The 288,358-nt window shown below is 38.5% G+C and overlaps 4 protein-coding genes across 4 annotated transcripts; all 4 read left to right on the top strand.

The window, feature by feature from the left end:
• The first annotated feature begins 50,325 nt into the window (after positions 1–50,325).
• On the top strand, positions 50,326–102,803 carry LOC139742831 (LIM/homeobox protein LMX-1.2-like). The gene is made up of 7 exons (XM_071653348.1): positions 50,326–50,460; positions 97,965–98,176; positions 98,686–98,810; positions 100,153–100,230; positions 100,969–101,029; positions 101,473–101,642; positions 102,076–102,803. The coding sequence occupies exons 1-7, from the start codon at positions 50,339–50,341 to the stop codon at positions 102,313–102,315; spliced, it is 1,008 nt and encodes a 335-aa protein (XP_071509449.1). The 5' UTR covers positions 50,326–50,338; the 3' UTR covers positions 102,316–102,803.
• Positions 102,804–112,679: 9,876 nt separating this feature from the next.
• Positions 112,680–123,758, top strand: LOC139742830 (calcium load-activated calcium channel-like). Its single transcript, XM_071653347.1, has 6 exons — positions 112,680–112,833; positions 118,310–118,387; positions 118,837–118,896; positions 119,329–119,443; positions 122,271–122,415; positions 123,373–123,758. Exons 1-6 carry the CDS (start codon positions 112,773–112,775, stop codon positions 123,463–123,465), a joined length of 552 nt encoding a protein of 183 aa, XP_071509448.1. The 5' UTR covers positions 112,680–112,772; the 3' UTR covers positions 123,466–123,758.
• Positions 123,759–127,593: 3,835 nt separating this feature from the next.
• On the top strand, positions 127,594–235,814 carry LOC139742820 (anaphase-promoting complex subunit 5-like). Its single transcript, XM_071653335.1, has 17 exons — positions 127,594–127,790; positions 129,725–129,804; positions 131,196–131,311; positions 132,078–132,357; positions 133,794–133,962; positions 135,461–135,657; positions 136,112–136,193; positions 137,634–137,726; positions 138,456–138,523; positions 139,354–139,467; positions 140,783–140,993; positions 141,658–141,779; positions 145,671–145,787; positions 148,333–148,480; positions 148,923–149,094; positions 176,933–177,027; positions 235,611–235,814. Exons 1-17 carry the CDS (start codon positions 127,599–127,601, stop codon positions 235,737–235,739), a joined length of 2,385 nt encoding a protein of 794 aa, XP_071509436.1. The 5' UTR covers positions 127,594–127,598; the 3' UTR covers positions 235,740–235,814.
• Positions 235,815–261,325: 25,511 nt separating this feature from the next.
• On the top strand, positions 261,326–281,009 carry LOC139742819 (glutamine synthetase-like). Its single transcript, XM_071653334.1, has 7 exons — positions 261,326–261,461; positions 268,798–268,978; positions 269,711–269,872; positions 270,293–270,439; positions 275,676–275,815; positions 278,068–278,255; positions 280,108–281,009. Exons 2-7 carry the CDS (start codon positions 268,816–268,818, stop codon positions 280,403–280,405), a joined length of 1,098 nt encoding a protein of 365 aa, XP_071509435.1. The 5' UTR covers positions 261,326–261,461; positions 268,798–268,815; the 3' UTR covers positions 280,406–281,009.
• The last annotated feature ends 7,349 nt before the right edge of the window (positions 281,010–288,358 follow it).

Here is a 288,358-nt window from a genome sequence, read left to right as displayed (position 1 = left end):
CCAGTCTAAAGCAAATAATTTTCACACAACAATAGATATATAATTTACTCTTAAATGAATCCCACAAGGATAGTTGGAACAATCATCCCCCAGCATTCCCACTGACTCCCACTGATCAGTTACTAGCCATCCCCTTTAACTTTTCTTTTAGCGAAATGATTGGGAGGGTCTAAAAAAATACAATCAATCTTTTGGTAATTTTCGTTATCCCCATATTGTTTGTTTTCTTGTGAATAGACACACACACACACACACACACACACACACACACACACACACATTTCCTTCTATATATCATAGGCCCCCATGTTAGTAGTCGTCTAATAACACTCTCTATTGTGATTTGAAGAAAAAAAATCAACATAGTCCGATATTTCATCCGCTTGTCTAATCATTAGTAATTAAGTTCGAAATCCGTGTTCATCTGTCCGATACGATCTATTGTTTTATTACTTGATATTCATTTTATGGAGGAGCAACACACTGTAAACACAAAGAGAGAGAGAGGGAGAGAGAGAGAAAGAGAGAGAGAGAGAGAGATGTGCATAAGACATAAGGCATTGTAACATCACTGGGTTATGATATCTTATGTCATCATCACATGTTCAATATGATCCATGTCCTGTATAGCGTGTGATGATAAGTTGTACGCCATAACAATAGAGGTTGGAGCTCACACAATACGTCATGTTAAAAACTTGAAGCCTACGATTTAGCCTGCAATATCATTAAATTGTTTTTTGTTTTTTTGTTTTTTCTGTTTTAGTGATAAACCTATTTCATTTGGCCAATCCCAAAATATTCTTCAGGTTCAAGCAGTGCGTCAAATCTTTTGATTGTATCTGAAATAATGAGATCATACCCATGCACACTCATGCACGGGATTCTGTGGTCTGGACGGAGGACGAATCTTGTTGATTTGTTCATGAGGGAGTGATGGTCTTTAATTAGATTCCAAAGACGGTCATGTCATCACAGTGGTCTCTAAAACCTGACGAACCGAATCCAAACGTTCTGCTGTTGGTTGTCGAGCTCGCCCCAGAGATGGAAGGAGATTCGGCTTCACAGCGGAGACCTATCGGACGCAATCTAAATCTTATGCAGCTTCACCCGCGCCTTTGATCACATACACCTGCGCTGAAGCGGCGAGGGAGAGCGTAGGAGATGCGCCGAACATGTGTGCCTGTAACCCAATACCGCCATTTGAACCGACGCAAACGCGTATAATAACTCGGTATCAGCCGAATATCTCTCGGCCCCATCCTTCTGTATCTTACTCGCAATCTTTCCGAGTTTAAGATCGCTACCTCCCACTTCTGCTCATGTCTTCTTCAACTCACCAAGAGGCAAGCTCACTCCCTTTATCTCTCGAGCTGCCTTCTTGGTTGTATTGAAACGCTTCATGCGCTGGTAACCGCGCCCTGCAGCATCAGCAGCGGAGCAGCGAGCATGACCCCCGCCGCACCGCGGGGATCGCTCACGGCTATTAGCACGCGTTTGTAACCAATACGGGGTCTTTAATTAGGTGGCATTGGACCCCATCATTTCCTAACGGAACAACTTTCTGAACGCTCCCTTGAGAGGGTCCATATTTTTTGTCTATATTTCCTCTTCTCCCTCCCCACCCAAATTTCTCTCTTGCTCTTCCATGTTTTGTCTTTCTTCCTTGGTAATCCGTAAAGCCACCAGAGAGAGCCGATCTGCATGGGCTCACCCGTTTATTTTCTACTCGCGAGTGTCGACGGTGCGTTTGTGCCAATTTGCCTCCCGCTCCTTCGCCGACACGCATGGCCACCGATGGGGCGGCTAATTCGTTTTCTATGAGCTGTCACGAATGACGTGTATATGCCACCTGACAAAAATGTTTATTTCTCCCCCCTCTTGAACGGAGAGTGAGAATCCTATTAGCACATGCGTCGAATAATATCTACTAGCTTCGGGTTATTGCAAGGATAAAACAATACCAAGCATTTCAACAAAAACACCCCCCCCCCCCTAAAAAAAAAAAAAAAAAAAAAAATCGTTGGGCCGGTTCTTGTATTCATTCGAGATTGATTATTTTGTATTTCTAGCTAAGGGAAGATCTATTCAGATCGACATGCGATGCAATTTCGTGATTTTTGTTGTTGTTGTTGTTCAGTAATTTAAAACAGGCTGAATTGATATGCGGAGATTGCGGACAATCTTAGTGACGATGATGCATTTAAGAAATAATATAATTCTTCCTTAAGTTTCACACACTGAATAAGATGACACAAACGTTATTAATACCAAAAATTTATGAGTGTTGAAAGTGGAGGGAACTGCTAAAAATATCACCTTTTAAAGGCTGTTCCCTGTATACCCCGCAAAGATGCAAGGCTGGCACAATGAACCCGCCGCTATGAACATTGCTGGTAAACATTCAATATATATTTTGAAGGTCCACCCCCCCCCCCCCCCGTCAGCATAGCGTAATGATTTAAACTCACTGGCTGGAGTCTGATGGTGAAATGCACTCTCTGACATATCTCTCATTGTCATAGATGAACAACAACAACAAACCGCTTACTTTAGATACTAACGCTGAAAGAAACAACATCCCACTTTGTCGATAAGAAATAACGTCAAAACAATAATATTGCGGATAAAACATGCTAAATCTGTCTATCGAAGGTATATGATATACGAAATTTGATTAGAGCGTGCACACATTATAATCCTATATTCATATAATATGTTTATATTTATATAGTGTTTATATATACAACTCATTGGTTATATATACAACTCATTGGTTGTATATACTAACTAGATATTGTACGCAAAATGGTCTTCAACTGAGCACAAAATTCGGAATATTGGTAACAGGTTTGTTGTATTGGTTATCTTTATTTGTCACTATACATGCATGTGAATATACATAAAAGTACATGTAATCTAGTAAAAGGTTAAGAGTGAGGATAGGTGTAAAGTAATCATAGACCACTGTCCCTTGGTACCACCTGCATGTAAAGTGGAGCGAATAGGTACAAGCACACTTCCGGAAACTTAGTGATCACTTAGTGAGCTTCCCCAAAAGATATAAGTATTTTTGCCAACGTTTCAACAGCCTTACCGTAATCTCGATGTTTGTTTAGTGATTTATGTTTTACTTGGATTCATATCAAAGTGATATATTGTGAAGTGTCGCTTTGCTTCATCCAGTTTAAGAGTTTGTGACATATGATTAAGAAATGAAAGGCGCAGCGAAACAGAGAGGGGTCGGTAACATTAGTAGATTTAAAACAACAGGATGAACACTTAAGTCGGACGATCGTCATCCCTAATGGTACGTGCACTCCCGAACGACCGAAGTTTGTGCATGCAATTGCGAAATGCCAGACTAACGTGTGGGACAATGCTGCCACTGAGACATGTGTGTGTGTGCGTGTGTGTGTACGCATCATACACAAACATTGTGACCGCGAGCTGCGGTGATTGGAGGAGAGAGACCGAAGACGCGTGGCTCTTTTGGCCTCTCTTCATGCGCATGCGCACTGAGAGTGTGCGTCCATTCGGAAGCTCTCGTGGCTCGCTCGGACAGCCATTTTGGGTCAGGAGATTAACTTGTAGCACAGAACTCGTGTAGTCTAGAATGTTGTTCGCTGACCCATTGAGCCAGCGTTATTCTCATTCGGGGTCGCTACCTTTGATACAGAATGGGGGAGGCAGCGTGTTGCGTTCGTCTCCGTGCCGCACAAACCACTCACCACGATTGTGTGTCTTTAAATATAAAAACGAAAAAGTGGACACATGGAAAGGATACACGAAAGTTTGCACCGAAAAGAGGTTGATAGACATAGACAGATAATAACTGAAAACAGAAAGGGATAGACAAAGAGAGAGAGAAAGAGAGAGAGAAAGAAATAATGAGGGCGAGATAGGGAGAGAGAAGGAGAGAGAACAAAAAAACAAGGACAGAAAGATGAAAAGAGAGTGGGAGAGATGGAAGGATAGAGTGAAAGTGAGGGGAATGTGAGAGTGCATAAAGACCCCTCCATAACCCTCCAGCTTCCTGCACCTGCGCATAACCCCGTGGGGTGCTCACCGTGTATCCCGAGAGAACCTTTTGCCCTCCACCACTTTGCCTCCCCCTTGCTCGTCTTCTCCAAGCACCCCCTTCACAGTCACACTTTTACCCAAGTCCATGCCTACTTGACTAATCGGAATTATCAATGGTGTGCTTTCCACATTCAGTCGCTCCTATCTGATGTTGATTGTCACAGTCAGTATGATCATTTTAAAGGAACAAGCACTATAACTTGAAAACAACAACAAAATATTATTTTGTGCGGGACATGATTTTGCAGGATATTGCAGATAGATTTTTTTTACGTCATCAAATTATAAATACAACGGAGTAATCTTACAAGGGAAATGTGCGTTGCTGGTTTTACATTGTTATAATTTCAAGATTTAACTATACTTGTTATTGACGTGCGTGCGGTGAGAGACTTATTTAATGTTTTGTCGGTGGAAACAAGCCCTTCAAGACCGATATCTGTAGCGGTTCCTATTCAAACGCCGTTTCGTTGTTTACGTTAATCTATGAGTGACATTGAAGGTCTGTATGAATTAGGAAAAAGGTTGCGCTCACTGTTTCTGAATATTATGCTCATAAAAATGATTGACATTTTGGCAAGTTTCGGCACAATGAAACAGAAGGGTTGTATAACTGATAAGAACAAAAAAAAATACAAAAATCTAGTGCCTCCAAATATAAACGTAAGAAAGCGACTTTTTTGGACTCTGATAAACATCCAAGATTACTGCAGATGAAATATTACATATTAAACACACTGACACTAAACGTTTTAAAAATGGAATGTCTCTAAGTCGTATATCGAATGAAATCATGGCATAATGGACATAAACCAGAGGAACATTGGAATTATTGCTCGTATTGACCAAGCGTGTCTATTTAGAGTGGGCAATGTTGGTCCATATTGTCAACTGTATAACTAATTTAGTAAAACGGTTACTATGTGGTTACAGTTTTATAATACTGTGATTAATACTGCAAGTAATCTTATCTTTTTAGTAGATAGTCCTTTGGAATGGTCCAGTTGTGGGTCGGTCGAAGGAGGTGCACACTGATTTTGATTTTCAGTACTTATCGCATTTATACACTGTATCTGTTTTTTTTTTTTGTATTTGTATTTTGGTATTTTGGTATTATTTTGGTCTAAATATCAATTTTCCGGTAAACTGTGCTCTTAGAAACATCCGTATTAAGCGCCTTATAAATGTACTGTATTATTATTATTATTATTATTATTAAGTAATCTTGCATATTTTGTATACTGAATGAATATGGAAAAGTGCACACGGACGGGCACAGCATTCCCATCGTGTTTTAGGCGCCCACCATGTATCGTGTGCGGCGCACTCCCGTCCTTTCTAAAACGGAAGTACCCTTTTCCCGTTCGTAGCTGCGTTGCTTGCCTGAGCACACCCTGGCCAACACAACACGCGTAGATGATCATTTGAATACATTGATTTGTCCGACTTATTTTCCCGCCATTTGTGCCAGGTTTCGACCGTTGGTAATCCGCGACGGTCCGATCGCTCATTATTCCGGCTCTCCTTACTGCTGCGCTGGAACCAGATGACGGTTATGCCTGTCTTCTGGAATCTAAGTCATATGTCAATATCTCAGCGTCCTCTGCGCATCCCTGGTTTTTTTCCTTCCGTATATACCTCTTCACTCTGGTGACACCCTTTTCAACTTTCCTTTTGTTCCTTAAACGCCATCTTCCATTCTATTTTGTTTGAACTAGAGGTATGAGTAGAGCGCGACGTCCTGGTCAGGCAGGAAAGTACCTCCACCTGCCACCATTCCCTCCCACAGACAGGGTATGGGTCCGAATTAACCGATCATGAATATCGTGCCATTTCTTAAGTTGAATGATAGTTATAGGAACTCACAATGCTATGCACGTTCGAAGGAAAACCGTTTGATACATTAAAAGTTATCGACAAATGTTTTCCCCTGCAACTCACTTCTAGATGGGACTTGCTACCAGAAAAAAAAAAAATCCATTTGATTCGCCTGGATCTTCCTTGACTCTCGGTAGGAAGTGAATGTCGAGAATATTGTTTGATGACGATAATAATACAAATCTAACATAATATTTTCTTCACATAGTCCATAATTTTGTAGATATGTAAAACAGATTTCATTCTATCCATACTTTGAGGATGAAGGCGGATTATTTCAAAAGAAGGCCAGAATATAGCTATAGTCTCCACATTCATCAATATGAGACCATCTCCCTTCGGTTGTTACAGTTTTCAAGGGTGGCGGATGATATCATACCGATCCAAAAAAAAAAAAAAAATGTCGTTCACCACATAATAACCTTGTTGTTCTTGTTCAGACCGTTTTTTCGTAAAATCTATATGTGGCCTACAGAAGTGTCGTTTCACCGCAGAGAGGATATTTTCCCTTTTTAACATTATAGTTTCCTACTAACTGTAGACACCGCTATTCGTTTTCGTTGTTGATATTTTTTTCATGTGTTAGAGAAGTTTTCGCAAAGGACGACGTTCATGATTATAACAGCATTTTTGCACGAGCATGGCCCACATACAAACACACAATATGTCATGCGCAAGCGCACCCACCCCTCCCCATACACACACACACACACACACACACACACACACACACATCAAAGGACACAAAACCTTACGAATTATCACAAGCACGTTCGCTTTTTATCATTATTGTACTTCGGCTTGTTGTGGTAAACCGTTGTTTATGATGGCCCGTCTACTGCTTTGGTAAATCTTGTTTTTCGTCGGCAAGATGCATATCGTATAATCTAAGATTAATCCAATGAAGTTATGAGTCATAAGATTAGAAAGCTATTGATTTATAACTGTCACGACAGGAATTTGTATGCCATTGCATCGTTGTATCTGTGCTGTTTTTTGAGAAAATAACACATGTAGAAATAAAACAAACATTATAGATATAGACCATGCTGTACATAAGATGGTAATATGAACTGTGATTATTCCATAACAAAATATAAGCAAAATCTGAAAATAGAAAGTTTATTACTTCCAAGCATATATTATGATCACATGATTTATGACGATTTTACGCATTTCTTCTTCCTGTATGCAAACGCAATATTTGAATGAGTTATCTTAACATTAAACGAATTGATACCTTTATGCAAATATTTTAATGGTGATGGCAGCAGAAGTAGCAGTAACGATAATGTACATTGATTATAGCGATACTCATGATGAAAGAAGTATGATAATAAAGAAGTTAGAATAGGTCGATATGACATTGTTATTCCGTGTAACATTGTTTCGTTTACATTATTCTTCAACCAAGCACACCTATTGATCATAATAGATGGTTCTGAGAAAGAAAATACATGCCTATATAAATGAGATTAGTTTGGTCTCTGTCCGCAGGAATATAATCGAATATAAAGTATTTAGTTTCATATTCTCGACGACCAAGCAACGTTGTAGGTACTGATGAAAGTTATATATGTTTATATGCAGTCAGAAAGTACTTTAATTTGTAAAATGGGCTTCAGAATCTCTGCGATCTGATTGGTCAATTATCATGCATTGATTTTTTTACTGATCCACACTGAACCATGCGTCCGGAAAAATCCGAACACGCGGCCATGCATCGCACGACTAAGTCCTTGTATAGTATTCTAGGTGTACAGGCGCATGATGGGGAAAATGTTGAATTTCATGAATTTACGCTCATTTTGTAATACGAATGATGCAAAGGCCTATTTCGTGGATCAGTGAGTATTGGATGCTCTCGTTTAACTTTGGAAACAGCCTAAAACCCACTCGCTTTGCTTGTGTGTTGAAACAGTTCCCAAGTTAACTCGCGCATCCAATTCTCACCGATCCACTCTGTTCTGTGCATCATTTGTATATTGGTATACCACTTCAGTTGTTGTGGTTTTGTATCAGCATACATACATCTTTCTGCGATATCATTACAGTAGATTTTAGGCGAATCCGTTGTAACACTGGATTCGATGGGTAAAATGTCACACTATATTTTCAGCGATAAATCTCATAACATGGGACGTTGTTCTGGATACGGTGCATTGGTCAGGTTCCGGCATTTAGGAAAATGTGTTTTGTTGCCATTATTGTCATTACCTGGTTTATGAGAATGCAGTAGTTTCCAGTCCTGTTGAAAGTCTACATAAATCTACATATAAAATTGATATAGAATCGAATCACGCACTTGTGTCACTTTCTTCAGAGAAACAATTAGTATGCATGGACCACTTGTCGAATTGACCATATAACACACTATGCGAGAAAACAGTCTCGTGATAAGCGTGTGGGATTCTTTTGTGTAATTGAGTATGTGTGTTTTGATGAAAAACGTCATACACATTATCATGCTTCCCTGAGAGATGGGTAGAAGATTCAATGGAAACGTGTGATGTCTTCTGGTAAATTGGCGGAAAATGCCTGGTAGAGTTTTTGTCAGATGAATAGATAAGGAATGAAACAAAAAAGGAATATTCGTTTAGCCTTGCAATCAATAGCTCATTATCGCGGAGATTGTTGTGAATGAATAAATGAAATGAAAAAAAAAATGGTAGTGGTATGCTATTGGCTAGTACCAGCGAAAAACATCGATGCACAATGTCGTTTTACACACACCATTGAATATCTGTAGTCACAACAGTGTGCATTTTCTACGCGAGAATGATTGCATTCAGCATTCCGTGGTAGTGGATACGAGCTCCACCCAATCTCAGACGTTTGCTTCTCTCTCCGGGGTTTTAATAAGTAACGTAACCCTAGCAACGTCAATCAAACTCCGCTCGCCCGGCGTCTAAACGGAGGATTTTCATTAAACCAGTTCTGGTATCGGCCGTAAATCACGAAGGGAAGGGGATTGAAGCCAGTGTTAGGTGAAGCTAATATGCACAGCAATGGAAGAAAAAGAAAAAGAGAAAGAAGAATCCTAACTAATGCAAAGAACAGTTTGTTAGCTGTCCATCTTATGAGTTTTAATGTGACTTGGATTTGGGTGTACTCACTTTTACCGACACCTTACAATCTATTGTTGTCTCTTTAGTGATGTGTTGTTATCTATAGCCACTGGTGTTTTATGTCGAGGTTTGTGGCTACCTTTTGCATTTATTCTGCTAGCGGCTTGGTCACTCTGCGTAAGTCTACGATGACCACCGTGTGACGTCAACAGAGACATTCGAATGATGTTCGAGTTTCGAGTTTGTGCAAAAGATCGAAGACCCGGATGTCAGATGCTGCAATCATGCCTATTGATCATGACAGGTGTTTGTTTCTTATACATGCATTTTTGGATCATTAAGACGGTGCTATTTTGATTCATATTTTATAGGCATTGACAATGACACGCTTGTAATACTAATATCAGGGCATGGTGATAATCAATTTTCTACCCTGCTTAGACGCTGACATCATATTTTTTAAATCTTTTTATAATATAACGACTGAGGCATAAACAGACATGTTGATATTCTGAGGGCTGTTTGTATGTAATTATCAATTTCATCGCAAGGAGTATAGGATGTTCATAATGACATAGGAGACGAATTGAAACTTTTACTCTTTGATGGACTGTTACTGATTGTATAACCATCCCTTTTCCCATTACTTTGTACAATGAAAAATCAGGTGTCAGCTTCTCCTTCTGTATCTTAACTTATGAAGTATGAAAGCTTCCTTCAGACAAACGTCATATACACTATGCATGTCTAACCGCTGTTCAGATTTTTATTCGAGACACATCTCACGTATGCTTTGAAAAGCATTTCCCCTTAACATTATTATGATAAGCGTTGTCGGCCTACTTTCCTTAGTCACTAGCTCCCATATACTTTTCTTCCATACTGATAATGGTGGTATCTTATTTTGATCGCTGTTATTTTTTCAGAACTGCATTTGATTCTTTACTAATCTATTGTTTCTTATTCCATTACCGTATCATTATTTGTATGAAAGCGCTTTTTAACATAAACCTCATTGTGCAATGTTGTGAAAGAACTATAATATTTATATAAACACAACATAGTATTTCAATTATATGTGTATCACTGTGAGTGGCCATGTTCCACCTTGGTCTAGTTTAGACATCACTGCTCCTTAATCATCTAATGAGCATGCACTAGTTCCCGTGCGTCTGTTCTTCATGTTCACAGGTAATCCCAAACCCCTCTACGAACATCTACATATTCCTTTCTGTGATATAGTTTTTGTAGCATCTTTTTTTTTTATCTAGCTAGCGCGGGCGTGCCTTCTTTTTCCATTTTGTATCGTATATATCTCGTTGTTCACTTTTTTTTTTCACTCCATGGGCGAAGTTGTGGCCCCTGGCAATGGGCTCGGTCTTCTCCTGACGGATGCGAAGGCGCGACCCAAAGCCACGCGTGTAAGGGATCTGCTGCAGGGGCCCACTATTGTCCGCTCCGTGCCCCAGCTGCACGCCAGGGGGCTCCGGGGACCAAGCCCCAATGTCGACTGTCGCTGGAGGAGGGGAGAAATGTCTACTGTCGTATATGCCGAGGAACTGGCTAGCCCTTTTCTTCGCCTCCTTTGGCGGCGGGGTTATAACTAGCAACGTCTGGAATGCCAGTCACTTTGGCGTAAGACGGTGCAAAATGAAGTTCGGCAGAGGAAAGAGAGGGAATGTGAATGTTTAAAAGCAGGAGAGGGAGGGAGAGAGAGAGAGGGTAGGGGATCGAGATAGGATGGTCGTTACAGAGTAATGAAACAAGTCAAATATCAAAATATTGAATATATCGCTCAAATATTGAAAAGAATAGGGAGTAGCAAAACATTTCCCAGAGGTTACATAATTTTTAATTAATACTGGTTTATTTCTATTCATTGCCTTAGTCTAACCTTGACGTCCATAATTTTGGTAATTCAAAGCGACAGACAAATCCGCAATCTCTTTGCATAATGTTCTTACAGCTCTATGTGTATTGTTATTGGTAAAGAAAATGATTAGACTGTCTTGAACAATTTCTCCTGACTGATTTTGCGGTAATTTGGTGCAGTGGGCCAACCTCCACGAGAGTTAGGCCATGACTCCATCACTCTACAAATCAAGCGTGACTCGATAAAGGTAACCTGGAATCCCCTAATTAATTAGTCTCAACCCCAGGCGTCAGACGGTTTTCCTGTACTGAAACAAACTGTTGGATCCATCACCACGTGGTAAAAAGATCTTATGTCTTATTTTCTTTTCTTTTCTCTTTTTGTAATTCTTGATTTGAGTCTGATCTTGATTTATACTTTACAGTTTCATGCGATGCTCTCGCAGGCATGAGCTATCTTGTTCGGCAGTTCGAGGATCTTGGGCAGTAACAGGCTCATAATGTAATATTGATATCAATGTCTAGATAAGGTTTGACGGACTTAGTAATCTTGAATAAGTACTTCGCTCTTTTCTCCAAATTGAACACCTAGAGCTGTTTGCCCAGGACGACTGCTTATCGTCATCAAAAGCATTGAGCCAGTTCACAGGAAGCGATGGTCTGCAATGACCTCTAAGCCACAGACTTTTCAAAATATGGATTTATCTTTAAACTGTAATTATAGAAGAACAATTGAAAGCAGTCAAGCAGTGTTGCATTGTTGTGTTGGTTTTAAAAAATGCACATTCACATGCAAATTCCGATATGAACCCTCTTCATTCATTGATATCTATGTCATATAGCTTTAATGAAACCTACACTCAAATACCTCAGTTACATGTCAATTTCAAGAAAAGATTTACAATGACCTTATCTGCACATGCTCATACTGATGACCTGGCTTATATCATGAATTTTCTCGGCATCAGATTCGATTTTTTTTTCTAAATAATTATCTAAACACAAGTTAATCTAATCATGTTCATCCTTAACGATTTTTTTTTTAATTCCTGGTGGGGAAAAGCGTATACGACTCTCATAATGCCCGAAAAGTAATGCATATCTACATAACAAAGGTGGCCAATGACAACAAATGAGCTAGCTAAAGGTGCCGGATCTAGCAGTAACTGCATTCCAATGTATTTAAACAAGATAACTCCCGATGCAAGCAGCAAGTGAAACTAGGTTCCCAAGATGATAGATAGATAGATAGACAGATAGATAGATAGATAGGCAGATATATTATATATATATATGTATATATATATATATATATATATATATAGAGAGAGAGAGAGAGAGATGCATAGATAGATAAATAAATAACAGCAAAAGGTTTCTGCTCGTAGTCGATTGTTGTGAACTAGACAAGTAAATAGATATTTGTTTAAGCTGGTCAAAGAAAAATGGTTCAAAGCAGTCCAAAGGCTGAATTCTACTGCATTTTTATATGTTAGGTAGATAAAGAACAATACGATAATTCTACACATTAATGATATTAAAAGAGAATACAATGTCTTATGAGCAATACATCTACAAATGCAATTCTATTTTGAAGTGTGATTTTAGATTAAAGACTAATTGCACATAGAAAGCTACGACTGAAAATTGAATTTAGTGGAGAGGGATATCAGGAGAATGAATGTAAACCTGTGATGAAATTATGAATAAAACTGGTCTTAGCTACACATTCATTTACAATGTATGATATATATATACATTGGAATAAATCATAGAACTTGCAATTCATAAGTTTACGGAATATACGTACAAGTATATCCCAAGAACAACAGCTCTGAGCAATGACATATTCAATTAATTTCAGTTTGCTCTTTAAAGATTAATGGTCAATATAGAACATGAAGGGTGAATGTTACTCTGTCATAATAGTGTAATTTTTGGAAGACTGATGAGGATTTTCCCCACGTGTAATAGATCAAGTGCCACGCAATAGAGGTGAGTTAGTGTTTTCCTGCATGTTCTTACACAACGTGCGCTGAGCTTTTTGAATTGAAGAAGTTGAGATGATTATGTAAGTTATAATTCACAATGTGAATATCCAAGAAAGAAGAAAACTAAACGAGGAATACGTTTAATCTCTTTCAGTGTTATTTCGGACATAAGCGATTGCTGAACGTCACTTATTGATCCTTGAAATTAGGAGAGCATGCATATTTGTCGATGCAAAATTGTTTTTATTCCAGCTTCATCTTGAGAAAGAGGAAAAACCCGCGAAAGTGAAGATTAATCACAATGGACACAAAGACGTTATCTTTGCCTATTACGTTTACACCGGGTCTATACCTGATAAAAGATTTAATCTGATAATGGCTTAAATGAAGGTCGGGGCTAGCGCTGATGAATCAAGACGAATCACCACTCCACTGTTCCAAATTGCTACAATTATACACCCTTCCGAATCTATCACACACTAACTCGTGGCAAAAGGGGCGTGACCATTCTGTTGATTTCAACATTTCAGATGTGGCCAGACTTCTTCTCGCAATAGGCAATCATTTCAATCTGTATAACTAGCTTCGTCTTGTTGAGTCCCTATTCATCCCACGAGTTCGACACCCACGAGTAATGCGGCCCACGAGCTAGACATTGAAGAAAGGTCCATGAGTCATATGACCACGAGTCATAGAGCCCACGAGTGATACAGCCTACAAGCTAGACACCAAGTAAAACAGGCCTACTAGCTGGACACAAAGTAAAGTAGATCCATGAGGTATAGACACACATAGGCAAATAACGCCCACGACTCTAGGCAAAAAAGACCCACGAGTCCGACACTACATGTATGTGATGTCGACTTTGTGGACATTTTTGCCTTGTGCCGTGCTCGTGGGCCTTATTTGCCTGGTGTCGACCTCATTTGACCTATGTTTACCCAGTTTCCAGCTCGTGGGTCTAGTTTAGTTGATGCCGGGCTCGTGGGCTTTGGTTGGTGAGTGTCTCTCTCCTGGTCTATATGACTCGTGGCCAGTATGACTCGTGGGCAGTATGACTCGTGGTCAGTATGACTCGTGGGTGTCGAGCTCGTGACGTGCAGCCATAGAAACTTCTTCGTGTTACAATCAATTTCTCCAATGAGCAAGAGCTGGCCGGACCTGTGTGTGACTAAATTATTAAAGATAGGGATCCCTTCTCCTCTTGAAATCACATCGTCTGGGCTCGGGTTTCTTGAAAAAAAAAAGCAAACCTCAGACAAGGACAAACTTTAACACAAATTACATCTAGAATTTGTGTCAAGAATATTTCCAAGAAAATTCAAACTGCACCCAGAAGTAAAAAGGATGACCCGTTCATACTTTAAAATCAAAGCAGAATTGAATAAAAATGTACTGTTCATTTCCGTTTTGATAAAAGTAAATAAGGAACAGAAAAATAAACCAAAAAAGATCATTTGATATCTACTTTTCAGTGTACAAGCTGAAAACTAATGCGACTACAGAAATTTTATCACTCTTGATTCAATTACAATAACAACTTCAATGATGTGGAACCAAATAAAATAATGATCATAAACAGCAATGATAGATATGATCTTGACAAGATAATAGATGTGAATATTCATCATCGTCATTATTCTATCACCTAAGTGACACCAGTGATAATGATAATTAAACTGTTATTATTTGTGATATAATTGTTATCATCATCATCTTACCATCGCCATTATCATTATCATTAACGTCATCATCAATTATTTAACAAACCTCATGTAACTGTATTCACATCTTTATAGAGACGATCATTTTTTGGATAACCCTAAGAAAACCTAAGTGTACTTAAAGTGACATTTTTTATTCGTCACGCCTTTTTTGAAAGGAAAAAAAACACGGTGCCTCTGCTGTGAAACATTTCACGTCGCCTGTTGTACTTATACAGCTCCGATCTAAGCTAGATTAATAGCTACACAATCTAGGACGGTATCCGGGCATCGCTCTGGCGACCTACTACTGTCACATTAGTTTACCTGATCCAAGGGCCTTTTTGGCGCCTAAAGTCGAATCATATTTCACACTTGAGGTCGTCTGCCTCTCGGGTTTTGACCCATCCTTGTCGGAAGAAACAGGAAGCCATATATGACTCTGCCATCTCTCGATTTTTGACTAAAAGCACGAAATGGTCGACATGGTAGTGACTGTCATTGTGCTGACGTCATAAATGGACGCCACGTAGTGGGTGTGGAGCATAACCTGACCAGTGCCAAATACGATGCACTGTTCATTTCATTTCCTACTTTCACAATCTAGATTAGCAGAGATATGAAATATACCTTATAGTACATGTTCATGTCATGCCGAAAACGAAAAATGTGTCCTTTTCATTTTCATAGTTTTGTCTATTCTCAGTCTTCCCATTCCTTTCTTTCACTCTTGTTGCTTTTTAATTTCATGAGACAGTTAGTGTAGTATATTTTCCTCTATGAAAGGTGTGGAAGCTCACTATATGACCAATGTTATGGGAGATTCATGTAGATTTGGGCTTATTCCGAACGGATCTATTACTGGTGTTTATAATTTTGAGGTCATGATCTCGATATAACAATAAGGCTGTTGGAATCTCTCAAAAACTCAACGTCATTAGAAATGAATAGTGATTCATGTATTTTCTCTTTGTTTTTTGTTTTTAGTAAGTTGTCATCTTTATTACAAAAACATTACACAAAGTACAGGCAGGCCGGTCCATATCATCAAGGCTGTTTCAACGTGCTTCATCCTTGCTTGAAGCGATCAGAGAGACTCACTCCCCTCCCGTGGAAAAAGAAATAGAGAAAGGATAGGTAAACATCAAAAAATTTAAAGAAACTTAGAAAAATCAAAGAAAAATGACAAACAAACGAAAATGATTGTTGGGCTCATTATATTCAGAAGGTGTACTTGTCGTTCATCCTCTTTCTCAGTATGATGTCTTCCTTCATGCTGATAATCCAGAAAAAAAAAGAAAACATGATCATGATCCAGACTTGACCAAAGCATATGGATTGGTAGAAAATGTTGTCAATGATATGACTAGCGTTTTACAGGAAAGAGGGATATTTTGGTTAGGTGTGAAGTCAGAAATGTTCGCGTGCATGAAACTTTCGCGAACTTCGAGAGGAGTCAAGATTCTTGAAAGCAAAATGCACGCGAAAGTATTTTTCTTTTCTTTTCTGCATAATGTACTAAATGCCAGTGGCAATTGACGTAAGTTTCATGCCGCGAAGAAGGCCGTCAGCTCCAAGTCGCGAAAGTTTCATTTCGCGAATGTTTTCTTTTGTCAAGCTGAATTGTCTGTTCTAAATTCTTCACCCTAACTGCAATAGAAACACTACTTGTAGTAATTAGTAAATAATATATTGGTTGATTATTTGCTTGAATGATGTGGATTTGCTTCTATTTCTACAATCTTCGAGAAGCACAATAACAATTTGAGGAGTACACAAACATTTTAAGCATGCCGATGAAATAATGGAGACTTTAAAAAAAATGTTTTGTGTATTTATTCATAAGACTACACGGTATGTATTTCTGAAAGAAAGCAGAAGAAAACTGCAAATTGTTATTTTAGATATATATGTCTATCATGTATGTTGGTGTGTGCTTGCTTGATTGTGTATGCAACGGTGTGTAGCTGTGTCTTGCGAGTATATGTGAATGTATCATGTGTTTGTGTGTCAGTAGTGCAAACGAAGTCTGTTTAGTCTTAGTTATGATCACGGTAGATATAAGAATGACCAACAGTGGATGATAAAAATAATTATCCGTGAAAAAAGTGAGTATGTATCATGCCTCAAGACGGACGTTACATGGCATCTAAAAGTCACACTTCTCATGGTCATCGTCAACTTCTCAACGGGCTATTCGTTCAGTCAACCTAGCTGGTTTTTATTCTCACACGAATTATTTCTTATTTGAAAACAGACTCCTTAAGGTTGCTGATTTGTTTTTATACAACTTAGGCACATTTCTGTATCAGTTATCAGCCTACGACTTGCCCGACATATTTATGCATATGTTTCAGGAAAACTATGCGGTTCATGCATACGCCACAAGACAAAGAGACTCATTTCACCTTCCGCGTACTCGCACACTCTTTGCTCAAAAAACAATTCCTTTCACCGGACCCAAATTCTGGAATGATCTTCCCGCAGATTTAGTCAAATGTTCTTCCCTGTTTATTTTCAAACAAAACCTCAAATTAATGTTATATAATGAGTATAACTTGCCTGATTAGAATCATGTAACCTGTTATTTTACATTATTCTCTTACAATGCATGGCGGATCAAGTTGAAGTGTACGTTTGCTTTACCTCTGGTTTCAGCGTTTATCGTTTTTATGCTCCCATGTAATCACTACACTAGTGCTCATACTGTGAACTCGTTATGAAACTGATCGTAGGTAGGTCATGCTCGTACACCAGTGTATTTTTATGCTATTTTTTATCAATCAGTACTTAATCTCTTTCTTTTCTCTCTTTTTTCCCTTTTCTTTCTCTTTTCTTTTACTTCTTCTGCTCTTTGTACCTTGCTACTTTAACTTTCAAAATAGTTTCGTCATTAGTAGGGCCTACTTTGTGAACTGTCTCCATAGCAAAACGAATTTACATTGATACTTTTTTTTTCCTGGAACACGCGGTCACAAGCTTTGCTTTTGCGGTTCCTTCGTAACCTTCACATGTAGATAATTGTCTTTTATGTACATATGCTGATACACTTTCTTGTCATGACCAACTTTATATCATATTTTGCTAATTGCTTGTTTGTATTTTTGTTTCAGATGTGATGTGAAATATGAAAATAAACAACTGGAACTGTTCACTATATGTCTCGAGTGTAAGACCAGTGTAGTTTCAGTAATTCAATTCAATTCAATATCCTCGACACCAATCACCACCTATCGACTGGACTGCTGTCACTGATATTGAGATCAAACTTGAAATAGGCCTATTTATTTCATCTATTAACTTAACACTCACTTTTACATCCTCTAACTTTCTAAATTAGCTTTTCTTTCTTCTGTCCCGTAGGCATGTTTCATGTCAAACCAAGTCTATATGATTTTCTTCTTGAAAGCAACAGCATTAATTTTTTAGAGAAATAACACCACACGCGGATAAAAATGTATACACTATCTTAAAATTTCATTTTGATACCTGCTATGATACAGTTTCAGCCTCATCTTCATGTGAGCACAGATATGGTACATACAGCGGGTCCCCATTCGAGTACTCCAGTCTGTCCAAGAAAGAAAAACAAAGGAGCAAGAGAAAACGAAAAGAAAATGCCCACTTTAACTTTTCTCCCCCAGTGCGTAATGGGGAAGGTACATTCATATTGAATTTTTATTTACAATTCATGTCGTCGATACGCTTCGCTCGATCGCTTTTTCCAGTGAGCGAGGCAAAAACCATCCCTCGAAATTCATCGGCCGCGCTCTCCCTCCCCATACAGCGGGTCACAGTGTGTTTGCTGACCACGGCAGGGTAGAGTTTGCCAAGCCGACTCTTCCGGGAGAGTAATCGTGCCGTTACCAGTAGTTTTCAACAAAGACAATAGCGTCTGGGTTTCGAGAACTCAACCAAATGACCGGCACGCGGGACAATAGGGGCTTATTTCACAGTCCCTACACAGCGCAATAAGCCTCTTAAGGCTAACCCTGCACGCTCGCTCGGAAATAAGGGTTATCAAAATATATACAGGTGACCGGAGTACGGAAATACAGACCAAGTCGTGTGCCCGAGATGCATTGATGTTTTTTCGTGTATGTGTGTGTGCGTGTGTGTGCGTGTATGCTATACTGCTGCTTTGGCCTGCCTCTTCGCTTCCTTTTTTTTTCCTTGTCAAAGTGAGTAAGCGATGTAAGTTTGCATTTCTCCTGAGAAAGGAGAAATGTCAGGCATCAGGAGATATAAGGCGCGATGAACAGAGTGATAGAGACAAAAAAAAGAAGGAAGAAAGAGAAAGGAGGATGTACGAAGTCTACCGATGTGAGGAGGATGGAAAGTAGTGACCGGATACGATGAGAGCATCTCGACGTATGAATTAGACATCAGACGATATCAGAGACACAGGTTTTGGTTTAATAGGTATACCTTTTGGACCAGTAATGATAACAGTCAATGCAGGGGAAAACTCACCGAACCAATAAGTGGAAATAGGAAACTTGCGAAGAACAACGTGGCTAAGGGTTATAGGAGACAGTGGAGAACATCCCACAAATATCTCATCGCCACAATGACAATGAGAGAAGGAGAAAGAGAGAAACGAGAGATGGATAGATAGATAGATAGATTGATTGATAGATAGGTAGATAGATAGATGGACAGATAGACAGGTAGGTAGATAAACAGATAGACAGGTAGGTGGATAGATAGATAGGTGGGTAGATAGATAGATATTTAGCTAGGTAGGCAGATAGATAGGTAGATAGGTGTATAGGTAGATAGATAGATAGGTAGATAGATAGGTAGATAGGTGTATAGGTAGATAGATAGATAGATAGATAGGTAGATAGGTAGATAGATAGGTGGGTAGATAGATAGATCGATAGACATGTAGATAGATAGATAGATAGATAGATAGATAGATAGATCGATAGATAGATAGACAGAAAGGTAGATAGATAGACAGATATGTAGATAGATAGGTAGAGAGATAGGTATGATAGGTAGATAGATAGATCGATAGATATGTAGATAGATAGATAGATAGATAGATAGATAGATAGATAGATAGATAGATAGACAGAAAGGTAGATAGATAGATAAACAGATAGATAGATAGATAGATAGATAGATAGATATACCGATAAGTAGATAGGTAGTTTGGCCTAGATAGGTAGACAGACAGATGGATGGACAGGTAGGTAGAGAGAGAGAGAAATGAGGTATAGATAGATGATTACAGAAAAAGAAGGTGAAGGGAGAGTAAATCAAGAAAATCCTTCCCTTCATGTCTTGCTCCTCCACAAACAAGAAGTTTCACGAGAACATATTTTGCGAAGTTAACTTAATGACGGAGTACAGTGCCTACCAAAACTAGCAGACTAGAATGGAGCCCTGTTCGAGATTTTCTCTTGTTTGTACAGCTCTTTACTTAGTTGTCAATTAGCATTTCGGAAGAATGAAGTCCTATAACTGGGCATTCAACGCGTACACGCGACATCGGAATGAATATTCATAATGGTACACGCGCCACGTGTTCTTCTTATCACGGACAGTCAGGACGCAGACACGTTTGTGTGTTAAAGTGATGTTAACAATTTGTGTTTACACCAATCACACAATGATACAACTTAACACTATTCGCGCCTTGTAATAACACTCTTTTAGTTCAATCAAGGAGGTATGAGAGAACTTTCTTGGTTCAATGCGATTAAATGCAAGAATTTGCTCGAGAGCAACCGAGCAGTATTCGACATATTGTTATCATTTTGTCAAATCATTATCCAACTGTAAGACTTTCACTTTCTCTGTGGGATTTTTCCATGTGTTGGTTTCTTTTCTTTTAAAAGTTGAGCGCTGCAATTTGTTAATTCACCTGGACCCCATGGAAACCAGCTTACAGCTGAATATGGGCTATCCAGCCATCTTCTCACATGGAAAATGAACAAGCAAACAAACAAACGATTTACTTGGTTCTATACATTTCTGAACTTTTGGATAAAGTCCTATCAATTCCAAGCGATGACTGCAATGTAGACAGGAAAATAGTTATTTCCATTATCCTCTCATCACAGACGTTGAGACATGATCACTTTTCGTTTGTTTTCGCGTTGATGTGTTGGTTGGTCATACTTCTTGATCTTCTTTCTCTCGCGTCTTTAAACAATAAAGCTTTCACAGAACATGACTTTTACTGTTTGCTCATTACGTGATTATTTAAAAAAAAGAAATCATAAACACGTTTTTGACAGTCTATATTTATTCTGTTAAATAACTAGTCGAAAGGAAATGACATGAATATTTTTTTTTTAATCTCGGCAAGGCACTAGATTTTTGTTTTCACGCGTGGTGAAATGTAAGAGCCACGTTAGTATAGATATCACACCATCGACTTGACAATATGGCCAACATTGCATTATGTCTTTGTTGCCCTGTAAGGCGCAATTTTACGTGTTATAGGTGGCGGGAAAATGGCCAAATCCTCGCTAAAGTTACAATTACATCTGGCCGATTTTTTTTTCTCTGGAAGCTACACAGGAGTTTCTTCTTGCTTCTCGCATTAATTTCATGAAGAGACAGAAGGTTATTGTTGAATATACACTGTGTCAAGAATAATAAGTAAAGCGCATAATGTGTTTTACATCCTTACCAAAATCATGATATCACTGACATGGATATTTTCAAAAATTGTTGATGACACATGGACTTTCTTCATATGCAACCAGATTTAAATATCATACAGATGGCAAAGTTGAACTCCCCAAACTGCTTTTAGGAGTTAAGCTGCAGTAAGACTGTGAAGCAAATTAGTCAGCATAATTACATTAAGATGATGATAACACTGTAGTAACAGTTCTAGTCAGAAAACATAACATTGTAAATAACAACAATATGAAAGCATCTACTTATGCAGTAAGGGCATATAAGGCATATCTCAGCTTCAACAGTTGTTGTGTCGCGCAACGTGTCTGGTGGTCGTAGATTCGTGGGACACACAAACGCCTAATGTTCTTTGTATCATGTATAAGCTGCTGCTATGACAACGGATGAGCGTTAGGGAGAGGTTGCGAGAGAAAAGAAGATGCTCCGTGAACCAGCCACCACCTGTCCACACGCTCTGTAGTCTGCTTGCCTTTGTTTCACCCACCAAGTCTTTGTCACCATTATCAACCTGACAACACACGAAGCCTGTCTGCACTCGGCTCGTGTTCTCTCTCAGCAGGTCACTTTTAAGACATTAGGGCTTGTTGTTGTCATGGTATTCATATCTTGTCATCAGATCTGCTCTGGCAGTTATGTCGATTTGAATCTTGATAAGATCTGAAATACGCAAAGAAAATTTACAGTAAATGTAAGGTTGATAATGGCAACATAACTGACAACAATTACAGCTCTTATTATCATAAAAATTATCATAGTTATTATTATCAGTGTGATAGTTGTCGTTATTTAATAATGCTGATTATCTTTCTTATCATTGTCGTTATCATGATCATCAGCGAGATCAACTAACATCATTAAGATTCGACCTAGTATTCCTTTTATCTAATTCAGCATTTTTTTCAATTAACGCAATTCACAATATGTTTCTATATACGGTAGAAAGGAAAAGTAGGGTTAATAAAAGTTAATTGTGACCCGCCGTTCATTACTCCCGAGTGCTCATGATAAACGATCATTAAATACCCTTTCTTGTCTTTCTTATCAATACCTTTAAATATCTTGCCAGCATGTTTTCTTCACTTATGCCATGATATTTATATTGGATAACTCCAACGTGTGCTTCTATCACGTCAATGGTCAGTAACATGCAATAATATAGTCTGCCATGTAAAAACGGGGAAAACGGTTATCTCATTTTGTTTGCGAAAGAAAATATATCTCTCTGATCGAGATATTCTATTTTCAGTGGTCATGAATGCCTATAGGAGGGTTCATCAAGAAATATAAATTCTTAGCCTTATTTTTCCCCAACCAGTTAATTCAATAAATTTGGTACAGAATCATTTTTTTTTTGACTGGATCAGCGACCTTCGAAAACAGCATAATGGTATGCAATTAAATCTGGAATGATGTGAGTAATATTTCTGTCTGGTCTTTCATCCCGACATCAGGAGTCTATGACATTAAAAAAAAAAAGTTAAATTGCAAACTTGGTGATATCATCCCTAAGATATAGATTAAGCTAAATTTCACTGTTGCATTTCGCTCCTCCAAAGATTCCTAATTGACTAATCCCCTTGGAAATACACAATCCTTCAACCAGTAGTAGTTTGCTGCTTTTCTCTCTCTCTCTCGGCTGCAGCTACAAATTGGTCTTCGAAATTGCTTGGTATCTAAGCTGTGCGGAAAATGCTTTGCCCTTTGTTGCATTTTGGATACAATGAAAGGACAAGGGAATGAAAATGTTCGGGCACGGTCTTGAAGGTGCAATAAAAAGCTGAACAAGACGAAGGGGATATGCCAATGTCCTGCATTCAAACATACAGGGCTTATTTGTTTGGCGTAGTAAAGCCACATCGTGCATTGTCGGTTGCTAGGCAAGCAACGATTTTATGAGTTGGGCCCTTGAATTATGAGGCTCTTGAGAAGGAACCATAAATTTCACGGACAAATCCGAACACAGCCAATCTTTCGCAGTACTGCGTGTGATTCTGGCATTCTGTGATCTAAGGTAAATCTGAACCTTTTGAGAGGGTTTCTCTCTTCTTCCAATGTTCTCATCATAGGAGAATCGTAGAAATGTGTCGTCAAGTAAAGTGGCACACCTGATGTTGTTCACAATATTGTCTGAATGCGGCTGTAGGAAACGTGTCTAAAATCATACACGAGGCATAACAATACGCAGGCTTGTTTTTAATAATGTTTCCTCTTCTAGACTAAAAATAGGTCAAATTCAAGAGTAAGTTCAGTAGATGGCAAAAGAACCTCTATCCAGGATAATATAAAGCAGTGCAGCATACAATCATTGTCATGCAAATGTCAGCCTTGAGTGATTTGCTGTCTTCCTTCCGAGCTGAAACTAAGATGCATCTTGGTGAGAAGGAACGCGAATTCTTATGAAACTTTGTCTACTTGATTTTGTATCCGGACAAGAACATTATTTGAGGCATCAACAAAATCTTAATGTTATCTGTTTGACGAATGCTTAAGTACAGATTGAAACAAGTAAAGGAAGTGGAAATTGCATGCCTTTCTATTGACAATTTTGAATACAACCTTACGTATACCGAATACATAAAAAAACAACAACAATAAAGAATAAAAATGAAGCCGCTCTAAAACTCCATAAAATATTGTTAAAGCCTCCATTCTGCAATTTAATGTTGATAAGAGTAATATGACAGAGGAAAGAAGAACTTGCCAGATATACCCCGATTTAAACTCTGAGATCTGCCGCCATTTTGCCTTGCAAATAACCTCATCGGATAGTGCCAATGACTCGCTTCACTCTTCACAGAACAGTTCAATTGTGAATCACATACCATCTGACAATGAAGAACAAAACACCTGCGAAATCTGTGCTCTTAAATGTAAGGGCATGGAACGCATTTGTATGAGGTGTAAAAGCCTACACTTTCGTGTCGACCAGCTGTGTATGGATGTGAAAAGAATTCAACATGCTGTCGATGCGCTACTAGACGCTCCCTCTAATGCCAGATGCCCCACACCACCAAAGTCGAATCAAACATCTTCAAGAATGCACATACCTCCTGACAATGAACCCACACCTCCCGGTACAGCGAGAAGTCCGCGCCCAAACTCATCACCTCTTCAGTGCAGACGTTGCTCTCAATACGGTCACAAAGCAAAAGTTTGCCCCTATTAGGTAGCTGGCCACGAAGAGTGTGCCAAAGACACAGAAGTAAGCTCAGTAAACCCTCCTGCTAATGTTTTGCCAAGAAATGAGTATTCGAAATGTTCTTCTATATTATCACGTGTTAAAGGTTTAAAAATCGCTCATCTTAGTGTCAGGAGCCTTATTGATAAGATTGATGAAATTCGATTATTACTGAACAGGATTCACTTTGATTTATTATGCTTATCTGAAACATGGCTTCACGAATTGATTAGTGATGATTTGATATCAATTGATGATTATGTACTTGTACGCAAAGATAGAGTAGAAAAAAGACGTGGTGGAGGAGTTTGTATATACATTCATAAAACGCTATCTTTTATTATAAGACAGGACCTTTTTTCAGACTCTCTGGAAGCTGTATGGATTGAATTGTTACAAACTAGGATGGAAAATTTAATCGTTGGTTGTGTATATAGACCACCTAATGCAGATAGGTTGTATTTTGATTGTTTTTTGGATATTCTTGAGAAAATAACAGATGAAAATAAAGAGAATGTGATTTTGGGAGATTTGAATTATGATTATAAGTTTGATGAAAATTTGTGTAATAATCCTATCAATTTGATTGAAAATTTGTTTTTGTTAACACAAATCGTTCACAAGCCGACGAGGGTAACAGATAAATCATCAAAGTGTTTAGATCATATACTTACCAGTTTCCCTCATAAACATACTGTCTGTAATGTAGCTAAGATTTCAATCAGCGATCACTATCTCATATATACATGTGTTGACATGAGGATATAAGTACTGATAGGAAACATAAAGAAATTGTTTTCCGTGATTTTAATGCGTTTGATGAGTTTAGGTTCTTGGATGATCTTAAGAGAGTTTTTTCAATGAATGATTTCACGGATGAGGCAGAAGGAGTTAATGAAAAATGGATAAAATGGAAAACTATATTTTTACAAGTATGTGATATGCACGCCCCTTTAAAAAGGGTAAGAGTTAAACAGAGATGTTGTCCATGGATCACAAAAGATATTGTAAAGCTGATTTATAAAAGAGACTATTTAAAGAAAAAATGTGAATCCCAACCTCTTTTTAAGAAGGAATATCAAAGAGTCAGAAACAGTATTACAAAACTTAGACGCAGTAGTAAAAAGAAGTATATGAATGTTATGTTAGATAAATGTAAAAATGACAGTAAGAGAGTGTGGAGAGAACTGAATAGAGTCACGGGTAGAAAACGTAAAGAAGATAACGTTCCGATGGAATTGACTGCCGATAAATTGAATGAATATTTTGTTAATGTAGGTAAACAAATAGTAGAAGGTGGTAAAAGTACTTTTCAATGGAATCATTCTGAATGTATTTATGAGTTTATTTTTGATTGTGTCTCTGTCGATAGCATTCGTAATTCTCTCATAAATCTTGGTAAAGATAGCAACCTTGACATTCTGAGTTTTGATTCTAAGTTGTTATGTATAGCTGCTCCTGTCATTTCTGAAACACTTTGTATATATATAATAAGAGTTTGACTGATGGAATTGTTCCCACTGAATGGAAAAGGGCTAAAACGACGCCTATATACAAGGGCAAAGGAAGTAAAAATGATCCTTCAAATTATAGACCAATTTCTGTCGCTTGTCATGTATCAAAAATTTTTGAAAAGCAGATTAAAGATCAGTTATTGGCATATCTTCAGCAAAATGATTTGATTAACATAGATCAAGCTGCATTCTTGCCCCATCACTCAACTAACACTTGTCTCCATCGAGCTGTTGATGATTGGTTGGAGTCTTTTAACGATCGTGAAGTAGTTGCAGCATGTTTTCTTGATATTTCTAAGTGTTTCGATTCAATTGATCATACGTTATTATTGCATAAGTTGGAATGTTATGGCATCAAGGGCAAACAATTGAAATGGTTTTCTGATTATTTAACTGGTAGGAGTCAAAATGTTTTTTGTCATGGTCATCTCTCAACATCTGAAAGTATCACGACAGGGGTACCACAAGGGAGTGTACTTGGGCCTATACTTTTCCTCATATTTATTAATGATATTTCCGAATCTGTATATTCATGTTCCTGTAATGTATTCGCAGATGATGTAGTAATTTATTGTTCGCACAAAGATACTGATAGAGTTACATCAATGTTGCAAAATGATCTGAACTCGATATATAGATGGTACAAGAGAAACAGATTAAGTATTAATTTAGATAAGACTAAGGTAATGTTATTAAGTCCACGGTGCTCCAAAAGTTTGAACATTTTTCTTGATGGAAAAAGGATTGAACAGGTTCATGATTTTAGGTATTTGGGTGTTATAATAGACGACCATCTTCATTGGGATGCACACGTACAAAATTTAGCCAAATCTATTTCTATGAAATTATTTATGTTACGAAAAATGAACCAATTTTTGGATAAAGATTCACTTAAACTTTTGTATACTGCAGTTGTTCAACCGTGTATTGATTATTCATGCTCCGTTTGGGGAAATTGCTCTGCTAAAAATAAAAATATTCTATATCGATTACAAAAGAGGGCAGCACGAATTATCACATCAAATTTTGATTACGAAACTGCAAATGGGAATGACATAATCAAGGTTTTGAATTTGCAAGCATTTGAAAATAGAAGGAATTATTTTTTGTCAACGCTCATGTATAAATGCATCCATGGACTTGCCCCCACACGAATGTGCAATAATATTGAGATGATTTTTGACAGGCATGGGTTTAACACAAGAGCAGCTGATTCTTTGAATGTGGTACCACCTAAACCGAATGTAGAGTGTTTTAAAAGCTGTTTTAGATATGCAGGAGGAAAGGTATGGAACTCACTACCAAATGTTTTAAAGAAATCAAAGTCATTGTCAGCTTTTAAGTTGTTATATAAGAAAATGTATTTTCACTGATTTTATCAAACGCCCTGTTTTTACATAATATGTACCATATTATTTTTTGTCACACTGTGTTACCCACACTTGCCTGGTGCAAATTATGTGTGCATGAATCCATGAATGTGTGTTATGGGTATACATGCATTCGACTGATTAGGTTAAACGGGCATGACTGCCAGATTGCATGTAATTTATTTATTAGTGTAGATTTTTACATAGAATTTCTATCTGCTTTTTATGATCGTGGGCTTGTTGATTCAAGTCCTTTCTGGCAGAGTTTTTACATTCCTTTTGTACACCAAATGGTATGATTGTGTATATAATCTTGCATCATTTTATTCACTGTTTTAATATATTCTTTTGCATCATATTGTTTCATTATATTATACTTAGACTGGTTACTACTGATTTCAATTTAACGTATTGCTCCTTTCAGCTCTGATTGCTTGTTTAATTGTAGTGGTTTTTATGCTTATATTTATGTAACATGATTTTTGTTTTCATATAGTTGGATTGTACAGGACCTTGATGTAAAACAGCATTCACTTGCTGATCTTGTTATCCTGTCAAAATATGTTGAAATAAAATAAATAAATAAAATAAATTTACGATTGTCTCATTACGATCTTAATTTCAAGAACAGACAAATACCCATCATGGGAGAACAATATGATTTTGTTTCTGTCGACAGTCGACGCAAAGCACTGTTGATAGGAGCAGAAGTACCTATCACCATTGTCTTGGGATTGTCATTACTGGCCCCGATGACAACCAGCTACACGTCGTGTCTATAGTAACTCAATAGAGCAAGCAGAAGTACTAAAACAACTGAAACTCAATGATGATAATTGGAGGGATAGTACAACAAAACGGTTTCAAGAAAGATTGGTATGAATTAGCAATTCTGTTTTGCTGACTTATGCGAGTATATACTTTGCTCGCACCTAAGATGAACGAATTTGTGGCCAAACTTTGCTCCTTTTAAAGCTTTATTAAAACAGCATTGATTTAGCACCAGAAATAAGAACGTTTTCTGCAGGAAGAATATCCACCATCAGATTTGGTGTTATTGCCGTCTCAGGGTTTTTGAGGTGCCATCATTACAAAAACAAAAACAACTGACGCCAGCACCTGGTCTTCTCACAGCTTTTGTTACGTTTACTCGCATAACTTCATGGATTCCGGCAATTTGGTCGGAAACCACTTGTTACTCAACTTTGTCCATAGCATGGTAATTTGGATAAGATCAATAGCGCAGTTGTGTCGGCTAGTATTTTTCAATTCATCTCCTCGCTGTTACGCAACTCTCGCGATAGCGATAGAGTAGCAAAATTAGACAAAAACAGAGAAGTAAAGAATGACAATGGAAGGCTAAACAGAAGCGAGAGCCGAGAACAATGCAACCCGTTCGCCTGAATTATTTGTCACCAATGAGCTGTACAGTGTCAGGATCACATCAATTCCAAGCCATAAAGCTCAGTATAGAGGCACGCGAGCTCACAATACCAGGCCTAGTCTGAATTCTATCAGACTTGTGTTTGTTGGATTTCATGCTCATTTACATAGTTTGCTACAATTATGCCTCTTCAGAGGTCTTAATTAATGGGAATACGTAGTGTCTTCACTGTCAAGTAGGTTTTTGAATGTATAATGTGTGTCATGAGAGTGGTATGTCCTATCGTTACAAAGACTTTTAACACTCTGGTCTGAATTTTGTACCGTGTTAGTGTCAGGAGGACCGGGGAGTTTTGACGAAGCTTTTATAAACCAATCAAGACGAGAACAATAGATCGACAGGTGTCCGCGCGTGCCAGCGTAAACCACTATACGGTCTGCTGAATGCGGATGGATTGGTAATGTCCTCCAGCCAGACCGCCATTCAAACAAAAGGAATTCCGTGTAGCTTTTGACGGCCACCATGGGCCCGTCCGGCATTGTGGGCGTGAACTGACATGGGGAGAAAAAGAGGCGCCATAACTAAAGAACTTCATGTCTGAGTGAGACTGTTACTCGAGCAGGACAAGCCGCTGAGTATTCTACCATACCGAACAAACATCATACCGTCGAACAGTAAGGAGCTTGATAATGAAATGAATGCATACATAGGCGATTATATATTTTACTGACAAATAAATCAATCAATAAACGGCTATAACGACTTTCCTTACTTGATAGAGACACACCATGGTCGTACTTCTTCCCGTCGCATAATTTGGGAAAAAACAGAGCAACAGATTGGTATTCACTGTTAACCCTCCCTGAACCCTGTAGTATCCAGGTGGTATTGAGTTCTAAAGAGTTGTAATAACAATAAGTACAAAGTTTTGCTCAAATCTCAGTAATACATCAATCTTAGCTTGCTATCAATTTTAATTTAAACTGAAAACTGTGATAATACATTTTTATCATTTCAGTTTCTAGATGTTGGTAGAAGCGACGGAACGAAACTGTTTCCTCCTTTCTTTGAAACACACATTTCTTTCCGAAAAGTTTTCTCCCTGAATATCAGACTTGAACAAAAAATGACCTAATGACTTTTCACTGAAAAGAGGGAGAGAAAGAGAACTTCTGAATAAAGACATATTCTCAATTTGTGTCATTTGAATAAAGCAGGAAATTGTCTGACGCAAATATATATTCGTTCATACCAATATCGCTTCATTTGCTCTATAAAAATCTGCTTTAAAAAGCACAAACAAAACAGCAAAATTATGATATTTAGTACGCCTTTTACTCCAATTCTTTGTATACTAAATCCAAGTTGAGAAACGAGCCAACGAAGTAATAACGGCTTCTATGACATCGTTTCTTTCCTTTTCTGTTTTAATGAAACATGAATACAAGCGGTGGATTTTCTATATCAAGAATTCGACAATTATTTTTTCTTGGTCTGCTATACAAATTACGCAATAAACTGCAACAGAGATTCACAATTCAAACTGTCTTTGAGTGGGTTAGGTAACTGATCACGAGTCTGCTTGCATGTTTGCTGAAAGTGTTAATTCTTACGATCCTGATATGGAAGCTGCCGTTTACCTCATTGTTTGAATTCATCATTCGTATAGTCTTCTGAATGAGCCGATGAAGGTGGAAATGACAACTTTTAACAGTAACAGAAAGACTTATGTTTTTCTTGATGTTTTGATTAATAAAAATAGCAAAGTAAGGCAACACATAGTAGGGCAATGCTTGAGAAACACAAGACATATTATATTGTCCTCATTGTATCTCTGCATTTATACATACACTTTGGGTTTTGTTTTGTTTTTCATTCATTTTACCCCACAGGCACATTGTAGTGATGACGGCGTAGATTGGTAGGTTAATATCGCGCTATATGTGAGGATGTAGCCAAGAAAAAAAATAAAGGAAGCAAGAGTATATCTAGAGCGAGGGATAAAGAGGAAAATGTGGAGGGGAATGGAGGATGAAAGTGCAAGGAAAAATTTTCCTAACTTAGTTGTTTCCTTCATTCAAATCAACCAAGTCTTTTCGTTTCGCTTATTTTGACTACAACTTGTCAGTAGCCAGCCCCAGCTTCGACGATAAGCACTTCCTCTGTGTTTTAGTTCCTCCTTAAATGACTCTCTTGGGTATCTAAGTCGAACTACTCTGTTCTTTAGAGAAACTTTTGCGCGGGACCATACTTGTCATCTTAGTCGATCAATAATCATCTCATAGAAGTGTCGTATACGTAAAATTAAGCAGAGCTTTGGTACTAAATGCACCGACTTTGATGTAACTAGTTAGCTCGACATGAATTATCGTGGGGAGAAAAAAAAATGTCTCTAAGAGTTTATTACGACTTAATTATATCATATGCTATTCTTTAAGTCTGCTTATATCTGCAGTGATGCATTCATAGTTTTATTCCATACTTCTTACAGTGTTTTTTTTTTCTGTATGTATACACTTATTGAACCCAAGAGAGAAAGTGCTCACTCATCCTAATTCTCTTGCTGCATTTGTATGGTTTTTCTGACCAGTTGCATCTTATCATAATCTGTTTTTTGTGTTCATTTTGTTTCATAATGACAATATGTGGGCCCAGGTATTAATGTGAATTGAAACGAATTCATGATTTGAAAGGAGAACCAGTGCACTTGTTAAAGACGGTTTGCGATTCAGCTTGGTTAGAGTATAATCTCTGCAAATAAATCAAAGATAGGACTTTGGACTACCATTATCTCATCCCCCTCTCTCTCATTCATTTCTTTCTCATGTATTCTTTCCTTCTTCTACCTCTTTTTCTCTGTCTCTGTCGTTACTTTGCTTTCCAATAGCTTTCAATATTAAAGTGATATTGACTTCTACAGCTGAAACAAGAATTTCTATAAAGACTACAAAATATAGTTACAGTGCACATCCTTTGCTTGTCTTTGTCGTGCAATGTTACTGATGTTATTGTTAATTTATGCATTCATTGTTTAATCATGCTCAATAATAGTGACATCACGTGTAATGACTTGACATGAGCGTAAATGTTTTCATCAATAATTATTACGATGTCACCATCCGTTTTTGCAGAAATTTGCAGTGACCCCATATTTAGCCCATAATATAATCACAGTCAAGGAGGAGATCAAGAAATATATGACAGTTGTTATGGGGGTATCTTCCTCGGACGAACTCATGATATACTTCTTACCTCACGTCCATCAAGACATTGATCGTTACGGAAAGAAAATTTCAATGCAGTGTGATAGATCACAATTTTATGTTTTGTTAGGGAATACAAACATAATCTCAGACTGATGGAGAAGAGACTCTTTTCCCTAAAGCACTTAGTGTGTGTTTGGAAACGGTACTCGATGACGTTAAAACGTTCACAGATTATGTCAGTAATTACCCAATTCTAAGTTTTACTTCTCTTCCACCTCTTCAAGGTTCATGTAAGTTCTTTCAGGGCTCCATTCTCCTTATATAGAGACGATGTCATATAATATCATAGCGAATTACCTCGCTCAACTTGTTGATAATTTTACCTCTGTACGATCGTTATTTGAATGTCACAAATTTTGATGAGAATAATTGACGGCTGCTGACTGAAGTAAGAAAGATCACAAGTGGGCCAGAGAAAAAGGCGAATTTATCATTTTGTTGTTGACTGTGATCACTGTCTAGATCTTAGACCTTTTGTTTAATATGATTCTTTTATCACAGCGCGTTAAAGACAATTGCATTATAACACACATCACTCGAATTGTTCTGCCTTTGCTATGATCTGCCTACATGGATGGATCGCCCCACGTGCGGTTGTGTTCCTTACAGCAGCGCTGTGGGTTTGAATATCATTTCGTTTGCACTGCACACCTTTTATCTCAGTCTCCTGTTCTCATCACTCTTTGCTGAATGTCTGTTTGTCTCACTTTCTAGCTTTTGTTCGCCCGCCCCACAAACGGTTCTCTTTCCATGACGGTGCAGTTCGATTTTTGCCTCGTTTTGCTGTGTATTACCAATTTGCGTTTCAGAAAATTCAGTGGAGCGTGAAACGGCACGCGACGAAGCACAGGCAGCCACAGGCTTGGTGTTGTCTGCACCACGCGCTTACTAGTCACTCGTCATAGTGTCCTACAGCACGCCGTTTATACACGTATATATGCTTGTTATACTAGAGAACGTTGAAATATTTCATCATGATCTTCAACGTTTTGTTATCTCACACAAAAAACCAAGAGTACTCTTAAATGATACATGATTTTCGTGATCACAACATCAACATTTGTATAGTTGTCTCATTTTACAGTGTTTATCTATTTTACATGACAACAATTTATGGAAACAATTAATTGCTGAACTCCGCTTCAGAGGACTAAATTTCGAGCCTTTTTGTAGTCTGGATGTCGAGAATTTGACCTCTTGTGAAGTATTTAGAGTAAAAAGAAGACAATTTGTGCATTATAATTGCATTCCGTAATGTTTCTGTGGTGTCGTTACGGTATCACTAGTACAATTGGCTGAAGATAGATGTAGATATTAAGTCATATGTCAATGATTACTCCTTTTCGTAGTTTCTTAGAGGGTTTACAATGTGGTATTTTACATAAAAGGTAATAATGTAACAATCCAATCCTTGAATAAAGCGAGTCCACTCTCCTACTGGACACACAACTGACCAGCTGTTCCAACCTCTGTAAACATAGTGGCTTCAGTCGTCTCATGAGAATGAGGAAAATATTCCTTTGATTCTGGAGGCAGGAGCAATAAATAATCATCAGTGAATGCCATTTAATCAGCTCCATCTTTGTTCAACTCTCCTCATACTCCCTAGAATAGGTCTATAATCATAACGTCACTTTCAAATCTCTCTCTCTCTCCGCCTCTCTCCATACTGTCATATACATGATATACATAATTATTATTATAAAGAGAGATATATATAACGAGAGGGAGAGAGAGAGTCATAGAGAGAGATGCGCAGAGAATAAGAATTGTTTTGCGGTTTTTTTTAAAGAATGAATAGAATAGGTTTCCGTATTTAATCAGGAAAAAAGTTTACAAAATGACAATTTGCCCAATTTGGATTAAAAAAAAAACGTCTAAAATGATGATTCAGTGAGGTGTGATTGCTTACAAATTTAGGAAAATAATGTAGAAATATCATCAAACTGGGAAAAAATGTATGCATTATGGCCTTGTTGTGGGTAAAAATACGATGCTAAGATCCAGATTTGTGAGCCATCGAGGACAAGGATAAAATGGAAAACGGAAATAGTTTTGATATTCATCATCATCATTATGTTATATGACTTCGATTCGCCGGATTACATGGCAGATTTTCTTTAGAGTAGATATACACACGAGTCTATGTATGATGAGATCTTAATAATGTTCTTGATCTGAGACTATAAAGGGACTATTAATCATCTCGCGAAGGAAATCAAATCACAGTAGTCTATCGAATGAATAAGAGCTTGTCGCACAAGTCTGTTTTCTGACTTGAATTGACTATGGAGACAGTCTAGAGTGAGATATCTTTCTGAAGGTTTGTCCCGTCTCAATTCTCCTTTTCATCAAAGACAACATTTTGCTACTCGAGTAGAGCGGTAGTGTAACGTTTACCCAGCCCCAAGGATGACGGCGAGTGAGCGGCGGACAAAACGAGTGATACCCGCACGCCCAGTAAAGCTGGTAAAACAACCTTGTATATATAGTAGAGAAGTGATGACGAGAGAAAGATATAACGACTGTAGAGTGAAAGACGAGAGATATAAACTTGAGATCAGGAAAAACTGGAGAGAAAATTATTGGCCCAAAATATGCCTCGCTTTGTTTTCAAAAGAGGCGGTTCTCTAAGATTAGTTGTGAGTGTGAAATGTGTGGTGAACAGACGAGACATCAAACCTTGCTGCATCCCATGGTTTCTTAAGATCTTACTTTGATCATCTCCTTCTACATCCGCCGATCTCCTACACCCCACCCCCACATCTCTTCTCCCCCTCTCCCCTCCCTCTCTCTTTCTATCAGCCTCCACGGCTGCAAGACCTAGACGCCTTATAGCACATAACGAATTCAGCATCCCCTTAATGAAGAGAAGAGGGTACACACAGCCAATGGAAATCGGCTCTTTTTTTTTTCCCGAGCAGCCCGTCGACTGTACGGCGGGCCGGGAGTATACAAGCGATCTCAGGCAGCGAGCGAAGCCGAGGTTTATTGCTCGACCAGGCGTACTCTTGGCCGCTCGCTCCGGCATCGTGTGGCCGGTGTGGCGCTCTCCCATTCTGAAAGGAGAGAGAAGAAGGAAGGAGGCTGACTGACATCGGAACCCCCTCCAAACATTATTGCTCTGAACCTCATCCCTCATTTCGACCCGCAACACTCAAAGCGCGCAGTCGCGGCTTTTCGCCTCACTCTCTCTCCTTGGTGTGACTCTTCAATCGGCTCGATCTCACGGGGGCTCGGTGCAATAACCCACACTCCTCCCTTCCGACAGTCATCTACTTACGTCGTCATCAACGTCAGTTTTCTATTTCGGGACCCCTCCTCATCTTTTTAATTAAAACGCCTCTGTGAAGCAATTCTCTGCCCTGCGATACGACAAATTATCGAGGCACATCCGAGTTCTGTGTGTTGACAGGTTCCTACCACTCGCCACGTTGAAGCAAGCAAGGATAGATACAACTACTGTGTTTATATTTGATTTGTGTGTTTTTGGAATAATCTGCGGACGACACACATTGGCAACCAACACCAAACTTTGGCGTCCGGAAACATTTAACACACCTGATCTGAGGTTGCTTCCTGAACCTCTTCGCAGGAGCGGAGGTAAAGAATCAATTTATTCATCACTTATCAAATTAGACAGCAAGTTAGAAAAATGTTTATGTAAAAAAAATTATAATCAATAGGACGGTCGTCTTATTATTTTGTTCACTACATCTCACGTCTAACGGCATTTGTATAGATGCCACACCTGGGATAGATTCTAGATTATCTGACATACATTAAAACTTTCATGGTGCTGCGTTAGTTGTTTAGATAAGATGACATCATTGATGTAGTTGTTGTTAAAATGATGATGTTCTTGACAAACAATCAAACATATTTAGGAAGATAATATTGTGAAGAGACTGATAATCATAGCTGGATGTCAGATTGTGATAGATGTCTACACCGAGTTAGAGGGTAATAAGTCAATCTCTTTGAACAATGACAGTGATGTGGTTGAGTTTAATGTCGACAAAACTAGATCCTAATTGTTTGCAATTACAAAGTTAAAAAAAAGATCAACGTCATTCAAGCCTTTATGTGGTATCCATCGAGCTAATACAACGAGAATAGGTGACCGTTCCAATTGGTCTTTCGTTAAGCTACATCTGTAAAGGAGCTGAAAAACAATGCGTGATAAACTGCCCAGTCAGTTTTAAATAGGATTCTTTGATTTACCTGATATATTGAGCTGAATACTATCTTCTTTGTTGACACTTCGTATACAAAGCAACTGAGTCGAAAAGTCGAAAATAATACAAAGTTATCTTCTTACACTCTATCACATTTTCCTAGAAAATCCTGTTGTTAAAAAGCATAAGTCTGGTTGCCACGCATAAAATAATTTCTCGTCTTCGTCATCAGAGCTATTATTTTTTATTTCATCACTCCATCCCCATCACCCTTCTTCTTCAATATCAAGCTTACCTTATATATGTGTGTACTGAGGGCATAGGATGTCAATAATGCAATACCTTCATAAATAACTCTCAAAATGAAGAACTGAAGACCTATCTTTTCCAGCAACTTTGTGAATGATGTGTTAAACGTTATGGGAGCCGGGCGCCTTTGAATGTTTCTACAGATAAATGGCGCTATAAAATTGCTGTTTCATCATTATCATTATCATTATCATCATCATCATCAAAATGCATAAACTGTTTGAAAATCAGCCCACCTAACAACATGTTTACATTATGGACAACAGTAATGTTACTGTCTTCTGCAAAATACTATCATCTGCAAAATTCCCGCCAACAATGTTTACTTATCACGTTAATCCGAAGTCTTTTTTTTTTTAGGTTCGGTTATACAATTTTCTTCAATTTGAGATCCAAATATCGGGGGGGGGGGGGGAGAAAAACAATTTAAGAATGAGACTATTTCAATAATTCAACACAATCACATGTTGTTATCTTGGGTAACATTTTCTGGCGGGTTCTGCACACGAAGCTGACTTTGCTCAGCTGTGCATTCTCATCTACTTCATAAACACGAAACGAAGAACGCTTGCCTTCGATTACTTTACAAGCTGAATGAGATCTACCTATGTAATAAGAATGTACTTCTTTTGCTAACATGCAACTTGATTGCCAATTATGGTTACAGAATCGGGATGTCGTAATATAATTTTCAACCTTTGTTGCTAATCACATTATGATGGTAATTCAATTACTCCCAGTAGTCTCATGCATCAATGGTACCATAACCTACTGAATTGGGCGCGCTCTTTACGTGTTTTACGTTTGTCGTTGAAAGCATTTGCTTCAGAAAGAGAACCCATTCAAGCAGAATACCACAGCATGTTGAAATGCATGCAGAATAGTAAAGTTCCATTAAACGGAAATCTCCAAGAATAAGGATAATGATAAAAGTATGAAAATACCCACAAAACTTGATTTCGCTTTCGGTGATATCGCTAATAGATATATTTACGTACAATACAACAAAATTGCGACAGTCACTTTAAAAATCAAGGCGGTGATTTTATCTTCTTCTCTCTCTTTACAATTCTGTATCATCCAACAACATCTCTATTTCTACGATATTTGTATCCGTTGATGATAACATTCTGTGTGTCAAGAGCACACAGTGTGGGATGCGACATCAGCTGATCCTTCTTGAAGAAGATGGATTAATGTTTGAATAAGTTTGTCATATGCTAAACTGTGCTGTTTTCCTCAGCGGATAGAATGCAGACATTGGTAACATTTGCTGATACCTTAGAGTCGAGACGATTTCTATACAATTGTTCTATTGATGGCCAGAGAATGAAAGAATACACAGAAACGGGACTGTCAAGGGGCCTATGTATTTCAGTAAAAACAAATAGCACGCCATACTATATCATTACAACTATTGCCGTTTGTTACGTCTAGTGCCGTCATATGGTATTAAACACACAACTTTCGATCGATGTGGTTGTCGATCGATGTTTTATGTATATCGATCGGTGATCGCAGTAAAACCCAGTTTGCTTCAACGACCCACAGTAAACATTGTGCGACAAACGACTATTTGCCTTCACATTCACGAGTCACATGTTGATTTCAGGCTCGTAACTTTCAGCAGGACAGGAATTGTTTCTCTCCTCAGTCCCATTTTAGTTGGCATGACGTCACCTACATCTCTTGACAAATGAGGAAAAGATAGGTGATTGCACAATTTTGCTTAACGGATTTTGAAATTGTTTCGCCTGTCCCATATAAGTACTATATATAAAGCATTAAACAATTGGAATTGTCTACACTCATAAAAGGCAGCAAACATTGCGAGATAGAAGCTTTAAAAGTGTGCGTGATAATCCCGAAAATTGGCCATTAACTTGCGTAGGGTGTAACTACAGTATTAATCTCAGATGTATATGATTGTCATCTTATATTTCATAGCTATGGTAGTAAATATACATTATCAAAATTAACACACAGTTAAAGGGGAAAGTACATGATGTGTATGAGAAGGAGGGTAAGTAACCTCGCGAATCACTGAAGGACGATAAATTTAGCGGGATAAAAGAGACGCACAGGGAAGGAAATAAAAAAAAAAAGTGCTCGGAAAGTGAAAGGCGTAGAGAAAGGGTAAAACGCAGGCCTGCAAAAGCCGCATCGCGGCGTTGTACGTAGCCCCGGCGTGCACCTGCACCCCGCCTCGAGCTTCCGCGACCCTGTGTGGTAGGCAGGTGCTACTCATACTCCACGTCCACGCAAGTTTGAATAGTGAGAGAGACAGAACATGCACAGTGATGAAGGGAAAGAAAATAAAACAGAGGGAGAGAAAGAGGGAGAGATGGAGAGGGTAAGAGAGAGGGGGAGAGGGAGAAACAAGAGGGAATGTGTTTGTGTGAATGTATATGTGTTTGACCTACACAATCTTGTGTGTAGTGTAAGAGAAAGCGTGGCAATGACAAAAAAGTGAGAGAGAAAAGACCAAAGAATAAAGACTACTTAAAAGACACGGTAGTACTGCCTCGATAGGAGAAAATAGAAGCATTTCGTGTAAAATGCAAAGGGCTAAAAAGACATTATTAAACAAGCTACAAAGACTTTTTTAATTGGCTGTAACACGATTATAGTCATTCAAAAGGACAAGCCCCGAAGTAAAAGAGGAACAGAAGAGAATAGAAGATATACTCATGTGTCTGTCTTTCATTGCCATTATTTTGGTTTTATGGGCTACTTTACACTCACATTATTGACTCCCACAATATATTGATTGAAATATTGATGACTAATAAGATAAATTGGAAAGAGCAACTTTATATCTAGACTTGTATTTTTTGCTTTTTGTTTTGTTATTACGTAATTTTATGCCGATGCCCATCAATGTTATGTCTTGTAAAGGGATTATTCATGGATTGCAATTTTGTTCGATCTTTTCTTCGTACGTTGGATTGTTGTTGTAATGTCAATTTGTTATAAAGGTACACATTGACAATGAAATTTGCAGAATGAAATAAATTATGAGACATGTGAGGATTGTTAACGTTTTACTTTCTTATTCGGATTTTTTTTTTTTGATAGAAATATTGACTGCTCCATCAGACGTCTGAGGAATAGGGCATCATCACAATGAAGGTGGAGGAAACGGCGCTAAGTCCTACCAGCGAAAATGGTTCGGCGACAGGTAAGGACACAATCATGTTTTTGGTCTCAATTTTATTTTCGAGCAACTCGAACATACCACGTAGGCGCCTCCTCCAATACGCTGACAGCATTGGGATGTGGGAACGCTCTTTAGCTTCGACACTGCTGGATGCAGTGTGATTTCAAGCTGTGGGTTTAATTGGGTTTATTTTATTACATTCAAATAAATGTAAGACATGAAAACTCGAGAATCTGCGAGTTTGAAATATTTCGTTATCATTATCTATTTCACCGGGGTAGTTGGGTGGTTTTAGATAATCAGCAACATAGTGATTTTGGACAAACATTAAAGTTGATTTTGTCTTTTTTGGAAGTATTTTTACTTCTATAATTCTGAAGTACGATTAATTGCATTGGTTGTAATTGCAGACGACTTAGGCAAAGAACTAATTCAATACAACCACATGTATTCAAGCTTATTGAAATCTCTACTAACCTGACACAGTCCTGCAAAGCCTTACCCAACAAATGACGATTGGCCAAAGATAGTCATATTATCATCGTAGTTGATGGTACCTTTTTTTTTAATCCAACATCAGATGCTCTGTGATAGTTTCGATCGGGTATACGAGGAATGAGTGATGTGTGCTCGAGTTATTTGCACCTGTTGAGATCACGACCAATGACAAAAGTCGATTTCATAGAAACCTGATACACATGAGGACGGCCATGACTGAAAAAAAAAAAGATTTCGTGCTTTCGTAGCATTATTCGAGATTGCCCTTTTCATTTTGGGTTTCGACCCAATTATAATTATAGAAGCGATGGTGTGCACCACTTGAACAAAAAGCATCCATACCAGGAAGAAATAGTAATCTTGTTGAGAAGACTGTAGTAACGCAAATTGTTTTTCGAGTCAGCATTTCCTCTTCTCTGGCATTAAGGGTACTTCACAAATTATAGAGATATTCAAATGGCTTACTGAATGTAACGACGGAATACCTATTGATATACATATTGATAACTTTTAAATGAATACTGTGAATGTGGCTACAACTCATCATGGTCATATAAACCGATGAAAGAGGGGAGAGCATTAAGATATAGAAATTTGAGGAGAATTTTAGGCTTAGACGGGTGGGAATTATTAGCATCTCGTGTTCAATGGATTATAGCGAGTGCTGTTGAACAAAATGAATGGCAACTTTGAGCCCAGCGGTGAATATGCGTTTTTATCATCCATGTTGTGTTATATTCATCATCCGAGTGACAAGAATAGAGCGCATGAAAATGTCATCAAAAGTGGTTTGACAAATGAGGATATCACTCCATTCTACAGCTGGCGAATGGGGCCCGAGCTGAAAGATATACGCAATGCGTTTTTGCGACTGCAATATTCCGTACAACTTTCCATCCGAACTGAGTCGTGTATGTCACGATAAAATATTGTATCACGCATCACGTTTTTTAAAAATGTATCTCACTCAAAGTATGCGTGCAAATGCGATGAGCCAACTCCAGTCTTTGTATAGTGGATGTTTTATCTCTGGCTCTGTGCATTTTTATGATTTTCTTTTATATCGGTTACATTGCGTGCGTACTCGGTGATAAGATACCACTGTCGGTGTACTATATTACAACAGTTGTTCGAGAGGAGTCCCAGTATACAGGTGTAGAGATTGTTGTTTAGGTAAAGTTAAAAGTGATGACAGGAACAATGGGATGAAAGAGAAACATGAAGAGAGAGAGGGAGGGAGAGAGAAAGAAAAAAAATAAGATAAGCAGAGAGAGCCAGGGGTCGTAGGCAGGGGAAACGAGTGAGGACACCACACGTGACCCCATTAATCGTTGTATGGCAACACAAACAATGCAATCGACAGAAACACCCTGCGCCGCGCACGCTCACGCGCGTCAAGAACGTGGACGCGAGCCGGGCACGTGCCCGGATCCTCCATGACCGTGATAAAGAACTTTCTTTTTTCTGTTTGCATTTTTTTAAGAACGCATGTAATCGTTGAGGGAGGCCCAATACACTTCCTCCCTCACAAAAAAGCAAAAATAAAAATTAAACAACAAAAACAATAACAACACAAAATACTAAAACAAAACAAAACCAACATGCATACCATGCAATGAAAAATATTTCATGAAATCACCCAGTCAGCTAATGTCCATATTACCTAACAGATCGCGCAAGTTTGCCAGATCCATTCTTATTCCTTGAATTCCATAATGCAGACAGAATGTAATTGGACTTCTATTTGCATTTACATTTATGTACACAGACATATTCATTATCATGTGTGTGTTGTAGAGTCAAAAGTGTCAATTTCCCATGTGCTATCACCCACTGCTTGTTTTGGTCATTACAACCTGCAAGGCTTAGCAGACGAATGCATGCCATAATAATAATACAATAAAGTGTTATAGCCATTGTCCAAGACCCTTACAATTCAGATGTTTTATCTACCGTACTTGGCAACTGAATGTATGACAATAATTGTCATCTAAACGTTACATATTGCATCCTCAAATAAAGTGATCAAGCATTAGAAGTTGTTGCGTGTCCAGAGATATGAATTATTGTTTTAACGACAATGCTGATTTACTGTGCCTATGAGTGAGTCTATCTTTGCGTTCTCAACTTTACAAGATTTTATGTAAGTTACATTCCCTCCTTGCTGCGAACGCATCCACGTTTCTCCTGCCCTGCAAAACAGATGGTTACAACCTCAAGTTTTGACGAACCTGGATTTCCACGACTAATGGGAATTAAATACAGCGTCAATGGGTACAGGGCGTCTGCGGTAATTAGATTTGATGCGCTGAGGAGTTTCGACCTCTCGAAGGAACAGAAAGAAAGCTCGATGGCAAAAAAAAAAAATGATGGAATGATCTCCAAAATGAATTATAATGACAGTCCAGTCCTAATAGCCCTCGATTCCTCTATAGCCACCAGATGAGATTCTCTTTCGTGATTGGTTCGTTTGCCAACGGTTGGGGAGGCACCGGTAAGGCAGACATCGACAACGGATAGAGTTACTCGAGGTACGCCTTCGAGCGCTCACCCATAACTCAAAATTGGTATATCGGGAGAGAATTTATCGTCGTTAGGTGGTGCACTGATGACGAACGTCGGACAATCGTTCAGACCCATTATTTCCCTTTTAATTGTCTTCCATTCAGATACCGCAAATTATAATGTTTAAGCGCGAAATACAAAAGGTCATCAAACTATTAATTCTTGTTACGGCATAGTAATTCCGTACATTGCAATTCGCCCATGTCATAGATGTAAAAAAAAATTTGCAATGATAAAGTTTGTGAACACACTGTATTACAAGACTTGGTATGGACTCATTGCATTGCTGTTACATTTGGAAATGAAACATTTTCATTTGTTTCACACTAACTGATTAGATTTTCAAGAATGTTTGTTTGAAAGTAGATCAGTGGCTCATTTGTTTGATTGGCTTATATATTATATGGTAGTGAATTGCAAACACTGTATAAGTGATGATTACAATGTAGTGAAAACACTTTAAATCGTGTTGTTTCATCGTTATTTTCATTTCATTTCATTGCTTTCAGACCATTATCAGCTCTCCTGTGACTAAATGTACTCGCTCATCATTATGACATATTAGATATCTATACATGTAGACATAATGACTTCTTATTCCAAGCGTCAATAAAGTTACCAATTTTGACAATATGACGTTTCGACAACGTTCGGATAATGCGCAGATATTTTGTATAACATAGACCTTTCATTTCATTTCATTTTATTTTATTTCATTTCATTTATTTCATTTCCAACAAACAAAAATAGAATTGAGACAGACATACAATGTAATTACATAGAATCAATAGCAACATGGTAATATAAGAGAAAATACCGTGAACTGAAGTACCATAAAAGAATGTGACTTCCATGACGACACAAATCAAAATTGTTGAAGGAGACTGCTAAAAAGGAGAGCTTGCATTTTGCAGACTTCTCATGAACAATATAATTATAATACTTACTGAACTCACAAACTATCGGCAAATGGCCTGAAAAGGGAAAGAAAACAGTATAGAAAGACACAACACACAAACAAACACGAAGCAGCTCTCTTGTAAAAAAAAGAAAACCAAAACATAGACAGGTAGAGGTATATTTTATACAATTATATTGTGTTACTCAACTTAGCTGTAGACTTTTGAACGGGAGGTCCAGAGTTCGAATCTAAACCAGAGATAACATCCTTGTCATAAATACACTTTACCCACAATGTTTCGCTCGTTCAAGGTGCAGAATACTGGAGTAATAACAGACTTCGTGAAAGATCCTTCTGATATAATTAGATTATCAAAGACACTAGCATCAGGGAAGCTCTTCTCTTTAATAAAACCATTGTTGTTGTTATTACTGTCATTATCATTATTGTTATCATTATTGTTATTGTTATTATTATTATTGCCATTATCGTTATTATTGTAATTATTATTATTATTATTATTATTATTATTATTATTATTATTATTATTATCATTATCATTATCATGATTTTCATTATTACTATTTCTATCATTACTGTTGTTTTTATCATCATCATCATTATCATAATCGTGTATTGATACATGACTAGCAATCCTATATAAGGTAAGTCGAAAGAGAAAAAAGGATGTCGATGACGTATTATGACATCAATTGTGTTTTTATTAGTTGTATTTTGGTGTGTACCATCCGTTCGTTTCAACCATTGCTCTGTTGGCTTTGGTAAATATAATTATGTGAATTAGTAGAGAGGATGGCTGTATCTATATAAACAAATACGCAATTAGGCTATGCAAATGTAATGTATAGGTTTCACAAGTGTATTTGCCCCAGCCAAGTGCCAATTTATAGAAGTAGCTTATGTACGTGGAGATGATATTCTGTTGATATGGGCCTTGATTACTCGATATTGACGTCTCTTTCCAGACAATTACTTTCATAACATATGACCTTTTGTAATTACAATTCTTTCGTTTTTCCAGACTCTATTGTCACTCCGAGAGATTGGGGGTCATGATCAATCGGGTTGAAAATAACCATTCAATGACTTCAAACAATTATTTTTGTATTTCTACATGATAATATAATTAAGTCGTTGCATGTAAGGTGATACACAATAAACATGCGATGCAATTTCAGGAGTATTACTGATGTTTTAAATCATATGCTTACATAACGTAAAAAAACTGTATGCATGCATTCTGATATGAAAAGAGTCTTAGCAAAGAATTGACCTTAATGATGATAAATGTAATGAAATGATAGAGATAATTCCGTTTTCTCATGTTGCCTATTAAATGTCATGTCACCATTTTCTATTTTCATATATTTTATATTTGCATCTTGTGAAGATATAAAGTTATAACACAAGATATTTGAAAAGACGAAAGGGATAGAAGCCACAATGGAGGAAAGGGATCAAGGCCACTCCGAGCTTTCTATTTTGTCACATGTTCCATTCTCAACGTACGCAGGACACTGGAGCCTGCCAGTAGCTTTTGTTATTCGAATGATCCCATTCGCCGGTCGTCCAGCGCACCGCATCCAACCCTTGCCCGGGCTGCAAGCGGAGCGGATAGGAGGCGGCCGGGCGGCGAGTCGACCTCACGCCTTATTTTCATCCTCTGCCATTTTTTTCCTTTTTACTTCGAGATCGATATCATGCCCGCTCTTAATTCGATTTAGGTGCATCGATCAGAGGCTCTTGAGTTTCTCGCGACGAGCGAACGATGTTGACATTGATTCTGTAAAACTCTCCAATTTTCCGGGTTCAAACGGGTTTCTCATCCGTCGTGACGAGGCGTAGGGAAAATTCATCTGTCCTGCTGCCATGAAGCATCATACATCTACGTCCAATGACCAACATGCACAACGGCCTCATCATGCTCAGTGCACATTGTAGTATAGTGGAGCTTCGGTGGCTGCTGCTTTTCGTAGCGTTGGTTAAAGCTTACATCACGCCCACGTTGTCTGTATTCACACTAATGTATTATGTATGTATGTATATATATATATATATATATATATATATATATATATATATATATATACATATATGGATGAAGAGTGGGAGAGAGAGAGAGACAGAGAGATGCATGTTGTGTTTCTGTCTTTGTGTATATCAATGGTTTGTCTATAACAGCGACACGACCGTACCAAGTTGAAAGCAGTACTTTTGACTGTCAATGTCCTTTCAAGAGGGCTAAATCTCAAATAATTTGTTTTTTTTTTTGTTTACAGGTTTGTTTTTGTTAGTGGTTAGTGGTGGACAGCAAAAATTTTACAAAATATGAAGAGACAAGAAAATGTTATCCTGTATCATTTGATCGCCACTTTGTACGTCAGCCTCTGAACTGGGTCCTATTACTGGTTGAAAATCATACCTTATCATGACGTATTGAAGAGATGACTGGCAAATTATGATCAATTAGTGGAAAATTGAGCAAAGAAAAATGGGATTCCATCGGGACTCAAACCCGAGACCTCCGGTGCTAGCCCGGTGCTCTACTGACTGAGCTATAAAATTATAATCACGATAGGAAGAAATTCAATTATTTCGTTTTCTTTTCATTCATTTTCCATATCCAAAATAATTCAAAACTATATCACATAGTAATGATAATAATTTGTACAAGCAGGTTGTCCTTTAGAATAGTTGTCATGCAAGCTGCCGAAAGATTGAACAGAATTTATTGCCAAGTACTCAACGGCGTACGCAACAATAAAGACAAACGATATACTTTAATTATGTTTCACATAATTTTCCTTTTTTGTAGAAGGCTAGCAGCGGATGTGATTTATTACGGATGGGTATAAGAAAGACCATCTTCCACCAGATCTTTTTTTTTCACTGTCCACTGTGATTTGTGTCGAAGCTGTGATGGTCAAATCTAAGGGAGAACAATCAAAGACGAGTCCCCCAGCCCTGGATATGAAGACAAATGCCGCACGAGCTGCACACTGATGTAAATCGGTGTCGGACGAGGCGAGTCGGATGGGATGACTCTCCGCTCCATGCTTACTATCACTGCGGCGCCCAACGTATCCTGACCAGCTTGTCGAAGGGAGGAGGGCAGGCTACATGTTTAATCGCTTTCTCTTACTCACGTCCTGTATGCCATCTAAGGCAGAGATCGAGGAAGAAAGAAAGGAGAGAGAGAGAAATGGAATGATAGAGCGATGGAGAAAAGATGAGAAAAAGATGTTAAGGTGAAGAGCTGGAGAGTGAAGTATCCTATAGATGGAGGTATATGAAACAAAAAATGAGACCGAGAGACAGAGAGGTAGTAAACCATTACTTAGTTGTATGGAGATACAACTAGAGGGAAATTCTACCCTCCCAAATATTAGTAGAAATATCTCCATTTTTCATTGTGCGTGTGTGTGTCTTTTATTTCTTTGGTTGGGTGATATACGCAGGAGTAATGTACCACTTTAAAACTGTTTCACGTGTGTACAATAACGCCTTTGCTTTGATCACACGATGAAAGTAAAATGTTGCACCACTCATATTACAGCGCATATAGGATCTATGTATAAAATTCAATGTCAATATCAGCATGTTTATATTTGGCTCTTCAGCACTTCCTTCTTCTGGAATGAAAGGTCGTCAAATCAAGATTATTCCTTCAACCCAAGGATAGAAACTTGAGATAGTTTGAGAATGCACATAAATTGCGTCGAGTGGCACGAGGGATTTCCTTCACGCGGTTAGTAATTGGTTGTCGATTCGTCTGCCTGTTAATGCATCAAAGACAAAAAGAAAATGACTTAATCTCAATTAAGCACGACACTTTGTCTGCAAGAGTACATGAACACGAATACCAAAAAAGAGAGAAAAATTCTGTTACCATTACACACTAACGCATCGCCCCCAGCCTTATACCCGCAACGAACGACATCCAATAATATTGTTCTATTCGATCGGCCCTTGCGGCATTCTGTACCCCTGCAGACCACGAATACTCCAAAATGATATTTCGACTAGTGTTTTATTAACTCTCACCGCACATCTAGAAACGACACGACAGTGTTATCTTTGCTTTCCTAAATGGCTTCGCGTAACCACGTTTTCTACTAGCAGGAACCCTGAGTGGGGCAGTAAATGTAATCATGGGGTTGCAGATTAAACAACTCGAAAGAAGGAGAGTGGGTGCAAGAGAAAGGTACAAAAAGAGAGAAAGAAAGAAAAGCACAAATAATTGGAGACACAAATACTGTCTGGTGTTGCTATTTTCTTTGATATCAATCTAAAATAGAGTGGGAATGCACCCTCAAGTTACAGAAATTGTATTTGTGCCGACCGAGATTTGTCATTTATCAGTACGTGGGCAGTATTATTCCGTTGATTGTAATATTGTCTGGGTTCTTGAGGACAGTATAGGATCAACAACAACGAGACGACTGTTAAAACTCTTCGGCATAATGTGCTGAATAGTTCCATTTCAAATTTATGCACTGTATGTGTCCATATTCTACAAAACAATCATAATTCCAAAGGGGGTAAGAAAACCGTAGCCTATAGGGAACAGCACTCTGGACCTGTACAAAGAGGGGCCTGGATTCGTAAACCCCCTGCACTTACATCATTAGACAAGGTATCTTACTCACCTACTTACCGATCTACACGAATCACTCCAGGGGCCCGTTGCATAAAAGTTACTATCATGGTAACTTTGCCATCCAATGGTAACTACCATGGCAACAATACTCAACAGCCAATCAAAATCAAGAATTCCATGGAAGTTACCATTGGATGGCAAAGTTACCATAATAGTAACTTTTATGCAACGGGCCCCAGATAATACTATCATTACCATCATTGATGTTCTGCCACTACTACTACTACTACTGCTTTTACTACCATTACTTTTACTACTACTACTACTACTACTACTACTACTACTATACTACTACTAATACTACTACTACTACTACTACTACTACTACTACTACTACTATACTACTACTACTACTACTACTACTACTACTACTACTACTACTACTATACTACTATACTACTACTACTACTACTACTACCGCTACTACTACTATACTACTATACTACTACTACTACTACTACTACTACTACTACTACTACTACTACTACTACTACTACACTACTACTATACTGCAATTCCTTCTTCTACTGCTTCAACTAATACTGATAATAATGATAATCATAATTATAATGATAATGATAATAACAATAACACTTCTTTGATATGTGCGTGTGTGTGTGTATGTGCATATGTACGTGTGTAAATGTGTGTGTGTGTGGGTGTGGGTGTGTGTGTCAGCTTTTCAAAAGGACATTAAGAAATAGTGAACTGCTTCTATGTACTCCTTTCCAATACGTTAAAAAGTGGGGTGGTAAAGAGAAAGAAAGATACAAGGGTTGACTGATTTGGCTGGAGGAGATTTCTCAGATTTTAGGCAGTTCATATTTCAATCAAAATGTCGAGCTTCGTCGAGATATTGGATAGCGAAGACGTATGCCGTCTGGTGTCGGGCTGAGTAGAAATCCATGGGTATCGCATAATCCTGGTCTGACAGACTTTTCCCCTGTCTGATGGAGTGTCTCTCTCTCTCTCCGTCTCTCTCCTTCTCCTCTCCATATTCTGTTTCTTTCTGTACATCTATCTCTCTCTCCCTTTTTATCTCTCTTTTTCTCTTTCTCTACCACACTCACAGCACTAGATGACGTCAAGTAGTATAAAGATAACGAATTGGTGAGAGACTCGATAAAAGCTCGATCTTATATAGACATTAACTGATCGCAAAGAAACTTTTTTTATATCTAACTGAAATGGTTATCATTGAATTCTTTCATACCATCATTTTTTTTTAACCAATACATACGGGTCACTTGTTTTGGAGCTAAAGGTCAATCACACAATCAAACACACAACCATAATTTTTTTTCACCCGTGTGTTAGAGAATATTCATATACTTACAACCACAATGATAAATGATAAAACCATCCTGCTTCACGTACTGTGGAGATAGTTATAGCTACAGTTACGACTCAGTCAAATCAGCTTCATGAAAGATATGGAATTTAATCCCAAATAAGCGTGTTATTGCATGTTATGATCACCAGTGTTGATTTGACATTCTACTCTGTTCAAACTTTTCGTCTGTTCTCCATCGTGTCTATAAAAGCAATACGCATCGCATGCCCAGTGTATAATACTGCATAATCAACCACACTGCGTCTGCATTGTATCATACACAATCATGACAACAAATCCATGGCAACCCGTCGTCACAAACTATAGGAGCGAGTCGCCACAGCTATTTTACTAGATATGAAATATGTCGTGCATACAACCAAGTGGCACTTTGCAATGAATTATGGCGGGTAGTTATATCAAACACGACGTTTTGACCGTCGAAACTCCAATACTTCGCTATTGTTACAAGATTGTAACGTTGCATACAGGAAGAATAGAAATACTGCAAACAAGAAAGTGGTAATTATTTTCCAATTTACCCACGTTATGATGGTAAGTTAGGTAATAACGCTTTTCTCAATTTTTCTGACATCCTCACGCATCACATCTGACAGTGTTCCTTTTGTGACATTCTTTTGTATTCATTTTGCTGCTACTCAGCAGGCCTCGCAACCAACGGGACACGACCCGCCAAGGAAATATGCGCAGGGTGTCAACGCGCGATTGAGGATCGCTACTTGATGAAGGTCATGGACCATTGCTGGCATGAGCAGTGTCTGCAATGCAGCGTCTGCCGAGTTAGACTATCCCACTCTTGCTTCGCCAGAGACCGGAAGCTATACTGCAAGTTAGACTACGAAAAGTAAGTGTCACTTCTCTACACAGATTTTCAACACACCATTCCGCGGTGTGGTCCTATCAGTCGATAACTTTGAGAATATGAGTTACTAACACCTGTTCTGTGATTGTCCGGTCGTCTTGACGAGGGTAGTCTGACCTGGCGTGAGATACACTTCGAAATAACGACAATAATGATACTAATATTTATAATGATAATGAAGATGATGATGGTAATGATCATGATGATAATAATGATGATGATGATGATGATGACGATAATAATTATAATAATAATTATAATGACAATGACAGTCATGTCCTTTTATTGATTGATTTGATTAAATTTGACTGGATGATGTCTTCAAGCGATAATCAGTTTGCTGTCAGTACATGCATGATATTATTTCCATAATATGTGCCCATGAAGACACACTATGACATATGAGTGACTGACCTTGTCTATGTCTCTGTGCGGGCACAATTCTTGGTATGTCATAGCAATTTCCAACGCATTCATCGAGGACAAGAAGAAAATTAATGTCAGCTATTTGTTTCTTTGTTATGACGCTGAGCAGCATTACCTTTGTTTGCTGGACTATAGTGTTTTATTCAGGTAGAAAACTTAGTATTGATAAAACGACCGTCATGGTGTTCTTACTGTCTGTCATGTATTGTTTTGTTTGTTGTTGCTGTTGTTGTTGTTTCGAGGGGTATTCCACTGATTCACTTCATTGTTATCAATCTCCTACTCATTTTCAGCATAGCCTTAACATGACGGTGTTGTTATCAGTTTGTTTCATGTCTTTGCGCTGTCCTTTTTTTTTCTTTTTCGTGTGGCAGTGCTTGACCAGATCACATTGTCTAAAATCCCTTCAACCTGCTGCTGGACACGGTTAAAATATTCCTAGAGTGCTCGCAGGACGTATAATTCTTTGTTGTTGTCGTTTTTCTTTTTGTTAGTATATTGTGTTCGGTATTGCAGCCAAAATCGCCTGTCTCGTTTGACAAGGTTAACGTCAAATGAGACGATTGTCCGCTTTGATTTGTGACAACTTTTTTTTTAAAAGAATTTGCAGCCTGGAAATCAATCATTTCAAATCAAATCATAAAACCGCTAGATGTTAAACCTACATGAATATTTTCGTATTGCAGGCTGAAAAACAATATTTTGTCATGTGCAAGATGATAGCAACTAATAATGAACAAAGACAAGTTTTATCTCCAATGAAAATGTTGGGAATAATCATCGCACATTCTCCTTTGATGTTATGATTATGAAGTACTGTTTCAAGATGACATCTAGGCTTGGCACAGTCCCTTTTCCGATCAATTTTGACATAGAAATCATGCGACATATCGTTAATTGAGGAAAATGTCATCCAGACAAGTGAACAATATACTCGTGGGGACAATGTTACTCGTGCAGTTCGTAATATCCTGAGAGGCACAGTATGCATACTGTTGCAAACAGCCTGATAGTCTGATTAATGGCTCCAGTCTTCCAAACGAATGCGCGGTGAACTTTTGAAAGCTTGTACGTTAATAGCCCGAGAATGTCTCCGCCTAGAATCATGGCAGCATAAATGGCCCGGTAAATCTATGCCACCAAAAAAGAGAGAAAGAAAAATATTCATATATTCTACCTTGCTTTAAATTCATGGGTTGTATACTAATCCACCAACGTCGTTTAATTGATTCAGCAATCCGCTTTGACAAATTACGACCCAGCGGGCAGTTTATTTCCCATGGTGGGTGTGCGCGCGTCGTGCGCTCTGTAATCCCTCCGGATTATACACTAGCCACGGTGAGCGGAATGGGACGGAATAAAGTGAAAAGGAGTTTTTCTCGCAACCTTTTGATTTATTCACCAATAGTGTTGCTTTAATCTTGTTAAAACGGATATCGAGAATTGTGTCATCTTTTACGTCGGCGACAGACTTCCGGGCCCTCCGGTCGAAAGGAGAATTTACTCCTGAGAACGAGGAGCGCCAAATGCAGATTATTTGGAAGACAATAGTTCAGTGGTTGATACACTGACACCTAAATTGTAAGAGTGAACTCGAGTGGTATGTTCTAAATGTGTTGAATTTGCAGAAAAGGGTATCAAAGTTGACAATATTGTTCGACAGAATTCATTACCATTCATCATTGAAACGAAAAAATGGAATTCGGACCCCAAATTTTACACAACAACCTTAGAAGCTTTGTCTTTATCAACTTGCAAAATATATCTTAGTGGTGTGTTGTTCAAACATAGATACCGTGTGTAGCTAGCACTAGGATTATTGTCGAATTTCGATCTTTCGACGCAACATTTCTAGTCATATCGAATGACATTTCATTTCTTCATCAGCGACTGACATGACCGATGTATATCTCACTACACGACAGTATTTTGTAACAACACTTTTTTTAATGCTACTCTCGTGTGCATCCATGTGTCGATTAAGAGACCTATTCCTCCTCAGTTCTTATGGATTCATGAAGGGACGATGACATCATTCATGAATGAACTTGTTATGAATAGAATTATAGTCAAATTCAAGTGGTATGTTAAATACATTTCTCTGTGCTATCATTTCAGAGGTATTTCTTTTTCTCCTCTTGAAAAGTCTGACGATATCTTTATTCAGGTTTACTGTTGGTTTCTTTAAACATCACTATTTGAGCAGTAATAAGACTTAACGAAGCAAAGATTCCGAATGCATTGGGAATGGATAAACCTTTGCGATTTATTGCTCGAGCATGCTCTTTGATTTGATTACCTTCAACTGTAATGTGTGAGACTGGGCGATGACTAAGCACTGCTGTGAGCTATCTGATCATAGTTTTTACCCTGTGAGCTATATAATACACGGCATGATGGTCAATATATCCCCTTAGCCATTTATGACTGTCTGGGGACTTTTGTAGTTGACAGAAGTTATTCGTGTTGGAAGATCTTAAAAAAGCAGAAAAAAAAATGTTGAACTTTCAAAAGTAAGGGGTCATCAAACCCAGAAAATCTTGTAGACAATAATCTTGTGCCCCAAAAAGCAAAGTAAATCAAAGAATGTAGAACGGTAAAGTGGCAATGAGGTAGATAAAGGAAAGGAAAGAGGTCCAGAAAGCGGAAACTGAAATAACGGACGTGGAGAAAGCATGATGGATAAAAATAGAGCTCAGAAATATGGAGACACTTCAAAGGACGCATTTTAAAAAGAGCGCAGAAAAAAAGAAGAAAAGTTGGGGACGAAGGAAAATTCGTCATAAGAGAGAGGAGAGAAAGAAAGAGACCGAAGACGTGTGTGAGCATGCAGGTATTGCAAAAGGTGAGGGAGAAAGGCCAGGAGAGAAAAACAGCATCTGATGAAAGATGAGAGTCAGAGAGGGAGAGAGAGAGAGAGAGAGAGAGAGAGAGAGAGAGAGAGGGAGAAAGGCGAGATGAAAGTAGAAAGTGGCGAAATGATGAGTTTTGATAGAGGCGTTGAAAATCACACTTTGAAGCGATTTCGGAGGAAGCGTGGGGCTCGGGTAGCACCAGCCCGCTCTGCTCTACCCCCGAGATCACACCCAGGCACAACATCTAGCGCCCTGCTAATAGTTCCAAAAACTTTCTTATAGTAATACCGTGCCCCCATGTACAAAACTCTTTCACTGCACACTCCCAATAGAACTTCCGGCAGAGAAGCAAACATCCTTTGCTGGAGTCAGATCATCCCTTGGGAAGGGCGGGAGAAACGACAAAGCCATTTCATTTTCTCTTCGCTGGGTCGGTATTGCAGGAGAGCAGAGATTTTTAGGGAGAAGTCTACTTGGTGTAGAATTATTTAGAATGAATAGTAAATTTCAAATCTGCACCATGTCAGGGGATGGTAGAAAGCAAGGTAGTAAATCGGGTGCTATTGACTCAAGCCCATTCACAAAACTTGCCCTACTACTCAGCAATTTCCCTTTCTCAAATACAATAATTACGTCATTCAATATTGTGTAGTCTCACCGGCTGTTTTCCTCTCTATCTCGAGGTAAGATAAAGACATTTTTCCCGAGATTGTTGCATACATTGCAAAATCTTGTTCATGACATTATATTATGCACGGACATCGAACCTGGATAGGCCTATACATGGTCAAGAGAGTAAATATTTCACGTTATCTCACAATCGAGTGATAGTGGGCAAAATCTAAACACTTAAATGCCTAAAACTGTCTTTCTGCAGGGGCGGATCCAGGGAGGACCGCAACCGGCGCACGCCCCCCCCCCCTTTATTTTTTGTTGAAACAAAAGAAATAAAAAGAAAAAATGGGGGAGGGGTGTGTGCGCCCCCCTTTAATTTTGTAAACGCACCCCCTCTTTACGGAATTCCTGGATCCGCCCCTGTTTCTGTGTTTTCTTGTCTTGAAGATAATTTGTGAACAAAATAGTATGCTTTAGGAAAGTCTGAGCTCGAGAAAATGCGTCCAGTCACCTATAGTTGATTCCTATCTAAAGTAGATCGTATGCTGGCGAGTATTCATCAGATGCATACACACTTATACTTTTTTCCTAATTTGCATCATGATAAGTTCATGTATATCAATATGATAACGTCCGTGTTTTGCTAACCACCAGGCCCCTTCAGTGCAAACATCTTTAGCCATTCTTGAGCAGGCAAAGCGCCATGTTGAGAACCACTGGCGTGTCCGCAGCGGGTTACTTAGTGCATGCCAATGCAAACACACACTAAAAATTATACACACACACACACACAAAAAAAAAAAAAACCTCACAAGCTACGGTGGCTTGCGGCGGCGGAGTTGCACGCAGGCGACTTTGGACCAGTGCTTGGCGTGCGCACTTGGGGCCTCTAGGTGACGCACCTAATTTAGCGCACGGAATCCCCCGCCACAAGAATTATTACAGATCTGATTTCGCCGGTATATTATTCGCTGGATCTGATTAAATCGAGTTAAAGCTCAATTGGCGACAGGCAAGCGAAATAATGTGATAAACGATGCGTGTGCACCAGGGCTGGATCACGACGAGAATTACGTGGCGAGTGATAACGCTCCAGCCCATGCTATGGAGATAAAATAGAACTCAATTTTAGAGATAGGGAGGTTTTCAAAATGGAAGCAAAGACCAAGAAAAGGAGAAAAATTGAAGGTAGGATGTGAATCATTGCAGACATCACACAAACTACATAGTACCTTTTATCAAGCAAGATTTCGACAAGAAAAATAATAAATGGTTCAAGGAAAAACGTATGCATCAAGCCCATCCGTATGAAGGCAAAAAACAGCATTCCTGTATCTTTACATTTTTGTTACGCTGCAGGATGTTGTATACTGCACATTGAAAGTGCTGAAAGGAATCGGTAGATGTCATGTACTACACCTGCTATCGTGGATCTGTGATGATTTATTCATATGTTCCGAGCCATAAGAGCATTTGCAACAGGCCAATTGACCCACTAAGCAAAACCATGCATATTCATGTCTTTTGTTTCTCAACATGGCGGAAACTACTCTGCCGACAGACGTTCAATCGAGCGGACGCTATCTAAAAATGCTTTTAGAATGATAGCCACATTGTTTTATGCTATCGTTAGTGCTTGACCTTTCAGTATAATTGTCTAAATGAAGCACAATTGATCAAATAAATCCTCACTCAAACTGAATTGTCATGATTTTAAATCATCCTACCTGTTTTGTTGCTCTCTATAATACCCCCCTCTTTCTCTCTCTCTCTCTCTCTCTCACTCTTCTGCATAAAACGTTTTGCTGGTGGGACACATCAAACCGAAACACACTCTGTCAATATGAATGCTGTGATTGTGTCTACAAGTGTGTTTACTTGTTGACGATGTAATGTTGCTGTCTGCACTGATTTGCTTTCGCTAGTTCTGAACCCTATTTTCGAAACCTCGGATCCAAGCGGTATAGGTTAAAAATATTTGATATCGTGAGATAACACTTGAACACCTGCTTTACCAAACATGATTTCAAAGCAAGCTTTTTTCCCCATACGGAGTGTGGTAAGACAGCAATCACCCTGTTTTGTGAAGGAATCTTCCGATCACAGCGTGCTTTGGGGACAATGCAGGTGCTTTAAAATGTTTGACATTGTACACAGGATTTTAAGTGAATGTTGATTTTGTTTAGAATCATTCTGATGGACGTTAGTTTAGATGCAAATTCCTCATCATTCGTGTGTTTTTGTTTTTATTTATTTTTTTACATTATATCCCTAGACGTGATCCTGCTTTTAATTCTGCATCGCTCCTCACTTTTGCGAATAATGCCTTTAGGCCTTCATCATTTTGACGCTGTTTCCTATATTTTCTGTATGCTGTCTGTATGGCGTTCAAGATATTATCTGCGATATAGCGTCTGTGAGATACAACCTCATAGTTTGAAGTCTTCGAACGTCGCCAGTGTTTCTCCTCCTCTCGGACATATTGCTATTCGTCATCTCATGCACCTCTTTTGTCCATGATGCATGGTTTTGTTTTCACAGGTGCAGATTTCGCTTGAATTTGCCCAACGCGGATAGTCATAGATGGGCCTACAATACCTGAAGATCTGACATGGCATTTTCCGTGCCATTAACTTGGACTTTTTGTTTCATCAAAACATTTTCTGTGTGCATATGTTAGGTGAATTAAGACAGGACGCAGAGCTGCATTACACTTTGTTTCGTGGCGGTGCTGAGCGAAGAAAACAACATATTCCCCCGTCTCTATTTCAGTGATTTATCATGCTGTTACTATGTCCTTCGGGCATCACGTATAGATTATTAGAAAGGATGAGCACCATGCCCCGTCACTGCCCGTACAGCATCCACCACGATTAGGTTGTCTGATGCTTACATGTGAAGAAAAAAAAAACAGTTCCACGGGCCGTCGTCACTGGCCGATATCTCTCTTGGATTACCTTAACATACATGAAAGCAAAATATAGCTAGAGATAAAGGGCGAAAATCAGTTGATGAGAAAGTAAATGGAGAGGAGAGGGAGAGCGACAAAGAGAGACAGAATGACAAACAGATGAAATATGGGATATTGGAGGGATTCGAGGAAAAAAATCATAGGAAAGGTTGACTAAGACCTGATAAAGTCAAAATCTTATGTCTCCAACATTCAAACAGAGAAGAGCACTGTCTTTAAAATCAGAGGAATGGGACTTGATCATCAGCGGCATGACGAGATTAAATCGCTGATCCGGCGAGGAACAATCGCGGAAACTCATTAATCTTATTCACGTGGCGTTTGCAATGCCAGGGCTCTCGAGCCGCAGCGGCTCGCCCACTCCACCCTGAACGGTCCGGGTCGGTGCGCTCCCTCGTTGGCTTCTCGAGTGACTCGGAGTTTGTAAAGCACGTGTGTAAGTGGGGTGAAAGCTCCTACCACAAGTGGCGTATCTCCGCTTACAAACAGCAGGATTTGCCTGTCGGACAGTAAATCAATGCAGAAACTTGAGGATTGTTTCGGAGTAGGGTGATGCGCGTGACCAATGGATTTGTTCGCTTTACCATTTGGCCGCTTGTGTTATGGAAGTATGTTGTTACAGTAGAATGGATTGAAAGTATTCGTCCAAAGAAAAATTATGTTTTTATTGAGACTTATTGACTATCAATCTTTATGTTCTTTTTGTTTTGAAAACTAACCAACAAACACCCTATTCAACAGAGCTGAAAGAGAACATTGATAGTGTTATCAGTTACAATGGTCAATGTATAATGGTTACAATGGTTAATGTATAATGTTTATGCGTACGAGCTTCACATTATGGTAAAATAACAACACTCGTTATCATATCATTCAATAGGCCCATTAAAGGAGAGAAAATTTATTAGACAATCGAAAGAATGCTAATGAAAGAAAACGCCCAATCCGTAAAAACCTCAAGATGTACATGGAAGAAAGTTTCGTTTAAGTCACTTTGTGTCAAACACCGCTGTTGATAATTATTCCTATCAAGTTTGGGTGCATTTAAACTGAAGTGAGTGAACAAGACACGTCTATCGTGTGGTATAACAATGGTAAAAGTTGGCCAAGCCGGACTGCAGGCTGGCTCTCTCGTGTGGCTAATGAATAATTCAAACTCCTGTGTGTATGCTTGGGCCATGCTCATGAGAGCTATGCTGTTACTGCCACGCAGATGAAAAGACTGATGGCAGAGAGAGAGAGAGAGAGAGAGAGACAACAACCAGAATTCACGTGGAAAGTCCTGGAAGAGAAGGGGATATTGATTGCGAGATATGGGCCGAAGATAAACAGAAATCGAACGTGACCTCATTTTAAAATGCTTACCTTTTTTTCAAACAAATTATATTCATCTAGTTGGCCCTTTTCGTCATTGTAGATGATCATAGATCGACGCTAAATAAATGCGACCTCGTACAAGTGTAACACACACAACCCATGCGTATGGACCGCCTCATGAATGTAACACCTTCAGGGATTGACAAGATAACAGAATGAAATAAGAATAATGTGCAAAAAAAAATTCACCTAATTGGGGAATTTAGTAATCATTCATCGGAAGTGATTAGAATCGTTTCACATTAGAAAATCAATCATGGCATGTCAAAGGCATTACTATAGACAGCATCCAAGGAACACTTTTTTTAAAGAAACGTGTGTTTACGAAATGAGATTACATGAAGTTACTATTCATGAGAATATGTTTAGATGTTCAGGGCTATTCCATCCAATCATTCTTGGAGAGACACAATATTATAATCGGAGTAGAGTGGTTTATATCAAAGTGAGCGAGTTGATGCTAGCGAACATATTTCATTAACTCTAACGACACCACTGTAGACACTCCTTGTGCACACTGCTATCTAAACGTGATGTCCGTGTGTTCAGATACGTGATGGTCAAGGAACCTATTGCCAGGCAAGTGTGTCAACATTAAAAAAATAAAAACATTCTCCAACATTTGAAAGGTTGTCAAATGATTTCATACCAGTCATGTCTGTCTGTCTGTCTGTCTGTAGTATCGACTGAATAAAAGTTTTGTTGTTTATACTAAATAAAAAGTTATTTCAGCAACTACCTCTCAAAGAGCACATCACCATTCAGGTAATTCCTCATGCTGGACTTTGGTAACTGAACCTTAGGTATATGGGTACGCTTACAAAGGGGGGGGGGATCCTAAAGCCTTGGTTGTAGAGAAATTTGGAGGGAAAATTTATGTGTTGCGGTATGGCGGTGTGAAAGCTGAATATAGGCTTTGACAGACTGTTATGGTGAACGATGCAAAAAGCAATAATAGCTTGTGTCTGTATTTATTGACCGTCTTGTAAACAGTGCGGATGCTCATTCCCTGATGCACCTACGGAAAAAAAAGAAGAAGTCAAAAGCATGAGAGCCATGTGTGAGTGTGTGTGCAAGTGTGTGTGTGTTAGAGAGTGTGTTTAAATGTTTGTAGGCATGTGATGTGTGTGTCACACCAAATGACTGCGTACAAAGTATGGCGAGTGCAAACCAGGCACCGAAATTAAAAAGGGGGAGAAAAAAACACCACGGTCGAAGCAGGCCAACCTTAATTCAGCGGTCCGCGCAATATCCAGAGAGCGGAAGGCCGTTCTCAAGCCCAGCCGGATATTGGCTCTCTGGGTCCCACATCGACAGCGCCTCTGCCAATATGAACAATTCTCAAACAGACACAGGGAAGCAGGGAGAGGGAGAGAGATAGATAGAGAGAGGGGGAGAGAGAATGAGAAAAAAATACGGAGAGAGAGACAGTGAGAGGAGAGTTAGAGGGAGTAGAAAGAAAGAGAGGCTAAGAGTTATGAAAAGAGGTACAGTGAGACAAAGAGAGAGAGGGAGAGAGAGAGAGGGAGATCCAATGGAAGGAGACGGAGGCGGATGAGAACTGCAGTATTAAACAGGAGGGTGGAACAAAAAAAAAAGAGATGGGATAAAGCTATGGGTGGCGAGAAAGAGAAGAGAACAAAATAAATGGAGAAATGAGTGAACAATTTTGATAAAATGTAGGTAGATTGAGATATTGTTGGTTTCAACAATGACTGTATATTACTGGAAGCGAAAGAAAAAACAGACAATTCTTAATTACATGTTTACATAACAAGATTTCATTGCATACGGACAATTATGCTACTGCATAGTACTGTCATGAGAAGCCACCCTCCAATGCTTTTACAAATATGTTTATGTCTTGAGGGCTAATGCCTCCCCCCCCCCCCCCCAAAAAAAAGGTAGATTTCCATCAAACTTCTAGCTGGTTGTCAATTTCATTGCATTATATATACAATGAAATTGAGAACCAGAAATACTCCACTCTATGTCAGAAGCAGTTTTGATAGACAGAGTGAAATAAACTGAAGAAGAGCTTCGACAGTTCCTACAAAATATTAGTAGAAATTAAACCAAGAGAATTGTGGTATTCTATGACAAAAGATAAACTGATTATGGTGGAGATCAATCAGGATGATGATTTCATCATCTCACAACTATATCCCATTATACTTTGTTATCACATTTTCGTTATATTTACAGACAAGTGCATTTAGATAACATGATATCCTTTTGAGTTAAAAAAAGATTTCGTATTATCTCATTCCAACAAGTAAAAATTACTTTATCAATACTTTTTAAGCACCACTGTCATCATTACCTCTCGAACTCACGCGAATCCTGACATGGAATCTGTGACCTTATGGCATGATCCAATAATTCAAGTTTATGTGTATTGTTTTAGAGATTGACAATTCATGCTGTGATGCGGTGAATTGGCAAAAGCAGGTAATAAACGCAGATGAAATTCGAGCGAGAAAGAGAAGGGATTGATATTAAGAGAGGTTTAGATGAATCGCAGCAAATATAAGAAAGTTCATCCCTGGAAACCAAGGAATCTTTCCAATCTGATGTGAGCGGACAAAAAAAAAATGATCACATGTCTATTTGCCACAGAAATTATGACGTACTTCAAACAAGAGGGAATGTGCATGGCAATCAGACCAAGAGGTAAAACACTTGGTCTGATGATAGAAGCTAGAAGGGAAGATACAAATACAGCCTGTGAGGGAAGGAAAAAGCCAAGATTCACAGTGAGATCAAGCGAACCGGGAAAGGACCGAATTGATATCTGTTCAAGAAATCAGAGCGGCATATTTTGGAGAGCCCTTGTGTTGACCGAGCGTTTATCACTCACGCCGCAAACATGACGAGATGAAAGTCGAAGGCGGCATGACAAGGCAGTGACAGATGACAGTCGGTCACGCCTTCGCACCTGTGAAGAGAAAGGCGAGACAAAGACTAGTGTCCGAGACGGTGATGATTAAGATTTTGACCGTGACAGTGAGGTTAGGTATGGTACGAGTGATGCCGCAAAGCAGACTGGGTTCGAAAAATAATGACCTACGAATTTATACTAATCACAAATCTTATAGAACTTTTGGACTGACTTTCGAGGAGAAACAACCGACAAAAACAGAGTGTTTGTCGATGGAATATCGACTGGGGCAGAAAAACCTCGAGTTGATCTATCTGCTGAAGTATTGTTATATATCAAGGAACACAAAATAAAGTAGATAAAAAAGAAAGAAATGAGTAGATGGAAGCCAAAGGATGGAGCGGAGCGAGATAAAAGACAGTACCGGATAGAGAGACAGATACCGCATTTGCAAATTGGCGTAGTCTGGACTCCTCGTCATAAACCGTGCTGCGTCATGTTTGCCGAGGACTTGACGTGACGTCTCGCTCGATGAGTCGTGCAAGAGATATTGAGCTTCTACTAGGCGAGATCCCTGACAAGATTAACTCCAACTATCTTTTCTCATTTTTTTGCAACAAATACACCTTATTATATTCTGCATGCCCTCTTAAGAACCGCTGATTATTCGTTGGGAGAAGGCCCGCAAGAAGAATAAATGAGCAAAATGTGGAAAAGGACAGATAATGCTAAAGTGAGAAGGTGAAAAGGAAAGAAAAGAGATCTTTAGGATCTTGCAGTTTTAAATGGAGATGAGTTGGGTCTTATCAAACCTTCCAATCGTTGTATCTCACGTTTCTCCTCACCGAATGATCCGAGGAGAACCATCCAAGAGAGACAACTCATACAGCATCCTTTGACTTGTTGCACATTGTTTCCACTTTCTTTGGATTGACAAGGTCAGTGCAAAGACATGCAATGCTCAGTGTTCTTTACCTTGTGTTCGTTGTCACGAGAATGTTGTCATCAACAATTTCGTTAAACCTGATGACAATGTAAGAAGTCCCAATCTCACAAGCGGTTCATACTCACATCGTTATACCATGGTATACTCAGCATTACAATCGTAATGTGTTTGTCCCGTGAAACATCTTATCTTACATCAACACCAAGATGTTGATGATTATAGTGGATGGTCTGTATTATATACAAAAGGTAGAAAAGGTGAAATAGGTATAGGATACACAATATCGGCACCTTTAGATACATTTAAGTGAGTGGAACATTTTGGGATGATGGCTATAGAAAGACAAAATCTATTCGTTCACCAGCTTGCTTGCATTAACTTCACTACTTATGCTGGCGTTATGAGAGTTTGTGGCATACATAATCAAGTTACATCGTCCTTATTTTACCTTTTCAATGACGTCATAATTATTTGTAACTCTGAGTAACACTGACGAATGTTCATAAATAGTGTATACATGTCTTACATACATGACGTGCAGTCCTTAATGTCATAGGATGTTGTCCATTATATACATCGAGGAGGAAAATTATTATGCAGCCAGCGAGATAATACATAAACACATTTATACTATTTTTCATGTACATACGTAATGTGCTTGATTTCTTCGCGTTTCATGTCTCGTTGTTGCTTGTTTGCAACAGACAGCCTAGTTTACTTTCACAAGATTGATTGTCCCTCCTTCTCTCTCGTGTTTGCCAACACACTCCATCGTATGTAACAAGACGTAGCAAACCCCGGAACGACCATTCAGTCGTAAAGAGAAGGGAGAGACAGACAGAGAAAGAGAAAGATGCAGAGAAAAGGATGCTGGGCTGACTTATGTAGTACCTGCCCTAGAGTCGAAAGTCCGTGGGGTTGTTGATGGAAAAAACAAAGCGCGGTGATTAAAGTTTACCTTGCACTCGTCCGATACATATTGCCGGTGTCGTTATGGCGTGAATAACCCCTACCTCCCTACAGAAATATCAACCGAGACCAGCATGCATCAACGGCAAACCCAGCGCTTTGATAAACATTTTGGCTGACAGTAACAAAGAGGGCATATCTAAACATCTCACTGATGTTGCTGAAACATAGTATATTTCTCTTCTGTTTCCACTGTCTAGTTACACGTTCCGTTCTCTGCCAATACCTTATGTTGACTGTATACGTTTTCCTTTTCTTACGCCGGCCCGTATGGGCCAATAGTCATTTTTTTTTTTTTGCTGCATGTTTATTGTGGAACATGAATTCAAGCACAACTATATAATCCATTTAAAGCTTCAGTGAAAAACAGACCAATTAAGAAACAAAATTCATGCCCTATACGTGTAGTTATTTTTTTTTTAATTTTCTCTATTTCTATATAGCTCTTCATATATTGCTTCACTGACACTTTCTCTGTGATGATATTTTCTCCGCAATATAATACATAGGACTGGATGAGGTTAGGCATAGATAGGGTTATTAAGCTTCATATTTCATTACTTATTTTAACATGAAGAAACAAAACATGTGTCAAATGAGGGTGACTAGTGTACAACTCTATCGGGCGTCATTTTATTGTAAGCATTTGCTCACTCGAATCCCGGTGTAATTTGGTCTGTTCCGTCGAAAGTGCACTTCCTTGCTTATGCCTTTATTGCACACGAAATAAAAATACATACCCTGACAGCTCATTACCAGAGCAAAATTTACTTCTTCTTCTTCTTTCTTTTTTGCAGTACTTATTCTTTCTTTGCATTTGGAAAAATGGAAATGAAAAGTATCATGACATAGGCTATAGTCTCTGGGTTCAAGAGAGACCAAAATGAGTGAGAGGGAGAATGCAAGAGAGAAGTGTAAAGGGAGAAAGAGGACAAACCAGGAAAGGATCTTTAGAATGACAGGTGTACTCTGTACGGCCCCATTCAACGAGACCGCGGAAGGGAAGAAGTGGCTGACACGCACTAGTGTATGCACCCCGCGGGGTATGTGCTTCCGAGCGGAACACTGGCCGGCTGCACCGCCAGGCCCAGGCCAGCGAAGTGCGACCAAGAGACACGCTTGATCAGCGGCCCCGTAACCCACGCGTGATAACCAGTGTCGGGCGCCTACGTCTAGGGGTTTGCACCATTGAAGTGTGTTTTGTTCTCCTCTTCACTTTTCCTAATGCCTCATTCATATGTATGGTATAAAGAGATGTCATAATCTGGTATGTATTTAAAAGGTACATCACAGAAGATTAGAACCATGAAAACACTACATTATAGGCAAGTAACATAACTACCTACATCAATAGGAAAGAATATGAAATACCTCTCTATTAGCAATCATCCCTGGATGGTACATTATTGTCATTACGTGAATGGCCAGTTATTTACAGTAATTCATAAAGTGAAAGTCATTGTCTGATATAAAAATAGACAAAACAAAAGCTTAGCCTTCTAGGCAAGTACAGTCCAACTGCACCCGTCAAACAGAAAAAGGCCTTTTCTAAAGTTTCACCCCCTCCAACTTTTTCACCGCCAACATTCCTCACCTTCTCTCTTCCTTCCCACCACCTTTTCCCCTCTCCTCCTTTCTTCCCCTCCTCTGATGTTTATCCTCTCCGTCCTTCCTTCCCTCCTCTGATATTCATCCCCCTCCTTTCTTCCCCTCCTCTCTTCTTCCGTTCCGTCCTTCCATCCTCCTTCTGATATCCTCCCATCCTCCAATCCTCGCCTCCTCCCTCCTTTCCTCTGACAGCACCTCTTCCCTTCCCCATTCTTTCTTTACTCCGATATTCCTCCCTTTCTCCTTTCCTCCCCTCCTCCTTATAACCCTCTCGTCCTCCCTTACTCCCTCTCCTCCAATACTCCTCCCTCCTTCCTCCCCTGCCTCCTCGCTACCCCCTCCTACAGTACGTCCTCTAGCATTTTCATTCCATCGTTTCCCAGCTTTCCTTAATATCTTTTCAACTGCCTCAAATGCTACAGTGTTCTATACCAATAATTAAGGCTTTCTTTGCTCAGAGTGATTACATCACACTACACGAACTCCCGTCCCAACTGGAACAGTTATCAACTATCTTGATTGGCAAAACAAAGCACAGGTTCCCCGTCATACAAATTCTTGTTCGTGTCATCTCCTTCCAAATCCCATCCAGTCATGACCTTACATTCTCCACGATACACCATCAAAAATGCCTCGGATTGAATGGTACTACTGACACTATATTACAAAACCACCTAAACATAATTTGGAATTGGATGACAGAGAGAAGATACATCAATAGATAATGAAAAAAATTGCTCCATAGATTAGAAAAAAAAATATAGACAAAAAGCGAAACAAAATAGATTATTGCTCAATGGGAAAATAGACAATAAGATAGAAAGAAAAACATTGGGTTAACAGAAAAAAAAGCCTTTAAAGATGGCCAAACAGATAGATAGATAGATAAATAGGCAGATAGATGGGTAGATAGGCAGATAGATATAGATAGGTAGATTGAAGTTTTGCAAAGTTTCTAAAAACCCATTTGTCATCACAAATGAATGGAAGGGTCATGAAGTATCTCTGTATCTAACGTAATATACATAATAACAGCAAACTTTCTCCACATGCATTCCATTCGCTTTTTGTCAAGCTGTGCTTGTTTTATTGTAAAGAGAGCTTCAGTTTAATTTCACGGTCATTACGCACACTCTCACATCAGCTTGTTGATAAAGACATTCGGTAACAAAAATGGTGGATTTAAACGGCTTGTCCCGGCACACAGTGGTTTGTTGACTTTCAAAATATACAGCCGAATCCCCGTCTTGTTACATGTGGGTTCTACTGATGTGTGCCAGCGCGCGAGCAAGCACTGTATGTCATCAGGTGACAACGGGTGTGAGGATAGATTGAAGAGAAACAAGAGGAGAGAGAGAGGGAGAGTGGGAGGTGGAGGATATGTGTGTTCACTTGATCTGTTATCAAGTTATGATAAAGACACTGACAGCACGTATCAACAAGAAAACAAAATAATGTTAATATACCTCACTAAATTAATAGCTTTTCTTGCCAGCATGCACTCTAAAAACTTTGAATTTAGCTACACCCTACCGCGCATTTCAAGAAAAAAAAAACCCATACATAAATAACTGAAAACGGGCGATTTTCATCAAGATACATCTTTCCGTTTGTGCATACCCAGTATAGCTATTCATACCTCATTATTTCTTTCCCTCCTGATCTCTAGTGCATAAGCTGATAAATGGTTGCAAGGAATATAACTGCCCGCCATTGTGAAAATGCGCAATGTTCACATTGTGGAATTTTATCATATTTCTTTGAACCCGCGAAAAACACATGATATGCGTACCTGACTGAAGGAAAACGGTTAAACGCAATGGGAATACAGTATCACAATGTTTATGACTGTGTTCGTTGGACATTGGCACATAAGTGTACACAGTTTGACCTGCAGTTGTTTACTGCAAGCTGAGTATACGTGTAGCGTCCTTGCAGTCTTCTTTATTTTGTATCTCGTTCATAATTTTATGACAAGGAAATAAAAAAAGAAAATAAGATTAGCTCGTGTAGCTGCAATTGATTTTATGCCCTAACGAGTTTTTAATTTTTTTATTTTGCCGGATATAAATCTGAATTGTCTGTTACATTAGTTTACCGCAATTATTGAGCGTTATAAGTCTTACAGCGATACATGTGATTTCCTACATGAAAAAAAGATGGAAAATAAATGTTATACAAACTTGATACTGCTTTATAATTTTTAGGAGAATTTAAACAGAAAATGATTATCTAGCAACACACGACTATTCGTTTGAAGGTAATGATGGAAGTCGATATGCCTTCACCGCACAGTGGAAGGCATGATGGCAGATCAATCCAATGTACAGCCTGTCTAATGATGCCCAGGTGAAGTTTTTGTTATGCAAATGAGTCAGTGCAATGACATCATGGTCAGATGATCCAACCAATCAGTGAAAGGCAATATCTCTCAGCCTGCAATTCTCTCTTTTCATCTTCTCTCTCTTTTATTTTCCTTAAGTGACTATCTTTCCCTTATTTTCTTCCTTCCCCCTATTCCTCGCTCTCTTTCCCCAAATCTCACCTCTTTCTCTCGGCTCTGAGCTCGCACGCACGGTGGTTGCTGTATGGCATCACCTGCGGGCGTGTGATTCGACACGTTGCACGGCTGAACGGTAGAAGAAACGACGGGGCTAGCTCCGCGGGGCAAACGCGCTAGACAGCACTACCTTTCGTGTTGACACAGGCAGACAGGCAGCTCTCCAAAAACAGGCATTTCTTCTCCCTGCCGATGTACCCCTTTCTTTCTTGTCGTTCCCTCTTCCTCTCATATTTTTCTCTTTCCTCGCCAAATCGGCAAGAGGAAAGGAAAGCGACTATTTTATCCGAGCTGCTACTGTCTTCGGTAGTTTCACACTCATGACTGAGCGACAAATGGAGCGCGACTTCTTCTTCAGGCTTCCTGCAAACGTTCCCTTATAAAGGAGAAGAAAAATGCATATAATATAAAGGACTAACTACATCCAGCTGTGTTTCCTTGCCTTCATGCCAGTTTACAAAACTCAAAAGCTAAAGAGTACGCTCGAGTAACTATCCACCTCACACCTTGAAACCAACCGAAAACGGCATGATATAAGTCATGAACATGTGGTAACAAAAAATAAGCAGTTTGCAACTTCCATCAACATGAAAGTGAAGACATTGTCTTCGTACTGGAGATATTGAGACGTGGCTGTATTGAAACTTTGATTCTATCAAAAGCACTCTTGTTTTCACATCCGAGCTCCATTTCTACGATACTTCATTATACAGCAATACAATGATGTTACAAATACTATGACTGCTTTAAGATACCACTGACATCTTATTTTGTCTTAGCGAGAAAGCTCACCAATGCCTCCTGCAGTGATAACGAATGATTACTTCCCTTATTAAGTGTCCCGTGTATTACTTTCTAAATGCGCAAACGTTCACTGGTGAATAGTTTACCATCTACAGTAGATAATTGACGTGCGATGTTCAGTGTGTACGGCCCCTCTGTTTCTTCTCCTCTCACAAGGTTTACCGCGATGAAACCGACCAGCGACTTTTCCTTGATTTCATTCCTTCAAATAACTGTAAATAGCGTTTGATAGTGTGTGTGTGTGTGTGTGTGTGTGTGACACAAAGACCTTCAATATTTGCCTCTACATTATTGTAAGTCACACTATCAAAGTGATGACCTAATAGCTAAGCTGACTTAATCTGCCTAATTGGGGCATACAGATATTGAAATAGAAAAGAATATAACTATGATTCTTTGACCTCATCCAACCTTTAGTTATCATTGCTGTTGTGGAACTGACGTAAAACTATTTCATTGCCAATTGTTTGATTGTGATATCTGTAGGATGGAGACGACAGCCACTACAGGCCCTGTACCCGATATGACTCATGGTGGCGTGCATCATTCTCACAATCACCAATAAAGGGATTATTCCACGCTTTCACCATTTCCGACCATGGCTGTAATAAGTGAAATGTCCCGGATGGAACTTTGTATACCAACATTTGCCATTCAGAAAGTCGCCTAAATATGAAACGCCTGTTACATGCTGGTATGCTGGTATATAGTGAATAAGCGTGTGTACGCCGAAGGATTTTGAGAGCCAACTACCACTGGTGCCGGTTGGATAAGTGCATTGACTCCAACACACTAACTTTCTCCCTTAATAACCTCTAATCATGTAAAGATCTCGCGTGCGCAGAATGGAATCCGCACTCTTGAGCCTGGCAAGGCTTTTATAGGCGTCAAGCGGTATTTTGAGAGAATGGCGAAGAGAGACAGTGAGAAGGTGGAAGAAAAATAACGGGGCAAAGCGCAATCGGTTCACTTAATAGGCAGCAAACGAGCCAGAGGCTGGCTGGCCTCTAAGCGCTTACACGTCTGCGTGGAAGCTATTGTCATCAAAGCCCAACCCCAGGCGTAGAGCTGACTTTTTCCCTGCAACCTCTAATCTTCATCCAAAATTGGCGTTTCCGTTTTCCATGGTGTTTCAAACAAGGGGCCGAATTAGCGGAACGATGCGATCAAACCACCTTACCGCGGCTAGATGCAGGTTATGCCGGCGTGTTATCGCGTCTCCATGACGGCAAGCGAGTAAATAAGAAGTGAGACTGGAGTAAATACTACCGTAAAAAAAAAATCGTGAACCCCGTAGAAAGTGCAGCTATTCTGGAAGAAAACTTTTTAATATGTATTAGAGGAGATAGATTTGGACACGGTAAATTGAATTGGACCATGACATAGTTCACGCTCTTTCTCGCAGCAACATGGTTCACTGTGTGTTTGTACGTATATGTGCCTGTGTGTGTGTGCGTGTGTATGTGTGCCTGTGCATCCATGAATTCATGAAGGGTTCCATGACAGTTTGCTCCTGCGACAATTGCTCCTATGAAATATCTGCAAGCTAAGCCATATATAGATTTTACCCACAAACATAAGTTTAACCCTAACTCTATTCCTCACATCAAACTAAACCTAAAACCCTATCACATCACTAACCCTAACCCTAAGTTCTTGGAGAAAATAAGACTGGAGCAATTGTCGCAGGAGCAAATGTTGTGACACGTCATGAATACATGCATGTGCAACGTTCGTAGGTGTATATCCACAACTTGTTAGTGCACACCGAGCTACTTGCCCACTTCGTTGAATAAATATCCTGGAATATATGCAGGATGCGTTACCGACGCAAAGTATATAAAACCAGCTACAACCAATCGATTGTCTGTTTAGCTTATATCTTAAAGATACCATCGGCTGAAGAAGCCTGTCATTATTTTATCAACAATGGCTTTTTTTTTCTGTCTTTATACCTCTTGCGGAGAAATTACAATGTTGCACACTACGGAGCAAATGCATGGAAGTCAGTTGAAATTTGTTAGCAACACTGAATACTTTCATTAACTGGCATGGTATTTACTTATAGATTAGGTATTTACAGTTAAACTCTCAGCAGTCTATGTGAGCAGTGAAGTTAGGACAGACATCTACTAAAGAAATGAAAATAAAGAATGATCCTAAACTGTCTTTTGGCGGTGCGCCCTCATGTCCCGCAAGTGAAAATGGGCGGCGGGAATTCTATTTGCGGCTTGATAGATTGACGAAACAGGCACGCCAGCTTGTCGAGTCTCCAATCGGCTTCGTAATTACGGTCTTATTCCTCCGCGGCTTTTGCGACCAGGACTGCGACAAAGGTACAATATTAGCTAATATTCCATGGTCCACGCAGGAAAATTCAATTAATTCGATTACACGGTGTACAAGCAAATTGTAATTAAGCGTAAGAGTGGTTAGGCCCCTTGAAGTGAGCGCTTTAACGGTAGGATTCTGCACAAGTTGCCACCAGGTTAAAAACGTATTCAAGTGGCCTGTGTACACAGACTTTTATTGTTATAACGTCTCTATATGGATAATAACATAGAATATAGATGACAAAAATGAACATGCCTATCATATTGATCGGGCTGAAGCTAGATTTCAGTGTCGTACTTAATTTTCTTCCTTTCCACGCTCTCCTTCGTTGCTTTCAATACTCAACTTCTCTGTGTTGTGATGAAAAGAGGAGCTTGCGTTCCAACTATCTGCAGTACATGACATATCACATTCGTAGTTACAGTCAACAACAGTCCTTACCGCAAATTAAAAAAAAAAGATTAATATCAAAGTCGTCTGTACCAACTTGTCAGGTCAAGGTAAAATATTTAATGATTGATTTGGAATAAATCGAGATGATTTCTGACCATACCTTTATCTCTCCATAGAGAAAGAGAGTGAAGAGAGGAGCGTATCTAAACGTTTGATGCGGATATACAGCCTGAAGTTAGGAAAGTTATGACATTACTTCTCATCCAAAGGTTATGGCATCTGAAATGACATTGAGATAATCCATTCTTTACTAAATTCTCTAGTCTATGTGTCCATAATGGTAATGACATGACAAGGCCAGGATCATGAACATGAACATGAACATGAACATAATGACAAGTGATGTATTAATATAAGAAAACTGTCCAGATGCCAAGCAAACAGAACCGTCTACACACGTAGAGAAACAAAACAAAGAGAGAACTTTCTCTTCTATTTACATCAGGGTCGTTTTGCATTTTATTTTCATAATTTAGTTTTATGAGCTACTCGCCAGATATTTAAGTGGTGACGGTTGCTTTGTATTCGTTTCTCTAGTCCAAAATGCTTTGACATTGTGATGATATAAACGCCAACATGTGTATAGTGTACCTATGAGGGTATATTGATTACGCAATGATACGGAGAATAAAGCGATAGAACGCATATAACAAAATAACGATACACATCTATCTTATCGAATCTATCTCTGGTACGCCAGAGATAAAGATGACGGAGGATAGAAATAAAGATTTTCTCCGAGGGCTTCTGAACAGTTACAATATGTTTTGTGTCTGAAAGCAATGATACAATGTATCAATCATTCCAGTTTCTATGTCTGATTATTTTTGGTTACCCTTAAACAGAGGATATCTTATATACGCATTTTTTTTTCAAGAGAAGTAGCTCCTGTACCCAATATTTTTTTTTTCTTGTTTGGAAGTATGAAGGACTCACTCTCCAGGATGCAGGCTCACGAACAAACCACGATAGCAGTCTTCTATGAATGCTAATTAACCCCGCGGCCAGCGCGACTTAGAGTCGACGCGATTTATCCCGTGTACAGCGCTGGGGTTGAATCACCGCGCGCAGCAACTAAAACAAATTTCGTTTAAAACGTTTCCAATCCCCCTATCCTAATTTTCGCCTAATTGGCGACCCATACATTTTAGCTGACGCTTTCACGAATTCTTGCCACCGGAGGGGGGAGGGGAGACTAGGTAGACCGAAAAGAGAGCAAAGAATGGTAGGTAGGTCCCTTTGGAAACGCAAAATTGCTCTAAAATGGGATGATAATTGGAAGGTTTTTGTTGAGAGGTGGGTTTTGGCGCTTGTACGAATGACAGACGACCGCGATGAAAAGTCGGCTGGATAATCGTATCGTTTGGGTGAAGCGCCAAAACGTTGCATTCACTTCTGAGCTAATGTAATTCAATTCCGCCGGGGTCGTTGAATTTGACGTCTAAGTGCTTTTCAATAAACGCTATTTATCGAATTGTTATTTAAATCTTAACCAATTTGATTAGGAGATAAATGTACACAAGAGAGGTGTCTATTTCTCTCTTTACTGACGACATAGGAACCGGTCTCTAGTGAACTATGCAGCCTTGATAGCTTGGCAAACATCGAGAAAGGTACCCCTTCAGAATAAACCTCATACTGATTATTCCACCAGTAAAGTGTTGACAACTATAGACGTAACAGCTATGACACTTTAAAATGATGTAACAGTGTGACACTCGGAAAGTTTAATGGTGGGTGCCAACAATATAAATGTGAAAATTTCACACTGATAATCACTTCCAATTCACAACGATCAAAGGGATAAAAAAAAACACCTGCTTTGGAAATACCGCATTTACTCATATTTTCTGATGAAGAAAAATTGAGTTTCGAAGGAAAATAGAAAGAAGGTATTTGGTTTGGAAACTTAAAGCCGTAAATGATGCTCATAACAGATTCCCAATATGAATCTTTAAACAGAGCCACGATTCTTCATCATACCATGCCGGACCTTTCACATTTTCGATATTGGAAAAAAAATGTGATGAGAAGTGACTACATCATGCACGTACGATTGCAATAGATATTTGTAAATGATTGCACACAGTCAATTTCATAGCATCTCTTTACGGAAAAAGAAGAGTGTCACTCGGGTATTAATGATTTAGCACAGTGTCAGGTAAACCATATTGGTAGTGCCCTACAAAAGTAACCGTCCTTCCTTGTTATACGAGATACTTGTATATGGGTAGGACATGAGATGAGAGTACACCTATCAAGGCAAATCGAAACCGAGATACTCCATATACGCAAACACCACCCTTGCTGGTTTGGGGAATTTTATTTGGTAATTGGTAATATTATGCTCTGTGTGTTTTTGCCCCCTGTCCTATGACTGTACCGAACTGTGACATCGGGTCGTGATTCTGATCAAAGCAGATCCGTGCTGTTACCAATGCACGGGCTGCACTCCAATTAGTTGGCGATATTTATGACTGATGCATATATTGTACATATTATTTCGGTCTCAGTCGAGACACGCGGAGTTTAATTACAGTCTGAAGTAATCTGCGGCACTCGTTGAGGATTCCCAATCGTAACAACGTGCGGGAAGAGAGAGAGAGAGAGAGAGAGAGGTAGATATGAAGAGAGCCATTTCAAATAATAGAGAATTCTAATGTAAGGAAACCCTTACGGCAGAAACTGATGAGACTACCAAATAGTAATTGAGTTATTGTCTCTATGTTGACACGTAGTGATAACGAGAGAATAACCGGGATGAAGCGTTTGTGGCAACCAGTGGATAATGTCTGATATTGTAGAGCCTTCTGCTCAGTTCAAACATGAGGATATCACCCTCACTGAGTTTGCTAAATTAAACGATGGATGAAGAGAGAAGGCATGTAGTGGCCTGGCCAGAAGGAAAGGCAGTATGATATTGCATGACAAAAGCAGAGCTCATGCGATCGGAAAGCGGCTGCAGTTATAATTCCCTCTCTAGCGGAACGGACCTATATGAATGCTACATTGTGAGGTAATTTCCATCGGTTTTTACACTTCATTGGGTATCATCCTTTCAGCAATTCTTCGTAGGACTCATCTCAAAATATTGTTTTCTTGGGAGAAAATATGTTCAAACAGACTGCCCACTCCCACAACACTTTATACATAATCACTTTGAGTAGTAACATAAAGATCCAACATTGTGTGAGTGAAATTATCAGATTGATGGAGACATAATGTATGTAATTTGGCGGCCATATAACTGATCATTTTATGAATGCACATTAAATTTTGCATGAAAGCTAAATGCGAAAGGTGATTATGATTACTAGTATTTGAAAAGGAACAGTCTAAGCTCACTTTGTGTGATAACGATTCTCGTTTTGTGAATCGTATTTGACTCATACACTTGAATACTGGCACCAAAAGAACTGAGAAGAGAGTTTTGAAGCAAGAGACTAGGTGGGCGATTGTTTCCCGCCAGCCCTCTCCTTCGTTCTTCGTATCCATTTGAATCTCTCTATACAGGAATGTAAATAACTGTCAGCGTAGAGCTGTAAGAATTTTGTCCTCGTTTTTCCTAATGCATTTAAGCATTAAACACTCACCATGACATATGGCCAACGGATTGGTTATGAATATATTATCATCGCCGTTCCGCCGCATTGATCGTTGTTCAAACACAGACACTTCTCCACAAGACATCAGGCCAAGTGACCGGGGTGGTTTTTTTTTTTTTGTTGGTTTTTTTTTTTTTTTTTTTTTAGTGTTAGGACTTGGCCAATATCAGCAGGCACACGCCGGAGATATCACTGCTTTGCGAGCCCTATCATACACCGGCATTTGGCCATATCATAACCATCAATCACGTGACAATACCAATGATGTTTCACCGTCTAAGATAGACAACCATCCCATGAAATCTTGTCAAATATTCGTTGCGGACTAACGTCCTCCTGTGACTTTGCTAAATTGTATTCGTTGGAGAAAATGAAGATTTTCTACTACCTCGTTTTTCTTTATAAGCATCATCCTTCAACATTTTGCAGAATGCTACAGTCCAAAGAATTGCGGAACAGTTTAGTTTTTGTCTTTGTTCTAGTGTTGCTGTTTGTTTGTTTTTTCTCAAGAGGTTGATGGCATCTTGTAGCCTTGCTTTTCAGTCGGAGGGCAATAGGTCTGTGAAGAGGTCTCATACCCGTGTCTCTTGAAGACTGGGAGGCAAACCATCTTGTAAGTGTTGTTATCTGTTGGAAGGAACAGGTGACAATGAAATTACTGAAGTGGAAAGTGCACCTCTGTATACCATTTGCAAAACATTCATTTCGAAGTGTCCTATAATGCGTTTCTCCCTTCCCGTCATTTCCCGCACAACATCAACAATTATGTGGATGCTATCGTCGAAACGATAACATCTCATCAATTTGGCAGTTTGAAGATGAAGAGTTTCCTTCAATTGTTTCTTGTTTTGTCTTGAGTTCCCATCCAGATAAACAAAGGGTTCTTGGGAAGCAGAAAATTTCAACTGGATTAACACCGTGTCGTTGCGTCCCGTTTAGGCACTTAAGATCTAAATAAATGGTCAAGAAGAGGCCGTGCTAAAACTAGCGACATTCACCTTTCTCTCCAATTATGTTCGTGTTAGTAAACACTCAACATGAAGGTTCTCAGAAGTAAGGAAAAGGGAAAGGGGTTTTGTGTTCCCGCTGAGACAAAACCCTTACCCCGTCAGACATGGCTGCCAAAAGGTTAGACCCATCTCGCGCTAACGTGTGAAGTGTCTTACCTCTGCACCTGCGTGTTTGTTATAACCATTGTTAGAAGCAAAGGTCAACATGTATGTTGCCCTCTGCTGCTCTAGTCTGGCTGTTTCTGTTGTGGGAACAGATTTGACTAACGTCTCACTCTTATAGCCCGAGTCTCTATCCATGGTTATAACGTTACGTGGCGGTGAGAATTGTAGATTTCATTTATCAGAGGAATGCGTGCATCCATCCATGTGTGTGTGGTTGTGTGCGTGCATATGATGGGGGATACTAGTATGTATGCACTGTGTATGTATTTGGTGTGTTAATGAGAAGGTGTGAAGGGATAGAAATGCGGCAAGAAAAGAACAATAGTTCGTTAAGTGAGCATTTGTGACAGGAGAGAACGTCTATTCGAATCACAGGCTACATTGCGCCCTCGCTTTATAAAATGCGTTGTAGGATGATGTTACCGTTTACACTAATGCTAATAGAGATGATAAGACACTCATTTTACGTGTCCTTAATTATTTCTGAGTGCGTTGCATTCAAAATGCGTTATATACAAATTACTGTACACAAAATTATTTTGAAAGCAAACATTAAAACAAATAAGATCCATACCTCTCTATATGCGCTATATTGTCCAACTAGAAATATGGACAGGAGGATGTGTCAGCATCATTTCAAGTTTTACTGATTGAATTCTTAGGGTGAGTCTTTGCTTTGCAAGCCACTCCATCTGAAACCTCAGCACTTTAAACTGTTCTTTCAGCTTCCTTCTTCCTTGTGCCCTTTCCCTCGCTTAAAATTTTACCTAGAATAATAATGAAAAAATACGACATGTAACAGCTTGACATACAGAATGATATCAGACGATGTTCATTGAAATGCTTTTCTTTTTTTCATATAGATTGTTCTCAACATGATCTTATCAATAATTTGTCATCAGGTGTCAAATAGTTCCATTGTTCGATTTTGTAGTTGGATATGAAACTCAAACGGAATGAGATAACATAAAATGCGTTGCTTTAAGCAGCAGAGAGTCATGCAACCGCGTATACTATTCTTGATCTCATACTATCTCTATTAGAGATAGTATGAAATCAAGAATAAAACGTACCAAGCGAAAACGTTGCATGAAAGAATTGCATGCGAGATGGGTATTAGAGAACTTGATTTACAAATAGGATTGACGTCAAATGTTGTTCTAACACAGCGGTATCAAGAGGAAAAAGCGGGCTTGGGACAACATACAGTCAGCTGTACATTTTTTTCTTTTGTTAGCTTGCTTCACCTATGGAGCTACTACACAGCTCCATGCTTCAACTTACTCGCTACCGACTCCTTCTCCACAACGCGGTTGCTAAGACACGAGACATCTATATGGGTATGTCGCTACACATGCACCATGGTGGGGGGGCTCGGCTCTTTGTCATCGGGTTGTTTGATTTGGATATCCCATATCCAGATTGATACCACATGACTGTGTACCTTTAAGTGATTTATTCTGCGGCTGTCCGTCTGTCCATCCCTTCTTCATTTCTTTCTTTGTACCTAGCTATATCTACACTCACACACACACACACACACACACACACACACACACACACACACACACACACACACCACACACACACACACACGCACACACTCACACATAATTGATTATATATTAAACATAAATCCTTATTTGGTGTTGTAAATCATTTTTATCTGATTATTTGTTTTCTGCTTTTCTGCTCATCTGCCTTTTCCTTCTTTTTTTTTTTTAAATGTCATTCTGTGGATTACCGACATGAGTTTCGGGATCCCTTTTCCTGTCATACCGGACTCTGCACACCATACGTGCGTGTCCCTTTGCCTGTCAAAAATAGCCGCTGTACGTGGGACAGTCGTATGGGAAGCGGTGAGCACGAGCGAACACGTGCACCTCCGGATGAATTTTGACTTAGGTCTGAGATCTTCATATTCATGTCAGTGGGCCGCTTCATTTCAGAGTTGCTGCATTCATGGGTACGATATCTCACTCTCAAATCATATCAAGTATACGGGCTAGGAGAATTAGAAGATTTGGAAATGAAGGGGATTACACAATAATCTTACACCATCAAGACTAGTCATTCCACTTTCAATAGCTCTTCACTACCAACCCATGAAAGAATCTCAGAGTGAACATAAAGCACGCAAACCCTTACCATCCCTCACATCATCAAACATGGACAATCACAAGAACTAACGCCATGGTATGAGGCTTTCGTATACGCTGGCTATATTCTGGTCATGTCATTCACCATTCGTGTCCTCGATTTCGACCATGATGGAAATCAAAACAAGGTATACTCTCTCTCTTCAAGTTATGAAATTGTGTCCTATTAATCTAGACCTTTTCTTATGTCAGATCCTAAAATTGCCCGTGAACTGTGTACCATAACAAACTGCACCGCCGTTATTTTTATTCCATCGGACATTATCTTGTCAGATAGCGCGTTGTTTACATGCATATGGCAACTGTCACTGGCACACACCAAACGACGAGAGAATGAAATGGTCTAAGAATGGCAGACACGTAATAAAGGCGACACGTGGAAGTGAATGTATAATGGCGACCTGTAAAGAAGGAGTAATACTTCCCTAAATCCCACTTTTAAGATGCACTTTACCTATTGCCGGACCTCTTGAACATTATTCATGGGCTGCCACGCGACGGAGCGAGTAAGGGCCATTCAAGAGCAAACTGACGCAGCTAAGCACGGCTGAAACAAATGCTTTTGTCTCGACCATTCTTCAAACTGAAATCCTCTCTCTCGCTGTCTCACTCTCTTTCTCTCTCTCTCTCTCAGTTTCTCATTCTGTCTATCCCTATGTCTCTATCAAAGTTGAGATTGGCGATCACTCTAGCGCTCGAGGAAACCGCTACAAAACGTTGGCTTATAACGTTGGCGTTTCTGTTGCTGAATAAGTAAATATGCCCGGAAGCATGAATTCAGCATCGCCACCGGATCGCCTCTCCACCCAGCTTCGCCGGCTTTACGTCCGCGGCGCGCCTCCGCTCTTTGTCAAGGGATGAAGTGGGGAGCTCAGCCCCATAACCCCTGCTCGGATGCCATTTCTTGCTTCATTCTCTCGCCTTCTTTTTCACGAGTCTTGTTTTACATCTTAGTTAATGCGTCTGGACAAAGCGAGAGCCACGGATATCCTAGCAGATTAACGAGTGAATTGTGTGCTTTTTAACTGGACTTGTTTGCTAAGCAATACAGCGAGTGTGTTCGCAAAGCAGCCGTAACTATAGCGAAAAATAGAGAGACAGTAAGAGAAACTGAATGCAAAAGTAGAAAGAGGGAGAATAAGAGCGTCACGGAGGCGAAATAGTGATAGGAAAGAGAAGCTGGAATGAAGGGTATGGGATAAAAGCTAATACAGACGTGAGAGTGCAGCCGTTTAATGCGTGTTAGGGAAAACCCGAAGTCGAGGGCTGCAAACATGTGCGACCGTCCCGCAAAGTAAGCCAAGCCTAATGGCGGCTAAAACTGTGTGTTTTAGTTAATGCATTTGCTCTCATGCCCTTTAAAAGCCGACTTTTAACATCGAGGCTTTCGCGCCTGAAAAATTCTACGAGAAGGCATTTTGCTGTGAGTGAGATCCTGTACCACTGGGCACGGAGGAGAGGGGACAAAAAAAAGCTGAGTAAATGGACCAAAGGAAAATTGATTTCAGTCGCAAAAAGCAACTGTGTCCAATGGACTGAGGCGATTTGTTCGAGTGCGCTAAAATAAGTGGCCATTTTTCCCGTCGATTTAGCGCGCGTGTGTGTCGTCAACAGAAAGCTTGCCTCGACGTGAAAGAAAGCTTTCCCGAAATTCACCACTCTACCGTGGTCATCTGTCAATAGGCCGACGTCGTTCATTTTGGGAGTGATTGAATTTAAAGCAAATCCCCATTGTCGATCTTTCTCCTTCCATCCGATTTCCCTCGCTGACAAATTTGACGATTTATCTAAGTCCTAGATAATGAAAGGAAACATGCGCTCCCAATGATGCTTTTAAGCTCGGATGTACAGATGTTTTTAAAGGAGTGGCAAGACGAGAAGGGAGTTTCGGGGGCATTCGATGTTTTCCCATGCGAGAACTATCATACTATCTCTTGCAACAACAAATAAGCATGAGGTAACGTAGTTAGCTGATTGAAGCCAAGCAATTTTGCCATTATAGTTACTTTCATTTATAACAGGTTCCTGTAAGAAGTGGATTGACAACATCAGAAGTTAACGACTGGTTTAAATCTTGTGAATATACGTGCTCAATCATTCTCCATAACGATGTGGATTAAAACTCTCATGGTGGAATACATTAACATTGGATTACCATCGTATCCATCATCTTTATGGTTGTGACAGATTAAAAAAAAAAAGAATAGACGCACTTTCTCCATCAATCAAAATAAAGAATCTAGAAAAATAATATGACTCTTGCCATACAAATTATGATTGCCACTGCAATCATCGGATTTGTAAGTCTCAAAAATTTTCAGGCTTCAACATATTTTCCTTTCAATAAAACTCAACATATTGCTCATTGCACAGGAAGAGAAATCTTTGTGGACATCGCGTCATCAACCAAAGTAGGTGAATAGGCGATCATCACTGATCACTTTTCAATCAAGAAAAATAAATCGGTTGATATCTATCTTGCTATCTAGACCAATTTAAGAAGTGTTTTAACTATGCATTTATTATGTCTTTGACTACCAGGGACATAGATATATTGGAGATAAAAGACAATCATTTTTGCCTTTACATAACTTTCCTACTTATTTTGTTCTTCGCCGTTTATTCAAGCTTTTCGGACATCTCCACAGTAGAAAGTAGTTTATGTGTGAATCCCGTGTAGTGTGTGCGAGTGTGTTCTTAAGTCATTGGTATGAACTGTTGAAATTAGCGTGAAGGTAATCAGTAAACATCGACCTCGCTACACAATTCTTGATTTGGTTCAAAGAGCGATATTACGGAGAATGAAGTATAATTCGATTCGAGCTACGCTCTACCATTAAGCTACGTGTAGCAACATGTTTTCGGTTGCTTTTCTTGACTTTACGGTAATTTCGAACATGACATGTCATTGTTTACATTGTTGTTTTTGACAAAAGTGTTGAGTGGAAAGTAAGACGACCCCCCCCCCCAAAAAAAAATAAAACTTTCACGCTCATACCACCGACTGCTTTTTCCCTCACTTTAATCCAACCCCAACCCTGTCTCCCTGCCTTTGATGTACGATGACTAGATAGTGATCTGACGCGCCCCTTTGTTTTCATCCACACGCACCCTTCTCCACATTGTATCTTTGAATTCTCCCTCCTCCCTGGCTTCACTTTCCCCTCCCTACAAACACGTGCCTTCCCAACCATTTCTGGGGCCATCCAAAAGACACGCAACCTTGTGCAAACAGTAAAAAAAAAAAGAAAAAAAGAGAGCAACAACAAATGGAAGTGTGCAAGAGTGTAAAAATGCTGCATGTATCATGAGGACAGCACGGGGGGGGGGGGGAGGGGACTGGTCATTTTGTGGAAACAAGACCTATATCTATAACCTGGTGCAAAGGCATTTTGACCGTATATCCATGGCTATATGCAGATCTTGGAAGACCAAAACGAAAAAAGGGGAATAAAAGCTGTTACTATACAGCAGTCATACTGGAGTGTACCAACCTTGGTACTCTCAGGTATAATAATATAGGACAAGTGCCTAGCAATCATCACTTTCTTGACGTAACTTAATCGTAAGTAAATGTTGCGGAGCAATCAAACTAGTCATAACAGTCATCTGCTATAAGATTGCATGGATGCTTACAAACACAAAATCAATTGTGTCCGAGAATCTGACCCCCCCCCCCCCCAAAAAAAAAAAAAAAAAAATTATCCGACAGCATTCTGTCTGTATTCATAATAACATAGATTATTTGAGAGAATATTATTGTACCACGTGGGCCTTTCACTGTTAAAGCGGACCAAACCATACTAAACAAATCAAAAAGAAACGTAGTAATGACTTTAAATGACTGAAATCTTACTGAATGAATGATGAGAAAACAAGAGAATGCCAAAGCGATGTTGATATACCGAACTTAATTGAATGTAGGGAGATGTCCAAACAACGCTACGTATTGCTATATTTAGATATTTGCAGAAAAGCGAAATGTTGAAAATGTTGAAGAACGATTCCCGTTGGTTATACATGTATATCGATTTTCCAGATATGAAGCTAAGTATGCTCGCAGTTGTGGTGTTAGCTGGCAACGAGCAGAAGTACAGTAGTTTCAGGTTTGGGTTTCGGTGAATGTCTGGTGGTATAACCGGTATACTCGGAAAAGAAAAATATCACAGGCTATGCTTAGGGTGTTTTGCTGGGATCATAATATTCACCCTCTTTGTCGGCTGCAAGATGCCACCGAAAAGCGTATTTACAATCGCTAATGTATTGACACAGCTCGCTAAGAACTAATTATCACTTTCGGGCACTTCGCATACAGTGAGAGAATGCAATTAAGGTTGATATTTATTTTCTAATCTGCACTGTTTGATCATCATGCATTATGTGTGAAAAACTTGCAACTGTCTCCGGCATACCATTACCTCATCGGCTGGGTGGGTGGTAAATATGAATGACCACCGACCTGTTTGGTCCTCGCAGACGGCTATCCAAGATAATGCAATAATTCATTTATTTTGTCCTACATACATCTCTGGTAGATATTAACATTTTCTACATACAATGTCTGTATGATGCGTTTGAAGGAGTGTATATTGTCAATGTTGGCTCTGTAGTCAGCGGACTGCCACGGGAGAATTCCTTCGCAGCTTTGATGACACCATTTTATTATCTTATTTCCGTGTTTTTAGTCGTTGACAAAAATGCAACCAGTCAGAATGAATGACACGATTCTCATTTGTCTTCAGTTTACTCTAATGACCCACATCACCATGCCGCCTCTTGTCATCCGTCTGTTAGAATCTGAAGCAGGCTTGCTGTGGGTTGCTATAGAAACGTGGAAACAATTTTTTAACAATTAGGATGACCTTTCTACTTTTCCATATTGTTTTGTGTAGAATAATGTATGCAATCCCTCTAATGTCATTTTTTCCCGTCAAATGAACGGGGTAAAAGGTGAGACTAGAGCATTCGATCCATATTGGACTCTTGGCCGAGTATATTCTTGTGTTGTGTGAAAATTTCCGTCGAATCAGATGCAGAGGTCGCTTTGGCGCTTCGATGTCGAATTCACACAACGTCCCTAGTTCAGTTATACTGTCGTAGTATATACTTAGACAAGAGGGAACATCTGCTGCTCCTACCAGCCAGCTGTTGATGGGCTTGTGATCCAATAAAGCAATCGAGTCTGTTGCTATTTGATTAAAGCGCGAAATGGTGAGCTATCAGGGTACTCTGGGCCTTCACAACAGGCATGATATTTATTAATGAGGTCAGGTACCAAATTTCCCTCCGAGAACAATACCATTCCAACCTTGATGTCGCACACCCTTTGGTGTTGCCACCGTAACTGAAAAAAAGAGAGAAAACATGGTATAGGTATTTCACCTGTTGATCACATTGACATGTGCACTAGAAATCAATGGTTTCACTACTGGACTAATGAGTAAAATATTTACTGGAAGAATTTGCAGCCATTTATTTGAAAAACATAGAAGAACATAACTAGACCACCTGAGGTCTGATTGTGGAATATGCTAATGACTCAAATTGTCATTTTCCATCCAAATTCTGTTCGATTTTCATACTGACACTGGCAATCTTTGTTAAGGTGTTATAAAGATGACTCTCCTTTTCCTGCTTCTTGATATATGGTTGCTTCCTTTGCAGTCAAGTTAAAAGTAGCCAAACTCAACTACGTTCGATAAACATGAGCATCCTCCAGCGGTGGGAGTCATAGTTCCAGCGCCAGCATAGTCTGGTAGACACCAAGCTGTGATCACGGGGGCAAAGACATCTGCTCGAAGCCAGCTATAATGAGAATGATCACAGTATTCCGATGAAAGATGACGTAGTGGGTTTAAATCTCAACAAAGAGAATATAGTATTTGGATATTACGTAGTGTCGATCGAATGGAAATAAATTCTGTAATCATAGCACAACGTGCAGGGATCACTTGTTGGAAAAAGAAAGGAGTGTGCCACGAATTGTCACAACAATTTCGCAACAGAGAAGACAATAATCCACCCGTCAATATGTCTCACTGTGATGAAGCAACCTCTATTTAAATCTAATCGGAAATTAGCAATAGCTAACATTGCTTGATCCCCAGCTTTTCAGGTAATGAAGATGTCGAAATATACGATGTCATCCAGATTCCTACCAGTTTCAATCATCTCGGCATTATAACTCAATCTGACAAATATGTTCCCTCCCTTTGATTTGAAAAAGTTATTGGTACAGAAAACCTTATGCAGTAACTTGCCACCAATCATTCCTGTGACAAGATGATTAATGTGCGACAATTAAACTGGAGGAGGGAAGGGCTCTGGTTGAGGCTGCCATCCTATGTTTGATCGCTGGCACGGAGGAAGAGCCCGCTTTTTCATTAACTGCCGGAAATTTAAGTGTCAGATCTGTGCGATAAATCGGTGGTATCAACATCAATTTTTTGGATTCATCCAATCCCTTTCCCTTATTATCCTGCCCTCATAATGTCAGTGAGGTGATATCCATCACAGCATTCGCCTGGCTAGGTGCACTTCACCTCTTGTTTGTGGTGATGGCGTTGTAGTTTTAACGTGGTGATCATAATCGTCATCGTCGTTTGGTCGTCGTCGTCGTCATCAGGAATCCGTCAACAATCCTCCTAATCAAGAACAGCAGGAACACAGCTGTAATCTCAAGCGTCATCCCTATCATGTGATATACCATACAAATATTTCATATTAACATCTTCGTCACCATCATCATCAAGCTTGCTTCGATCTGCAATCGTATATTTGCCTGAAAAAAAATCTTGTATTTCAATCGTTTACTCATCTTCTTCCAGTTTTTACCAATCGCTCAAAATGAAGTCTACAGAATCACCACTTTCATTATTCATTTCCCTATTGTTTGTTGTTAACAATTATTATATTTGGATAATGTTGAACAAATAATCAAATGATTTCACTCTCTGACGGTATCTAAAATCTTTAATTAATAAGCAATACCTTCATAAAGTTTTGTTAAATATCATATATGATTATCTGCGTTATTACCATCATTAGCAGCAGTTTAAATATCTCTACCAGAACTTAACCTTCTCGGAACTTTGTATCGATCGCACCTTTATTGTTCTGAAAACTATGAAGGCATCTACCGTTAAATACGAAGCCATGCATGAATGTGGTTTTGAAGCAATTAATGAACAAACCGTGTCCTCGGACTCCCAAACCAAGATTTTCACACACGCAGTAGCCGCACGTGCTCCCAAAGTATCATGTAAATAGTTCTAAACCATATCAAATAGATCAGATCTCCCGTAATATCCTAAACCTTCGTTTGATCCTTATCCCTTAAATGAGTACATCAAGTCTATTTTCAAATACGACACATAGGACGTTTCATATGAGAAACATCAATCTAAGTTAACGCACATTCTAATATCACAATCTCTATTTGTTAAAGAGTTACATTTTGTAATTGGACTGCATGACGATGGTACGCATAATTGATTGGACAAATATAACAGAAAACCCCTCCAGCATGTCAGCAGCCTGGTAATGTCCCTGTGCTCTCACAGTACGGTCACTTCTCTTCGGCGTGTGAAGTCATAACGATCTCCAGAGAAAGTACATTAGAGCATCTCACACCTTGGAAATGGTTGTTGCTAATCGATAGCCTCAAATTTGAAAGCAGCATTGTCTGTTCATATGATTCATCACCCTGACAGCTGATTTCGATCTATTCTCTTTCATCACATTGACTTTTAATCACTGGCACGGAGAAGCCACTAGCGAATGATTGTCGTCACTTTTTTCATACTTGCTAAAACGTTCTTAGTCTTCGCTCTCTGTCAGAGGCACTAATTTCTCTGGCAGGCAATAACAAGACTGGATGTTGTTCTGTCATTAAGCTGTCACCCCCGATCGCAATTATTGCCAGGTTGTAGGATGATAATGATCGTCGTCGAACAAATAATGTCGTTAATACTCCCTAAGACATCTTAATCGCCCTAAGTGACTTGACATTTGGTGTGGGTTAAGTCAAGTTCAAATAGAAGAAACATGTGGCAATGGGACATGCCATCTTTCCAACAGAGGTGTTTAACAGGCTAATCTTTTTCTGACATCATTACCACTTTATGAGAAATACGCTAACTCGATTCGTACGAATCGTGCCTGAGATCCCTTGACAAATTTGGAAGACAGGCCACTAATTAAAAAAAAGAAATGCCCCTACATCTGGGATGCCCATCTCCTTATTATTCAATCTAAGTGCTAGTATCACATCATGACAAGACAGCAGCCTATAATGGACACGTTTATAGGGGAAATCAAAATCTTTATCTCAGAGTAGTACAGTCTCAACTACTAAATGATGCTTAATCCCGATCACCGAATTACCCTATAAGCTGGGTTCTTTCAGCTTACGTATGATACAGAATCTATTGTTTTAATTGATGTACCATGTCGTTTATTTCACTTTTGGAGTCTAAAACCACTCTCTCTTTCGTTGATGATTTTTGATCCGAGGATATTGACCCAGGATTGAGAAGGCATATGCTTGAATTGCAGTCGTTGGAAACAGAGAAAAGCCCTAATCAAAATTCACATCTTCATAAGTGAAACAATTACTTTCCTTCAAGATCAATTTCATTTAATGTTGTTCGTGCTCGTCAAGGGAGATGCATTTGAAACCTCTATTTAATATACACAAAATATACAATGTTGCGTGAAGGATGGAGAAGCAGTTGAAAAAGAGTACTTTACTTGTCATATCTCAACGAGCATAATTGTGACAGGATAAGTGCTGGGGATATGAACTTCAATTCGTTCTCCATGCTCTCTCGGCTGACACCACTCTGATAAATCAATGCAGCTTGCATTTGTGGCTAGGGTCGTGATACCTCCATGTATTTTTATTCCAAATGTCCATTATATCCGCAAATGTCGACATACATTTCCATTAAAATTTTCTCCGGGATAGCCGCGCACACTCGGCATCTACGAGGAACAAGAAGGATGAAGGTCTGAAGTAGATTTCGGAGAATGGACGGAGAGTTCCAAACGAAGGTGACAGACGGATCAGAAATCCTTCGTATCAGATCATCACAAAACTTTGCGCGCCATGATTTGGGTTAATGCAATTGAAACTTGTCCGAAGCTTGGCTACCGAGTGATTAGCTCTAAGGATGTCTGGAGACAAATTTCCTAGGAAGTTGAAAGTAATGAGACGGATTGAACAGCTTCTTCCTCGTCAATATTATCAGCTCCTCCTGCTCCTTCTCTTCCTCTTTTTCTCTTGCAGACGTTGTGGTTCACTATTGTCTTTCATAACATTGTGATGCCACGTCAAATGTATTTTCTGACGGCCAATGTCTAGTCTTTGAATTGTTTAGCGACATTATTTACAAATGACACTCGACAATATCGGAATAACTTACAAATAACTTATGCTTTGATTTGTATGATAGTATTGTATCGTAGTTTGTGTAATTTGGACGTAATTATCTTCACGAAATCACCCTGTGTGGAAAATTGATAAGCATTGTCACGCAGTGTCAATTTGCGTCCCTTTCTCTCATAGGATTTGTCTTCTGTATTCATGGCTGTTTACAGTTAGTATCACTCCTAGTGACTATAACTTCTCCCTGGCCTCGGTCCGTTCTCTTCTGCTTTTATCATACACACCCTCGTTACCACAAATGCAATTTGAGAACAAACATCCCCTTTGATAGAAAAAGACAATTACCTACAAACTCGACGTGGACTTGTGCCCCGGGCCCACCTTGAGCCTGTAATTCCTCGATATTCTCCGAGACCAATGTGTCAGCCTTTCTAATGTTTTGACACTGTATGTCTGCAGCGAAACAGAATACACTCATCTCTCAAATCCAGCAAATCAATGTGGGTCTGCAAGAAACAACACAAGTGAACATCCTAATACCGGCAGGGAAAGAGAGAAAAGTTATGAGGAGGAGGAGGAGGAGGAGGAGGAGGAGGAGGCGGAGGAGGAGGAGACCAACACGCAACTTCAAAGCAACTTAATTAGCTGCGCCGTTTTCCAGTCAGCAAAGAACAGTGTCGATACATATACTGCGTTTCTTGCCTGTAGCTTTTCGTCAGAAGTTTTTATTTTTTTTTGGGAGGGGGGGGGGGGGAGGGCATTGTTTACAGTCCCCTGGCTGTATTTTTAGATGGCTGCAAAAAGGGAGCAGAAATAACCTCTTCTTCAACCATATACCACTCCCCATTTTCCCCCATCAAACTGAGTAATACCATTGACTGGTGGTCTTCATTTCAGTCGAGCGGTTGGATTAATGGGATCGAGCAAGAGCAAATAGTGTTTTATACCAGATCCGTTTCCTGTGACAATTTTCAGACTTGTGAAGACTAACTGATAGTCGGCTAAATTCCTTAGGAGCAGGGCAGGAATGGTTTAATCTTCATTAAACTTCTTTTTAGTATGCAAGCTGTAGTAAATTAACAAACATGACTGTCATTAAGCTGAGGGGCTGTAGTTGCCTGATTACTGTTCAAAACTAAATTATGTTATTTTATGTGCAAACCAAATGTAGGGAAATGCCAGTTGCATAATATATGTGATCAAGACTGGTATCGTTATTTTTTTCGTGAAAGTGTCTTCAGACTGTGAAGTCCATGTAGTAACTCTCTGATGATAGTAAGATATCCATTAAAATGAAAATGATACGATTTGTTTGCTTGATTTTGCTGTAATTAAGGTCATTTTGAATGATTGTGGAGTGGCGTTTTACTCAAGGTTTTGCTCCACTGTAAACGTTTCCTCGAAAACTACAGTCTGTAAAAGATTTATCCCTGAAAGATGTGTCGTGTTACTTATTACGCTTGTCCTCCCATTCAATCTTCAGCTGAAATGAAAAGCTGAATAAAGGAACGAATCAGCTGATCAATTAATCAAAGTACAGATTAAGTGATAGAACTAATCATAAGGATCAGTAAGCAAAAAGGTGTGTTTTCTATGTTTTTCACTGGTCTGAATGTCTGAATGACCGATACAAATACTTCGAGAGGTATTTTGTTTTCTCAGAGGCTAGCTGGTTCAAGCTTTACCGAGCTGTGTGAGCACCACTCATGGAGTGTGCTCGAACGCCCGGTACGCTGGCTCCACTCTCTATCGTCTATTATAGAGCATCGCACAAGTTGGGCGAAGGACGTCTCAGACCCCCATACATTATGCATCGACAGGCTCTGTTCAAGCTTCCAATTTCATGTAACCATAGTCCTCATGGTTGAAAGGTCTTGCAGCCGTTGGACGTACAGTTACGCACAACGATATCCTTTACCTCTCCTCTGCAGTACCTCCATTCAGTCTTTACTATCCTCCAACAATTTTCAAGTATTCCATGCATACATTTGTATCACCCCATCTGTCATTGAGCGCTGTTACTTCTCTTTTCAATTCATATCAGTCCCTGTCGCAGGTCATTATCTATTTCTAAACCATATTCTGTATTTTCGCTGTTTTCTCTTATTCAATCCCATTCTAATTTCTTTCTTTCTTTCTTGCTCTCCCTCTCTGTCTTATAACCTTGACATATTTCAGGTCTTCATATAGCTCCTTGTTCTCTCTTCCTTGTTTGTATATTATTCTTCTGTTCTTTGAAGTGTCGAGTGTTTGTTTCTTTGTTAGTTTGTTTGTTGTTGGTTCACCCTTTCTGTTGCAATCTCAAAGCGTTCAGAATGATACAGTGGGGGGGGGGGGGGGGGTCAAGTTAAATTCATGCGCAATTTGTACATTCACCATGCATTAACCCGAACGATCCACGTTCTTGTCTACCGCCGCTTTGTCTGTGTCACTAATTCCCAGGCTGTCTGTCTTTCTGTTTAACTGTCCGTTATGATTCGCTTCAAATTCAATTCAAGGCGAGTCTTTCTGTTGCTCTGCTATTACTCTATCAATTCTTCACCCCCCCCCCCCCCCCCCCCATCTCCATCTCTCTCTCCTGTCAGTGGAGTAGTATTGGGAAGATGATTTGATTTTCGCGCCTGGATTGTGTAAATAACAAGGAGTATATTATCAAATCGTCATGTGTTATTCCAAAATTAGTTTTGTTTGTCTTGTCAGCATATCGGGCCAACACTTTGTGCATGTAAAGAGCGCATTATAGACAGACTATGTCTGATTTACATGATATACAATATATAGATGTGCAATCATTATGGCATTATGTCATTCATGAGAGCTATAATGTATTTACAAGGTGTTTTAATGACCCATAAGGTAATGTATCTGTAAAAGTTGCATAATTACTTTAAATATGAAAACTATAACTAACATCACAAAACAATGTCACGTTATATTTTTGGTGAAAATTAATGAAATGACAGTGATGTGAGAGTGGACAGACGAAGTTATATCATAAAAAATTGCAATGTACGTCGTCCTTGGCTCGAATACAAGAACACAACCCTCCACGACAGTTAATTCTTAGTGTCTGCTGCGTTTGTTGCGTGCATGTAACTCGTTCATAGCGATTTTCCGTGCTTGTGATGAAGACAGCGCCTCGTGTAAACCACTTGTGACATTCATAAAACATGACGTGTCCGCTCGAATGATGCAGCACTGGTCTACGGTAGATTATGAAAGACTGGGCTCGGAATTACGTTTTATTACACCTTTTTGTCTCTCTCCCTCTCGCTCCCTCTCTCTCTCCCCCTCCCTCTCTCTATAATTCTGTCCCTGTCTCTCTCTTTCACGTACAGCACACACTCTAATGTCTCTGTTCATGCTCTCTCTCTCTCTTCTCTTTTCCTTTTTTTATCCTTTCTACAAAATTGAACACGGAGCTTCCAGCAGGCGATATTCGCACAATGTAAATAATTAACTGCTACTCAACAATAAAAGAACGAAGCTTTCCAATCTGAACCACAATTCCATCGTATGCACAACGTTGTGTCCTATTTCCAAATTTCTGTATCATGTTAGATTTTTCCATATGACGATCTAATTAGGACCATTGCATTAGTTGTTGTCTAAAACTTTTTTTTTATATTTGTAACAATATGTTTCCTTTTTAACCGCTATTGTCCAAACTATAAAAATAATGGAAAGCGAGTAAGAGAACAGGTACTTAAATTTGCATAACTAAAATCTTTCTACCCCTGTGTAATATCACTGGAAATAACACGAACATATATTCATTATTCAAGAATCTTTTGTATACTGTTTGTAGCACTCTTGCTTCTATTCTTTTAATTGACATCGTACCTTGCTAATGGAATGATCGTTTTTCAATTCCACAGGGGAAAAAAAATCATGAATACTAATGAAGCAGAGAGAGTGACGGATATAGATTTTGTGATTGTTGTGAAACAAAAAACGAAAATATAAAACATGTACGTTTTGACCGAGTTTTAAACAAGTTATTCATTAACCTCCAAATGAATGTTGCAACAAGATAAATTTCCTCAGCTTGGAGATATTGATCTTTATGTATGGCTTGGCAGAAGCGTTTTAATTGTTATATACAACTGTAGATCAAAATAACGTCAAGTGAGCTACAACTTCATGTGGGTGTAATTCAGTATACAAAATATTCTTCCCGATTCCAAATTCAGGTTTTTTATTTTTTTTTTCTTTCGTTTGAACCCATAACTCAATTAGAATATTTTATCTTCAAGCTTATCCGTGTGGATATCACCACTGAATGATAATTGCATTTATATGTTTGTAGCGAAAATCTCGTAAAAACATATAAGGCCTACACACGTAGAAATATATGCGTCTGTATGTGTGCGTGTGTTGATTTGTAAGATAAAGAAGGAAGGTAAAAACAGTGAGTTACTGCAGCAAACCAAACATTACATTTGACAAGACATCGCGAAAATATAAATAACATTGCGTATTTTATGGTAAGATGGAGGATACAAACGGCTATGTATGGGAAGATGGATATATAGATAAATAAATAAATAGATAGATAGATAGATAGATAGATAGGCATAGATAGATAAATAGATAGATAGATAGGTAGATAGCTATACTAGATAGATAGATAGATATAGATAGATAGATAGATAGATAGATAGATAGATAGATAGATAGATAGATAGATAGATAGATAGATATAGATAGATAGATAGATAGATAGATAGATAGATAGATAGATAGGTAGATAGATAGATAGATAGATCGATCGAGAGAGAGTGGAAGAGAGAGAATGGGAGAGAGGAAGGATGGAAGAGGCATGATTGGGAGGACTGGCCAATGAGAATCAGCCAATAATGGCGATCTCGGTTCAGTTTGATTAAGAAGACGCGTGTCATCCACGGGAATTATTCCACTTGTTGATGCAGAGTCCCTCTGTAAGATGCACGCAGAGCAAAAATCACACACAACCAGGATATGGTGATGGTATGAGAGAGAGAGAGACATGGATAGATCTATTCATTCACTAAGACCGTGTACTTGCTCGTAAATGGTATACATTATGGTGTATTAAAAATTCAAGTGTTTCTGTGCTCCTTATACCCTTTCTATTTCTGTTAAATGTGCATCATAAGCCTTCACAGCCATCTCATCTTTTCTCAAATTGCATCACGAGGAACCTGTATTTTGCATGCTTTTGCCTCCTCGCAGATACACTTGTCATTTTGGCTTTGTTTGTTTGTCTCTGTCTGTTTGTCTATTTCTCCATCTCTTCCTTTTTCTTCCTCCTCATCGTCACCTTCAGTGTCATAATCTACGTCTATAAATTTTTCCCCGCTGCAGACTTTTTTTTTTTTTAAAAACCGGACCCATTTCTCTTCACTCATTCTCTCACTCTCTTTCTCATTCTCCTTCTTCTAGGAACGTCTAACATTCAGATCGTACGACTATCGTCTATATTCCAGCAAACTTGTGTGTGTATATAGTTTATGCCTTTCATTGACCATTCATTGGCACCGCTATTTTACTTACGTATGTTTTTTGTTTGTCAAGCACTGGTCTATATAGCCGTCCTTTGATGTGGAACTTGTCCCCTTTCACCAGGAAATGCTGTTCCAGGAGTTTTAATAGGAGAGGACTGTCGAAATAGGATTCATTTATTTCTTGCATCTTCGGTTAAGATATGAAGAAAAGTGTTATGAATGGTTGTGAGGAATTCTGATCGCAGGATTGAACGAGAGACGTCATCTAATCGGGCATTTATTATGCATGACAGTCAGAACGGTCAGTTACTGGTCAGAACGGTCAGTTTCTGGTAACAGCTGGCCATGGTCAGAGATGTGTCTGCATGCATCACAGGCATGTTGCTTACTTTTAGCAGAGTTCGGACTTTTCAATATACAGGTTGTACAGTAAAACCATTAGGCATACAAAATTATAATGTGTAATTAGATGTGAAACTCCATGTTACCATATCCCAAAACAGAAGTGGACCCCCCAAAAAATCTCCAGCTTTTGTTGAAGTTACCCAGCTCTGGCAACATTCTACCTGTTCAAAATGCAAGAAGGAAAGTCGAGTATATATGTGTAACACCGCCCTGAAGGAACTTTGCGCTCGTGATACCTGATATAACAGTTAGACGTGTGTAATTGAATAATTTACACAAAGTCAACTTGTTGACCAAATATTCAATTTTCTAAACGAATCTAAAATCTTATCAAAGAAAGCTTGGAAACAAACACAAGCCCTGCCACCTAAAAACTGTATAAGATTCAAACTAAGTTCATGAGTATGTCATCCTTTTAATAGGAATCTACTTATACAGATATCTACCGCTGCTACCGTTCTAACATTCCACCATATTCATCATTATACATCAATGTTCTTTGTGCTATAGTTTTAGTATGAAGTAGTGCTACTGTTCCTTGCCATTACCAGTATACACTCATCATTACGGTGATACTGCTACAACCATAATTACTGCTGCTACTTCTATCACTTCAAAAACGACGACGTCTACCAATGACAACAGATATCATAAGTTTCCTATATTTACCTTAGAACACGCGACAAATCGTTATTACCGAACAAATGCACTTGGCAGAACGGGAAAAACGAGACGAAATACGTGAATATTACGCTGTACCATGGTGAGAGTCTCTGTTGTCCAATTTTATCTGTCAAATCTGACGAGCGGGATTTAGCACTTTGCTTTCAACGTATAATGGCTGAAGGTTTGCTGAAAACGGGAGAGGAGCGGTAGTCAACAAAGGAAATAGCCAAATGATGAGACAGAAAGCTTATGTCATATTTCTTCCACCCCAATGAACGCTAAAGCGGCGCCGGGAAGCGTGTAGGGCGGTGATGCCTCTTATGATTGCAAACATGCTTTCAAAATGCGCACACGTGCAGTAGACCAGTGTTGGTTTTCATAAGAAAACGTCTATAAGAGTGTAAAGAAACTGGTGTGGGAGAGGTCTGAAGAGCCTCAGATCTTACCCCTGACGTATAGGTTTTTTTTTTTTTTAGCTGTCTCCCACTCTCTCACTCGATCCCTCTCCTGTCTCACATTCTATATGTACGCATGTATGTGTGCGTGTGTAAGTGTGTATATGTGTGTGCGTGTGTGTATGCATGTGTGTACATGTATGTGTGTGTATGTATGTATATATGTATGTATACTATGCATGTATATTTGTACGTTTATTACGGTCTGTAGCAGAGGGGAAAATGAGAATAAAATCAGTGAGATCTTACAACTGCTTGTACAGTAATTTTATTGATCGTATAAAGCTTTCTCGTTTAATACACGAGTGCACTTGCTGTATTTAACAAGATATCACATTGAATTGTATTGAAATGTTTGGGCAAATGCATAACTACTATATTCTGTAAACAGTTGGATGAGTGTAATAATAACTCCCATGATAATAACTCCCATCTTTGGGAGTTATTATACGCCATCCATTATATGAAGTCCTTTCATGCTGCTTGAGAGTGCTAGGTCACTATTCCTCGATTATTGCTCTTCCCTTTTAGCTGCAATATGAATAACATTGTGCCTCTTCATTTATTACATGTGGAGTGTGAGTCCTTCTTTCATTGCAAGCTTCAGATTTTCCACCATTAACACATTCAATTCAAGTAATGTGATAATGTTTGTCTCAGACCATAGAACGATTAGAATGATTAGAATTAACCTTCCAGACCCATGACTATCGCGTAGGCAACTCATCAGTTTGCTCATTGTCATCTTGCAGACAGTTTCTCGTTGTTCAAAAAAAGATAGTATTATTGGGATCAGTGAGCCCCCCCCCCCCCCAACATGTATATAATCATGACCGATAAGTCCATATTTGCCAAATGGAGATATTTGCGATTAAAGGTCAAGAAAAATAAAGAGAATAATAAGAAAATTTTTGCTTCTTTTGACCATAACTTCAAAAACGTACCTTTATAATTATGTAGTGACGAATATATCATTTAAAACGTATTATTTTGTACTTTATGACAGAGACCGTACTTCAAAATCTTCAAAAATGGACTTATCGGTTTTTGCAAAAAAACTCTTCATATATATATATATATATATATATATATATATATACTCAACAAAAAAAGTAAGTTTCAATATGAAAATGTTGGTCGAAGCCATGTGATTTTTAATTCCAATTTGGGTTGATCACATCAATGTGCCTATGACCATTTTGCATCATGCGCTCAAGTTGTAGATCAGTTTGTTGAGGGAAATGGCATCGAACGTATGGAGTGGTCTGCAAGATCCCCTGACTGTAATCCAGTAGAGAATCTTTGGGATATCATTAAGCGGAAAGCGAGCAAGAAGGTGAAAGATGACACTTCACTGCAAGAATTTCAGCACATCTTGCAGAGAGCATGGGCCAACATTGAGCAGCTACAAGTACAAACTTTAGTTAACAGTATGAGGAAGAGATGCCGGCTGGTCATTAAAGCAGATGGTGGACATATCAATTATCAAATACTTCACTGTATGCTCGTGAAAAAAGAGAGATAGAGAAATATGCAATAAATCATGCTTAAATGTTCAGAATCATGAGTGATTGTTTGATTATTTGTGTAAAAGTCTTGCAAATCACTAAAGTGCAACTTTTTTTCCCCATGCATTTTGATATGAAATGCATTTTTTCACACCAATAATGATATCTGGTGGCAATGATATGCCACTCATGTTATGGATGATAAAATTCCCTATCCATTTCCATTTGAATTATGAAAATCGACAAAATACTTTTTGAGATGTATCCAAAAATGCTAGGGAGAAACTTACTTTTTTGGTTGAGTGTGTATATATATATATATATATATATATATATATATATATAGATATAGATAGATAGATATATATATATATATATATACTTTATTTATTTACCGCAAATTTACTTAGCCACTTGCTAAACACACACACACACACACACACACACACATATATCTAACAATATAGGGAGTTCGGGAGAGAGAAAATACAATAAAAGGCTGGAGAAGCTGATGACTCTCTCTTCCACTACTGCATACCTATGACACATGAAGAATGACAAATCAAACATTAAAGGACAAGTTCACCTTCATAGACATGTGGGTTGAGTGAATGCAGCAACAATAGTAGAACACATCAGTGAGAGTTTGAGGAAAATCCGTTCTAAAGTTATGAATTTTTGAAGTTTCTGCTCAGTCACGGCTGGATGAGAAGACTACTATACCTTGTGATGTCACTATGTGTACAACGATATAAAGAAAGAATAAAGAAAATTAAACATATTTTCACTTTTCTCGCATAACAATAGAATACTCGACTTCTCTCTTTCAGAAGGCAGGGGGAATAATACTACCCTCAACATACGTCAGTAACAAGTCGAAGAAATGTGGACTTTATTCAAAAAGTAAGGTTGTGTGAAATTCTCTTTTTATTTTCCTTATATCGTTGTACACATGTGACATCATACACTGTGGTAGTCTTTTCATCCAGCAGTGACCGCGCAGATATTTTAAAAAATCATAACTTTTGAACGGATTGTCCGATTTTTTCCAAACTTTCTGTGATGTGTCCTACTGATATTGTTGCACTCACTCAATCCACATGTGTATGAAGGTGGACTTGTCCTTAAAAAAGAAGTGAACAATGGTAAGGAGGTGTTATGAGTTTAGAACCGTGAAAACATGCTTTGCTGTGAGGCGAGTGCAAAAAAAAAAAATAATCATCATCATCATAATTATGTGTGCTCGGCCGCCACAAAGAACAGAAAGAGTTATAGAAATGCAATGAAGAGGGGCGAATTTATACGTGTGAAGCAAAAGGAAAGACACGTAACTGCCCCTACCAGGAATCAGGTGGCGGGTCATCATCGGGGTAGATCAATTGAATAGCTCACCAGCTTTCGTGGCTCGAGGCGTCAGAGAACGATAGTCTTATAACAACCACGAGGTTTGACGTGGTCAATTCTTAAGACAGTAAGAGTTTTGAACACTATCTCTTGTTTTATTCAGCAGCGACAGCGAGAAATCCTTAGCAAGCTGACGTTGAGACTGCTCTGTCTACCGGTCTCTCTCTCTGTCTCTCTAACTGTTTCTCTTTCCTCTTTCAAGGATTATTTGCTTCAATGTCGACAAAGAAAACTACGCTGTTCAGTGTTATTTTCTCTTCTACCATGAGTGTTATTGCACAATTGCCATGCTGCTTGTATCCCAGCGACAGTGGGCGACATTCAGCAAGATAAAGTCTGTTCCTTGTTTGGGACTTTGAATTAGATGCAAAGTTTGCAAACTGTATAAAACGAAATTAATAAACTGTTTTTCTTTGGTTTTCTCCACTTTGCACAGATTGTTTGGGACCAAGTGCAACGCCTGTCTACAGTCGATTCCTTCCAGTGAACTGGTAATGAGGGCGCTATCCAATGTCTATCATTTGCGCTGCTTCACGTGTGTAATCTGCGATCAACAACTGAAGAAGGGTGACGAATTTGTGCTGAAGGAGAACAGACTTTACTGCAAGGAAGATTACACAAAAGAGCACACGATCGATACACAAAAAGGTGAGATGATAATCGTTATCTTTTTCCCTCTCGGTCACATGAGAATGCTGTTTTGAACTTGATCTTTAAAGTCCATATTTATATTCGCTTGGCGATTGACGTCATTCGTGATTGAATATATCTTCTGACTGTTTGAAGTTGATACCGACAATGATGATGAAAATAAGTTCAACCCGTCAGTTTCCTTTCGTATAGTCTAAATAAAGCTATCCATTCACCGTATCGCAAAGGCAAGAAATTAGTTATCAATTTCACAGTATTTCTTTCTTCACGAGAAATTTTTAGTCTATTTTCAATTCAGTACACAGTGTGAGGGGTACACTACAAAAATGATTCTCTCTTTGCACACAATACTGCTTCGTCCAAAAGACTGACAAAGATGACAAACTATACGCTGACACCTCAACCCCATAAGCTAAGCCAAGTTCTATAAACGTTAGATAGCTGATCATTTCTGTTTATATATCATAACGTGTTTCTCTTCATCATCTGCTTGTCGCCATTTTAAGTGTCTTCAAAGTCGAGTTCACAAGACGGGAGGAAAGGACCAAAACGACCAAGGACGATCCTCACCACGCAACAGAGGCGAGCCTTCAAGGCCTCCTTCGAAGTGTCATCAAAGCCGTGTAGGAAGGTGAGGAAGATTAGTGTGAGGATGAAGCTTTACAAAAAAAAAGTTCAATTATATATTTGAAACACCCCCCCCCCCCACACACACACACATACACACAAATAACAACGAAGAAGAAAGTGAGTGGAGGATGAAAATAACAGCTGGAAGGAGTTAAACAAGAAAGATACACATTAGACGAAGGAAAGAAGAAGAGAAGAAGAACAGGGGAGGACGAGGATGACGACACGGAGAAGAGATATAAAGAGAGTCATTGAACCTGTGTCATGTCATTTTACTTGAGATACACTGTACTCAATTTTGTGAAATTGTGTTATCAAAAGAATCAATCATCTATTCAATGGCTTCACAAAATGATTCAAACAATGGTCCAGAGTAGCCGCCGAAATAAAGTTACTTCATGGATTGGTAATGGAGTGTCCCATATGATTCTATAAACTTGACACCACATGTTTGGGATTTCGTGTTAACGAAATGACGAAAGTCCGTCTTTTAGTTTTAGTACAACATTGTTAAATAAACAAATTGTGAAATAAAACAATTTTTTTCTTTTGTTAGTCCATTTTCTTACATTTATAACTGTGTGAGATTAGTCGGATAATCTCCGGATAATCTATATTCAGAAGGCGAGTTTACACATAGTTTAGCGACGGAGTAAATAGTATCATTTTACAAGCTACAGAACACACATGATATATATATTTTTTTTTCTGGGCAGTACCAGTGCAGGTCATTTCATTTCACATGTTTGTGATAAAGAAGAAGAAGAATAGTTCCCTTCCTAACGTACGCGGTGCCTCGTTGTGGGTAGCATATAGTGAAAGAATTAGACTTGAGGCGGACGTTGCTCTCAAAATAACAAAATTACATTATAAGTTATATATACATGTATATGTTTATACTTATGTTATTTTGTTTGTAATTATTATGCTTAGAACGATGATAGAATATGATTATTACATTTCAGCAGTTTGATATAAAAATATATCTTTATATTTTTATATATATTACATATATTTTGATTAATAATATATTTTTGTCGATGAGATGATGTTAGATTGTATTTTTGTATTGAATTTAATGATTGATTTGTGTATAAAAAGATAATATTTCAGAAGATTGGCATCATAATGATATTGCATTATATATTACGACACATTAGGCCATTTAGATATTGTTCTGTTGGTAGATACTGACGAAGGCCTGATGACAGGCCAAAAGCTCGATTGATTAAAAGGGAGAACAAGATCGAGAGCAACGTCCGCCTCAAGTCTAATTTCTTTCACTATATATATATAATATTGCTGACACAAGGTGAATATCACTCTTCCTTTCAAACCCGTAGGTGAGAGAAACCCTAGCCAAGGAGACTGGGCTGAGTGTGAGGGTGGTCCAGGTGTGGTTCCAGAACCAACGAGCAAAGGTAAGCAAAGGTAGTACCAGAGGTGCAAGAGACAAAATAATGTAATACAGTACTCATTTAAAAGACTTTTTCTTTTCTGTATTGTATGATGATAATCATACATATCACGTAGGCCTATACAAGAGGCTATCATGCAATAATGATTATAATGTGAGTATGATTTCTATCTACAGTGAATTTGTTACGGAATATGATTACAGGTGTGCTATATACACTAGATTCGATAAAGAAAATGTTCTTGAGCCTTGCCTAAAACCGACTCCTTCGAGATTCCATAGATGGTCGTGCCAGAGCCGTGTATACGTCATTATCGTGTGTGAAAGTAATAGGTTTAAAATTTGAAGTTAAAAATCATTTATGTACCTCACAGTAAATCGCTTTTACTAATCTTAGTTGCTGTTTCACAATATTTTCCAAATAACAACTTCGGTAAATGTTTAAAAGATTACAGCTGCAAGAGTAATTTTGATCATCATTATTTGTTAGAACGGAAACTAGCAAATGGTATTCTAATACTAGAGTTGTGTCATAATCACCAGCGAAAATGTGAACACTAAGATAGTGCGATTTAAATTCGGGTGGATCAGAATTTTTTGAATACACACTACTGTACTGGATTCCAAAAACCTTGATTCGTTTTGTCTCCGTTCTCTTTTTTTTCTGTCTGTTATTCTCTTTCCCTCTATGTCCGTATCTCTTATTTTCTTTCAATGGTTTTCTATCTTTTCTTTTCAAAAGATGAAGAAGCTTGCTAGAAAGAATATGACGGAACAAGAAGCTGCTGCGCAAAGACGTTCAGGTAAGAATCGAGAAGTCGCACTTCAAAACGTACGCAGAAAACCATTAAACATGCCATTATTGCCAGCTTAAAAAAGCCTGAAAACTTAACGTTTGTTTAAGAGGACAGTGATAATAGTGCAACAAATTTCTTACAGCTTATTCACATAATAATCATCTAAAGATGCATGCTGCGGCAAATATGATAAATATGTACTCATGAATGTTAACAACACTCGTATGATACGCATTTTTCATATTTCGTAATTTGCGAATATGATCTTGGGCAAAGCAATAAAAAGAACAAACATCAGTGGTACATGTATATTATGTGATCACGGTTAAACGATAAAGGCCAAGAATGAGACATCACACTTACACACTCTACTGGAGTGGGACTTGCCATCATCTGGAGTACTCTTTGCAATGCCGTCTTGACATCTTATTGCATCTGTTTGTTACCAGGCAACGACGACCAGGATGAGAGCAAAGATGACGACAGCGATTTCTCCTTCAGTGACGTCACGGACCTGGATAATTACGCATCGGGCGGCCCTTCATCCATCCCGCCTTCTCATCAGGGTATGATGGAATCACCGTACGGTCAGGATTCACCGCTTGGTGGTCAGCCACAGGTAAAACAGAAATGTATATGGACATCCTATATTCAGATTCAAACAGTAAAGATTAACACAAAATACTGCATGGAAGATGTAGGCATATATTACTGTTTTTATTGCTATTGTTCTTTGTGGGTTTTTTTTTTTTTTTTTTTTTTTGCTCAGCTTATCTTAATTGATATGAATTAAATCATATTTGGTGAACTTCAATTCTCAGTATGTTTTACCCTTTGAAATCAATGTATGGGACTAATATAAACACAATACTTATTAGTTGTGATTACGTTGTAAATTTTTGCAATGATTAAACACGTTTTTTTCTCTCTCTCTCGTTCTCATCTCTCCACGTCCACATGAATCCCTCTATCATACCTTCTCTCCGCCCCTCTCCTTCTCTGTCTGCCATGTACATCCTACGATCCGTTCCCTACCCGCTTAAATCCTACAGGGCATGATGAACCAACCTATGTACAGTCCCGAGCAGTTCCTCGCTGATGGCCCCCCAACCGGCATGGACGTCGTTGGAGGCATCGATCACGACATGGTGCCCACATCTCAGGTGACTACGCTCCTCACCAAAGGCGAAATGGAGATGAACGGGGGGATGGGAGCCCAGGGTGGCACCATTAGCAACCCGATCGACAAGCTTTATTCGATGCAAGACTCGTACTTCAACGCGGTAGAGTAGAAACCTGCCATGACCGCGTGTTACTGCTCCCTCTGAAAGTCTTGGGAAGGATAGGGGATATTGCGGATGATAAGTGATATACATACGGGCTCATGGCTGTGTGTTGGAGATTGGAACTCATGTTGCCATGGTGACGAACTGACAAGAGGCGCAAACATGGAGTCGAAATAAAGGTGTGGAAATAGATTATTGGCTTTCACACTCTGTATTAACTGAAAACAAAGTGTGATCGATACGTGAATATAGAGTTGCCGCCATCTTGACTCAAGACTGCTCATCTGAGGACATTACTGATAAGCATTCATAATGTATAGTACTTGGCCAATTTCAGTTATGAAATGTTGCCAACCATAACGTGCAATGAAAATGGTTTGTTGTATATGTGTTCATTTTTGTAACCGTTCATATTCGTTTACATGGAAATTTATTTCCTATTTATACAATGCATTCGCCATAATCAGGGTTTGGCAGCACTTACTCGTTTCCTTATTTATTCACTATCTATAAAAAAATGACTCTACAGTAATGTCTAAGCCTAAGTTTGTTTAAAACTACATTATTTGTAGAAGAATCAGCTCAGATTTACACTGCTGCCTCTCATTGTTGTTTAAAAGGAAAGTTGCTTCTTCAAGCTCAAAGAGAAAATCATACAGTTATTGCTGATATTTTATGTTGTTAGTTTCATTCTTAAATTAAACCTTTTCAGGAGAACAAGACCAAACAATATACATTTACTATAGGTTTTCCCATTCATTTTCAAACTTTTTTCATTCAATTTCACAAATTTTTACTTCAATTTCGTCGCGGAATGTCGGGAGTAGGCCAATCTTACTTTCAAATTCGTCTTTCGTCGTTCATTTTCAAATAAAGTCCATTCAATTTAGTCATTTGGCATACATTTTCGTCATTTACAGTTCAAATTCGTCAGTCTCACTCGCAGCACTCAAATCAGCAGGATCGATTTCGTCTTTTGTCAATCATTTTCGTTAAATTTTAATTCATATTCGTCTCATATCTCTACCCGATGTGATTTTCCAGTCATTCATGTATTGTTTTTTTTTCTGTAACCGTTCACATTTCACATTCAGGAGTTAACATACACACAAGTGCCCCCCCCCCCCCCCAACACACACACAGAACCACAGATATCACACACAAGCAATCCGAGTACACACTGATACAAACAGACGTATACCGTCTCGCAAACGAAAACACTGACAAACGATTTCTAGGCAAACATGATTAAAGACAAAATTTATGTGTAGAATTGTCGCCTGTTTAATGTCAAAGAATAATTAACATAATTATGTTTGCTGCTTTCCAGGGTACAAAATTTAAACTTTGCTTCATGCATTATGATGCAAAAACCTGAACATTACGAGTTAAAGTTCAAAATGTGACACTGACATACTGTCCTGGGTTATGACTTTTGACTGTCGTTTATCCTTCAAATCATTTTCGTTGGCAGTCTTGTTTTTCGTGTGTATTGTTAAAGCAAATGGTTAGGAATAATGTGTAACGATACAGTTTACGAGAGAAAGTAAAAATATGTCGGCTTAAAGTTGGTTCACCATCAAAATAAAGATTATCGACAACATCTGACTAATTTGAATGAAAAATTCATGAAATTGTGTGAACAAAGACGAATTTGATCTTCACATTCTGCGATCCGTCAGCGGGAGGGACGAATTTGCATGACAATTGACGATTCTGAATGCTATGTCTTCGAAAATGTTTGACGAAAAACGAATCACAATGACGATTGACGAAATTGAAGTTAGGATTTGCGTTCCACCTGCTTCTCGGGACGAAAGTGAATAATAAATCTTTGAAATTGAATGACAAAAGTGCGAAAATGGATGGGAAAACCTATACTAATTGTCCTGTGCGTAGCGTTCTTTTATAAGCATTCCAAACATTCTATATTTTTGAGCAGTACAAATTACATTCCATTTCCATATGACCGTAAAATCTAAATTATATGAAACACCAGTAAAATTAGTAAAGTATTCCAAGCTACATGAATCGTGTCTGGTAATGTTCTGCTTATCTGTACTCTAAGACTAATGAAAACCCTGGATGAAAAAGTCATGAAATTGTGAAAATGCTGACTTCTGCTCGCGTAGCTGTGGGGGAAGTAAACTTTAATATAACTGTGACTATGAGGATAGACCGGATGAAATATTCTTTCTGTAAACGGGTTGCTCATTATACAATGTGGAGTGCAGTCAACGTTTTCTAATATTCGGGAATCATAGTGCACCTTACAATCTACGAGGAACGGGGAAGGGAAAAAGCAATCAAAACACGAAAGTGTAGCAGACATATAATTGAATAGATTTCCTTTGCCATATAAAAAGATCGATATAATCCAAAAGAACAACTGACTTTTGTCAAACGATACATACTCCTAATCAGTACTTGAAAACGATAAGTCTCTCTTTGGGATTTCCCAAGATAGGACACATCGCCTGCAAACAGTGGCAAAACATGCAAGTGTATTCAAAGTAGCCTTTGCCTCTGTACCTGGAGAAGAATGGATGAGAAAAAGTCGAAAAATAGCATATCAAATTTCTTTTTAATCAAATATCTAATTTCATCAGCTGTCGACAATTTGTGTAATTGCAAATTCTACCTTTTATTTTCTACTCATTTTATTTTTTCGGATTTTTTCTTTTCTTTTTTCTTGTTTTAAAATTCTCATGCAATGGGTCGAGGTAATGATGTGTAAAGCTTAACTGTAACAAGCTATAAATTCTAACTCTAAATAATTGGGCATCCTGGTTTGCCCCCTATTTAACAAACAAGAAAAAATGCGCTTTCATTTCTATACCTTAAATCTGATTCAATTTAATTTGACACGTTGAATGTTTTAGTAGTATGATATGTTTATTATCTTTATGTAAAGGCAGACTTTTACGTCCGACTAATGTGCTCGTGCTGTACTGTTGACTCTCATCATTTTTTGTTCAAATTTCTGTATCAATGTATCTGCTCTTTATCTAATAAAATCGATGCCATTTGAACACTAATAGCTGTAAAATGTAAATATATTAGAAGTATGTTTATATGTTTCGTTATTTATATATGTAAGTTTTAAACTGCGAAATTATGGGTTTTCAAACGTTCGTGCAGCGACCAGAAGATTGTTGCATATCGGGTAGGAGTACATATTTGTAGTGATAGGTATAATGACGGAACAGTTCAAAGAGCTATTCTTTCAGATACTTTGCAGCAGGCACATGAATCAACTCAGTGAGTAATATTGTGACATAAAAACAATGGTTTTGACTGTCATAAGCAAGACATTAACTACGAATGAAACTTATTCTGACAATCAACATGCTGCTCATAAAGTCTAGGATGACAGCATGATCTCATTCTATATAACTCGTAAAATATCACGTTGATTTCACTTCACGCTTGTAATTGTGTAATTGCAGGCTTGTGATTGACTAATATATACTGTTAAAACGAAGAAAAATATTTTCCTGTGTGGTATTAAGCAGGGGCGAGAAAGCGACAGAAAATCGGTTCTTGATCGGTGAAATAAACGTCGAACAAGCACGTCAGCTTGCTTGCAGTATGGCACAGCAGGAATAGAAAGAAAAAAAAACAGACACAAATGACAAATTTTGATGAGTTTTTGTTTCACATAGTTATGATAAAATCTAGTTTTTATCTTCTCCAATGTCACCTCAGAGGGGGTACCCCGTTTTGAAATAGAAAAACAGTCTTTGTCTATGTTTAATGGTGAAACACGCTGCGAAGAACCAACTTGATATTATTATTATTATTATTATTATTATTATTATTATTATTATTATTATTATTATTCAGATTTTCATCGCCCTGGCCCTGATCATCCACATTATGCAAGGTACTTCAGATCATGAATCAACCCCGTTTCAAATCATAAAACTGCCACTTACTGTATACGAGAATGCAAAGTTCAACGTTTCTACGCATTCTTGCCTACCTTGCAAAGTACTCGCTATGATTTGACAGCAAAGGACGCGTGCAACGCGACACATCCTGTTCGTACCAGTAATGTTAATTAAACCCCTTTCTCCACTCAATCAGAGCACGCGTTGTGGTTCATCCAGTTACACAATCGCAATCCAGTCCATTGTAACCATAACAGTTATGATTAACCTCATTAACATGGGCCATAATACTAACCGTCTAATGGTGACTACCGAAAAAGTAAAGGGCGTGACGTGATGAATCATGGATCCAACAGGCATTTCTTTCAAATTTTGATGAGTGAGAAACTAAATAATACTGGTTCAATGGCAAATCATTTGATTTTTTTACACTATATACTCCTAACATTATTTTACTTGATTCGTCTCTTTCTGTCTGTACTTTACTCGAGTATGTAACGTTTCCCGTTATCTTTGACCTAATAATTTGTCGTGAATGCACGCTTCCCTGTTGATAATTGAAAGATGAATTCGGAAAAAAAAATTTTCTTCAAAAGTTATCTGAACTGTGTTCACCCCTCCCCCCCCCCCCCGCCAAAAAAAAAAGTTTACTGATTGATTCAATGTTCAATTGATTGATGAAGTCATTTATTTACTAAGTTTCACTTTGTAGCCCAGACTTTATCCAGTCTTTATTTATGTAGATGCCCATATAGTTATGATAGTTCCCTTAAAAAAACAAATTAATGTTACAAGATTGATCACGAAAACGCTGTGAAAAGTGTGCGTCGGCTGAAAAGCACGGAAACTGAAAACTTACGGTCTTCTTCTAAAACTCAGTACCTTTGAGTGAAATCTCCAAGTGTTTGTAAAATGTGGAAAGACATGGAAGAAATAAAGTCAAGTTCTTTCATTTGCATGAAGAACCCTATCATGCACAGCTAGTTTGTGTTGTAATGATTAAGTTTCAAAACAGATTGAATCACTGATATACAAAATTATCATTTTGTGTGTATGTGTGTGTTTGTGTGTGTGTGTGCGCGTGAAATACACATTCACTCATGACGACACATTCAGAAATATACATGTTTGCAAGAGCATTTTATTCTCAAAATAAAGTAGAAGATAAGAGATAGTATAGTGGTAATTATATACAGTGCACTCCCGTTATAACGAACACTGTTATAACGAAATTTTGGATACAACGAAGAAAAATTCAGGACCAAATATTGTCATTTAGATATCTTTATACACTGTGATTGTGCGGATATAAGGAAAAAACTGCCGGTCCCGAGGACTTCGTTATAACGGGAGTTGCCTGCATCATGATAAATGAGAATGAAAATAACAAAATGATAATCCGTTTTATTTTATATAGCACACATTACAACATTAAATAATAAATGACATAATACATCGAGAGAGAAGAAGGGACAAATCTTAAAATTTTAAGAGACAAAACTCCCTATTTAGGGCGTTAAGTATAATCTATCAACAAATAAAAGAAAGACGTTTTCAAAAGACTTTTAATATCGTATACACAATCAGCCTTTTGAGATGTTGAGGTAATTCATCCCATAACTCTGTTTCTGCCAATTCGAAATTCCCGCTATTAACGAATTGGCGAAACCCTTTTTCTTTTTTAGACTAGTGAACCTTCAGATTAACGCACCTTGAGAATAAAGTCACAAATGTTCGGATGAACCAACCCTATGTAATTTTCGGACTAAAGAACATCGAGGTACATGCGGAATTTGTGTTTTTCGGAATTACAAACCTTCGAAATGACGAACATAATTATCACCAAATACAGTGGGGTGCCTTAATCGACCGACAGCGAAGGTTTCTTTCCAGACAATTGTTTTGTTCTAGAAAATGTTTAGATTAAGATAAAAGATAACAAATCTAGTCAGCAAAGACCTGAATGACCCATGTTGCCTGTATGATTATGCATATTATAAATACGCATATGATTATAGGCCTTAATCAATAATGTCCGTTTTTTCAGCTTTTTGAGCTTTGCTGTAGTTTGTTATATGGAAAGTGAATTATGTTTTACTTCAGCGCACACAACTGAAGCTTGTCAAATAATAAAGTATCGGTTATAGTTACTAAAACAAAACTACATTGTTAAACATAGTATATCTGAATTACATCTAAAGCTTTCATATATAGAGGAAAGTAAAACGGATATAAATGTATCACTTTGACCTAAAAGACAATTTATAAGATTTTATGTGAAATACAAAGCAAAGGTAACATCGATCCGATGATCTGTTTTAGCAGAACAGTGCTGATTTCATCATAACCAGTAGAATATGTTGATTTCAAAGATGATGTTATATGCATAATTTATATATAATCAGTAGGCTTTAAGAAAAGTGAATGATTACACTGATTATTAAGATATTGACGAAAATTTGTTCCATGGCTATCAACTTTCTTTGCCTGATTGGGTCCAATTTTTACAAAAAAAAAAAACTCATTAAAAGCATTAACTATATATTGTGGAGATTTAACACAATGATCATTAACATTGAATATTTTGGGAATAGTTTTCTGCTTATTGATCCCTAATATTTCTTTCACAATTTTCCATGTGGAAGACATTTTTCCTTGTGCATTCTCAAATTCATTGTTATAATACAATCTACGCGACGTTCGTATTATTGTTGTCAGTTTATTTATATACCGTTTATATTCATATACATTTTCATCAGAGTGATCATTTAATTGCAACTCATTATAATTCATTTCTCTTTGATATCGATTGTAAAATACCTCTTGTAATCCATGCATTTCTTATTCTTTCACTTCCTGTTTGTTTGTTTCGCAATGGGATATTCTTATCAAAATGATGATAAAACTTATTCCAAAATAATTCATATGCTTTATCCACATCATCACAAACAAGTATGTCATCCCAGTTTTCTGACGATAAAGCATCATTCAGGCGGTTGATATTTTCCGTTGTAAACCTACGTAATTTTCTCTTATTTGTTTTCTTGGAATATCTTTGTACGTCAAATAAGATACAAAAAATGGGGAGATGATCCGACATATCACTATAAAGAATACCGGATTGACTTGACGCTGCGTTTGTATTTATTGATATATTATCAATTAAAGATAATGATTGCGCATTAATCCTTGTCGGTTTGTCAATAACACAATGAAAAAAAATTAGAGTGAAGTATTGTGCAAAATCTCTGTGAGTTGTTATTTTCAGATAATAAATCAATATTAAAATCACCCATTACACATGCTATCTTATTACTGGTACTGATTTTAGATAATATAATATCAAAATCATCAAGAAATGAATCCACGCTTGCATCTGGCGGTCGGTAAATAACTACAACAATCATATTTTTTCCATTTGGAATTTCAATTTCAACAGATAAAATCTCAGCATTAGAGTTTACACAAAAAAAAAAAAATTATGCCGTACAATAAATGAGTATGTACACTGTATTTGCAACGTACAGTGCTACGCCGCCTCCACGACGGTTTGCTCTACACAGAGCGAATCAAAGAGTAGCCGTCAATATCAAATATCGGTGGAGATTTGTCATTCAACCAGGATATAAGGATATCGTTCGATTTTCAGCAAACTATTGAGCTCAACCTTTCTGCACTCGTTGAAATAATAGGGATATTTACCCATTCTAGAGTACAATATGACACAAAGTTTAATTAAGATCTCATGCAAGAGTAAATTAAGGCGAAGAGAATGACAGCGATTTCGGTATCGGACCTAAAAGAAGAAAGTTACGACAGACGTCTTAAAATTTTTTTTTTTTTAAGGAAACGGTGATAATTCTCAACAACATTCAAATTGGAGGAGGTGGTGATGCATGCCATCTTCTATAATGAAACTTCAATAATATGTTTGTTGTTCGTCTGATTTTATCCTGTATAGTCATAAAAGTCAAGTTAGTGTGCGATTGGTGTGGGATGTGATTGAACCAGGGAGGCTCACCTCCCTGATTGAACTTTGAGCTAAATGGACATTTCAAGGTATAAGTTGTACTGGTATTTATAGCTGGTGTCAATCTATAGATGTGTTGAAAGGCACAGTATATAATTATGGGAAGTGACTAAAGCGAGTGAATGGTACAGCGCTGAACAAGATGCGTGAGAATGAAATTTTAGCAAAGTTCTTACCAGAAGGCTTTAGGCCTTCTGCAGTGGATGTTCAGCTAAAGGTGATCATGGAGCAACTTTTGTCAGCGGAACGTCTGTGAGACATGCACAGGTTGAAGTCCTCAGACAAGCATTGCTCAATAAACACTCATGTGGCAAGGGACACTATGCCAGTGCACTCCAGTGGCAGACAATGCGACGATACCCTGCTTCTCCATAATTCTCGACTGAGAGGATCTGAGAACCACACACACACACATACACACACAAAAGAAAACAAAAGCAAAAATCCCATTTGAATGAAGACTATCATGTATTGACGACTTTATGCAGCAATATGTGTTATTCCTGTGTAGAATTCAATCCACTGCAATACAACAAATCCAGCTCTATTCATTTATGCATGATACATTATAAATAACATGAAAAACAAGATAACCATGCAAGGAACATTTGGCACATAATTGGTAGGCCTACACCAAAGGGAAGGAGTGATTAACAATGATATGACACCAGTAAAGACATGAGCTGTAGCCACATTTAAGATATCAATTACTTAAAATTAATGACAAAAACCCTATAACGATATACGGTCTTATATTTCTGTTCATGGGAGAATTTTCAGGACATTTTAAAATCCACGTAACCTTACTAATACTTAAATCTGTCAGAGTGGGAAGATCATAGAAAGTAAAGAATGAGAGATATGCAAATTTATCCGTCATCGATTAAGATGAATTATAATATAAGATGTCATTGATTAAGATGAATTATATACAAACACAGTTCCGAACTAACGAGGCTGGAAATGCTCGTCAAAACAAACAAGCATACAATATTATGGCATTGCCAAAGATTCCAAGCCCTTACAGAGCACTGGTATTTTTTACAAGTAAAAACAAACAAACGCAAACACGAACATTCACACAGACACATTATCTTGCGAGGGGATACCGGAAGACATGCACACATGCACAAAACAGAACCAGAACCAGAGGCGGATCCAGGAATTCCGTAAAGGGGAGGCCCCTTTGCGATCAAAGAGAAGCGCACGCACACAGCCCCACATTTTTTTCTTTTTATTTCCTTTGTTTATACAAAAAATAAAGAGAGGGCGCGCGCCCGGTGCGCCCCCCCCCCCCCCCCCCCTGGATCGGCCACTGAGAACAAAGGCATGAGTTAGTTTCTGTGATACCTCGCACACGATTTATTGAATGCTCAGTTCTTTACACAGATTAATATAATAATTGTGGTCATTATTATCATCCAGAGCTGACTGGTGGGCTTGTATATGGATATACAGGCCCTATGAACTGCCTATAATAGACTGCTCAGCTTGTGACCTGCCTGGCTCCCCTCCCTCCCCTCCCCCATGGGAAGAATCACCCCGGACGGAATCCCCGGGGAGGTTTATTGTGATTTTATAAATCATTATTCCTATGCCCCATTTTCTTTCTCATCCAGAAGTGTGTGTGTGACGGTTTGAGTTCAGTTGCATTATGATGATAATGCGTTGATAACTTAGCATCTGCCAATGTCAGGTAGACTCGGTAATACCTGATGATGTAGGCCTACATGAACATCACACAAGGCAAATAGACAATGGGAGTATACTTGTGCCAAGATAGCGCACTGATTGTTCATAAGTGTAGCCCAATTGTATCTTCTATATTTGAATAGAATAATTGTATCAGAATAGCTTTTTCCACTTATCTGTTTATTCCTATAAAAGATAACTGAAACAAAGTTTGAATTTGTTGAAAAACACACACACACAAAAAAAACACCACACAACAAAACATCGACTAGAGCATATTCCAGCTGTGATATTTATCACATATTCATCACATAATGGCGATCTGATTGATATGTCTATTTTTCTATCGCCATTCTGCTGAATTGATGTGATGGTATATTAATATTTGTTTATTTTTGTTTCTTCTGTATATCAGTTTGCTATTCAATTCTATTTACACTGTGGATCATTCAGGGCCCCGTGGAAGACCACCACTTATTCGTGCATGGGCTACTAGTACTAGTGTATAGTACTAGTATCAAACAGTACCAAAGATGATAGAGCGCCGCCAATGCGTAAACCATGTACATGTACCACATACTATAACAAAGATGATAGCTGTGCACGTGCGGCGCTCTATCAGCAAAAAGCGTACGATCTTTGATACACGTACAAAATTGTACGTACAGTCCATGATCCACGCAGAGTTCTGTGATCAGTACACGCAGCGCGCGAGCCTGGAGTCAGAAGAAAGGTCTGAACTGACTGGTGGAAAGAACGTCCGTAGTATTACCTCGCTGTGGAACCTCAAAAACCCGCACCGACCATTCTAAGCATTGTTCAGGCTGGATTGATAGAGATCTGTCACCATGTTTGCTGATACTCTCCTGATTGTGTTTATATCTGTCTGCACAGCACTGCTTTCAGAAGGTACCATATCCCCAAGTAATGTACAGTCCCACTCGCCGAAATGTACGTCTTGTTAGCACAGGCATATGACTAACTCAACTGCGGGGCGACCAGCCCGAACGCCCACAGACAGCACAGAGCACAGTATACGTTAGTCAGTTGACCGAAAGGTCGGTCTGTATCTGGTCGTCGGGGAAATGTTCCGCGGAGACTGCGTCTGGTTGTTGTTGTTGTTGTTGTTGTTGGTTGTTGTTGTTATTGTTGCTGCACGAATAAGTAATTTTAGTGGTCTTCCACGGCACGGGGCCCTGAACAACAACAACTGCGTCTGGCTTCATGGACATGGATCCCCTCCCTGATACAGACCGAAGTCATTGATGCCTGCTCCTGTGTGGAGCGGTCGCGCACAGATCAAACGTTACGATAAACCAAATTTCAGACAGCTTTTTTACACTCAAACACGTTTGACATGACATGAAACATTATGCAGCAATATTTGGGGCAAATTTCTCACATTGTGCAATCGAAATACTCACAGTAACTAAGTTATAATGCAGAAATTTTATCCATATCGCAACATCGCTGTTCGCGTGCTGTTCGCTCGCTGTAAGTCGCCATTTTGAATCTGTTAGCCAATCACATGCGAGGTACGTGTTTTAATAAAAAAACACGTAGAAACTACCTCGCATGTGATTGGCTAATGGATTCATATGTTTCTGCAGTTTGAACGTGATGACGCGACGGGCTGGTTGATGTGTGTTTTACATTGAAAATTCTACCAAAATGTTGGATTATTCATTAATCTGGTGAGTGTAGTGCATTCTTGAAATGTTGATTTTGCTATACAAGCTTAAATTTGCCGACCTAGGGCCGTGAATTAGACGCAATCGAGAAGGGTGAGGTACCTCACCCAATTTTCCATAGAGACACTGGTTAAGAACATCCACACAGTGATGGGTACTAACAACTTCCATCTGTCTACGGAGGAGAGCGATAACGTCAAAAAAATAAGACTCCTCCGGACAGACGGATCTTTCTGTCTTAGTACAGTCAGTAGCAGCATGACTGTGTGAAGGAGCGCCCCCGGGTTTAAGGGGTAAAATAAAGGCATGACATGCATAGTGCATTGTGTGGGGTGTCACGACTACTGTGTAGCTGACTTCTGTACAGTGACAAGGCTGTGTAATAAGTTAGGTGTGGTGTAACTATACACAGCCCTGTCGCTGTACACAAGTGTATTAAGTCGCGACAGGGCTGTACCGTGTGGACACTACGTAATCTTATAATTCCGGGGCGCCGATTCTATTTTGAATTTACTGCACCATATTTGTTACTAAGACTACATAAGATGAAAACTTTATCTATGTAGCTACCGTTTTCAGCTATTGATATTGACATACATATTTCACAACTTACCAAAAATGACACCTTTTTAAATCCTGTACGCCGCAGAAATCGTAGCAATCGCAGAAATGATTCGAAATGTCGGCGCAGCACTGGGCAAACGGGGTGCTGTCGACTGCGTGGGCGCAGTGTGTGGGCGCAGTGCCGTATATAAAGAGAGTCTGGCCAACTACTAAATTGAACGCCATGTCGTTGCCCAGTGTATTACGCGTTACAGGGTTAGCATGTACGCTCACACGTAATAATGAAAGCCTACCAAATAAGAGGTAGTGAACAATGGGCACTGCGTATGAGCGCACTTTGGTAACGACATGGCTCCTCAAAGATCACGGGACCACTTTTGACCAATCACAGGCTTCAAAACTCATAGGCCGAAAAGTGAGTTGGCCAGACTCTCTTTATATACGGCACTGCGCGGGCGTACAAACTCTACCTGCTTCAGTATGTCAAGGACACAAACCAATATTTTAATCTTTGATTTTTTTTCTTCCTTCTCTCTCTATTCCACTACCTACATTATACATAGGTCTGATGTTTGCAGAAGTTTCTCACTCGATTGAATTCATTATTACGTTTGTTCTAGCTTAAAAGTATACCCACCCACAGGGAGAACTCCACACTCGTGTATCATCGACATACTCAATGCCGTCTCTGTTCTATATCAGTACCATGGCATACTATTACTAGTACTCAACGCCGTCCTTTGTTTCTATACCGGTACTTTTCTCTCAGGCCAGGATTATCAATGGCTCGCGGCAGTGCCTCTTATGTGTGACTCATTTTTCACATCCTTTTTTGTAATCTTGGTAACGGGCTGACCCTATGTCAGAGAGAGGAGCTCAGCACCCTCCACCCCCCTAGCTGTCTGTTTTCTCTGTTCTGTCCTCGCCCTTTCCGCTATTCTTCTATCATTCCTCCTCTTCCATGATGTCCCTGCCTACTAGGCTTATAATAATATAACACCTAGGCTGATAAGTCACTAGAGGCGCCTGCCCCCGGGAAAGGCCGAGACTTCACCGGCGTCGGCGGGCGGGTCCTCTACCTGCTTGGCCGAAGGGAATGGCGTAACCTTGCATTTCGGTGCAGGAGTAGGCAGGCGACATCTTTTCCCAAAACCTGTCCCCTTTTCTTTCTCTGTAAATATCTCATTTGTAAATATTAAAAATAAATATAATTAGATTTTGTAAATAATTAGAAGTTGTGTAGGTTTTTATAATTGAATTTAAATGAGTATTTGAATTCAATGTATTTATGGGAGTAAATTGCCCACCCGGCAGAGACCTCCACAAAACTAAAACAACAACAACAACAACAACAACAACAACAACGTACAAACTCTAGCAGCGCAGTTTGCATTGTTCAAAGCTGGGAAAGATTTATTTTGAATCGCCCAGCGATGATCCCAGCATTCCGGGTTAAGTTTGGACTTTTTGCTCAGTGTATGTTGCGTGAGAGCTCACTATGGACTGAAATACCATGCTCATAGGGGTTATAGTCCAAGCATCTCAATAAACATGAGTGATTTGTAAAATTTGTGATAAGTATGGAGAAATTTTCAACAGTTTTGTTGTTGTGTGGCCGTGTTTGAGGGGTTTAGTAGATATGTGTATCACACACCGTCAGACGCCGTGCTAGCGCACGGCGTCTGGTCGGGCTAGGTGTGGGGTAAGTTTAACTGCGAAACACAGCCCGAACGCTTCGCGTTCGGGCTGTGTACTACAGTCGTCGGACAGTGTAGGGATGGATATGACTAGTCACGGCAGGGGGTAGTTTCACAGGTAAATTCCAACTTTAAGTACTAGAAATTGCTTCAATTTGAATACGGCACGCACATTTGACTTTCTGAACCTGTTTTTATCAATGAATGAAATTGCGCCTGCCACAAATAGGCACCCTGCCACAGACAGGGATAATTTGTATGTATATAGAACCTAGACCTAGACTGGTCTACTGTAAAAGTGGATATTTTTTCGCGACTAATTTTTCGTTCTCGGCCGGGTAAGAAGAGTTTCGTGTGTTTTTAATTCTGCGGACTCAAGACATCGACGACTGGCAATCCAAAATATTAGCGTCCCTTTATTTTCGTGCTAGTTTGGTCGTGTGAAATGCGCAAAAATTTTAACACCAAGAAAATTTCCACTTTTACAGTATATTATAAGGTACATATTTTTAAATATTCCTATTGCTGCATGCCACACTTAACTGATTATCTCTATTTGCAGCATATAAATACTTGTAGGAACTCTGGAAGATCTTCCACTCTCTCTGAAAGCGTCAGAAGAAGAAATATGATCGCTACATTGTCATGACTTCAACAAACCCAACTCACTCAACACACAGGACACCCATGTCAGCTTATTATGGTGATTTGCATGGTCAAGACTGACCAGTCAGTGCACAGTCAGCACGTCCATCTTTGCTGCAGGGTACATGTACGCCGGTTAGCGGCATAGTGTCTGATTTTGCAGCAGGGAGTAATCTGGTTTACAGTATGAGGCGATAGGTGTTACACACACAATAAGAGGCTAGGTTAAAACAGCTAGACTAAAAAACTGCCCCTGCCTCAAATAGGCACCCTGCGCTCTCTACCTGAAATAGGTCCTAATCAGTAAATGTAAGGTTTATGGACATACCTAGATCAATTTAAAATGAATATACAGAGACTCCAACCCCAAGCACCTTCTGATCTGGAGATTCTCCCGCCAGAAACCCCTAGCAAACGGGAGACTCCAACTTGATGTGCGCAAAGCGCACACACGACCGCGAAGTTCCTTGAGGCTGAGGTCCAGGGTCCGCTCAAGGGCCCATGGGTGTATGCAAGGGGGGGTCGGGAGGGTCGTACGACCCCCCCCCCCCCCCCAAATTTTCAAAAGGTCCACTTTTTGTAAAAGACATTTTTGTTTTTTGAGGGCTTTTTGCCCTATATACAACAGGAAAAAAAGTGACCTGGTGGTGTTCCAGCAAATTGTCAAAATCTCGTAAATTTCGTAACTTAGTTTAATATGCCATACCTTATTTCTAAGCCGCACTGCCATGCAGAAAAAGTCACTTTTGTATGCACAAAATGGCCCCATTTTAAGATATAAAATTCAAAAACTCCCTACCGTGGGAGGGGGGACACCCCCCTCCCACACCCTCCCCCCGCTCGGTCGCTCCGCTCCCTCGCAAAGGTAAAGGTCCAAAAATTTTGATTACGACCCCCCCAGAAAAAGTCCTGGATACACCCCTGGGGCCCTGGAAGCTCTTGGGTTCTAGATGCTCTCTCGTGCTATCTAAGGCTTGTTTTTCAATATACGATGGCACAAAGAAAGAAATCATTTCAAGCGGGAGACATAGAGCCAGGGCGGGAGAAATCAAATCTCAAGTGGGAGAACGGGAGATTTTGCAAAAATGGGCTTTCGGCGGGAAGTCTCCCGTCGAAAGCGGGAGAGTTGGAGTCTCTAAATATATTGTGTTTGGAGGTCACTTTGAGTCAGTGTTAGAGAGTAAGAGTAGCCTTCTACTCCCGATCACTGCAAATACGTAAAGGAATGATTACCATACGTTTCTAGGGAATCAGGGCTGGGAGGTGGCAAACAGGGTAATGATAGGGGGCACATGTTTCGGTTTGCATCAGATGGCGTGATATACATGTATTAGATATCCATTCACCGCACGCAAGCAATCTGCTGTGCTGTTATAACCTAGTCTCTTATCATGCATACTGCCTATCGCCTCGCGCTGCAAACCAGGACACCCCCCTGCTGCAAAATCAGACACCCTGCCACTAACCAACATATCCTCCCACCGCAGAGAGATGTGCTTACCGCACTCCAACAGGTCACGCTTAACCAAGCAAATCACCAATGAGCTTAGGTATGTATGGGTGTCCTGTGTGTTGAGTAAGTTGCATTTGTCGAAGTCATACAATTAGTGATTGCCACGAAAGCCTTTTTTTTAATGCTGCAAACAGGGATCAATGGTGTAGTGCAATTTTCTGTACTGCATGGAGATAGCTGTGATTAATTGCATGAATGTTTTGATTAGATTTCATGCGATTTCTGAACTTACATTGTAATAGTTAACATGTGTATTTAATCTTATGCTTTTGTAGGTATCACATACATACTGGTGTACAGAACTGACACGTATAAAAAGCTTAAAGCTGAAGTAGAAAAGCAAAGCAAGAAATGTAAGTATGGTAATTGTAATGGCACATTTCCATTCCCATTCCCATCCTTATTTAATCTGAACTATGCATATTAAAAGAATGCATTTATGTTTACTGTTTTTTTGTTACTCTTATCACATGTATTTTGTTAATTTACGTTTTTGCAATTATTACAAATTAGTTCTGCATATACATTGTATATAATTTTCTCTGTTTACTTGATGGAAATGAAAATAAATTTGAACTTGAACTTGAACTTGACTTTCGGAAGTCTGATACAACTTGTATTGCTAAAATGTAACAGGTAGTGGTTGATTTTATGTCAGTGGTGTATTCATTCACCACAACTTTTGTCTTGAATAAACCTTTTTGTTTAGGTTTTTCAGTATGAAATTTATTAACTTGTGAATCATGTCACAATCTAACTCATTTTGCTTTTGATCTTGTTTTTTTTTTTTGCTTATCTCCAGTGGAAAGAACAAAGGAAGCATTTGGCGAAATGTCAGACAAAAACCAAAAGAAAAAACTTGGTAAGTTTATAGTGCCTTATTTCAATATTGAAACTGTTGTAGAAATATGATCCTTTAACAGATCATATCTGCAAGTTGCTGACAATCCATGCCAGGAAAAACTCGACTTCAATCATGATTTTGCAGATACATAACACAAAGACTATATCGCATTCTTGCATACATACCCATACATTGTGAATAAATATGACTAAGCTTGGATAGGAGAGGCACTTGCAGTATCGATATGGTTTGGTGTGAGTCACATGCTTAGGTCAAGAGTCATTAAAGGTAACAGAGTATCTCAAAGACTTGTGATATGTACAGTAACATGGCAACAGTTTGTTCAATTGTGAGTAAACTTTGGTTAGAGATATACTACACCATAAATGTTTGATATTCAATACTTTTGTGTTCTTATCATCATTGATGTGCTTTTCTCATACCTCAAAGAACGCCAAGAAGAACGTCTGAAAACCAACAGCAGGGATCTGTCTATGGTGAAGATGAAGTCCATGTTTGTCATTGCGTTCACCTTCACATCTCTAATGAGCATGTTCAACTCAATGTGAGTATTCAGAGTAAAGGATTGATCTGCACCTTACAGTAGCAATTAATAACAACAGGGACAGACAGACCAGAAATTTCTTTCGACAAGTCCTGTCTTAAAATTGGAAGTAATTGTACTTAAACCTGGAGTCAAAGACCCGTTTACAGTGAGTGAAAGGGCTGGGCTTGGCTGCAGCTGAGCCCGGCCTTCATTTCACTGTAAATGCGCAAAAGGCCAAACGCGGTACCAAAATTGGCCACGCATTTGGCTATTAAGCTCTGAGGTTCTCACTGTAAACGCAAACTGGGCCAAATGCGGTACCAAATTGCGACCGGCATGCTCCCAATAATAGTTGTATGTTTAGAAGCAGAGCGCCACTATGACAAAATATTGAAAGGTTTGAATTAAAAGCCCGGGCCGAGCCTGGCACTGTAAACGGACTAAATTGCAGGGCCAAGTATCACAATTGAGGCTGGGCTCAGGCTCAGGCTCGGCCCAGCCCTGCACTGTAAACGGGGTCAAAGAAGATGTCAGTGCCCATTTTGCATACCACCAATGTGCAGTAAAATATATGGAACCTCTAACAATTATATTTTGTATTTGGCCCTAGTTCCATTTTGTGTGTGGTACAGTGGACTCCCATTATAACAACATCCTTGGGACCGGCAGTTTTCTTTCGTTATATCAAAATTTCGTAACAATCGAACAAATAAACAAGTAAAGAAACACAGAGCTGATAATCTTTATTTCATTGTATATGTAATTGGAATTTCGTTATAAACCATGTTCGTTATAACGAGAGTGCATTGTATTCAAATTAAGTGGGGGAATTCATCAACCTGCGCTGTATGTGTGATGCCAATAGTCTTGACCTTTCATTCAGGTAACTGTTAACCAAGTGATAAACATTCTTTATTTGTATTAAACTTTGTATGTTATGCTACTCAGCAGTTCATAATGGTGTGAAGCTTTACAAGCCCCAAATTATATAATTTCTGAAAGGATGTTTTACGATTTGTTATGCTTTTCCATAGTGTACTAAGATATGCCACACAAAATGTACATACAAGATTAATGCTACCTCAATACTCACAGAAATTTAAGCTCATATCACAATATGACATACAAAATACATGTGTCCCAGTACACTGATGTACCACATGGTTACCTGTACTTTATCAAATGTAGAATAAGGAAGAAGGAAAAGATGTAGAAGAAAAAGAAGAGGAAGGAAAGATATTATACATGTACATGTATGTAGTGCAAATTCACAGTGTTATGTAATGAGGATGTTTCTCATATATGGAGCTTTGTAGGTCCTGTGTGCAATAGTTGACAGTACTGTACACACATACACTGTATGTATTGACTGACAAGAATGCTGCTGGTATGCATTTTGTTGTACTGGGAACACAGTTGAGGGTTAGAAAATCTTGGCAGTGTGCCATTGTGGGGTCTTGTATTATGACTGTGCTGAATATGAAGTAACCATATTTGTTTCTGTTTATTTGATTCTTGGATTGAGAACTTCTAATGCCTCTACTCCAAGGTGTGCTAGAGGTATTAATTTTTTGGTTGACTGTCCTTCATCCATCCTCAGATATTGTATGCATGATTCAACAACAATTTGATTTATTTTCGTAATGCATGGCCCAGGTATACTACATGAGGTGTAGCATGCACTGATTAGATTTTTGAGATGTAAAGGACAGAAATAGATCTATAGACAGTTGTATGCGTGAAGATGATATTAGTGGCTGATTAATGGTTAAGGTCGATGTTAAATTTACTTTAAAAAAAACCAAACAAACAAAGGTCATTTCCACTCATTACTTCAGCCGTGAAAGTCAGGTGAGGGTGTAAGTTTGTGTAAAGGGTAGCAATAAATTGGCAGTTATTTTAATGAACATGATAGTGACAGATGAAAAGTCACTGCTTTGGCTAAAATTTTAGTTTTCTGTCATAACTTCAGATATTAGTTTTCATTTGTAACATTATTTGCTAAGAATAAAAACAAATCAATAATCTGTTGCTTGAAATAACAGGGATGAAAGGCCAAGGTCAAAGGTCACCAGAATTAAGCTAAAATGTCATTTTGGTCATAAATTCCACCAGGTGCAGGTCAGATATTATTTTATTATTGATATTTGGTCTAGTATGGACAAGAATACATTGGAAAATATTATGTCCTCTGTGCAGAGAGGGTTATACAAGGCAATCCTTAGTGCTCAAGAATAATGAGCGTAACCTATTATTAAATGAATTGTCATTTCTTACTGTATGGCATGGATATTGATTGCATGAGAAGCAGAGGCATCCCAATCAACAGAGCATAACAGTCAGTTGCTCTGCTCCTCTCATGTTTTGCATTTTACCCCGTCCTCAAAGCTGTTGAGACAACAGATGAAACTACATTGTATTGCTTTTTGACAACTCCAGATGTGTGTTTTACAATGAGCTTGTTCAAATATCCATGCTTTTCAAAAGTGCAGTTGTTAATTTATGTTATTGTAAAATATGCCATGGTGATGCTTAAAACATAAATGCACAGTTTAGTCAATACCCATTCCAAATTGAAAACAAACAACCATGATGGGGGGGGGGGGGGTACCACTCTAACCACTTTAAAGTATTCATGAGTAGATACAGTACTTTGAATACAATGATTTAATTGCTAATGAGTATTGAGCTACAGAATGTATTTGAATGTTTTTTTTTTAATGATCTAGTAGTACATGCTTTTATTTTCTAGTCAGATGAGGCATGTATTGTACATGTATTCATGTATTTTGTTTGCATACCAAGTACATGCCAAGTTGTTTTTCCATCTTCTACTTTCTAATAGATTTGATGGCAGGGTGGTTGCTAAGCTCCCATTCACACCCATCTCGTGGTTACACGGCATCTCACATCGTAACCTCCTTGGCAATGACTTCACAGACTCCTCCTTCATTTTCCTGTATATCTTGTGCACCATGTCAATTCGTCAGGTCTGATTTCATTCTTTATTCAATTATTATAATCAGATGTTTTGATTGTTCTGAAAACTGATATCTCTTAGTTTTGCAACATCCTGTAATGTTTCAAAGACCTGAATAGACAGTACTCAATTTTCAATTAATCTGAACTCACAATGTCAAATTCTTGTAGTCTGTATGAATATGACATCATTGATCAAACTTTTTTTTTTCTTTAAATGCATATACATAAGTACTATGAATAAATTGCCTCAGCAGTTCTGAACAGTTGCTTTGATACAATGCATTGACAAAATGGAAGCCTTCCATATTCAGACTTGCAGAGATGCAGGAATATGATTATGTTTAAAAAAACATTTTACCAGAAGGGACATGCACAATAAGTTCATACGTTCATAATCAGTATACAATGTATTTCATTTTAGCTAGACCATAGTTGATATGAAAGCTTTAAGCCTACATTAACAATTTGGTAATTGTAAAACGAAACGTTGAAACGATGTACAAATCATAAAGATGACTTAAATTATGGGATAAATCATGGTTAAGATTCATTGAAAAAAGACGATAGATATCATTGTGTCATAGTCAGGAATGATAGTAAAAGATTAAAAATCTCTGAAATATTTATCTGTATATGTATTCCATTTGGAGATGGTGTCAACAAATTTGAAAGAAAAATCCTGCAATGACTTAAAATACAAATGCAACAATTTGCATATCAGTTTATTTTGCATCTGTTTGTGTTAAAGAGGATTTTGTCAACAAATGTCAGGAAAAACTGAGTCTGTATCACATGTCTATCAAGCTTATGCTGCATTCTGCATGTCAAAATATGTTTTGTTTGTTTGTTTGATAACTCAAGTGTGGAAGACAAACACAGTGACTTCTCATGCTTTGACTGCTCCTATTACTGATTGTTGATTTTAGTATCCTTGTCATCTTGTGCATTTTCATTCCCTTTCACAGAATATACAAAAACTTTTGGGCTTTGCCCCATCAAGAGCTGCAGCCAAGCAATCAGGTGGCTTCTTTGGTCAGACCCAGCCTGGTGCAAAATAAGGCTTCACCGTAGAGGACACTCACCTCAATATTTCCAAGACTTGAGCTGGCTGCAATCATCCCTACCAACAACAGATTTCAAGAAATTCTCTGAAGAGAGAGAGAAGGACAAAAATATATAAGACCATGCATCACAAAACCAACAAAAAGTCGCACACACTGATGTTAGGTCAGGACTGTCAGGACACCTATACTAGGTGAGATGGGTCAACCGAGTCAATCTTGAGTTTTTCACATTTCTGAAAGAGCAAGACTTCATCTACATCATGGTCAAGTTTGGGATCATAAAGTAAATGGGAAATTGTGTTTTTAGCAGTTTTTTTTAAACACTTTTTGGTAGAATACAGCTGTAGTACGATTAGGTGTGTCTTAGAGTTCCCTTTTCATTTAAAAAAAACCTTTACACAATCTTCACTTTCAACTCTGATAACTTTTGAAAAGGTGATGCTACTGCTTTGAAAGTTGGGTAGTAGTCATGGATAGAATGTGTTCATAGAGCATGAGCAATTACAGCCTAATCTTATAATCCCTTCATTGTTTGTGCTGCGGAGTTTCACATCCTGTCTTTTGTCCCATTCATTGCGCCGCTAATACGGCTTGGTAAGAAAAGCGCTTGAATAGACCCTAAACTTTAGAGCCTCTTTTCTCAGGTAACGCTTTTCTACAGTTTTGTGTTTTGTGTTCAATATTTAGATGGGTTAGGAGAGTCCATTTGAAATGAGTTATACATCATTTTAAAGCTTAAAGTCTGCTCTTTCAGAATCTGTCCTCGACTAAAGATCCATGTCAGGTGACTTATTGTTGGTTTTGTGGTGCAGGTTCACATATAGTGAAGGAGATGCAGAGAGTAATCAAAGTCATTTAACTAGCATTCTGTTTTAGAATTCTGACATTTAGAGTGGTGAGCTTAGCTTTGTTGAGAGATCATATTATTTGATGGCACGTCCTGAACCCCTGGCAATGATTTATGGTACATCGATACTTTGGTAAAAAATTAAAATATGGCCTGTTCATATTATAAAAAAAAAGACTAGTATAAGCATAAAGTTAATTGAATATCTTAATCAATCTGGTCAACAAAACTTCCCATGGATGGTTGAGATGTAATCTTTCACATTGGCACACAAAGTGGTCATCTGAAAAAATCCTTGGCATTTTGAGAGTAGTCCCTTTAAGTTTGCCCCTTTGCTCAACATTGATGACTGCCCACCTCTCACTCGGAACTGAAGTAGCAACATGGATGAGTTGTGACACTGTTCTCTATGTGGTTTTCCACACAAGCCCATTTGGCCAGATTGACCAGAAGTTATGTAACTTTATACTACCTTGATGAATAAAAGATCTGTATTGCTCCAATAAAAACTTTATTGTACATCATCATTGTGTGAAAGGAACCAAAAACAGTTAAAGGACCCGAAACAGTTGTTATAATCTTTGTAAATTTTAAAGTCAATGGGAACATTTACAGTTTCACATGCATGATAAAGATTGTTGAACAACATGAACCTGTTTTTACATCCACTCCAAGATCGGCAATTACAAATAATTGTACCTGAAAATTTTTGTGCATTCAGGGCATTAGAGTCAAATTTTTGGGGGGACATGCTCTGCTGTAGACAGTCATTTACATGAAATGATTCTTACGGAATGAGATATTACTGTCATTCATGAGTTTAACATTGGCCAGAGGATACTGAATCCAGCATGACTCCTTGACATACCCAAATTAAAGATCAGGGGGCATTTCATGAAGCATTTTACCCAACAAAGTTGTCAGACAAATTTGCTCTCAGCCAATCAGATGCAACGATTTCAGTAGATTGTAACAGCTTGTCAGAAAAATATCCGACCAAAACGCTTCATGAAATGCCCCCCAGGTGACATGAAAGCATTAAGTTATTCCATGAAGCTTGTCATGCTGCCCTTTTGTCAGCTGGTATGTCTGTGAAACATTATTTGTTTGTTTTGCTTGTCTGTGTCATTGACTTGTTTTGAGAGTGATTTATTTAGCTTAGCACACAAATTCTGAGCAGGAAGACAATTGAATATTTGATTATTGGTGGCAAATAGAATTATTGAAAACAAACTGATGTTTGTGTGGACTCTCATGCATTGAATGAAAACTGCACTGCCTGCTTGTCAGTCATAACAATGATGCATTCAGTGTGATCTAAATCTTGCTGGATTCAGTGTGTGTGACTGTATGTGCACCTTTACTGTTCAATGTGTACTAATGAGGACTATGGTATTTGACACTTGTGATATGCAGGTCAATACCTCACCAAAACAATCCTACTGTATTAAATGAAAATAAAAGGAAACTCATTTTCACATCTTAAGACTTCTCACTCAATATTTTCTGTTGTGTACATGATGCATGTATTCTGAATGTACACATTCTATTTTGCCCGTTGTAGACCTTTACTTTATCAAGTTAAAATATTGGGATTACATCATGGAAATTGAGGATGCAATGCAATGTTAGATTAAAATTCGTTTCTGAAGCAGACATGCAACACTACATGTATACCTCTGCTCCTTACATATACATGTACAGTATATGAATTATACATGTACATGAAATATCACCTTAGAATTTTCCATAGATTGTGTTAAGAAATAATAATTTATTTTTTTTTGTGTGTGCTATTTTAGTGTAGAAATTATATTTGTGTAACACATGTTATTCCCAGCTAATTACCTTTAGAATAATGATCAGTCTGATATATCAGGATTTGAGACTTGGGTGTGTACTTGCATGTGATTAAAAAAAAATGGAGATTAATTCATCCCTTTATGTACTTACTGTATGGCAAAGTGTGAGGGGATAACATCAACTTAAAGGGACTGTACAGTATTGGTTGAGGTGGGGATTCATGTTTTGAACATTCCTAAGTGAGTTAATGAGAAACCTCTTATGAAATATGAAAGAGCATGTCATTTTAAGAAGGATTCAACGTTTATTTGATGAAAATTGGTTTTCAAATGGCTTAGATATCCAAAAAAAGTGATAATAAAAGGCGACAGGCCATGCCTTTTATTAGGATCTGTTTGTTTTCACCTTGTTTTTGGATATTTCAGCCATTTCAAAACCGATTTTCATCAACTAAACTTTTGATACACCTTAGAATTGCATGCTCCTTGACATCTCATAGAGTGGTTTCTGAATATCTCGCAAAACGTTAAAAGTTAAATCCTCACCTCAACCAGAACTGTACACACCCTTTGATATTTGCATATTCATAATGAATGTTCAAGAACTGTTTTTGAATATTAGCAAAACCTCATGATTTCATATCTTCCTTAATTTTCAATTTTCACCCAATTTTGATCAAACTTTCACTGTATAGCTGTTATGCTTGTAAGGTTTTATTCTTTCTTTTTAGATAAACTTTCATTTGTCCTGGATTCCCCCCCCCCCCCTTTATGGATGGAAACGGGTTTAATAGGATTTTGACCACCTATCACAGACTTTTGGAAGGAAAATACCACTCAAAATCATCTACCCCTACCCCGCTGGATTTTGGAAGGGAAGCTAGAAATATTACCATGCAAACATTACCAAAAAGAAAAAAAAAATCACACCGGTGACAGTGTGCTCTTCATCTTCTTCATCTGTTCTAGTGTTATTTACAATACAATTTATTTACAGATGTTAACATGCACATAGATAGCAAATACATTGTTCGAAGAACAAAGACTAGCCACTGTTAATTGTCAACTGTAAGACGATTGCCGAAGAGTGCGGGGCTAAAACTATTGATCAGAGGCTTTTCTTTAATTGCTCGTGCAGAGTTAGAAACCTCTGATCATGAGTAGTTTTTATTTTGCACGAGCAAAGAAAAATATCTGATCAGTAGTACGCACGGATCGAGAAAAAAAAAACCCAAACAAAAACCTCTGATAAGTGGATTTGCAACACGTTTTCATCGTCAACCTCCTTATTATAATTATTATCAATGAACCCCCCCCCCCCCCCCCCCCCCCCCCCCATGCGAGGTCCGTACAGTTCGTCATCAGCTGAGATGTGATCGATGAGCGCAGCCACCCAGAACCCATCGAGCGATCGAGGCGAGGGCGCGCGAACTCGTTCATTTTAAAAAGAAGACTTGAATTTGATGACGCGATTCACAATGACTGGGATCATGGATCCGGTGAATAAAATAAGACGACCAAGGGAAATGGTGACTCCTCATAAAATATCACTTCTTATGTTAGTTTTTGAGTATTCAAACTATGGAAAACAAGCGCAGATTTCGGGAAAGAGAAAATGGGACCATCGAGTTTCCCGTAATTTTGCTCGCTCTGTTCTCGGATGGATACAGGTAAATACGTGCCTTACGTAGTCCAATACGTTAACTTCAGTGTTACAACATTGGAAGGCTTTCAAAGTAATTGGACAACTACTTGGTACCTGGTATTGTAGTACAAAGTATTCCAAATTACCGTAAAGTTTTATGTGGAATGCTTACAGATTATGCTACCTAGACCCTCTAATTATCTTACCGTCAATTAGAATTTCAATATGCCATTGACGAAATACGTCTAGCAGGATCACACACGGTTCGGATCGATTGGGACTAAACACGTTACCAGGCCTAAGTCGTAAGTCAGTGTTACACTTACAGTCACACTGCACCGTCCTGACACTCAATAGAAAGGCTCAGAAAACTGTGTACAGGATCCTTCGACTCTGAACAACAAACATGATGTCCGATGATATGATGATGGCTATTGGGGCATTAGCCATTAGATACATAAATGAAATGATAAAAGGCACACTTTATTTCCTTCAATACCAAATCATTGTAGGGCCTAATGAAAATTTAGATGCAGTGAAAGAACCCTATTCTTGTGGCAGGTTTTGGGTAAAATCGTGAAATAAACCCCACCGCAGTGCGCGTGCACCCGTGCATTAGCAAGCAAGGATAGGTCCTAGGGTTAGCTTAGGGTTAGGGTTTTACTTTTATGGTTAAATTGGCCGTTAAATTAGTCGAGGGACACTAGGGGGTCCTTCTGAGAATAAAAAGTTGAAGACCAAAGCAAAAAACGGGAGAAAGGGAGGACGAAAGATGCTATGCTGTGGAAATCGGCCCCACCGCTGTATCAATTTCGCGTAAACGCCGTTTGGTGGGGCCGCATTCACGAGTATTATACTGTGGAAGGAAGGCCCACCGCCGTGCTTACCTACCGATGAACGCCACACAGTGGGGCTGAATTCACAAGTATATTAACAGGCGAGCCGCCGTAGTATTAGTACGAACACGCAGTGGTGGGGCCTATTTCACGAGTATGCCAGGTTTTGTACAGGGTGCCTATTTGCAGCAGGGGCCGTTTCATTCATTATGAGATGTAAACCCTATATATCTGAGGCTGTAGCTACAGTACATGTTACGTGAGATAAAAACAACTGTACAGGATTAATTGTATAGTTAAAGGGCTACCGGTTTGTAGGTGGAGATTTATAGCTACAATTGTAGGTCAATTATCCATGATAATTGGCAAATTGTAGGTATAAATTTACATCAAAAGTTGCAAATCACAATTTTAAGAACATATAGACAAATTTGACATCCTTGAAATTTGGTAATACATGCTATGGCTCATACATATTTCGTCAGTAATTCTGATTCAAAATGTGATCAATTGCGGCACAATAACACATAACGAAACAACAGAAGATTTTAGTGTAGACAATGTTTATGAGTACAGGCTAGTATATATAGTTTTATCAGCCTGTAGCAGCTACAGAGTGACAGAACCATACTTGAGTAGAGGAAACCCTGCTATTAGTGTTGATATGAGCTCACAAGGTACCACTTTTATTGAGGTGAATTTTGTGGTCCCCATTTTCTAATACTGTATTTACTTGGTCTCTTTACTATGTTTGTTACAAAGATGTACATTTTATACACAACGACCTGCTAAAACAAAGTAAAAGCAGTAGTGCTGGTGACCTCATTATGTTTGGGTTTGTTGAGGTTTCTAAATGCATATTTTGATAACACATCTTATAGTGTCTGTATATCATGTATGTGTGTGTTTGTTTTGTTTTCTACAGAGATATCTCAGGACTGCTGTAGTTAATGATACTACAGATGTACATTCAACAAAACTATAAACATTTGCACAGATGGTTAATCTAAAAGTCTTGTAGTAACAATACCATGTGCAAGTACTTGTCCATTTTAGACTAAATAAATGAACACAGTTAAAGAAGATATTGATCTGAATAGAGAAATGTGTTATTGACCTACAGGGTTCTGACATCGAGCATGATGAATTCATCACCAAGGTTAAAGGGATACACCTTGACTTGGCAACATCTCTCAGTGCTTGGTAAGCTTTTCTATAAAGCTCTTCTTTTCTGTGGATCTGAATATTATGCTTAGTCAAGAAGAATATCTCTATAATTTTTTTTTTTTATGATTTCTGTATTTTCCCCACAGAACTTTGTATTAAAATCCAGTACACTTTCTGTTCCATTTCAATCCCTTCACACATAAACTGGATGATCACACAAAATGTCATTATGGGCAGGTGGTTGCTTTGGACAGGTTCAATGCAGTAGCCATATCATGGATATTTCCAGAGACTCCAACTCTCCCGTTTTCGACGGGAGATCTCCCGCCGAAAACCCATTTTTGCAGAATCTCCCGTTCTCCCGTTTGAGATTTAATTTCTCCCGCCCTGGCTCTGTGTCTCCCGTTGGAAAGGATTTCTTACTTATTGCTATTGTATGTTGAAAAAATAAGCCTTAGATAGCACCAGAGAACATCTATAACCCTAGGAATTTCGCGCTTCGCACACATCAACTTGGAGTCTCCCGTTTGCTAGGGGTTTCTGGCGGGAGAATCTCCCGATCAGAAGGTGCTTTGGGTTGGAGTCTCTGTATTTCCAATACTCCCTTATGTGTGCATGCACTATACACCAGTCTACTATACTACAATTCAGTCTACAGTCTACTATACTACAAATCTACAATTTGTGCATAAAGCTTGAACAGGTGTATATGAGTGTGATTTCTTTTATGAGCACTAAGGTCATTTTCTGACCTTCATGAATAGCATGTATATCATTACATCTGAAGTATTTTCCAACAAAGAAACATATTTTGTATTTGACATAGATTTCTGATACAGGTTATTATTCACATACCAACCATGTGCTTGTCATTTGCTGTTACTTTCACATTTCATTTTGATTTTGTGTGTGTGTGTGTGTGTTTGTGTTTACGTGTTACATGTTAGATATCTCTACTGTACATGTATATTCGTGACAGTGACAATGACATTGGCGGATCTAAGAGGGACACACCGGGCGTGTGCCCCCTTTATTTTTTGTTAAAACAAAAGAAATAAAAGAAAAAAATTGAGGGAAATTCCTGGATCCGTCCCTGTGTGAGAATTAGCTACGTTGGATAATGGATTAATGCACATACTGACACTACAACGAGGATCCATGTTTCTTACTTAGTGTCATGTGAGCCCTGAAAAGGGCCATTGATGTTGATAACCCTGGATATTTCCAACCTTACAATGTACAGCATATTTACATGTGTGTTACTGGGGGCAACAGTTTTCAAAAGTTTTTAATTTTGTGAATATTGGTCAATGTGCAAAATTCATGAAGTATTAGTATGGCTGTTATAGATGTACAAGACTCTGTCTGAGCGCACTGCTTATATTTCAAGTTCTGTTGTCACTGCTCTCTTGGTTTTTTTTTTCTAGCTTGTCTGAGATAGTTGGTGGTAGCCTTGCGTCTTTGTCAGACTTCTTCTGTTCCCTCAACAAACTCTTGGACAGTTCCAATGGAGAAGCTCCTGTTCACCGTCACAGCATCATAGGTAATACTCTGGAAAACTCTGCTGCAAAGGTCTCACAGTGATTTTCAAACCAGCAAAATGATGATTATGAGTCAGTGAATTTGATGAGCTCAATAACCCCTAAAACTCTTGATTCCATTTTGATGTTGATGATTTTGTAACTTTCTCTTCATATTTCCTTGATGGTCACTGCTCGTACATGTGTTCAGCTGTATGGTTCCAGAGTCATTAATGACCCCACAGTGAATTGATATTTGAAAATTGAAGTGGGAAAATAATGATAGCTTTTTCAATATTTTGGTGTACAATGAAAAGTTACATACATCCCATTCCGGTGCTTCATGATACTAAATCTGGTCAGTACCTTTCTTGTTTGCAGATGCTGAAAGCAAATACATGGTAGCCATAATAAATGATGTTTTAATAAGTCACCTTGAAAACTTTCCAGTGCAGACAAAAGATTTGCTGAGATATAATGCTTGATGCGTGACTGCTGATAAGTTGTGTCCTCATCACTGAAGATCCCCTTCAAGCTAAAAATTGTATAAAAGTTTTCAGGAGTATTGGGATTGAAAATCAATATCTAGTTTTGGTTTACAAGGATTATAAAAGCTGCTTGATTTTTCCTAATTCCCTAACTTTCCCCATTCTTTCAAAGACTCTTGTTTGTGTGCCTTGATTCTGAACATCCTAGTGTCATTAATATGTATATTTTTATATATCTGACACTTTTTCCAAGAATTCTAAGCAAAAAGTGCTTGAATTCACATATCATTACACTTTCCAGGCATGTTCCTGCGGCGCATGATGCTAACCTACGACAAACTATCATTCAGCCAGACAATGAGACTCTATTCTGCCCTGAAGACCTATGTTGGGCGGAAGCCACAGCCAGTAGCAGACAAGTCCATCACAGCAATTGAGAGATGTGTTGGAGGGGTTGCAGACCAATCAGACACAGCTGTGACCTTGGGTGAAGTAGAAATGGATGTTAGTATGGAAACAGAGGGGACGCAAATGACACGAGGCGAGCTGGAAGGAACTGGTTGTGAGAATCCAGATGATTTGTGAGTCGCCTCTGTAAACTTTCAGATGCTGGATATTTTTGGGGGAGGGGATTGCTATATTTTTCCTTACCTGTTGCTGTTATACATGTATTCCTAGATTTCCAAACTACTCTGTGAATAGGGGAATTCTCCACTGACCAGACATATGAACCTGACTGAAACATGTGACTCATGGTCATAGGTGAAGGTGGGAAGAGAAATTTATTGTTTTTGCGTTCAAGGAAAAAAGAAAGGAATAAAAAGTACTGGTGAAATAATCAAGATACACTTAAAGCATTTCCTTAGTCTTGTTTGGAAATTTACATGACAGTATATGTCAGAGGAGATAGCCACTGCAGTTTCAAAAATAGATACACCTAATTATGAATTTTCATTAAGGTCATATCCCTTTTGCAAATGTCACAAATTTTGCATGGTTGAAAAATAATATCTCCCAACATCATGTATGAAATTTTGCTCTGATACATTTCAGAGTTTTTAAAAAAGAAATTAAAAACTAAACTCTTGTCATTCAAGCTGCTGCATTCAAGAATGTGCTCCCCTTTTGGACCAAGAACAATGGTTTCAATTTTTGTTTTTGAGGTCCTAATAGATTCACAGGAAATCTATGGTATTGTTTCCCTCTCCATCACAAAGAAGTTTCTAGTTTCATTATTCAGAGGAAAGGTATGAATTCCCTACCTCTACAATATACCAGCGTATGACAGGAATCTAATTTTCAGGGTTGCAGAAAGGACACACAAACTGGAAGCATGCTTTCCAGTGTTGGATTATGTCATTTGTGTTTGATGACCACTGTATTGCAAATAAACTTTGATGTTGCAATTAGCATGTTTTGGATAATCTTCCATGAGTTTATTTTAGAAGCAAAATATGAAGAGGCAGTTGAAAGTAAAATAGGCAAAAGTGCTCTTAATAAAAAATGCAGCTGTAATGCACATTACTGTGGATCAACCGATGCCAGAAACATTCACTAATTTCAGTACCCAGCAGCATTGCCAAGTTACTGCTGTTTGGGCTACTTAGTCTTCTGTCTCATCCATGGTTTTAATCCAACCCCATGGTCTCATTTCATTTGAGCCACTGACTCAAACATTTTTGGTGGGATTTTTTAAAATATATATTCACTGCAAAGTATGCATATTTACAGGGAATCAAATCTCAAAAAGATATGTACTGCTTTGAAATCAGTGCACAAACTGGCTTCTTCCCGTATACTGTAAAGTGGATGCCAAATATTTTTGGGTGTCCAAAAATAGGAAAATTATTTTATGAATAGAAAGGGCCTAGCAAATGTGAATATCACCAAGAGTATTTAGAGAAGTTTACCACAAATTCAAAGCAATTCTAAGAAGTTCAGTGTTTGTTGTTCTAACCTGATGTCTTAGAATGTGTAAATGTCACCTTTAGCCCCCTTCTTACATGGCACCTTGCAGATATGGCAACCTCCCATCACAGAAGACATACACAAGGCGTCAGGCAGAACATTTCATTGCTCAACAGGCCAACTTTCTCCAGAATGATGAAGCGAAGGCACTACCCCCTGATGTCCTCCAAAAGCAGATTAATGAACTCTCTCACAAGAACCCAGACTTACCAGAAACAGTGAGTTTGCAGAACTTCATGCCGTTATGTACAAACACTGACTGTGGTTGCATTCCGGCTCAAAGTATGGTGTGCTGTTCTGCAGCATGCTTTACTGTACTTTACAACTGTACAATGCATATAAGCATGAGCTTGGGGAAGCCATCTTAATTATTAAAAGTTTAAAAGTGTGCTTTTCAAGGTATCCCGTACGCATGCTTTACACATTGGGCTTGTGGCCCTGACAGTGGGATTACATATTTTGTTCTCTAATTTGAGCAATTTTGGCACGATTTTGCTTTAGCATCTTCGTGAGTATAGTAGCTTGGAAAGTGCTGGCTAAGGGTGCATTATGTGTGGGATACTTTCTATAAATTATCAGTAAGTCTGTTAGTTAATGATCTGCCAGAACAGCTCCTGTTTTGTAATTGAAAATGCAGTAGCAAACAATGCAGCAGTGTGCTAGGTCACACTTTCTAACAAACAGTTCTGGTACCTTTAAAAACAACAACAACAACAACAAAACATGGCCTATTCAACATTTCGTTGGACTCTGACTGCCAGTCTTGGATGTTTCTAGCCTGGTATGCATTTAGGCAGACTAAAACAGCATGATGTAGTGTGCTGTAGTACTCTCTGGGCTGTGATGCAAGGTAGTCAATGAAAGCAGCTTCTTTGCTTTGTTTAGTATTTTACGACACAATTCGGAAACATTAGATCACTGTCAATGCACACTTTTAGCACAAAATAGTATGATACAGCATTCTTAAAAGTCAAGACTAAACAAACAAATGATACTGGAGTGAAACAATTAGTGCAGCTAGAATACAGTGTATGGTGATATGTGCTAGTCTTGATTATTCACACAGTTTAAAGTGCAATTCCTACCATGAGAAGCATACGACTGTCTTTTAAGTAGTGTTTTGTGGTAGAAGTTCAAATCATTGTGCATCGCTTGCCTTACATGTTAAAATTACATACAATGTAGCACTGTGGCACTCACTGTGACATTTCATTTTGGAATGATTATGAGAAAATACCCAAAGTAATATTTTTATTTTCACATTGTTTTCAAAGATAAGGTGTCAGTAAATCTGACATATATGAAAGTATTCCTTGAGGAGCATTACTTGTAATGGGTTGTGTGTAACAATGACTTCACTATGCTTGTTATCTCACTTCCCTTAAATACTGGTAGTCTTTGATCGAGTTTTAATAGAAAGTATGTAGTTTAGCACGCTGTGTTCAGAGCTGTGGAGAACAATGAGTCATGAAGAGGATAGAATGTCAAGCAGAGATTCATGAATGCAGCAGTGATATGTACTTATTGCGATGAGTCACCTGAAAACACATCTCAACAACTGTCATTTTCAGTGAACGGAATTTAGAATATTAGAAGCTCTGCTTGTCGCATTCTCTTAGAAGAAGCAAAAGAAATGCCATATGATTTCTTATCTTTTCTTCTTTTTTCTGTGTCATGTGTGTTTGTGTGTGCTTGTATATTTGCATCCATATCCAGTACTATCTTTCATACCTGAATTGTCTTCGAATCAGCGAGTTCTGTGGTGCCGTCCATAACTTGCACCAATACTTTGATCACATGATGCCCCAAATGAAGGGAGATGCAGGCAACAATAATGACCAGGAGGAGGTGCGACAAAATTTTCGCTATGCTGCCCTCAACCTGGCAGGACTTCACTGCAGACTTGACCACAAGTAAGTTGTGCAATGGTTCCTCTTGTGACATGCCATAGTATGTTCTTTCTTTCATGCCCATCCCTTTCCCCTCTTCATTCTCTTATTACCTCCTTCAAGGGAGGAGGTTATGTTTTCATTGGCGTTTGTTTGTTTGTTTGTTTGTTTGTGTGTTTTGTCTGTGTGCAAAATAACTCAAAAAATTTTTGAATGAATTTGGATGAAACTTACAGGAAAGGTTAAGAATGACAAGGAACAGATGATTAGATTTTGGTAGTGATCCAGGAATTTTTGTGGATTTTATGAAGGATTTTCAATATTTTAGCAGATAGGGTCAATGAACTTGGGTGTTCAAACTGCACATTTTTTGAGGTTTGCATAGGAGCACTAAAGTGCATGCTATTTCTCTAGTTCCAGTAATTTTATCTGGTGGGTTATTGTGTTCCCATGTTTTCATTTTGTCTTACTTTAATAGAGAGGAGGCCCTCTTGGTGCTGAAGGAAGCCATTCGTGTTGCCCACAAAGCTAATGACAACATATGCCTACAGCATGCCCTGGTGAGTATGGGTTGGAATGGGAATATCTTAGTTGCTGTCATCTTTTGGCTATAAAGTGTGATTAGTAAAGAAATATAATGTTATGAATGTCAGTGGTCCTTTTTACTTCATTTGTTTCAGTTTCAGTTTATTTTTATTTGTGAAGTTGTACAAATGAAAACAAAATCAGTAGATCAATGACAATTTAACTATGATTTGTATAGACATACAGGTACAATAAATAACATATACGTGTAAACATTGACATATTTTGTGGTAAGAGTAGAGGAGACTGTCATCAAGAAACAGTGTGCTCGACAGGGATGGCAGCCTCAGAGTAACGTAGTACAGTTGAACCTCTCTTATCTGGCCTCCCTTTATCCGGATCTCTCTATTATACGGACACAATCTCGCCGTGATTTTTAAAAAAAAAATAATTACGGGAGGAAAGGGGGATTCCCAACTCCTTGAGAACTCCTACACAAACACACATGAATTACATATACTTGATACATTTCTTAATAATCATTTAGAAGAATTTTATAAAGAATTTATAAAAGAAAATGATTTCATTCTTGCAAACACGAACCTCTATTTTGGGGTCTGTTACTGAGTGTAACAATGAAAAGGTTGCAGGATACACATTACTATCTGTGGTACTACAACGGGCTACATCAGTACATGTGTATGTATATGTACATGTATAAAGCATTGAGTCTCCCGTATCCGGCCAAATCCCTTATCCGGATGAGCCCCGGTCTCGACTTGTCCGGATACGAGAGGTTCAACTGTATATTGAAAATTGAAAATTCTCATTGGAATTGAAGGAGCTACGACAGAAAAAAGAAGTCCCTTCAGCCTCTAGCACATATAAATGTACAATAAATTCACTGGTCAAGTTTAGCATAGGAGTGTGCAAAGACGAATATGAGGGACAGAGAAGGGAATAGCTGTAATAGAGAGAAGAGAGAAAAGGGATGTTTGATAGTCATATGATTTTATAAGCCATTTTCACCAGTAATAATCTGTCATAAGTTTCAGGGATAATTATAGGTCTCCTGTTTTTGTACTCTGTAAAGGGTTGTGATTTTTCTTTCTGTCTTGATTGGGCGCACCTACACTGAATCATTTCAGCCAAAGTGTCCCCAACAGTCCAACAACCACATGGAATAATCAGATAATCATAATGATGGTAATGGATTGTGTCATTACTATGATATTGATTAAATACAGGTGATCATGCTGCACTATGTCTAAGCATTTTCAACTTGATCATGCAGTCACTTCCCTTAATCCTGAGGTTAGACGTCTCTAGATTCTTCATACACTGATCTATTGTAATTAACAACTTCTATTTAGTCCAGTTGCAAAATTTGATGACATGACTCATTAAAATACTGTAAAATATATATGTATAGTTATACATATATTCCTGGATATGTTTCTTTGCTCATTCCTCAGGGTTGGTTGTATCGCCTGGAGCAAAAACAGGGTGTTGACATCTCAGATATCCTTGACCACTCTATCACCAAGTCAGCTGAGCTGCATCTACCAGTAAGATTGAGAGATGTCTCATATCTTTAGACAAGCATGTCGTTGTTCACAGTTCAAAACTGTAAATATCGGTTAAGAAAAGATTAAGTGGTACATCATGGAGAAGACAAGAATAGGATTTTTGACACTAATAAAGAACAATTTCCTGTCGTGTGGTAAACAATGAATATTCAGTACATGCTCTCTTTTACTTGAGGCTTTCAACTTCATCATCTGAACAAAGCTGTTGCATTCCTTCAGATGTTCCCATAAAGTTTAGATGTAGTTCTAGGCATATTGTCTTGACATGCTGTTGATTTTCCAGTTGTGGCATCATTCCAGACAACTGTGCACTTTGTGACAGTGATATTGATAGTGACAGATTAACTGGCTCATAAATTGAATCTCATCATTCACATTGAATAAAGCATTGCTTTGAGAACTGCCAAGAACACTGGATTTTTAAGTTGAGCTATCAAGGTATACTTTTATTTTTGTGTATAAAATGAATCCTATGCACAGAGTGTATTGTCATTCTGCATCATCTGTAAAGAGTTAAATAAAATTAGTGTCATGAATATTAGGCCAATGTAAATTATCTTACAATTCCTGCAAAGATATTGCATTGAATTTACATTACATCTTGCGAGGTGAATCAAAAATGTCTCTCCAATGGCTCAACACATATCTGTCAGACAACTCTAAGCATGCAGTGAAGTATTTGTGTTTTGTTGTTTCTCTTACTTCCAGTACCTGACTTGTTTGGATATGCAGAACCACACGAAAAATCAAGCTCTCAATGGTGTGTCCCCTTCAAAGTAAGCTTTTGAAAGTTACCGTTATGTATCTGCAGCAGGTCCATTTAAATGCTGTGGTCCCAATCAACTTTGTGTAAGACTTATACTAATCCTTGCCTTTGTACAATCTAAGCATAATTCAAGTTTGTGAGCTATGGTTTGATGGATATATTCACAATACAAGGTGAAAAGTAATTTTTGAGCATTTGACCTGAATTTCAGTTACTGTAAAGTGCAAATTTTTGTGGTGTGGAAATTTTCATGCATTTCATGCGACATCAAACTAGTATGAAAATAAAAGTGTACAAATATTTTTGCTTGAAATATGTAATATCATATATATTATAATGGCTGATTCTGCGAAATCAGAACCATGCAAAATTAATTTTACCAGATATAGCATGAAAAATTACGCAAAAATATTCACTTTAATTTACAGGATACTATGCAGATGTGCAAACTACATCTCTTGTCAATGTCAAATAGCATCATGCCACGGTAACAACATTTTTTTGTTGAGGAAATACAAGCAGCTTCCTTATTTTTTAAGTTTCTGATTTGAAATTCAGAAATGTGACTCCAATAACATGAATGCTTGCAAGGGTTTGACCTATTTTTTTTTTGTTTTGTTTTACATTGTTGAATGATGCATTGCCATGGTAACTTTTTCTTTTAATTGGTACAAAAATCTTGGATATCAAATGTTCAGTGGGAATATGTCTATGTGAACTTGATTAATATTTTTCATAACGAGTGCTGTTTGGCAGGGGCATTCATCAAATTCAGTGATATTTCTAGTTTGACCTGTTTATTTTTGTTTTGTGTGTTTTTTTTTTTTTGTCGTGTCATAGTGTATTTGATTTCCTGGCCCGAACTGATGCAGTCAACTGTCAACACAATCAGCCACAGCTTGTGTCTACCAGCCTTGCTCAGCAATCAGCATTGTGGTTTATGTATGGCTATAGGTGGGAACTCTGACGCAATATGTGGATCTTGTTAACCCCAAGAATAAGTATACTCCAAAGATCAATGTGACATGTATTCAGTATTATAAACAGAAAAGTGACTGACAAGTCCATATTGCAGTCTAGTTTTGTAAATATCAAGAATGCTATTAATTGTTTGAATGTTGCAGGAGTGCAATATCACTCTGTATGAAAATTGACTTTGTAAAATATAGTATAATTAGACTGACAGAATAGCAGAGGTTTCACTAGAATCAGGCATAGGATGATATGTTGTGAGATATTAAAAGATTCACATGTTTTCACAAGGGCTATGGACCTAAACACATGATTAGGCATGCTGTAACCTAGGATACTGTCATACCCTGGGATGAGGTGTTGTGTTGATTCTCCTCATACACTTACACACTGCTACAATGGCAGCCAAATTTTAGCAATCTGTGATAATGATCCCAATGCCAATTCATTACTGTTATGATGTGTTTAACATGATTACAATAATAGAAATAATTATAATTTCCTTTTGATTCTTTTTCTAAAAATTTCATTAAAATTTTGGACAGTAATTTGGATAGAGACTTATTCTAATCCACAAACTTGGCCCATGATTGCTTATTTTTTATATGTTCTCTGATCATGATGGGTAGTGCAGTGGTAATGGTGCTGTTACTGCTGAGCACTATGAGCTGCACTTGCATGCACTACCTTTACTGTGACTGTAGTGGCAGGGCATTAACATTACAATGTGTACTGTTTTGCACAGTAATTAGAGAGAGAGAAAAAAAAATAGAATAACAGGATTTTTTTAAAAAGAATCACCTTTCATTTATTGTTGTGTTAAAAGATTACTAATACAACAAAATCTTCCTGCATAAAGCACTAAAAGTTACTTTTGCCCTTTTTATTTGTAACCCAGGGTACAGTGCTAACAGAAAATAGGCGATTCAACGAAAGGTTAATTTGACTGGTATACTGGGTACCAAATACTGCATCATATGTTTTTTGGAAGAGGTAATGGTATTATCACCTCACATGTCTCATGTCTCCCATTACACTGTATATTAAATTTTAATATATCAAAGAGAATACCTACTAAAGTTGTATCCTTTGTATCATGTTATTCCACCCTGCTCAAGTCTACCTTGGTCCTTTATACACTAGGCCAAAAACAGCCGATTGAACTAGGAATGAATGGATGAAATAGTAGAATAGTGAGTGGGGTTGTAAGTTAGTCACTAATAGGTCAAGTATTATCAGATTTAGATTAGAAATAAAATCTTATTTAAACATTTTTCTGTTTTTTTGTGCATCTCAGAAGCATGTCATCCCTGTGTGATCAGCTGCTGCTACACATGTTCTCCAGCAAGTCTGCCAGTGCTTCTAGTGTTGTCATTGACAGTGAGTCCCTGTGCATTGCTGTCTGTAACCAGGCTCGCCAACAAGCTGATAAGGGCGAACTTGGCATTGCTGCAGAGATCTTGCAATTTGCCAAGTCCAGATTCCCTCCTCAAACTCGCCATGCCAAGGTGATTTTAAGTAGACATTTTAGCATTGGCAACCATTTGAGTTGGATTTGTAATACCTTGCAAGATTCATCACAGTGCTACAACCTACACATGCACAACAGTCTGTGCTACACATGTTGTTTCTCATGTTCTCTAAGTATCCAATCCTGTGTGTTGGATTTATGTAATCTGTTGGAAAATTCAGATCAAGAAAGGCAAACTTCAACAAGCTTATGCAATGTAAATAAATCAGTAAACCATGCAACAGATCTCATAGCAACCACGGCTACAATGTTGATTTTATGAAAATGACAGTGGTGATGAATATCATTTTTATTATAGCAACTATTGTCATCACAATCAACTAAAGTCATATCTGCAATGGAACCATCACATATGTAAAAAAAAGAAGAAAAAAAAAGAAGGCATTTCATTACTTCAAACAAATAATAAAAAATATGGAATGCAGCTTCATGTACTATGTATTCAAGGACAATGAAACTTGGAAGAATACCTCTGTGTTTTGAATGGATGGGTTTCAGCATAATTTTTATTATAATATTTGGCTATGAAATACCACACTGGGTGTAATATACGGTGGTATCTGGGCCACTTACTAATATATGTGTCTTGAATACATACAATGTGTTATTTATTTATTTTTTTTAACTGCGGTCATGTCTAGATATGGCAACGCTATGAACAGGAGATTGCTTTCCAGAGGGCACTTTTCCAAGTGGACTGGGTCCGAGCACAAGAGGCCATAAACAGCTTGGCAGCCATTGATCAGGTCACAACTGAGTTGAGGTGAGTGCATGGGAATAGTGTCAGTCCACTCAGCAATCATATTGGCATCATCAATTACCGTATTGAGTGGCAATAAGACTGCATTATTTTTAAGATATTTTAGAATATAGAATGTAGTGAATTTGAGATATGGTCCATACGCTACCCCAACCAATTTATGGTCTTTCCAACCCAGAAAATTACCTGCTTATAACTAACACACATAATCATGTATTTGACTTTGCAGTGTGCCCATGGGCAACTTTTTAACATCCAATGAATAGATCAATATGCAGACAAAGCAATGTTCTGCAATCAAGTGACAATTTGTATTATATCATGCCATCTCCCAAGGTGCAAAACCCCTGATATTCATTTTTCAAATTCTACCATTTGCAAAATTGTCTTTCAAGTCCAAAAGTTTTAAAATATTATGCTTGTGAAATATGTGGTGTATACAGTATACCCTCATTTTGGAGATTATCATGAAAATATTCTCAATATTGTAAAGTTCTGTGTAGACAGTGCACTTGTTTATAAGCCGTATCCTAACTTTTTGAGTCTGAAAAAAAAAATAGTAATGATAATAAAGATTTCCACCAATATCTTGTGTGTGTTTGCACACAGGACATAAGTATGCTACCTGGCTCCACAGGGTACATCTTAGGAAGGTGTTATAGATGAAGTGGCAACTCTTCGTAATCTATGCAAACACATGGTTGGGTTCTAAAGCATTACAATGGGATGTGTAACATTCCGCTATGCTTTGAAGTCATGCTTGGTGTCACTCTAGCTCCAAGAAGAAATTTGGAGATAGATTTGCTTGATAGGGGCTTGCCCTACCTAGCAACAACTAAATGAATTCCTGCCTATGGAACTTAGTGGGAGGAGCAGGTGGATGAAATGCTTCTTTACTAGGCTGTAGGAAAAGTAACATCCGTAGATTGTAATATCTGGCATATTTAATCTTCATATAAAAAACTATGCTAGAGTGTGTTCCAGCTAGTTTTCTTTTTCTTTTTTTTTTGTTCTACTTTTTGCTGTTGAAAAGAGGAGAAGAAACAGAAATCTCTCCTTTGTACCCGTGCTCTGTAGAAAAGTTATACGCTCTATCACAGGTGTTGATAAATTGCATTCTTGACAAAAGACAGCATTTCTGTTTAAGTATGCATCACTCCTCTGTCACAACAAACCCAGTGAGCAGCTATTTACTTTGAGTTCCCTTTCAATATTTTCAGCATCAATTATTTGGAGTGCAGAGAACAGGACATGAAAACAGAAATCAATGAAAAGTGTACTTCTTTACGTGTAAAATGCAACTAAACATGGCACGTTTGCCAATTACTGTATACGCCGAATATTTCGTGAGGTTTTTATTTTTGCGAATTTCGCGAGTCAGGTGCTATTCGCGAAATTAAAAACACGCGAAAATATTGACTCTCTGATCCTGATATGAATGTGACGTATGCGTACACATTTCTCCGTTCAGTACAGGACTCAACGATCGCGAATTTAACCACTCGCGAAATCGTCGAGAAGTCTCGATTCGCGAAAATTAGACTCGGGGAAAATGTATGGCGTATACAGTACTTAATTTGAACGATTTGATATTAAAGTGCTAAGCCTGGCAAACAAAACTGCACCAATGTGTGCAAGATGGTTAAATGTTAAACTTAAGTATGAGATTTCAAATGATATTTTCTTTTTTTCAGTCCTGAAGCATAAGTACCATGAAGATTAAAGAAAACTGGAAGGATTTGCTCCGTACTATTTTACTGCCAAGTTCCATACAGGATTTCAACATTTTCTCTGAAATACAGCTTAAAATTGTTCAAATCAAGAACATCTTCTGTGGTCTCCATATCCAAACTATGGAAGAGCGGCTTGGAGCATGGAACGTCAAAGCCAGAGAAATGCTAAGCATGCAATTATCATGCTATAGAACCTACTCATAAATTGTCACAAATTGTGAAGAGATTTCACTCTGATGCAAGGTGCACACATTCATTGTTGGCAGTACATTGAGAGTGAGAGAGAGCAATCTGCAGCAAGAGGGGGGGGGGGATCTATTCTGCTGTGAGAGTGTTAGTTGTGATTACTGATGCTCTCTTTTGTCAAAGCACCTGGATATCACCCGTAGTTAAGTATTGGGTTCCACCTGGCTTGATTTGACTAGCCTGAGTGTATGTCTGACCAAGGAGGTTCAAGAGAATGATTTCACAACTGTCTTATTTCCTTTGCTAGATATTCGATGCTGCCGCTCAAAAATATTTGAAGCATGTGCCAAACAGGATCTGCCACGCAGATAGGAAGACAATTGACTCGTGTCTCATTGCATAATCCCTAGCCACTTTCTAAGGAAGATATGTCTTGGTGATGGTAATTACTTTTCGCTATCCCTTCTTATAAAAGGTAGGTGGTACAGACACGAGGATGCGCAAATAAAAAAAGCGCAAAAAATGCTGAAATAAAGATGAAAATTACTCGACTGGGCATACCCGGGCACTAATCTGATATATCTATCAATAAATAATTATAATTGAAGATTATTCCATATTAGTTTTATTTGCGGAAACTAAGTGGAAAAGTGATAAAACTGGCTTTTCAGGATGGTACAGTTTTAAACATTTTCACGTGATACAGCTCTGGTTTACACTTTTGCACAAATTTCTGGACGGGATTGACTTTTGTTTTACATGCTTTATCATTAAGTGAGATTTCATTTCATTTAATAAATAAATAAGCAAAATATGGCCAACATAATGTTAGTGTTCAAAATGAATCTTCAGATTGCTCAGCAAGACGGTAGTGTCGAACATTGATCGCCAGTTGGAACTCCAGCTATGGAACCTTCTTGGTCTGACCATGGACCTACTACACACGGACATTCATTGCTCGTAATTAATTCATGCACCTGTTTCTGTCATAAGTGTCACAAAAGCATTTTAAGCGTGCTTTCCTGCTTTGATTTTATCATCACCGCCGACAACCAGCCTGGATAAAAACAAGACGACGCTTTGAGAAGTCTAAAAACTACATGCCCAGAAGATAGTGATTGTCTTAAATCAAGAAAAATGCATGTGCAGTTGTAGTGTACATTGGGAAATTATTGCTCACGTAATTTCATTTGGGAAATGCGCGTACTTTACAAGAGAAAGCAATTATTTTGACAGGTTGTTTGTGATTTGTAATCTAATTTTCTCCATTTTTCGCACGTTGTTCCAGAGAAGACATGGACAATAACCGTAGATGACATGTATGTCCTATCATTAAGCCATGTTACATGCTTGTCCACAAGTGTCCACTTCAGTCATTTTAAATTTTGTGATAGGAAAACTGTCATGTTTTTGGGTTTGCTGCTCCCTTTCATCGGTGTTTATTCAAAGGCAGTTGAGTCTGAAAAGGCACCTCAGCAAAATAAGAGCGCAACGAGCAAAATGTTTCTTTTGTCAGTGACTTTGCATGATTGCACAATCGTTATTATCCAAGCACCTGAATGTACTAATTGAGATACACATAATCGGGTGGCGGCGGTGATGATGGGATCAAAGAAAGACCTTCGTTTCTAGTCCATGTATAGTAGATCCATGGTCTGACAGGCATGGGAGTTTCTCAAGTGAAAAGGGGGTGTGCATTCCTTTCTTTGCCCTCTTACCTACTGATGCTTGTAGTCCCACAGATGCAGAAACTGCCATGTGTAAGGCAGCCCCAGTAGGCACAGCTTTGTTGTTTGGAATATCCATTTCTTAGGAAGATTTACAGCCAGGGATGTAGTGCTCTTCCCTCCCTGCTTGATGGCTGTGGACAGCTTTCTAGAGCATGCACCATCGCAGGGGGTTATGCATTATCCGTTCTGGCTTTAAATGTGTATAACTCACTGCATCTTACCATTTATTATTCTCTCAAACACAGAAAGTCCCTTCTGTATGCTTGTCAGGCTGAGCGGTCTAAAGCCCTGAATATTCTTCAAAACATAATAGCCAAATGCAAAGACAAGAATGATGGTTTTACCACAGAACTTCATGTCAGGTATGATATCACTTTTGTCATTTGTATAATTTTGATTTATTACTTTGTCATCAGATATCAAGCAACACATGAATACAATGAGATACATGCATTACAAATCAAGATAAATCTGTGTTTGTACAGTTAATCCATACAAGAGATGCCATTTGCCCAAGTCAAAATGTGTAAATGAAGAAAGCAGGGGAAATATTGTGCATAGAAGAAGAAAGGTACCACATTGCCAAACACAATACATACATATTGCACTTCTTTTGGTTGTATGCATATCAAGCAGGATGTATTATCAGATGACTGATAAAAGTTCAGTTTCTTACAGCTGATATTATATTGAATGCCATCAATAAAAACAACTATGGAGATCACTTCAGTGAGAGAGAGAAAAAGTCTGGAATATTTAAGAATGTATGGGGTTATAATGTAATGACCTTGAAGGTAGTGTAGAGGCATGCACTGTACTAGTATGGCTTAGGGCCATATTGCACATGTCTGAGAATAGTAAAATTTTCCTGTGAGGTCAATACTCTACAGTGACTCCCAAACAAATGCCAGCAATATTTTGAAAAATACGAGCCTTATAGTGTCAAAGAAGAATGGAAGCAGAGAAGCAGACATTATAATGTTCACATGACTTTAGTCAAGATAATGAATAGGCTGCAAACATTCATTGCTAAATTCTTGCTGTGTTATCCTGCCTTGGATAGATACTCAGTATTTAGCCTGTGCAAGGATTATTATTTCTCTTTCATTGATATCATGACAACTGCATTATATCAATATTTATGATTATGACAATTTCTGCTTGAGGTATGTGTCTGAAGTCCTAGAAAACAATAAACTGAAGTAAATGTAAGCACATTGTCAATGGCTTCCCATGTATATGAATGTCATATCTATGATATCACATATGGGGCCATGTCACTACTTCTCATTCTTTATGGTAGTCTGGTGTCATTTATATGTTCTTCTTGAACTTTTGTGTACTCCTTCATGCTTAAAACCCGAGACTGTAATCCCAGCAAAAGCTTTAACCTTAGCCATGGACCCAGACCCACTCTTTTAAATCAAATTACAGACTGCTAGATCTAGAGCTTGTTTGATCCGTGCTGTGCTAACACTTGAAATGGCAAATTAATAACTGTACCAATTGATAAAGAATGCTGTTACACTGCAGGGAAAGGTTAAGTACTTCATGTATTTTTAGACTGTAAAATAAACACTCTGTTTAAGTGTTTGTTCATCATTCATGATGCTGATATCTTCTTCATGTCTGTCTGGATTCACAATTTCCATTTATGTTTGTTATCTGTGTTAAGATTTAATCCATTTTGATGAAATATTGTTCTTTTAAGCTTAAGGTTTGATGAGCTATTGCCATTGATTTTCATCCATCATCTGTAATCTGTTGTTTATCATCTGTACATGAATACCTACACAAGTGTATCTGTGAAGTTTGTACATTGTTATCTTCTGGTTAATGAATCGTGACAAGAATTTTGAAGAAAACGTAGCAGTAGTCATTCTCTGGGGCAGGGGAATCCAAAGTAACAAGTTGCTTTTAGAACAGAAACATGTCAATACATGACAGACTACTGTATAAGCTCATATTTTTGCGAGGGTTTAATTTTCGCGAATTTCGCAAATCACAATTGGACAGCGAATTTCACAACACAAAACACGAAAATGTCACCATGTGCTAAGGTAATAAAGCGCTTATGAAGGCCTCAGTGTCAATTCGCGAAAACAATGTCTTGTGAAAATGTCTGGACCTCCTCATTCGCGAAAATATCTGTGTGCGAAAATAACAGCGTATACAGTCACTCACCCCATAGGGATGGGGAATACAAAGGTATTCAAATACATGTTTATGGGAGGACCTAAAAGCAAGGCTTCAAAGCAGGACTGTAAATCAGGGCCACAAGAGGTCAAAATATTCAAATTGTTACCTAGATACAGAAGGCTGTAGTAGGGGAAGTCCAAGGAAACACTTACCATTTATCTTCTGCCTCAAAATGTAGAGTGCTTTCAAAATGAACGTGCAGTGCCCATTATGGCATGGTGCAGGGTTCCTGAGGATCCAATCACTGTGGTGTGTAAATAGCATGATCTTTTATCAGTCCATAAGTGGTATAAGGTACATACGTAATAAGTAATCCTGATTGGAGAAGAATAGAAGTAGTTTAGAGGCCCTGTAAGATGTAGTTCAAATTTACCTGTTCATGATGTTCTCTTGATATGTAGTTTTGATTTATCTCAGATTTCAGTGAGCATCTCCCCCCCCCCCCCCCACACACACACACTTAATGTTCATATTTATCCATACCTGATAATCATATGTCATGTCATGCAATTTGTGTAATAAAGTACAATGCAGTGAATTCCATTTGGGACACTAAGTACAGAAGTCATCATTTTGCCCTAATAGAATATCAATCAATTAAGAGGCATCAACGTAACAATAGCAGTTGTGTGTGTTGCATGCAGTCAAGACACAATTTTACTGTGAAGTAATTTCTTTTTATGTCTTACAATACACTCTCTTGACCAGATGCCTGCTGATTTTGTCTCAAATCCACATCTTGTCTGATGAACACACCAAGAGTATCACTCACCTCCAGGAGGCCTGGACACTATGCCATCACCATCACCTAACATATCTGGGTGCCATGGCAACTGCCCATCTAGCACAAACTCAGGTAGGACAGCTATTGTATCAAATTTTTCAGTTTCTGAGGAATGGTATCCCGCAGCATGTCGCAGAGGTGTAGTTATAAATACAGATATATCTAATGTGCACTCCCAGTATGAGAAACATGGTTATAAGAAAAGTCCCAAAATTATTGTCATATGTACTTTATTTTTTGGGCAGTAACACAATTTCGATATATGAAAAGAAAACTGCCGATCCTGAGGACTTTGTTGTAATGGGAGTTGCCTGTGCTTGCAATCACCATTTTGTAAATACTCCAAGAATACAAGATTTTGAACTACATTCCCAGGGAATAATGAAAATCGTGGCATTTAGATTTCACCATTACTCAACAAAGATGTGTGAGACTGAAGCTGACCATGAGAGAAAAATAGTTCTAAAGACTAAACCATGTACAAACTTCATGTTTTAATTCAATCATGCTTCAGATGCTCCTGTCTATGCCGGAACATGCTCTGGTTCTTGTAAATGCTGTTCTTCCAACCATCTTGACCAGTGGCTCACTGTATGACTGTTGTTGTGTCCAGTTCCTACTGGCCAAGTGCCAATGCCACATTGCCTGTGATGATACCCAGTTGGAGCCAGAAAAGAGGAAGACATGTAAGTTTGTATTGACTTTCCACTCTTCTATAAGTTATTACATGACCAACAATGTCCTAATTATAGCTGATGATAGGATATGAAGGCATTATATTGTATTGCCCGTTCATATTCTCACAACTTAACACTGTCTCAGCAGGTCACTGAACCTGTGACAAGTTCCAGGCCTAAAGTATCCAATTATGCACACCCTCCTCACTCTCTTTGGGGAGAGCTGTGTCCATGTGTGTGGTCTGGACCCAATCTTCAGTAAAAGGTTGCCTAAATTGTAGCAGTGGGATCAGTAATTTATGTGTTTATGCTGACAACTTTGGGCTGGCCTTGGGCATTCTTTCTGAATATTGACGTAAAAGTACTATTTTCTCTAAAGAAATAAAATTGTATACTTTACAGCCTGAATATCACAAATTTCATTCCAGGCATAAAAGACCAACCCATATACATCATCTTTGCAGATGCAAATCTAAAAGACTTACATCTTTAAAAGGATAAATGTGGAAACCACACTGAGGTCGACTTAAATTTCCTTGGAGATCATTCTAGCAGGGAAATAATCAAATTGGATTTGGACGTAGAATTCTATGAAAGGCAATGGAAAGTTTTGAGCAATCAAGATAGAGCAGTCTAAAAGCCGGAAATTAAAGAAAAACACCTTACCAAAATTATAATACAAAAAAAAAAGAGATTAATAAATCATAACTAATTGTAGTTATTATGATTATTATTATTAGATGTAAGATCAGTAATTATGTTGATGACAGTTTGAGACTTCAATATAGGCACTACTTTAACTTCTCTATTTCACAGTCTGTGTTATGCAATGCATTTTAAAATAACAAGGAACATAACAGAAGATTCTTTACAGGAAGAGATAGAGTTTTTCAAGAGACCGATTCTGTAATATATTCAGATTTTATGCATGCTTTGTGCACAAAAGTTGCCCTTAACAACCACAAAGCTTGCAGGAGACTTGCTCTACCTAGCAACAACTAATAAAAGTGGATTCCTGCCCATGTAACTTATTGGAAGGAAGCAGATGAATGAAATACTTCGTTACTAGGCTGAAGGAAAAGAAACATCCATAGACTATAAAGACTGACAGAAACAGACGATTTGAGATGTAATATACATAGGTATCTATGTACAGGATTTGAGATGGTTTCAAGGTAGCAATGCAAAACTTTGCGAGGTGAATATAATGTCCACAAATATTCACGGTTTTTGAAGAAAATATGAATAATTTTTCTTTAAAGGGACATTTCAGACAATTTTCATAATTTCACATCATGTAGGACATGAATCAGCAGCTCCATGTATAGGTTTGTATAATTTTACTGCGGTCCTTGAGCAGAGAAACTAATACTCTGAAAAACCGTAACAAATCACACTGAACAATGTTGATGACATAGCAGCCTCACCATAAGAATGCAAGAGGGGGGCTCACCATAAGAATGCATGAGTAGGAGGCTTACATAAGCCATGTTCAGATGTATTTCTAGTCGGAGTAAAATTTTATGGCGCAGCAATCAGAATTCAAATTTATGCTTATCTTACCATGACCCTGTGTCCATACCATGGTCGTGGGAAGAAACTTCAACCAATTTTGTTTACCACGGCCTTCGTGGGGATCACCGTGGAGGGTGGGTGTAACTTCCGGAAGTTGGTAGCGCCGCGCACATCAACCATACCATTGTTTTTTACCACCAGCATTTATCTTCTCCATTCTTGTTGATGAGAATTTCTGAGCGCTAGCTTCTCCGTCGCGATCGACTAGGTTAGAATTGTACTGCATGCGCACGTGTACTTGCACTTGACTCTGGAAGTTTTACCTAGGTCGTATAAGGTTTGTAAGGTCATAGATACCCCGAGGGCTTGTCCACATGGGCAATTTACTCCGACTGGCTAGTCGTGGTAGCGAGATACTCCTGAAAAAACTCAGGAGTATCTTGGTTGGAGGAAGAGGTCATGGTAAGTTCCCTTGACCGGAGGAAGTTACCACGACCTTGTTCAGACGGGCACTACTCCGACCTTTCCTCCGACCAAGCTTCCTCCGACCCTTCCTCCGAAGTTACTCTGACCAAAACTGCCTCCATCTGAACACAGCTATGGTTCAGAAACATAGCAGTGTAATCCCACTTAAATACCGCTTGCGTAACAAGTTCACGTGTGTAGAATCTATGCATGCCTTTTCTTTTTTTCTGCTTCCTTGAGCCCAAACTTATGCATTCTTATAGTAATGCTGCTATATCATCATTGAATCCTTGTTCATTGCAATTTTGAAAACATTCTTATTCCTCATCCCAATCACTATAAATTCTGAAACTCTACTCAGTATGACTAATTTACAGTTGTTCAAATGTAAAAGTCTGAAAATCATCCAGAGGTCTCCTTTAACATGTAAGAAATGACATTATCATCAGATGATATGACAATTGGGCAAAATAGATAAGTGAAGCAGATAAACAAATCTCTCCAAAGTTCCGACCATATAGTGTAATATTATGCAAGACCGGATTTTCCTCACACATGGCTGTAATAGATTGCATATCCCTGGGAGATACGGTCTCCACAGGATATCAAGTCCTTGGGGTTCAGCCATGTTGCATGTGCACTGAGCATCACGTTTCTCTTCTGTCCTCTACCTGCACTTTTTCCTAATAACTTTTTCTTCAAATCATTTTAGTTCATGGAACAATCTAGGTGCCTATTGTGTGCTTGTGTCCATTCTACAAGTTACATAGTTTGAAAATTTTTCTTCAAATTTTGGATGGGGGTGTATCATGGGTAGGAGAAGACACCAGTAGGGTTTGGTAGTGCTATCAAAGATAACCCTGACATTTGACAAGATGAACAGTTACCATTAAAACTGAATGGATTTTGCTCAAATATATCATCGAGGTGTTTAGTAATAGTCACTCTAGGTTTGAATTATTGGTGAAGCTGTCCCTATAGATATATTGACCTTCTAAATAGGCTGCCAAATCTCATGTCTGCCTGGTGTGAGCTCTTCTGGCCATAATCTGAATATCCTGCAAGCTTGTGATTGAGAAGAGTCTTGATAAAATCTAGACACCAATTGCTTTGGCGTGACAGCGCCCTCATTAGCCAGACTTCTAGACATAAGATGAATAATGCCCCAAATGTTTAATCACTTTGATAAACAATGTTATACACTTCAAATTCAGGTTGGTTTGGGGGATTCATTTGCATTGCACAGCAACAAATACTTTAATTTGTTTGCTGTCTTTTGTGCAAGTCTTTTGCTGTTTAATTCCACAGTATTGTGTTTATTCTGAAAGCAACAGAAAAGAGGAATGAAACTCACCACTGATACGAATTAGATGATACACTGGGGGAGGGATGACCAGATATCGGTTGCCACCTTCAAAAACTGGATAGTTAGAAATCAAAGCAGTACATTAAAATAAGAAAGTATGCTGTTATCAAGATAAAAGTAATACCTCCATTTTGACTCTCATAATATACACACTGGAAGTTACGTTGAGATATGTTTGTGTAGTCGACTTCTATATGCCTAAAAATTTAAACATGTTTCGACAAATTGTCCTGTGATGCTAAATAAAGGAAAATCAGGTGTGTGTGTGTGACCGTAAAATAGGCCTTTTGAAATATGAACTTTGACGTAAGTTGGCATAGCCAAGATGGCCATGTATCAACTCAATGTCATTATATGATATGGAGTCAAAATAGACCCGAGCTTTTGATGCTAACAGAATCCTTGTCAGAGGCAAAATGACAAACATGTAGGAAAAGCAATCACATATATGCAATCTGACAATATCAAACTCGGGCCCCCTTTTGACTTTTACATCATTGGTTTGCCACTGTTGGATTTAGCAGTTTGCAGCAACTTTTTTATGCCTCTACCATGAAGTGTTGCCGGTGGCATTATGCTTTCGGGTTGTCCATCCGTCCTTCCATCTGTCTGTCCTTTTGTTATCAATTTTGTGGACAGAGTAATTTAAAAATCATTTGAGGTATCTTAATGATACTTGGCATATGTGTGTATGGGTGGACAAAGTTGTGCCTATCAACTTTTGGGGGACATGCGGTCATGGTCAACAGTCAAGGTTAAATTCTTTAAATTCTACTTTTTCTCCCCATATCTCTGCAATGCCTGGAGGTATTTTTTAGAATTAGTGTATTCATGTATTACCAGATAGAAATGCTCTAAGCAAAGTTTTGTGCCATGGGGTCAAATGTCGAAAGTCAATTGAAAATGCTAATTTTTTTTACTCTCCATATCTCTGAAATGGCTCAAGGTATCTTCATGAAACTTAGTACAGTCATACAGTTTGTATGCATGTACTGCTTACACTGATTCTTTTGGAAATTTTGGGGTCATAGGGTCAAAGGGTCAAAGGTCAGGTTGAAATGCTAAAATTCTACTATGTAATGCTGAAATTAAACTTTTTCTCCATACCTTGGAGATTACTCAGTGTATGTGCCTAGTTTGATTGCTTTATCAAAGTAGGTATATTTTTGTATGCATTACTGCACAATGATTCTGTAGGAAAAGGTTTTTGGCCAAAGGTCAAGGGAAGATGTTCAAATGTCATTTTTTCCCCATATTTTGACCTGCTCCCCTATCAAAACAGTTTAGCCATCCATGTAAATGATACCTACTGTATTTCAAGGAAAGTAAACACTCAACACATTTGTGACAAATGTTATTATCATTATCTATTTCTTTCTTTTTTTGCCAATTATGTGAAACTGTCATCTCACTTTTTCAAGATGTACTCTAGACCTATAGGAGAACCATGCATTATGATAGAGGCATACCAGTAGTTGGCTATGATATATTACAGGGGCCGCGGAACCGGGGGGGGGGGGGGGGGGGGGGGGCTGGTTCGTTTAAAAAAAAGGAAGAAAAAACGGAAAAAATCAGGGAAAAAATCACAACACTCATGAATTTGAATTTCCAAAGATTCCGCCCTTACATAAAGTTCCCGTCTAAGCACTGGCGTAGCAAAGGGGAGGGGGGGGGGGGGGGTGAAAAATCAATAGTTCCCTATTGATTAAATGTACAAGGAGAATATCCCCTTTTAATCAACCCTTTCCTCTCTCAGTTCCCCCAATCTTTTTTTTCATAATTTCTCAAATATTCCATCAAATATGAGTATACAAGATATCTCAATTTCAACATTAACAAGGCTAAAGCTCCCTCGTACGGGAAGGATGGGGATAGCACTCTCGCACACGTTCTCCCTGTTCCCCCCCGCCCTATGCACACAAGTAGACTATGGCTACACTTTGAGTTTTCCAACTATATGCCACAAAATGTGTGCCCCAAAACGTTTAACTGCAATCAGAAAATACAGAATTTCCCTCATGTAGGAGGAAGAATAGGGCTTATCCCCTGCCACATCATCATGGTATGTCTTCTTCCACAGACTTGCACTTCTCTGATTGACAAGTTTCCAGATATTCAAACAGAAATGTGCGCCAGATTGTTGAATTTCAGTTCTAAAAATGAAAAAAAAAAAAGCTCCCTCGAATATGGGAGGGGTATCTTGCCACACTCCCATTGATTGGTCCCCTCTATAGACTTAGTACACTTTGGGGAATGACAATTTCCGAATTTCCCACAAAAAAGTGTGCTTCAAATTGGTTTATTTCAATTCTAAAACCGCAAAAGCTCCGTCGAGCGGGAGGGGGCATCCCCCTCCCACACCCTCCTCCTCTACCTCATTACACTTTGTACATACACACAGATGATGCACACACGGAATAAGAGCTAAATGCCATGATTTTGCTGTTAACACTTCCCTGAAAAAGAAAGAAAGACCTAATTATTTCCATTATTATTATTATCTTTTTTTCTTTTTTTTTTTTGGGGGGGGGGACTAGAAAAAATTCTAAGTATTGCACCGAAAGTTTGCACCTGGGCCCCATTTCATAAAGAGTTGATAGGATAGCAACTCTTGCTGGAATGACAATTGTCATAGTAACGACAAGAATCCATCTTCCTGATTGGCTGTTGCTCTTGGAAGTTGTCATTCCACCACGAGTTGCCATCCTAACATCTTTTATGAAATGGGGCCCAGATCGCTGAATTTCAGGTCTAAAAATGTAAAATCACCTATGTGTGGGAGGAGAAATATCTCTTATGTACACCCTCGTGTGCATGCCTTTTCTGTTTGATTGCTTAACAGACAGGGTTCATGAAATTCATTGTAAGAATAATAATACAAGAAGTTTCTTTAAATGTTAACACTTAATAGGCAAATTGTACAATAATAATCCACATCAAAATATCCTGCTACCTTAAACAAGTGGGGCCATTTCAAGTTGATAAAGCACGCAAAAACATGCATCAAATTGCAATGGTTTGACCTTGACACCCACCCTCCACCCCCCACACACACACACACTGAAAAACGTTCCGCGGCCCCTGTATTATATAATCTGATCAGTTGGGCAAACTGTATGATCCTACAAAATTTTACAGCAGTTGAAGCAGTGCAACCTCTGTTACAAAACAAAGGGATTTTGCATGTGTGTGCATGTTGGTGTGTTTACTTGACAACTGATGTCAACATGAACAATATCAGAGTTTAGCTCACCTGAGAGAGAGAGAAAGGGGGGGGGGGGGAATTGTCCTGCTGGATTCGAGCTTGGATCCTCTGATGTGGAACGCAGAGTTCTTATCCACTCACCCACATGGCTCCACCGAACAACTTGTGAAACTTAATCTTACTTAGTGCAAAGAAAAAAATCTTTCTCTTGATTTCATTCACAAATCCACTGATGATACTTGTATTTTCACCCTGATGAGAGCATCTGATCAAAATTAAATGCACAATCATGAAAGCTTGGTGTCTCAACTACAACATATTCAATTTTCAGAGGAAATGGAGTAAAACCAGTTGAGATAACAGCTTCTAGAAAGTTGCCATGTCAATGCTCGGAAGATTTTGATACATTGCATTTTATCACAATTTCAATATGATGACATCATCAAATTGAAAATCAATGATGCTGACTCGAAAGACAATTGTCCAAAGTACATAATATTTGAATTTGGGAGAATATTGAGCAATAGTGACCAAGATGCAAATGTGAATATGAAAAATCATGTCAAAAATTATATTTCACTTTCTTTTTTTCTGATGATGATATCATGATGTAGTAATAAAATTTGGACTCTCAGATTACATGAAATGTATAGAATTCATATGCTTTTGATATATACAATGTATGCAATAAAAACATGGGGTTATTGCACATTCTTACGAGCTACGGTGTACTATGATAGAATATAAAAAAAGGCATGCCTTTTCACTATATTTTCACATAGACGCAAGCACAGAATTTTAACATTGTCGCATGAGCATTACCTTGTTATTTGTCAAGGTTGATAGGAAATCAATGGGTGTTGTTACTGGTTATTGTATCAGGAATCCAAATCAAGTGAAAAAAGTGCAGTTTCAATATATGCCTACTGAAAATGATGAACATATGACATTTAGTTATGAAGATATGATTGATCATTTGACATCATCTCAAAACCACAAAGTGGCACCTAGATGACATCACAGATAAGTTAACGTTATGAAAAGTTGTATCTAGATATTGACTTGAGATAGGATGATGAAAATTTCATGTTAATTGGTCAAGTCATTGTTGAGATATTGCATTCACAAAATTTGTCAGAAAGAAAAAAAAATGAAGAAAGAAAGGAACATTCCTTACAAACACAGAAGGTTATACGCTGTGTAAAGTTATAGTGTATCACATAACAAGTAAATTTATCTTTCTAGTACACAGCTGTAGTAGAGATAACTGAAGCAGTATCTACTTGGTGGTGATGGAGATTGAAAATTGTCAGAGCTACTTGTTCAATGAATACTAGCTTTAGAAGATGTGCAGAAATTAGAAAATGTAACAAACTCTGCCTTGCCAGAAAAGAAAGGCGATGTAGAAGACCATAAGATGAAAAGAGACATCTCTATGAAGGATATGAACAAACCATTGTTTAGTTCATTACTATGTGTGTGAGGTTCCACTAAATCTCATAGCATGTTTAGCTTTTTGCCATTTCCTCACTCCCACTCCCTACCTCAAACATGTAAATGGTATTTGATAAGGCTGAGATCTTGAGTATGTTTGCCATGCAAAGGTTGAGAGAGAACAAATGGCAGATAAAACCTTTCCCAAGATAGTGTTCTCTCCATACATCTAAAGAGATTCAGTCCTATTTTTTTTTATTCTGAAGAAATATAGCCTTGATACACAAAATAAGTTTGATCAATTACAAAAAAAAAAAAGAGTCTTCATGGGATTGATGGTGACTGACAGATAGCAGAGTTACATCAGATTTTCTTCTTTAACGCATTCTAAACAATCAATCACAACCTTTAGTCCTTGATACCAGTATTTTATTTTATCCAGATAAACTGTATGTGACTTGGATTGCTGTGCAAGATCACAAGTTATTGTGTCTACAAATGCAAAACTTCATGGTCAGTCACCCTTGGGTTTTTGTCATCAATATTATTTTGTGATGATTATTCCAATCTCTGGCAGCTGATGAGAAAGTGTTATAATGAAAATGCCACTCTTGACCAAGTTACCCGAGATGTGCTAGCTCAGTGATTATTAACAGGCATCAGAGTACAAACATTGGTATGTCAGGTCAGAGAACTTTTGCTGAAAGTTCACTTGCAACTTTAACTAAACTTGAATGAACCATTTATCCTGCCTTTCTTTTATATTTCACTTAAATGCTGAAGTAAGCACAGGTAGTAAAAGTTATAGGTGTGATCAACTAGCCACATATAAACCTGATAACAATATTTGACATTCAGATGGCTGCACTGGAGGGCATGTCAGGACTTGACATGACAGACTTGTCTACTCTTTCATTGCAAAATCCATTACTCTCCACTAATAATCGGGTATCTGGAAAATTTCTACCTGATTATCTTGTAAATATAACATGCAGTTGGAACAGTTTTTTCAACTTGTAAGTCAATTATGCAGAGTACCCAATTAACCGGTACCCAATTACCAAAGTGGAGAGTACTATAGTAAAATTCCCACAGACTTCCTATTTCCTTGTGCGATGACTGTCTCTAAAAGTTCAGCAGAAGCTGGTTGAAATAGAGAAGATGCTTTATCCTAGTACAAGCTTCATGTTTGTAAGCCTTGTATTTTTTTCCAGTTTCATGTTATTCAATTTGCTCTTGCTGCAAATGCTCCCATGATATAACATAAAAACCAAACATAAGTTCTACCCTCAAGCGTAACCCTAACCCTAATCCTCATATCAAGCCAAACCTGAGCCGCATTTACACTTACTAACATCGCGATTTTTAAAATCGCAATATTTTGGTTCCACCGTTTACACTTGCGCAAAAACATGCGAAGTTTGAGCTTCTATGGTCGGTAGTGCACATGCGTAATTTACCTCTTTTCAACACGGTAGCTGAGTGGAAAGCGCGCGCTATTCTGTTCATTTTCACTGCAGTGCAGTATATTTAATTTGATCACAGCTAGCTAGCTGGTTGGAACGTTGAGCCAGGGCTTTTTATCAGTACAATGCACACATAAATTAGTGCTTCTCGAGACTGTTATACTTACGGTAAAACTATATAGCTTGCTATATTAGATCACATACGTAGTAGGTGTTTAAAACTTCATCTACAGCAGCATTCAGGAGGATCATGAAATTTCGCCGATATGACGAAAGTGAGAAGTAGGACTTGGAAGTTAGGACTGGTATTTTATCAGGCGACAGCAAGAACTCACACTTGTTACGTACTCCTGCACTAGTATTCCACAAACAGTGTATATCGAGACTCGAGAGCAGTACGGGCACTCCCACAATCTGAATCAACGCATTTCTGGGAGAACATTATTTTGTTAAGTCGTCTTGGGGTGATGATACGTGGTTGGAGAACTTCAGGTTTGCTACTAGTAGTAGTTTTCCCGTACTAGTTTCATCAGGGAGAGGGAGGTGAGAGACCACGAGCCGATCGAGGATCGGCCGTTTAGAACTGTACACAGCTGTCTATACCGTGTACTAGAACTCTGGCCAGTGACCGACGTACTCTCTACACGTTCCACAGAGGGATAGGGAGCGCGCGTAAACTCCCGGTGCAATCCGATACCGAAAGTCACGTGATGAAAAATCGCGATATTTCTGCAGCTTGGGTTTACACTCGCTAACTTCGCCTCAAACTTCGCGATGTTTCAAAAAATCACACTCCGGCTGGCGATTTTTCTGGCGATGTTTCGAGAGCGTTTGGCTGTAGTTGCTTAGCAACTTACACCCAAATGTTGCGATTTTAGAAAAATCGCGATTTTTCCAAGCAAGTGTAAATGGGCCTCTGGATTCCTATCACAACCTTATTAAGTCCTTGGAGAAAATAAGACCAGGGCAATTGTTGCAGGAGCAAATGTCATGTCCCCCCCCCCTTTAAACATCAAAATTTCAGCTTTTCCTCACAAGCTGTCTCAAAGGGAGTAGGGCATTGGCAGGGATGAGGGTACTGTGTTTGTATTATATGTAGAATCTTGTGACAGTAAGTATCTGGTTGTAAGGACCCCTGTATGGACTAGTGTAGAAAGATATCCCTATTACAATTTGGTGACATGGCATTTGCCACTGTGACAATTGCTCTGGTCTTATTTTCCCCAAGGACTTAGGGTTAGGGTTAGGGTTGTGATATTGTTTTAGGTTTAGTTTGATGTCAGGATTAGGGGTAGGGCTAAGTTTGTGAGTAGGTTCTATGTTTGGCTTTAATAATGTGCAGACATTTCATGGGAGCAATTGTCGCAGTCCTGAGCAAATGTCATAGGTCTAACCTACAATTCAGTAAATTATCAATGGTTTTATAGGAATCTGCCACAAAGTGTATGTTTTTTCTTAATTCATAAATGTTCACATGAATATCCACTCACTCATGTGAAACTGTAAAATAAGTTTATACTGCTGGTCTTATCCCAGTGCCCCTATGATGTGGCAAATTCCCACAAAGTAAATGCATTACACAACTTGTGCCTGTATACAATTGGCTCGGGATTATTTAAGGGGCTCCACACTGAACTATGGTGAAATTGAATGAGATAAATGAAAGTAAGGACAATATACAGGGTGGCCCAGAAAGAATGGAACGCCTAAGATCTTTAATTTCGAGGGCGCTATATACTTTCACCAAGGCATGTTGTCTGGATAATTTTCTCCCGATTTAATGGCCTATTTTGACACTTTTGCTTTTCCCGGAGATTATTTTGGAGATGACTGAATGGACTGTGTAAATCCCTCGTCATATTGACTTCGATGGAACAAGTGACATTGGACTCAAAAGCAAATAAGTAAGTACTTTTTCTATCGTACATCGCTGTTCCAGTCAAAGCACGTGTGACTGACTGTGAAATGGCTGCACAGCATCCTCGCACAGCAAAGCCAGTGGGCTCTACGCCCGCGCCCTCCACTGAAGCTGCGGTGCTGCCGGTGGGCACCGCACCTGCGCCCTCCGGTCGCATGCTACACATGCCCAGTGAAAGTTCGATGCTTGCGGACATTTGGTCAAAAATGCCACTTCTTGAATCAGTTTCTTCAAAACTTGACAAACTGTGTGATAGAATAGAACAAGTGGAATCTAAGGTGGCTGAAATTGAACACCATGTGTCAGAGATGGATCATGGTTTGAGTCATTTTGAACTTGATTTGGAGGAACTGAAATGTAAAATTGAATCTAAAGCAGACAAGTCCACCATTGTCAAGCTTGAGACACAGATCGTAGATTTAGTCAATAGAAACAAAAGGAACAATGTAGTCCTACACAATGTGCCTGAAGGTGCGGAGGAGGATGCCTCAGATTGTAAGGCAGTGGTACATGCCTTTGTGCGCGACGCTCTTGGTATCCCGCACTCTATGGAGATGGATCGTGCCCATCGCACTCCGATGAGGATGACGGTACGACCAGATGAACCCAGGGGAAACAAAAGACCGCGCCCCATCCACGTTCGCTTTTTGCGTTATGGAGACCGTGAATTGGTGCTGAAGACTGCTATTATCAAACGTGGTGCAGAATTCGGTGGGAACCGTATTTTCGTATCGGACGACGTACACAAATCGACGCGCGAGAAACACCAACAGCTGATGAAAAAAGTGAAGCAATTGCGCGATGATGGCCATTTTGCATTTATTCCTTGGTCTGTCCCCCGTGTCATCAAGTATAAGGAAGGAGGGAAGGGAGCAGTAGGACCACTCAAGACTATTCGCGATCTATAGACAGAGTATAGTTGATGCGGGAAAAGCATGATATTCGTACAAATGAACGTGTTTCAACACTGGACATTGATTAGGGCCTTTTTGAATGGCAGAGGAAAGTTAATTTTGCGAGCATTATTTTGTCTTCCTGAGTTTCAGAATTTTTTTTGAGAATTTTGAGAAGAAACAATGGATTGTCATAAGTGCCTAGATGAAAGGTTTCAAAGTAAGACTTTGCTTTGTTTTAATTATAAGCACCCTCTATTGGATTTACTACAGAGTTTTGTAGTTTGTATGTATGTAGTTTTGCTTCTTCAGATAAAATGGCAAATTGATTGCATGTACAGGTATATGAAAACTAAATTGATGACAAATTTGAACAATGAGTGAAAATATAGAGGTTAGGTTATACTCTCTCAATGTCAGAGGTTTAGCTAATGATGTGAAACGAAGATGTTTATTTAGTTGGCTTAGAAGGCAAAAATATGATTTATTCTTACTACAAGAGACACACAGTACAGAGAACTGTGAAGCAGTGTGGTCAAGTGAATGGGGTAATAAAATATATTTTTGTCACGGTCAGTCGGACAGTGCAGGTGTATGTATTTTATTAAGAGCCAACTGTGGTTTAGATGTTTTGGAAGTACACAGAGACAAAGAAGGAAGGTTACTTTTGCTTAATTTGTCTTATGGTGAAACTACAAAGTTTACAGTTGTAAATTTATATGGCCCAAACAAAGATAAGGTGGATGTTTTTCAAAATTTACATGATGTATTAACTGAGTATTGTGAAGAACCTTTGTTCATAGGTGGTGATTTGAACACTGTTCAAAACCCTGTTTTAGATCGGTATCCAGTTCATGTTCGATATCACCCTCGTTGTTATGATGCATTAGAAACCTTAAAAGATGATTTTGATCTTGTGGATGTTTGGCGTGAAAGAAACCCCAGTAAGCTACAATTTACTTGGCGCTCCAAACTCTCACGTAGCAGGTTAGACTATTTCTTGGTTTCTAAAAATATCTGTAACTATGTTGAGGATTGTAATATACATTATGGGCACAGGAGTGACCATTCAGCTATTTCCTTAATAGTTATTAAGAAGGTCCCTAAAAGAGGACCAGGGTTCTGGAAGATGAATACATCTCTTTTGTCACAAGAATACAATCGGGAACAAATAAGAAAAGTTATAATATCTACAATTAAGTTGCACTCTCATATGAGTGTTTGTAACTTATGGGAGTTTGTTAAATTTAAAGTAAAACAAAAGTGTATTGAATTATCTTCAAAGATTAGACGAGATTTAAAACATAACTTCCAACTATTAGCAAAATCAATAGAAAAACTTCAAAACGATTTTGATCAAAATCCTGATGATCATGATCTAGAAAAGTTGTTATTGAACAAGAAAGCAGAATTAACTAAAATTCAAGAAGAATTTGTTAGGGGATCAATGATTAGAACCCGGGCTTCTTGGGTCAGTGATGGTGAAAAAAATACAAAATATTTTTTTAATTTGGAGAAGAGAAATTACAACAAAAAACATATTCAAAAACTTCAAAAGAATGACGAGATCGTTTGTGACCCATCTGAAATTTTGACTATGGAAAAGGATTTTTATGAAAATTTATATACATCATGTAAAGTTGAAGAAAGGGACATTAAAGAAGTTTTTGATAATATTTCAATGCCTATGTTAAAAGAAGAACAGGCAAACCTCTGTGAAGGCATGGTATTTGAAAAAGAGTGTTTCGAGGCTGTTAAATCAATTCCAAGTGAAAAAACTCCGGGTTGTGATGGCCTTCCTATAGATTTTTACAAGGTATTTTGGCAAGACATAAAAGATATACTATGTCAAGTTTTTAACACTTGTTTTATAGATGGAGAGCTGTCTACACTGATGAAGCGGGGTGTCATCACTTTATTGCCAAAAAAGGGTAAAGATAAGCTCCATTTGAAAAACTGGAGACCTATCACACTTCTGAACAATGACTATAAAATTTTAGCAAAAGTTCTTGCAAATAGACTTAAGAAAGTCCTGCCTTTTTTAATAGATTTTGATCAGACAGGCTTTTTAAAAAATCGTTATATTGGAGAAAATATTCGACTATTGAAAGATGTGATTCAGTATTGTCAAATGAAACCATTCAAAGGTTTAGCTGTGTCAATAGACTTTGAAAAAGCATTTGACAATATTGAGTGGAATTTTTTAATAGCTTGCTTAAAAACCTTTGGTTTTAAAGACGACTTCATTACATGGATTAGAGTGATGTACTCGGACATATCCAGTTGTGTAATTAACAATGGATATTCTTCAAGCAATTTTAATTTGCAAAAAGGTGTCAGACAAGGTTGCCCTTTATCACCCTATTTGTTTTTAGTTGGAGTTGAAATCCTAGGTATCATGTTAAGGCAAAGTAAGTAAGAACATTACTGGCATTAAAATTGATGGAGTCGAACTCAGAGTTAGTCAATACGCTGATGATACGATTGTATATTTATCTGCTAATGAAGTGAACTTAAGAAACACATTTCAATTACTGTCTGCTTTTCAAAAAATATCTGGGATGAAAGTTAATATTGAAAAAAGCAACATCGCTTGTCTTGGTCCGTGGAGTGGCACTTTGTGTTCAGATATCCAGATGAACTGGGTAACAGAGTATTTATTTTACTTGGGAATATATATACCTTTAAGAGGAAGTGTAGACTGTTTTAACCAGAATTTCCAAATAAAGTTGAAAGAAACGGAAAGCACACTGAACATTTGGAGACACCGTAACTTGACACTGTTAGGAAAAATTACTATAATTAAGTCACTGGTGATGCCTAAGTTTGTGTATTTATTCAGTAACATACAAGATCCTCCAAAACGTTTTTTTGATGAGTTACAGAGACTCCTGTTCAACTTTGTTTGGAACCAAAAAACTGACCGTATTAAACGTATTATTATGTATGATGATTACAAAAATGGAGGCTTGAAAATGCCACATGCAGAAAGTTTTTGTCAGGCATTAAAAGTATCTTGGGTAAAGAGATTTCTCGAGGAAGAAACTCAAACAGGAACCAAAAAATGGAAATTGTTCTCTAAATTCTTTCTGGAGAAATGTGGAGGAAAGAGTGTTTTCAGAGGAAACTTTAGTGCACACGATTGTAACCACTTATCTGTAAATCTCTTTTGGATTGATGTATTAAAGGCTTGGGCCCATTACAGATACTACAACCCTGCTAGATATAAAGATATACTTTGGCAATCGATTTGGAATAACTCATTTATTAAGGTAGCAGGCAAAACTGTATTTTACAAAAGGTGGTCCAATGCAAGTATATTTTACGTTAGAGATTTGATACGAGAAAATGGTTTTTTTAAGTCTTTTGAAGAATTGCAGGCTGAATTTAATCTTCCTATTTCAAACTATTTAGATTATTTTGCAATTTTATCAGCTATACCTGCTGAGTGGAAAAGAGTTTTGAAACAAGAACATGTAAATGTTGATGAGCAGCCTGAAGTTTTTGATGACAGGTTGGAAGCATTTGTATGCCATAAATCACCTGTTAAATTTTGTTACTCACAGTTGTTAAAAAAGATCTGTCCAACCGAGTATTCCCGTGTTTTGTTAAAATGGGAAACAGATTTGCAACAACCTCTTGAGAGTTTGATTATATGGAGAAAGCGTTTCAATATTTCATTCTTTGCCACATTAGATACAAAAATTAGAACCTTTCAATTTAAGTTTTTGCACCGTATAATTGCAACAAACAAATTTTTATTTAAAATTGGTATAAAATCATCCCCAAATTGTAATTTATGCAACACTGAAGAGCAAACATTGCTCCATCTGTTTTTTTACTGTGACTATGTACGAACCTTTTGGCAAAACGTTACGAAGTGGCTAGAAAGAACTGCAATACTTTCTTCACCTCTAACCTGTATTGATATCTGTTTTGGTATTGACACCCAGAAGACTCTGGTAAACACCATTATTTTATATGCAAAACATTTTATTTTCCGTAACAAATGTCAAGACAAGACCTTAAGTTTTGATCAGTTTAAGAATGAGATAATTTATCTAGAAAAGGTTGAAAGAGCTATAGCTTATAGAAAAGGAAAATTAACATTTCATAGAACCAAATGGTGTTTGTTACTTGCAGTCTAAGCAATTGGGCTCAGTTACATTCCTAAATTCTAATTACAGTCAATTACACTTTTAACTCAGATTTTCAAACCTCTGCACTTGTCATGATCAATATGATTATAGACTCTGTTTGGACTGGCTTGTTCGGCCTGTAGACAAGTGGGGATGGAAAGTTTTGCAGGGATGATTAAATCATCCCTGAAACATGACTGAGAATATGTTGGGGTTGTGGCTGAGCCCAACAAGCTGAGTGGACTCGGTTCTTTGTTTTTGGTATAAATGAGGGAGTTTTTAGCCTCCCCCTTGCATTGTATTACAATTTGTTTTTTACCATTGCAAAAAAGAAAACATTATACGGTACTTATATATGCAGCAATGTCAAAATTCTGTATCTGTTAATCTGTGAAGAAGCAAAATAAAGACGGAAAAAGAAAAAAAAAAAAGATCTTTAATTTCAGCAATATTTTTGCAAATATGTCATTATTTTGCATGCTATTAGAAAGGCCATTCTTTTCCAATAGAATGAAACCAAGTTCTTTAATTTTGGTGGATGCGTTATGATTTTAGGAACGTTTTTGTCAACCCTTGCAATTTTCAAAATGTGATCATTTTGCACTCTCAGAGATACCGAAACCAGGGAGAATTCGGCTTGCCGTAGCACCAGTTACGTTCACAATGTGTAGAATGTGGTCGTCATTGTCCGTTACCATTGTGAATGAGACGACCAGACGACAATAACACTGTCCGCCCCACATTCCGCACATTGTGAACGCTACTGGTTCTATGGCAAGCCAAATTCTCGCTGGTTTTGGTATCTTTGAGAGTGCAAAATGATCAAATTTTGAAAATTGCAAGGGTTGACAAAAATGGTTCTAAAATCATAACGCATTAACCAAAATTAAAGAACTGGTGTCATTTTACGGAAAAAGGAATGGCCTTTCCAACAGTATACAAAATAGTGACATATTAGGAACAATATAGCTAAAATTAAAGATCTTAGGTGTTCCGTTCTTTTTGGGCCATCCTGTATGGTGTGCAATCTGGATCATATTAATTCCGTCAATGACAAAAGTAGGCGGATAACGTATATAATGGGCATTATTTTTCTGCCTTTGATGGCTGGAAAATGAGCTAAGCATCTTAGTGCAATCAAAGCTGATGAAAAACAGAAAAAGAAAAACATCAACAGAAACACCTGAGAAAGACTTTTTATCATCAATCACACTCCACCCTTTATTGCCGATCATAAATAGCATTGTATTTTTGTGTGATTAATGACACAGGCATCTAACTCATCCATATGGGCTTTAAGAAAAGTACAGTAGACCTCGCCTAAGTCGACATCGCGTAAGTCGACAACTCGCTTAAGTCGACACAATAAAAAAGTCCCGATTTTTGCCTTTGTTATTCTTTGAAAATTTCCTCGTCTTAGTCGACATTTATAAGTCGACAACTCGCGTAAGTCGACCTGATTTTCAGTGCCAACTGAGCTGAAATACGTGTTAATTCCCTCGTCTAAGTCGACATAATTTTTCGCTCAAAATCTTATCGCCATTCTCTGAAAAAGAATTGTTTTCCCGCTCCGATTCGCAGCATTTCTACTCGGTAATTCGCTATAGTGTACGACGCGGTAGCGTTCGCGCCATGCGTCCATTGTCTTGTATGCCAGAATAGAAAGGGCATACACTCATTTACACTGGAGTATTACATGTAGTACCCAAGGCAGTTCACTTTAACCTTTTTCTCCCTCTCGTTTTTCTCAAAACGCAAAAATTTTTTACACTTAACTATGTCCCAGTAGGTATTCATTTTACGAACATGAAATGTTTTTGTAAATCCGAATATTCTGACGTTAATTATTCCGAAGCGGTATTAAAACCTGGGCCCTTTCTAGAAAATTTATTACAATGCAACTAATAATGCAACTCAAAAAAATCAAATACAGGTGTATCAAATCACACGCAAATTTTGCATTTAAACGCAAGTGCGTTGCTGAAAAGACTTGCGTCTGATAATCATATGAAACTAGAAAATAATTGTACGAACCTGAAACTCAATTGCGTTTAAACGCAACTCTAAAAATCAAATGCAAGTCCATCAAATCACACGCAACGATGTATTTAAACGCAAGAGCGTTGCAGAGAAGACTTGCGGTTTTGCACGAAACTAGAAACTGCGTTTAAAAAATCTCTATACATCTACGGAAGTGCGTTATTGTTGGAAAGACTTGCATTACTTTTTTATTTCGTAAGCAAAATTAGAAATTAAACGCAACTCTGAAAATCCATTGCAAGTCCATCAAATCACACGGAAAGCTGAAAGACGTGCGTTTGATAATCATACGAGACTAGAAAATTGTACGGAACTTTTTTTTTTAACTCAATTGCGTTTAAACGCAACTCTAAAAATCAAATGCAAGTCCATCAAATCACACGAAACGCCGCTGTATTTAAACGCAAGAGCGGTGCAGAGAAGACTTACGGTTTTTGTACGGAACTAGAGAAACTGCGTTTAAACACATCTCTAAACATCTACGGAGTTGTGTTATTGTTTAAAAGACTTGCATTATTTTTTTATTTCGTAAGCAAAATAAGAAATCAATCGCAACTCTGAAAATCAATGCAAGTCCATCAAATCACACGGAACGCTGAAAAGACTTGCGTTTGATAATCATACGAAACTAGAAAATTGTAGGAAACTTAAACTCAACTGCGTTAAACGCAACTCTAAAATTCAAATGCAAGTCCATCAAATCACACGGAACGTTGAAAAGACTTGCGTTTGATAATCATACGAAACTAGAAAATTGTAGGAAACTTAAACTCAACTGCGTTTAAACGCAACTCTAAAAATCAAATGCAAGTCCATCAAATCACACGTAACGCTGTATTTAAACGCAAGAGCGTTGCAGAAAAGACTTGCGGTTTTTGTACGAAACTATAAGAAACTGCGTTTAAACGCATCTCTAAACATCTGCGGAAGTGTGTTATTGTTTAAAAGACTTGCATTATTTTTCATTTCGTGAGCAAAATTAAAAATTAAACGCAATTCTAAAAATCAAATGCAAGTCCATCAAATCACACGGAACGCTGAAAAGACTTGCGTTTGATAATCATACGAAACTAGAAATTAATTGTATGAAATTTAAACTCAAATGCGTTTAAACGCAACTCTGAAAATCAAATGCAAGTCCGTCAAATCACAAGCAACGCTGTATTTAAAAAGCAAGAGCGTTGCAGAAAAGACTTGCGATTTTTGTCCGAAACTAGAAACTGCGTTTAAACGCATAAAAATTTACGGAAGTGCGTTATGGTTGAAAAGGCTCGCATTATTTTTTTTTCTTTCGTAACGGAACTTTCGCCGTGACCGAACTTAGTCTGCACTTGCAGGGGAAAGACATCGCAACATTCACACGTTTCAAACTGCCGAAACGCATGCTGCTTCACAAAATGTCAGTGAAAAAATGACAACGAATTATTGTTAAAGTTTGCTATGCCGAAGGTTTAAATCTCAGTCCAAAGTTAGATTAGTCCGACAATGGAAAGAGGTTTTTTTTTTACTAAGGTTCTAGTAGTCCGAAATATGTCGTTTTCAAACAAACTTTTCTTCTTCTTTTTATTTCAGACGGGCCCGCACGTTGTACAGAGCAGTAATGTTGCGAATCGGAGCGCGAGAACAATTCATTTTCAGAGTATGGCAATACAAATTTAAACAGAACAAATATGGCGACTTAGGGAAGGAAAATCACACATATTTCAACGCAGTCGGCACTGAAAAATTATCTCGACAGAATCATGCGAAATCACACGCATATCTTCGCAGCAACGCACTTGAATTTAAATCGCAAAGTTTAATGCAATTTTGGGGAATTTGCGTTTGATATTTCAAATCAAGTTTAAAACGTGAAGTGTCTAGAAACGGGCCTAGGTTTCCGAACCCGCTCTCACAAAATCTCACAAAATCTCTCTAGAGATTTGGGAATTGTGCGTTGTCGTTACTAACCCGTGCGAGATTTATGCATGAACTAAAACATTACTGTTGCTGATGTCAGTAGGCATGTTTTGGCGGCAAAAGGAGTAAGATTTGGGGAGCGATCCGCATCGTGATCCAAATCTTAATCTGTACAGGGGAAATTAGTTTTCATTTATAAGTCGACAAAATGTCGACTTACGCGTAAGTCGACATTCGCGTAAGTCGACGTGTTTTGCTCAGTCCCGATTATGTCGACTTACGCGAGGTTGACTGTATGTATAGTCATCAATGAAAAGCAGTGGACTTGGAATCTGCTGTTTATAGTTGTCATGTTCCTTACATGGAGTAAATCACATGTTCTACCCTAATGCAGACATTTTTTGATATTAAATTTACCCATGAGTATTCAGTCTTTAGAGAAGTGACTGCTGGTGACAGCTCTTGTATATATTCAAAGGTAATCTGCTGTTTGTTACACTAAGCAGAATACTTAGCATTTCAGTGTTAACAGAAAAAAAAGGGAAAAAAATCAGCGACAACAAAGAGAGAGAACAATTGGCATGTTATGGACCATTCTGGATTTAACTGGTACTGTACAGTAGTTTAAAGGGATAGTACAGTATTGGTGGAGATGAGAATTGGGCTTTTAACTTTTTGCGAGATACCAAGAAAACACTTATGATATAGTACAGAGCATACCATTTCAAGAGGAATTCAAAGTTTATTTGATGAAAATCGGGTTTGGAATGAATGAAACATCCAAAAACAAAGTAAAACAAAGCGATCGTAATAAAGTGTGGGTCCCACACTTTATAGAATCGCTCTTTTTTGGATATCTCAGCCATTTCAAAACCAATTTTCATCAAATAAATGTTGAATTCCTCTAAGAATTATGTGCTCTTTCATATTTCATAAGAGGTTTCTCATTATCTCACCAAAAAATGTTAGAAACCTGAAATTATGTCTCAACCAAAACTGTTCGATCCCTTTCAGGACATTGTGTGTTTCAGCCTTCAGTTTTAAAGTGTTAGGGTATTTCACACTTTATGTGAACAGATGGTCATGCAGGATGGGACACTCCTGTCATGCTGCAAATGTAACCTTGAACTGAAATCACATCAGGAAAAAAAATCCCATACCAGAAATTTATTTTTAATGACAACAGGGAAATTGAGCAAAAACTCTGTGGGTTTTTTGCCCCTCAAATTATACAGATCATGCCACCTGTGTTGACCATTTGTATGTAGCATAGTCCCCCACTTCAGTGTCCTGTGACATCTGAAGGTAAATACTCCTGTCCATGCTCTCTTGTGTAGTATTACCCCCTTTTTCGCATGAAATGTCACATATTCCATTTTGTTTTGAAATAATGTTTTCCATGTAGTTGTGTGCAATATTATTATGTCTTGGACACGTCATTGTCCAGAGACATATGATAGTTTTGATCATGATCACTTTCCATTGAAGCAAGCAAGGAAAGCTACCAAGGATATGTTATGCTCACATGATGGGGACAACCCATGTTTAGACAACCAAGAGGACACCTGGCTACATGGTGCTACGTACAACATTCAAATGCTCATAATACACTATTTCTTCAACTTTTTCTACTCCACTGAGATTGTCTATGACCTCCTGCTCTTTAACCCATCTAGGACGAGTCCCGAGTATACTTGGGCAAGAGTCTATGGGAAATGCGTGTCGTAGCAAAATCAGCCCGTCCTCAACGGGTTACAGGGACACCTAGTTGTAAAAACTCATCTCTCAATGACGTCATTATTTGTTAAGCATGAAAGTGCCTGATGCACTTTATGGTAACTTCTAAGGTGTTCCTAGGTATAACAGCATTCAGCAACCTCTTATTTGACCCCGTTTACAGTGCGGGGCTGGGGCGAGCCGCGGCCGAGCCCCGCAATTTTGTCCGTTTACACTGCCGGGCTCGACCGCGCTTTTAATTCAAACCTTTCAATATTTTGTCGTGGTGGTGCTCTGCTTGTAAACAAACGCAATTTGGTATAGTCTGGTTTTCAGACCCTTTGCCAACTGGATTCTGTGGCGACGAAGTCGCCGTTCGGGCAAAGGCCTTTGTCGAAGGAAAAATCCTTTGCAGGACAAAACCACCTTAAACTATACTAGTTTTCAACGTTGAGGGGGTTGATATCCTGAATAACGAAATAGTACGGGCAGAGGGTTTGGAAGCCAGACTAAAATTGGCCGCGCATTTGGCCCAGTTTGCGTTTACACTGAAAAAAGGCCGGGCTTGGCCGCGGCCGAGACCACCTTCAGAGCGTGGCCAAATGCGTGGCCAATTTTGGCCTCGCATTTGGCCTTTTGCGCGTTTACACTGAAATGAAGGCGGGCTCAGCCATGGCCGAGCCGCGGCCAAGCCTCGCACTGTAAACTGGGTCCTAGAAGAAGCATTTGCTGGGTAAGTTGATTTTGAAATATTGCAGCAAATTTGAAAAAGCAGAGCCACGGAAGTTTTAGTTACATCCGACAAAGAGTAATTTCAATATTGATCACAATTACTGTACTGTACACGCCATATTTTTGGCGAGCCTACTTTTTTTGTGTGAATCAGGACTTCTGACAATTTTGCGAGTGGTTAAATTTGCTACTAGTACATGAATGAAGGGAGACATGTATGTGTGCATGTCACATTCATGTCAAGGTCAGAGTGAATAATTTCCCATCTTGGTAGATTCTTTAATAGTCCCCATCTTGCAAAATATATGGCATATACGTGTACAGTCATTGCCTCACGTGTCTCCCACTGATCTTCACACACGTTAAAATGTGAAGAATTGAAAACAGAAGAAACTCAATCTTTAAAAATCATTCTGCAGTTGAATGAATTTTCCCTTTAAGTTTGGGTGTAACGAAGTGAGAGACAAATGCAAACAAGCTGTGAAACAAGCTCACTCAGGAGTAACAATATGACAGTCCCACAGGAAGGCCATTGTGATTCAATGCTGATAAACAGGGTTACAATATCTTCATTTTGATGACAGGTAACTTTAGGACATCAGACTTACTGGTGAACAAAACATAACAATTAGGGTTACCTGAAAGGCAAATGGCAGATAACTCGCACTAAAAACTGAAATGATACTAGAGATATGCACATGATGGAATTGTTCAATATCCTCCAGGTCTTGTGTCTTTTGTGCACTGTAAGTGCATCATTGTGTGAACTTCCTGCACAATTTCATGCATGTAAGGACCATTCTTCCACTGAAGGATGCCTGAAGAAGCTGATTGTGAATCAGTAAAAGGTCGCATGACGTATATTTAGATCTATATTTCTGATTCATTGATTCATAGGAATTTGGAGGTTACGCTTCATCTGGATGAATAACAATTAACATCAGTTTGTTGACTAAACAGAGACAAGGTCCTTTAAATGTGCTCCCATTCAAGATCACATACACACATGTATTAGACAGTAAAACTGTAGTGAGATAGCAAGGGGAATCAATTTATAATCTTTCTCTTGACTGACTTGTCTTCCTAAAAAATTGAGAGTATTTTGCCTAATTGACTCTCTCAATTTTGTATAATGCAACAGATTTGTTGTGTATTCATCTGTCTTGGGCAGCTTCAGTGTCTGTGCATTGTCCTGTAAATCTTTGAAACTAGTAAGTCTTTCCAAAATTGGCCAAAGAGCAAGTAACAATCCAAGCACAATATTTCCCACAATAACACAGAGTGGAAATAGAGCACATTGATAATTTCTCTTCATGAATACTTTTATTTAACTTAACTTTGTCATGACCGGGTAGAATTCTCTGGTATTAAGATGCCAGGATTCATGTTTGTTGTTTCCACTTTTTGTGTGTATATCTTGAGATGAGCCATGGATAGGAAGCAGTGTCAAACTCAGTGTAAAGGTCAGTATTTTCAGAGCAGAGAAACCATTTTGTGCTGAAAAAACTCCCAAATCGATGGAAACAGCTTAGTTCCATACAGACATACACACACATGTATATTTGAAAAACTCGCGTGAGAAATTTGATAATTTATTTGACAAAGCTTTTACTGAATGCACAATAGACACAACAACACCCAGTTTCCCTGACTATAGTCTGTCAATAGTGGTGAGATTCAAGGCTAGGGCAGGGTTGTCAATTTGCGTATTATTTACATAACTCAGTCTTGCGTGTATGTACGTCACAATTTGAGCTGTGAGCAACCATTCTGGCATATATCTGTTAGTTATCAAAACACAGATGTATGTACTTAGAGGGTGGCAATGCAATACATTGAACTATTAAACCTAGAATCAAATACATATTTACAGGGGTGGAGATAGCTTTAGGACTACGTTTCAGAAGATAAGAATGGCACGTGCCACATGGAATTTCAATGTGAATTCCAGCATTAAGTTGTCTTTAAAGTAATACATGTTACAATTTGGCAGAGTAGTAGTTGCTGTACAAACAAATTTATGTACTATTAGTCCTTATATGAAGGCATATAATGAATGGTGTTTGACCCTTGCCACATATCAAGTCTTGTTTTTTGTGTCAAAGCATGAGAAAGGTTCCTGTTTAAATCACAACAGTGTCCATAAAGTCTGATTTTATACTGAAAGTTAGCTCAGACCTGAAGTGATCGAGCTCACAATCAGTATAAAAGGTAAAAAATATTTAGGCTGAGCTAAAGTTAGCCCGCTCTCGAGAGGTAGTTTAGGTCAGCTTTGATCCAAGCTAACGTCAGAATAAATACCAGTAGTATCTTTATTCTAGCTTTAGGCTAAATTCAGTGATCCATGAACTGGAAATTGTTTAGAGTAAATACTCCTGTTTGCAGCAGGCCTTGTAAAGGGTGCCTATTTGTGGCAGGGACTGTTTTATTAATTGATGAAAAGGCCCAATCAGGTGTCACTTTCCATATCACTTGCAAGTAACTCCTGCTCGTGTTCTAGAAGTGGGACTATGCACACATGATGTTCATTAGCTGTTTTATTGATGACTGAAACTGCCCCTCCTACACATAGGCACTCTGTCACAAACAAGAGTATTTACTCTATGTCGCAAGACTGCTATACTGCATGTACGTCTGCCATTGGTACTAGCATGCTTTGTGTTGCAGCTGGCGAGGGAGTAGGGGTGATAAGGTTACCACGACAACTACTTTTGTCTCAGACACAAATTTAGGGGTATCAGATTATCTCAATGCTATACAGAAGTGACATTATCATTATACAGCTTAATTGTGAATCAGAATGGTGATGAGACAGTAACTGTAATTCATTTCAGAGTTTTAACTTGGAACCATTCTCATCCTGGAAACATGTTTTCCATGTTTTGCAGTCTGCCAGTGACTTCCGTGTATCTGTCTATATGTGTTTATATATCATACATAGATATTGTACGAGGAAGGACCTGTACAATTTCTTCATACTAGGCATATAACAGTGAGCAGTAGGAAGGAACAGTAGGCAAAGCTTGATTTTAGCAACATATTAGCCAAGCTTTTGATCAGTTTAATCGACCTTCATCAGTAGGGCTGCATTAAAATACAAAAGAAAATGACCCCTTTACAATATCACTCTGCTTAAAACAATTAGATACCTGTACCAACAGATAGGAGTTTCATAGTAACTATATAATATTGGCCATTTATAATTTTGCACTTGAGTTAATTTTAGAGAGAAACTAGAAAAACACTCTGAGAGCGCAGCGACCTCCGCCAAGCAGTTACTTTCCGCCAGTGATCTTGCTCTTCCCAAAGAGATTTTTTCTCCTCTCTACCACTGGGGAAAGCTCTTTGGGCTCTTCCATAGAGATCAGTGATTTCCACCCAAAGGCTCTACATGCTGAAAAATTGCCTGATTTCCCATTATAGAAGCCTTTGTTACGCCATAAACCCTCATTGACCTCAACTGCGCGGCGCTCCTCGCCCTAGCAGAAAGTGGATCACGCACTTTAGTGCGCGCATGCAGACCTCAATTACGCTCGGCCTGAACTCCTACAGTTCATTGACCCTACATGCCAAAACATCAAAAATCCTTCATAAATTCCCCAAAAATTCTTGGATCACTACCAAAAGTTAATCATTTGTTACTTGTGTCATTTTTAACCTTTCTTGCAAATTTCATCCCAATCCATTAACTACTTTTTGAGTTATTTTGCACACAGACAAACGAACGAACTAACTAACAAACAAACCAACGGTAACGAAAACAAAACCTCCTCCCTTGGCGGAGGTAACAATGTTTGGATATGGTATGATGTACACAGGGCACTGATTGCATGTCATTATTATTAATATAGATCATTATCATCTATACCCAAATATCATGTTCCTCTCTTAAACTGATTTAAGTGCAGAGTTTTAAATGTACCACACATATCCTCCTCCTACCCATATATATTGTTCTAAGCTGAGTGAGTCATTTCCTTTTGTTAATGCAGCCCTGATGAAGGTCCCTTGAAAGGAACAGGAGGCTTATCCAATAAAATACCTGAGCACTGATATCTAGCTACACCTACTACTCATTTGTACTTCTCACCATGCTACACATATTTATATTAAAGTGGAAATTTGTGTGATATTCATGAGAATGGGATGGACACATTTGCTGTAAAATATGGCAATAATACTTAATTACTTACAAATACAATAAAGAGGATTAATGCCTTTGAAAACTCATGAAGTTCTCATTCTCAGGTATTTTATGCCTACAGTGTCTTGAATGGATTTAAAGAGGATCAATGGCTTTAAAATGAATGATTGTACCAGCATTTGTTCAGCTGTCACATTGTACCTTTCTCTAAATGACTTGAAGTCTATTACAACAGTAAATAATGTGTCTTTGTCTTAAGTTTTATTCATACATGCAAATTACAATGTACATGAAAGGATAACATTATTGTCTCAACTCTGTTATAGGTCTTTTTTATTACAAAACACTACAAAAACCATCTTTTTCCTCATAAACTAAAAAACTACATCCCCATCCTCCACAAAGGTCACAGAAATATAGATAGATAATTACAATACTTGAATAGTTTGAAATGAGGATCAGGAATACAACTGTGCAGTTTTGGTCTGAAATTTCAGAGGGAAAAAAAATATATATTATGCAAATTTGATGAAGATTTGTGTGCAAGTCAGTGGGAGATGTGTGATGTTGTAACATTATTACCTTGTCCAGATTGCATGTACATGTATGTGGTTTTAACCAATGCATTCAAAAAAAGAAAAAAGAAAAACGTAAAATTTCCTATATTTTGATGTCACATATGACGTTAATGCAATTTCTGCCATTTCTTCATATGATTCTATTGTCTATTTATTCTATTTGTGTAGGTCAACCTGAAGATGAATTGGAATTCATTTCAGTGCTCTATAAAATTGGCATAGCCACTGTATTACATGATCTGTAATTGAGTTAGTGGCCTGTCAGGATGCATGCCATTGTCTTGTAACCCAAGGATGTCACTTGGTAGTAATTGTTGTAATTCTTTCTGTCTTACAGTGTTGCTGTCAGCAGTCCAGCTTCTAAACAATGTCGCAGATGGATTTAGGATGCTGGGGTCAGAGTTTAAAGTCAAGGATGTGGCCTACTTGCAGGTGAGATTGTTTTTCTTTGTGAATGGGAACACCCATTGTATTGCAATTAGTGTTGTCTTGGAATGATCTGTGAATACCATTGTCCATGAGTGCCAAATTTGGTTATGAACGGTATGTATGGCATGTGTTGTAGCATTGTGTTATAATTTATGTGACCCGTGATCATGACGTTCAAGCTTTAAGTAACACTAGGCATTTTCACATCAGCCCGATAAAAATCCAAGCTCGAGATATTTTTCGCGATTGCGAGTTAGCGCGCTATTTCATTTTTTATTCACATCAGCCCGAAGAGAATCAGCCCGAATTTTTGTCAAGCTAATTCAACAGCTGAGTATGTGCAAACAGCATAAGTAATGTGTGTGCCCTCTCAAAAATTCCTCGTGATTTGTGTGCAGTTTGCCTCGATCAATCGGGTCACACATGCTAGGCATAATAGATGCATCACGCTAATTTCTCGAGTCATTTTCACATTATCAAATAGCGCGCTACTATCCCGCTATTTCAGAAATTTCCCGAGTTGGACTCGAGAAATTTTCTCGATCAGAGCGATACAATTAGCGCGTTAATTTGTGTTCACATTATCAAATAGCGGGCTATTTCGCTATCGGGAAAATTTCCCAAGTCAGAAAATAGCGCGCTATTTCGAAACATCGGGCTGATGTGAAAACGCGTAGTGCATCGAAGTCTTAATTTATAACAATGGAGTCACTACTATATCCCAGGCTGGGTTTATCATCTCTCCCCAGTTTGAAACGGCTTTCCATACCCACTATAAAAAGTCGTTTCCAAAAGCCTTTACAAATGCCTTCCAAAATAAGTTGCATTTATCAACTCATTGCCAACACGAAAACTGGCCTTGTCACTGCGCAGCTGCATTGCGCCATTTAACCTTAGGAGAAGGGGTCATATACGGCGCACGCTTATTACGTGTTGTGCTGTGTGTGATGTGTACGTATGTACTTGGCATGACATACATTTTTTCAGAAACCAGAAACACATGGTTTCCAAAGTCGTTTCAAAACAGCTTTGCATTTATCTTGCTTCTAGAAACAAGTTTCTGGCTGAAACCTGTTTCGGAAAGCACAAATTTGTGGTTTTCAAAAAGGCTTTCTGAACCTATAATCAAAACAGCTTTGTGTTTATCATCTAAAAAAAAAAATCTGTGAAAGCCATTTGGAAACCCTGTTCCTGCTGAAAAAAAGAGTTGATAAATGCACCCTAAGTCTTAATAACATGTTTTAATAGACATTACCCTGACATTGTCAGTACGTCTGGAGAACAAAATTCTTTGCCTCGGTCAGTAAAACCGCAGGAGAGAGCGAGGGGTACCATCTTCTAAACACACGCCAAAAACCTTCTCCTGGTATGTTTCCATAACAACCCATCGATTCATGCACGAAGGGTGTTTGTCCACTGACAGACACCAGATGTGACTATCCCGCCGCCCGAACCCAGTGTGTGTGTCTGATCCCAACCCCATAGATCAGTGGTTACAATCTATGCTTGTGATCGGGGCGCGCTGTCTGGACTGTTGGGCATGCATGTTGAGTGTATCAGCGGAATGCTATCGTGAGAGCGTTTTAACAGAAGAATTGTCAGGGCATAGTTGCGGTAATGTCGGGGTAATTACCCAAACTGGCGTACGGTAGAATTTGGCAAAAGTTACTGCAACAACATCCGAGCAACATTTTGCATGGAGTGCCATAACAGGCAAGGTAGAAAAAAGATTGTCTGGACATTGTCGCGGTAACTTAGGTTTGACAGGCTTTTCTAAAACGGGGCTCAAATCTATGACAATACAGTCACAAAAAACACAAGCCCTCCCCCCCCCCCCCCCCAAAAAAAAAAAAAAAAAAAAAAAAAAACTGAAAAAAGGAAACCCATGTGTTTTGGACTCATATTGTGTTACAATAATTATCTAGTTGTGATATAGAGATTACAGGTAATGTCACCATTTCTTACAGTATGTTGTGTGGTCTCACAGTCATCATGTTAATTTTACTAACATGAATGTACTTAAAGGGGCAGGCAGTACAAGCCAAAGCAAACGTTTGCTGTTTTTTAAAGGCCTTGTAAATATTTAGGTGGGATTTTTTTCCTTGTCAGACAGTAGTGAATATGTTACAGAAGATTGTGACTGTGAGGTCTTGTTTAACTGAAATTATTTTTTTTTCCATTCCTCCATTCTTTTCTTTGTGAGTATATGGTCTTGCCTTACTGTGATGACTTTTCGTCATAATTTCGCAGTTTTAACAACCCCCCCCCCAAAAAAAAAAAACTACTTGATAGTAGATTTCTATGTTTTTCAGAGTAAATATCAGCCTTCTTCTTCATGACAGTGCCTTGAATGGCTGTTTTTTTTTTTTTTTTTTTTTTTTGGGGGGGGGGGAGGGGAGGGGGTTGTTATTTTAGTTTTCTCTGATGAAACCCATAGATCAAAACCAACATTGGTTGTCCATCAATGCATCCTATTAATAAACAGAAGCCATGGATTCATAGCGAGATGATTTCGAATGGCTGTGTCCCCCCCCCCCCCCCCCAAAAAAAAAAAAAAAAGAAAATCATGGGAAAAGGCAGTGTGCAGTGCTTGGCTCATTGTTACAATGTAACAATGATACAAGAAATATTGGTTCTCCTGCAAAGTCAATTTGAAGAAGGCAAATAGGAGTAACATGGCGACAAAAGGAAGGGTATGTTTTGACAAGCAAGAGTGCCAGCTGAACAGCTTAAAGATGGTTCCATTCAAGTATCAAAATGCAAGGGGGAAGACACACACTCACACACACACACACACACACAATTTGCACATAATGAGATGGCATTGGTCATGAACTTGGAAGTATGATTATTTGAGTGTTACAAAGCCAGTATCCTGTCCGGACTTTACAATTAGCCATCTAGTCTCAGTCACAAATCCATGACTACCTTACATGAGATTCTACTGTACTTTGTTCGTATCAAATATACAATGTGAATGTGAGACACCAAAGCCTATCTCCTTCTTTCCAGTATAAGTTTGTTATGTACATGTATCTCAGTTTGGCTAGGTTTTCAGACAGTCCCACATTTCATTAACCTGTATTCTATTTCTGTCCAACCATTCTCATTCCTTCCCCATCCATGTTATTCCTTCCCCATTCATGTTTACAGTTATCACCCTTGCTTGTTGTCACATCTGATCATTTTGTTTATCATTCCATGTCTGCAGTTCTCATCCCAGCTTGTAGCCACCTTCATCCGGTGTGTTTTCATTGGTTGTCTTCATGAATAGGGTTCTTTCATTTTAGTTGGTCCCTACCATTCCTGTTATTCCCATTGGTCCTCTTAGTTCATTTAAATATGTAAATATGTAAATACAGTTTAGGCAGATTTCAGTTTCCAGTACATTGTACATAAGAAATGGTATGAAATGTAGTGTACCCATAGTTGAGCATTTTTTTTGCCTGATCACAGTTACATTTGATTGATATTTGTCTTTAAAATTGAGGACAATTTTTTGAAAGGAGAATGTTTATGTGAGACAGCAAAGCCTATCTCCTTCTTTCCAGTTAAGTTTGTTATGTACATGTATCTCAGTTTGGCTAGGTTTTCAGACAGTCCCACATCTCATTAACCTGTATTCTATTTCTGTCCCACCATTCTCATTCCTTCCCCATCCATGTTATTCCTTCCCCATTCATGTTTACAGTTATCACCCTTGCTTGTTGTCACATCTGATCCTTTTGTTTACTGTAAAACATGATATATTCGCGGCATGAATTTTTTGCGAATTGGAGCCGACGGCCTTTTTTGCGGCGTGAAATTTTCGCGAACTGCCACTGGCATTCAATGCATATAGTGTAGATAAGAACTTTCGCGTGCATTTTAATTTTGCGAATCTTGGCCCTCGCGAAATTCGCGAAATTAAAATGCACGCGAAAATTCCTTGTTTTACAGTATCATTCCATGTCTGCAGTTCTCCCCCCAGCTTGTAGCCACCTTCATCCGGTGTGTTTTCATTGGTTGTCTTCATGAATAGGGTTCTTTCATTTTAGTTGGTCCCTACCATTCCTGTTATTCCCATTGGTCCTCTTAGTTCATTTAAATATGTAAATACAGTTTATGCAGATCATGTTCATGATGTTGAGTTTTGCTGAGGGCAGGTCAGCCTGATAATAAAGCAGTGTGCTCCTCAGGACTTGAAGCGTGCAGGCCTCATGTTTACAGTCTGTGTCCCTAACCCTGCAGCTATCTTACATGAATATAGCCCAATGTTAGTGAAGGAGTGGTAGATACATCTACATGTGGGAATGTCATATCCTGGATGGTCTTCAGCACAGAGAAAGTGGCTATGTAAAACATATAATGCAATTAATGCATCTTCATGTATATAAAATCTTTAGCATTTCACATGCAAAAGTCATTGTCAAGCAAACAAGATTGGCAAGCATGATCTGCAGAAAAACTGAAATGTTTTACAACAGAGGAATTATGGTCAAGAACAAAAGAATCTTAAACCAGAATGTATGTGGCATGGAGTGGAAGTTTAATCTGTCTACACATAGATCGGTTTTACTGTTTGAGTGCTTTTGCAAGAGTCTTCTTTTTGTGATAATTTGATAGATCCTTGCAGCTAATACATGATTTAGTTTTGAATCTCCATCATATCATGGAATGTTAAAGTTTGAAAAAATTGTTTTAAAAAAATTGAAGTTTCCACAAATATATGTGGACCCAGGGAATGCAGAGATTATTGACATATAATGGATACATTGTAGAATTTCACAAATTATGACAGTTTAATAATTTGATATATGTAGAATAGGGTGGCTTTATGAATATACTGAAATTACCGTATTATCATTTATTTTGTACATCATTAAAACTCATACAGAGGGAAAAGTATTGAAAACAAGGTCCGTGAATGAACGATACAAAACAAAGAAAATTATTTCTGAAGAGAGTGGTTGCATCTGATACAATCACTTTGTGTCATAATTGCAAATCAGTTTTTTTTTTTTTTTAACTTTCATAACCAATGGGGTGATTATTGAGTCAAAAATCTTGAAACTTTGAACTTTAATGAAAAGTACACATTCTCTTAACTTGTTAGGAATATACTGTATGTTTTTCTTGTGCCTTCTGGAGGAGCTTGACCAGTGCTCTTACGATGTCCTAGAAAAATCAGTGACATTCTCTTTGTAATTTCGGAATATTTTTGTTTTTGTGTGACATCTCTAAATTTTTGAAGGTTCTAGAGCAGCACATAGAATGAGTTGCAACTTTGAAAATGCATAACTGTGGAACTGGTTTTTCTCAAATTTTCACTGTAAATTGTAATCCTGCATGGTGTAGGTCCACATGTTCATAGAGACTTAATATTCTGTAAGTAACTATGCCATATTAATTTAGTTGTGATTAATAAAACTTGTATTTCGCACATGATATATTCGTCAGAAATGTAGCAAGTGCAACCCTAATTGGTATTGAGCAATAAAGTCAGTTTACATTGTAATAGTACTACACGTACCAATTCAGAGAATACAGGCTTTAAAAAGGAATACATCTTATATGAGAAAATGAATGTTTGTGATTAAATTGTCAAAACCGTCCAGTTGGGATTATGTGTCAAAGCTTCAAATTTCTGCATGGTCTACATGTATCACTGGTCCTCCGAGTTTGCCAGAAACATGAAGGTCGTACAACAAGCAGCAAATGGCAGTGACGTGTCATCTCTGAGGATAACCCTTATTGTGCTCTGTTTGTCTATTAGCAACCTTCTTTAGTTTTCTTAGCCAATTGGTACAGATGCCTGGAAGCTGCATTGTAGTTAGCAGTGAATACAGATTGCCTATTCCCCCACCCCCCATCCCCACTGAGGCACAAATTACTACACCTGAGTGGGCTTCCTAACTTTAATGTAGATCATGTTTAGATGAATTACGATATGCTGCTGAAAAAGCTTGGCAAGTGCCTCAAGGTTAACAGATGTTACTGGGCACACCCATATTTGCTGACAGGGAACAATATTGATGTTGTTATTGAATGTGGACCTGGGAACGGCATTTGTCTTTCATTAATCAATATCTAGAACTGCTCAGCGTGAAATCAACTTTGAATAAGCTTATCAATGTTTTAGACTTAAAAAATGTAAAGGACAAGTTCACCTTCGTAGACATGTGGGTTGAGTGAATACAGCAATATTAGTAGAACACATCAATGAGAGTTTGAGGAAAATCCGACAATCCGTTCAAAAGTTATGAATTTTTAAAGTTTCTACTCAGTCATGGCTGGATGAGAAGACTACTATAGCTTGTGATGTGACATGAGTACAACAGTATAAAGAAAGTATGAAGAAAATTCACCTTATTTTCACTTTTCCCGCATAACAAAAGAACACTCGACTTCTCTCTTTCAGAAGGCAAGGGGAATGATATTATCCTTAACATATATCAGTAACAAGTCCAAGAAATGTGCACTTTATTCGAAAAGTAAAATTTTGTGAAATTCTCTTTTTATTTTCATTATATCGTTGTACGCATGTGACATCACACACTGTAGTAGTCTTCTCATCTAGCAGTAATTGCGCAGATACTTTAAAAGATTGATAACTTTTGAACGTACTGTCGGATTTTCCTCAAACTTTCACTGATGTGTTCTACTAATATTGTTGCATTCACTCAATCCACATGTCTATGAAGGTGAACTTGTCCTTTAAAGAGGACTGCCCAGGTATTACAATTATGACTTATCGGTATCACAATGTTCACAAAAGGGCACTGACTAGGACAATTTAGTTTTCATATCATTTGGCACTCTTAGTCTCGGGTAAGAGAATTAATGCAGTATAAAACTGAATTTTATCAACAATACCCAACTTGAGGGTACTTTCCCAAAGTTAACATTTCTATTGTGTTGATGGCAGTTTCAAGAAGGATTTCGGTAACACAACAGGTTATGTGTACTTTGTATATTGTATACAAAAGAATACTATCTGTTTGCACACCGTCCTAATCTCCAAAATAAATGTTTAGGAACAGATTGGTGTTATCAGAATGTGAGAAACTCTTGTTGAATCTTACTGGCAGATTCAGGTAATATGTTTTTGTTCGACAGATACTTTTTTAATGTAGATTTTTGCTTGTATTTTTTCAGTAATGGATTAGTGTGTGATGCTGGTGTTTGCTTCCTTATGCATGATACACTGTATGTTTGCCATAAAGTATGAAGTAAGACTGCTTTCTTCAATATCAGAATAAGATACAATCTTTGATTTAAAGGGAATCTGTACCCTAAAATTTAAATTTGGAGGCGCGGCGGCGCGGCGTGGCAGCACCAACCTAGCTGCATACATGAAGATTTGCGTGTGTTTGCGTGTTTTGAGAACACTAGTATCGTAGTACACTGATCATACAAAAAATTATCAAACTACGCAATCGAATGCAGTCGATAACGCCAGGCGACTACTCTTAGATTATACAAATGATGCACAGGATAGAGTGCATTAGTGTATCCACTAACGCCACGAAATAATCCTGTGCATCATTTGTTTTATAAAATGGGTCGAAAATTCGAAAACTAACAGCATTTGTCAGCGTTTTTCACGTATCTTTGTGGGTCAAGACGTCCGAGGATGTTCGTCCCAAACATTTACGCACGTCGCACTCGGAAATCCCGCACATGTAAGTACTGTACGTATAAGCGTATACGTACGCCACATGATTGTTGTGCACAAGAAAGGCCGGCTGGCAGCCCAAACGAGAAGTTGTTTACAGGATTGACAGCGCGTATGGTAGCGCGCGACGCACTTGTAACAACTGATTAAGTGCGCACTGCTAGTGTAAACATTGTGACGTCAGTGACTTTACGCTTTTTTGCAAGGCCGTGCATGATAGTAAAAATTAATGCACGCACACGAGACTCATTTCAGCGCTTCCAATTGGCTACATTCTTGAATCCATTTTATAACAAGGCATATGCAATTTTTGGCATTTTAGGGATTGCTCTATTTCTCTTTATATATTGCTATATCTCTTATAATTGATAGGGATATTACCAGTACAATAACCTAGAATGTCAGAAAAATAAATTTCTGGGTACAGATACACTTTAAGGGTCATTGATTTGATGTTACAGACGTGATTACCATAATTTTGCAGGGATATTGAAAGGGTTAAGTTAAGTCTATAGACACTGTTGGTTAAAGATAATATAAAGTTTTGGTACCTCAAAAGTTTCCCTGAGTTTCCTTGTCTTAGTTTGTGTTTCAGGTTAAAGTACCTTTCATATAATTAACACTATGAGAGTTACTCGTCCCAAAGTGCTCTCATGTTTTAGTAATCATGAAATAACCAGCAGCACCCGTGGAAATCCACGGGTCAGAGGGCTTTTATTCTTTTTTATTTGATTTGCCACATTTTTATTGATGAAATAAAACAAACATTTTCCCATTCCTTCATGAAATTGTGCTCCTCCACCCTACCCACCACGTAATTGCTTTTATCACAGAACTTGAGTTTGGAGGGGTTAGCAGCACCCGTTGAAATCCAACCGTATTGTCTTGTTTTCCCTCACCTCCCCGCTCATGCACACACACACACACACACACACACACTTACACACAAATATCCACCCCGGGATAAAATAAACAAAACAAAAAACCAAAATTCGGGGAAAACTGCTAAAAACGCTTTGATATAACATTCCCAGAAAATTCTGCCAAAAGATTCTTCCTGTCGAAATGAGGAGATTTTTACTTTGAAATTACCCTCCCCCATCCCTGCGCACGTGCCTCCATAGCAGGCACCTGTGGAATTCCACGGCTCTCAGGCCTTGTACGGTGTGTATTTGTTTTTTTTTTTTTCATTGATATTTCTTTTCCTATGCATTAGAATAGAAAAAAATCAAATACTTTCACCTTCGTTTGCTCCCTCCTCTTTGCTTGTTTTTTCCACCCAACTTTGTTTGATGGATCATAGAACCATCCATGTATCTGCTTCAGACTGTTCCTTTATCATTCTCTCTTATTGTTATTGTGATTATTATCATTAAATATAAATCACCTTTATAGTTATCTGTTATTATTATCATTTGGGGAGGGGGAGATCATAGTCATTGGGTGTTTGGACGCATTGATAAAGGGGAAAAAACGGGGAAGGAAATAAGATAATTCGTCAAGGATTGTGAATAGCTTTTTTTTTCATTCATGTAAAAGGTACTCTTCACTTGATGAGAGGTTCAAATAGCTTTTGATATATTTATTTTTAAACATTGAAAAAAAAATCTACCCGTTATATGGTGCCTCTTCTGCCCAGGGGACCTTTTATCATGGGGTGGGGGTATATATGTATACAGTTGAACCTCTCGTATCCGGACAAGTCGGGACCGGGGCTCATCCGGATAAGGGATTTGGCTGGATACGGGAGACTCAATGCTTTATACATGTACATATACATACACATGTACTGATGTAGCCCATTGTAGTACCACATGTAGTAATGTGTATACTGCAACCTTTTCATTGTTACGCTCAGTAACAGACCCCAAAATAGAGGTTTGTGTTTGCAAGAATGAAATCATTTTCTTTTATAAATTCTTGGGATGATTTACCTAAATAATTATTAAGAAATGTGTCAAGTATATGTAATTCATGTGTGTTTGTGTAGAAGTTCTCAAGGAGTTGGGAATCCCCCTTTCCTCCCGTAATTATTTTTAAAAAATCACAGCGAGATTGCGTCCGTATAATAGAGAGATCCGGATAAAGGGAGGCCGGATATGAGAGGTTCAACTGTATATGTATATATAAATATATATATATATATATATAGGGATGAATCAAGGGGGAATTAGTGAATTCGATAAGGAATGTAAATATCTTTTTTCCATCAGGTAAAAGTTGCTCTACTCTTATCTTAACGAAAGAGTTTTCTTTAGACATATCCTGTGTAAACTGTCCAAAACTGATTCACTGCAATCACGTACAATGTATACGTGATCTTGTGCTGAGTAGGCCTAAGTCATGGAATTCTATAGTGTTATTGATGTTGTTGTTGTTGTGCTTTCCCATGAAAAGTACACTCGCTATAATTCCAATGCTCAGTTCTACCAATACAAAGAGAAAAATTGAGGAAGATAGTGGAGGAAGGGATCGAGAGCGATAGGCAAATTTCCTGAGAGCTTTGTTTGCTTGGAATTTATTATAACGTTTCAAGACACTTTCCTTCATCGTCACATTCCATTTACACAACCGACATGTACAGCTATCCCCAATGCCTTTTTTTTTTCTTAGTTTTAGGAATGTATATCTAGTCCATGCAAGCGAGTCATCGAGTCAACTCTCGCGAGTGTCATAACATGTACAACAGACAAAAAGTGTTAATGGCCAACACAATGATTTTAGGACATGCCCGTCACTTGAGCTAACGTTACAACTTAATTCCCAAATTTTGTGAGGCAGCCCGTGGATCTGTTGAAGTTTTGGATCCGCAATGCATGCACCAATTGGATTATAGCGACATTCTGATGCCCCAGGCTGCTCGAATGGACTCGTGTGTTACTTGTATGCATTGATACAGCAGCGGCGCATGCAATCCCCAAAATAGAAGGGCAACGACTGAGACGAACATGTCCAAGTAAAGTAGACATTTAGCCATCCTAAAGAGTCTGAGTACAATGACACTCGATTTGAGAGCAAACTCAATAACTTATCCGAGCTACACAGGACCCTGTAGTTGTGCAAAAATGCAATAAAATACTGAGAAGAGCAGTCGGAGCTTTCATTTGAGCCGTCGCATGGCGAAATATGCAAGCTCCCGTGTACACAATGTAATTACCGTGCGTACGCTCTCTATGAGCAATTACTTAGCTGGGCGATCGTGTGTGTGTGTGCGACCTGAACCTGCAAGCTGGCGCGAGCAGCTGTATAACATGTATACATCGTGTGCGTGTGTGCGTCAGGAGCCTGGCGCAATCGCTACATGTTGTTGTTTGTCTTATGTTTTTCTTTGTTTTCTGTGCCGCTCTCAACGTCGACACGGAGGAGGAGCGCGGCCGAAACCCGGCCTACCGAATAGAAGAGACCCTCCCGCTGCCGACGGCACTGGTCTGGGCGGCCCCGAGCCGACGGCTTCGCAGGAGATAGCTCTACAAAAAACAGCTCTCTCGATTACTGTATATAGATGGTTTCTTACAATACGTGTATATTGATTGTCGCGGTTCCGCGTCGAGTCAAACTAACGGCTCATTCGAATTTTTCTGAGCCCGCTCTGCTCTGGTACGAAACTATTATTTCATGATTACTAAAACATGAGAGCACTTTGGGGTGAGTAATTCTCACAGTGTTAGTTATATGAAAGGTACTTTAACCTGAAACACAAACTAAGACAAGGAAACTCAGGGAAACTTTTGAGGTACCAAAACTTTATATTATCTTTAAACATGTTGATGGATTGTATGAGAAATATTGTTGTAGGTATATCTTTAAACATGTTGATGGATTGTATGAGAAATATTGTTGTAGGTACCTGGTAATCCTGTTCTTGGTACTCTTTGTTAATGTTATGCCTTTACCACATTGTCATTGTCTTTGTATTCAGATTTCTAAGTCTCAAATTGTATGGACTGTTAAAACCTTTGCACAACTTGTACTCTTCTATCTTATCGTCTTCATCAAGTCACCATTGTGTCTTTCCCTTTTCTCTGTCTTGTCTCAATCTGTGTTTTTTTTTCCACAATACCTTTCTTTCTTCCTCCGTCATGTCTTCTTTTCAGCTTATTATTTCCTGCAGGGTGAAAATTCTTGCAGTCATGTGTCACCTCAGCTGAAAGTGATTTTCATGTGCTCCCGCCAAGCCTCTGAATACTATTGATTTTTCTGCATGAGAGGAACTTGAAGGCTGTCCCTTCCTTGACTCATTCACCCATTAATTCTCACCTCCTGTACTATTTCGGGTGAAAGATTGACCCCACACTGTGCTATTGTCTTTCTGGTTGCATGCATTCAGGCTTGGGTCAGTAGGTATTAGCATTACTAAGGCATGACAAGAGACTGAAAGCTTAAGATGATTCTAATATCCCATGAGATGTACAGACTCTTAGGCCCAAATTCACGAAGGTGGTATAATCTTTGTCCATGGTTTAAACCATGGACAAAGATGGAGATCACTATATTGTCGCCATTTTATCCATTGTATTCCATGTGAAGTGCAACACCCATGATGAAGATTTCTGCACAGTGAATTCTTCACTATATGCAGAAGGCATGAATGCTAGGTTCACACTTTATTTTCACACTTTGATTGTGTTTATATGGAGTACCAAAGAGTGATGTCATAGTCATTCATCGCCATGGAAACTGGTTCTGAACAACCTCACTTGACTCGACTGTTTATGCATGCACCTGGCTCCAACCCAGGCTATGACAAAAGACTATGACATCATCACTTCAGTACTCTATAAATACATCACTCTCCACTCTCCAATTTTCCAGGATGTAAACTGTTTCATAGCATTGCGTGAGAGCTGTCTGAACTCTTAACCATTGCACCTGGTTATGTTCAGGGCCCCCATTTCATTAAGAGTTGCTATGATGGCAACTCTTGCTGGAATGGCAGTTGTCAAGGTAACAACAAGGATATTATGTCCTGATTGGCTGTTGCTATGGAAAGTTACCATTCTAGCAAGTATTGCTATCCAAACATCTTTTGAAAATGGGGCCCTGCCTTGTTTAACCAGGACATCAGCCCAGCTCACCTGTAAATGCTTAGGGTAGATCCCCCCCCCCCAAAAAAAAAAAAACAACAACAACAACAACAACAACACACACACAAAAGCAAACAAAAATCAAACAGACATTAAATAGGATTGAATTAAGAACATTCTTTGGGTGCACACAGTAATACTGTGATGGAAAGAAGAAGTGATATTGGTAGAATTAATCCATACCAGAGTGAAGTTTACCTTTTATCAGACCCTATATGGCTTAGGTAGAATTGCCATACCACAGGACTATTACAGGGGAGCACTGTGTTGGATAAGGGTCTGAATTTATGAACAGATGGTCTGTGGTTTGAATCCTGCCTAGTGTGTTTACCCTTGGAAAAGATGATGTGTTCACAATATCCTGCATGACCCTAGTGTATAAAGTGGGTACCTGGCAATGCTTCTAAAGATAATGATAATGGAAGGGCCCTCTGAGAGAGCAGTTTTAACAAAGTTGAGTCTTCCCAGGGTGAATATTAAAGTCCATTTACTATTTCCTTGTTACAGTGGAGAGCGAGGCAAATGATGAACGTAAAAGTGAGTGGCATCAGCCATGAGGCCTTCAATATTGAACTTGGATTAGCCTCTTCACGTATGACCAAACATTAACAAATCGTTTACAAGAGATGTATGCTTCATTTATGAGTATTATTGTAATCTACCTACTGTGTGTTGCTTGAGCAGTCTGATTAAACAGACTGTCTCTGAAGTCATTGTTATATGAGGAAGTTAATATAGGTGCACAAGGTTATCTTTTCATGAGCAGGGATTTCTGACTATAGCCTGTCTATACTAAGCAAAAAGAGGGTTCTGAAGCCTCCTATAGCAGCCTTGAGCAGACAGACAGTATATAGGAGATGCGATCAGGTCCAATCAGGTCAGGTTCTGTTTCAGAGCCTGCTATAGCAGCCTGTGCTGTACAGGATAAATGCTAGGGGGTTCGAAAAGCTGCTTTTTGGCCGACACAGAAGTTATCGCTGAAGGTCATCGCTCGCTAGTGCAAGCAACCCAGCCGTCATGACCAATCCCCGCTGATAAAACCCGTGCAACTAACACACTTTCACACAAAAGCCTGCGCTTTGTATCAGAGGGGAGGAGCCGGTTAGGCCTGCTAGGTCTTGCTTTTGCGAGCAGTATTTACAGACAGGAGACTGCTTTTTCTGAGCGGCTTTCGAACCTCAAGGAGGCTCGAAAACCTGCTTGAGTGCTTGCAGTATAAATGGAGTATAAGATAACCAGGACTGTTGTATGATGTGATTAAATGATATCTTAATGTATCCAAATAAGTGTACACATGAAAAAATTATATGACTTGCGTGCATCATTGTATTGCATGATATCTATACAAAGAAATAGTAATAATGCCAACAAGAGTATACCAGGTACAGTGCCGACCGCGGGAAACGTCACGCTTTTCCGAGATCTGGACGAGGCCACTGACGCGTATCCCCGCGGGTACCCGCGGGTATACGCGTTCACTGGACGAGTCCATCCGCCCGCACGGATAATCCATCCTCGGGAATATGCGTCTCGATTGACGCGGGTTGGACGAGGGTGGACGAGGGTGGACGAGGGTATTCAAGGGCACATTCCCGTTAAGCTTTATTTTGACCGCTCAATCAAAATACATTTCATGGAGTTCCGACTTTGCCCATTTTCATCAAATTCCGATTTCAGGGGCTTCTTTTCGATTTAATCACACTCTGATGTCCACTGCCTTGATTGTTCGCTACTTTCTAAAGAAGTACACCTGCGGAAGTTGTGCACATGCGTTCATCACTCAAGTATCAATAATTATTAGAACATATCGACATCGGTTACGATCATCTCGCTATTCACGACTTTTAACGACCTGCGCCACCAAAATTTCATTGCTGAAAATTCGGTGGCCCAATCGGGCTACAAAAAAAGTCGGATGTTTGCCTTTACTTTTGAAAATGAACAGCGGTAACAGTCGGCTCCGTAAGACGCAAAAATGAATGTCGCATGTTTACTTTTGATTTTAGAAATGAATCACGGTGACATTTGACTCCGTATGATACTGGAATAAATACCGAATGTTTGCTTTGGCGTTCGGAAGTGAATGATAATATTCAACTCCGTAAGACGATAAGATAAATGCCGGATGTTTGCTCTTACGTTCGAAAGTAAATAGCAATAACATTCAGCTCCGGAAGATGCTTGAGTAGGCTATATTATGTCGAATGATCCCTTTGACGTTCGGAAATGAATAACAAAAATATTCAACTCCGTACGATGATAAAATAAAAGACGGATATTTGCTTTTACTTTCGAAAATAAATAGCAATAACATTCGGCTTCGGAAAATGCTAACATAAATGTCAGATGATTGCTTTTACGTTCGGAAGTGAACAGCAGTAATATTCTGCTCCATACGATGCTAAAATAACTGTTGGATGTTTGCTTTTAGATTTCGAAATGAATAACAGTAACATTCAGGTGCGTTCGGTGGTAAAATTAATGTTCAATGATTGCTTTGATGTTCGGAAATGAATAACAATGACATTCAACTCCGTATATACGTTTACAAAATATACAATGTATATCTGATGTTTGCTTTTACGTTCGGAAGTAAATAGCAATAATAACATTCAGCTCCCGAAGATGCTAAAGTAAATGTCGAATGATCCCTTTGACGTTCGGAAATAAATAACAAAAATATTCAACTTCTTAAGATAATAAAATGAATGACGGATGATTGCCTGTACTTTCGAAAGTAAATAGCAATAGCATTCGGCTCCGGAAGATGACAAAATAGATGTCAGATGATTGCTTTTACGTTCGGAAGTGAATAGCAGTAATATTCTGCTCCATACGATGCTAAAATAACTGTCGGATGTTCGCTTTTAAATTTCGAAATGAATAACAGTAACATTCACCTGCGTTCGATGATTCGGAAATGAACACAATAATATTCAACTCCGTGTATACGATGATAACATAAATGTCTGATGTTTGCCTTTATGTTCAAGAGTAAATGGCAATAACATTCAGCTCCGGAAGATGCTAAAATAAATGTCGAATGTTTGCTGTGACGTTCGGAAATTAATAACAAAAATATTCAACTCCGTATATACGATTTTGCGTTCGGAAGTGAATAGCAGTAATGTTCTGCTCCATACGATGCTAAAATAACTGTCGGATGTTCGCTTTTAAATTTCGAAATGAATAACAGTATACATTCAGCTGCGTTCGATGGTTCGGAAATGAACACAATAATATTCAACTCCGTGTATAACAACATAAATGTCTGATGTTTGCTTTTATGTTCAAGAGTAAATAGCAATAACATTCAGCTCCGGAAGATGCTAAAATAAATAACGCATGTTTGTTGTGACGTTCGGAAATGAATAACCAAAATAACTCCGTATATACGATGATAAAATAAATGTCTGATATTCGGTTTTACGTTCGAAATACATGTATAACAATAACAATCAGCTCCCTTCGACTTTCGGAAATGAATGATAATAATATTCAACTCCGTACGATGTTTAAATAAATGTCGGAAACTTGCTTATAATTTATATTGCGATGTACTTTCGCAAATAAATAGCAATAACATTCGGCTCCGGAAGATGCCAAAATGATTAATGTCACATGATTGCTTTTACGTTTGGAAGTGAATAGCAGTTACATTCTGCTCGGTACTATGCTAAAATAAATGTCGGATATTTGCTACATGTGTATTACATTTCGAAATGAATAGTAACATTCGGCTGCGTTTGATGGTAAAAAACAAAACAAAAACAAAACAAAACAAAACACACACACAAAAAAAAAACTGTCTGATGTCTGCCTTGACGTTCAAAATTCGGCCCCGTACGATATGATGAAATAATTGTCAGATGACTCATTTCACTTTCGCAAGTGGACAACAGTGACATTCGGCTCCGTACGATGATAAAATAGATGTCGGATGTTTGCTTTTATATTTGGAAATGACTTACTGTTAAATTCTGCTCCGTATACGACAGAGCTGCCAACCTTTCGAAGCACAAATTAGTACTCAGCAGCTCCAAAATTCGTATTTTCCACCAGAATTGGGTTTTTTTTTTTTCAATCTCCCTCTTTTTGCTTATGAGGCCTACAGGCTCTAAACATAACGTTATGACACATGCCGAAGCATCCAGCTGGTCACCAGCACGATAAAGATTCTAAACTGTTCAGCGTTGATTGATTGCTTTCTCGCAATGTGTACAAGTTTGTACCTCCAAAATCTTTCTGGGCTGATTATGGAAGCTTCCATTTTCTAGCAGGGGACGGGGAATGCTTGATCTTCTCAAGAGAGCTTCTGTGTGAGCGGATGCACAACTCTGTTCTGTGTTTCCAATTATGTACTATCAAAACATAATCATGCGTTGTTTTCAGGCTTTTTTCATTTTATTGGATTTTAAACATCAGTATTTTTCGAAGTATTCCAATTACTTTTCCCCTGACTGGAATCGGAAAGTCTGCTATAACGATGATCGCAAAATGCCGCGCTGTGTGTGGAAGCGCCGATGTGGTGCAAACCACAGACCTGTGGTGCAAACACGTGGCTTCATTTTCAAGTTTAAATGAATGCGCCATGTGCTCCTGCCTATAAGATGTTACTGCAAGTTCGATGGATCGAATGCGCCATAGCTGAGCTGAGCTGAATGGCTTGTTTACGGTAAACATGCAATTTACGTTCGATATGAAGAAATCATTACGTCTTTCACGAGGGAAAAACACACAAAACAAACAAACAAACAAACAAAATACACCCACGAACGAATGTTGATAGCCAAAACTTTGAAAAGTAATAAGCAGTTTTGATGCGCGTGAACTGAAATTAATTGTCATTACACGTTGTATTTTGCTGTCTAACCAGGTGATGACTGCATCTCATTGGACCTTCTCGTAGTGAATTTGTCTGGGCATACGAGACCTTTCATGTATTTCTGTGATTGCATTTTTAATTGACTAAATAATCAATCCTTTTGTCATTGTTCAGGGAACATTAGATATTCGATCAAGTACACTATAATCGACTCTTCGATGTTCCCTACTACGCGCCAAAAGAAAGGCTATAGACATAGAATCATGATATCTTTGGAATTATTCCTTTAATTCAACTAATGAGCTGGTTCTTCGATCGATATTTCCAGGATACTTACACGCTGTTTATTCCAATGCGCGCATTCTTTCGTCTGGCACGCACCTGGGTGTGGCACCTGCTTTTGTGGAAATTTCCACAAGGAGAAGGGTGGGGTGTCAAGTTTCTTCGAGCCGAAGAGACTGCATACACAATCTCTTCGCTTTTATTTATTGTCATTCGTGTTTTCGCCTTATTCTTTGCTGATATTGAACATTTAGATTTAACTTTACGAAAGTTGCTATAGCACATGGTTCGTTTTGTTGTGAGGTGTACGTAATTTCTTTTTTTTTTTATAATCATTCTTGAGAGGGGAAAGAAGAGTAAGGGGGAAAGAAGACTAGAGGGAAAGGGAAATAAAACAAACGTCACGTACGCTAAGCATTCACAGGAAGCCGTCTTTTTACACCAGTCACCAGCATAGTTATCATCACTATCAGACATCACTCAAGATCATTTTAGCCTTTTCCTATGATCAACATTAAGAAACACGCATAATCCCTCGAGATAAATACCTAGGAAACTCAATAATAAATACAAAGTATCAACACCTCCCAACAACACAAACATTTAGAAAAGACAACAAATAGCACATCGCAGCGGCTGGGATCAAACTCCGTCGCTTCGATTGCAGCGAAGCGGAGAAATCGCCGTTACGAAAATAACAGTGCGAGACACTAAGAGAATTACGTTTAAATACTTCAAAGTATAAAGGGAACAGATAAAGTGATATGAAATGTAAGAAATCGTACTAAACGAGGTGTGAGAAACGACGGAAATAAAACGAAGTTTAGTAGTAAGCTTAGGCTCTAGCAAAAGTTTTGCAGCACCGAAAGCTACGCGAAAATAAATACACATAAAACTCGGTATTGCGACGAGATCCTATGGGATCAAGTCAATAAACGATACAAAACAAAGGAAATTGATTCATTTTGACGGGAAAATAGTTTGTCATAAGTATTCTGTTATATGAGATCTCCTTTAATAGGCCTAGAAATAATCGAGTTTCCACGATACTCTGGAAAGAAAGTTCGAACGCTTTTCACCTGCACATATACTGCAGAGGGCAGTGCACATCAGTCATCAATACACGAACAGAAACTCACCTCTACAACTTCCTCGCAGAAAATGATGCAATAGCGTTATAAAAAAACACACAACACTCTAAAAATCATTTCGTACTTGGGAGGCAAGGGACAAGAGGATGAAAAGAAGAGAAAAAGAAGCAGACATTGCACAACGGGACGCTTTCACCCCGCCTCATACGGTACTGTAGTGGCAGCTGGCTACAGTGTGTAGACACTCCCAGCCGGCCGGCCACACATTGGGATACCACGGCGATCCATGTCAACATCCAGGGTCCGTAGGCGACAGGGATTCACGCGCGCGAAGTTCTGTTCGGTGTACACAGTACGCAAGCAGCGATATGCGTGTGCGCACATTTTTCTATTCAGCGCTTTCCACATACGCGTTGCATCGATATCCCAGCTGAATACAGATAACATGGCACATGCGACGTGCGTATGCTATATTTTTACCCATTATTTTTCCCCACTGTGAATTCGTACTTTCTAAGGACGTTTTCATAATAATTGTCGTATTCCCTTCGATTTTTCGTATACGAATTTTTCGGAACGGTTGGCAGCTCTGGTACAATGCTAACATAAATAACAGATTATTGCTTTCACATTTGAAAATGATTAACGTAATGGTATACATAGGCTCAGTATGATGCTTAAATAAATAGAGGATGTTTGCTTCACATTCGGAAATCAATAAGGGTAACATTCAGCTCCATAAGATGCTAAAATGAATGTCGGTTGTTTGCTTTTATACAGTGTATTTGAAAATGATTAACGGTAATATTCGGCTCCGTAAGGTTCTAACATATTACTATAGTAAATGTTGGATGATTGCTTTTACAATCAGAAATGAATAGCGGTAACTTTCGGCTCTTTACAATGCTAAAACAAACAATCTGGAAATGCTCCCACTTTCTCATCCCAAAAGTAAGCTATGACCACCTAATAGCATAGGCATCAACTTTTATAATTATCTATAAGCCTATTTGCTAAAATCTTAGAATTCAGAATAATGGTGATAAGATGATCTACTTTTGTATTCATTTATTTTAGACATGGGTACCTGTCACGTCAGTAATGCTTAATAATTGTTTTTAGTAGGACCGATTTAGTTTTTCCTATGTTTTTCTTGATTTTTTTGGCCACCAAAAAAAAAAAATAGAAATCAATGATTTTGGTGGTCAAAAATAAAAATTAGTTTGGAGCCCTGCGATATCATTGGGCTCATCATTACTTAATCTTTCCCATGATACGCTAATATTTATATCATCAATCTGCCGACGTCATCCGACAATTCATGATTCAAACCTTTTTTTTTTTTTTTCATCGTCCGTAACCCAACTTTGAACACAGACAGGGTATTCTTTCTCATTCTAGAGTAATGAAGGAGCGCACTTTCGGCTGTGATCTAAGTCCTATTATCATCATGAGTTCATGTCGCCGTTTAGTGATCTAAACTTCAGCTTTGCTGAACTGTTCAATGTCTTGAGCAGGAAGCGAAAACAATGGCTGGACTAAGGAACCTTCGTTTTTAAAAGGGGGAAATAGAAACAAAAAACACTGAAACCGAACAAGCCGGCCGAGCATTGTTTAGGTTAACCACGCGTGGTGATAATCGCGCCCATTGATCGCTCTGTCCAGCTGGCTTAACCCTATTCTAACTGGGAGGAGTTTTTACTGGGGGTGACCCCCCCCCCCCCCCCCCCCCTTCAGATCTCGGCCACCGATCGCGCGATCGCTGCGAAATTTTTCCTGAAGATAGAGCTGGATGTCAACTACAAGATTACATGGTCATACAATAGAAATATATTGCCTTTCTATTTTTAATAAATTGATTATGCAAAGTTGTGCATGAAATCATATTTTCACCTATAACTCCGTAAAAAAGACTGAAGTATTGCTAAATTTTTGTGTCAAAATTCCTCAAGACATATAAACCAATTTTCATTTAAAAATAAAGCACAGTCAAAACCAATTTCTTTTGTTTTTTATTGTTTTGTTAATTTCTTATGTATTTTATTGTTTTTTCGACCTTGTGTTTTCTGTTGTTTTTCAAAATTTGTTGCAGGCACTTTTTCAGGCTTATCTACACTATATAGAATTGATTAATTTCAATGGTTCAAAGATGAAATACTATAATTTATATCAATTTAACCCCAAAAACACAATTTACATTCAATTTGCACACGATATCATGAATTTGAGCTGTTTTCCGGTTGACATGCATTTGCATAACATTACGTAACTTCAGAACGGTGTACTCAGACGTCGCAAATTTGGTCTCAAAATATGCGGAAGACTTCAATGAAAAAAGTTGTGAAACGACGCGGCAAAATCTTTGCGCGTTGCAGAATCGTGACGCGAAACGTGGGGGGGGGGGTCAATTTGACCCATTTGACCCCCCCCCCCCCCCCCCCCCCCAGTTAGAATAGGGTTAAGAGTATGCATATTGACCAAAAATAGTCAGAGGGATGCTAATTTACTCTTACAAGCTATCGCTACTATTTAAGTTGAAAACTGGAACTTTCTGAAAGGTTAAAGATGATCGTAAAATCAGTTCTGGCTACAGGATTTTATAATAATTATAATAGCATACAACATGTACCAAGTTTTCATCGTTTACCTGTCTTATCACTCCAAAGCAGTTCAGCTTAACTGTTGGCTTATAGAAGTGATCATCAATCGGTAAGGATTAGTCAGATGAATTCATGAATTCACTTTATGCATCACGGCTAATCGAACTATTCAACATCGTTGAAGTAACCATACTTTTTTATTTTCATAGTTCAAACTATTTCTTAACATTTATATGCAAAACGAAAGTACTCTACACGTTTTTCAAAATGCTCAGATGTAATGAGTCAATTCCACAAAGATTGCATTACGGCAACCTTTACTGACCTAAACAAGTTTTCTATAGAGCTATCAGTTCTATTATAATGGCATTCTGATAACTTCGACTGCGTTTTGAACTCGTACCGAGCACAGCATTCAAAACAACGGGTTCCTCAGGTCCTCTTTAGGTACTGGTATACTTGCTAAAAGCATTCTCTTTAGCTTCCATTGACAACAACATGGGAGGAGAATGGAAGCGATCAACTTTCTCGGTAAATGAGGCTTTTCGTATATAGCACACATTGCGTGCCTCTTTCTTTTTTCTGTTTCTGTTGTTTCAAACTACACTGCAGCCGACACACAACACAAACACACCAAAGTTTACATTCAGGCAACCGTATTTTGGTATTGGTTAGAATCGAATTATATCTGTCTTGTGATTGGCTAATTATCTGTAGCACAAACAAAACAAAACAAAACAAAACAAAAACAAAAACAAACAAACACAAAAATGCTGAAAACTGCTTATCGAATATCAGTGGCGTGCCAAAGGAGTAAAATGGAGTCTATACTCTAAAGGGGCCTGAGCTTTTGATTCCAGAAGAATCTTCGTCAGAGGCAAAATGATAATCAGGCAGGGAAAGCAATCACATTACAAAGAAGTTCACACAACACGAACAGTCAGGGACAGGCTAGGGACACGGAACAAAGAAAACAAAAGGAGAGGATGGGAGGTCATGGGCAAGGAGGCCAACAGGTGAAGGGAGGGGGATTAAAGCAGGAGGGTGGATAGACAAAAGGCATAGGAGGGTCAGTGATAATCCTGAGTGCCATGGGGGTGCATCCATTTAAGAATGAATTTTCTCACACACCCAAGCTGTCGCCATTTATGTGTGTGCGATGAAGCGTTAACGCCGTCGCTAAGCAGGACTGTTGCATCATGGGGGGGGGGGGGGGGGGGAACGGGTTGTGAGCTTGAACATAACCTGAACTTTAAGGGCGATTTTCTTTTTTTTTTTTCTTTTATGACTTCTAGGGATGCGGAAAGGGGTTGTTTTATATATTATTGTAAAGATAAAACTATACAATGTATGTAGAATTCAAGTATTTATATATACATGTGTAGACATGCCTAAAATTTCGTTTACTGCGACATACGCATTTCGACCGAGCGCATCACGACCTGTATGGACTACGCACATGTATTCTTTTATCTTGCGCTCTGCTTTTGTGGGAATTTCTTCAAGCATAGGTGTCAGGTTTTCCTACGTTACGTCTGCGGTCATTAATTCCATATTTGTTAGTTTGTCTGCTTTCTTATTCTGTGTTTTATGCATTTTACTTGAACTTAAAGGTCTAGACATTTCGTTTGCTAAATGCACGCGAGTCACGTTGCATTGTATGATGTATTTTGTTTCGTTGACCATTCATGAGAAGCGTTTCTTTGAGCAAACTCTCTTTTCACACCAAAATCACTTATAGAAGGTAGTCATCCACATTGGTTATCAAAATAATAATTCCGTCATTTTCCTTTCGTTCAGAAACAGGAATCAGAATTCTCAACACGTCATCCACATTGGTTATCAAAACAATTCCGTCATTTTCCTTTTGTTCAGAAACAAAAATCTGTTATTCTCAACACGTTATTACAAAAATTACATCTCACAGCGATAATAGGGCCTACTAGAACCAACTCATCGCAGCAAAATGACACATTACGGTAACGAGGACATACACAATGCTTGAACAAATTACTTTGCTTCAAAATGTAGAAACAGATGAAGTGACATAACAAGAGAAAGGGCGCACCGAAAGAGGTACACTGTATCAAGATCAACTAAGATAAACTCTAACAAAAAAGAAGAAGAAGGAGGAAACTATTCCCCCCCCCCCCACACACACACACGCACACACATACACACAAACGAGTAGATACACAAAGGTCATATGTTTACCTTTGGGAGCAGTGATTTAAAAGATGTTTTAGATATCACATGTGATGCATAATAGGTCCGTTGTGCAAAGCATCCTACATAATTTTTTGTAATAAAGCCTAGAATATAAGGAGATATCAGTATTTCTCTTATAGATTGTAAAGAACCTTCGGAATTAGGACCTTTGTTTCATTTTCGGATTAACGAACCTTCGGCATAACGAACCTTATTTCATTTTTTGATAAATGAACCTTTGGAATAACAAGTTACAAACCTCATATTTTCGGATTAACGAACCTTCGGAATAGCGAACTGTAACCGTTCACATAGTGTACTGTATTTTCGATCATACGGATTCAATTTTTTTTTTCCAGCGGTTGTTTCTATCCCTATAACTCACATTTCAGAACTATGGGGGTTTTGTTTCATGTACGTGGTGAATTAATACGCCTTTAATGCAAGAGCAAAAACATGGGAAAGTTTGAATGCTTTTCACGTGCACATCGTCACATAAAGAGAATCAGGTGCTGACGGACCATAGAAGTGTCTCAAAATCAATACTGCCATGCAGCTTGCACCAAAATCACAAGAAATACTACATGAAGATTCTGATAGGTATTATCCCGTAACAGGGGCGGATCCAGGAATTCCGTAAAGTGGGGGCGCGTTTACAAAATTAAAGGGGGGCGCACGCACCCCTCCCCCATTTTTTTTTTTTTTTTTTTTTACATTTCTTTTGTTTCAACAACAAAAAAAAAAAATAATAAAGGGGGGGGGGGGGCGGGCGCCGGTTGCGGTCCTCCCTGGATCCGCCCCTGCGTAACCAAGTAAGTTTGAGAGAGAAAAGTTTGAGCCAAAAACACAGCGTTGACAAGTACTACCACAAATTGCATTTTAAATATGGTATATAGTACACAGTACGAGAAAGTATACAGCACGAGATCTCTAGTTTGATTTTCATTTCGCTTCGAATAGTAGACGAGCAGTGACAATCCGTCAAAGTGCAAACTACAGCTAGGGCCTAGCGGCACAGTTTACAGGTCTACCTTCTGTTCACTGCATGGTACACATAAACAAGAACAAAAGCGTTTTCTTCTTTTGCATGTTAGCATGGGGACGATAGTGAATTAAGTTCACCAAGATTCAATGTTTGTAAACAAGAAAGCAGCGCGGAGCAAAGACCTCAGATCGTTGTTATAGCACACGTGCATCTATTGTGGTAACATTTTAATCAACGCACTAACACCATCTGAACATACTCAACGATCATGCCACACAATCACTGTGAAGGGGAAATGTTCAGCAACAACAAGAGCACGAGTATGTAGCCTACCATATACTGTACGCGCATTCATTCCGTGAGTGCCAAATACAAGCTAGAAACACACGCAATAAAGAAACATCGCAAGTTCATGAACTGAGGGACCTTTTTTTTTTTGTCTTATATCTTAACAAGATAAAGACGTTGTGATTTCGGGTGCTGTTCGTTATTCCGAAGGTTCGTTATTCCGAGGGTTCGTTTATCCGAAACACATAAATTCCCTAAACCATAGAGGTTCGTTAATCCGAAAACGAAAAAAGGTTCGTTAATTCGAACATTTGCGGCGTTATTTCGAAGGTTCGTTAATCCAAAAATGACATAGGGTTCGTCATTCCGAAGGTTCGTTAATCCGAAAATGAAATAGGGTTCGTTATCTCGAAGGTTCGTTGATCCGAAATGATATAGGATCCGAAATGATATAGGGTCCGTAACGAACCTTCGAAGTAAGTCGAGCTTTGTTTCATTTTCGGATTAACGAACCTTCGGAATAACGAACCTTATTTCATTTTCGGATTAACAAACCTTCGGACTAAAGAACCTTACTAACGAACCTTCGGAATAACGAGCTGTAACCGTGATTTCATAACCAATTTGTTTAATTGGACCTTTTAAAAGCTATGATTGTATCGAATCATTGAGAGCAATGAAATTTAACGGCCTTCTGTCCGCCGTATCAAAAGTGTGATGATAAAGGGGATGTGCGCATTGTCATTCGAAATACATGTAACTACATGTACATGTAACTCTACATTTAAGTAATTAGTCTGATTATTATATAGCAACTGATTTTGGGATTGATAGTCACTACTGACAGTTTTTATTCTCGTAAACGGCACCTGTCAATCTCACAGGCGTCAAGTCGAAGCACTCACACGTCATGAATTGACCATAACGTAAAAACGACAGAACTCTACACACAAGAGTTCTGTGATAAAAACACGCTGGGCACACAAGATGAGTATGTTGGAACCACATGGCGCACTCACTGCTGGCAGGGCAAGCACGTGCTTTGCTCATCGAACTGATCGTTTTTATAGCGATCATAATATCGCTGCACAGCAGAGATTCGTATTCCAATGCACAGTAGGCCTACTCTCTCTCTCTCTCTCTCTCTCTCTCTCTCAAAAAAAAAAATGAAAACATTCACACTTGAAGGGGTGGATACATTTAAAACGGAGTAAATTTAGAGTGAAATTGGAGTGAATTTTGAGTGAAAATGTTCATTTTCACTCGGAGTGACCTCCGGGATCACTCGAAGATTTTGGAGTGCTATTGATGTAGCGCGATTCCGCTGCTTAAATGCATTCAGTTTTGCTCATAATCATTAATTTCATCCTTCTTTTTTTTTCTTGGAAAGCAAGCACTCCTTAAAGAGGGAAAACCCCGATTGGACAAATTGCGACGTAAACATGCATTGACATAGTTATGTGATACCTATAAACAATTTATCATGAAAGGAGAGAAGGGTACCTACAGTACATGTATCCAAGATAAACATTATGCATGCACGTGTAGTACCACTTCTCGGGGACTCGAGTGAAGTTAAACGCAGCTTTGTTGATTACATAATGCCACTCTGGTGGTTTCGCCATACCCTTCTCTCTCTCCTACGTTTTCTTTGTTTTCTCCCTCTCTTTGTCTTTTTCTTTTTTCCCTACAAATCGTGTACTTTAAGAATAGACAGACGGTGTTAAACTTCAACTCAAGTGGCTTCTTAAGATCTGCGCCTCTTTCATCCATCTTAGGGACCGTGACACTATTGTGAATGACACAATTAAAAGCATCACACAAGGACTTTCACGCCTCGTTAGACCTTTAAGACTCAGATCTTTTTCTTTCTTTTTATGTGTGTGTGTGTAGACGTGGACGCCATTGGGAAATATCAAGCTCGAGACAATAAGTGGCCACTTACAATATAATGACCGACCGATGTTGAAGGTAGATTAAATCAGTAACTAAGTCAGAAATTGGGGAACCAGTAAATAAATAGGCAGCGATCGACACTTCGACGGTTTGCCAATCTAATGTGCAGCGATCGACGTCGAGCGAGTGTCAATCAAATACGTTATTTACGGTCGACGTCGAAGGTTGATAAAATCAGTAAGCAGCGATCGATGTCGAAGGTTGATAATCGGATGGGTGCTGTTCGTAATATTCCGAAGGTTCGTAATTCCGAAGGGTCGTTAAATTCGAAACACACAAATTCCCTAAACCTACAGGTTCGTTAATTCGAACGTTTGTGGCGTTATTCCGAAGGTTCGTTATTCTGAAGATTCATGAATCCGAAAATGAAATTAACGGAACAATATACCTTCTGAATAACGAATCTTCGGACTAGAGAGCCTTCGGAATAACGAACATCGGAATAATAGCTACCGATGTGTAAGGTTGATGAAATTATTAAATAGCGACCAATGTCCAAAGTTGATTAGGTCATACCGTCCGACGTTAGTGATCGAGAAAACTATAAAGTAGCGGCTGATGTCGAAGGTTGATAAAATAAGGACAATTAAATCAAATAGGTATAGCGTCCATAATGTCGAGATCAAATAAAATTGAGCAGCAACGAAGTGTCGAAGGTTTATGCAATCAACTTGGTATCGCACGACGTCGAATGTTAAGCAAAATTATCTGATTTATCCGACATTTGTTTTAGCATTGTAAAGAGGCTAAAGTTACCGTTATTCATTTCTGATCGCAAAAGCAATCATCCAACATTTACTATTGACACCTTACGGAGCCGAATGTTACCGTTAATCATTTTCAAATGTTAAAGCAAACAACCGACATTCATTTCAGCATCTTACGGAGCTGAATGTTATCCTTTTTCATTTCCAAACGTGAAAGCAAACATCCGCTATTTATTTTAGCATCTAACTGAGCCGATTGATACCGTTAATCATTTCCAAATATAAAAGCAACAATCTGTTATTTATTTTAGCATCGTTCGGAGCAGAACATTACCGTTATTCATTTCCAAATTTAAAAGCAAACATCCGACAATCATTTTAGCATCGTACGGAGCCGAATGTTACTGTTTTTCATTTTGAACGTCAAGGCATGCAGACATCAGACATTTACTTTACCATCAAACGCAGCTGAATATTACTGTTCTTCATTTCGAAATGTAATAGCAAATATCCGACATTTATTTTATTATATGGAGCAGACTGTTACTGCTATTCACCTCCAAACGTAAAAAGCAATCATCTGCCATTTTCTGGGCATCTTCCGGAGCCAAATGTTATTGCTATTTACTTTCGAAAGTAAAAGCAAACACCCGACATCTGCTTAATCATCACACGGAGTTGAATATTAGTGTTATTAATTTCCGAACATCAAAGGGATCATTCGACATTTATTTTAGCATCTTCCGGAGCTGAATGTTATTGTTATTTACTTTTGAACGTAAAAGCAAACATCCGGCATTTATTTTTATCATCGTACAGAGTTGAATATCATTGTTATTCATTTCCGAACGTCAAAGCAAAGATCCGACATTTATTTTAGCATCTTCCGGAGATGAATGTTATTGCTATTTACTTCCGAAAGTAAAAGCAAACATCCGACATTTATTTAATCATCGTACGGAGTATTATTGTTATTCATTTCCAAACGTCAAAGGGATCATTCGACATTTGCTTTAGCATATTCGGGAGCTGAATGTTATGGTTATTATTTTACTTTCGAACGTAAAAGCAAACATCCGGCAAATTACTGATACTTTTCAAAAGATTTTCGCGGATCGATTTCAGCTAATTTCCTTCATGTAGCCGATGGTTGACGGGAGAGTTTGATTTTCATATCATTAATTCCGCGCTGGAGCGCTCGGGCAAATGCGGGTGTTTAGACGAGCGTGAAAGTGCGGGCGACTTCCCTCGTCTGTACGCGTCCAAACGCCCGCGTATTACCTAGTACGCCCGGACGAAAGGGCTTCCCGCATTTGCCCTAGGGGTTTTCGTGACGTTTCCCGCGGTCGGCACTGTACCTGTAACACATTCAATTCTTCCTGTATTTCAGGAGAAGATTTGTGTGTGTGATGCACATTGTAAATAGAATGTAGCGTCATAAAATTGAGTAAGATCTACATACCGCACTAACCGGTACTACATGTAGGCTGTGGTCACTCAGAAGATGTGCATGCTTATTGGCTGTTAGTATTTTAGTAGAGAAATTCAGAAGATAAGAACAGTTAAAATGAGAAATCTAAACCAGAACTTTTGATATTGAAATGAACAGGTTGTATAATTCCCATGTTACTTATCCAAAGCAACTGGAATTATATTAAACTGCCCTGTTAAATGTAAAGGACACATGTCCTGTACGCAGATCTGGTGATTTGGATGAACTGCCAATCCCATGGCACTACTGTACTTCATTAGCAGATAAATATTGTTCAGTTCTTGTCTGACATAACAACAACATAATGATAGCTACGAAGGCATGCCATGAAACTTTCAAGTGATAAAATTGAATGACCCTCTCACAACCAGTCACACTTGTCGCACATACACTGATGTATCAGTCATCAAGTGATTATCAAATTGTATTTTTCAGAGTGCATGATTCAAACTTTTTATGGAAACATTATTTTGAGGAAAGTCTATTAGGATCTTTGATTTTATGGTCATATAATTCTGCTTCGCAGAAATGTCTGTCAGATGTGAATTTATGGTGTTCACCTCCTTCATTGCCATTTGTTCTCTATTTGTTTTGGGTGATTGTGGTGACATCTGTGAATGTACCGCAAAGACACAGACCAGGTTCCAGCTGGAGTCTTGTGTTTTTCAATCTCTGCTCACTTACTAGGCTATTGACACAGCTGTTGGAAATGTAAAAAAAGAGAGAAAATGTTGGATTAGGAGGGTCCTTCTATTCCAGCAGAAGTTGATTTTAGTTTGCAGACTGGCACAAAAACGGTATGAAACCAGTTTTTAATAATAATAGTGATAATAGTGGCCTCTTATAAAGCACTGAAAGTCCATCAATAATGATGCTCATGGCGCTCTTACATATGAAATAGCAAATGAAATACAAACAAAAGCAAGATGCTAACTAAACATAACGAAATCAATTTCAGAACATAAGAAAAAACCCTTCATGTACAAATTATACAGTAACTCATACAGTGTACAAAACGACTCAAATTATAACAATCATGTTCATTCACGATTGGGAATTAAACAGATGTGTTTTAAGGAGTTGCTTAACTCTTTATGTGCCACCGTGGAAACCCCCTGTGTGCCACGTTATTCTGAGACAGGAAAGTAGTCATGCTTTGAGAAAGAATTCTGTTATTCCAATTTGTATAACTTCTACAAATTTCTGTTAAGATGGGCATAATAGCAAACAAAGTTAAAGAGGAATGCCAAGCTTTGTTTCGATATAAATTGTTTGACAAATCTATGTTCAATTTTTCTTTTGAATGACCACTTGCTACATTACTGTAAAGGCATGACTTTTGCACATAAAACCGTGACAGTAACTTAAAATGTACGAGCAGCTCTAGTTGGGAACACAGTTTGATAGTAATCACCACAAAGAATGCAAGCCGTATATGAGAGGAACAAAAGCACGAGAAATGCTTTCATTGTGCCGCGGGATTAGCAGTGATTAGCCGATTTATCGATCGGTTTTGGCGGCTTTGTTTGTTGAGCAGACTATGCGAAGTTGGCACGCCGTCGACTGAGTCGGACGTGCGAACGTGGCACATAAAGAGTTAAAGGAATTGGTTGAGGAAGCCTGATGAAGAGAAAGGGGAAGATTGTTCCAGAGGAAACGACCGGCGTGGGAAAAGCCGTGGTCTCCTCAAAAGTGAGAGGATCGAGGAACATGGAGAAGTGAAGTACCAGCTGAACGGAGTCTACGAGGGGGTTGATATAAATGTATGGAGTTCTGGAGGTAGGGTGGCGAGGATCCATGGACTGTGTGGTAGACCAGTAAGAGAACTTTGAAGATGATACTCTTTTATTGGCACAAGAACAGAATGAAACCAGTCTTTAGACTGACTGATATAAGGTCTAACATGATTGTATCATGTTTTAGGATGGCATCTTAAAATGATGACAGAGGCTGTTCATAATCAAACCGGAAATGTTCACGGGCATATTAATTTAGAGAATTGTCGCATGAGCCAAGATTCGCAAAATTAAAATGCATGTGAAATTTCTTGTCTACACTATATTCATAGAATGCCAGTGGCACTTCATGCAAATTTCATGCTGCCAAAAAGGCAGTTGGCTCCAATTCACCAAAATTTCATGCCACAAAAATATCTTGCTTTACAATGTATGGATCTCACCTCTTTGCTTGTGTATATATATATGTACGAAATGTTCATAGCCTGTAAAAAGCAGACTCTAGGGCTTATGTTTGGTTATTTTCCTAAGGGTCAAGTAATTGCAATGCGGAATTATAATTACGATTGGAATTACTGTTCATCACATGAATGAGAAAGGCTTTGCAGATTTTGCAGTTTTTGATTTAAGATCGAGGTAAGGAGGTGTGTTTTCTTTCTGAGTTCCCTTCAGTCACTCTTGAGCAGTAAGTATTGTGTGCTTTGACTGCAGTACAAGCATTTGAGGAGCAGGAAATTGTTGGAAGGTCACAGTAAGCTCACCCCAAAAAGACAATTTGGAGGTCAATCCATACACGGGACTGTTCCGTCCCATAATTCTTGAGAATTGTGATTGGAAAACATCTCCGGTCTGTCACTTGAATCACGATTTGAATTTCAATTCAAATCACCTTTTGAGATTTCAGTTTTCATACACAAGGCCAAAATGTCTCATTAGAATCACGACTCTAGTGATGCATCATTACAATTGTGATTTAAATTATGCATTCTCAATATGTGTGAAAACAGTCTCTCTCTCTTGTGTGTTCTTCTGACAAGATTGTGGTGAAGTAAGTTGATGATAGGTTATGTGATGTGCACCATGTCATTTTAGAAATATTTCCTAATTGTCACAATTAATTTCAAAGCAACAGCAGCAATACAGTTGTGATAACCAATGTTGATATCCTGTAATCTTACTCCAGGACTTTGCTCCACATCCCCTAGAATTGGGCATCCCCTAGAATAGGTCCCTCTACCCTCATGTTTGACCAACAGGTTGGAGCAAATTCAATGTTTTCTCTATATTTCTTTGGTTTGGGGGAAGATGCTTAAAAGTGACATTTTCCACAGATGAATCAAGCAGAGGAGGAAAATGAAATATAGAATGATAAGCATTATTAAAGCATAGACATCAGTCATGCATGAGCCCATGCATGAGCCCATCGCAGCTGCCCATCGCAGCTGCAATACATTCTTTGTGCATGCACTAACAAGATGGATACTGAAGGGCTTACAGCCATCTAAGCAAGTTCTGTTTCTCAAAAGATAGAATGCTGGTCTAAAAACAGGATGATGAATTCCTTTTCCTCCACTCCACTTCGCCCTGCATGTGAGATCGTCCTCATTTGGCTCCTTAGAGCATGCAAGAAGTTAGAAAAATGGCATTGTGTATGATCATTTGCGCCAGCAAATGTAAAATATGACCACGTCCATCAGCTTTGTAAGTGAATACGCCCCCAGGTAGTGTTCAGTGTACATGTATGTACCTACAGTCTTAGCCAGGTCATGCCCTTACTTGTTGCAATATCACACACAGGCATTGTTTGTTTTGCAATTATTCAATTATCTATTAATTTACCTTTTCTTGGTGAAAGCAGGAGTTGCAACCTCACACTCTCAGCTTTCTCAGGGATATTACCAATACAAAAAACTACAATGTCAGAAAATTATCATTTTGTTTTAATGTACAGATACACTGAAAACACAGACCAATGCAAGAGCAAATGTTGAGGATGGCACTCTTTTGGAAAATTTAGTTAAATTAAAAAAAGGAACAACACAAAATTTTGCAGATAGGCTGATATTGTCATGAGTATGTACACGACATGTTATTGACAACCTAAAGTGGTTAAGGTAAATACAATTTCTAGACATGCCGTGTTGACACTTCAGATGGATGGAACAGCTGTGTAATTTTTGTTATGTGTCATAGCTTCTTGCTGTAGATGCCATATGGTCTGTCTTGTTTGTGGCTGGAACGTTATGGCAGACTAGGAAATGTATCGGAATACTATTAATTAAGTTCCAGAAACACAATGTTTTGTAATACCATGGAGCTATTCTGTTGCAGCTGTCCATGGTTTTGCTGTGGAGGTGTCAAGAGTTGGAGTTCCAACTGGCTGTAATTATTCAACAGTTATCAGTTTGCTATTGATGTACAAAAAAAAAGATGCACAAGTGTTTTTGTGCCTTTGTTGATTAATGTTTGATGCCACTGTCTTACTTAGCAATTTGAAGGTTCATTTTGAACATTAAGATAATGTTGGCTATATTTTGCTTGTTTATTTATTAAATGAAATGAAATCTCAGGTAATGATAAAGCATGTAAAGCAAAAGTCAATCCTGTCTAGAAATTTGTGCAAAAGTATAAATCAGAGCTGTATCACGTGAAAGTGTTTAAAACTGTACCATCCTGGAAAGCTGGCTTTATCACTTTTCCACTTAATTCCCACAAATAAAACTAATATGGAATAATCTTCAATTACAGTTCTTTATTGATAGATATATCAGATTAGTGCCTAAGCATGCCAAGGCAAGTCATTTTCATTTTTATTTCATTATTTTTGCACAATTCCTATTCATGCATGTCTGTGTCTTTACCATTATATATCACCTATCTTTCATATATAGGGATGGCGAAAAGTAATTAGCATCACAAAGGCATACGTATCTTCCCTAAAAAGTGGCTGGTGATTATGCAATGAGACACGAGTCAGTTGTCTTCCTATCTGCATGGCAGATCCAGTTCGGCACATGCTTTAATTATTTTTGAGTGGTGGCATCGAACATCTAGAAAAGGAAATAAGACGGTTGTGACTCCATTATCTTAAACCTCCTTGGTTTTACAGTCTGAGAAAACAAAATCTACACAGCAAAGAACAAACAAAAAAATGTTGGGTCGGCATTCTCCGTTTGCTTTGTACATGAAATATTGACTTCACTCTTTCTGAAAAAGAAAAATATCAAAAAGAAAAGCTCAGATCAGGATATATGTCTTTGACATTTTGACTAAACACTCCCAAAGTGAACCATGCCAGATCAGACAGTACCAAAAAGCATACCACAGTGGACCATCATGCGATGTGGTCATGAGTGCCAGAGTGAACAGCTTGATGCCAATATGGGACTAAATGTAAACATGCTGCATTGTACATAACATTGTATAACATTCAATATTTTTATCCATCCTGGATCTCTCATAATTTTATTTAACACTGATCTAATGGTCAAGTGTTTGCATACCTTTCATTCATACATAAATGTAAAAAAATATATATATTAGTATAAGTTTTGTGTTAATTCATCTTTTGTACATGAAAATACACAATTTTATTGTTTTGGTTAAATTTAGATGGGGGATTCAGATTTTAACTTTTTGTGAGATAATTAGGAACCACTTATGAAATATCAGAGAGCATATAATTCTAAGAGAGGAATTCAAAGTTTATGTGGTGAAAATTGGTTTTGAAATGACTGAAATACCCCAAAACAAAATAAAACAAAGTGGTCCAACATTGTAATTAAAGTTGTGTCCCACCTTTTATTAAGACCTCCTTGGTTTGGGATATTGCATTCATTTCACAAGCAATTTTTATCAAATAACTTTGAATTCCTCTTAGAAATGTATGCTCATTCATATTTATAAGAGGTTTCATAAAAGTTTTCTCATTATTTCACAAAAGAGCAATCATTTCATGTGTAAAGAACAGGATATGTGAAAAAAAAAGTCATTAAAAAATTGAAGTTCTTCAACTATAAAATGCTGTTAAATGTGCAAAAAATAGTCTCCATGTAAAACTAGAAATGTCGCTATGGCGACTGGTATGCCTCCGCCATAATGCATGATTCTCCTAATAGGTCTAGATAGTACATGTGGACAATGTGTGATTACATTTTCACAAAACTGGCAAAATAATGAAATGACAAGTTTGTCACAAATGTGTTGAATGTTCACCTTCCTTGACCTTGGTTTAATTGGATGAATAGGAGAGCATGTATTTGGGGATTTAAGGACTTTAACTTGACTTTGACCCATTCATACATTTATGCATTCAGTAATTTTCATGGTACCGGTATGGAGAAAAAGTGCAATTTCTGTACTGAATAGTAAATTGTTACCATGTTCATCTGGCCTTTGACCCTAAAATTCATAAGATAATCACGTTCAGGTAGAACATGCATAAATATGCAGTAAGTTCCACGATAAATTGAGCCACTTCCGAGATATGGAGGAAAAAGTTAGTTCAGCACTTTCACTTGATCTTTGACCTTTTGACCTTTGAGACAAAAAAAAAGAAAAAAAAGAAAAAAACTCTCCAGAGAATTTCTATTAGGTTACACATGCATACACCAAGTGTTAAAAAAAAAAATAATCCTGCTGGCATTGCATGAACATGAGGGAAATAGTAAAATTTTGAAGTGTTGCACTTGACCTTTGACCCCATGAACCCTACATTCTCTAGATAATCACTGCCAGTCAGTACATGTATATACTATGTTCCATGAAGATACCTTGAACAATTTTCCAATTTACAGAGAAAAAAAAAGAAGTTTTAATACTTTTACTTGACCTTTGACCTCATGACCCAAACTTTCACCAGAGAATCTAAATTGGGTAATACATGTATACACTAAGTTTCAAGAAAATATCTTCAGGCATTGCATAGATATGGTGGAAATAGTGAAATTTCATGTATTTGACCTTGACCTTTTGACCTTTGACCTTGAGCACATGCACCCAAAAGTTGATAGGCACAACTTCACCCCCTAATACACATACATGCCAAGTTTCATTAGGATACCTCAACAGGTTTTGATAGTTACCTTGTCCACAAAATTCATTACGGACGGACGGACGGACGGACAACCCGAAAACATAATGCCTCCGGCACCACTTCGAGGCGGAGGCATTAAAAAAAAAAGAAAAAAAAATCTATGGAAGGGTGTCCAGCGAGTATGGAAGGGTGGCTTGGAGCATGGAACATCAAATCCAGTGGAATGCTTAGCATTCCATCATCATACTTAAGAACCTATGCATGGATTTGCACAAATTGGGTAGAGATTCCACTCTTTCTGTATCACCTTCCTGGCTGGAATTTACATTTTTTCATGTTCTCTTCACCACACCCTCTGAATGCATATCTTCACCGGGGACATACATTGTACATGCCTCCATAAATTTATGCCAAATACTCATAGGTCAATGTGTATCATGCCCTCGCTGAGTGCAAAGTCTAGATCAATCCCATATTGGAGCAGAGCTTGGGCATGCTCTCGGCTAGTGATGCATACAGCACTGAGGATGAGAACACACAACCAGGCTTGAGTGAAATAGGATTCACACAGGCTCTGGTTCCTCATACAGTACTAGATAATGACTGCACATGCACGTAGATTTCAACTAACTTTAAAATCGGACAAGATGTGGAATTGAACTTTGAAACTCAGCGTTGAAATCAGAAGGGCAGTAACACTGTGAACATCAAGTCTCTTTTGGCTCTCTATTTATGAGATAGAGGAAATATAGTCTAAATCACAAACCGTATCACACAGGAATTCAGTCATAACTTTCAAATAACAGGATTTTACTAATAAGAGTATTTGCTTCTGGTCAAGTTCACATTTAAAGGGAACAAGCCCTCGCCTTGCCACCCCCCCCCCCCCCCCCCCCTCCATGGTTGAGCAGAGCATCCATTGCTTGATGACTGTGTTTTAGGGATAACCCAGGAAATGCATCATCACAACACAGCAGTAGCAAGGTCACCAGACACACTGCCTGTGGACATGTGTTTATCTGAATCCAAAAGGATGTACCTGTGGTACTTCACCCAATTTCACAGTGTGTGTGCGCAAGTAAAAAGTGTGTGTATGTCGATGTGACTGAGCTGGCTCCTCTCACTTTGGCCTGAATTCACGAAGGTAGTACAATCTTGTCCATGGTTTAAACCATGGACAAAGACTGTAGTTTTGCGTGGGGCACCAAGTGTCGCATGGCCTACTTCGTTACAAAGTCAGTCATTTCGTCGCGATCATTTCGTCGATGAAATGACTGATTTCATATCGAAATAGGCCATGCGACACTTGGCACCCCATACAGAACTACGGTCTTTGTCCATATGGTTTAAACCATGGACAATATTGTACCACCTTTGTGAATTCGGGCCTTTGTGTTTTCTGAGGTCAATCCACACATGGGTGAACTTTGCCTTTAAAAGAATATGAAACCCAATCATGCATGTGGATTGAGTGAATGCAGCAATGTTAGTAGAATTTATCACTGAAAGTTGTAAGGAAATATGAATTATAAAGTTTTGGTACTGCCTCTGCTAGATGAGAAGACTACAACAGTTTTTGACATCCCTTCAGGACAATGACATAAAGAAGACACAAAAGAAAATGCCACATTTTTGTCTTTTGTAGCATAATAAAAGACCACTTGACTTATCTCCTTCAGAAAGCAGGAGAATAATATACCCTTGTTTATAGTAAAAGTCGAGGGAAAGTGTACCCAAGGAGGTTCAAAAGAATGGAGTTTATTTCCTTTGCTATAGATGTTTGTTATCGCTATTCAAAAATATTTGAAGCATGTGCCAAACTGAATCTGCCATGCAGATAGGAAACAATTGACTTGTGTCTTATTGCATAGTCACCAGCTGCTTTCTTGGGAAAATGTGTCTTTGTGCTGGTAATTACAGTACGTAGGCATCAAACCTGGCTTCAAAGGAAATACGACAGTTGTGACTCCATTCTCATGAACCTTCTTGATTTTTCTTTTTCCTTTTTTTTTTGTGAACTAGAGTTAAAAAAGTGTGATTTGAATCACAATTTGAATCACGGCTTGTTTGAACACTCCATCTACTTTCAGCATCTGTGAATGGGTGTATTAATGTTCTCATGGTTATCTTTGGACTTTTAATCAAGAGATTACTTCCATTCAAATATCATGGATATTCCAACAACATAGGCTACCCTCCACAGAATGGTCTGGTTAACAGCCTGTGTAAGCAGAGTTATCAACAACACTGTGGTCAAACTTCACTCCTAAAAACTTCCCATAGATGCACACCGGCATGAGTATGTTCCCATACCACCTAAGAATGGAACTTCTGAACTACATTTCTGATCTGTATCACTTGAGTAAATGCTCACTGAGAAACACTTTAATACTATCATTGAAGATTACACAATGTGTGAATAGTCTTAAGATCAAATAAGTTGTATCTTTATCAGTGATGCAAGTTAGCGTTGTATAATGATGATACCCTTGTTAACACCCCATCTGCTTTACTAAAATTAACAATGTCTAATTATATAAAAAAGAACAAAATGAATGTGATGTATGGCAGATGGGAAAGCTTGCAAGGCTTTGTTTATGTTTTTGACATAAATGTGTAAAATGCCTAACAAGTTATTGACTCAGCAGTCCCGATGCATGCAATAGCCTGACCAGCAAACACTACTGGTGGTAATCTAGTTTTGAGGTAGAAGTTACAGGACAAATGTGATAACTACTTCACTGTGTCCAGAACTGCCACTTCGGTGAAATGGGTCAGTCGGTAGCAATCTGTTTTGCAGTCAAGGTTCCATCACTTAAAATTCATTGAGGGCACGTATTACAAGCTATTTAAAAAAGGAGAAGAAGATTACAAGAAGATTCAGTGTCTGTCATGTATCATATTTAAGTTTACCAACTTGTTTCATTCCAGTCCATGAAATTTGCATGTTGGGGTTTTCTACTAAAAAAAAAAACCAAACAAACAAACAAACACGCACACTATGGTTTGCCGTATGATTTTTTTTTTCTTTTGGATGTACTCTGCAAATTTAAAAAAAAAAAAAATTGGTACCCCCTAAATTTAAAAGAAAGCATGTCCAGCCTCCAAATGAGGTATATTTTGTCAAGGGATTCATCCTAAATACTTTTAAACTTATTATTAATTATTATCAAAATATATAAAAATATCATTTTTAGATATTTTTCCCACATTTATTTCAGGTATTCTTAGTATCTTAAGTCATCAGGTGTAGGAATGTGCCACAGTGTTTGAATGGGCACCATGCTTTCCTTGGGGGACCCAGGGGGCCCAAACCTCCTAAATTAAGGAATATTCAATAATATTCTTCTCTAGAATCAGAAGTGATAGAGCTTTAAGTCTTTTTTCCAGGCTGCATAATCCAAAATTCTATAAAGTACAGGATACTGCAAAAGTGGAAATTTTCGTGGTGTTGAAATTTTCGCGCATTTCGCGCAGCCAGAAACTAGCGCGAAAATAAAAGCACGTGAATATTTTTGCTTGCCATATGTTCCAGTGGTTGATGTCTTGATACCGCGGAATTAAAAACATGCGAAACTCTTCTTACCCGGCCGAGCGCGAAAAATTAGTCACGCGAAAATATCCACTTTTACAGTGGGTAGCTGTTTTTATTTCTATGTAATTGCTTAATTGTGAGTTTGCTTGGTGCAGTATTACAGTTCATTGAGTTTTGCTATAGCTTCAAGCACCTAGTATAGTTGTTGAACCATCCTGTGGCATGGGACTTTCCCTGTGATGAGGCGACTAATGTAAATGCGGGAACACTTTCAAGTTTGTTGATTAGTATGTATGTTCACACACATCAAGTGGGAACCCTTTGTGGTTCGTGGATAGAGCATGAACCGCGAGAATTCTGTAGTTCTAATCATTGACCAATTGTAAAGAGTGCTAATATTCAAGTGTATCTACATGAGGCTTAACTACACGCTAATTTTTGAGGTCAAAACTTCAAGTTAATCTTTATACAGTATTCATCGCATAATCGGGACAGGTTGGGAGTAGCAAACACGGCCCCTTTAAGCGAGGTGCCCGATTTCGCGATGAGTACTCACCACACACTAACGGCATACGACATGTACATGTAGTGCGCACACACACACACACACACACACACATGCATACTGACGTACTGTACATGTACATGAATACACAACACGCTACCCCTCGGCGCGACCCTCCAGCTCTCCCTGCACTCTAGCAATGATGTAGAGTAATCGCAACCGGGTTCGATTCTTCTGTCAAACACGCGTGTAGTGTACAATTGTACACGTAATCAATGTCAGCTCATAGTCTAGATTCATAAAACGTTACGTATTCGCACATACATTGAACCCTTCTCATCTTTCACGCTCTCCCTCCCACTCTCTCCCCCATTTCACTGAATACGTAACTGTTCATAGCCCTCATTTCAATCACGTAACTTTTGCCCAGTCACAACTGAGGAAGATTGTGACGTACACACAGATCACAGTGTACAGCTGTATTGAAAGTTGAAACCAAAGACAGTAGATAACAAGATACGAAGGCGCGCGATAACAATGGACTTCGCGATAACAATGGACTTTGAGTGTATGACTGAGATTAAACAACGCACACAGCCTGGGCTGTATGAGCGAGGCATGTTTTTTATTGGATGTGAGTCGAGTAGGAATTGCAAGCGAGCACATGGCTTTGCTTATGTAGGGGAGAAGAATGTTCGCGAAGGCATGTGCTTTGCAATGGCATGGATACTTTACACGGCGCTTTCGTGGCTATGCATGTACATGTACTGGATGGACGGAGGTCAAAACACACCAATCCGAAGCTTGCTTTGTAAGTTTGTTGTAAACGACAACTGATACGGAATCTTTGAAATATTGTTGTGGTATTTTGGTAGATTTCTGTGTAAAATATTAACAAAATCAAAGATCGCTTGAAGAAAAATTGTCCCGTTTATCAGAGGTCCCCGCCCGATTATCCAGTGAAAATAACGTGCGTTGGAAATGTTTCTGGGAAGCGTATATCATTTAAGCGAGGATCCCGATTATCAGATGCCCGATTATGCGATGAATACTGTAATTGAATACATTTTGTGAACCTAACTATGTGGGACTGACAGTGTGTTTGATCAAGGTTACCAGTCACCTCATACAGTTTACTTCAAGTGTGTGAATAGCTATTGACCAAAGCCCAGTTCATGATGATATTTAAAGTTCAAAGTCCCCCCCCCCCCTCCCCCCATGCACTTTGTCCTCTTCACATAAACTACCACGTGCTGTCCTCAGCACGAGGACAGTATGTTTTGCAGAGTACTGGGAAGCAAAATGTTCTGGATCTTAGGAAGAGTTGACAGATTGTATTAGACCACAGGATTAAATATTTTTATAACCCCGCATACATGAAGTGTATATACTAAGGGGTACATAGGAATCAGCGTGTGGTCGGGCGGTCGATTGCAAATCTTGCGTTGCGAACTCCTACAGTTTTAAAGCAATTTTGATGAAACTTGGGGTACATAATGACATTGAGGTGTAGTCGATGTGCAAGACATGTTTTTTGTGTTTGTCGGAGAAAGCGTTGCCATGGTAACCAAAATTTCCCAAAACCTTGTGGAGTGCGATTTATTTCAAATTTGGTATACATAATGACCTACAGATGTAGTTATGCAAGACACACTTTGTGTTTGTACCTGACAAGGCATTGCCGTGGTAACAGTGTATTTTCTTGAAAATCTTGTGGAGTGAACTACTTCCACAATTTTGAAGCTATTGAACTCAAATTTGGAGTACATGATGATATTGAGGTGTAGATGTGCATGACATATTTTTGTGTTTGTTGGAGAAAACATTGCCATGGCAACTACAATTTTCCAGAAACCTTGTGAAGCTACTACTTCCACAGTGTTTAAGCAATTTCTTTCGAATTTGGTATGTATTATGATCTACAGGTATAGTTTAATATGCAAGGCACACTTTTAGTAGGGCAGATATGTAACAAAAATTGGTCGAAATGCTCACATCCGGCAGAAAGTATGAAATTTTGCATATAGGGGTATTTTGGGGCGCTGATTTCAAATATTGCCGGATCCAAGAGATTTGACCACGGGGTCGGCCGCCATTTTGAATTCCAATATGGCCGCCATCACAAAACAAATTCAAAGATCCCTATCTTCAGTTCTGAATGACCTTTTGCACCAAAATTTGGTACACATGAGCGTTTTGACACATTGAATTTGATGACAGATTGATTCGGAGTGTCTGACAAACATCGAATGGCCGCCATTTTGAATTCCAATATGGCCGCCTCGACGAAATATTCAAAATCTCTATCTCGATTTCTAAGTGGTGAGTGACTCTGAAATTAGGTGTAAACATGTATTTTAAAGTACTGAGTTGAACTATTAACTGATGTGATGTGTCTGACAAACGCAATGCCTGCTATTTTGAATTCCAATGTGGCTACGAAGACAAACATCACGACTAACATTCACGGGCATGTCAAAAAGTGCAGCAAAAAGGAAGCATAATGCACCTTTCACTGACGTCACAATGTAAATACATCAGCGCGCACTCTATCAGTTACAAACGCGCGCTCAATCAGGTAGCCTAATTTACAAACCCGAGATAGAGATTTTCAACACTCCATCATGGCAAATATGTATTAAATTCAAATTGGCTGCCGTGCAGCTTGTCAGACATATCAAATAAGTCTGTTATTGAAGTCATCATATCTTCATGCTTTTATATATCAAATTCCAATGGCTGATGTCATTCAGAACTGAAGATAGGGATCTTTGACGGCGGCCATTTTGGAATTCAAAATGGCGGCCGACCCCGTGATCAGATCTCTTGGATCCGGCAATTTTTGAAATCAGCGCCTCAAAATACCCCTATATGCAAAATTTCATACTTTCTGCCGGATGTGAGCATTTTTTTCACATATCTGCCCCACTATTTGTGTTACGTACCTGATGAGGCATTGCCATGGTAACAGTATATTTTCTTGAAAATCTTGTAGAGTAAACTACTTCTGCAATTGTGAGGCAGTCAAACTCACAAGATACTCACAAGGTACTACACTCACACACACACACACACACACACACACACACACACACACACACACACGCACTCCCACACACAAACACACACACACACACACACAGTCATGCTGATGCCGAACACGCACAGCAGTACAATACCATGAGCGTGTCAAATGATAATGTTGTGAAATAAAGGTTTACAATGTGTACAAATTTGCTCATATAATCTTTTCACATATATATCTGCAAGGGAAATAGAAGAATATTCTGTACAGTAAATATTACTAACTGTCCTCTACATAATGTTGTTATTCCTTAAATCTGTAAAATGAAAATCTGAAATTGAAGTATTATGGAGGGTATATGAAAAAAGGCAAGTTGCAGTATAGAAATTTATCCCCAAGTATACAAATGTATATGCGTATTTAGTGAAAATATTAGTACAGTTCGACCTTGATTATCTGGCCATGTCGGGTCCGGCGCTCATTTGGATCAAGCGAATTGGCCGGATATGGGAGACACAATGTTAATGTATAGCTGCCGTCCAAGCTGCCGTCCCAGTGCACTGGCAGCTAGGCAGGTAGCGTGCCCCACAAAACTGCCGTGATTTACTGACAGGTTTTCCATCCGTGTTCTTATGGTGAATTTACAGGTCATGACTGCTTACTTTTACAATGATAATGTGGTGTGAATTTATGTTAGTTCTGTCGGGAATATTGTAGGTAAATCGTGTGAGTTTTGTAGAAATTTTAATTGAGTTTAAAGTCACTGTTTTTTCTCAATTTTTGGATGAAAAAAAAAAGTCCTTCACTGCGTGAACGCGTCTGGATAATAGAGATTTCCGGATAAAAGGAGGCCGGATAATCGAGGTCAAACTGTATTACATGTAAGTAAAGTATGAGGAGATTGGAAAATCAGCTCAAAAGCTATGGATTTGTAAAGTTTTGATCTCATCTATGAGCTGTCATAGCTGAGTTGTCAAGATTGTTTGTGAATTTATTACAAACATCGTGATTGTGTGAGAAATGGAGGCACCTGGTTGACTGCACTGCAGTTTATTTACATTACTTTAGACTGTTCATTCAGACAAAAACTTAAGAAATAAGACTTTTTGTATTCAATTTCAAGCTTTCAAACTTCAATTTAAAATGGAAGATTATTGATTCTATCAGAAAACACCAAAACCTCCAAACACATGAGTTGACCCAAAATGGTGTTTTCAGGCCTAGTGGAAAAATCAACCTGTGCAACTTTAAAGTGGATTTTTTGTTAGGGGTTTCATATGAAGTAAAACATTTATCTGATTACAACACAAATAAGAAGATGAGAGAGCTTCTGAACTTGCCCCGTTTCTCACCCTGACTTCAATGATGTTTATGAACATCAGAAGCATTGATACACTCCAATCATATGCATTATAAGACCAAGTTTTTCATTGTGAGGTACGAGTATCTTAATTTGGTATAACATTCAAGCACTGTAAAACCTAGTAATGACTTGTAACCTTGGCACTATACACCATTCTATGCTCAATATCTGCAAATATCTATTTATGTTGATATTGTTCAAATTGCTTTTGGGAGAAATCTTCCACGGTGAGGAGAACTGCCAGGTCCTGATTTCCTATGGTGTGTTTATGCTCAATTTGCGAAGGCAGAATCAGCATTTTGAAACGCTGATTTAAAACGCTGATTCAAAATGCCGTTCACGGGAGCACTGTTTATGCTTGGAAAGAGTGTTTGCGATTGCTTTGCTGACCTCAGCAGAGGCAGGTCAAATTGCGGTGTGCACTGCGATCGGTGGCCTGGCCTGGGAGAGCAGCTGGAAAAGACATGCGTATGCACAGTACATGGGAAAATTGCACAGGCGTAGCTGGCTGGCCAGGCGCGCGCTTTTTCACGTGAACCGGAAAGGCGTTTAGATGACGTCACTATAAACGCATATAGAAATGCTGTTGCGTTTATGCTTCCCCGTCAAACGTGATTAGTCAGAAACGCTGATCGTAAACACACCAAACTTGGATGGTAGATGTCCCTTAGGGATTTGAAGGTCATCACAAGGTCAAAGGTCACAGACAGGGGTCAACAAACTTTAAGAGCCCAATGTTAAGTTTTTACGGCACATTTCAATTATGGCTCATAACTTTTGTTCCCTTTGTCCGTTTGTGACCAAACTTGGATGGTAGATGTCCCTTAGGGATTTGAAGGTCATCACAAGGTCAAAGGTCACAGACATGGGCCAACGAACTTTTAGAACCCAATGTTAAGTTTTTGCGGCGCATTTCAATTATGACTCATAACTTTTGATCCCTATGTCTGTGACCAAACTTGGCTGGTAAATGTCCCTTGGGGATTTGAAGGTCACCACAAAGTCAAAGGTCAAAGGCAGGGTCAATGAACTTCTGGGAGTTAGAAAATATAAATTTTTTCTGCGCAAATGGGCGAGACACATTTTGGCACTTGCCTTGTCTTCTTTCAAAGGACAAGTTCACCTTCATAGACATGTGGGTTGGGTGAATGCAGCAATATTAGTAGAACACATCAGTGAGAGTTTGAGAAAAATCGGACGATCCGTTCAAAGGTTATGAATTTTTGAAGTTTCTGCTCAGGCACGGCTGGATGAAAAGACTAAGTAAGCTTGTGATGTCACATGAGTACAACGATATAAAGAAAGAATAAAGAAAATTCAACATATTTCCATTTTTCTCGCATAACAAAAGAACACTCGACTTCTCTCTTTCAGAAGGCAGGGGGAATAATATTACCCTTAACATACGTCAATATATAGCAAGTCGAAGAAATGTGCACTTTATTCAAAAAGTAAAGTTTTGTGAAATTCTCTTTTTATTTTCCTTATATAGTTGTACGCATGTGACATCATACACTATAGTAGTCTTCTCATCCAGCAGTGACTGCGCAGATATGTAAAATATTCATAACTTTTGAACGGATTGTCCGATTTTCCTCAAACTTTCACTGATGTGTTCTACTAATATTGCTGCATTCTCTCAATCCTAATGTATATGAAGGTGGACTTGTCCTTTAAGTGTACAGGGTAAGTAACTTCTTTGGTATAGCTCATTAATTTTCATGCTTCTTATCTACTGTCGAGTGTAAATGTGTTTGTCAAATGCATGTAATGCCTTACTAATAGAACATTACAAGGAGATAAAAGATATGTTGCAATGATTAATGGCTCTCAAAGCTGTCTCCTTCTTTAAGTCAATTGTATAAAACTACATGGTAATGTGTTATGCATATCAGGCAGTATCTTAACCTGAGTGGACTACAATAACCTTTGGACTACTTTGCAGAACAATTAAAGTAGATCCCATTATCTTGTAAACTTTTGAACTCTAGAAAGGCAAGATAAAGTATCTTTACAGTTGACATGTTTGTTCTGTCAGTTTGAAAATCTCACAGAGATGGTTAGTGGGTGTTCTGTAGATATAATGCAAACAATGTGATGTGCCCATGCAAATTGAAACACCCCTTGGTAAGTAGAGGAGTGATATTTGGCCAGGTACCACATCAGTTGTTCTCTTCACATTACTTATTGCAAAATATGATCCCATACATGAGGTGAGGAAGGAAACTGCATGACAGTCACATGAAGAGGTCATGATACCATATACCATTTGTATATTGAAATGATTTAAAGGAGATATAGATATTTTATGCCTTGTTAGGAGCATGTAAGTTTGTATGTTCTAAGAAAATGGTCAGCTCTTCTACTCTTTGTGATTCAAGTATAGCATGAAATGATGGTCGGAAGGTCATAGTCAAAAGTCACCATACTCTTACTAAAAACTAATTCTCCAGCTAGAACTTAGGCTAGGAATGACTAATTATAGTAGTTGTCCAGCCACCACCTTTTTGTTCATCTCTCTATCATCTGGACATTGGGCAGCCCATGATTGTCTTTGCATTTGTGAGTGTTTTCAGCGAAAAATCTTATAAAATCAAACACCATCCATCAATTTACTCGCAATATTAACAAAGTTCAGACAAAAAGGCCAATAAATGTGATACATTGTATCTTTATACTGCCTATAAAGTGCTGGCTGTCCCTAGAAGGAAAAGTACACAGCTCATCTGATTGTATGATCAGAAACACATGGGGGGGGGGGGGAGAGCTCTGCTGTTTAATTATCTTTGCCTGATAGCAGACTAAAAAAGGGCAGATGAATAAGTAGGGGTATTTTTTCTCATATTTCATTTCATTTCAACATCATGTGAACAACGAAACATGCGATTTATATCATACAAATTGATGATTGTCCAAATACAACTTGCCAAAAGTGTTGTGCTATTATTTTAGCAAATCACTTACAGTGTTAAGCCATATCGCTTATATGATAATTGGTCCCAACTTAATCAGATTACTGAGGTTGGACACTACGTAAAATTCTGTGATAAAGAAAAAGGAAATGGAGAGTTCACTGAACTGAAGCTAAAACTCTTTTTCAGGAGTAAATTTTCCTGGGAAAGTCCATAGGAATGTAAATATGCATGAACCAATTTCAGGAAACATATTCTTGTGCTGACACAGTTTAGGGTCAGTCTAGAAAGTTAGTAGTCAAGATCAATGAACTTTATCAGAATGTTAAGCCATTCTTGTGGCAGAATTCTGTAGTTCCAAGAGAAGCACAAACATTTGGTCGCCTTATTGACTTTGATGTTATTTTCCTAGTCACTATCAGTGCAAATTACTTCATTCTAATTTAGCACTGTGCCCCGTGTCAGGTCAGAACCAGATTAAAAGATAAAACAATGAAAAATGTCAAGTACTGTAAAACATGATATATTCGCGGCATGAATTTTTCGCGAATTGGAGCCGACAGCCTTTTTTGTGGCATGAAATTTTCGCGAAGTGCCACTTGCATTCAATGCATACAGTGTAAACAAGGACTTTCGCGTGCATTTTAATTTCGCGAATCTTGGCGCTCGCGAAATTCGTGAAATTAAAGTGCACGCGAAAATTTCTCGTTTTACAGTAATAGTTTCAAAGCTCATAGCCCATGACAATACTTTGATTCATTTTAATGCATGAAATTAAATGATATTAATATTATAGCACACATTTGCATTGACTTTCAACTTGTGGTGATCTAGAATTACAATACTGCTTACATGTATGTAAGCCCTATACTCTATTCACAATATTCTTGTATCTAAAATTGAATATCCCATCATCCAGGATCCATCATTCGTGCTTCAAATGATTAATTACATTATGCACAATGTGTAACATTTAGTGGCTTATAGCCTGAAATCAGTTTTACCACTCTCATGTATAGATTAAACTTTCATTTGAATATTGTTTTGTTATGACCAACATTGTTTTGATGCATCAGAGCCTTGTCATGTTCACATTCTTTGACACGAAAATCATCTTGTGGTCTTGTAACTTCATTAGCCTGTTATTTAAGCTTTAAGATGTGCATTTTCAAATGATTGCGCATTTCATGAGGACATGTATCATGGATGGCTAGCAATGTGATGTCATAGTTATCTCATGTGAATCTGAATCCATATTAAATGATTACTGTGAAGGGAGGTTGGACTGTCTTACCCTCTTTACTATTAAAGATTGAAAAAAAGGGAAATTGCAATCCGAAATTGTAATTTCAGAAAACAGCAAATAACATGAGTATTTTGTGTGATGATAATGCTTTTTCCATTAGGACTGACACAGTTAAAGTGTTTTGTTATGCCTCCGCCACGAAGTGGTGCCGGAGGCATTATGTTTTCGGGTTGTCCGTCCGTCCGTCCGTCCGTCCGTCCTTCCGTCCGTCCGTCCTTCCGTCCGTCCGTAATAAATTTTGTGGACAGGGTAACTATCAAAACCTTTTAAGGTATCCTAATGAAACTTGGCATGTATGTGTATTAGGGGGTGAAGTTGTGCCTATCAACTTTTGGGTGCACATGGTCAAGGTCAAAGGTCAAAAGGTCAAGGTCAAATACATAAAATTTCACTATTTCCTCCATATCTATGCAATGCCTGAAGATATTTTCTTGAAACTTAGTGCAAACATGTATTACCCAATTAAGATTCTCTGGTGAAAGTTTTGGGTCATGAGGTCAAAGGTCAAAGGTCAAAAGGTTAAGTTAAAATATTAAAACTTCGCTTTTTTCTCCGTACCTTGGAAATTGTTCAAGGTATCTTCATGGAACATAGTATATATACACGTACTGACTGGCAGTTATTATCTAGAGAATCTAGGGTTCATAGGGTCAAAGGTCAGGGGTCAAAGGTCAAGTGCAACACTTCAAATTTTTTCTATTTCCCTCATACATGTATTTATGTAATGCCAGCAATTTTTTTTTTTTTAACACTTGGTGTATGCATGTATAACCTAGATTATCTGGAAATTTTCTTTTTCTCTTTTTTTTTTTTTGGGGGGGGGGTTTGCCTCAAAGGTCAAAAGGTCAAAGATCAAGGGAAAGTGCGGAACTAACTTTTTCCTCCATATCTCAGAAGTTGCTCAAGTTATCTTGAAACTTACTACATATTTATGCATGTTCTGCCTGACAGTGATTATCCTATGAATTTTAGGGTCAAAGGCCAAAAGAAAATGGTAACAGTGTACTTTTCAATACAGAAATTACACTTTTTCTCCATACCTTGAAATTACAGTATTCATACACTTATGAACGGGTCAAAGTCAAGTTAAAGTCCTTGAATCCCCAAATACATGCTCTCCTATTCATCTAATTAAACCTAGGTAAAGGAAGGTGAACATTCAACACATTTGTGACAAACATGTAATTTCAATATTTTGCCAATATCGTGAAAATGTAATTATACATTGTCCACATATACTATAGACCTATTAGGAGAATCATACATTATGGCGGAGGCATAGCAGTCGCCTTAGCGACATTTCTAGTTGTTCTTGTTGTTGTTTTAAGATAGAGTGCATTTGTCTGGAGTAAAGGCACGTCTTTGGAAGAGCATGTTTGAAAAGCCTAAAGTGTGCTGTTGAAAATTCAGTAGGAAGCGAATCTGAGAGAGAGAGACAAAAAGTTGATTATACATTGAACAAGAAAACAAGTAGGAAGCCAGATTACATGTTATTTATTAGCAACAACCTTCACCAGTTTTCTTTTTTCTTTTTTCTTTTCATTTCCGTATAAGTTCTAGATAGCTCTGTCCAAGGGAAGTTTGTGATTAATCACTTATGTAAATAGGCCAATTTTGTTACGTGTGCTTTGGAACAACAAGGCCTGTCTTCATCAGTCCTTCTGACAGTTTCAAAATATCATGCTATATTGGGGTTACGAAACTAAAGCCCGATGTCAAAATAGTGTGCTATTTGTGCAGTAAAGACGCAAAAAGCACGCTATTTGATTGGGAAAATTTTCCCCAAAATCTTGGGCTAGTTTGTGAACTAGCGCACTATTTAGGGGTACATCTCAATGGGAGATCTTGCACAGGGAAATCCACTTTAATAGCGCACTATTCAGCAGAGTAATGATTCCAAGTACGCATGCATCAAATTTCGGGCTCATTTCCCAAAGTGGGCCATTTTGAGCTGATGAAGATGCACATCAATGAGCAATATCAGGCTATTTTCCCAAACTGCTAAATATCCCGCTAGTTTTAACTTCGGGCTGCTGAAGACATGCCTATAGCTAAGTCTGTAAGATTCAGAATATGACCTTGACTTGACAGGTTAGGCCAAAAGCTAAACTAGGAAATTGCCTTCATATTTCTGAACCTAATTTTATTTTTTTTAATGAAAAAAACCCAAAACATAATGATACTGATTTGCTTCTGAAATATGCTGCTACTGATAGTAATCATATTTAAACCATAACAATCCTGTAACACAAACTTCCTAAAATCGTATGATGAGCAATGTCCAACAGGTCCAAGATTGTGGCCAGTTAGCGTACATATGTGAAAGTGGTGATACAGGATAATTGCACTTTTGGTCCCACTGACCTTGTCAGTATGAAGCAGACAAGAAAGATAAACTTGTTTGCCAAAATTCTCACATCCGATGTTGATAGAATTGAATATTGTGACCCCCAATGATCCTGAGATATGACAAAGATTTACTTGTGACTAGTAGTAGGTATTCTAGATTGAACAGCAATGCTCACATTGCTGGTAGGTCTTTCCTTGGACCTGTACGTGCTTCCATGACACAGTTCCCATCACATTGTCTTTGTATGGTCATTATACATCTAGGTTAAGCGTTATATTTCCTAGATTATCTGGAGTTACCAAGGCAATGAACATGGACGGTCAGACATAACAACTGCAAACACAAAGATAAAGAGAAGTAACTCTTCATTGAATCTGTGTTTTTTTTTTAGACGTGATGGACATTAATAACTTGGATATAAAATGGAAATAAGTAAGCAGGATGAAAAGTGACAGCAAGTCAGTGAGTTTATAACATCATCATATATAACTACCAAGTAGTGAAATAAAATGTTGATATGTCAATAAGAACTTACCTTTGCTCTTGAGCAACTTTGACAAAATAAAAATGCAAACTTTTGTTGTTGTTTTTTGTTATTTTCATGGCATTGAGCTAATTTTTATGTATGTATTCTTTACTGTTGCTGTGCATATCTAATCCGTCACAAATTATTTTGTGTCCTCGTATTGGTCGAGAGCATTGAGAGTGACAAAACATTTTTTCCACCATGAAAATCCTTATCCGATCAGACTCCAAGTATTTTCTTAGGGAAATATTAAAAAAACAAAACAAAACAACTATATTTTGCTGGTGATTTGCTAAACATACTTCTAATACCTCAGACATGCATCTTTTAGTGTATGAGATGGTATCACATCCTGCTCATTGCATTGACATGAAGACAATATGGTTTTTCCACCAATGCGGCATCTTTACTTCATGAGAAGATAGGTAATGCAGCAACAGGGCTATGTTAGTTAACATGTGAGTGTCATTTTGTGCAAAGAAGAAATGAACTTGTTTTATTTCGATTGGTCAACCACAAACTGTAAACAGTGAGTAAATCCCACTTAGTTTGCTATTACTTTTGAAATGATTTGTGAGGGATATAAAACAAATATACCAGGCCATTGTTAGAGGCACTGCTTAAACTATGTGCCTTTGGTGACTTCAACAGTACTATTTTCTTTGGGTCTGCACCCTTCGAAAATAGTGTTATTGAAGTCACCTCATGCACATAGTTTTAATGAGAACCTCTCAGGCCTGGTATATTTGAATGATGTATCCCCCAAATATTACATATATTTGTGTGCTAGTCTAGGTCAGTACAGTGTAAACTTGGCAAAAATTCTGCACCACATGATATTTTATAATTTTACATTATTAGGTACAGTTGAACCTCTCTTATCCGGCCTCCCTTTATCCGGATCTCTCTATTATACGGACGCAATCTCGCCGTGATTTTTTAAAAAATAATTACGGGAGGAAAGGGGGATTCCCAACTCCTTGAGAACTCCTACACAAACACACATAAGTTACACATTACTTCCAACATGGTATACATTACATCAAATTTCCTTCCAAATTGCTTACCTTCAGACATTTTAACATCCCCAAACATCCCCAAATCTTCGCAAGAACATGGACAGATTATGCGCTCGAGTCCTCTCATATCGCATTGCCACATATAGGTCCATACACAGCCTTCGATATGACTTTATAGACATGCATTGTTATACAAATGATGCACAGGATAGAGTGCATTAGTGGAGGCGTATAGTGCACTCGAGGGTATTTACAATTGTGAAACATGCACGAGGCGAAGCCGAGTGCATGTTGCTCTACATTGTAAATACCCGAGAGTGAGCTATACGCCTCCACTAACGCCACGAAATAATCCTGTGCATCATTTGTTTTATAAAATGGGTCGAAAATTCGATAACTATAACAGCATTGTTCAGCGTTTTTCATGTACCTTTGTGGGTCAAGACGTCCGAAGATGTTCGTCCCAAACATTTACGCACGTCGCACTCGGAAATCCCGCGCATATAAGTATGATGGGGGGTTGGGTTTCCGGACACTTAAGTTCCCGCATGAAAACTTACTTATTTTACATAGAATATGCACCCTTTACCTTGAAGACTTGATATAGACTCCTCATATAGGCCTACTAGACAACATACTCTGAAAACGGCGTGAGAATTAACCTGCTAAATCGTTGGATTTGCCCTTCAAAGTGACTCCATGTACGTGTCCGGTCCCACAACGCTTGGTCTACTGTACACTGTACGTATACGTACGCCATGCCACACATGTTATGCACAAGGGAAGAAAGGCCGGCCGGCCGGCAGCCCGAACTAGAAGTTGTTTACAGGATTGACAGCGCGTATGCATGCAATTCAAAGGAGCCGCCGCGCGCACAGACAATCGGCAATAGGATTTAACACGCAGTGCAATGGGACTGAGTAACCAAAGCACATGTGACTCATTTCAGCGCTTCCTATTGGCTACATTCTTGAACCCATTTTATAATTTGAGTCATTGGCTGAGCAACGAATGATATTGAACACTCAAAAATTGTTCACACACAGTACACACACAAAGAGAGAGAGGGAGACCATCTAACAATGGCGACCTACAGTTGACTTTGCCGAGCCGTGATGATCGAATTTTGAAGCGTAGTTTCGTCGACTCGTCTACTGTTTATTTTCAAGATCTACTTGATACATTTCTTAATAATTATGTAGGTAAATCATCCCAAGAAAAAATGATTTCATTCTTGCAAACACGAACCTCTATTTTTGGGTCTGTTACTGATATGAGTGTAACAATGAAAAGGTTGCAGTATACACATTACTACATGTGGTACTACAATGGGCTACATCAGTACATGTGTATGTATACATGTATAAAGCATTGAGTCTCCCGTATCCGGCCAAATTCCTTTATCTGGATGAGCCCCGGTCCCGACTTGTCCGGATACGAGAGGTTCAACTGTATATTAAAGCCTGTTCTTTAATCGTACTGAATTCATCATCTACTACAGTTAGGTTTACTATTTTAATGATACAATCGCTTTAATTTCTTTTCTTTTTTTCATTTGCATTTATATCATAGCTGTAACTTCTCCCCTCAGCTGTTGACATGGTAACCAAGTGTTTGCATTGTTTTTGATGCAACCTACCAGAGTGTCAAACTTCAAGCAGCCAACAAAAATAAACCCCACCTGTGACTACCTGAAAACAGGAACCGTCTCATGGTTCTGTTTCCATGCATGCCTCAGTGTATTATTACAATGGCTCTCTTGGCAAGTGGAAACAATTGCCACCAGGGAAATAATGGACTACTTTGACAAACAAGTATTAAATCTAGCAATATCCTGCTATTGTAATGTGAAGTATAGACTCTCACAATCACAATTGCTATTGTCTTTTATATTATATAGGTTGCTTTATTCAGTAGTTTTGTATATGTGCAAACAATGCCATTATAAATTTTAGATTTAATGTTGAATTTCTTATTAGTTGATTCAAGTGTTATATAGAGAAGGGCAAGAAACAAGAGTGTCCATGCTCCAAGTCGAGGGGAAGTCTTGTGCTTTATTAGGTGTTAAAAAATTGCTTTAACAAAAGACAGCACTGTTTTGAATAAGTATGCAGCAGTCCTGAAATACAGCATACATAGCCAGCAGCAATTCACTGTCCCCTTTAAGCATCAATTGTATAGTGTGCAAAGAATATTGGATATGTGAAGAAAATTAGTAGAAATTATATTTCTTTAACTGTAAGATGCTACTGAATGTAAAAAAAGAAAAAGATACATTAGCCAGTTACTTAAATTGAAAGATACCATTCAAATGCTAAGCCTAGCATATTTCGTTATGAAATCAGTCATTTCATCGACGAAATGACTGATTTCATATAAAACGAAATAGGCCATGCAACACTTGGCACTCCATACAAATTGTTCATGGTATAAACCATGGTTTCAATTGTACCATCTTCGTTAATTCGGGCCATTGGGCCAATTGCATGAAAACTAGCAATTGCTTCAAGCATAAGCACATGCTCGTCTAGTAAAAGATCGAGCTCAAGCAATAGCTGAAATCCATACATATGTATAACCTTTTGCTTGTCCTGCACGAGCAATTGCTTGGGTTTTTAACAAAAGGGACGTCACACCTGTGTGAACACAAGAACAAAGGCAGATGTGACAGCATGTATTTGAAAGGGTATGTGTGTGCGAAAACATTTCCTGACATAGCAAAAGAGCTATGAAATTATACACACAAATACACACACAGAGACGCACACACACATCTATGCACACACCTGTACCGGCTGATTCCCATTACTGCTTTTAGTAGCCCGGATCTGCAGCTGTTGGTCACACGTGGAGAGAAGTCTCCTTGCTCTCCACAGATGTCAGACATCATACCAGTTTCTCCTCACATTTTGCATGCTAACCACTGTACATTTCTTTCGTTGAAATAAAAGTCTCTTACACTACTTAGGAGTAATTTCTTGTAGATTTATGACCACTCCTGCACAAGTTTGGTCTTTCTTTTATGAATATGAAATTGATACTTAAAAGGGAACATCCCAGTTAAGCAAAAGCTCAAGCTCATTTTACAGAGCTTGGAAAATCCTAAGCAATTTCTAGCAAGAACAAGCAAAATGTCTGTTTTATGCAAATGCTTGGTCTCTAAGCAATTGCTTGCAGACAGCAAGCAAGTGCTATAGTTTATATGCATCTGGCCCATTCTGCTTGATGGCATCTTCTCTCTGCAATGTACTTCTGACCAATCAGAAACAAGGTAATCAAGTGCTGTCGGTGCGTACGTGTACAGTGCACAGCGTAATCATGAATGTTCATGTGGTTTGGAAAGTACCGGTCTAAGAAATATGAGTGTAAAAAGGTCAATTTTCTCCTTGGCCCCGGACAAGAGCTTAGTACGGGACTAATTGGCGAGTGTAAAAAGCTGAAAAAATTGGTACAGGGCTAACGATAGTCCTGGGTCAGAGAAAGTACGGGGTTAAGAAACACAAGTGTAAAAAGGGCTTATATGCGAGGACTTTCCATCCCAGAGACTATTTTGTATAAATCTACCATAAACTGGTGGAGATAAAATTGTCCTGGTCTGGTTGGGGCACTGTCCTTTGTTCAGTCTGATAGCTATTTTGTTTTTCTGCAGGCAAGGTCATGCCAAATGATTACACCAATATCTATGGCTGATTTTCGGGATGCTGTTCAAGAGATTAGTAGAGGCCAAGAAAGGGTGCATTAATAGTTACGTTCAGACAACGAGCCTTAATCTCGAGGTTAAGCTTGTAGTTAGGGACTGTGTAAACGCACTTGTAGTGAGCTAACCTCGAGATTAGCTCAATGTTAAGAGCCACAAGATATCTCAGGGTTAGAGCTGTAACCACAAGCTGCAGGGGGGGGGGGGGGGGGGGGGGGGGGAGGGGGAGGGGGGAGGGGGAGGGGGAGGGGGGAGGGGGGAGGGGGGGAGGGGGGAGGGGGTCCCCACTCGTAGTTAAGCACCATGTGGACACAAAAATCAACGAACTCAAAGGGGTAGGAGTTTAACCTCAAGGTTTCATAACCTGGAGGGTAGGGCTTGTCATCTGAACGTAACTTAATGTTTCAAAGCTGTTGTTAGTACCATGAATGATTTTGTTCTTCCAGAGAAGAATTGTGTATCCCTTGAGCCATGAAACTCTGCCGTGAATACAGTATGTCATTAATAATTCACTGTGATCCATGCCTTGTGAGAATTCATTGATCCAATTTAGCCAGTTCAAGGTAGTAGCAGTTTAAACACTGAACATCTTCAATCTTCAGATATTTTGATGGGTTTTTACGCCATTTTGTATCTTGTCTTTTCCATCTTCTTGTTGAAGGACAGTGTACTCTTGATAAATATGAACACAATGAAACAAAAGTAACTGATCAGAGGAAATCTGATGAAGAGAGTTTACAGAAATTAAGGAAGTGTAGACCATGTTACAGTTGAACCTCTCTTATCCGGCCTCTCTTTATTCGGATCTCTCTATTATACGGACGCAATCTCGCCGTGATTTTTTTTTTTTTTAAATAATTACGGAAGGAAAGGGGGATTCCCAACTCCTTGAGAATTCCTATACAAACACACATGAATTACATATTACTTCCAACATGATTAACATACATTACATCAAATTTCCTTCCAAATTGCTTACCTTCAGACATTTTACCATCCCCAAACATCCCCAAATGTAACAATGAAAAGGTTGCAGTATACACATTACTACATGTGGTACTACAATGGGCTACATCAGTACATGTGTATGTATATGTACATGTAGAAAGCATTGAGTCTCCCGTATCCGGCCAAATCCCTTATCCGGATGAGCCCCGGTCCCGACTTGTCCGGATACGAGAGGTTCAACTGTAATTGGTTTTCAAACGTGGCGTGCAAGAGGCATCTCAAAATAATTATGTACATAATGTTTGCCTCGTGTGATTTCCCCTGTGTATAGCCCCTCATTTGTTCTATGTGTCCTATCAGAAGTATTGAATCTCTTTTTTTAAAGAATACTGATGTGTGTGTGTGTGTGTGTGTGTGTGTATGTGTGTATTTGATTCAGCTTTAGAGAGACATTTCGTGCTTATGAATACTTTATTAAAGAAACACACAACCCTAGGGAGACAATTTGTGCTTCCTTAACGTTTTCAACTATAATCCCATTCAATGGCATGTTTTACTGCTGACAACGCTTATCTACACAATGTCTCTATTAAGCTGCATCCAGAGTTATATATATATATGTAATACATGTATGTTTGTATGTATGTATGTATAATGTATGTATGTATGTTTTGTGACTTGGCACAGACATATCAAAGATATCTGTTCATTTCACATCCTCCAAGATTATGGAATCAATACCTGAAAGAAATTTAAGACAGCAACATCAACCTGTGTGGCAATTTGTGTACAATTTTATAGGCTCTGTTTTTGGAAAAATGGAAAAGGACAATATTTTGTTTTTTATGATAGTGACATTATTGAAATCCACACTGAAGTGTTTAACTAGATACAGTCACAAGTATTACGACTCGATCCGAATCTAAAGATTTTGCTAGTATGGATATGAACATCTCATCAAATAGGTTGATAGTGCTATTTATTCCAAGAAATATTATGAATATTTCAAAATTGCAATAATATCCCCTGGGACAAGCAAATAATCTGGAGATTTTTTATCCCATCATTTAAAACACACATCACAACAGCCCACAGGCAAGGGTCACCAGCTCAGTAGATTTTGGGCATGCACAGTTAGATCGACAAAATTTCACGATTGGGAATTTGCGGCATATTTCAGTCTGTCTGAATGGACCCTGAAAGTCTTGGTATATTGATCCCAATCATTTTGCCTATAGGCCCTATATGTGAATGACGCCATTTTAAATAGGGCCATGTGTAGGGAGCAAATATCCTAAGTATTGTTTTTCACCCGTTATCCATCATGTTGTTGGTTGTAGGTTCAATTTGCCTTGTATTTTTTCCATGCTGTGCCATTTTTTATGTACCTGTATGATTAAACCTTTCTTCTAGTCTCTCTATTTATTGTCTTATTTTGATTGTCTCATTTACAGGCTCACATCTACAATGAGCTAGGCTACACATCTGAGAGAAATAAGAGTGCCCTGCTCTTTTGCTCCCTGGATGAGCAATATTCCATCTTTCAGACCTCTGCTCTCCAGATCCTATGGCCAGTTGTGTGATTATTACTACCTGCAGCTCTTTGACAGTGCAATAAATTATTGCCTGAATGTGCTTGCAGAAATTTCAACTGAATGTCATCACTGAAGCAAGAAATCATTGATCGTGCATATGAAGAACTACAGTCCATTTTATTTTGTAACTAGGTATACATGTCTAAGCTGCACTCAGTTTTGGTTGTTTACTGATCATACATGCTATTCTGACAACAGAGTACCAGTAGGTTTTCTGTGCACTTTTCTTTCCCAAAAGGAATTACAGTGTATCTGATTTGTTAAAGGAGAGCGCAACCATTTTAAAAATTGAATATGTCAATTGTTTTTGTGACCTAAATCTTTATTTTGCATTTCCCGTGCTTTGTGCCTTATTTCACAAATTTGTGTGGAAGTGAATGCTCATGCAAGGCTGGTGAATTTTTCTGTCTATGGATACAAAGAGAAATAAACTGATATTTGATGGAAATATGTTTAATGGTCATGAAGCTTATTGTGCCTGACATAATGTGAGTCCTTGCTGCTGGAAGCTACTTATGATAACCTGATGTGTACAGTGAACTTGTGTTTAGTAAGACTTCCATGGTTTTGTTAGAAAAATATTTTTATGATGCATGTATGTATACACAGCATTTTGTGTACTGTCTATCCTCCTTCTCACAAAGCACTTTAAATTTGTTATCATTGTTTCAGTATGGATCTCAGTGAATATACACTCTTACACCCTAATATTCTTGGACCTAGACTGATCACATATTGGTCAATTTGTTGGAAAATAATGCAATTTTCACCAGTATAAGTAATCGTTCTATTAGCCTAATTGTATGTTAGTTAAGTGCTAATACATTTCAACACAGAACAACTGGACATCAGTACATCCTTCTCAAATCTGGAAGCAATTCTAATATGGGTGCAAGTTTTGTTGAAACATACTTTAAATTTTGCTAGTTAGGCAAGTTGAGGGGAAGAACTGCCTTGTCATGTCCATTCATGTAAACTTGACTGTAAACATCAATGACTTAAAAAGACCCCCCCAAAAAAAAAAATAGATAGGAAAAAGGAATACAAATGAAATTTAAATTGTTAATAGGGAGGAAAGATTGTTGTAGAGATGGGTTCCAAAAATTGTTATCTAGGACTCGCACCATTGTTTATGTTAACATAAATTATTCTGTCTTATGGATTAGAATCCCTTAAGAAAAAAGCTGTAATAGGGGAAATAGTAGTTTTTTTCAAATACTCTGAGGATTGAAAATAAGATTTTATTGAGTAAGCATCTTTGCTGCACACTTGACTAAAAGTGCATGTGGATAAACTGAGTTACAACTGTGCTGAAACCAGAGAAAGAGCTCCCATCCGTGTTATGTGTGGATATATTTGTACACATATAGTCAAACCTGTCTATAGCGACCACCTGCTGTATGTAACCACTGAACAGGACCCCCCCCCCCCCCCAGAAAAGCCATGTTGCCAACCCTGCCTGTAGTGGCCACCTGTCTACGATGCCCCCCCTTTTTTTTCTTCCTTGGGGTGGCTGCTATAGACAGGTTTGACTGTACTTGGATTGGAATGGTAAATGTCTTCAGACATGATTTAGTATCCAGTGCATTGTGAATTCACTACTCCACCCCAGTGAATGGGATCTTCTCATTTGTGAAGCATGTATCCAAAGTGAGAATATGATGTCTTCTGCAGTAATACAGTAAATGCACACATTTCTTTAATGCCCTTCTTATCATTGTGTAACCTAGTTTCTGTTCTTTTTTTTTTACAGGTTTATATCGATTTGCTTTATAACAGATCAAGAACTGTTTGGCTATCCAGCCATCCATTCTAAGTACTCCTGTTTTATGTGTATGTTTTCATGTAGAGCTCTTGTGTTTGTGTATAATTATATGCCTATGTATTTCCTCTACAAGTGTATGAGATTGCCCATTTTGTCTGAATAAAATCAAATTAGAAGGGATGTTTACATTTTGTGTGACTTTGCATTTCGTATAGGAACTTTAATCAAAGTAATTCAGAGAAGAGCTTCACTGTAGACACTGAAGGGTAATGACATTAAATTACACTACAATGTATTGACGATTTTGTCTTCACAATACAGCAATGTTCCATGATTGCATATAGGCATGATGATGTCACAGCTATAGTTGAACATGATCTACACAGACACCTGTTTGACATACTGTTGTATTTCACCTGGGCTCAGGGCCGGCGGAGCGTTTTCAAAAGGGGGGGGGGGGGGCACTTCATGGTTTAATGAGCTAACAAGCAAAAAAAAAGAAAAGAAAAAAAAAAGTCCTTCAGCGTAGCATCCACTTCCGGGTTTCTTCTGCTGACAAGCAAAAAAAAAAAAAAAGTCTTCACCACCAAAACATAACCTTACCATGCTAACTTTTCAAGGTCTCTGTCTATTTCTTTCTAGTGCCATTTACACACTTCCGGGGGAAAAAAAAAGGGGGCCCCAAAGTGGTCATACCTTATGTATTCCTTTGTATGGTGCAAAAAAAAAAAAAGTGAAAAGGGGGCCCCAAGCCCCCTGCATAAACTTTGTACAGTTCTTCTCAAGTGAAAGAAGCCTAGAGATGCAACTGAACCTGGCAACATTGATCTTCATGGGGTTAGAGTTATACAATTGATGAAATGTGGACTATTACTTTGAGGGGGCTTCTGTCAGGTCACTGAATTAAGGCAAAAAAGCTAATTTCTCAAATACTTTCAGCTCACTTGAGCTAAATAGCTCGAGAAAGATTTTGAAATCATCTACCATTAGCCGTTTTGATGTCCATCTTATGCATCTTGTTTGTCATCTTTGCATAAACTTTTTCTTGTGCAAATGACTAATTGATTTACGTCGATGCCCAGGGCAATTTGTCACTCAGTATCAATAAAGACCACTCGATGGAAGAATTTCATCAACTTCAAAAAAAAAAAAAATACTTTATCTATTTTCATCTTCTGTTAATGCCCCAAATGAGCATAAATATCACGATTTTGACAATTTCATTTTCTTGAAAATGGCTGGATTTGATTAAACTTGGCAGGAATTGCCAGTGGGGGAGAGAATCATAGTTTGTATCCATCCACATGGTTGTGGTCTCGTTAAGGGGCCCCAAAGGTCAAGCCCAAGTACCCCAAATTAGTTAATTTTCGAGATATTTTACTTTTTATTTTTCTTGAAGACAAGTTGCTGGATTTTGACAAAAACTGGCAGAAATCACCAATGGAGAGAGGGGATCATAATTTGTGCAAACAATGATGACAGGGCTCCTATTATAGGGCTAGACTGAAACTAACAAATATCTGCCGATTGTCATGAGTAAACTTGGCATGCAGGACTCATGAATTAGTCCAGTGGGGTTTGGGGAAAACATGACTGTTAGAGGCATTTTTTAGTAAAAGTTGGGAACTGGTCTGTTTTATATCATTCAAGTACGCTGAGTCCCAAAATTCCGGTTCCCAAGCGGAATTTTGAGTCTAAGAGCATCTAATTTGCATAAACAAAATGGCCACCAATTCATTGCTTTTTAAGGTGTTTCGATGATCTAATTTTCATAAAATCTCCCGAGACATGCAGAAATAGTAATAATTTCAGAAATTAAGGTGCAAAGACAATAGCTAGGTCATCATTTGTTTATAACTTTCACTTATATATGCAAATTAAGTGAAATATGCAAATTAGGAGTTGCCGCTGATACAGTAATGCATTACCGCATATATATGCACATGTATAGTACCTACGTGTTCACTTCTGTTTTTAATCATTTTTACAAGTTATCGGGCAAACAAAAAGTACTTGGTGTCGCCGGAGTCCAATCAAAATAAATCAATTCAAAAGAATTCACTCAGTTCAAATAAATTTAATTACACTTATGCAAATATCTATGCAAATTGGTATACAAGAGGATACATAACTGGCAGGATTCTAGAATCTACAACGCATTGCTGCAATATATGGATCTGAATCATAATTCTAAAGATAGTTATTGTATCAAGAACGGTTCACGATTTGTAGTGTGCTAAAGAGATACAAGAACCAACTTTAAGTATTAAGATAAAACATGCATCTCATTTGCATAATAAATTATACAAATATTTTCCCATTTTCTCAACATATTTTCCCCTAAAACAAAGTTTTGCTATTAAAATGTACCTTGGCGTAGTGAAAAATATAGATATGCTATCGGTCAAACAAAGTGTACATAGTGTCATCTGAGTCCGTGGAAAAACTGGAATCAACCAATTCAGAATAAAAAATGAATAACAATATTTGTAATAACGTATGCAAATTGGTATGCAAGAGGCTTTACTACGACAGGCTTCGAGATTCTACAACACATTGCCGCGATATATGAATCTGAGTCATTGTAGTTATAATATCAAGACGTAAATTGATGATTCTTTGGTGATAAAGGAGATACAAGAGAAAAAACAGTAATTAGAAATACCCTAATAATCTAATTTGCATATAAATCATACAAATAGTTGGCCATTTCTATGGATATATTCCCTAAAACAAAGTCTTGCTATCAAAAGGTACCTTGGCGTACTAAAATACTGCTAAGATATTGGGCAAACACGTTGCACATAATGATGTCGTCAGAGTCTGAAGTAAATCAAGTACTGGAATCAATCAATAAAGGAGAACTGAATGACACTAAAATGAAATATGTTTGCAAATTGATATTCAAGAGGCCGTAGACCAGGCAGGTTTCAAGATTCTACAACGCACTGCCGCAATATATAACAATATTCAAGACCTGTTAATGATTCCTGGTGTGATGCAAAAATTAACTACAACTACTAAACAACACACATCTATTATCTCATTTGCGTAATAGATTATGCAAATATTCACCCATTTTCTATGCATATTTACCACCAAAACAAGGTCTTGCCATCAAAGTTATCGAGCAGTCACATCACTATATAATTACTCTATGGATTAGTGCAAGGTCGCTTTATCCTTCCCTGTACTTTGTCGTTTTCATTGGATAGATTGGTTTATAATTATTTTCAATCTGTTTAATTTAAAAGCAAGTGGCAACTTTCATAAATCTCGTCATAATTTATGGGTTTTTTAATCTATCTCTTCACCCACTCTGCAGGCTCAAGCAAAAAAAAAAATTGTAAGAAAAATCCTGGTATCTCGAACAGTGTCGGAAACAGAAACGAAGGATGAACTTTGTAATTCTAGTCAACAACACCTTTATATTTTGGCTGAAAAGAAACATAATCTGAGTCAAAAAGTCTATTTCTCAATCGAGCTAAATTGATCTACATTCATGCAAGGTTTGCATCATCACATTGTTGCTAACATGCACACACTGCTGTACATCGTAGGCCTAATTTGTGACATTTGCATTCGAAATGTTCTGCAATGCTTTCGCAAGCACATGAAATCACCTCAAGGCAACTTTGCAGGATTGGAGCTAGATATATCAGTTGTGCAGGCTGTAGACCAGATCGAAACGTTCCCATCCATTGTCTACTGGTGAAGAAAGATCAGGTCTGGCACAGTGAGCAGGATTTTCTTCCTTTTTTCATCTTTTTTTTTAAATACTGGAGTATTGTCGTTGGACTGCTTCTCGAGCGTTCAGTATACACATTTGTACTTTTGTCGGTAAAATGGCGGAACATATTTTATGCCAAACGAGCTTGTGTGATGCATCTTTTGAATCGAATACACCTGTATAAATTTATTCTTGTTCTTGGAACCCTTTAATTTTCTTTTCGTACAAGCAGCATCCTTGATGATTGTGAGTCATTGATCACTTGCTTTAATAAGAGTGCTACTGTCAGTATCAGTCTGGCAGAAAAAGCACAACTATACAGTATCTGCGGAAGAAGGCTTCTTTAAGGTAGCTATCGGATCGATGTTATCTCTCAAGGGAACAAAAGTAACTTCATGTTCGCAAGGTGGTGGAAAACCCAGGTCCTCCATGAAAAGATCCATATCCTAATTCTTGGGCAGAAATTCAAGTGACAATGTGGATATTCCAAAACTATACTTGATAAAGCATATAATGAGAGGTAAAATGGCGACCATTTACGTCTGATATGCAGTGGAATCTTCTGTATGTAACATGGTTTCTAATAAGTATTCATTATTCCTTAGTTCTTACAATCCACTGGCCCTTCAAGCTATAGAGGCCTGTTTGCTAAGAATGTCATTTCTATGATCTGAATCACACCTGGTGAGATATATCAGAAGTCAGACAGACAAGCGAGCGTGGCGTCGTCCAGTTAAGAATAAATTGAAATGCATCATACTTGGTGGTTATCACTGGCGGCATGTTATCCAAGTATACTGAAAACAAAAACAAAAAGGAACAGGAAGGTGTAAACCCCTTATTTCGCAGATTGCACTGGTCGATGCAATTTCAGAGTTCGAATTGTCTTGGAAGTTGACTAAGTTACATTCTTGTAACAGATGTAGAAGGATCAAATATAGGTAGATGTGTGCCACATGTCTTCTTTTTTTTTTTTGTTCATTTCATCTCCCTCACTGCTATTCTAATATCGTTATTTAAGTTTATCATGATAAGGCGCAGTCAGAGTGGCAAAAGATCGCAAAGTTTAAGATCGCGAAGTCTTCACGATCTTTTGTTGTCCGGTCACACTGGCAAGAGATCGAGAAGTTTGGAGAGGACAGCATTATAAAATGAAATATCCCTAGCTGTAGTGGGAAGTTTCACGGAAAGTTTGCAGTCACACGCACTTAAAAAACTTCAAGATCTTAAAGATTGCGATCTGAAACTTTTCGATAATTTGCCAATTTGGCCGCGCCTTTTGAGATCTTGGAGATCGCAATCTTAAACTTCTTGATCTTTTACCAGTGTGTGATCGCGGCTATTCTACAAACTTAACTTTCCAATGGATCCTTCTCCAGTCTTATATATATATATATATATATATATATACATATACATATATATATATATATATATATATATATATATATATATATATATGTATATATAATATATATATATATATGTATGTATATATATTTTTTTTCATCTAACGGACTTGCAACATAATTTTGTTTATTCATTAGGGCATCAGTAATGTTTGTTGTGACATTAAAGGTATTTTTCGTCGACTTGCAAAAAAACAAAAACAAAAAACGCTTCATAAGAGAAAATAGAATAAAACCACCTATCCCATTTCAACCTATAGACGAATGTTTGCTATATATAATCATATGTAATCATTTATATATTATCATATATATATATGATTACCATGCTCTGGTTAACTGGGAAATAGAATTTCCGTGCTTATGCTACAGATTTGCATATTGAAACAATACAATAATGGATGTTGCATATAAATATGATTAAAATGGCATTGTTCGATGACATTCCCCCCCCCCCATAAAAAGTTGAGTCATGATCCGCGTAGAGAGAGTTTTCATCAATTCGTTTTGCGATAATCGATGTACTAAAAATAGTTTTCATGATATTAACAATTTTATGGCAATATTGCAGCTATTTTGTTTGTATTATGCAAATTAGATGTTAAAGTTCATTCGCTTGAAAAAGACCCGTTTTTTGTTTTGTTTTGTTTTTGTTTTTCGCTGTTACCAAAGGACCATTTTAGAGGATTTGAAAAATAAAATTTTGCCAGGGTATATAGGCTATTGAATGAACTGCATGCGCATAAAACTCATGAAGCCTACATATAATTTGCAGACCAATTACAGTATATGTATTTGCATTTATTTTGATACCACTGAGAAGGGATTCTGATTTCAACTAACCCTCAAAACCTTCAAGTGTATATATCTAGTGTTCTTAACTTCCCTCTCAAGAAAAAAAAATATAAAAAATCTTCCAGTTTTAATATATATTTATCTGCATATTTCAGTACTAATTTGTGTAACTATGAAAGAAATATATTATCTACCACCTGAGAAACGTTTATCCCTCAAGTTGCTAATTTCATTCTATGTACATAGATTTCAAATCACTTTTTTCCAGCTCGTTTACAAAAAAAAAAAATGCGTGTCTGAAATTCACAATTTCTGTGGCTGGGCAGCCATTTTGTTTATGCAAATTAGATGGTCGAGATCGGTGAATTTTGCTTGGGAACCGGAGTTTTCCTAACCCTCAAAACCTTAAAGTTTACATAATTATTTCGTGTTTAACTTGCCTTTCAAGAAAAACATTGTAACAATTGCTCTTCCAGTGTTAATGTATATATATATATATATATGTATATATTTACATTCATCTGCATATTTCAGTCTTAAGTTGCATAATAATGAATAAAATATACTTTTAACCACCTGAGAAATGTTTATGCCTTATAAATTGGTAATTCTATTCTCTGTACAAACATTTCAAATCACTTTTTTCCAGCTTGTTTGCAAAGAATTGCTAGAAAATGCGTATCTGAAACTGATAATTTCTGTAGCTTGGCAGCCATTTTGTTTATGCAAATTAGATGGTCAAGATCGGTGAATTTCGCTTGGGAACCAGATTTTTCGGATTCAGCATACTCAAATTAGGTAAAAGAGACCGTTTCCCAACTTTTACTCAAAAATGCCTCTAACACCATTTTGGAGAGCCCTTTTTCAGAAATCCCACTAGACTAAATGGGAGGGGATGGAGGGAGAGGATCTCATACAAATTATGGTGTTATGGGGGGGGGGGGGGCAAGTACTACTAAATAACATATTTCTATGATTTGTGCCATTTTTGTCGAGCCCACCGGAGGTGTGGGGAGACTAAGGGATCGCCTGTGGCGTCTGTCCGTCTGTTGTCTGTCCGTCGTCCGTCCGTCCGTCGTCTGTCCGTAACGCTACAAAAACTTGAATAACTCTCTACTGAGGATTTCAATTTCAATCAAACTTGGAGGGAAGAGTGGTTATACAAAGTTACACGTTTTACCAAACATGAAGGGCACCTCAAGGTAAAAGGTCACAGGCAGAGGTCAATGCCGGAACTTTAGGGCGCGTTTCGTTTATGGCTCGTAACTTTTGATGTATCTGTCTGTTTGTGACCAAACTTAGATGGTAGATGTCCCTTGGGAAGTTGAAGGTTACCACAAGGTCAAAGGTCACAGACAGGGGTCAACGAACTTTTAGGGCCCAATTTTAAGTTTTTATGGCGCATTTTGATTATATGGCTCATAACTTTTGATCCCTTTGTATGTGACCAAACTTGGATGGTAGATGTCCCTTGGGGAGGTGAAGGTCATCACAAGGCCAAAGGTCACATACTGGGGTCAACAAACTTTTAGGGCCCAATTTAAGTTTTTAGGGAGCGTTTCCATTGTGGCTCATAACTTTTGATCTCTATGTCCGTTTGTGACCAAACTTGGACGGTAGATATCCCTTGTGGAATTAAAGGTCATGACAAGGTCAAAGGTCACAGAAAGGGGTCAACAAATTTTTAGGGCCCATTGTTCAGTTTTTATGGCGCGTTTCAATTATGGCTCAGAACTTTTGATGCGGGGCCAGTGACTATGAATAGTCCAAATGAGCTAATTCTCATAATTTTGTTAACGATCGCCCCGACACTGTACAGGCATGCTAACCTGGAAACATTGAACTGCACATTACTTGAATATGAGACCATTCTGAAGCAAATAATTTTCACACAACAATAGATAATACAATGTACTCTTAAATGAATCGACAAGAATTGGAACAATCATCCCTCAGCATTCCCACTGATCAGGTACTAGCCATCCCCTTTAAGGCTGCGTTCACATAGAAGTATACTATTCGGGTATTCGGGCTCGTTTTTCGAGGGCACGCGAATAGCTTGAATCGAACGATATGATTTCCTCACACCGGTTCACATAGGAGGGCACTATTCGAAAGTACCGAATAGCTGCGAAAAGTATAGCAAAGTGGGAATCGAGCTTGTTCGATTTTCTTGCAGCGTATACCGTCTCTCGTTTATGAAATAATGACGCTTTTGGTCTGGATTTGCCCTTTAGCAAAAATAAGCATGTAGACTGGCATTCTGATGCAGTTTAGAAATTGTTGATAAGATTTGCTGGGATGTAGGAGGAAGAAATCCTCACTGCATGGGAAGGTGTGTTGACGGTGCGGGTGATGGTGTATTCGGTGTTCGAATAGCGAATAGCGAATAGCGAATAGCGAATACCGAATACTTCTATGTGAACGCAGCCTAATAATAGCTCAAAAATTATATATCAGATAAAATTGTCATTGAATATGAATAATAGCTGAATAGTGTAGAATTTAGTTGGAGGTGATTTGAATATGAAAACCTAGATCACTTTCATGAAATCCATTATCAATTTCAAAGTTAGGTTCCAGATTTTGGTCAAATTTTAACCTTCAGTACAAAACCTGAACTTTACACAGGAACTAGTGATGTGTATGTGAGTGTGTACTTACAATGACCCCGAACAATGGACCTGGATACCACCTGTTTAGAGCTCTGCTCCAAGACACATGAATGCTTTATTAATTATTCATGATGAATTGCTTGGGCACTGCTAGTCTGAATTCCTAGTAAAGGGTGAAATGCATGCACATGAAAAAAGTAAGCACATGTTTCCACATGCTTGCATACACCACATTTCAGAATGAATAAAGACTAGCTGTGATAGTGGAATTTCTCATGAATAAATAATGAGCATTCAAATCTTGGTCATTGTCCAGGACCATTGTCTGGGCATGGACCCTACAGAAGGGTCCATGGTGTGGGTGTCAACTACACACTCCCATACACACCAATTGACTTCTGTGCAAAGTTAAAGTTTTGTACAGAGGGTTGAGAATAGAGCAAAATCTGAAACCTAACTGAAAAATTAATGTTTAATTTAATGAAACTGAATTATGCTGTCATTTTAAAATTGCCTCCAACAAAATTGTACACCATTCAGCTATTGCTCATAGCAATGTCAATGTTATCTGATATATATTTTTTGAAATATTAAGGATAAAAAGTGGGAAATGTTTTTTTGTAACACCTAGTATATAGATAATAGATAAAAGATCGTTTATACTTTATGCTGACTTTATATGTATATACAAGCCGATGGGACATACACATGAGACGATGACATCATCGTCTCTTTGGTTAACAACAATGTTATATGAAAACGTGAAACTTTAAAATGCCTCTAATTTCCTTTTCTGATTTTGTTAGAACTTTGCCTTTCTGATTGCATATGTTTGGTACCGGTACATACTTCATTAAGTCAATTCACAACATGGGGGACTTTGAGTTTCAGCTTTTTGCTCACACGCAGATCTTTTTGCAGACCCAGGCCGCAGCGAGAAATAATAAGATCTCTATAGGTCTATACATCTATAGAAAAGTATGCATGCATGCTGTTATCAGAATAAACAGAATCGGACCCTTAAAAATATATCAATTTGAAAATGATAAAAATGATGATGATGATAATAACAATAATAGTAATGACGATAATGATAGTGATAATAATGATAATGATAATTTGATTTGATTTGACCTGATTTGTTAGTTCCTGCATTATATCATTGCTCATGCAGATACATACCACACATGCATTATATACATTGTTGGTGCCATATATGTACATAAACATTGTTAACAAAGTAAGTTTCTTCATTGCCTTCAGAATATACAGCAGTACAGTTTCTTCATTACCTCTACAATTTACAACAAAACATACTAGTATCTGCGATACAAAGAATGATACAGAAGGGCTACAGCTTAAGCATGCTTGATTTGCATGCAGCCCTCGTACATAATACATAACATAATGGGAAAATAGGAGGGAGGCATAGAGATAGGATAGAAGAAAGGAGAAAGGAAGGGAGATGTCTGTCTGCTTTCACTAAAGGTTTACACAAAGTTAGATCACCTGGATAACTGGATAGTAAAGCATGGCAAAGAACAGTTGTACATTCTCACCGAAGTACAGGTGAACAGTTATAAAATAATACAAGTCATGGTCGGTTACATAACATTATGCAATGAATTCAGAACGGTGATATTTCCACGAGGGAATTTCATATACAATACAATTACAATGCCATTATAAGATCACCGATATCCAGAGAGCAGCATTGTCTTTACAGCTTTCTTAATATGGGCTTGCAGCGTTCTTATTATGGGATTTTAGTGTGGGGCAACACGCATCAATTCCTTTGGGAAAAAATATTATCATTGAAAAAAAAGTCGTTAAGAGTAATCTCTAATTTAAATCCGTGTGCTCATACTGATAACTTGTTTTGTGATAATGAATCATTAAAGATAAATGATCTATATCTATTTCAGTTGGGGCAATTTATGTTCAAATACAATAATAAAAGTTCACCACAAATATTTGATCAAATCAAGGAAATAGCTCCTTGATCAAATCTTTCGACGCAATGATACTGTACACAATTATCCTACTCAACGCTCCAGTGAATATCATTTACCATTACTACGTATAATTCTCGCCCAAAATACATTCGTTTTCACTGGCCCAAGGTTCTGAAACAGCCTTGATAATACTCTAAAAGATGCTCTGACTTTTTCTTCTTTTAAATCAAAACTGAAAAAAATTCTTTTGTCATCCTCACGTAAACAAACAGATTTAAAAAATTATTTTATTTTTACAAAAATAAATAAATAAATTAATGATGAGTATTTTTTTTAATAATCAAGAGTTTGTGTTTTAAGCCATATTTGTGTAGAATTTTAAGTTTTTCCTCATGCCTTGGTGACCTTTCCAGATAACTGAATGTAGACATTAGGCGTTTTCACATCAGCCCGATGTTTCGAGATAGCGCGCTATTTTCTGACTTGGGAAATAGGAAAATATCTCGAGCTTGGATTTTTATCAAGCTGATGTCAAAACGCCTATTGTCTTGTTTTGTTTTCCTCCCTTTCTTTGTCATGCCTATCTTTAGTTTTATTTTCTGTCTGTTCCGTCCCTGCTTTTGTTCTTGTCCTTGTCATAGTCTTTTCTTATTTTCTGATTATTTCGCCTGACATCAGGATATCAAAATCTTATACATGGTGTCCTAATGACGGGTCTTGAGATATGCCCTAACCTTCTAGAGTAATTCACAAATGTTACAAGCTATGCTTTTCTTGTGAATTCCTCTTTCCCGTGTAAAGTTATAAATTAAGATTGTATTGCTTATAACATATATACTTGTTTATTTATCCAAATCAGAGTTGATAATATTATCATTATGATAATTGTATTCATGTTCTGTTGAAAACTACGTGATTGAAAGTTCCTTTTGATGTTATGTACCGATGTAAGCGTTATGTATATTACATGTACTTTGTAATTCTTTATATGGAAATAAAGTCATTTGAATTGAATTGAATTGAATTAAAAGAGTACATAAACTTTAAAGTTCGAATTTTAAAAGGAAGAGAGTTCCACATATCGGGTCCAGTGTGTCTGATAGATTTCAGAGCCATCACCGTTTTAGGATTTTGTGAATGAAATATATCAGATTGCCTATATAGTGGGATAAAAATGTCAATAAACGCATCAAAAGGTTCAGGCGGTTGATATTCTATGACGACATGAATTGCCACTTGGTCCAATCCCACATTGTCCAATTCCCGTTTGTTCTCATTCCACATGTTAGTGCGACTTCATTTCGTCATAATACATGCATAACATGTAAGTGTTTATACGATTACACTTAAAGGATAAGTCCACCTTCATAGACATGCGGATTGAGTGAGTTCGGCAATATTATCAGCGAAAGTTTGAGGAAAATCGGTCGATCAATCCAAAGTTATGATTTTTGAAGTTTCTGCTCAGTCACTGCTGGATGAGAAGACTGCTACAGCTTGTAATGTCACACCCGTCGTGTGTACAACGCTAACAAGAAAACAAAGGGAATTAAACATATAATTTTTCACTTTTCTCACATAATAAAAGAACTCTTGACTTGCCTTTTTTCAAAGGGCAGCAGGGTGATAATATCCTTAACATACGTCAGTAACAAGTCAAGAAAATGAGCACTTAAAAAAAAATTGTAAATCAATTTTCTTTATATTTTCCTTACATCGTTCTACGCATGTGACATCATACACTGAACGTAATAATGACTTGTCCTTTAAGTGACAGATACTTTAGATATTTATAACTTTCGAACGGATTATCCGATTTCCCCCAAACTTTCACTGATGTGTTCTACTATATTGCTGCATTCATTCAATCCTCGTGTAGTATATGAAGGTGGACTTGTCCTTTGTTAGCGGTATATAGGCTACCATTTTCATGTAGACCTATAAATTACCACTCAAGCCTCTTCCCATTCCGTCGGATTTCCAGATTAATAGACTTGCTCATTATTTTCTTATAAATCCCACGCGGGACCACTTTAGTCTATATTTATTTATTTATTTATTTATTTCTAATCTTTTGTCAGGGTAGTCCATTCACCAATAAATAGTGGTCTTCCATGGAGCCCTGAATAATATTGATGAACATAATGTACATTAAATAGCAAAACGTATATACAGAAGATGACATAATACAGTGTAGATACATACCAGCATACTGTACATTGCAAAGTAACATAAAAAGTACATGCCACAGCAAGAGTTCACCAGAATGCCGAAATAACAATTAAAAACGCTATTATACAGGAATGATAAAGCCCAGAATGAATTTTGTGTGTTACTTACAAATAGCAACTTTGCTTAAACAATCTCTTAAATGAATATATTATGGAAGAAGCTGATCTGTAATGATCTAGCCTGTTCCATTCAAGTACAGAGGATACGATTGGGCTGCACTTGTGACAATCAGAGCGAAATCTTGGCACACATAGATTTCCACTGTCTATTAGCCTTGTATGATGTTCATGTACATCACTAGGCTTAACTAAGTGCACCTGAAGGTACGAAGGTGCTAAGTTATGGACGCATTTATATATCATCATAACGCGGCTGAAATCAAAACGTTTGTCTAGTGTCATCCATTTAAGACTTTTGAATAAATCAGCCGACGGTGTGTCATAATTTTTATGTTTTGTCCAAAATTATTCTTGCTGCCCTCTTTTGAATTTTTTCTAGCTTAGTTGTATGGTATTGAAATCTGTTTGACCAAACAACAAAACAGTAATCAAATTGTGGTAACACTATAGACTATTATAAAGTAATTTTAGGGATTGTTGGGGTAAAAAGGCCTTCGCTCTCTTTATCATGCAGACACTTTTTTGGGTACGTTTACATACATTTTCGATTTGTTTAGACCATTTCAGTTCTTCATCTATTAAAACACCTAAACATTTAGTGAACTGAACTCTAATGAAATACTGAAATTTTCAATTTTCCCGAGATTAGCACGGGAGCCGATAATCATGACAGAAGTTTTGTCAGTGTTAAGGACGAGCCGATTTTTCTTAATCCACCCCATTACTTTATTTAGTGCAACAGTTATCTTTTCTTCTAAAACTGTTGCGTCATTAGCACTGACAGTGAGGGTCGTATCGTCAGCGTACATATATCTATAACACCTTCTGAAGTACATTCGGGTAGACTGTTGACATAGATTGTAAATAAAAGGGGACCAAGAATTGACCCTTGAATAGTTGACGGGTGGGACTTGGCTCCTTTGAATTGCGTCACTTGCTGTCTGTCACTTAAATAGGATTTAAACCAATCTACAGTCGTCTTACTACACCCTATACACCATGGGCGTAAATCCCGGGGGGGGGGGATGGGGGGGATATGTCCCCCCTGAAATGGAGGAGGGGGGGTGGCCTGTACAATCATCCCCCCCCTGAACTTTTGGGGGAAAATGGAGGAAGCAGAAATGTGATTGTATCAATTTTGGCATATTGCATGACGTTTGTACGCCGGCCTTCAGACAGGTAACAGAGCTGAACAGTATTCTATCTTGTAGGAAAATGTATACATAATTTTCTCAAGCGCTCTCTCGCTTCGCTCGCTCGCGAAGAAAGTAACATGGACATACACTGTAAGGTATGGCTCAGACGTTGACAACGTCAGTATATGCTATGACGCGAGTAACTTGGGACCATCTGCAAAATATGTACGAAAACAAACAAACAATAACAAATACTATATTGTCATAATTGAACCCCCTCCATTTCCTGAATCATTCATGAGAAACGACAGTGACTGATGACTCAGTCAGGATACTAAGTACATTATGACCATACCCAGGGAAGATCAGGGGGTCGGATCTATCGGGGGGGGGGGGGGGGAGAGAAGGGGAGGGGGGAGGGGGGCAAAGGGGCATTTGTGTTTAGGCAGACAAATCATTTTATCCCCCAAGCAATTCCCGAGATAAGGACAAATCTCGAACTTTCTTAATGGAAAATTGCAATGGAGAATTGCAATCATAAACACGCAAAAGCTCCGCTATACTCAAAAGTACACTTTTGAGATCGACGTATATTTCCCTACTTTATCAAAGAGTGCATGTGCAGCAAATCTTTCACTTAACAAAAGCTCCCTCATATGCAGAGGCGTCGATGGGGTGGGGGATGGTTCCCCCATAAAAGTGGGACAAACAAAAGCGAAAAATAAAGCTACAAACGGCAGTTTTTGGGGTGTAAAATGTCAAAATTTTAAAGCTCGCTCGCTCCGCTCGCTCGCATTTAATCGCTATGCCATTCTCCTGATGTTGCTGCCAGTGATTGACAGCAGTTTTTCCCGGTGTGCCCCCTTAATTTCCAAAGCGAAAAATATAGCTACAAACGGCAGTTTTTGGACTGTAAGATGTCAAGATTTTGAAGCTCGCTCGTTCGCATTTAATCATTATGCCATTCTCCTGATGTTGCTGCCAGTAATTGCCAGCAGTTTTCGCCCGGTGCTCCCCCCTTAATTTCCAAAGCGAAAAATATAGCTACAAACCGCAGTTTTTGGACTGTAAGATGTCAAAATTTTGAAGCTTGCTCGCATTTAATCATTATGCCACTCTCCTGATGTTGCTGCCAGTAATTGCCAGCAGTTTTCGCCTGGTGCTCCCCCCCCCCCTTAATTTCCAAAGCGAAAAAATACAGCCACAAACGACAGTTTTTGGGACTGTAAAATGTCAAAATTTTAAAGCTCGCTCGCTCCGCTCGCTCGCATTTAATCGCTATGCCATTCTCCTGATATTGCTGCCAGTGATTGACAGCAGTTGCGCCCGGTGCGCCCCCCTTAATTTCCAAAGCGAAAAATATAGCTATATAAACGGCAGTTTTGGGACTGTAAGATGTCAAAATTTTGAAGCTCGCTCGCTTCGCTCGCTCGCATTTAATCATTATGCCATTCTCCTGATGTTGCTGCCTGTAATTGCCAGCACTTTTCGCCCGGTGCTCCCCCCTTAATTTCCAAAGCGAAAAAATACAGCCACAAACGACAGTTTTTAGGACTGTAAAATGTCAAAATTTTCAAGCTCACTCGCTTCGCTAGCTCGCATTTAATCGTTATGCCATTCTCCTGATGTTGCTGCCAGTAACTGCCAGCAGCTGCGACCGGTGCGAGCCCCTTAATTTCCAAAGCGAAGAAATACAGTCAAAAACGGCAGTTTTTGGACTGCAAAATGTCAAAATTTTCAAGCTCACTCGCTTCGCTCGCTCGCATTTAATTGTTATGCCATTCTCTTGATGTTGCTGTCAGTAATTGCCAGCAGTTGCACCCGGTGCGCCCCCACCCCCTTAATTTCCAAAGCGGAAAAATACAGTCACAAACTGCACAAACTGCAGTTTTGGGACTGTAAAATGTCAAAATTTTCAAGCTCGCTCGCTTCGCTCGCTCGCATTTATTGTTATGCCATTCTCTTGATGTTGCTGTCAGTAATTGCCAGCAGTTGCACCCGGTGCGCCCCCACCCCCTTAATTTCCAAAGCGGAAAAATACAGTCACAAACTGCACAAACTGCAGTTTTGGGACTGTAAAATGTCACAATTTTCAAGCTCGCTCGCTTCGCTCGCTCGCATTTATTGTTATGCCATTCTCTTGATGTTGCTGTCAGTAATTGCCAGCAGTTGCACCCGGTGCGCCCCCACCCCCTTAATTTCCAAAGCGGAAAAATACAGTCACAAACTGCACAAACTGCAGTTTTGGGACTGTAAAATGTCACAATTTTCAAGCTCGCTCGCTTCGCTCGCTCGCATTTATTGTTATGCCATTCTCTTGATGTTGCTGTCAGTAATTGCCAGCAGTTGCACCCGGTGCGCCCCCACCCCCTTAATTTCCAAAGCGGAAAAATACAGTCACAAACTGCACAAACTGCAGTTTTGGGACTGTAAAATGTCACAATTTTCAAGCTCGCTCGCTTCGCTCGCTCGCATTTATTGTTATGCCATTCTCTTGATGTTGCTGTCAGTAATTGCCAGCAGTTGCACCCGGTGCGCCCCCACCCCCTTAATTTCCAAAGCGGAAAAATACAGTCACAAACTGCACAAACTGCAGTTTTGGGACTGTAAAATGTCACAATTTTCAAGCTCGCTCGCTCGCATTTAATCGCTATGCCATGCTCCTGATGTTGCTGCCAGTGATTAACAGCAGTTGCGCCCGGTGCGGCCCCCCTTAATTTCCAAAGCGAGAAAGTATAGCTACAAACGGCATTTTTTAGACTGTAAAATGTCAAAATTTTCAAGCTCGCTCGCTCCGCTCGCTCGCATTTAATCGCTATGCCATTCTCCTGATGTTGCTGCCAGTGATTGACAGCAGTTGCGCCCGGTGCGTCCCCCCCCCCCCCTCCTTAATTTCCAAAGCGAAGAATATAGCTACAAACGGCAGTTTTTGGACTGTAAAATATCAAAATTTTCAATGCAAAAAGATTTCACCGTGGGAGGGGGAAACCCCAGTACCATACCCACCCTCCCCCCTCGCTTGCTTTGCTCCCTCGCATAACCGCTCCCCCTATAGATCAAATCCTGTCTACGCCGGTGATAGGCCCCACTATTTAGTAGGCACAGGCGGAGCAAGAGCTGAAATACCACGATTTAGTCATTCAATAATATATTGTGAATATTTCATTTTCTTATTGTTTTGTAAAGAAAAACAAAAACAAAAATTTCACCAAAAGTGTGCACCAGGGGGGCATTTCATGAAGCATTTTGTCCGACAAAGTTGTCGGACAAATTTGATCTCTGCCAATCAGATGCAAGGATTTCCCTAGCTATTATAACAGTTTGTCAGAAATATATCCGACCAAAACGCTTCATGAAATGCCCCCAAGATCGCTGAATTTCAGGTCTGAAAATGCAAAATCTTATTCGTGTGGGAGAGGGATAACCCCCCCCCCCACACACACACACACACACACACACCCTCCCCCCGTTCGGTGTATACTTCCGCCGAAAGTCATCTGACAAGCAAAAAACAGCAACAACAAGAACAAAAAGACTTCATATTTTTGCTGCCACTCTCCTCCCACTTTATATTTCATGCAAAAGAGTGGGACATCCGATCCCTGTAAAGTGTGTGTGTGTGTGTGGGGGGGGGGGGGGTAACCAAGCTTCTCCCCCCCCCCCCCCGAAACGACGTATGGCGAAACGACGGTCAGAGCATCGTTTCACTGCGATTTGGTGCTAATTGAGTAATGTCATCGCCTCACCAAATCTCCCATTTGAAATCACAGTCAACAATCACTTATCACCGTATTTTATCGAGCTATGATAATCTCACACTTGTTATACTGGATGACCGCGTTGCTAAATTAATCATTTGTCCAAGCCAGTATAGCTTATCTTCAAAGAACTAGAAATGTCACTGTGGCGACTGGTACCCTCCTCCATAATGCATGATTCTCCTGATAGATCTTTAGTACATCTTGACAATGTGCAGAGCTACCAAGTCTCACACATTGTGAGTGAGACTCAAGCATTTAGGGTCTGTCTCACGATCTCACGCATGACACCCATTTTTCTCACGCATTGAGATTAAAGTGAGAGTTGCAATTGAAGGCATATTTCCCTTTTGTCTTTCAAAATAAGTAATTCAGCTTGCAAAAAGCTCCCAAGTATATTCACTTTCCTTGAGCTACAGGTTTTAATTGCATGAATGGTTATATTTTCTAATAGGGATTTGAGAACTTTTACTTGATTTCTGATCATTTTGTAAGTTTATGCATCTAGTATTTTTTAAGGTATGGAGATAAAGTGTAATTTCTGCATTAGAAAGCAAATTGTTAGCATTTTAACATGGCCTTTTACCCTGTATACCTTTGACCCTATGATCCTGAAATTCCTAAGAGAATCACTGTCAAGCAGAACATGCATGGATAATATATTATATGTACTAAGTTTCAATATACCTTGAGCCACTTCCGAGATGTGGAGGAAGACGTGATATTAAGCACTATCACTTGATCTTTGACCTTTTGACCTTCGACTTTTTGGTAAAAAAAAAAAAACAAACTTCCCAGAGAATCTCTAATTGGATACATGTACAATGTATTACACTAAGTTTTAAAAAAAAATCCTGCAAGCATAATGTGGGAAAAAGTGAAATTTTGACCCTTTTATAAATTTATGCATTTAGTAATTTTCAAGTTATGGGCATAAAGTGTAATTTCTGTATCAGATAGCAAATTGTTAGCATTTTAACCTGGCCTGTGACCCTGGACCTTTGACTCCATGACCCAAAATTCCCTAAATAAACACTGCGGGGCAGCACAGGCATACGTAGATGTTCCATGAAGATACCTCGAACTATTTCCGAGATACAATGGAGGGAAAAAAAAGACATTTTAACATTTTTCACTTGACCTTTAACCTTTGACCTCGTGACCCGAAACTTTCACCAAAGAATCTTTATTAGATATATAGAACGTGTATATATGCTACACAGTTTTAAAGGGAGTGTACATTACTGGTTGAGGTGAGGATTCAGGTTTACTATAGTGTAACATTTTTTTTTTTTTTGGTGAGATAATGAGAAACCTCTTATGAAATATGAAAGAGCATGTAATTTCGAGAAGGATTCAACATTTATTTGATGAAAATTGACCTTGAAAAGGCTTTAATATCAAAAAAGCTATCCTATTAGAAGTAACAGGCCACGACTTTTATTAGGATCTTTGTTTTTCCTTGTTTTTAGATAGATCTCAGTCACTTCAAAACCAATCTTCATCAAATTTTGATTCCCCATAGGTATGCTCTTAAACATTTCATAAAGTGGTTTCTGTATTAAAGTTCGCAACACGTTACCATCTGAATCCTCACCTCAACCAGTACTGTACGGTCCCTTTAAGAAAATACCTTCAGGAATTAGATGTGGGGGGAAATAGTGAAATTTTGAGCATTTGACCTGACCTTTGATCTTGAGCATGTGCACCCAAAAGTTTGATAGATGCAGCTCCACCCCCTCATACATTATACGTGTAAAGTTTCATAGGCCTAAGGATACATCAAACGATTTTTAGTTCAATTCAATTCAATCATATAGTTTATTTCCAATCATCGAAAATCAAAAAACATAGTACAAAGTATACATGTGATGAAATAAGGTTCAAACGTTTGCAAAAGATTCATGTAATATATATACGAGACAAATTATAGAGCAACATATAACATGTACAATATTTAGGAAAAACACTGTATAAATTCTTCGTGGGCGAGCGGAAAATAAATTCGATTATGGAAAATAGTGATCCACTAAAAAGCAAAGCTTGTCGGACGTGGATCGCTAGATAAATAATGAGTAAATTATATACTATTCTATAATAATATACATGTAATTATTTTGAGATACACCGGTTGGGAAAAAAATATTGAATACCAATGCTAGTGCCCGGACACTGCTCACTGAACCACGTGTACCGGGAAAATATGACAAGGACAACACGTTCGTACACACATTCGATTACCCACACGTATATACACTGTAAGACGCGAGACAGTACCGAGAGGAGAGAAGACGGTAACAATACAAGTCTACGAAGAACAAAAGACAGGAAAGGAAGAGGAGAGAAGAAAGAAGAGAAGTCTGCACACAGAACACGCCAAGTGCTGCGACATCAGGACAGGTGAAGGCTCAAGCATGAATCAAAACAATTTAAATTATCTAAGATTATAAGTAGAAAGTAAATATTTTCTGAGTTTGTATTTAAATGTAACAAATTTGGGGGAATCTTTTAAACTATATATGTAAATTATTCCAAAGTCTGGGTCCGGTATAAAGAAATGTATTTTGGGCATGTGCGGTTCTCATTAATGGAATATGAAATTCGTCGGATCGTCGCGTGGGATAGTTATGAACATGACTGTTTCGATGAAATGAATCGTGGAATATTTTAGGTAAAAAGTTACTGTTGTAATTAAACATGAACTGGCCAAGTTGAAACACATACAAATCATTTACTTTTAATATTTTATGGTCAGAAAACAAAGCATCTGTATGTTCTCGACAATCTCGGGTATGTAAATTAAAAACAATTCTAAGCGCTTTCTTTTGCAATAAAAGAAGTTTATCAAGTAACATCTGATATGTATTACCCCAACAAGAATCCCGTAATTTAAATAAGGTAGTATCAAACTAGAATAAATAGTTAAAAAAAAAAAAAATTGATCGGACGCCGGAAGGACGGACGGACCGAAGGACAGACAGACGAGAGGACGGACAAACCGAAAACATGCCTCCGACACCACTGCGTGGCGGAGGCATAAAAAATGGATACAAACTAAGGAAGATTGTGAGCAATTATCAACAGTCCTTATATTTTTCTATTGTTTCCTTTAATAAAAAAAAAATGAAAGGGGCGCGCGCCCGGTGCCCCCTCCCCTTTCCGCCATTGGTATAGTTATCACCTGCCCCCCCCCCCCCCAAAAAAAAAGGTTTTTATAAATATCCATGCTGTGAATATAGGTTAATAACGGGAATGTATAACAGGTGAAATTTATTTTCGAAGAAATTAACAAAGGCTGCTTGGCTGATTTCAACTTCTCTTCTACAGTATTAAATAATAGATCCAATTTTCAAAATGTCTGAGATTCAGAGGTCATTTTAAACCACTATGAACTTGCTTCGATGTGAAGAATTCCGTCGAGAGGGCGACAGTACGAAGTAAGGCGTACATCAGTATAGTTTTGTATTTGTGGAGTGAAGTGAAAAGAAAAATAAATAAAGGAAATGGAACAAAACCAAAGATCCTGACGAAACACAAACGTGTGATGTGGAAGGTAGGCTGCCAAACTCCCTGCTCCAACCCATCCCCCTAGATAAGCTCTCCATTTACGAGTCCTGTGTCACCCATCAAAACATCCTAGCTTGACAAACCACCATGCAGATTTTACCATCATGGTACCTGGGAACCATGGTGTCAACATCCGATGTGTGGCCCAACGTAAGACGCTTGAAGAGCATGGGCCCAGCGCTGCGAGCATGGATGCTGCGCGCGTGTACACAAACGGACGCACGTGAATTGCAAGTCACGTGTGAGCAGTCATTGCTGACGGGAGACCAGTGTGAACATTATCACTGCCCTATATTGCTTGCCGTTCTCGCCACTATATTATGCTATATAGGTTCCTATGACAATTTTCTCAGATCGGGACGGATCGGGTAGAACATGAGCCGATCTGGATGACACACAATGTTAAAACGCTCAAAGAACGCTGTATTTAGCTTGCGACTATAAAAGCGGCGTTCCTATCCTGAGATATCCATGTTACGAACGCCACGATTCGCCATTCGCCTATGCAATGAGCAGGTGCGTTGCAAAGAGATTTTATACATAACTCTATGGTGCGTTGCTGTATAGGACTGTGTCAGTGCATAAATTATCTCGTTAGTCACACACATACTTGAAGCCCCCCCCCCCCCCCCGTTAGAAATTACCATAAAAACCAGCGCCCAAGGAAAAAAAAAGAAGACAAAAACAAAAACAAAACAAAACTAAACTAAACTAAAAAAGCACTCTGAGAGCGCGCAGACCTCCGCCAAGCAGCTAATTTCCACCGATGTCTTCCCAAAGAGATTTTCTCCTCTCCACCACTGGGGAAAAGCTCTTTGGGCTCTTCCATAGAGATAGTGATTTCCACCCATAGGTATACATGCTGAAAAACTGCCCGATTTCCCAATATAGACGCCTTTGTTACGTCATAAACCCTCAGCTGCGCGGCGCGCCTCGCCCTAGAGAGCACGCACTTTAGTGCGCGCATGCAAACCGCAAATACGCGCAGCCTGAACTCCCAAGTTCATTGACCCTACCTGCCAAAATAGTAAAATCCTTCATAAATTCCCCTAAAATTCTCGGATCACTACCAAAATTTAATCATCTGTTACTTGTATCATTCTAAACCTTTCCTGGAAGTTTCATCTAAATCCGTACACTACTTTTTGAGTTATTTTGCACACGGACAAAACAACTAACATTAGTAACAAACAAACAAACAAACAAACAAACGTGGTAACGAAAACATAACCTCCTCCCTTGGCGGAGGTACTAGTAACTAGAAAAGCACTCCGATCGAGAGCGCAGACCTCCGCAAAGCAGCTTTCCACTGTTGATCTTGGCCTTCGATCCATCAGTGATTTCCACCCATATGCTCAATGCGGAAAATCAGGGAGGTGGTGGGAAGAAAATCGTCCGATTTCCGAAATACTCGTGGAAGTGAGTCTTTGTTACGTCACAAACACTCAGCTGTGCGGAGCGCCTCGCCCGAGCAGAATTTTTTTTTTGAAAAGTAAAATGCGCATTTCTTTGACCCTTAAATGTGCCAAAACATCGAAAATCCTTCATAAAATCCATAAAAATGTACGGATCACTACCAAAGTTAAATCACCTGTTCCTTGTGTCATTATAAACCTTCCCTAGCTGTATATAAGTTTCGTCCAAATCATAAATCCGGTCACTACTTTTGGGGTCATTTTGCACACGGACAAACAAACAAACAACAGACGCCGCCGATGAAAACATAACCTCCTCCTCCCTTGGCGGAGGTAACAACACGTACAACAAACAAAATACTAATTAAGTACGCTGCCGAGCACGCACAGAGAGCGTATACATTTCAGGCCCTGATTTTATGTTTCAGAAATCAGAATTGCTCCCATCACAATCCGTGATCGAAATAACAATGCAGGCTAGTCTAAGCCAAACATAAGAACCCTGAAACGTAACATAACGTACCCTATACAGTATCATAATCCTCACATCAAACAAAACCTAAGCCCTATCACAACTCTATTACCATGTAAATCCTAAAACATCGGAGAAGATATTGGAAGATCGGAGCAATTGTCGCAGAAGCAAGTCTCGTGCCATTGTATGTTATTGGTAATTTTGTATACACTGTACTTTAAGTAGCAATCAGAGTAGTATCAAAGATTACACATTTGGTAGTTTACTTAGTACAGTACATGTGCATCCCCCATCCGTGCCATCTCAGCTAGAAGCTACCACGTGTTTATGTTTGTCTCTGTTGTGGATGTGCATTCACATAGTGCGTGACTTTGCCATATCATTGACGTGGTGCAGCACTGCAAATGAAGGGCACGAAGCATGCTCCATAACATCCAGCCTACTTTCAGGGAATCACCCAATTGCAGCTAACGCCCGTGTTGACGTCATGAGACATGTGACCCGCCCATCCTAGACTTCACACGCCATTGCGTGTGCATGTCATTCGTGTATCAGTAATCTATGCTATTCCCACGCACGCGCGCCGAAATTTTACCAGTTTACTAACAAAAGCGGCTGTGAGAAGACGTGTTGAACAGACTGAGCGGACTACGTGGAATAGGCAACGAGAAAAGCCATTAGATTATATCCCAAGTCTTCATTCATTTGCTTGCTTCTTCTAGCTCCAAACAGTGAAAGTGTAAGTTTGATTGCCGTTAATTTCTAATCTTATTCAAGCCGGCTCTCCGGAACTTATTCCTTTTTTTTTTTTAAGTAAACGTGTACCGGTACCGCTTTTTCCGCACTCAGTTGCCCTGTACATTTCAACCGACCACCCTGACAATACGTATCAAGCGCACTTAAATGCGTTTTTTCGACAAGCTGTTTTTTTCTAGCCGTCATTTTTTCCCCAATAATATTTGAATATATTTTGAAGGGTTCCTTCGATATTGCTTTTGAAGGACTGTTTGATGAATTTGAATTGATTTTCATTAGGAAACCTTTCATCCTAATTGAAATGAATAAACGTTAGATGAGTCGGTTTGTTTTTGCACATTTATTTCTCGTTTCTGCTTCAACTCGTACGGTCGTAGCGGGCGACAAAATAATTATGTCAAGAAATGTGTAAACGTGTGTGCACGATCTACACGCGGTGCGGCGGAGTTTGAGAGAGCGGCATAATGACAATTTTGCGGTCAAAATCGTCAAATTTATTACGGAAGGATAATGTTACATCTAACAATGAGTCAGCAAAGGTAGGCCTAGTTATTATATGTAGTTACACGATAAATCTTATTCGATTTTGCTAAATTTCGGTAATTTAGAGGGAATACTTATTTATTTTCGCCTCATTTTACTCTGTAGCGTAGCCCAGTGAAGAATCGAACAACGTTGCGCGTAGTTAATCTCAGTCCGGGAAACCCGCTCATGAGGACCGCCCCCGCGTACGAGGATGGTCCCTCCTCATGAGGACCTCCCCCCGCCTCATGAGGCCCCCCGGGGAACGCCTCATGAGGCCCCCCATTCACTTCTTATTCATCTCACATCTGACGTACAAATTGTCGCAACTTTGCACGGTGATTTTTTGTTACACACACATGTCCACTATCCATGATGAAAAGAAGAAAAAATCCTGTCTGTTTTTTTTTTTTCAAAATCGAGTTTTAATCAACCGATGCAGAGCGCCCATCAAAACACGGGCGCCAGCGCGTTCGCACAATGCAAGACTGCCGCACCTAGCGGCCTGATCCGACTAAATATTTTCGATGCTTTTTTCTGCGGCTCTCACCTCTCCGCGCACGAATCAGCCTCGTGAAGCTGAAGTCTGACATCTTTTTACACAAATTCGTAACGAGAAAAATTAAATCAGTACTAACCTGATCTTGTCCATATATTCCAAATTACTATTCCACACTGATAGAGTAGGTGGGTAGATGACATACTCCAGTTTGTTAGCAAAATAATCACTTTGTAGGTATGACGAGTTCACTTTCTTCGTCAATTCCGCCCACGATTCCGCCGCCCGCTTACCGTTTGGGCACTTTCTCTGGAATCATCCCGCGACGCGACGTACGTCGCATCACATCACGCATCCAGCACATACCAGTCTGGTATGTGCTGGATGCGTGATGTGATGCGACGTACGTCGCGTCGCGGGATGATTCCAGAAAAAGCGCCCAAACGGCGGAATCGTGGGCGGAATTGACGAAGAAAGTGAACTCGTCATACCTACAAAGTGATTCTCATGAGCGGTCCTCATGAGCGGGTTTCCCGGACTGATCTAGTCCCATGCATACATGCGTACATTTTCTTTCTGTACGCGCAATGCCATTATAGAGCGCGGTCAGTTGATATGGACCCGGTCGGTGTGTTGAACACCTACCATACTCCCATTAAAATGCTACACTGCCATGCCACTCACATTCTCCCAAAACATGTCGCTTCTTTGTTCTTAACGATAATAAAGAGCCGAACTATTATGAATTTAATGTGAGTTAGATCTAACATTGGTAACAAATAACGTTAACGTTAGTCTTTTACAGTTAACATGGTTAAATACAGATAAACTTAATTTACTGTTTTTAGATAGTCAGTGGATGGCACTAATTTACGGCAAGCAAATTGTGCAAGGTTCGACCTCCCATTCCAAAATTCGACCACATGCAAAGCATACCGATACCGGTAGACCTAGGGGCACAGGGCTACAATCTGTAGGCGCTAATGCCAGCGGTCGTTAGATTTTACGTGTTTTAACGTTAAATAGACATGCTCTTAACTGTTAGTCTATATAGGGTCTAGACTCCAGAGTCAGGGAGTTGACCGACAAGTCTTGTCTAATTCTGCGAAAAACTTCTCATTTAATATTAATGACATTTGCTGACGATCGCTTCTAGACCGACACCATACAGACACCATAGCCCCATAGGCAATTGTGCACTTTACGGCCCTTATAAAAACATTATCGGTACCTCATTCACCGTATGCAAATGTGATATCCCATGAACCACCATGCACTGAGCAGCTGGCGAGCTTCTCTTGTCAAGTCAGGGAGGTACCTCCCTGATCTACTGTAACGTCGTGATCGTACAATGTAACTAGAATCGCCCTTTCGCTGAACACAAGTGTCGCGCCGTGCTGGCGCACGGGGAAGCACGGCGTGTGGTTGGACTACGTAAGATCTGACGTTAGTGGGTGGTCGAATTTTGGATGGCGTTGTGGTCGAATTATGGGCGGCTTGCCTTTACTTTGCTTGGCCTTGGGAGTTGCCAGAACTTGTTTTTATGCCTCCGCCACAAAGTGGTGCCGGAGGAATTATGTTTTCGGGTTGTCCATCCGTCCGTACGTCCGTCCGCATTCGTTTACACGATAACTTGAGTAGTATTGACTGGAATTTTACCAAATTTGGTCCAAGTATAAAGTATGATAGGGCAATTACTTGATTAGATATTGGGTGAAATTTGCCTTAGGTCGAAGGTCAAGGTCAAATCATGAAATTGTTTCCGTTTCTGCGATAACTCAAGACTGGATAGAGAAGCAAATTTCACCAAACTTTGTCTGAGGATGATGTATGATGGGGCAATTACTTGATTAGTTCTTGAGTGAAATTGGCCAGAGGTCAAATGTCAAGGTCAAATCATGAAATTGATATGTTTACGTGATAAGTCAAAACTGTATCAATCAAATTTCACCAAACTTTGTCCGAGGATGATGTATGATGGGACAATTACTTGATTAGTTTTTGAGAGAAATTGGAAAGAGGTCAAAGATCAAGGTCAAATCCTTAAATTTATCTGTTTACGTGATAACTCCAAACTGGATGAAGCAGCTTTCACCAAACTTGGTCCAAGCATAATATATGATGGGGCAATTAGTTGAGTAGATTTTAGTGACATTGGCAAGAGGTCAAGGTCTCAAGGTCAAATGTCAAAAATGTTGCTATTCCCCCATATCCATGCAATACCCGAAGGTATTTTTTTGAAACTAAGTGTAGACATGTACTACTGCATAAAGAGTCTTCAGAGAGAGTTTCATGTCATAAGGTCAAAGGTTAAACGATCAAAGGTTGGGTGAAAATGTTACAATTTCACTTTTCTCGCAAATGGTTTAATGTACAGTGTATCTTCGGGTGCTGTTCGTTATTCCGAAGGTTCGCTATTCCGAAGGTTTGTAATTCCGAAGGGTCGTTAATCCGAAACACGCAAATTCCCTATACCTAGAGGTTCGTTAATCCGAAAGTGAAAAAGGGCTCGTTAATCCGAAAATATGTGGCGTTATTCCGAAGATAGGTTAATCCGAAAATGAAATTCGGAACAATGAACCTTCGGAATAACGAATCTTAGGAATAAAGAGCCTTCGGAATAACGAACCTTCGGAATAACGAGCTGTAACCGTATCTCATGGAACTTGGTGCATACGCATGTACTGACTGGCAGGGATTGTCTAGGGAATGTAGGGGTCATGGGTCAATAGTCAGGGGTCAAAGGTCAAGGTCAACTCCTCAAAATTTTACTATTTTCCTCATATACTAGTATGTGCAATGCTTGCATTATTATTTTTAAAACTTGACATATACATGTACATGTATTGCCTAATGGAGATTCTCTGGGAAATTTCCAGCCAGAAGGTCAAAGGTTAAGGGTCAATGGCCAGGTTTAAATGCAAAAAAAAAAAAAAAAAAAAAAAATCTGTTTTACACTGTAATTACACTCTTTCTTCATACCTTGAAAATTACTCAATGCATAAACTTATATAAGGGGTCGGTCAGAAGTCAAGTAAGAATCTGCAATTCCCCAATACATGTATTAGGTGTTTCAAAAAACATTTCCCACTTTTGATCATTAATAGTTCAAAAACTATTCATTCAATAAAACTGTCATTGATATGAGTAATAGCTGGATAGTGTACAATTTGGTTGGAGGTAATTTGGACGTGAAACCATAAATCAGTTTCATTAAATCTGAGATTGATTTTGAACTAAGGTTTCAGATTTTGGTCAAATTTTAACCCTCTGTACAAAAATTGAACTTCGCACAGGAACCAATGATGTGTATGTGAGTGTGTGCTGACAATGGCCCTGAACAATGGACATGCCTGAACCACCTGTTGACTAGGCGTCAGTCTCACGCTCCCAGGCACATGAATGCTTTATCAATAATTCATGCGGATTGCCCTGGGCACTGCTAGTCTGAATTCATGCATGGTAAAGTGCTTGCAAATACCACATTTCATTCCAGCTGGCACTCTTTTCAAATTTTGCTTCACATATCACTAAATTTGGGATATGAATAAGAATAAATGATCTTCAGTTCCTCATTTCAATACAACTGTCTACTAATTAAATAGTCTGACAAAATTTTCGCTTTTTCGATAAAAAGAGATCATTTTTGGTAAAGAGTTCAGCAGGGCAATTCCGCAGTTAGGTGGACATGACATGGATAAAAGAAATGTGCCTCTTTATCTTACTCTTTAATTTAGGTATCAACTAATGCCATGGATGTTCACCAATCACTAAGGTCTTTCAAATTCAGTAGATTTTATTTTTCGTTTTTATTGATTTTGCGAGATCTAAAACCATCATTTAAAATGTACATGTGGGACTGGGGATGCTGAAATTAACTTAAATGCAAATTACAGTGGGTTGCTTTGAAATTTTTTCCTCAAATTTTTGCTAAAAGGTAAAAGATGAATACATTTAAGTACTCCCGAAGTCATGTGACATTTTGTCAATTACAAAAGGGTGAAATGACCTGCGGAATTACTCCGGACAAATGTAACGTTACTAACCGTAACGTTACTAACCATGCATTTGGGGGTCTAGCTAATAAATTATCGGTCGAACTGCTAAAAATATTTGCGTGAACATTTGTCATGATGCAATAATTGAAATTAATGCAACACTTTGTTTGAAGTAACTTGAAATTTTGCACACTTTTTGTTACAAGACATTGATTTTTTTGTCATGTCCTTTTTTCGTAACGTTACTAACCAGCCCTTTTAGTTGCCATAGCAATTCTAATATTTATTGGATTGTACTCATTCTTTTCTATATCATAGACCTGGGAAGGATGAACATGTTATAACATGATTTTGACTTGAAATGAATAAATGGTGATTTAGTAGTAAATATAAATATCTAAATTTCTTTAAATGTAACGTTACTAACCGCGGAATTGCCCAGCAGCATTTATCATTGGGGCAATTTGTTTCACAGTAGATTTATCTAAGGCTCCATATACACAAGTGTGGATACTCTAATTGATTTTCTTTGCTTCCTGTCACCACGTTTATGATAGAACAGAAGGTATTCATTGTAATTTCGCGACTCAACGACAGTATCGACAGGCGTTTGACTTTACACAGATACCGCCAGAGGCTGAATAAAGACAAGTTGTGATAGTGGAATTTCTCATGAATAAATAATGAAGCATTCAAACCCTGGCCATTGCTCAGGACCATTGTCAGGGTGTTAACCACACACTCCCATACACACCCATTGACCCCTGTGCAAAGTGAAATTTTGTACAGAGGGTTGAAAATAGAGCAAAGTCTGGAACCTAACTGTGAAATTAACTTTGATTTCATGAAATTGATTTATGTTTTCATATTTAAACCACCTTCAACCAAATTGTACACTATTCAGCTATCACTCATATCAATGACAGTGTTATCTGGTATATATTTTTTGAATTATTAAGAATCAAAAGTGGGAAATGTTTTTTGAAACACCTAGTACCTGCACTCTTAGACAATTGTAGCAAACCAAGTTCAAGGAAAGTGAACATTCAAGATATTTCTGACAAACCTGTCATTTCAATATTTTGCCAGTTATGTGAAACTGTCATCACGCATTGTGAAGACATTGTACCATACACCTATTGGGAGAATCATGCATTATGGCGGAGGCATCAGTCGCCGTAGCGACATTTCTAGTTTTTATTTTTATTTTTTTACAGACTCTACCTTGGATCTAGCGTTAGATCTATAAAATCCGTTAGAACCCCTGGAACGTTTGAAGAGTAAAAGGCCCAATTTTCGGCCGGCCTCCAAAATCCGGACACTTATCACTTATCAGAAGCCAGCAAATTCTACTGTCAAAACACACGCATATCACATTGTTTCACATACTGGCACACTCGTTCACCACAGGAAAGTGCCCGAGTCATCTCCAAAAATGCATCTATAGACTAAAATCCCAAATTTTGCCATCAAAAATGCAGAATCGCCGCAACTTTTCAAAGTGCATGTGAGTTAGGTCCCGTGTAAAGAATTAGGGTTGCCGAAAAAGCACTAAAAATTGAAAGATTACGCCATTCTGTCGCGAGATTTTTCACTTATCGCAAGCTGAGAGTGTGAGGGTATCCTCAAAAACACAAATTTAAGAAAAACAAAATCTCTGTACTTGCCGATGCAGTGAATAAATGTATGGGGGCTGAATGCAAGTGCAGAGTCTCCAAAATTCGGACACGAACGGGCGCCGCAACGTCCTCGATCGCCAACAAGGTATGGCGCGCACTCATTTTTCAGCAACCTCGTATATTTAAGCGTCTGGTGATATGATCCACTCTCTGAGACTACATAACACTTCACAGTGCAGGCAACAAGTGCTGCAGTTGATCTGAATGTAGTGATCTCATAGCGATCACAAGCAAGTTCTTTTATGGTATCTTTGAAACAGATCTGCTTTCTGCCTTTCCCTCCAGCTTGTACGGAGACGTTCAGAAGTGATTGAGCTATGTTTGGGGTTGTGTTTTGTGGTTCAAATTTTGGACAGTGTGTGGTCAGATTATAGTGTTATGGCAGCTAGCTATCTCAAATTACACAACCAAATTGCACCAAAATCACGAGAAATAATTTACTTAGTAGGTTTATATCTACTTCACTAAACCCAAGTAAATTTGTTAAACCAAGTTTTTAGTCATCAGGAAGTGTTGATACTTTCAATTATCCTGCTTGTGGGATTTGTTATGTTATTTATTATACTATGTTTTGTCTTGCAGCATTTCAGCTAATCCTACAATATTCATCATCATTTGCAGGTAGCAAAGTGACTCAACATGGCGGATTACTCGGCAGCCACAAACAAAACTGTCATTGACAGGTATCGTGACCTAGACACAAAGGGCAAATGTCAGGTCATGTACATCTGGATTGATGGGACTGGAGAGAATGTCAGAGCAAAGACAAAGACTATGGATTTTGTGCCAGAGAAACCAGATGGTAAATGTCCACATGTATGGTGTGTGCTTGCTCATATAATCGATTCTTAGCAGTGTCATACAGTAAGCACAGTGTAAAATTGGAAGTAAGCCTCTGACTAGATCAGAATTGTTCTTTGGTGCAGGTGATGGTTTCATCTAATTGAAATCTGATACAGTGGACTCCTGTTACAACGAAGTCCTCGGGACCGGCAGTTTTCTTTCGTTATATCGGAATTTTGTTATAACCGAACAAATAAACAATAGAAATACATAGAGTGGATGACATCACAGCCCAAATTTTTACTTCGTTAAAACTGGAATTTCGTTATAACCGTGTTCGTTATAACGGGAGTGCACTGTATTGTGTTTTAGATGTGGTAGGTTAGCTGATTGATGCTAAACTTGAATTTGTACATTCTACTAGTTCTAGATAGCTATGAGTGGTTCATCTTTTTCAAAGAATGAAAGACTGATTTAGTCCAGTTCAAGGTTTTTGAGATCATACATTGTCTTCAACAGAACAGCGTACAACATTGTGTGTTTCAGCAGAAGAAACTTCAATTTTTGCTTATTTCAAATATTTGAATTGTTACTTGTTAGTTAGTTATGGAGAAAACTCAAAGCAAATCGAAGCATTTATTTCCATGCCAGTAGTGTCTGTTGGTAGGCTGTGTTGAGAATTCAAAATTTAATGCAAACCTCATAATATCAACTTTTTTTTTTTTTTTTTGATTTTTGTTTCCACATTAAGATTGTCCAGTGTGGAACTTCGATGGATCAAGTACTGGTCAGGCCGAGGGATCCAATAGTGACATGTTTCTCAAGCCATGCCGTCTGTTTGCAGACCCGTTTAGGAAAGGAGACAACAAACTCCTCATGTGTGAGGTGTACAAATATGATTGGAGGGCTGCAGGTAAACACATACCTTTTCTTTTGTAAAGATACCTTATACTGTACATTATAATGTTGAAGTAGGCATATACTATATTGATGAGATTGACTGTAATGATTTGTTCCATTTAAAGCAAAATATTAATTGAAAAGTTAGTGTTTGAAGAGCAAGATTAGTAATATTATTGCTCTGCCTGAAATTGTATCAAGATTTTTGCTTGTTTTTATCAAGTGCTTCTGTGACTTAATTTTCCCGAGTCACACACACACGCACACAAAAATTGAATAACTTACATTTTGCTCCCTGTCTTTGTGGGGAGTGCTGAAAAATCCTGGTTAATGTCAACAAAGTATTCTCATGCATCATGAAAAAATGAAACAAAAAGAAAAATGTCACCAGTTTTACCTAAGTTATTTTCTCCTATGATCATTGCATACATAGAAACCAACTTCAGGAAAAGTTGTGCAGAAGTCATGAAGCGTGCTGAAGCCACAAGGCCATGGTTTGGAATTGAACAGGAGTATACCCTCCTTGGATCAGATGGACACCCCTTCGGCTGGCCGAAAGGAGGATATCCTGGTCCCCAGGGTAAGACCAACAAGCCTTTATTTATTATGTTTATGTATTAACCAGGCCTGGGGCATGCACATGTTCTTGAGTGCCACATTGGTCACTGGGCAAGTCCAAGATAAGGTCCCCTCAGAAGGCAAAATTTCATCTTTGATCAATATTGACATATTTGGTATCATTTTGAAGCTTATGAGTTGAAGTTTTGATTTCCATGGAGGAAAAAATGATATATAAATTTATGCAAATTTCAAGGGCTTCATTTGCATAAATGTAAAACACAGCGTTACGTATGGACATTTATAAAAAGTCATATTTATTCAAAGGAAAGCAAATGATGTTTGATTAATAATGTGGACGTAAGAAGTTCATCAAATAGTTTAACTTGGTATGAAAATTTAGGGATTATGCAAATGATTATGCAAATTAGCTCGTGTCGTATCATGAGATGTCCCATACGTAACAAAATGAGGTCATTTTTTAGGTTTTTTCTGAAATTGCTAAGGTTATTTGAATGCCCTTTTGGAAAGTTCTAATTTATTGTTTAGAGATATTAAATACCATAGAAAAAAGAAAAAAACGGTAAAAGAAAAAGTTTTTATTAGGCATTGAAATAATGTTACGTATGGGACAAATGCGTTACGTATGGGACATCCTCATATATTGCATGTGAATGCATGTAGCTAGCTGGGAAGGTCTCTCAGTACACAAATGGTCAATCATCCTGAAGAAAGCATCCCAACTTTGTAGCTACTTTTTGAGTTATAGACACTTGAAACAATACATGTACTTGACTGAACAATTTTCAGAAAGGGGGGAGGGGAAGATGGCAAAATACACAATGAAAATCAGCATTAAAGGGATGGTATAGTTTTTGTAGAAATGGGGATTCAGTTTCCAACATTTTATGAGATGACTGGAAACCAATAATATGAATTACTAAAGAGCATACAATTCTAAGACTAGAGGAATTCAAAGTTAATTTGATGGATATCCAATTTGGAACGGTTGTGATATCAAAAAAAAAAAAATAATAAAGTAAAATGATTTTTTTTTTATTATTGCAAGTGATACACAAATTGTCCTTATTCAGTTTTCAATAGTAGCCACAACAAAATTCATGGGTATACATACTGAGGTGTGACTCAAATCAATGACCTGACTGCCAGACAGACATCATACATCTACTTGATTACTGGAATTCACGCAGCAGGTATTGCTTATCTATAACAAAATTAGCATTTCTTGTGTCAAGTTGTTTCTTATTGAAACTAAATGGCAAACTGCCCTTCATCAATGGAAGTGAACACTTTAAACTATTCAATTTTTTAGTAGTAACTATCCTGATATACACTGTACATACTCAGGTTGGTCATTAAAAAATATAGAATATGATTGAATATGATTATGATGGTAGATATTGTTCCCTTGACAATCTGGATCAGTATTTGAGTAATTTCAACTGATTCCACAATGATTATGCAAAAATTTGTTTATGGGTATTTTGCAAAATTATTTTGCAAAATACCCATAAACATGGTTCTCCACACGCTAAACGCATGGGGGACAAAGGGCATGCATACTCAGGTTGGTCATAAAAATATGATTGAATATGACTATGATGATGAATATTTGGGGAATATTGTTTCCTTGACAATCTGGATCAGTATTTGAGTAGTTTCAACTGATTTTACTTCAATAATTATGCAAAATACCCATAAACATGGTTCTCCACACACTAAATGAATGGGGGACAAACTGTCCCATACGTACGTAAGTGTCCCATACGTAACACGTCATGTCTGTCTTTAATTATACCCCCGCCAAACGAAGTTTGAAGGGGGTATATAGGAATCAGCGGACGGTCGGGCGGTCGGGCGGTCGGTCGGGCGGTCGGTCGGGCGGTCGGTCGGGCGGTCGGTCCGTTGCAAATCTTGCGTCGCGAACTACTTCCTCAGTTTTCAACCGATTCCCATAAAACTTGGCACAGATGTGTGCCTTGGGTTGTAGATGTGCAAGACGTATTTTTTGACAGTACCCAAAAGTACGTTGCCATGGTAACGGCATATTATGGGCAAAAATGGGTACAAATCTTGCGTCGCGAACTCCTCCCACAGTTTTTGATCAATTTTTATGAAATTAGGTACAGATGTTCATCTGAATATGTTAATGGGCAAGACACATATTTCCGCAGTGGCAAAAAGTGCGTTGCCATGGTAACGGCATGTTATTGGTAAAATATAGGGCAAAATGCTTCATGGCAAAACTGCTTCATCAGTGTTCTTCCAATTCTCATGGAATTCATATTGAATGTTTGTCTTAGGATATAGGTCAGCATGACACATTTCTTGACAGTGACAAAAAGTATGTTGCCATGGTAACAGCTCACATATTATGAGCCAAAATGATGGAAAATTTTGTGTTGCAAACTACTTCCTCAGTTTTTGCCCAATTTCCATGAAACTTGGGACAGATGTGTGCCTTTGGTTGTAGATGTGCAAGACGTATTTTTTGACAGTACCCGAAAGTACGTTGCCATGGTAACGGCATATTAATGGCAGAAGATCAAGGAAAGATCTTGCGGATTTAACTACTTCCTCAGTTTTTTGACCAAAGCTTATGAAATGTGGCACACACCTTGATCTTGGTGGGAAGATGTGGAAGACATATTTTTCGGACGTGTCGGAAGCTGTGTTGCCATGGTAACGGCATATTAATGGCAGAAGATCTAGGAAAGATCTTGTGGATTGAACTACTTCCTCAGTTTTTGACAAAAGCTTATGAAATGTGACACACACAATAGTCTTGGTGGGAAGATGTGCAAGACATATTTTTCGGACGTGTCGGAAGCTGCGTTGCCATGGTAACGGCATTTAAATGGCAAAAGATCAAGGAAAGATCATTCCTTGGGTAAGACTGTCGTCATGGGGCGGGGGTATTAATCACCTTAAGTGATATTTCTAGTTAGAACCTGTAATTAGAGCTTTTTGCCTAATGACATGAAACTTACCTGTGATAATCTTGAGTGTTGTGACTTTCATCACAGTGAGTTACAAGTTGTGGAATGAAATACTTTTAGAGAGTTTTGAGGTTGAAAAAAATGTTCAAAAAAACAAAAATTTTCTGGTCCCGTACGTAACGGCACATATTTTCTCTTCTAGAATATAATTGTCAAGGTCGTTTTTCTCAATTTTTTATGTGATTATACTTCTGGATATCAATCACCATGATAAAGTTCAATATGATCAAAGGCCATCAACACTATTTTTCAGGTCATAAAAGTCTCTGAATGTCCCATACGTAACGTGTGTATTATCTTGGACTTGCCCCACTAAGATTTTTATTCAACTGTAATATTGCTGGTTTTGACAGGGTTCATGACTTGGGTTGCTGCTAAATTCCCATAGATAGCCAAGGAGGTTTAAAGGGAACGTAAACCCAAAGAGCAATGTGGATTGAGTGAAAGCAGCAACATTAGTAGAAGACATCAGTGAAAGTTTGAAGAAAATCGGACAATCGATGCAAAAGTTATGAATTTTTAAAGTTTTGGTGTTGGAACTGCTGGACGAGGAGACTACTAGAGGTTATGACGTATGAGTGGACAACAATATAAGGAAAATGTAAAGAAAATTCCACCAAAAATCATTTTTCATGAAGATTACAAATTCCATCAACTTGATACTGACATATGTTAAGGGAAGCAATTATTCCCCCTGCTTTCTGAATGCAGTTAGTCAAGTGCACTTTCATTATGCTAGAAAAGTGGATTTTTGTTGAATTTTCTTTATATTGTCTTTGTGTTGTTGTCCACTCCTATGTCATAACCTCTAGTAGTCTCCTCATCCAGCGGTTCCAACACCAAAACTTTAAAAATTCATAATTTTTGCATCGATTGTCCAATTATCCTCAAACTTTCACTGATGTGTTCTACTAATGTTGCTGCTTTCACTCAATCCACATTGCTCTTTAGGTTTGCGTTCCCTTTAAGAGATGGAGTTCCAACTAGCTGTAATTATTCAAACAGCTGCCTTTTTTCTATTGATGCACAAAAGAATTCCACAGGTGCACTTGTGCCTTTGATGGTCAGGGTTCCATGCCGTCGTCTTTTTGAGCAATCTGAAGATTCATTTTTAAACTCTAACATTATATCGTCTATATTCTGCTTGTTTATTTGTCAAATAGAATGAATGTTCTCTTAATGAGTAAGCAAATGAAAGAAAAGTAAATCTTGTCCAAGATTATGTGCAAAAATGTAAACCTGAGCTGTATGTCGTGAAAATATTTGACACTGTACTCTCACTACAAAGCCGATTTTATCTTTCCGATCGCTTCCGACAAATGACACTGATATGGTATAATTTTCTAGTATATAGTTCTTTATTTGTTTATATGTTAGATTAGTGTAAAGTCATGGAAACGAGTAATTTTGATTTTTATTTCATCAATTTTTGTACCCGACTCGCAAATATAAAAACCTGGCAAATTATTAGGCGGAGTGTACAGTATTCAACAAGGATGATAACATATTGTAGGGAGGCTCACATAGTCCAATAATCTAGCAGTGTAATTCAATTACTGTACCACTTAACAAATTCACCAGTGCAGAATGTATTCATGTCTTTTGTTCTGCCTCCTTTAGCATCAAATCATGCCTTCTTGTGAAGCTGCTATGTCATCATCCTCTTCATTGTGATTTTCTATGAATTTGGAAAACATTCCTATTCAGTATTGCAGTTGCTATAAACTCTGAAACTCTGTACCCAGTTTAACCAATTTATAATATTTCAATCATCCAGAAGTCTCCTTTAACAGCGACCATCACAGACCATTCCAATGTCTGGGACCCCCCCCCCCCCCCAAAAAAAAAAAAAATAAATAAATAAATAAAAATGAAAAATAAAATAAAATAAAATAAATTAATAAATAAAAAGTTACTTTGTCCCGAAGTTTTGGCAGGTGGAAGAAGAAACCCAACACAAGATAAAACTTGATGAAAGTATTACAAAATCTTTGATTTTGACCAGTTTTGCCAATTTGTTTCCAAATGTGATTACTTTGGCTCATCTGTTTCCAACTTTTAACTCCTTTTGCCTTGGCGGGGGTAAAAGTTCGATGTACTTTTTAGCTTCATTCATAGATACCTAATAAGGCATTTGGTAATACTTTCCTTAATTAGTTTGTAGGAAAAAAAATTGATTTTGATGCTCTGTATGTGACACAATTTTGTTTATTTTCGTTTTTCTTTCATGGGCTATAGGACCATACTACTGTGGTGTGGGAGCCAACAAAGTCTACGGAAGAGACATTGTGGAGGCTCATTACCGTTCCTGCCTTTATGCTGGAATCAAGATTGCAGGAACCAATGCAGAGGTCATGCCTGCCCAGTGGGAATACCAGGTACGTGCAGAAATTTGAACATGCACTGTGTTGATTGCAACATGCAACAAAATGTCCTTGAAAATTATAACAAGAATCTCGTTATAACAGATCTTGTTGTAACCACTTCAATCTGCCGTAGGTTTACATGCAAAGGAAAATGGGACCGATGCAATCACCTCATTAAAAGCAGTTCCTTGTTATAACAGGCTTCACTGTTCATAGTATATTTCAGCTCTCTAGACTCGAAATGTTGATGTTACTCTTGGTTAAAGATAATAAAAAGTTTTGGTACCTCAAAAGTGTCCTTGAATTTCCTTGTCTTAGTTTGTGTTTCAGGTTAAAGTACCTTTCATATAACTAACACTGTGAGACTTACTCGCCCCAAAGTGCTCTCATGTCTTAGTAATCATACAATTAACTGCGACCAGCAGCCCCATACGCATAGCGACCAGCAGTCCCATACGCATAGCGTAATCGGGCTTCGCATTGTAGCATTCAGGATCATGACAGATTTAGTATCGCAGGGTAAATGTCAACTTAAAATCCCATAAATTCTTCAATTTGAAGACTTACCAATTAAGTTGAAGTATTGAAAACAGGCTTCGGGCAACGTTTGGTTCTGCCTATAGTCCCTTTCTGTTCGAATTGATGACTGAATGTGACTCGGTCGACAGGACCTTAGGAGAGCTACATACAGTACACTGAATACTACAGCCAGTGCGTGCGAACACATCACATGCAGCCCGCACACAAATTTCAAATCCATGAACGGATAAGATGTTTGTGTGCGCATGGGCTGGCCATGGTATCCAGTGTATGTAGCTCTCCCAAGGTCCTCTCGACCGAGTCACATTCAGTCATCAATTCGAACAGAAAGGGACTATTGGCAGAACCGAACGTTGTTCGAAGCCTGTTTTCAATACTTCGACTTAATTGGTAAGTCTTCAAATCGAAGAAATTTTTGGATTTTAAGTTGACATTTACCCGTGATACTAATTCTGTCATGATCCTGAATGCTACAATGCGAAGTCCCATTACGCTATGCGTATGGGGCTGCTGGTCGCAGTTAGCTATGCGTACAATGGGCTGCACGCTGCTGGTCGCAGTCAGTGGTTTCGTACAATATTTATCGACGCTGTACAGCGTTGGCTCTGGTACGAAACCATTATTGCATGATTACTAAGACATGAGAGCACTTCAGGGCGAGTAATTCTCACAGACAACGTACTTTAACCTGAAACACAAACCAAGACAAGGAAATTCAGGGAAGCTTTTGAGGTACCAAAACTTTTTATTATCTTTAAAATAAGACCTGTATCCACCTGATGTGTGTCATGGCAACATTTGTTAGCTTTAACCTCATTTTCTTCAGTAACAATATTGAAAACTTATTAATGCAATGCTGTAGCCCATACCTATGGTCAATACAGCCCAAGTTTTAATGAAAAATTAAAATTTATTGTAGAATTGTTGAATCTCGATGGGTTTTTTTAGGAGGCTACTGGAAGAAAGGATGAAAATGAACAAATGTACTCTTTGGTGTCTTGACAAGGAAATAAATACTAGAGCCTCCCTGACCTTGGAAGTATTGCTTGTAGACCGAGATTTGTGTACAGTGCACTCCTGTTATAATGAACACAGTTATAACAAAGTGAAAATTCAGGCCGCAACATTATCAGCTCTATATATTTTTATTGATTATTTGTTTGATATAACAAAATTTCGATATAGCGAAAGAAAGCTGCTGGTCCTGAGGACTTAGTTATATAACGGGAGTCCACTGTATAACACATCTCGGTTATCATTTGGTACAATACTAGAGGACTCTTTCAATTCAGCAGCATTACTTTGATGCCGCTGCCATATCACAATTTATGTGCACAATACTGGCCACAATGCACAGATTTTATTCAAAATAGGTATGGCAATGTGTCTTTGAAAAATCAAGCCTCCTGTATCTTCTGGCGATAGTACCCTTGCTTATTCTGTCAGCACTCTACTAGCCACATTTCTCTACAGATCTTTTGTAGACCTTCATTTTTTGGTGATTATCTTGTGTGAGCCACATAGATGGTGTATGGTGAGGGCTATCATTAATATTTTTTTCTGGTGTATAATGGTCATATCTAGACCAAAGTTATTGGTATTAGTTCTCCTTATACAAGAGTCAAAGTTCATACTTTGCTGAAGTGTATCTACTCTTTCTAATCTACTCTACATAGCTGCGAAAGGGCACAATTGTGTTTATAATCTTTTGTTTTCTTTAATAGGTGGGACCATGTGAGGGCATCGAGATGGGAGACCACTTGTGGGTGTCCCGCTTCATTCTACATCGTGTCTGTGAGGACTTTGGTGTCATCGCTACCTTAGACCCCAAGCCAATGGAGGGTGACTGGAATGGAGCTGGTGCACATTGTAACTTCAGCACTTTGGCCATGCGGGAGGATGGAGGAATCAAGTACGCAATTTTTTTTTTTACCCTTGTAAAAGCAACAGAGATAAGTCAAAGCTGCACACTGGCACTGGTCCGACAGTCCCTGACCAGTAAAAATCGCTGTCGGACCAGTAACTTTTTCAGGAATGGACCAGTAAAACATGGAGAAACTGGCCACCTTCTGGCCTGACAGACCGGTCAGACCATTAAAAAAAAGAACCAAAAAAATGGGTTAGTGTGCAGCCCTGGATAAATACAACAGTATTGGCTTACCTATAAACGTAATCAGGCTGGACATTTTTGGTTATGCTAAAATTGGAGGGGGGGGGGGGGGGGTGGATTCCATGTCTTTGGCCCGAATTCACCAGGTGGTACAATATTAACCATGGTTTAAAACTTTTACAAAGACTAGTTTTTTTATGGGGCACCAAGCATCGCATGGCCTATGTTACGACCAAAATCACTCTGAGAATGATCGCACAAAAGAAACAATCAACTGATGTTCAGGCGGTTTATTAACAGTGATATTGTGGGTACAGACTGGTAATTGGCGTCATATCAGTACAACAATGATCAATAGAAACAATGACAAATCGGTAATGGAATCACTTACATGCATCCAAACTATCACAAAGTCGCTACAGTTCCCTGGTAGTGTCCAGATACGATGTTCGATGCACAAATGAATGATCCGCGATGCACCGATGAATGATTCCTGCGACGTAAATCCAGAGGCACAGGTTACAATAGTCCGCGTTATAGATCCGGGGTAAAATCCACAAAATATGTCCACGGCGAAACGTGCAGAGTCCAAACGTTGTGACGACCACATCCAGTTGATGCATTGAATGATGATTCACTTAATAATGTTCAGCTAAGAATCCAGCCCATCACAGCTTTGCCGTAGCCATGTCCACTGACAGAAAAATATGGAGTCTATCTCCAATGTAGGCAAATTCATTCTCTGCAGGCAAAATGTCTCCCAAGCCTTATCTCCACAAACATAACAGGTCAGCAGGTAACACAGGACTGACTATAACAAGTCGCTTCAGAGCCAGAAGTGACGTAACTCTCAGAGCAGAGGTGTTGGGTACTCTGCCTACTGCAGAATTTCTCTAGCTTATATACTATCTATTCACCCCTTCTAGCACATTCTGTAACTCTCTCCAACCTGGGACCACACATTCTAGCTAGTCCAAGTTCCAGGAATCCTGGATGACTCACTGCCTAACTATGTACAAAACATCATTACCAAGAATAACTACCAATCACATTGGGCTACAGGGACAGTGCCTCACTCAGCCAAACATGTAAGCACTTCCCAGAACTTTCTGGAACGGGTGAAATCATTCTAGATTGAGTGAGCTATATTGTATTTCCTGTTACATGCATATACTGTATAGCTACATTGTATACCACCTAGAAAATTCTCCACTTATCTGGTCAGCCTGTATGTACTATATCTATACCACATAGAATGTTCTCCATTAATTTGGTCAACCTGTGTACATACACATTAAAACAACCATGCATACAGTACATCATACATGTACATAACTACTAGTGTGTACATTTGTGACACCTATTTCGTTACGAAATCAGTCATTTCGTCAATGTAATGTTACGAAATGTTAACATTACATTGACGAAATGACTGATTTCGTAACGAAATAGGCCATGCGACTCTTGGCACCCCATAAAAAACTTTGTGCCCAAAAGTATACAGTACTTAGTCAAAAATTTTCTGAAGTTTTGAGAGGGATTGAAGTTCCATGTAACATGAATATGAAGTCTCTTGGGGATGAAAAAGTAAAAAGAAATCATAACTTTCATACTGCTTTTATCATAGTGTAATCGATACTGCTTACCCCCACAGTCACATGCGAGCTGCCATTGAAAAGCTGAGCAAGAGGCATGATGAGCATATCCGTGCCTATGACCCCAAGAATGGCCTGGACAATGCTCGCAGACTGACAGGGAAGCACGAAACATCCAGCATTGATGACTTCTCTTCCGGAGTAGCCAACCGGGGTGCCAGCATCAGGATTCCACGTCAGTGTGGCATCGATGGCAAGGGCTACATGGAGGACCGAAGGCCGTCCTCAAACTGTGATCCATACCGCGTTACTGAAGCACTGATGAGGACAACAGTACTGGATGACTGGGAATCTTAAGGAGCTGTTTGTTCTGAATTAGCAAATTGTCAGACAGTGAACTGAAATCTTGGTGTTGTAAAGCCCAACATATTCCATGTGTGTATGCTTACTATGTCTTTTTTCTGTCAAACCAAAATTTGTCCTTCATACTGGGCTCATTTTTGAGCCCTCGGTTACACATCTGAAGTGCTCAAAAGAGGTTTATCACTAATTCTAAATATCTGCAATTCCTGTAATGTGCCTCCAGAATGACTGCTGGCAAAAAAAAGGAAGAAGAGCAACAATGAATGACTCCCATGAAAGTGGACTTGACTAGTGTTGTAATGATACCATCTGCTATGCAGGTTTTGCAGATTTTGTTTATTTTGTTTATTTTGATTAATTTTTCTTTTTTTTTTCTTTTTCTTTTGTTTTGTTTTGTTTTGTTTTCCTTTTCCAAGTGAGTAATCATGTCACAGCATTACTGGGCAAAAGAATCTTTGGTCAAGCAAGCAGTACCTTCTTCAGCCCTTGGATACTTGTATTGCTTGTATGTAATCGGTTTTATTAGCAACTGTACAGTAGCACTGTTCTTTCAGTGAGTAGTGCTGGACATCGGTTCCAACCCCCCCCCCCCCTTATTATTGCCTTTTTCGTGCATTTCCAAATTTAAAATCTTACATGGTATGTACATAGTGAAAGAAGATCATCGCCATGTATTTTATAAATCTTTTTGATGGTCTTGGAAATGTCTTTTAAGCTATGAATTTGTGTATGTGTACATTCTGAATTAATGGCAGGCTGTAAAGGGTTGTTTGTTTCTGTGCAGAAAGGTTCTTGTATTTCCATTGTATTTTATGTTTTTTACCAATAGTCAAGAGGTCAATAATAGAAACAAAGTACTTAATGGTTTTGTAAATTAAGGCATGAAACGAGAACGTGAAGTGAGTACTCATGGCTGTATTTAAATTCATCGGTGTGAAAAAGCAATTGGCTGCTCATTTGCTATTCATTGATATTACCTAAAGAAATGGCATTATCCACCAGAACCTTGTTCAAAGACATTGATTTAGTGGAAGAGAAATGTTAGAATGCCCCTAAGCCAACTTACAAAATGTTCCAAGAAAGTGTAATACAATGTGTTACAAGACGAGGACCTTAGTAAAAGGAATGCATAATATTGTCATAACTACCTGTTGATCAGATGTGTATGTTCATATTTCGTGTGCAGGCCAATCTCTTCATGTGGGTTATAACGAGAATAGAACTTAATCTTGTTCATGACAAGTTAGTGGCGTTGTACAGAATAATCGCTAACCAAGGGAGAATTGGAAGACGTAGCATTGTATTTCCTTTGAACATGCTCTGGATAGATGTACCCTGATGTTGTGATCTTTCTATGAAATTGTCTTGTGGGTTATAACGAGAATAGAACTTCACCTTGCCCATGACAAGTTTGTAGTGTTGTACAGAATAACTAGTAACCAAGGGATACTTGTAAGGTGTAGCATTATTCTTCATTTGAACATGGTCTGGATAGATGTACTGTGAGCCTTGTGATCTTTCAATGAAATTTTGATGACCACCATTGTGGTTTGGACAGGATTATTTGTTATGAAGTCTCTGTGAAAACTGCTGTAGTCTTGCACAAATGTTAATCCTTCATGTCATTTTTATTAAAAAAAACATATTTGTAACCCTGATGATGTGTCTTTAATCCCTCTAGTGTCTTGAAACTAAGTTATGTGAGGGAAATGACCATTACCTCTATATTTGACCAAAATAAAAGTAACATGTTTATGCCTATGTCTTTACAAGGAACATCATGTACAATGCTGTACTTGTGTTTTGGGCATGCTTTTTGTCTCTAATCACCTGATCACATTTTCTCTTTTGAATTGTGTGTGTGTGTGGGGGGGGGGGGGGGGGGTACATTGTTTGTACATGTTTGAGTGGCCGTGTACATATATAAGAATGGAATGCTGAAAAGCCAACCACGTTCTATGGAGGATTACACATAACATGATTGTACAGTGCTTTGTGTGAGGCACATTTTGTGGCCTGTCGGCAACTGATTAAACATTTGTACATAGATATATACATGTACATACATGCACATACATGCACAAGTCAACCACTTGTACCTCAATGTCAGATTGGCCAAATATCACTGACTTTACAGATGTACAATTTTACATTTGTAATGCTAAGACCAAAAAAAACCCCACTTTTTTCCACTTATGTGCACATACAGTATGTCTTGTGAAAACATGCACAAATTTAAGGAATTCCTGTTTTAATGAACACGATTCTAAAGATATTCTTGTTAAAATAAAGTAAATACTTTAGTCCAAAAATTATCATATACACGTCTACATACATGTCTACATCTTATAAGTGTACACTGTACTGCTTGGTTTTAACAAAACATCAAGTTCAGTCATCTCGATGGGAAATCTGTGGTCCCATCTGTCATCAAATTGGGGTTTTTCCCTTCACCTTAATTCCAAGCAAAAAGTCCAACATCACTTGGCTATTCTCAGACAGATACTATGTGTTACAACAAAAAAAAATCCACTTCTGATTCTTCATACAATGTGGTTCAAAAACTATACATGTATATCAGATAGCACTAACATTAGACATGAGCAGTAGCTGAATAGTGCACAATTTTGTTGGAGGTAATTTGAAAATGAAAGTGTTAATGAGTTTCATTAAATTTAACATTTTCAAGTTGGGCTTCAGATTTTGCTCTTTTTTTAATCCTTTGTACAGTACAAGACTTTCCACTTTACATAGGGGTCAATTACTGTATGGGAGTGTGTGCTTAACACCCAAACAATGGTCCTGAACAAAGGTCAGGGTTTGAATGATCCACCTTATTACATATTCATTAGAAATTTCACCATCACAACTGTCTTCTACTCATGCTAAAATGTAGTGTACGTATGCAAGCAAATGAAAACATGTGCTTACATGATTTCATGTGCATGCATTTTACCCTTTACCATGAATTCAGGCTAGCAATGCCCAAGGCAATCATGAATTATGAATAAAGCATTCATGTGCCTTGGAGCAAGAGTCCAGAAGCCTAGCCAGCAGAGCTCTGAAAAGGTGGTATTCATGGTATTCATGTCTATTGTTGAGGGTCATTGTAAGCATACACTGACATACACATCATTGGTTCCTGTGTAAAGTTCAATTTTGTACAGAGGGTTCAAATGTGACCAAAATCTGGAACTTAAAGGGAAGCAGTCCTGAGATTTTCACTGTACTGATAATTAAGAAGAGTAAAAAATATAACCTTTCACCAATTTATACGCGTGGGCATCAAAAATAGTCTCCATACGCGATTTTTAAAAAATAATTCCTGCAAGCGATCGTGTAAGAGCCTGCCAAAAGGTGCAACGTCATTGATGCCCTACTCTCAAGTTGACAGCCGTGCCTCCGAAAACCAATTTAAGTGTTCAAAATGATCATATCTGATTTTTTCATAAAATGTGACAATATGTGGTTTTATTATTTCAAACAAAACATTTCAAGCTTATTTATATATACAATTAATATAAAAATAAATAGTAAACACGTATTTATAAATAACTAGGGATGACGAGCAGAACACCGCTGGAAAGAGTTGTGCATCGATGACGTATGACTCTCCGCCAAGACTTGCTCATTTGCAGAGTCACACTTTTTTAACCGAAATGTACGAGCTTATTTGGTGATTTGAAAGTTTGTTTTTGATGAAAGTAGTTCATTGGAGGTACCAACAACAACATATTTTTTTTTAATTTAGTGAGGACTGCGTCCCTTTAAGTTTAAAATTACTCATGGATTTAATGAAACTGATTCATGCCCTCATACTCAAATCACCTCAACTTAATTGCACACCAATCAGTTATTACTCATATCAAAATCCTCAAAAAGGGACTTATCGGTTTTTGCGTACAAACTTCAAATTTTTCCTCTCCATCGTGTGTCTTGGTGGGGGGTCTGGGCAACAGTGCTGTTAAGATGGGCAGTACATAATAGCATGGGAGCACAGACGTTGAGATACAAAAGAAGTTGAGGACCGGAGGAGATTAGATTTAGTAGGTATGAAGGGGCTTGTTTGTGGACAGCTTTGCATTAAATTTTAGTGTAGGCCCTATACAAAGTATCGTTTTTATATAATTCACCTGAGCCAACGTAAAGCCCCTAAACTTAATGAATTTCTTGTCTAGAATTAGAAGTGATTCGCCTTAAGTTAGTGCTATGAGTGAGTAAATTAGTAACTGCAGTTTTCATCTTTGTTTGTGGAAGATCAAGGGGGGGGGCCAAATTAGGGCCTAATTTTCACAATTTCAACTTCTTGAAAATGCAGTCAGGTTCAAGACCCTATGAGAACTTCCAAATAAGAGAATCAAAATTAATAGTGATGATTATTATTGTAATAGGCCTAATAAACTGAATGAAAAGCAAATTATTCTATAAAACGAGAAATATATTGAACGTTCTTTCAAGGTTATTCATAGTGGATTGCCCCATTTCGCCAAGTCGTTTAATGTGAAATTTTGAGATTACTGTTACACGGCGGATAAAAGCACCAAATTTGGAGAGATGATCCCTCAGGACCTACTCATTGATATTAAAATAGCAGCCCTCTGCATTTTTTTTTTTTCATGGTAAAATTGCTGAATTTCATTTTGCAGAAAATTTCGCGAGGAGCCAAGATTTACAAATGCAAAATGTGCATTATTCTAAACAACGCATTGAATGCCAGTGGCAATTTGCGAAAGTTTCACGCAGGGAAGAAGAAGAAAAAAACCTAGCTGTATATAGTGTCGGTTCCAATAATCGAAAGTTTCATGTAGTGAAAATAGCACTGTACCAGTATTTAGAATCTGAGGAAGTATAGTAACAAAAAAGAGGTTCAGATTTGCTGCAATTTTTTTTTTCTATTTTTCATGGAACTAGAACATAAACCCAATCTTGAATTTCATGATGAACAAAGCAACAAAACATGAAAGTAGCTGAATAAGATTAATTCCCGATTTATTAAGAGAAAATGCTGCTGAGGTGTCACAGTGTGATGATGGAGATATTTGCGATTAAAGGTCAAGAAAAATACAGAAAATAATAAGAAAATGTTTGCTTCTTTTGACCATAATTTCAAAAATGTACCTTTATATGTAGTGACCAATATATCATTTAAAAGGTATTATTTTGTACTTTATGACAGAGACCGTACTTCAAAATCTTCAAAAATGGACTTATCGGTTTTTGCAAACGTGAAACTCTTTCACAGAGCGCTCTGGGGACAGGATTTTCATGAAGCATTGTGTCTGCCAAAGTTGTAGGACAAATTTGCTCTCAGCCGATCAGATGCAAGGATTTCAGTAGCTTGCAACAGTTTGTCTGAAAAAATATTCGACCAAAATACTCCATGAAATGCCCTCCCCACCCCTCATTTGCCAGGTTCCAAAGAGCTTTCCCCAGCGAGTGGTGGAAAGAGGAGAAAATCTCTTTGGCCAGTTCCGAGTTACGCCCTCTTACGGCTTGTCGCATATATTCTATCACCCGACAGCATGCAGCTGGCCAGCTAGCTAACAAGCTGCGAAACCGGAGTCCGGAAACGTAAACGTGAACTGCGCGATGCGGAACGAGGAGAGAGTGAGTGCGGCACATTGTACGTACAGTAGTACAGGTACCTGCCTGATCACCATGCATTGCACACTCGCTCGCGCCTACACACAGCTAGTATAGTAGCTGATGTCGATAACTTTACAAATGTAAGTACAGTACCTGTAAACCAAAAAGCTAGCTTCTATTTAAACTAATTAATGTTTCCGTAGGCCGTTGACGTGGTTGTGGCCGATGTCGTAACGCCTGAGTGCAAGATGCTAAGCTGTCGAACAAGTCACGGGTCAAAGTTATTGATAGCAGTGACGGGGCTATTCGTAGTCCAGACTGGAATGATCCAACGCCGAGCATGGTTGGAATCTTCTTTCTTGTCAGTAGTCTGCTTCCTTCAACCTTGAAGATTCTTGCAGAACTTGGTGATACAATGTACTAGTGTGTGTCATAGGGGTAAGGTCCATGTGCCAATAATTTACAGGGAGCAAGTAAAAACTGCTGTTGCTGCCTTCCGTCAGCAGGAGACGAAGCGAAAGGCGTTAACTTGAAGAGGCCGTCACTGGCGTCAGTACCAGTGCCACCAGGTACGTCACAACAATCAACGTCGTCAGGGAGGGCATTCCAGGATCTAACAGTTCTAGGAAAGAACGAGTTGTGGTGCTGTTGAGTCCGGGATTTTTCAATAGGGATGAGGTAGCCTTGAGTGTTCACACCTCTGCTGGATGGTCTGGTGGATTTGGTGATGAAAGCCTCACAGTTGAATGGAATATGTTATGGAGGTGTATCCTATTACCGAACGATTTTTGTTTTATTGCTCCAAACGGGCAACATTATGGAATAATTCAGCCAAAAATATCCTCATAGATAATTGAAATGCTGATGACTTTAGCTGTAACGAAAATACTTGAAAAATAAGCCAACTTCTAGAAAAAATCCGTATTTCAAATAACCCTTCCACAAAAGTTGTCTCTTTTTACCGACGCAAATCGTATTGTATTACCGAAAGTGCGCCCGCTGTATGGGGAAAATTGTACATTGTATTTTCGGTCAATGTTTATTAATGCAGGACAACGAACATCGAAATTTTAGCAATTATTACGTAAATTTGCGGTAAATTACGTTTTGTTTTGTTTTTTGCTGCAGTTTAGCAATTTTCGGCACTGGCTTCCCCTGTGAGATAACAGCGCGTAGTGCAATGAATGCATATTCAAGTTGTTGTACGCTCTCCATTGACAAAGTACGCGTTCGGTAATAGGATACCGTTCGGTAATAGGATACCTGACTATACAACATCACAAGACGGAGATGTCAGTCCGGGAAACCCGCTCATGAGGACCGCTCCCCCGTACGAGGACTTCCCCGCCTCATGAGGACCGCCCCCACTCCTCATGAGGCCCCCGGGGGAATGCCTCAAGAGGACCCCTATTCACTTCCTATTCATCTCACATCTGACGTATAAATTGTCACAACTTTGCACGGTGATTTTTTGTTACACACACATGTCCACTATCCGTGATGAAAAGAAGAAAAAATCCTGTCTGTTTTTTTTCTTGAAAAATCGAGGTTTAATCAACCAATTCAGAGCGCCCATCAAAACACGAGCGCCAGTGTGTTCGCACAGTGCGAGACTGCCTCATCTAGCGGCCTAATCCGACTAAATATTTTCGGTACTTTTTTCTGCGGCTATCACCTCTTCGCGCGCGAATCAGCCTCGTGAAGCTGAAGTCTGACATCTTTTTACACAAATTTATAACGAGAAAAATAAAATCAGTACTAACCTGATCTTGTGCATATATTCCAAATTGCTATTCCACACTGATAGAGTAGGTGGGTACTCCAGTTTCTTAGCAAACTAATCACTTTGTAAGTATGATGGGTTCACTTTCTTCGTCAATTCCGCCGTCTGCTAAACTTTGGACGCTTTTTCTGGAATCCCGCGACGAGACGTCACATCACATCACGCATCCCCATTAGCACATACAGACAGCGCGCAAGCTGTGAGATTTTCAGAGCACCGAAGGATACTGCATCCCCCGGTGCGTGCGCAAGCTCGCTCTGATAATCTCTCAGCTTGCGCGCTGTCTGATTGCTGGATGCATGATGTGATGTGACGTCACCGCAGGATGATTCCAGGAAACCGCCAAAACTGGCCAAAGGTTAGTGGACAATGCACGAAATATGCGTGGAATTTCAGCGATTGTTCGCGAAAATGTTGCCGCTATTGCATTCACTAACGACTCTCCACTGACTATTAGCAGACATAAATAATGACGCATGTTTCAACAACTCACGTATGATTGGCGCTATATTATTTTTGCGTGATCTTTCTGTAGTTCTTGCGCACTTCATCGGTGATTTTCCATTGCGTAAATCAGC

Source organism: Diadema antillarum, unplaced genomic scaffold, assembly GCF_040938485.1.
Source record: "Diadema antillarum isolate AM-2024a unplaced genomic scaffold, OU_Dant_1.0 seq00001022_RagTag, whole genome shotgun sequence".
NCBI classification, from domain to species: Eukaryota; Metazoa; Echinodermata; class Echinoidea; order Diadematoida; family Diadematidae; genus Diadema; species Diadema antillarum.
This window is presented reverse-complemented; position numbering and strand designations above follow the sequence as displayed.

Excerpts from the sequence above, each read along its gene's own strand:
- LOC139742820 (XM_071653335.1), top strand. The coding sequence starts at position 127,599 with ATGACTGGGATCATGGATCCGGTGAATAAAATAAGACGACCAAGGGAA. Across the intron at positions 135,658-136,111 it reads CACTGCAGACTTGACCACAA|AGAGGAGGCCCTCTTGGTGC; the intron begins GTAAGTTGTGCA and ends TTACTTTAATAG. Across the intron at positions 138,524-139,353 it reads AATGGTGTGTCCCCTTCAAA|TGTATTTGATTTCCTGGCCC; the intron begins GTAAGCTTTTGA and ends GTCGTGTCATAG.
- LOC139742830 (XM_071653347.1), top strand. The coding sequence starts at position 112,773 with ATGTTTGCTGATACTCTCCTGATTGTGTTTATATCTGTCTGCACAGCA. Across the intron at positions 118,897-119,328 it reads AAACCAAAAGAAAAAACTTG|AACGCCAAGAAGAACGTCTG; the intron begins GTAAGTTTATAG and ends CATACCTCAAAG. Across the intron at positions 119,444-122,270 it reads ATGAGCATGTTCAACTCAAT|ATTTGATGGCAGGGTGGTTG; the intron begins GTGAGTATTCAG and ends ACTTTCTAATAG.
- LOC139742831 (XM_071653348.1), top strand. The coding sequence starts at position 50,339 with ATGAAGGTCATGGACCATTGCTGGCATGAGCAGTGTCTGCAATGCAGC. Across the intron at positions 100,231-100,968 it reads TCCAGAACCAACGAGCAAAG|ATGAAGAAGCTTGCTAGAAA; the intron begins GTAAGCAAAGGT and ends TCTTTTCAAAAG. Across the intron at positions 101,643-102,075 it reads CGCTTGGTGGTCAGCCACAG|GGCATGATGAACCAACCTAT; the intron begins GTAAAACAGAAA and ends TAAATCCTACAG.
- LOC139742819 (XM_071653334.1), top strand. The coding sequence starts at position 268,816 with ATGGCGGATTACTCGGCAGCCACAAACAAAACTGTCATTGACAGGTAT. Across the intron at positions 268,979-269,710 it reads TGTGCCAGAGAAACCAGATG|ATTGTCCAGTGTGGAACTTC; the intron begins GTAAATGTCCAC and ends TTCCACATTAAG. Across the intron at positions 275,816-278,067 it reads CTGCCCAGTGGGAATACCAG|GTGGGACCATGTGAGGGCAT; the intron begins GTACGTGCAGAA and ends TTTCTTTAATAG.